General features: G+C 44.0%; 3 protein-coding genes, 1 long non-coding RNA gene and 4 pseudogenes across 7 annotated transcripts; 5 read left to right on the top strand and 3 right to left on the bottom strand.

Annotated features, from left to right (window-relative positions):
* Window positions 1–25,999: 25,999 nt before the first annotated feature.
* Window positions 26,000–27,240, top strand: LOC114211892 (actin, cytoplasmic 1 pseudogene; annotated as a pseudogene).
* Window positions 27,241–53,497: 26,257 nt separating this feature from the next.
* ADRA1B (adrenoceptor alpha 1B) lies at window positions 53,498–101,805 on the top strand. The gene is made up of 2 exons (XM_028106677.2): window positions 53,498–54,446; window positions 101,198–101,805. Exons 1-2 carry the CDS (start codon window positions 53,498–53,500, stop codon window positions 101,803–101,805), a joined length of 1,557 nt encoding a protein of 518 aa, XP_027962478.1.
* Window positions 101,806–130,029: 28,224 nt separating this feature from the next.
* TTC1 (tetratricopeptide repeat domain 1) lies at window positions 130,030–184,741 on the top strand. Its single transcript, XM_028106504.1, has 8 exons — window positions 130,030–130,117; window positions 131,463–131,827; window positions 159,854–159,914; window positions 161,373–161,485; window positions 168,057–168,093; window positions 172,627–172,775; window positions 174,717–174,771; window positions 184,108–184,741. Exons 2-8 carry the CDS (start codon window positions 131,495–131,497, stop codon window positions 184,239–184,241), a joined length of 882 nt encoding a protein of 293 aa, XP_027962305.1. The 5' UTR covers window positions 130,030–130,117; window positions 131,463–131,494; the 3' UTR covers window positions 184,242–184,741.
* LOC114211841 (ferritin heavy chain pseudogene) lies at window positions 162,322–163,217 on the bottom strand (annotated as a pseudogene).
* Window positions 184,742–186,548: 1,807 nt separating the features above from the next.
* LOC114211842 (uncharacterized) lies at window positions 186,549–205,778 on the top strand. Its single transcript, XR_003609848.2, has 4 exons — window positions 186,549–186,741; window positions 187,878–188,027; window positions 203,783–204,483; window positions 205,081–205,778. It is a non-coding gene; the product is annotated as an uncharacterized LOC114211842 (long non-coding RNA).
* On the bottom strand, window positions 192,173–229,601 carry PWWP2A (PWWP domain containing 2A). Of its 4 annotated transcripts, none has more exons than XM_028106493.2 (3): window positions 228,966–229,601; window positions 207,826–209,523; window positions 192,173–194,316 (listed from the first exon to the last, which is right to left on the bottom strand). In XM_028106493.2, exons 1-2 carry the CDS (start codon window positions 229,547–229,549, stop codon window positions 207,840–207,842), a joined length of 2,268 nt encoding a protein of 755 aa, XP_027962294.1. In that variant the 5' UTR covers window positions 229,550–229,601; the 3' UTR covers window positions 192,173–194,316; window positions 207,826–207,839. The 4 variants fall into 4 exon arrangements, with proteins under 4 accessions (XP_027962294.1, XP_027962297.1, XP_027962293.1 ...); XM_028106496.1 differs by lacking the exon at window positions 192,173–194,316 and adding an exon at window positions 196,750–196,828; XM_028106492.2 differs by lacking the exon at window positions 192,173–194,316 and having other exon boundaries at window positions 207,387–209,523.
* Window positions 216,679–216,823, bottom strand: LOC114212007 (U2 spliceosomal RNA; annotated as a pseudogene).
* An 8,746-nt stretch (window positions 229,602–238,347) lies between the features above and the next one.
* On the top strand, window positions 238,348–240,943 carry LOC148164391 (ferritin heavy chain pseudogene; annotated as a pseudogene).
* The last annotated feature ends 47,415 nt before the right edge of the window (window positions 240,944–288,358 follow it).

Raw genomic sequence — 288,358 nt, 5'->3', positions numbered from 1 at the left:
TTTTTCTAGTGACGTCTTGTGGGTTTTTTTTTTTTTTAATTTAAATTCGATTAGCCAACATATATTTTTAAATTTTGATGTAATGTTCAATGATTCATTAGTTGCGTATAACCCCCAGTGTTCATCACATTACGTGCCCTCCTTAATGCCCATCACCCGGTTACCCAGACCCCCACCCACCTCCCCTCCAGCAACCCTCAGTTTGTATCCCGGAGTCCGGAGTCTCTCATGGTTTGTCTCCCTTTCTGATCCCTCCCCGTGGCCCGAGGAAGGGAGAGGTCCATCAGGCACTTGCTTCGTGGCAAGGCTGAAATTATGTCCAGGTCTAAAAGTCTGTAAGTCAGTACACTGATTGACTAAAAATTAGGATATCTCTGCTACCGGCTACAATCACATCGACACCCTAAAAAAACTTAGCCTGATGAGGGGATTTAGAAAAAAGAGGTTATTTTGATCCAAAACAGCCACAGTGATTCCACCTAAGGGAAGTCGCGGGCCATCAGTTTGAGCTTGCCTTTCTTTGGCTTCATCTGCTTATCATTAGCACTAGAGCATTGCAACGCAAGTGGTAGGCTTTATCTTTGTTTATTTAAATTTTGTTATTTACTAGCCATTCTTGCCTTTCAATAAGCAGGCTCACTGTAAACACACTTTTTTTTCTTCAAACAACACGGACACTAAGAATGAACAAAATAAAAATCACTGCCAACATTTTTATGAGCATCTTTCCCTTCCACGTCTCTGGCTCCAACATCCAATATTTTCACCTCATCCTGGTGTTTCCAGTCCCCCAGAACTACCTCCCTTTGAGTACCTGGGGCTGAGCCTTTTATATATTATCTCATTTAATTCTTACAACATCCCCACAATGTGGCCAGTATTTATCCCCATTTTACAGATTGGGAACTGAGGCTCAGAGAGGTTGTGACCTGCCCAAGGGCACACAGCTAATAAGTGACAGAGCTGGGTTTCAAATCCAAGTAGACCTTATTCCAGAAATCAAGAGTAAAACTATATATGTAATGACCATTTTTTTATACCTTTGCTATGTACCGGACTCTGTGCTGAGTGCCTTATGCGTCCATTACCTCAGACCTTCTTAACAAATTTAATAAAGTAGGTTTTATTCTGTTATTGGGCATAGAGGGGTTAAATGACTTGCCCAGAATCACACTGGTAAAAGCTGGTAAAAGCAAATTCGGGAATTTTGACTCCTAAGTCTGTGCTCTTAACCAGGAAACTGCCTGGTACTCTCCATTCCTCCATTTGAGACAGATTGACACGTATCCGGAGTCACACTCTACACACTGTTCTGTAACTTGTTTTTCTCCTAGGGGAGAGTAGTGGATTTTCAATCCCTGCCTTTCAACTAAAATGGCATGGCCCAGTCCTGCTCCCAGAAGCCAGCAGCTGGCCCCACCCCACCTGAGCAGGCTCTCCTGCTCAACCACAGCCCTCCCCCTGGCCACCCATCCTCGCCCTCAATCACTCCCGGACTCCTCACACTGGCCTCGTCTTCTGTCATCTTCTACTTACCCCTTAAACCGGGAACTGCATATAGGCCCACTGACCCAGACCTCCAGTTTCCAGACAAACCCTCATCCCGTGATGTGGTTACTTCTGACTACTCCAGGGAACCACCTCACCCCCTCCAGCCTGCTACCCCGTTCTCGAACCCTGAACACCAGCCCTGGCCTTGAGAGCTCTTGCCACCTTTTCTAGATTGGCTCTGGCTCAATAAACACAGTCAGCCACAGACATTCCATCAGATAACCTCCGAATTCCCTGTAGTTGAAAAATAATACCCAATGTTAACACATCCACTTAAATAAGGAGATGAGAGTGTCTTGTACATACACACAAACTACTCTACCCTGAGGTAGAATTCTATCTCTCTGCCTGAGGCGATCTCACCATGTGGCTTTGGGTATGTCACTTCAGTTCTCTGTCTTAAGTTTATCAAACAGCTAGAAGTAGATGGTCCCGGGCCCCTGTCAATGTTGCAATTCTATTATCCTATGGTTTTAAAAATGACAAGTCTGGTAGATATTACTCCCATCAGTGTTTTTGTCCAATCATTAACCAAACTAATGAGACCATTTGTGCAATCCAACTGAAAAGTTCACTTTGGGGGAGACAGGAGGAATTGGGGTCATGGGACATTCCGGGACATCACTGGGGCCAAACGAAGTTGATGGTTGTGTGCGGGCAACGGTGAAATGAAATCAGGCGGATCCTCACCTAGATGGGGTACTCTTTGGACCAAGGGAGCACTTTTGGTGAGTAGAAAGCTGTTATCTGACTGAAGCCAAGATAAAATCTACTTTTTGCACATGTTTGATATTTTTTTTAAGTTTGGCTCAATCACTTGTTTTTCTCTGTTCCTTATGTAATCTTGTGGGATGCAACGTCAGAAAGTCATAAATCATTCATGGTGCTCTGGGAAAAAAAAAATCACTTGTGCAAAGCAGATGCAACTTGAAATGAGAGAAGTTTTTGCATGAAACCCAAAGAAAAACGTAACTCATACGTTCCGTAGCCCACACTGCTCACTAATTCCCATAATCGCTCTGTGGCTTGGTCGCTTGTTTCTGGCCTCTTGTTTCTCTTCATTTTTTTTTTTTTTAGGATTTTATTTATTCATTTGAGACACCGAGATAGAGAGAGAGAGCATGAGCAGGGGGAGAGGCAGAGGGAGAGGCAGAGGGAGAGGGAGAAGCAGACTCCCCAATGAACCAGGAGCCCGATGCGGGGCTGGATCCCAGGACCCTGGGATCATGACCCAAGCCGAAGGCAGATGCTTAACGACTGAGCCACCCCGGCGCCCTGCTTCTCTTCGTTTTAAATGGAGACTAACTTAAAGATGTAGCCTGTCACAACTGTACTGCATTTTCCCAGGAGTCTTAGAAAAGATGCTGTAGTGGTGAAATTTGTGGGGATGTTTGAAGCTGGCAGATTTTATTTCCTGCTTAAAGATGTCAAGCAAGCCCTTTATCAAAAAATCTCTTTTTCAGTATGCCAGTCACTGCTGTCCATAATTCCTACAGGTTAATTAAATTCCCTTTGTAAAATATAACACTCTTTCCCAAACCCACATACAAAAAAAAACAAATAGTTCCCAGCAGAGGTAACCCATACAGCTAACTCTCAAACATGAATGCCTTAAATTGGGTTAGCTTTATAATTTCCAATGTGGCAGCTAGATGTGATGGGGTTCCTAATAAAGGAGCAAATTTGGGTTTTTTTTTTTTAATTTCTTTCATACTCATTAAGTCATTCAAGCTTCACAGAAGTAGCAAGGACAAGTATGTGTTCAGTCATGAATTCGTTCCTATAATATGAGTTAATTACTTTGGGAGTGAGCAAAACTGAGAAAGAATTCTCAGCAGAACAGAAGAGGGAAGCATTCCCATCGGTCAAGGTCACAATTTCTCCCAATCAGTCATGAGATGTTCAACCTAGCACAGTGTCTGGCATTGGGTTAGTCCTCAAAGTATGTCTATTTACTCCCTGTTCAATTGATTTCAAACCAGTCATATGACCACTTGTGGCTATGTTACCAAGTGACAGGCAGTTACCCCCTTCCAAACTCTTGAGATCTTGGTAATGTTGCCTTGAACCCCCGGTTCCACAGCACAGGAAAGCCTTAAACCTTCCTCAAGATCTTTGCCTTTTCCTGGTATTGAGAATCTTCCTGTTTGGTTCACTGTCACCATTCTACCACCGAGCCCCAAGGCACAGTCTTTTCCCCATTTTCAAAGAGAAATCTATTTTGTGCCAACGATTTGCCAAGCTTTTCAAGAATTTACTGAAGATCAGACAGTTCCGGAGAGTACTTATATCATGCACAACCCAGCACAGCTAATTCACCATCTTGCTGGTTCTTTCCCTCCCTCCCTCTCCATCTCTTACTTCCCTCTTCCTTCCCCTCTTTGCTTAGACACAGTTAGATATACCCAGAATGTCAGCTTCTACTCTAAGTGGGCCTAATAAGGGGATTTTCCCCCCACTGAGGTGAATCTCTCCTCAGAAAGAATTCTCAGATCAACTGCTAAGACAACAATAATGTTCTACCTCTCATTTCACCCAAAACTAAAATCAAAGATGTAGACCATTGCCCACTGTTTTCGATAATTCCTATGGCCACATGATGAAAAGTGGCAGAGTTCCTACCATAATATAGCTCCTCAGTGCTCTCCTGGCTCAGCCTGAGGACTGCTTCTACCTCAGTCCAATGCCCAGCATACCCACCTGCCTTTGATTCTCTGGTACCACATGCTTTTCATATTCTGAGTGTGGCATAATATTTTCTGGGTCTGCAGCAATAAGCAACAGAAAAAAATTATTAAACATCTAGGGTATACAAAAAACTATGCTAGGGACTGGGGAGAATAAAGAATCATGGCCTCTGCCCTCAAAGAGCTGAGCTCTGGCACAAACTTACCATGTAATCTTAGGAAAATGACAACTAAGATTCAGTTTCCTCATCCATAAAATGGTGATGTTATAACACCTACTTCACAGGGTCACTGCCAAGATGCACTGTAAATAAGGCAACACACAGACACACATACACACAAGGCAGAACGTGTAAAGTGCTTGGTTTGGCACATAGCTAACAATAATAATAAATGGAGGGCAAATACATAAATCCATACTGATCGCTAAAATGAAACAAGAAAGCATACATAATATAAGGCAGACTTTAATAAGTTTTACAGGAAAGATACCAAGTGCCAGGGTGGTATGTGGGAGGGAAAGTCTCATTTTAGTTGACAGGATTGAGAAAGACTACTCAGAGTGGACAGAAGTCAAGCTGGGAGTGAACGAGCAGGATTTGGACAAAAGGTCTTGGGGAATTTCCACAAGTTGTTGATAATCAGTGTTGAAGAGTTGTATATTTCTGGTGGTGTTTTAGTCTTGAAGAATGATAATCTTGGCTTCTACCAGTTTAGGTGAGAAGCTTTGTGGCTATACTCAGAAATGATTTGGTTGACAGAACTCTTCAAAGCTTTATGCCTAAAACTCTACCTGACCCCTAGGCAGTCTATTGGTGGCATAGAACTATGAGACTGAAAGATTATTTAACTCATATTCATTAGATGTCTCAACTATTGTAGGTATAATATCCTTGCCCAAAAGTCATCTAATTATCAGTTTGCACACCTCCAATGACAGGAAGGTCACTGCCAACACAATTTTGACCACAGTTAACATATTGAAAAGAACCAGAGGTAGGGAAACCCAGCAAGTATATAGGAGATCATGGTAAGGACATAGTTTCCAGAAAGTACCAATTTTAGGAAGAATCCTAATTTTATTACTAGCTTGACCCTATGCAAGCCACTCAGTCTTTCTGGGCCTCAGAGTACTTCTCACACTGCTTGTAGCTCTAATGTCCTAAAACATCTGATCAAAAAGTAATGCAGGTCAAAAGTCATGCTGTAGAGAAAATCAGCTAAAATCAAACATGCAGAACTGTTTTGTGACTTTTCAGCTATAAAATAAAAGGATTTTTATTACCACTATGAAATCTCTCCATTTCAGTTCAACAAGCAGCACATCAGTCCCCGTGGATACAGAGATGAATAATCCTACCATACTCCACCCTGCACTATCCATGCCTGAGAAACCTTGTATCCGGATACAGACACCACAGTTTAATTGGGATACCAATACGCTATGGTTTAGCAAGAAGTTGGAGCTATTGCTGGGACAGAAGCTGTCATCTAATTGGAAACTCTTCTCAGTGCTATGTGGGAAGGACTAAAATTCTTTTAAACTGCTGAGGGTAGAACAAGTATCCACAGGTAGAAATACCATGGAAGTGGATTTCAGTGTCATGTAAGGAAGAGCATCCCAATGGTTAGTCGTCCCATCAGAAAAGTTAGTGAGTCTCCATTGCCAGAAATGTTGCAGAAGGATCTGAAGAACTAACAAAATAGCTAGTGCAGATATTACTGCAGGGCTAGGAGGTTAGCCCAGAAAATATATACATGTCCTCCCAGTTCTGAGTCCCAGAGTGCCTCAATACACAGTACTATTTATCATGATTCATTTATTTATCTGACAAATATTTAGTGACTGGTCCTCACTTTGGGACCAGCATGGCTGGGTTTAAATCTCAACACCACATTCTCACTCTCTGTTTCCTCACCTATAATATGGGAATAATAAAAGTTCATGCTTATGCTCTGAAGATGAAAGGAAATGATTTATGTAAAGCACTTTTGAACAGTGTTTGACACATGACACACAGTTGATTCATGTTAGACATTCGTAGCAGTGGTAGTATATGTCAAGCACTGAGCTAGACATTAGGTCACCAGGGTTAAGAAACACATGAATCCTACCTTTCTTGAGTTTAAAGTCGGCCAGGAGGTGGGAGGATATAAAATATATTAAACTAAAAGTCACAAAAAATATAAATACAGCTTTAGACTATGACATTCACTATGAAGGGGGAAAGAAGATGCCATGACAGCGTATGACAGAGGACAGAAGGACTCATTTAGATTGGAAGGTGCAGGGAAGCGTTCTTTGAGGAACTGACATTTAAGCTGAGTTGTGATACAGATGTGTCCCAGCACCGGTGTTTTAAAGGGGGCCCTGATGCCTGGCTTTATTTTAAGTCAACAGAGAAATGAAGCCAGCTAGCTGCAAGGGTATGGAGTCACCTGTCAATCTGAGTCTCAATTTGTGCATCAAGCCTCACATTAGGCAGTGTAAGTGTAGACAGGTTTTCTTCACTTTAGCTACTAGTTTCCATTTGATTTTTCTCTGAAATCTATAAACTCATCAATGTATCCATCAATCCACCTATCCATCCATCCACCCATCCATCTATTTAACTATGGGGGATTCAATGATATGTAGTCCCCAGCCTCAAGGAACTTGTGTCAGGGAGGCTGGTATGTGCACAAGTTCCCATAAGCAAAGATACGTCAACAAGATAGAAGGAAATATTATCGAAGTTGAAGAATCTAGAAATTCAACACAGATGAGGAGATGAAGGGAAAATTTTTGGAAAAGGTGACATGTTGAAGCATACTAGGAAATTCTAAGCAAAGCGAATTCGAAGGAATTAAATTTCACTCAGCGTTTGGGTTCTAAAATCATGAATAAGGCAGGAAAAAAACAATCACGACTAGATGATGGTCAGCAGGGACCAGGTTGGAGAATTGCATACTATGTGTCAAGAAATCCAATACCGCCAGTGTTTTTTCTAGTCCTGAAATAAATTTCGGTTGCTTCAGCTGAGCATCAAGTGAGTCTTTGAGTTTGCTTTGAGGTACCATGATGTATGAAAAATGGGAGTTCTGAAATACGGAGCGCACACATCGTGTGAGGTCCAGGGGAGAGAAGAGAAGGAGCAGTCTTTGCCATGCTGTCTGCATCCTCCCGGGAGGGCACTCACCACTTACTGTGTGGAAAGTGGGCAGAACTGGCGATAGCTTGACTATTAACATACTCTCTCTGCCTCTGTCAATCTATCAATTCGCCTATCTCTTGTTAGTTTTGCCACATGGTTAAATGTGCATGCATGAAATAGAAATATGATGCATGTCCAATGTAACATAACCTGAAGTCAGCAAAGAGCTGGGCTCCCGAGAAATAGCTCAGTGAAACACTACTGCCGTAAAGTTGGGTCTGTATTAGTTTCCTAGGGCTCCCATAACAAACCACCACAAATCAAGTGACTTAAAACAACAGAAATTTATTCTCACAGTTCTGGAAGCCAGAAGTCCAAATCAAGGTGTCCATAGGACCTCACTCCCCCTGGAGGCTATAGGGGATATTTCGTTCTTTGCCTCTTCCAGACTCTGGTGGTTCCCATATTCCTTGACTTGTGATGAAACAGCTCCAATCTCTACCTCTGTCTTTGGCCATCTTCCCTGTATCTTTGTGTCTCAAACCTCCCTCTCCCTTCTCTAAAAAGGACAGCAGTCATTGGATTTAGGGCTCACTCGAAATCCAACATGATCTCATCTTGAGACCCTTAATTAACATCTTCAAAGAACTCATTTCCAAGTAAGGTCACTTGTCTAGGTACCTGGGGTTAAAACTTGGGGGGCACCATTCAACCCACTACAAGATTCAAGAAAGAGTAATGAAAGTGGGTTGAAGCTCTATTTTGACAGGCTTTGAATGTTCATTTCAAACATCTTTGAGGGTCTAATTTTTTGCAGAGCTGTGATGCTGACAGTTTTTACTTCCACAACTATTTAAACACCTTCTACTGTAGGGTCCCCTCCTCTGCCTCACTGCTGCTACCTGACACCCTGAAGCTCTCCTCACTCTAGTTTATTTGCTCATCACGTCCCTGCAGTACAAGCCTTGACATACTTCCATCATAGGCTTTTCCATGTCCTAACCAAAATTCCCATCCTTTATATGAGTGATGGTTAATCAACTAAAATAATCTTTATTAAGACACTGGCTCATCAACATTGTTAAAACCTGTACACGTAGCCCTTAAAGTGTGATCATGTTAATTCTAGCTCCCCTCTGTGGAGACACAGCTGTTGCCAGAGATACCACTTGAACCTGATGGAGAAGGGAGAAATGTCCTGACTTTTTGCCCCGAGACATCCCACCATTGGCCAAACCCAAGTAGAAGCCAGCAAGCAACACAGGAGCCTGGGAACCGCAGCTTGCAGAGATCTGCTCCTTTGACCCGGAACTGAGGAAGTAAGGGAAAGTATGGACCTGAAGACAAGTAAGCCCAGGACCAGCTTATATTATTATCCTCACTTTACAGAATAGGACATGGAGTTCAGCGAAGGTTATTAATTTCCCAGAGTCACACATCTGGTTAAGTTTTCACATGGACTTTGAATCCGGGTCCATCCAAATCCAAAGCCTGAGTTCTTGCTATCATCATTCTCACCACCATCACGGACATTTCAGTTGCTTTGTCCAAACGCCTTGGTCAGGAGATAACGTGGGGTTCTAAGGGGCTGTTTCATGGCTATCACATCTGTAAGAGGACCTTCTCTGGGTTTGAGATTTGGATTTTGTGAAGGACACAGATCTCCATTCAAGGAAGAATTCACCATGCCCCCTGCTGCAGGTGCTCTCAGCTGAGCTGCCCGAGAGCCACTTTGCTCAAGACTGTACCCTTCCGGGGCACCTGGGTGGCTCAGTTGGTTAAGCGACTGCCTTCGGCTCAGGTCATGATCCTGGAGTCCTGGGGTCGAGTCCCGCATCGGACTCCCCGCTCGGCAGGGAGTCTGCTTCTTCCTCTGACCCTCCCCCTCTCATGTGCTCTCTTTCTCTCATATTCTCTCACTCAAATGAATAAATAAAATCTTTAAAAAAAAAAAGACTGTACCCTTCCCCAGAGCGCATATCCAGTGACAGATAAAGGCTCGGTCCTTTTGGCCTACTACAGGACAATGGGAACAAGAATCACAGTTCAGCCTCTCCAGCTGCCCAGGCATCTCCTTTCCACAGGTGTTAATCCCTAACACCAAACCCCGTCTCACATCTGCTTCTAGAGAACCCAACCTACAACAGGCTTTGCTGTTACTAACATTCTCATCTTGGCCCACACCCCTCAATCTGCACATACTAGTTGATGATGCAGCAACGTCCATCAAAGTGGAAGCAGTGGGGTGGTATCACCTTCTCTCCTCTGAGACAGTCTACACGCCCTTACTGAGATGTTTCTGGCTGCTTTAAACTGACAAGCAAGTGGAGATACTATCAGATGGCAAGGTATTTAGTCATTTTCTTGGTGATCATCCTTTGCTGGTCCACCCAGGATGAAACACCAGCAAAGTATTTAATCAGAAGGTCTGTGGAAACACAATCATCAACTCTTTAACCTCACTTCCTATTCCTTATGCAGAGGGCAGAAAATGTCTTCTGAACCATTACTGTCTTGATGGCAAAGATTGAAATGCATCCTAACATTCCTTAGCACTCCTGGGATGTTGGGGTCTACCTAGAAGTAGCCAAGGTTGGGCTCTGCCCTTCTGCAGAATTTCCATCTGAAGAGCCCGGGATGTTTGGAGAAGGGATTGAATTCACTGATTTCTGACTGCCAGCCCCCTCGGTTATGATAAAGGCCTGGAGCCTGAAGGGGCTTCCAGAAGCCATCAAGTCCACCTCTCTGCCCTTGAAAAGGGACCCCTCTCTCCAACACATCCACATTTTTTCCTTTAAAATGAAAGAAATTCCCTATTTTGTTGGGTATTCAATCAAACGGCAATGAGCTACAGGGGCTCTGCAGGATTGGGGCTGGCCTCCCCCACATACTGTTTTCTTCCCTGCCAACTAATTCTTGTCCTTAGCCTTCTTAAGTGTCAGTACAGCACCTATTATTCATGGCTTCATTGACATTTCTTCTCAATCCCTGAAGCTGGTGGTGACTCATCCTCCCTTGTCATCGAGAGGGCATCATTGGGCTCTACACAGTACAGTGCATGAAGTTCATGTTAGCTCTTCTCTGATGCCTTTCAACTAAGGCACTCCAAAAACTTTTTAATTTGATGACCTAAAGGCAAACATGAAGATTTCCAATTTTACAGCCTGTGGACTTAAATTAAACAACCTACTTGGGTCACACAGGGGCCAGGACTCAACTTGCCCTTGAGGAGCAGGTCCATGGAAAGTGAGTTTAGCAAATATCTAAAATGTCCACAGCCATCCAGGCCTTCCCTAGGGCGCTGTGTTTGTATTTACCCACCCACCAAAATGCTCTTAGCATGGAAGGGGAATGATCTTTCGGTGCAAGCCTCTCTCTGCAGACAGTGTCCTTGGATTTTCCACGGGATATTTTTATTTTGCTAAAAAGAACAGTACAGGGCGCCTGGGTGGCTCAGTTGGTTAAGCAACTATCTTCAGCTCAGGTCATGATCCTGGAGTCCTGGTATCGAGTCCCGCATCAGACTCCCCGCTCGGCGGGGAGTCTGTTTCTCCCTCTGACCCTCCCCCCTCTCATGCTCTCTCTGTCTCATTCTTTCTCTCTCAAATAAATAAATAAACTCTTTAAATTTAATAAATAAATAAATAAATAAAAAGAACAGTGCACTTATTGGACTAAATGGGCCTGAGAAGGCTTGTTCCCAGACAGAATGTGTGTCTCCACAGCACTCACCAAGTCCTGTGGATCGCAGTCTTCTAGGAGGCAGCATCCAACTTTCTGGCCCTCTAGCTACTTGGTGGAATAGACTCTCCTCAATTCCATTTTTAGAACCTGAACAACAGTGATGTTCGAATAAGAAAAGGGGACCACTGGTAATGGGACTTGGTGGAGTGACAGTAATCCTTTCTGTAAAAATCACACTCAGGACCTAAGTGAAGAAAAGGTTTGACCCACAAGGTAAAAGTTTGTTGTCTTATAGATGTTCCACCTTAATAGCAGGCCACAGTTGTCACCTTCATCCTTCCTTCCCCCATCCTTCATTTCCCATCCCTGTATCACCCAAGCCCACAGCCACAGCCCCACCCAACACAAAATCTGAAAGAAGTCATTGACAGGCCACACTTGTGATCAAGCTAGGAAGAGATGGTACTTTGGGATGAACTGTCATGGCACAAATGTGTGACTTCTGGACTATACCGAGTACTCAGATGTGTTGGTTTGCTCCATACAGTATCTTTCTTTAAAATGTAAATGCACATATAAAATTGAGAGATTCCACATAAAAATGCAGTTTTCCAGTTTATCTTGAACAGTAAAAACATCTAGCCACACCACGCCAGCATTCCTGTATGGCCAGCACCAGCCCCTTTATAAGAAGCACTCACTCACCAGTTTGCTTCTCTAATACCACTCCAGGTTCACCTTTCTGTATTTCCACGCTGGTCCCTGCAGGCAGCCAAGTTTGAGTCCCTTAGGTTAAGGCACGGAAGGGAGAGGAAAGAGAGAGTCAAATGAAGAGAGGTTTCCCTGAATGCTTTCTGATACACGTAACAATATCTGACTAAATGTGTTTAAACAATAAGGACTTTTAATACTTTAACAGAAAATCTTCAAGTTGGCAGTTAGATTCAGGGTTAGATCAGTGGCTCACCAATTTCAACGCCCTGTGCTCTTGGCTTTTCCCTCATGGTGGCAAGATAGTTGTCACAGCTTCAAGCACCACATCTTCACCCAATGACATACAAAAGAAAGAAAAGAGAGACCACAGTTTCTCCTCACATGTCTCTCTCTTATCAAAAAGCAAAATCTTTTTAGATGGTTACAGGAGACTTTGCCTCCGGTCCCATTGGCTAGAGCTAATCCACATGACCACACCTAAACCAATCATTAGCAAATGGGACTAGAAATGTCATGTTTGAGTGAGACCAAACATGGCTCATGCCTGGATCTAGTGGAGGGGTCCACTTTAGCACATTGTTGCCCACACAGTTATGCTAGAAAGGAAGATGGGGAGAATGGTAGGTATTTGTAATACCTACCACTGGTGAAAGGTGTGGCCACATGGGGTATCCCAAAATTCTACTATAATGGTCCCATATCAACTGGGATGCTAGGGAAAAACTGAAATGTGGTGGAGCACCATTAGCCACTGTGGTGTCTGTAGAGGTTGTAAGATAAGACTGGAATATAAGGGCACCTGGGTGGCTCAGTCGTTAAGCGTCTGCCTTCGGCTCAGGTCATGATCCCAGGGTCCTGGGATTGAGGCCCACATCGGGCTCCCTGCTCAGCAGGAAGCTTGCTTCTCCCTCTCCCACTCCTCCTGCTTGTGTTCCCTCTCTCACTATCTCTCTCTGTCAAATAAATAAATGAATCTTTAAAAAAAAGACTGGAACACAAAGTAAAAGACTATTTGTCCCTTCTTCTGGACTCTATGTATGCCCAGCATATATTATGAACTCTACCACCCCTATCTTCCACTGCATTTGCCTGGCCAGTAAGAGGGCAGGTTCCCATACAGACCCAGTCCCAGAATTTTGCTCTACAGGTTTTCTTCCCCCTAAGGGGTACATAAAAAGGAGTAGCCCTTGGGAGCAGGCCTGGGACTCAATCCTGCAGCTGGAAAGGCAGTTCAGCTGGTTAAAGCTCTTTCCCAAAGGGACTAATGATGTGGCTTCTAGAATGGGAACCTTGGGTCATAAATCAGGGCTTGTTGCCTGGTCCTCTGTCACCTCCTTGGATCACTCAGTCCCAGGCAGCCTCAGAGCCAGAGGCTCTGAGAAATGGTTGGCAAATAAAGCTTTAGCTCTTGGTCCTCCCCACTTATAGCCCACTCTGCTAAGCTTGAAAGCCTGAGCAATGTTGATAGCCCAGAAGGCCCCGGGATGGTAGGAAGATGCAGTTGAAGCCCCTTCCATCCCACTGCACCAGATCAAAATGTCATACAGGAACTGGGTCTGGGGGAGTCCTTCACACCCTCTGGCTGTGAGGCACCCAATCTATGTCCAATCATTTAGCAAATTTCAAAAACCAAGAAAGAAGATAATTATTTTAATACTCTTTGTGGACATCAAGCCCTCCAGTCTTCTTCTAAACATGTTCAATTCTTTATCTTATGGGGTCCTCCTGATGACCCTGAGCAGCCAGTAAAGCAGGGGTCACAAGAACAAATCTCAGTCATCATAACCACCATTTTATTGACAGTGTACTGTGCCGCAGGCCCTGTGCTAAGCACTTTATATCCAGTGTCTCATTTAATGCTCTCAACAAGTCTATGAGGCAGGGACCATTTCGGACCCCATCTTACAGGTGAGGAACCCAAAGCTCAGAAAGAGGGTGCAACTCGCCCAGGCTAGCAAGAAATAAGGCCAGGTTTCAAGCTCAGATCTGTCTGGTTCAAAAGACTGAGCTTTTAATAATCATTACATTATTCTGTCAGTCTAGGAAATGATGTTTTAATGGTGGTTGCAGTAACCATTCTTTATTGCAAGAGTAAGGATAGACATTATACCATTAAGGTGATTGTCCTCCACTTCCTGACTTTTCCTGCTCTCCCCGGACTCACATCCTGTTTTCCCTCGCCCTCTGACCTCCCCTGGCATTACTTCAAAGCTCAAGTGCTGGATTTGGTGCTCTCTCTCTTTGAAAGGTAGGTTCAGGGCTCTTCAGCTTGGTCCCTTCAGGACTCCAGGGCTGAACCAACCCGAAGAATCAGAGGTGGAAACTGACAGGACCAAACGCCAGGCCAGTCTCCGGCAGCCCTGACATGTTGGAAAGGTTCGGACCAGCAGTAGAGTTCGAAGAAGAGCAGGAGCTTATACCTAAACCATTCAGGGCCAGGAGACAAGTGAGGGTCAAGGGCCAAGAGGAAAAGCATGTGAGGCAGAGCACAGAGTCTGCACTGGGCAGCTGGTGTCCGGTCCAAGGGATCTCTCGCCTCAGCTAGGAGCAGAGGTCCAGGAGCACGAGTGAGCCAAAGGAGAACAGTGGGAGCTGAGGAAAACTCACACTCAGAGCAGGGCTTGGAAATAAGGGTCCAACAGAACAGGCCGTCCCAGGGGCACCTAGGTGTCTCAGTTGGGGTTGAGCATCTGATTATTGGTTTCAGATCAGGTCATGATCTTCATGATCTCAGGGTCCTAAGATCAAGCCCTGCTTGTCAGGCTCCACACTCAGCATAGGCTCTGCTTGAGAGAGTCTCTCTCTCTCTCCCTCTCCCTCTGCCCCTCCCCCCCAACTCATGCTCGAAGGCCCACCCTCTCTCTCTCTCTCTCTCTCAAATAAATAAATAAATAACACAAAATCTTAAAAAAAAAAAAAAAAAACCATCCCAGGCAGTCTTGGTGGGGTAGGGTGGGTATTGTTTCCTACCTGGTACAATCTAACCAATTAATTCAATTCAAGTGTTATATTGGCTGATAATAACTTGATACCCATTCCTCCCAGGTAGCATAAACCATAGTGAAGTAACATACTTGCACTCTCTCTAATACTTAGCATAGCATCCAAAACATAATAGGTATTCACGAGTCCCCATCTTACAGATGAGCAAACTGAGGCTTAGAGAGATTAGGTGACTTGCCCAAGGTCTTTTAGAAGAGGCAGGATTAGAGCCCTGGTCTTCCCAGCTCTCTAGAAAATATTCTTTCCTCTCAAGCACAAATCTTACCCAAGAACTATAACTGGGGCTCTCATACACTGGGAAATTAAAGAGATCATGCGTGTATCCATTTTCAACTAAGATCTAGGGACTGCCTCTATGTCAGGCAGTGTGCTGGGGGCTAGGAGTGCAACAGTACATGAGACACTCTCTGCCCCACCCCTACCCCCCACCAGACTGTCCCTCAATGCCCAGCAAAGAGCCAGCTGCCTCTTTCCACCCCCTCCCTCGGGAAGGCAGGTTGGATCCAACGTTGCATTTTCCCCACGCTTCTTGCTCTGCTCATTACAGAAACCACACTGTTGACAGAGGTTGGACCATTGCGCCAGTGGATTAGACTGTATCATTACGAATCTAAAATGCATCCTCTGTGATCAGTGACCTCTGCAAGCCCACAGAGGTTTCTGTTTGTTTGGAGCTGGGGGGATTTGCTAGGATTAGCATCGAGATTGCCTGTGCACTGGGGAAAGGGGCCCAGCAGCGGCCGATGGACCAACTAGAAGGCAGGCAGTTCAATTCCTCCCTGTGGACAGGAGCCCTGGAGTGACACAGCGCTTCTCGGCTCAGCGGCAACAGGCGCCTGCCTCTAACAGAGCTCGGTGGTGGGAACGACATCTTTTGGTTATCTTATCACTCTCCATCGCTGAAGCTCCTCAGGAATGATTTCAGCCCCCTCTCCAGCAGTTGAGGCTATAAATAAAGATTCCCCGGGGATGCTGAATTCTAACTTTCATCCAAAGCGCCTCTGTGACTCATCCCACAGGCGGATTCCTCTATCTTCTTGATTGGGGGAGGGGGAAGTGAAGGTCAGTGCCTCTCTGTGAGTGTGGATGGACACGGTCATGTCTGTCTGCACGCCTTGTGCATTTATTAGGTGCAGTCTGCGTGCACACATGCATGCAATTCTTTGGGGACGAGTGTCTACTTGTGACTCAGTGTTTAATTTTAAAGGGTAGAGAAGAAATGCATCCTCGTGAAAGTTTCAGCTTGGGGGCCGTTAGCTAAGACTCCGTATTGAGTCCCATCCACTAGTATATACAAAGGCCCCCTTTGTGCACAGCCCTCTGCTAAGCAAGAATACGACATAAGCTATATTGCCTTCATGAGCTATACAGGTGCTTAAAGCAAAGAACGTCCCCGAAGTGGCAGCAGCAGTGGGGAAAGCGGCGTTTCAAGAAAAGAAAAGCCTCACCTGTCACCTGTCACAGAGAAGAATCAAGAAAACACTCATTTACTGAGTCCCTTCTCTGTGCCAGGGATTTACTAAGTGCCGTATAATTTATTCCTCACAACCACAGAGCCAGAGAGTTTCCTATCCTAATTTTCACAGATGAGGACCAGCTCCAGAGAAGTTAAATAATTTGCCTGAAATCATGCAAACCTAAAGGTCCAAGGTAAAATTATAATCTAGAGCTCTGGGGCAGAATCTTAGAAGTTACACAATCTAAACCTTCCTCCAATGTTTGCAACTATCCCACAAAATCCCCAAACGCTGGTCATTTGGCCCAGTAGTAGGAGAAACTCAACTCTCAAGACAATCTGTTTCATCTTTAAACAGTGCCAAATTGCTACAAAATTCTGTCCTATGCTCAGGCCCAATCTGCCCCATCTCATCTCTGTCCATCAACTCTCTTATGCCCTCTGGGGCTAACAAAGCAAGTCTAATTCCTCTTCCTATCACTTCCCTTCAAATAAAGGATGACAGTCAACACGCTGTCTCCTCACCAAGCTGGACCTTTCAGCCATTTCACACTTGAAATCATTTTCAGTCCCTAAATATTTGTTCATCACTGTATCCTTCATGCTGTTATCCACAGTGTTGGCACATTGAGGTTAAGTAAATATCAGTTGAGTGAATAAAGAGATGAACAAGCTCTTTCAGGGTAGATGGTGCCATGACTTGTTTCATTAAGTCTTTTGTCTTAATTAAGGGTTGCCTGATTGCCAAGAACAGAGCCTATTGTGGCTAGTTCAAGTAACAGTTCAGGTTTGATGGAAGGATCCAAGGGATGCTAAAGAAAAACTAAATGTAGGAAGGTTAAGCAGCCTTGTGGACTGAGAATATCAGAAAATTCTCTCTCTCTCTCTCTCTCTCTCTCTCTCTCTCTCTCTCTCTCTCCCCCCCCTTCCTCCCTCCCTCTCCTCTCTCCCTCTCCTCCCTTGTGTTGTCTGCTGTCTACCTTCTCTTTGTGTATATGTTATCTTCTCTTCTTGGCATCCTTGTTTCCTCTATTGCTTATGGCCCAACATGGCAGCTGTCCCAGAGCCATATTCCCATACAGCTCCATGTCCATCAACAGCTAAATGACAAGGACTCTGTGTCGCAGTAGAGGGGAGCTTTTTGGTTATACCTGAGTCAAATGGCCACTTCTAAACCAATCAGAAATGGTTGGCAGGCATCAGGGAGGGATCACCTAATACAAACACGGATCCTTCAGCACCTCGTTAGCTGATTTTCCAAGGAGAGAAGGGGAGGGAAGATTCTATAGGAAAGGACTATGGGTGAATAGAAATGCCGACATTTCTTGTACGCCTTTACGTACCAGTATTATAAATTGATCTGAAACGTTCTCAGAGGATAAGCATCTCTGAGGATGCTCTCAGAGAAGTATTTTATCCTTAGCACATCCAAACATGGGCTCTAAGGACTAGGAGCTTTCAGAACTTATTGTGCTTCTGTAAGTTTATTTCAGGACCATGGAGCCCTGAAAATCCTGACCTGGAAGGCTGGCCATAAGTGACCTGGAAGGTTCCTTCCAGCAGGAGAATGTTCTACCAGATTTGTTGGTGGCTCCATGGCATATCGTCAGTAATCAGGACCATCTTCACAAATAGAGAAGATCTAATCAGCAAGCACTAAACAGATAAACAGCCCATTTTTCCCCTTTCCCTGTACACACAGAAAAGGTATAGTGTGTGGAGTGATGAGGACTATGGTTAATGAAGGGCTGGAGGAAATGGGAATGTGACTGTTTTCTAATAATAATAATTAAAATAAATTGAATTGTAGACTGGAAAGTTCCTTAGAAATCATTTAGTGATCTTGTCATCAATGTGTTCCTCAGACCTCTAGAGTTCCCCACAAGTACCTCAAGAACCAAAAGAGAAGGTAACAGGAAAGCCTAAGTAGGCAGATTTCCACCACCAGCACCACCACTTGGCCCACCAGCATCCTTCTGGGAACCGGACCCATTCTGCTGCTCTTAGTATTGTATGCTGGGTTGCTGTGCATTATTTCACTCTTTCACAGGTGAGGAGACTGACTGCAGAGAGGTACAATGACTGGCTTATGGTCACACAGCTAGCTAGAGCCTGAGCTGGACTAGTCCCTAGCTGTGCTGACTCCCAGAGCCCTCTTTCTGTTGGCACAGGTCATACTGAGACAAGAAAGAGAGCAATGATTTTTGACAAGACTAAGTATCATGACAGCTAACCATCTGTGTCTTCCACCTGTAGTGAAGCGCCAAGCATTCACTACTGACACATTTCCATTGCCCAATAGCCCGAACATACAGCTGTGCTTGGCAGTGTTCGAGTAGCAGGACAGTGATGAGCTGACAGCTTCAGGGCTCAACCCCCCTAAATGGCCAAACTCACTCCTCTGGTGTCTGTCTATTTTGCAATTAGTTAATTCATAAAGGGACCCTATAACAGTGAGGGTAATTGAACTGCAATCAACAGAACCAACTCTAACTAGCTTGCAAGAGAGACTGAGGGAAAACGTTGAAGAGTTTTCCAAACAACAATGTCAAGGCACCATGACTGGAATGAATGAAGGTCAACCAAGCTTCCCAACATGTAAGGTCCTGGAGGGAGGAGACACATAGATGAGCTCAGTTCACGTGACTACCTCCTTAGTGACCACTAAAGTTCTCATGTGCAGCTGCTGGTGCCAGGCCTTCTGGGCCGTTATATTTACTGCTCCCCTTGAGCCAAGTCATAATAGCATTGATCAATCAGTCACACACTCTCTAGCTCACGAGTGGCTGTACTCTTTCTCCACTTTCCCAGATTTTGTTCTCATCATGCCTCCACCACTCCAGGAATCATAAAAGCAAACTCTTAATCAGACTCCTAAGCAGAGTCTCCTTATGTTCTCAGTACCTTGCAGCCTGGGGTTATGATTCTTTTCTTTGACTCATACATATAATTTCTTACCATGTTTTCTCTTCTGGGAACTTGGGAGAGGTCTTTTGGGGCAAGGATAGAGGGCAAGATGTAAAATGTATCACATCCAAAATTATCCCCTTTCTTTGACAGGCCATTCAAGAACTGGACTGAAGGGGCGCTTGGGTGGCTCAGTTGGTTAGGTGTCTGCCTTTGGCCCAGGTCATGATCCCAAGGTCCTGGGATCGAGTCCTACCTTGGGCTCCCTGCTCAGCAGGGTGTCTGCTTCTCCCTCTCTCTCTGCCCCTCCCCCTGCTTGTGCTTGCTCTCTCTCTCTCTCTCTCTCATGCTCTCTATCTCTCAAATAAATAAATAAAGTCTTAAAAAAAAAAAGAACTGGACTCAAACTTAGCGTCAATTCAAGAGTTAAGGGGCAACCCTTGTTCCCTATCTCATTGCAAGAATTTTAGCCTAGAGCAGTCACCTCCAACATATTCCATCACTGGCTCTGCTAAGAGGCCTATGGGGACTTTACACAAACAGAATCTCTGTATCAGAGTCCCTGCAGCAGACACAAATTAGGCCCACCCCATGGACTGTGCAGCAAAAACATTTAAACACATAACCTCCAAAGTCATTTCTAGCACTAAGTGTTCATGATTCTCTGATAAAGCAAAGGGAATTTATTTCTAAGAAGAGGGTGATGAACATCTTACTCAATGAACCATAATTCACTCTGCCAGATTCTGGAGATTTCCTGGCTGATCATTGAGAACACTCCCGTGGTACTGAATTTCTGCCATTTGCCTGGGAGTATGACATCAGAGAGCAGGGTCTGACCTGACCCTTGGAGGAAAAATGTTATCTAAACTATGAGGCAATAGACCCATGTCTACCCTCAGAACCAAACACATCATTTTCTGGTTGACTCAGGCCAATTGACTAGCAGATGAGGGGTTGATGATGGTTGATTGAACTGACCACTTGTAACACACAGAAATGGTCTATGCCATCTGCTCAACAAGCAGCCTTCTTTGTGACCAAATCCAAGAATAAATTAAATTAAAAAGAAAAAAAATCAATTCAATTATGCATGTGGAACTGAACTGTGCTGTGGGGTGAAGGAGCTAAAAAAAATTTGGTTGTCCCATGTAACTGAGGAATATTTGATATGTCATTATGTTTTGGGTTGTTTCTCCAAAATGGGAGTAATTTTTCACCAAGCCATCCACATGGGTCTTTCTTTAAAAAAGAAAAAAAAATGTGTTAGCCACCCAATCTGTGACCACAAAACATAGAAGAGCTACCTCAATGAGCTAGAAATGTTCAAATCTACCACCCTTCAATCCAGAACTCTATTTGAGGTGGGCTTGCCATCTTAAAGAGAGGAAGGATTCCCAGGCGTGTTCCTAAAGTAGAAAAAGGCTTTGGCACATAATCAACTATGTCATTGGCTCAGTTACACAACTCACTGTTGTGAGTGACAGATGCTGGGATCTTGAAATCAATTTCCTTTGGCTCCTTCTTAGTAGTTCTGGATACCTGGAGTGTTTGGCTTGAGGTGTTTCTGGTTGGAGAATGAACGTTGGAAGCAGAAATGTTACATTTCAGTTGCCTTCTCATCAGAAGAGGCAGAGACCAAACTTACTGACATGGTAAGATCAGAGTCATGATTCTCAGAATGCAAAAGAGACTGGGATAGCTAGCAAGTAGTCTAAAGCAGAAACTGATGATAAAGATGGTAATAATAAAAATGATAGTGAAATTTATCGATTATGGAGATTTCGGTCAGATGCCTAGCCAGTATCCACATCTCCCTTCTTCTTTCCTAACAGAACCTCAATTTTGTTCAGCCATACAACCTCCCTCCATGCAGCCTCAGGGGAAGCTGACTATACCCCTTAACTCCCAGGTGATTCCATTGGTTAAATGCTTCTTACAGTGATTGGTCAGAACAGACATGTGACCCAATGAGACATAAACAGAAGTTTGCTGATAGGATTGAAAAAAAAAATCTTTTGTTTCACATAGAGTCATGGGAAAGACAGATCTTTTTCTTCCCTAGGACACTGACACATCTGCATAGTAGCCATTCTATTACCAGCTTGATTGTGGAGCCAAAACTCAGGATCACAAAACAGAAATATAGAAGGAACCAGGTTCTTGAGGACATCACCAAAGAACTAATTTAACCAACTTTGAAGACATCCTCTCCCTGAACTTGTGGTTACATGAGCTATCACGCTTCCTTTTAAAGCCTCTCTGAGCCAGAAGTTCAGTTACTTGCAGCCAAAACCATCCTAAGTCAGAGAATTCTTACGATGTGCCAGCCACTGCCCTTACTACTCTGCAAGAATTATTTCCCTCTATCCTTGTGGCAGACCTGTGAGATGAATATTATCACTAACCCATTCTACAGTTGAGAAAACAAAGTCTTGGAGAGATTAAATAATGTGCTCAAAATCAGTTGGTAAGGGGTGGAGACTAGATTCAAAATTAAAGCCCAGGGCCTGCACTTTTAACCTCTATGCCATACGACCCAGAAAAGGGAAAAACTTGCTCTGGAAGTACCATATGTCAGTATCACTCAGGGATTGAAATGGAGGTCTAGTGCTCTTTCAGTGCTCATGTGGATGGTGATGATTTCAGAGATCAGGAGTCAGTGTGGTCTCTCCCATCACCATTAAACCAAGGCATCTTTCTCATGGAACCCACAGTCTGGCTTAAATGACTGGCCTTCTCTGTAATCATTGGCCACATTCTCTGGCCTCTATGCTCATCTCCTTGCCACCTTTTTCTTCATTTCTGCCTTTTTAGCTCATTAATTGACTTTCTGCAGCCATTGAAGAGAGACATGTGATTCTCCTGGAAAATCCCCCATGGCAGGGACAAGATCATTGCCAGTGAGAAGTTCTCATCAGCAAGGAAATTAGGCTGTCTGCTGGGGGTGTGGAGGATGATTTGGCAAGTTTCCTATGTTAATTGGTTTCAGTCTTGATTCAGCAGGTCCCCCAAGCCAGGTGACAGCTCAACAATACCCAGCAGTTGCAGGCATGGAAGGAAGGCAAATGCTTGAAGCCGCTTTAAGTCGAGGATAAGTCACCAGGAGGTTTCCCATAGGGGTTTCGCAGGCCTTGTGGTGTGAGGGGACAGGCTAGTGATGGCAATTTCGTCATGCTAAAAGACAAACAGGCATGGGGAGCTTACCCTTGCATTGTGCGGTTCTGGAAGTGGGAAGGCAGTAGCATATCATTTATGAGCATGGTCTTGTAATTAAGCAGATGTGGGTTTGACTCCAAGTTCAGTTACTTGTTAGCTGATGAATGCAAAAAGAGTGAGTAATAGAATTTGTCTAAACCTCAGTTTTCTCATCTATAAACAACAAGGGTAAGATGGTTGTAGGAGGGCGCCTGGGTGGCTCAGATGGTTAAGCGTCTGCCTTCAGCTCAGGTCATGATCCCAGGGTCCTGGGATCGAGTCCCGCATCGGGCTCCCTGCTCCTTGGGAGCCTACTTCTCCCTCTGCCTCTCTCTCTCTCTCTCTCTCTGTCTCTCATGAATAAATAAATAAAATCTTAAAAAAAAAAAGATGGTTGTAGGAATTAGATGTGCTGAGCATTATTCCTGACACATAGTAAATGTTCAATGCCTTTGAAGATAATGATGTTGGCTGCAAAGATAATGATGATAAGGATGAAAAATTGAATAGAGAACATGTGTTAATTCCCATGGTCAAAGTTTCTCCTTCTTAAGGACAACTCCAGATAGATCCCAGCCTTATTCAAAATATCTGCTTCTATTCTGGCCCATGCCCCTATGATTCTTCCCTCCATAAAGAAAGCACAAGTCAGTATACTTGAACTTTATCCAAACACTCAACTGTCTCTATTGTGGCTGGCTACAAAGATGTTTCCTAAGGTATCAAGCTATGTTGATGGTGAATACCCACCTCAGCTCAGTAGAGCCAATTAGTTAGGCTACATACAGGGTTGGAAAAGGTGAACCAACACAGATACGGTTAGTTTCAAGAAGGAATGTTGGTTATAGGGTAACTGAGCCTCAGTATTCAAAGCTAGTACAATGATCTTATCAGGTTCATGGTAAAAAGATTTGGAGCATCCATATTCAAATATTTCCCCAGGATTCATTTACATCTACCATTGAATGTGATGTGGTTTTCCAGTGGCAAAAATATACATCTCTTATTCGATATGATTTCAGGAAAGATTTGTACTCAGGTTCCCCAAATCTATTGGTAGAAATAAGGCCGTGTGCAAATATCATATGAACAATGCATGAGCATCATCCTTAATTGCCTTCAGTTCATCTACTTTACACATAGCTGTATGTGTAAAGCTAAAATATATAAACAAAGTGATCCAGTGCAGAGTTACAGTTCTGCTCCTTGGAGCCCTAGAGGTGTGACAGAGGTACTACCAAAGCACTGGGAATGCCTACTCCTAACTTCAGTCAGAGCATTTATTTCTGTTTTACGTATTGGGTTTCCACATAGCATTACTTAAAACTTACACACAAAAAACATTTGGAAATCACTCTCCTAGTTGAACCCACTCATATTTCAAAAGGGGAAACTGCAGCCCAGAGAAGTCAACTGACTTGCCCGAGGTTGCAGTTAGCTACTAATGGAATCTAGACCAGAATTCCAGACTTAAATAACAACACTCTTGCCCAAGAAAAGCTATGGAAGCATTATCCTACAAACATGTACGTCTAATCTTCATGCTTGTCGCTGTCAACATCAATGCACACTATTGTCACATAATTACTTAAGAGAGAGTGGTCCTGTATTTGGTCCCTTGGGGCTTAGGGAGCAGAGGGTGGGGATGATATCAGGGAAAGCGTCCTGGAGAACTGAAGTCTGAAGAAAGTTTTGAATGGTGCATATGTGTTTACCAGATGGAAAAGGCAAGAAATGGCAGCATTCCAAACATTAAAGCTCTTTGATATTGAGAATATTATAAATGTCAGGCATATTGTTTTTACCAAATTACCATGTGCATCAGTCAGAATCCAGTGAGGAAACAGGAAGCCTATTAGTATTCCAAATACAGGGGATTCGACCCAGGGAGCTAGTTACGAAGTCTGGGAAGTGCTAAAAGAAGAAAAAGAGAAAGGGAGGTAAGGCAGAACCCAGGAGCCTAGAGAAAGCAGCTCCTTCTACAAGGGCTGAGACAGAGACGAGAACATGTTCTTATCCAAGCCCGGGAATGCACTAGGACTGCACCACTGGGGGTGCCAGAAAGGGTGGTAGAACCCCCAACGAGGGGCCACGGGGGCAGTCCTGGGACCAGCAAGGAGGGCTCTCCCAGACCAGTGCTGAGCTGTTGTGGCTGAACCGCAAAGGATACAGTCACTCCCAAAGATTCCATGGGAAGTGGTGAGAGAGAGAACATGCCTTCCCACCTCTTTCCACCTTCCAACTTCCTACTAGGGCTTCACATTGGCTGAACCTACCAAGGGAGACTAGGTTTGCAGGGGTCCAGGTTCTGTGCAGAGTAGAACACTGAAGGGCAAGAATGGTGCTGAGAATAAGTAGGCAGATAACCAGCACATCACATTTTTCAAATGTAATGATCTCACCAGCAACTTCCCCATAGTTCTCAAATTCAAGGTCTGCTCTCCTTCTCCCCCACAAACACACAGTGACACACTAATTTATCCTTAATAACAAGCCTAGAACTCAGTAGTGGACCTTTGTAATTTTTTGTTTGCTCAGTACCTGAAGCCTCTTTCTTTTTTTTTTTAAAGATTTTATTTATTTATTTGAGAGAGAGAGAGAGAGAGCACATGAGGGGGGAGGGTCAGAGGGAGAAGCAGACTCCCTGCTGAGCAAGGAGCCCAATATGGGACTCGATCCTGGGACTCCAGGATCCATGACCTGAGCCGAAGGCAGTTGCTTAACCAACTGAGCCACCCAGGCGCCCTGAAGCCTCTTTCTATGTGGGGGGAATTCTTCATTGTACAAAGATAAATTGATTTCCCAGCTAGATCCTTGATTTCCCAGCTTCCCCTGCAGCTAGGAGGTGGCACATGACCCAGGATCCACCAGTCAGGTTCATTTGCTCTTAGACTTGGATTTGAGTGCCAGTAACCCAAAGTAGAGACAGGGAGGTTCCATCCTGATGGAGAAGTAGCTTTATCTGTGTTCCAAGGGCCATAATAGTAGCTGCATCTGGGGTTCAGGGACATCCAGGTTCCAATGGCTGTGGCAACTGTGTCCTTGCTGAACTCATTCTATCATGTGATCTAGCCCTTATTCCCTACCCTTCTCAGGGATTTTGAGAACTCCCAAATCTTTTCAATAATTTCATTTTCTGCTTAAATCATCTAGAATTCTTGCCCATTGTTTGCAATCAAGAACCTTGACTAGCAGAAACTCCTTCATCATTTTGTGACCAGAGAATTTATATCTTGAGTCTAAAACTTATGGTTGCCCAAGGGTTTTAGGGAATTTTATCTCCTGCAATATCCAAGAGAAATAGGTAATGGCGGGTAAGCAGGCTCTGTCCTTAAACCTTCCATAAGTCCTGAGAAGCTGGGATAAGCTTCCAGCCTCCGGCATCCAGAGGGGTAAGAGTATGCTATCTCCAGCCATGATGACCTTGCAGAAGAGAACCTTGTCTCGAGGGTCAACTCAAAACTCAATGGTAGAGATAGGGTCATCTGCCTGCCTCTCCCACAGAAACATTCCATCCGGGAAGCTCTTGTCTCTGTTGCATCTTCTGCCCTCTCCCAGACCAACTACGGTCAGAAATGATTGACCTCGACCGCCAAGACCACGTCCACCCCGCGAGCACAAGCCCCTCACCCTCGCCGCTCCGCCGCTGCCACCACTGGTTTACACCACCCCCAGATCGCCATGGATGATGATATCGCTGCGCTCGTGGCCGACAATGGCTCCGGCATGTGCAAAGCCGGCTTCCCAGGCGACGATGTCCCCCGGGCCGTCTTCCCTTCCACCGTGGGGCGCCCCCGGCACCAGGGCGCGATGGTGGGCATGGGCCAGAAGGACTCCTACATGGGTGACGAGGCCCAGAGCAAGCGGGGCATCCTGACCCTCAAGTACCCCATCGAGCACGGTATCGTCACCAACTGGGACGACATGGAGAAGATCTGGCACCACACCTTCTACAACGAGCTGCGCGTGGCCCCCAAGGAGCACCCCGTGCTGCTGACCGACGCCCCCCTGAACCCCAAGGCCAACCGTGAGAAGATGACCCAGATCATGTTCGAGACCTTCAACACCCCGGCCACGTACGTGGCCATTCAGGCCGTGCTGTCCCTGTATGCCTCTGGCCGTACCACTGGCATCGTGATGGACTCCGGGGACGGGGTCACCCACACTGTGCCCATCTACGAGGGGTACGCGCTGCCCCACGCCATCCCGCGTCTGGACCTGGCTGGCCGGGACCTGACAAACTACCTCGTGAAGATCCTCACAGAGCGTGGCTACAGTTTCACCACCACCGCCGAGCGGGAAATCGTGCGTGACATCAAGGAGAAGCTGTGTTATGTGGCCCTGGACTTCGAGCAGGAGATGGCCACTGCGGCCTCCTCCTCCTCCCTGGAGAAGAGCTACGAGCTGCCCGACGGCAACGAGCGGTTCCGTTGCCCGGAGGCACTCTTCCAGCCTTCCTTCCTGGGCATGGAATCCTGTGGCATCCACGAAACGACCTTCAACTCCATCATGAAGTGTGACGTCGACATCCGCAAGGACCTCTACGCCAACACAGTGCTGTCCGGGTGGGGACCACCATGTACCCCGGCATCGCCGACAGGATGCAGAAGGAGATCACCGCCCTGGCGCCCAGCACAATGAAGATCAAGATCATCGCCCCCCCTGAGCGCAAGTACTCTGTGTGGACCGGAGGCTCCATCCTGGCCTCGCTGTCCACCCTCCAGCAGATGCGGATCAGCAAGCAGGAGTACGACGGGTCCGGCCCCTCCATTGTCCACTGCAAATGCTTCTAGGTGGACTGTTACTTTAGTCGCATTACACCCTTTCTTGACAAAACCTAACTTGCGCAGAAGACGAGTTGAGATTGGCATGGCTTTATTTGGTTTTTGAATTGTCTTTTTGTTTTTGGATTTTTGGGGTTTGTTTTTTTTTTTTTTGGCGCTTGACTCAGGATTTAAAAACTGGAACGGTGAAGGTGACAGCAGTTGGTTGGAGTGAGCATCCCCAAAGTTCTACAATGTGGCCGAGGACTTTGATTGTACATTGTTTTTTTTTTTTAATAGTCATTCCAAATATTGTGAGATGCATTGTTACAGGAAGTCCCTTGCCTTCCCAAAAGCCACTGAGGAGAAGGGCCAGTCCTCGCCCAAGTCCACAGAGGGGAGGGTGATAGAATTGCTTTTGTGTAAATTATGTAGTCCAAATTGTTTTTAATCTTCACCTTAATACTTGTTCTTTTTGTTTTATTTTGAATGGTCTGCCATCATGGCCCCCCTTTTTTTGTCCCCTCCAATTTAAGATTTATGAAGGCTTTTGGTCTCCCTGGGAGAGGGGCTGAGGCATGGAGGCAGCCGGGGCTTTCCTGTACACTGACTTGAGACCCGTTCAATAAAGTGCACACCTTAAAAAAAAAAAAAAAAAAAAAAGGAAGGAATGATTGACCTCTGTTCCCTTGCAGTTTCAGAACCTCCAGCCTCCTTGCAGTATTAGCCAAGGATCTCCCAAGGGTAGGATACTTGCCCTGCTCCTCCTATTCCAAATCATCATCTATTTAATTAGTCATCTACTGCTGCATCATAAATCAACTCCAAACCTCACGACTTAAAACAACAATAGTCATTTATTGCCTTTCATGGTTTCTGGGACCAGGAATAAATTCAGGGCACAGTAGGAATGGTTTATTTCTGTTTCACAATGTTTTGGGGCCTCAGCTAGAAAACTCAGACTGGAGGCCTCATTCACCTGAGGGCTCATTCACTCAAAAGTTTGCTGATAGAAGCTGGCTGTAGGCTGGGGTCTAGCTGGGGCCATAGATTGCATGGCCTCTCCATGGTTCAGGCTTTCCTCAACATGGTAGCTGGATTCCAAGAGCCAGTTTGCGTTGCCTTCTACGATCTAAACTTGGAAGTCACCGGGCATCACTTCCACCACATTCTGTTGGGCAAGGCAGTTACAAAGATCCATCCTGTTCTGTAGCAAGGGAACAGAGACCCCACCTCTCAGGAGTGTCCCTGTCATGTTGTCGGATAAGCTTGTGGAATAAGACATACATTGGTGTGGCCATCTTGGGAACATAGTTTCTGCCCCAGCCACCTTTAGTAATTCCCAGGTTGAGAAGGTCTCTCTGGACTCTTTCTCCTTGGATCATGCAACAACTCACTCTGCACCGGCTATACCCACCATGAGTACAGAACGCCCTATATCCATCCACCTTCTAAGAGGGAGACTACATTCAGTGAGTCCCAGATAGTCTTCTGAATCCTTTTTCTAAAGAAAAACAAATAAATGCAAATGTCATTTTAACAAGGCTCCCTGTCATACACGTGAACCCAAAGATACTAATTTCAATAACGCCTCAGAGCTCCAAACTGCTTTCAAGTTCACATTGTGCTTTTGCTTGCATAGACTCATTTAATCAATAAACTCCGAGATGCACTTTTCTGATGAAAAAAGGGAAGTAACCAAAACTACACAATGTTAAGTACAAGCGTGGCTCGAAAATCACTCATGCTACACTTCTCCAGCTCTCTTCCTGAAGACCCAACCCCTCTGGAGCTGCCGCCTCGGCATAAAACATGTGGTATATGAGCAAGCTTGTGGAGGTGGGAGAGGAAGCCAGGTAAGATGGCGGCTTACATGACTAGAGGGGGCCCTCACAGAGCTGAGTTAGTGTTCCCAAACTGGCAGGAGCTGGATCATTGGCAGGTGGAAAGGCCCCAGATACAAGGACTGCGTTTTTAGCCCTCAGGCAAAGCATCAGTGATCCAGTGCTGAGAATGTTCCCTAACACTCTCCCATGGCCCTGCTCCCTCCATCCTTCAGCTGTAGGCCAGCCCTTACAAGGGCAAAGTGGTGTCACGGAAGTCAGAACTGGGTACAAAGTCTGGGCTGCTCAAAACATAGAGCTTCTAGGCCCTGATTTTGGTCACTGTGGGTTTCTACCCTGGCTTGAGCTCGTCAAATAGGAGTCACTTGCACTCGTCAAAAAGCTTGAGTTATTGATACTGAAACTCGAAACGGACTCCCAGTGGTAAATGAAAATAGCGGCTATCCTTTGCAAGTGCTTAGTTTGTGCCAGTCACGGAACTCTGACTTTCATAGATATTATTTAATTCATTTAACCAAACTGATTAATCAAGCACATGTTCTTGAGTCTGTACCATGGTGTCCTGGAGCTTATGTCCTTTGAGGTATGTGCTATTAGAGCTAGGACTAAAACTAGCTCCGTGGGATTCTAAAGCCTGACACATTAAGCACAAAGCCGTAGAACCCCATCCCGGTAACACATGTCCTCTGTGACCCAAGGGGCTGGTGCCACATGTCCAGAGGTTCATCTCAGGCCACAGGGCTCAGCAGGTGGATATAAGAGTTTCCATCCTGGTGATCTGCAGAGACAACTCAAAGGAGGGAAGTGGAGAAGCTCAAGAGGCCCAGGCTACATAGAAAAGATGCTGGAGGGACCAGCCAGGCCTGGATTTCAGTCCCAGCTCTGCCACTTATTAACTGTGTGGCCTTGGATGAATTATTCCACAAATTAAGGATAAATTAAGGAGAAAGATAGTTCTACATCAGTTCAGGTCAGGTTTTGCTGTAAAAACTGCAAGTTTATATCAAAAACAAACAGATGAGTTCCAAACCAATTTTTTTTAACGTTCTATTTTCAGGGCATTTGGATTTTCGGAATTATGGAGGAGGAGTGTAAACAAGATGATTTTAAATAGTGATACAGGCGATGAAGACAATCAAAGAGGGAAATGCAATCCGGAGTGAGGTAGGAACAGAGCAGCTTGGGTAAGGTGGGTATTCACCCGAGGCCCCCTGCACAGCCTTCCCCCCACACACCCTCATGTCACCTTCTTGCTCCCTGAGAGGCAATGTTGTCACTTCCCTTTCACAGACCAGGAATGGGAGAACTGGTACCATCAAGAGCCTCATTCTAGGCCAGCATTCCCCAAACCCCCACAAGCAAGTACCAAGCATGGCTTTGCCACATTCCCATACACCCTGCTAGTCCTTACGCTTCTCCTTTTAATCATATCAGTTGTTTTAAACTACATACATTTATTTTTAAAGGAAGCATTATAGAACCACCAAAAATGGAAAAATAGTATCTTTGTAGTGCACATAAAATACATAGCTCTTAACATCATTCAGTATTTGCCTCGGCACCACCTCAACATCATCTGTGTTCCTCCTACTTTGAGAAATGCCAACCTAGGCCAACAAGCGGGCCCAGCTTCAAGCCGATTCTCTTCCTCTTGCCCAGCACCACCCTTCTAGACCAGCATGGCAGCAACGACTAACTGGACCCATTTCACCAGCCCACCGCATCTCAGGACCAATGGGCACCTTCACCTTCCAGGGACACGTCCAGAATGGGCTCCGGAGAAGAAAGCTTGCCACCGGGCACCGTACCAAGTGCTGTCCCCACAGAGCCTTGTGGCACCTTCAAACCCTGGGGGAGATGCCACTGCTACCCTCATTCCACAGAAGAGGACACCAAGACAAGGGGAGGCCAAGGTCACACAATGACCAGAGGCAAAGGTGGAATTCGAACGCAGGTCTCAGGCCTCCAAAGCTCGCACTCAGCTTTGACAGTCCCAGCCTTCCCTAATGTCATCCCCATCCTCCCTTTGGCATTCCAGAGCACTCTGCTCCACCACCACTGCACTAAAATCCTGACCCGGCAGCTGGCGGGTGTCCTGCGTGTGTCCTCCTCACCCACCAAACGATGAGCACCTAGAAAGCACAGCCCAGGTTTTAATGCTCCCAGAAGACTGTAAGATCCATGAACCAGGGAACATTGCTGCCTTGTTCAACATAGTACAGTGCCTGATACTCACAGGAGGTGTTCAGTAAATCTTTGTTGAATCAACGAATGGATAATGGACAAAGAGATGGCTGGGTGTCCACCCGTGATTCTGGTACCCCACTACCCAGCACAGGGCTTAGCACACACATGGATCTCCATAAAGATTTGTGGAATCAATAAATGACACTCCTGTGACTTGGAGATTTAGCAGAACTAAGATTTTAAATTCCATTTTCTAGAATTGGATGCATTTTAAACAGGGCGTTCTTCTGCTTAAGTAAATAAATAAGCAAACAAGCACCGATAGGCAAAGGAATAAGAGAGAACACTTTCCAATTCAGTTACTCAAGATCAGTGTAGAGAAACGTAAAACCTTAAAAGCCTTGGATCTGAAACCAAACCTGAGCCTGAAAGGAGGCACCTTTTTAGCGACATGTTTCCACAAGAACGCTCACTATAATTCCCAGATCGCGCATCAGTTCCCCAGAGGCTGATGACACCGACCAATTCTAAGTGATTAAATGTGTTCCTGGAATTCTCAAGTGTTCCTTCTGACTCAGATGGAAGGTGTGTGCTCAGGGAAGAGAGGACACATCTGACGATTTATTGTTCAGTGAATGTGGGTGTGGAAGGGTGGGGAGCAAAGGTAGGGACACCACGAGTCCCTTATTTTGCAGGATTTGGAAACATAATATGATGTGAAACCAAATGCATATTGAAGAGCACATTAAGTCCTCTGTCAAATCTATTCTGGTTTTATGATGTGATCATCTCAGGGTAATACACTCATCAGCCTCGCTCCACTGGGATCTCAAATGTAACCACCCCCTCGACAAAATTCTCAAGGACAGGGAGCACTGCCCAGCACAGGGCAGGAAAAGCACCTTATTTCTCTGAGTCACCACGATGGAAAGATGCAGGAGTGTTGCACATATTCAATGAGATCGTGGGTAAAACACTTATCTCAGTGCCTGGTCCATCAGAATCCAAGAATTCCTTTCTGTGATAATGAAAGAGTTCCACAGAAGAATCTGTCCAAGTCCCAAATAATTATTTACCTGATATGGGCAATTTGAAGCAATTGGAATTGGGGCAATTTGGAAATTGCTTTCATTTCCTTCCTTTTTTTTTTTTTTACTCCCCAGCAACCCTTTATGGCCAGTTGGCAATGGCTTTATTGTCCCCATGCAACTGAAGTAGAAATCAAGGCTCAGCCAGTCAAGCCACTGATGCAAAGTCACACAGCAAGGAGGTGGCAGAGCTGGGGTGGGCATGCAGCTTCTGGGACTCTCAGGGAGACTTCCCTGGACTCCTCTGCCTCTCCCACTGGCTTATTTGGCAATGTCTTGGACCAGGCCCATGCATGAATAAAGCAGGTTGTCACTGAAGCAGATTTTTAAAAATTTTTCTGCCCAAAACATGTTTCCTTCAATGTCCTTCCAAGGCACCTGAGATCCCTATCCACCTCTCTTCAAGGTCAAGTGCCAACACATAATCCTCCACCAAATTGTCCCATCTGAGTCTTCTAAAGAGCCCAGGACTATCTCTGTTGGTGAATATTGGAGTCAAGATTTTGCTTCCAGATTCCCAATGCCTTCATCTTTACAATGATGAGTCTGGATCACATGATCTTCAAAGTCCTCTCCTGCAGCAACATTCTCTGTCACTCTGATCTAAGCAGGCAGCTTAAGAGTTTGGCTCTCTCTCCCTGGTCCACTTATAAAAGGCCCAATATCAAGATAAGGACAAGGGACACTGGAGCCTGAAAAGAAATGTTTCTGCCAGAGCCTGGTATGCCCGAGAACTCCGGGGCTGGCATGGCTCCTGACTCCAGTGCCATCAAGCTAATAACATCCACTGACCCTTCCTGCTCACTCCCCCTCTCCTTGCTCAGACTGGTAAGGCTGGCAAACCACAGGCAGAGAAGCCCTGGGCAAGACTGGTCTGTGGTATCTCTGCTGGCTCTGCCTATGATCCCACTCAAACCAGTGGTCCTGGACTCGGTGACCCTGCCGAAATTGTTTCGCTGCTTCTGGATTGCTGGGGAGAACCACTGAAGGACGGCCCCTTCTGGCCTCTGGCATAAACACAGCCCTGCAAGCTCACTGCTTTCCTCTGAAAACAGGCAAGAGAGAAAGACAGAGACAGAGACAGAAAATAAAAGGTTTGGGGAGAGAGAGAGAAAAGAGAGACTGACTCATGAGATAGCCGTAAGACCTAAGGACACAGAATTATCCCTGGATTTTAAAAGCCACTGGATCATGGAACCTGATTCCCAGAAGGGGTGTGTGTGTGTGTGTGTGCGTGCGTGTGTGTGTGTGTGTGTGTGTGTAACAACTAAAACTCTGATAAACATCTAATTCTCAATAATACTCAGTTATTTATACCTCTGACTTATTTTCATAACCTAGGGATTAGATTAAGAATATAAGCATTAGGGACTGTTAGTACATCAGACATATGTTTATGGATTCCAACAGAGTGATTTTTAAATATTTTATTATTATTTTAAACTACTAATTATTAACTCTTTGCAAGATACCCATCACTATCTAAGAACTTTGCTTGTATTATCTCATTTAATCCTTAAAACACTCTTTGAAATTATCATGGCAGTATTGACTGCTTATTCTGGGGGGAAATTTCCTAACTGATGCTAATATCAATGAATAGAAACTAAGGTAGAGGCTGGGGAGGGGGACCGTTCTGAAGACAGATTTGAGCTACTCATTTTAGAACAGAAAGGCAAATAGATATTATCTCAAGTGCCAGCTACAATTGAAAACTGGTGGGGACCTCGAGGGTTAGGTTGAAAAAGATTCTGTGATTAAGTCTGAGTTTAGTGGGAAAGAGTGACATGATTGACAGGCAATGCCTGTCATGGATACTGGAGGGAGAAGCGTCACTACATGGGACAAGTGTTTGCTGTCCCTGAGAAAGAACAGATTCCATATCTATTCTCCTGTGCAGGACCCCTATGTATGCCCATCAGGTTGTGCTCTGCACAACTCTAGAGGGCGCCATTTATATAGATTTTTATGTAAATGGAACCCCTGGAATTGTGCAGCCCATAACCTGCGCAACCGTACCTGGCAGCCCTGCCCCTATTAGCCCTCATGGAAATGAAAATTGAGGTAGGAGATGATGACCTGGGCTGTAGAGATGGGTCCTTAAAGGGTAGGTGCTTTAGTGCAAAGAGCTCCAAATGGGAATTTAAGAACCCTTGGCTCTGCTCTCAATTTGTTTTGTGTCCAGGGGTAAGCTCTTTTTCTTTTCTGGATTTCAGTTTTATAAGTTATGAAATGAGCTGTTTAGAGTACAGGGTCCCTGAAATTCCTCCCAAATATGTATGTTGTAAACTTCACTGCTGATTTTGCAACCCAGGATCTCCTCCTCTTGTGACATCATAGCCCAATTTTGTTTGGAGGAGCTGACCACCCCACTCTCAACTTTTAAGCTTTACTGCAGTTGTGAGCACATTACTAAACTAAACCAAGCAGTGCATCTCATCCACCCCATAAACCCCAGCCACAGTGATGGTTCAGAGTTGGACCCATAACCCAAATGGGGCCATGAGACTCAAGTCCAGAGAATTTTTTAAACTAGCACAGAAGTGGGCTTCATCTTTTCTACTGATGTAACCCTGGAAGGATGTAGCCCCAAGAAGTGTTGGTGTAATTTGTGGGAACATGAAGGGAAACCTTGTTTAAAAATAGACCCTTGGGACATGTCTGTCCGCCTCTTGATTTCGGTTCAGGTCATGATCTCAGGGTCGTGGGATCGAGCCCCAAGTTGAGCTCCATGCTCAGTGGGGAATCTGCTTGAGATTCTCTCCCTCTCCTTCTGCCCCTCCCCGCTCTCTCTCTCTCTCTCTCTCTCTCTAAAATAAATAAATAAATCTTTTTTTTAAAAACAGACCCCTGTGAAAGAACAAATTAAAAAAAAAAAAGAAATTGTATTCTGGTACTGTTTGAGCCCTCTATCAAGCTTCACCTGAAGCCAGCCATTCTCTGACATAAACCAATAAATTTTTCGTGCTTAAGTAGTCTGGTACAGACTTCCCACTGGGAATCCTAGCTGAAAATGTCTGAATTCATGAATCTAAAGAGTGAATTCTGCACCCTCTTAACTCTGGCCAAAACTGGTCTTGGTATCACTGACAAGAGCCCAACAGAAATGGGACGTCTGCATGACACTATAAGATGCTCAATATGCATTCCGAACTCCATCTACGTGCTTCTCCCACGCACATCGCACACACACAATGGAACTGGGGAAATGAAACAAGTTATTACCATGCTTACCAAGCCTTCCCCTTCCAAGTGAGTGCTCTCATCAAAGCAGCTAACTGGGGAGAGTGGCTGTGGATTTATTTCTTAATGTCAAAAACATTTCCAGTACTCTTTTCTGAAGTTGTACAGATACAGTTTGCAAAACCCCCAGTGAGAACACTGTAGATCAAAATTACAACAAACCTTCATTGACCACGCATTAGGTGTAAGGGATTATGACAAGTGCTGGGAGATGAGAAACAACCACAAAACATCCAGGGCCTCAGAGTACTTATAATTTAGAAGGAAAAAATAAGGCAGATGCCCAATCCATCTAAACATTGCACTCCTGCTGGCTCTTAAGAACAGTTTTCAAGCGTTAAGTGGTTTTCTAGGCAAACCCTCCCAGCTTTTCTTTCCTCCATCCTATTGTGGATCATTATGTGCTCTGATGAATACCTGTGAGGCACCTCTTTCCTAAGAACTGTCCCTTCCCTCATCTATATGGCCACCATGGAAGTTATCCCGGAAGAATGTGACACCCCCCTTTCCCTTGGCAAAGGTTGATGGCCCAGGGCTAGACACCTGCCCAACCTAAGCCAACCACTGAACCCATGCCCAGGAACAGCCAACTGGCCCAGAGGCGAGTCCCTGACCTAAGCAGACTTGTCTGAGCCCTTCTGTGGAAGTTTGGGGACAAAGTGGAAAGGAGTCAGGCTTTTTGTGGCTGCCTACATTCTAAGATGTAAAAATGAGAATTTTTTTGTGGCTGTGTTTCTCATCCCGTGGACCAGAGGAAAAGAGGTTTCATCCTGTGAAAAGAAACGGTGTATGAAGATTTATCCAAAGGGTCTCCAACCCTTGGTTCCATTGGCTACTGAAGCCCAGGTAACGTGCCAGGTTTTGAATTGTTTATTATACTCAACTAACTTATAATAAATTCCTGTTTTTGCTTAAGTTAGCTGCAGCTGGTTTTCTATGAGCTAGAACAAAGGGTCCTTACAAATACGTGGGCCTGATAGGTCTGATGTCTGGTTCCAGTTTAAGTCTATCCAGCTGGCCAGATTTGGTCCCCCCCCCCTAAATTCCTGCATTTGGACTTTCATGGTTGTAAGCATTTGGGGTTTTTTTGTTTTGCTGTTTTGTTTTGTTTTTTAAAGATGTTATTTATTTATTTATTTGAGAGAGCGAGAATGAGAGAGAGAGAGAGAGCACATGAGAGGGGGGAGGGTCAGAGGGAGAAGCAGACTCCCCGCCGAGCAGGGAGCCCGATGTGGGACTCGATCCCGGGACTCCAGGATCATGACCCGAGCCAAAGGCAGTCGCTTAACCAACTGAGCCACCCAGGCGCCCAAGCATTTGTGTCCCTTTCCAAGTTGATGCCTTCCAGGCTGTCAGATAGGGCTTCCCCCATTTCATCCCAGCCAGTAAAACTCCATTTTGATTCTCCTACAAAGAGGGGGATGGAGGGATAAGACAAGAAATTCCCCAGAAACTACCACACCCAGCTGCAGGTGTGGACTGTGCTAGAGCCGTGTCCAAGGTGTGGTGGGAGGAAGGAAAAAGCAAGTCTGCCTGCAAGGCCAGGGACCAGGTGAGGGGTGGGGTGTTCCTACAGGGACTTAGCCAAGCCCCAAAGGCTGAGTGAGATTTTAATAAGTGGAGAAAATTGGGATTATTAGGGGGGGAGGCAGCTTGGAAAGAGTATTTCTAGCTAAAGAAACAAAATGGGTCAAATGGATAAGTACAACTTTAAGGGAGCCCTAAATAAAAAAGCCTCCCATCTTGATTCCAGATTTGGATCCAATTGACTCTGTCCTTCCAATTTTTTTTTTTTTTAGGAGAGAAGGACAGTTGATTACATGTCTATTGTTTAAAAAAGAGGGGAAAGCCTTTAGGAAATAGGGGAAATTATGAAACCACCTAAACTCCCTCCACCTACTCAGATATAATCCCAGCTAATATATTTGTATATATGTTTATCACGTCTTTTTAAATCATCTGCACATATGTATATGTGTTGTAAAAGCAGACTTTAACTATTCATAGAGATGGCATCCTGTTTTTTTTTTCACTTTCAATATTTTCTGGAAAGACTATTCATTAAAAATATACTACATCATGACTTTCCATCACTGTCCTTTAAATGGCTGCATTGCCTTCTCCGAATGCTTTAAACAATTCCCTATTAGTGGACATTTAGGATGCTTCCAACTAAGTGTGAGTGTGTGTGTGTCAATTTGATTTCATATCAAAACTGTGATAAACAGATCTTTGTGCATTTGTTTGCTAGTTACCTTAAGGTAAATTCCAAGCAGTGGAATTACTATGTTAAAGAATACACGTTTTCAAGTCTTTTGACACCTGTTATCGAACACCCTTGAGAAATGTGCTGATTTACACACCTACCAACACTGTATGAGATGATCAATTTTCCCTCAGCCTTTCCAGGCTTTTCAGATTTAGTTTTATTCCTTTCTATCTGCCCAAAAGGTAAAAATTAGACATCGTTGTGTAATTTACATTTATTGCTACACAAATTTGTATATGATTATTGATCATCCATGTATTTTACTTAAGATTTATCCATTCATGTTCTTTTCACATTTTTTATTTGGATGTTATTCATTTTTTCCTAGTTGATTCATAAGGATTTTTTTAAATATCTAGAATATTCATTATTTATGATTCATATAAGTTGAACATGTTTTTAATATATCCTTTGTGTTTTAACTTGATAATGTAGGAAGTTTTGTTATAAGTTTCATAATTTTGTTTGTATTCGGACTTGTTTCTTTTATGATTTCTGGTGTTGACTGTTAAAAAGAATTTCCCTAACCCTAAAGAGCTAAAAACATGTACCTATACTTTCTTCTAATATTTTTATGATTTAGATATTTACATTTAAATCTCTAATTTATCTGGAGTGTATAATTTATTTAAGGTGACAAGTAAGGCTCTAGCTTTATTTTTTCCAAATATTCAAATTTGACACCATTTGTGAAAAATAGAAATGTCACCTTTATTACATATTAATTTTTATGCATAGTTGGACCTGGTTTTAGATTATCTATTCTATTCTGATGATCTGCCAGCCTAACCCTCTGCCAGTCACATTGTCAAGCATTTTAATCCAGTAGGGCAATTCCCTGCACATAACCTTCCTTTTTCCAAATTTTCTTGGCTATTCTTAAGCATTTATTCTTCCAAAAGCACTTTGGAATCATTTGTTAAGTTCCCTCCAAATCTCATTGATATCTTTTTTATGTGATTGCCTTAAATTAATAGATTAAACTGTGGGACATTGACATCATTATAATACTTCCAGGCGTATAATATATCATTCCATTTATTCAAGTCCTCTTTCATGCTGCTCACTGAAGTTTTGTCATTTTCTCCACAGAGGTCTTATACATTTCTTGTTAAAGTTATTTCTGGGTATTACATGTTCCGTTACTATTGTGATCGAGATCTTTTTTCTATTGTATTTTATAGCAAGTTCATGCTGGCAACTAGCAAGCCATTGATACGTGTGTGTATAATATATATACAAATATATTTATATATTTATACTATTGGATCTGTCTGGTGGTGCAGGAGCCATGAGGTAATGAAACTTTACCCGAGAAAGACAGAGAGAGAGATGTCCTAACTTCCCTATTTCTCTCCTTGCTGCCATGCCCCCTACTGACCAAACCCAGCTGGAAGCAAGGGAGATAGCAAGGGACCCTGGGAACTGTAGCCTGGAGGATGGGGGGTCAGCCCCCAGCCTTATAAAACAGCACAGAGCTAAGTACCTTCTTAGGACTATCGATTCTAAAAATCACATCTGCTCTCAGATAATGAGTGTTTGACTCCGCCATGATGGACGCAAGAATGTGCATTGGTTTGAGAACAATATTGAGAGAGGAGGAAAAAATAGTTTTAATTGGATTATTGAAACAAGTGTATTTCCTGCTGAGGTTACTATTCTAAAGGAGAAAACCCACATTTGGATGTACTGACATTATTTTTAAAGTAAGCACATTAATGTAGATTTATTTACTATGTAAACCATGTGTGCTTTTCCAACAAGCTCCCAAGGAGTGGAGACCAAAGATGGTTCACTCTCTACAATAACCCAGTCAAATCTTATTTTTCTCCCTTCTGCCTTAGAGCAGCGTGCTCGCCTTCCTGAGAGGGAAAAGTGAGGGGACTTCTCAGCAGGTGCATCCCCTCCTGTCTCCAGCACCAGCCAAACAGGCCAAATAGAATACCGGTAGGAACAATACTTTAAAAATGAATAAAGACTTGCTAAATACCCACATGAACTGATGAACCTGCTGTAAAATGTAATTTCAGCTCTGTAACATTCAACTGTCTTAAAATCATCCAGATGTTACCTTGTAAAAAATTCCAAAACTTTTCTAGAAGCTTCTTGAGGGATTTCGTGTTTATCTCGGCTTTCCTTAGCATCTAGTAGATGCTAAAAGAATGAAGTGAAATTGAACCTACTTTTTTTTTTTTGGACTGGCAATATGATTTTTGTGTTGACACTTAGTTCTTATAATAACATCCAAAATGTGTTCTGTTCTTATAGTGCTGCCGCTAGGACTTCATCTGGTCAGGGGAGATGTTGCCGGAGTCTCCCTTGAGAAGTGTGGGGGTGCTGGTGGTGAGAGAGACACACTGGTTTCTTTTTGGGACCGCTATGCGGCCAGGTGGAGAGCTGCAGCAGGTGCCTTGGCTCTGATAGGAGGTGGGGAGGCAATCCCAGCCCGCCCGCAAACACGGGGGCAGAGTCCCTTGTCCCCAGCCCCAAAGAACACGTGAACATATTTAAATACAAACGACTGGCAGGCTGACTCTTGAGGCCCTTCCACACTTTAACATCTCACCCTGGTGACAATTCCCCATTCCACAGCTTATTCGCCTTGCCTAGTCGATAGCATCCTGGATGGCAGAGTCTGGGCTTTTTCCATGTTTGTATTCCCCACACGATCTAACATAGGCTGGCACCAAGCTCAACCAACGTTCGTGAAATCAATAAAGGAGCAGATGGAATAGGGCCTCAGTGTCCCCATCTATACAATGGGAGGCTTGAACGTCGCCTTTTAAACAGTCTGTGTGATGGAGCAATTCCTCTCAGTCTCTCTGCTTGTGGAAGGTGAGAGTGGGGGTTTTCCTTCCTTCTGTGCCACCCACATGTGTCTCTTCCCCTCCCGATGAGTCATCTGGGAGCCAGACACCATCGCTTTCGGACAGAACACATCAGGTACTTGCTCGGGAACGGCAGGGCCATAAATCTGTGCTGCGTCCCCTGTGGTTACCTAGGGAACACTGGGACACGGCCAGGAAGGGGGATGCTGCAGAGACAGAGAGGGCTCTGGCCAGTGTCCCAACCCTCTCGGCAACAGCCCAGCGGGCACTTCCCAGTCTCTAGTCTGGAACCAATGTCCTGCCCCCTGCAGAGGGCAGAGGTGGCCCCCAGCCAAGACCCCTGGAAAAGCTCCGAGATCCCCCTACCAATGTTCAAAGAAGCAGAAAGGATCCATCAGCAAAATGACTGTGACAGGAACCAGGCCAGCTGGTGTCTGGTCCCGCACCTCAGTCCCTCACTGCCACACAAGCAATCACACACAGCAGATCCCCCTTCCATTCTCTGCAGGTGTGAAGATTAAATGGAACAATATATTAAACTGCTTGGCCTAAGTCCTGACCACAGCAAACAATTAATAGAGGCAGCTGTAAATTTAATCATTATTATTGCTAGTGGTAGCACTAATGGTAGTATATTATCCTCACTGTAATCTCCCAAGTATTATCCCATTTTACAGGGGCAGAAATTGGGCACAGAGAGATCAAGTGACTCGTTCAAAGGCCCTACTAAGAATTGGATCCAGGGGTGCCTGGGTGGCTCAGTCATTAAGCGTCTGCCTTCAGCTCAGGTCATGATCCCAGGGTCCTGGGATCGAGCCCCACATCAGGCTCTCTGCTCAGCGGGAAGCCTGCTTCTCCCTCTTCCATTCCCTTCTGCTTGTCTTCCCTCTCTCACTGTCTCTCTCTCTCTGTCAAAATAAATAAATAAAATCTTAAAAAAAAAAAGAAGAAGAATTGGATCCATTGGTAACAGCCTACTAGCTACATGGGAATTATTCTTGTGACTCCTGTGGGAGTGAGTGAGGGCAGATGACATCACTGAGTTCCATTCATGTCCACACACCAGACAGGCGCCCTCACTGTGGTCACATGATGGCTGGAACACCCCCACACCTTACTCCAAAACTTCATCCCCTCATCTTCAGATCCCTTGCCAAAAGGGTCTTTGAGCTCTCACTGGCTCTGATGGGGTCAAGGTCTCCACCCCTAGAGCCACAGGGGATGGTCAGCCTGGGTCTGGGAGGTGGGGAACTCGGGGGACAGCTGTGGGGACCAGGGGAAGTTGAACAGAGGCTCGGGGCCCAAACAAGATGCACTTGTGTGTGTGCACGTGCAAGCATGTGTGCGTGTGCATAATTGCACATGCGTGTGCATGTGTGAGTGGAAAGTCTAGAAACCATTTGCCAAAACATTTACAGTGATGTTCTCTCTGGATAGTGGAATAAAGGGCGATTTCCCTTTTGTTCTCTGTACCTTTCCATAGCTTTACCAGAGGAACAATTTACTTTGCTAATTTCTTCAAAAGCTATTTCCTTCTGTGTAGTGATTAAATAATGCAAATAATATATAGTTATTTTAAGTATATTTCTTTTTGAGATTCTTGGGCTAGACATCAGAGGACTCAGTCCTGGTTCTAGCTCTAAGTGACCATGGTCACGTCATTTGTTTGGCCTTGGTTTCCCCATCTGTAAAATGAGGGAAGGGCCACACAACCTCTCCAAGCACCTTCCAGCTTATTCTGAATGCCTCCCTTCTGTATACGCCCAGCGAGCAAATCAGCTGGGTTCAAGGGGACCAGCTTGAACACAAAGAGAATAATTGTTTCTAAATAGATATCCATCCTGAATGCAAATGGGTACATTTATGGAGTTGAAAAAATGTCTTCACAAGTTGAATATACTCCCCAGAGCCCCAAAGAGAGCATCCCTCCTCAGCAGAGACCAGCTAACTTACTCAGCCATGGAAAAGGCTTCCTACCCTTAGAAGGAAGAATTGACATTACTGAGTGGACCTACTATGTGTCAGCCCCAATAGAAAGTGCAATACACACACAGTCTAATTTACACTAGTAACACTTGTGGTTACCATCATTTGCATGACAAATAACTAGATACTGAAGATGCTTGAAGTGTTACTTATTGCCACACTGTTATTAAAGGCTTGTTTATGACCCACCTCCCCATAAAGATCCTTGAGGGGAAGAAATGCTCTTTATTCATCCTGGACCTCACTTCAGACCTACTGGATCAAAATCTCTGGGGCTGGGACCCAGGAATCTGCATTTGAAGGCTCATTCTAGCTGCCTCACGCCCAGTAAAGCTTGAGCATCACTGGCTGTCTAAGCAAACTTTTGCCTGCTCAGTGGCTCCATACTTCTTCTTTTCTAAATCCCTAGGCTTCCAACAGAGCAGCACCTGGAAGGGGTAAAGTTGGCAGTCCCCTAGGCTGAGCAAAAAAGAACATTCTAAAGTTTTCAGGTGACAATAAACGACTGAACTTTTATACCTGGAGCTGCTCCAGCTGTTTCGGGACAAGTTCTCCAGCTTAACTTGAGAGAAAACAGCTCTAGACTGAATACCTTTTTTTTTTCTTTTCACTGCTTCATTCAAACTCTGGAATTTAATTGAAGATCTGTATTCACTGGAGTTTGTTCCCTGCCCTTTTCCCCACCTTCTCTTCTTCCCCTTCTCGTGGATCGGGTCCTTTCCACAATATCAGGGGCAGGAGGAGATTCATATGGGTCCCTGCCTTTCTAGGGCACGAATGGTCAGCCTCTGATGTGATGGTTTATAGTCTGTGAGCCTCTTCCTTCTGATACACAAGGAAAATTCCTGTTGACACTAATTGTACCAGTAGCCAAGAATTATAGGCCAAGAGCCCATGGCCCTGCCTGCAGGACCACGCTGGTCCCTTTTCCTTCTGCACAGCAAGCTCATGGGGCCAACAGCCTACCACATCCCACTCCCGGAGCCCACCAGTACCCACTCTGGCTCGGTCTCCAACAACGCTAGGAGTTCTCTGCATGAAGAAATAGTTCCACCAAACCCTGGGCTCTGGATGTGATAGAGTCACTTTCAGAAGTTGCATCTCAAAGGCCAGATAGATATTTCCCCCTACCTGATAGGATTCTTGTGTTAAAATGAGCTGGGGCATGTAAAGCCCATAACACACGCCTAGCACACAGTAATTTCTCAACAAGTGGTAGCTACTGTTGCTTATATGATTGTTATTCTTTTTTTTTTTAAAGATTTTATTTATTTGACAGAGAGAGACACAGTGAGAGAGGGAATACAAGCAGGGGGAGTGGGAGAGGGAGAAGCAGGCTTCCCACGGAGCAGGGAGCCCCATGCAGGGCTCGACCCCAGGACCCTGGGATCATGACCTGAGCTGAAGGCAGACACTTAACGACTGAGCCACCCAGGTGCCCCATGATTGTTATTCTTCCAGCCAATGTTTTTTCAGGGCTATTTGTATGAGAAGAAAAAAAAAAAGGAATCAGTTACATCAATTGGCAAGTGAAGGGTTGAAAGTATCACTGAGAGATCAGCTAGGAAAATCTATACCTAAATACTCCAGATACTGAGAAATCTGGTGTGTGTTTTTAAGATGATACAAAATATCAACAATAACTAATATTTACTGGGAGCTTTCTAGGCGCCAAATTCTCATTTAATCCTTATAACAACTTGATGGGGTAAATACTATTAAAATCCCCATTTTACAGATAAACAGTTGAGAGCTTAAATAAATGAAATAACTGCCCAAGGTCACAAAGCTAGGAAGTGGCAGGAACTAGAATTTGATCTGAGGCTTAATAAGCTACTTCCTAAGGTCCAGATGGCATCTCTCATGCTCTTTGGAGTCTATATATGCACTTGCGTTCTCTCTCTCTCTCTCTCTCTCTCTCAATCTAGCAGTTGGTTGCCATCATGGGATCAAAAACATAACCTTTGCAGTACTTAAAGACAATTATTGGATCAGGTCTCCCACCCTTCCACTTGGAAGAATTGAGACTCAAGCCTGAGCTCACTTGAGGCTCCCGAGGACAAGTTAGCAGGAGAGATGTAGTCTTTGGATCCAATTCCAGAGAAGGACTCATGTTTGCATTGTGTGGTAGCACACAGTCCAAAATGACTTCTGCCTCTCTAGATCTCTGTCCCCAACCCACCGAGGTTTGCCCAGAAATTCCTGTAATTTGGTTTAGCAGTGAGGTCAGCCTGCAGCCAAATTTGGGTTATCTGGGAGATGAAAAGCATCAACTTTGAGTCAAACTGCTTCTGCTCTAATCTCGTCTCTGGGCCACCTTTAGCAAGTTTATTGATGTCTCTTATCCTCAGTTTTCTCATCAGTAAATTGGAGCCAACAACATCTGCCCCAAAAGTTCTGTTTAGAGAATTAAGTAAGATGATGCCTGTGAATTAGCTTGGCACATGCTTGGTGCAGAACTGTACTCACAGTTAATTAAAATAGGGCCATGGGAAGAAGGCAATGCTTACCTTTAAATGGAGAGCACTCCAAAGGGGTAGGAGATATTTGGAAGCCCCTCCAAAAACTTGCAATTCATACCATGTGGCTAATAGCCATTTTATCAGGTGCTCCTGTCTAGACGTTTCCACAAGATCTTCCCCATATCCCCTACCCACAAGCACTTACCAGGGAAGTCCCAGAAAAAGCAAGGAAAAAAAAAAGAAAAGAAAAAGAAAAACAAGGCTCCTCCTCGTTCTCCCTTCATCTTTTCAGGACTCCTGAGGCAACCTTCCAAATTTGTCGGGTTGGTGTCCAATAAATAGCTGAGAAACACTGGGCATTTCCGGTCCCGGCATTCTTCAAAGCATGGCAGAGATAGGCAAAGAAAACTGCCTCTTTCTCACACTCCTCCCTCCTTTGCCATGCCCACAGGACCCACGGGGATGCCACACTCCTTTCCCAAGCATGCCCACCCTCACCCTAGGGCCCTTCGCTGTCATCTCTGTCAGAGAATGGAAATGAGAATGAAGAAATTGTCCTCTGACATCACTTCCTCGCCTTGCTCCCCAGGGGCCCGGTCTGTCCTCTCCAAAGTTGGGTTCTAATACCAGATATAATTTTTAGATGCCCCAAGGAAAAAGGTTCCCACCACTTCCTTTAGACCTTTCTGAACTTGGTGGCCATAGCAAGTGAAAAGCCCCCAAAAAAGGTTGAATGGTTTGGTTCAGAGAGCACAGAAGAGGAAGAGGAAGGAAGGAGAAATTTGAGACCTATGTCATGTATTTATTTGTTTCCTTATTTAACTCACATTCATGTTCCAGGTCAGACACAGCTCTCTATGCATCCTCAGATGCATATTTCCATTATTCATCTTAGACCGTGAGCTCCAGGAAGACAGGATAAGGCCAGCGTCTACTCACTTTACTCAGTTCAAGTGTTGCTCCATGATGAAAGGGAAAACACTGGATTCGTTCTGTTGCCCAAGGGTGAAAGAGGTTACATCGAGGGGAGAGAGGCTCAGCAAACAAAAATAAGAAGTAACAGTCTGCAGATTAACTGAGCAAGGGGTCCTGTCAGGAACTTGGCATTGAGGAAGCTCCTATAAGGAATTCAGGAAAAGAGTGGAGTAAAGCAATGTGTCCACAGCACTCAGTAGATCCTCAACAAGGTCCAGGACCTTGAAAAAGCTAAAGAACTAAAGAGCTAAAAAGAACCAGTGGTAAGGGGTAAAGAACCAGTGGTAAGGGGTAGCCCTTTTCTTTATGAAATGTGGGGGGCGGGGGGTAAGATTAATACATGTAAAATCACAAAGGACATCAGTAATAATAATACATGTTTTTGATTGTGTTTTTTATGAGCCAGGTCCCATCCTAAGGGTTACAGACTACAGCTCCCTTAATGCTCACAACGACCCAGTATGGGCCTTATCTCAAAAAATAGGATGTATTATCTGCAGGCCTCAGGTGAAAAAAATGGAGACTGAAAGAGGTTCCGTAGCTCGCCCAAGGTCACACATCTCATCAACTATCGCTGACATTCAAACTCAGAGCCTGTGCCAGACTGCACAGAGGCAAAAAACAAAACAAAACAAAAAACCAGTGGTAAAAAACAGTCATGGGGATGGGGTCAAATCTCTGGGCTACTAACCCTGGCTCTGCCTTTGGCAAATCCCTTCTCCTTTTTGGGCCTTTGTGTTCCCACAGGTAAAATAACAGTATTGAACTACATCAAGGGTCAACAAACATTTTCTATAAAGGGTCAGAGTAAATATTTTACGTTTTGCAGGACAGACCGTCCTATTGCAGCTACTCAGCTCAGTCACTGTAGCATGAAAGTGCCACAAGACAAAACATAAGCGAATGAGCCTGGCTGTGTTCCAATAAAACTTTATTTACAAAAAAAGGTACACGCCAGGTTTGTTTCACCGGCTAGAGTTTGCTGACCCCTGAACTAGATGCTCTCTAGGGTCCTTCTGACTCTGACATCTCAGAAGTGGGTGATCCTGACTATAACAGAAGAGCCAGAGGGGCCAGTGACTTGAAAGTCAGCTGTAAGGAGCCTATTGCCATAAATTTTGTTTTGTGATGTTGTATGTTAACCTTTGACGGTTTTAGCAAATGTGGTTGGAAAGTAAATCCTGGCAGTGGCAATACACAGGCATCTTGGGAGAGCTTTAGCCCCAGTAAAACCTCCAACAGCTCCCTGCCCTAGGTCTTTGTTATGGACAATGGCATGGGTCTTGTGGAGAGCACAGTGCAAACACAGCCACCCACCTTCAAACCAGATCACAACCTGAAGGCTCTTTCTAGAGAAATCTTGGGACCACCACAGATTCTTGGGCAAAATGATGGGCAAAGCTCACAGCCATAAAGGGACAACCAGAGTCATTTGAGAAAACAACACACACTCCCCTTGGCCCTCGGGTCTGCAACACCGCGGGTTGGCATCGGCAACCTGTTTACCTTGTCCCACCAGAGTTGCTGCTGGGGCATAAGGAAGAAGGGACCAGTTCCCCGGTTCCAGAGTCAGCGGGTTTTCACACTCCACGTTCTGGCACCTTGTGCATTCGCACCCCAGCCCCCAATTCAGGGTTCCCGGGTTCTCCCGGAGCATGTGCCATAAATTCAGCCCCTGGATGACTTGGCAATTAATCATCACCAGCCTGCTGCAAAAAGGACTGCTACAGAGCTCTCTCTACCTTACCGGGAAATGTTGTGCTACCAGAAGTTCTGGGCCGGGGAGCCCATACCAAAGATTGACAAATTGTAATTACCAGAGAGGACAGGTTTGCCCCGAGGGAGCTGAAATCTCTCAGTCCTGGGACCCTCTGACCTGCTGCCTTTGGAGGCAGAGGAAATGCCTCTGCTGTAGCCAGCGTCCCCTGCCCAGGAGAAAGGGGGCTTCTCATCTCTCCCATCTGGGCTACATCAAGGGAAAAAATTCTCCTTCACGTCCCCGAGTCCTCAGTCTACCTCATGAAGCAGATGCCTCACATGTCCAGTTCTTTTTCACGTGTAGTCTCCTTCACTGGGTGCATTGTATTCCAGCTCCGTCACCTGCTAGCCCTGCAGCATTGGGCAACCACTCTGAGACTCAGTTTCCTTATCTATAAAGTGTCAATCATAATAGCATCCACCTCACAATATTATTATCAGGATTAAATCAGATACTGTATATAAGGCATTTGGGGCACAATGCCTAGCACCTAGTAAGCCCTTAGTAACTCTTGGCTGATACTATTACTATGATTCTGTCCTAGGCACTTTACACACATTATCACATTTAATCTTCACCTCAGCCCAATCTGAGTTAGGGACTGTCAAGATCTTCATTTCACAGATGAGGAAACTGGGGCTGAGAGTGATTAAGTGACTTGCCCAAGGACACACAGCTGATAAATTAGTGGAACTGGGACATAACCCAGGTCTGTTTGATGCTAGAGTTCACTTTATTATCTTGCCCAAGGTCACATTAATAGCTATTAAATGAGGGAAACAGGGGCGCCTGGGTGGCTCAGTCAGTTAAGTATCTGCCTTGGGCTCAGGTCATGATCCTGGGGTACTGGGATAGAGCCCCCTGCATCACTGGGCTCCATAATCAGCAGGGAGCCTGCTTCTCCCACTCCCTCTGCCACTCCCCCTGCTTGTGCTCTCTTGCTCTCTCTCTGTCAAATAAAGAAATAAAATCTTAAAAAAAAAAAAAAAGCAAGGGAAGCAGGATTAGAATCCAAGCCGGCTCTCAAATCCTCAGGAGAGCAAGTCCTGGTCTGGAAGGCAAGGAAGCCTGACCTAAGGAGTCCCTCTGCAGAGCCCACTCTCCTGGACAGCTCTGCCTTGCCATCCCCCCGCCGACCTCTGCTTTGCTCAGGACCCTGATCACATTCTGTTTTCTGCTGTAATTTCCTTCAGGGCTAACACTGAACCTTCTGTCACTTTTTTTTTTTTTTTTTTTTAATCTCAGTCTGCTGCAGAGAGAAGGATACAAGCTTTGGAACCAGACAACAATGCTTCGAATACCAATGCTGCTTACTCAGTGAATGAACCTCTCTGGACTTCAGTTTCCTCATTTGTAAAAGGGAGACAATTCTTACCTTGCACTGTTGTGAAACTTTGAGTGAATGCTCATGGAGTACATAGCACAGTGCCTGGCACATAGCAGGTACTCTCTGAAGGCTGCTTCACCATCGTCATCCTCTCTCACAGACCCTAGCTCAGGGCTAGGTCATCGCTTGCTTGATTTAATTCATCTTTGATTTGCCCACAGCACCTAGCATGGTGCCTTACATAGAGAAGATGTTCCTGTGTGAGGCTGGTTGAGAGAGCTCTATAGATTAGTTCTGTTGCCCAAGGGTGAAAGATAGAGATAGAGTTAGCGGGTGAGAGACCTCCCCCTATCGAGTCTCTAAGCTGATCTCAGAACTTCCCATAGCCCTGGTCTCCGCACAGGTCAAACTCAGTGACAGCTTCTCCTAGAGGGCTCACAGAATGGGAGTTTGCAACATCAGAGGTTTCTAATGTAATCAGATGGATAATGAAAAGGTTCTTCTTCCCCAAGCCTCGAGTGAGTCAGAGCTCTATGCTTGGCTTTGCCCCAGGGAGTACCGAGAAAATGAAATATCGTCTGTATCCTCATGACACCTAAACAAACGGTCAATTCCATGGGTCAAATATCAGCCAGAGGGGTTAAGAGGCATATCCAGTGAAGGGAAGGGAGGAGCAGCAAGGAAAGGACCATTAGCAAAGGTTGCTTAGTGGGGTCCTGGTACATGGCTGCTATTAAGGCTAATACCTGTTTGCCTTATGGTGGGATGTTTGTTTTGCCTTTGTGAAAGATACCAGTAAATGACAATATATCTGAAATCTACATGGATTTTGAACCTTTTGATCTGAAAGATACCAGTAAATGACAATATATCTGAAATCTACATGGATTTTGAACCTCAATAATCTCTTCCACATTCTGATACCTGAACCAAGTCATGAGTGGCTATTGTGTGTGGCTTCCCTTTGGGCAGAGGAAAGAGCACTGCTCTGGGGTCTGGGGAAATGGAGTTTGATAACCAATTCCACACATGACTATCTATGGGAGTTTACCACTTCCCTCTGCCTCCTAGACCACCTCCAAAATGGGAGAATGGGCAAGTGAAATTTCTGATAGCTCTTGAAGAGTTAAATCGCTATAAACCTGTGAATCTCTTATTTTAAAATCTTCAGATACAACTTAAGCAAATTTAACTGAAGCAGGGGAAAAAAATCTGTTTTCAGGGTTGTCTCTATCACACATTTCTTAATCTCGAGGAACCCTTGAAATTGTGTATTTTGTGCATTTGGGAATCTCTGCATTTTGGTGGGAGAAGATTAATGCCTTAGATTAAAACCTTAGATAGGTGTGTGATAACCATGTATTTATATTTTATATTATATGTATTATATTTTATATTATCTACAAAATGGATTTATATTTTGTATTATATGTTTATATAATAAAAAAGAGGTTAAGAACCTACCTCTAGGTTGAGGAGTTTAAATGTAAATCACCCTGAGTGACTTCCTGGTTCCCCACCCCTATAACCCCAGGTTATAGTGTTTATCAAGGGCAGACAGTGGGAAGCCCTAGATGCCAGCTTCTGGACCAGAGGAAAAGAAGGCATCAAGCTTTACCTTTCAATCTGCAGCTGTCACTACGTTGGTCTGCCACAAGTCTAACAGCCACATGATCTCAGGAATGTACTAACTCTCTTGGAACCACGGTCTTCTCATCTGTCAATGGACAGTGGTTACGCCCCTCTCAGAGCATTGTTGTGAAGAATAAAAGAAAATGAGTAAATGCTTGGCTCTCAGTAGAAGCTCAATAAATGTGAATTCTTTCCTAGCACTAGTCACTCAGGTCCCAAAAATTTACTACTTGGAAGACAGTTCCCTCTTCAACAATCAATCCACTCCCTTCCTCAAATGTAAATTGGGAGAGTCACTTTGGAACACCGTATGGAGGTTCCTCCCAAAAATTAAAAACAGAACTACCATATGATCCAGCAATTCCACTTCTGGTTATATAGCCAGAGCCAATGAAAATACGATATCAAAAAGATATCTGCACATCCATGCTCATTGCAGCATTGTTCACGAGAGCCAAGATATGGAAACAGCCTAAGTGTCCATCAATTGGTGGATGGATAAAAAAGATATGTGTACATATACGATGGAATATTATTCAGCCAAGAGAAAGAAGGGAATCCTGCCACTTGCTACAACATGGATGAAACTTGAGGGCACTTAAGTGAAGTAAGATAAAGAGAGAGAAATACTATATGATATAGCTTCCATGTGGAATCTAAAAGCCAGAGATTGGGGACAGTGGAATGGGAAGATGTTGATCAAAGAGTACAAACTTCCAGTTATAAGATAAATAAGTTCTGGGGATCTAATGTACAGCATGGTAATTATAGTTAATAATACTGTATTATATACTTGAAAGTTGCTAAGAGTAGATCTTAAATCTTCTCACCACAGAAAAGAAACGATATTTATGTGACATGATGAAGATGTTTGCTAACACTATGATGGTAATCATTTTGCAATATATATCAAATCAGCACATTGTATACCTTAAACTCATACAAAGTTATTATGTCAGTTATATCTCAATAAATCTGGGGGGGAAAATCCACCCCCTCCAGTGCTTCCAGGAGAAAAGTGTGACACAGCTGCTCAGTGCTCAACTTTAGATAGACCTGCAGTTGGATCAAGTTCCTAGCTTCTCTCCATGATGGCTATGTGGACTTGGGCAAAGAGTTAAACTTCGCTGTACCTTGTCCCATCCACAAAATGGAAATGATGATGAGAATAGCCCTTCTTTCTTAGAATTATGAGAAAATGCAAAATGTATTTAGCGCACTGTTTGGGACATAATAAGTGTTGAATAAATGTCAACTACCATAAGGCTCTCCCTCAGCCCATATCTTCTCTCCTAAGTACCATATGCCCACCTTTAGGAGCATGTCCCTATAACTGAATGTCCAACATGAATATCAGACAGAAAAGGAAAAAAATCAATAAATAATCCAGATTTCGCAAGTCCCTTCCCCAAATGCCTGGAGGTCTCTTCCGCAGCCACCACCACCACCCCCCTCACCCCATATAGCCTAGTAACTCGTCCCTCATTTCTTTCAGGTCTTGACTCAAACTTATCATTTCAGTGACATTTAAAATTTCAAATACCGCTCCCCACAACACACATACACACACACACACACACACACACACACACACACACACACCATTCCATTTCCCCCTCCTTGCTTTATTTTCTGTTACACCTGTCAGGATAGGACACACCTCATAATTGGCTTATTTATTATCTGTCTCCTCCCAGTAGAGTGTAAGCTCCTGGAGGGCAGGGGTCTTTGTCTCCTTGGTTCAATTGCTATGCCCCCAGTGCAGGCAGTGGGGACTCGTTAACAATTTGTTGAATGAATAAGTGAGTGAGTGAGTGAGTGAGTGAGTGAGTGAGTGAGTGAATAAACGAATGAAGAGAAGCCTCTGGACTTTATTACCAGACCAGAGAGGTTTCACCAGGAGGTAAAGGCGGGAAGGGGTGGGGAATGTCTCACATCTGACTCAAATCCCTCTCACCAGCCTAACCTTGCAATCCTTTTAGGCTCCACACAAGTTGCATATCCCCCTAAATCTGGGTGCTGACTCCAGACGCCCCCCATTAGCGGCAAACACCCCACGCCACTTCTGAGACTGAAGGGAGACTAGAAGGGGTAAGAATCCCAGCGGGCCACCTCAGGGTGGGGGACGGGGGTCCCTACGCTCAGGTTGCTCCTAACCGCTTTCCTAGCCCGAGGCTTGCGTCGGTTGGGGGGGGCGGGGGGGGCAGCGAGGTGGCGGTGGGGGGGGGGCGCGCGTCCGGCCCCCCGGGGCTGCCCAGGGCGGCGACGTCGGGGCTGCGGGCGCCTTCGCTGGACCCGCATTGCCCCCTAGTGCCGCGCCGAGTCAGGGCGCCGGGCTCCCCCGCCTGATGTCACCGCCGTGCAGTCAGCCCAGAGGCGGCTCATTACAAGCAGACCCTCCTCGGCGCTGGCTGGGCTGGGCGCCGCTGCCCGCACACGCGCCGCGGGCCGGGCCGAGCCGGGCGCCCCCTGCCCGCGCCCCTCCCCCGCCGCTCCCCGCCCGCCCGCCCGCCCGCCCGGCCCGGCGCGCCTGACGTGGACCATTAAACTTGGAGCTGCCGCCTCTGCCCCTCTCGCCGCCGCCGCCTCCCTCTGACAGCCGGCGAGCGGGAGGCTCGGTGCAGGCAGGCAGGAGACGCGCCGCCGGGCTGGGCTGCCCCGGGCAGGGGAGATGACTCCTCGCCCGGAGGGCGCCTCTGGGAAGAAGACCGCGGGCGAAGCAAAGTTGCAGGGCAGCTGAGGAGCTTGGCCGCAGCCCTTCCAGCCCGCTCACCCCAGGCTATGGAGGGCCGACTCTAAAATGAATCCCGATCTGGACACCGGCCACAACACATCAGCACCTGCCCACTGGGGCGAGTTGAAAAATGCCAACTTCACTGGCCCCAACCAGACCTCGAGCAACTCCACACTGCCCCAGCTGGACGTCAGCAGGGCCATCTCCGTGGGCCTGGTGCTGGGCGCCTTCATCCTCTTTGCCATCGTGGGCAACATCGTCGTCATCTTGTCGGTGGCCTGCAACCGTCACCTGCGCACGCCCACCAACTACTTCATCGTCAACCTGGCCATTGCCGACCTGCTGCTGAGCTTCACCGTGCTGCCCTTCTCGGCCACCCTGGAGGTGCTCGGCTACTGGGTGCTGGGACGGATCTTCTGTGACATCTGGGCCGCCGTGGATGTCCTGTGCTGCACAGCCTCCATTCTGAGCCTGTGCGCCATCTCCATCGATCGCTACATTGGGGTGCGCTACTCCCTGCAGTACCCCACGCTGGTCACCCGGAGGAAGGCCATCTTGGCGCTCCTCAGTGTCTGGGTCTTGTCCACGGTCATCTCCATCGGGCCCCTCCTTGGGTGGAAGGAGCCAGCGCCCAACGATGACAAGGAATGTGGGGTCACTGAAGAACCCTTCTATGCCCTCTTCTCTTCCCTGGGCTCCTTCTACATCCCTCTGGCAGTCATTCTGGTCATGTACTGTCGCGTCTACATCGTTGCCAAGAGGACCACCAAGAACCTGGAGGCCGGAGTCATGAAAGAGATGTCCAACTCCAAGGAGCTGACTCTGAGGATCCACTCCAAGAACTTTCATGAGGACACCCTCAGCAGTACCAAGGCCAAGGGCCACAACCCCAGGAGTTCCATAGCTGTCAAACTTTTTAAGTTCTCCAGGGAAAAGAAAGCAGCCAAGACCTTGGGCATTGTGGTCGGTATGTTCATCTTGTGCTGGCTACCCTTCTTCATCGCTCTACCACTTGGTAAGTTGGGGACTGGCAGAGGGGAACTGGGTATTTTCAGATCTCCGGTCTGCTGCTGAGCTTACTGTAAAGTTTTTTGTGGGTTTTGTTTTTTTATGCAGTCTGTGTGTGTTTGGAGAGTGGAGAATACTGTTTGTTCTGCAAAGGCTTTGCAGACTGGGTAAGCTGGCTAAGAACCAACTCAGGTGTGAGTGGAACAAACTAAGTAAGGTGCTAGTCACTTGAAATAGAACGACAGGAGGAAAATCTGGTACGTGGAATGACTCATTCAACAGCGTCGGTTTAATAATTAAGAAGGACACTGGACTTGAACATCACACCAGCGTTATCTCAGTAGTAATGATGTGCCGGCTAAGGCAGCGTCACTAATGCAGCATACAAAATAGTTTGTAGTTACCGCAGTCGCGGCATTTGGGAAGCAGGCAGGCAGCTCGTACGCAGAAAGGCAGTTTTCATTCAGCATTTCCAGGGCTCTTGCAGAGACCCACGCTCCCCATGAGCTTTGCAGAGGCTGCATCCTCCCCTCCTCCCTTCACTGCTTGCTCTCACCTCAGTGTACTGCCTTCGTTATGAGTTAGGAAGAACATTTTAACAGCCACGTCGCCCCAGTCAGCCTTTGAGTTATCTAAAGCTTGAGAGTTGAAAGAGAAGGAAGACAGAGGGTCACATGTTTTCAGTTTTTACCCGAAAATGTTCCTAACTCTGATGATTCATGGAATACCCAGATTTAAATTACAGTGGTCCCTCACCTTAGGCTGCCAGACACCAAATCGTGCTGGGATGAAATTGGGTTCTTCCTCTCCTATACAAATATGTCCATCTTCTTTTGTTTAGAGGTCTCACTAAGTTGTTCAAAAAGCTTCCTGATTTTTCCTAAGAAGACAAGGTCTGGTTAGGAGGTAAACTTAGAGGAGGGTACCGTGACATGCTGTCCACATGGCTTGGGAAACACTTGTCCCTTTTCTGAGGCACTGATCTACTGTGGTTTCCTCTCCCATCCCTGGGGGACACTCCAGAAAATGAATGGAGGGAGGCGATCATTCCAAAGTCATGTGCCATGATATCAGAAGAGGTAACGGCTGCCACATGCCATGGACCATATATGCCTGCAATGACACCCGGGGCTCCGTTAGAACCGAACATAAGCAAATCCCTCAAATAACTAAAATTCTGCAGACACACTGCTTTCACCAGAAAAGGGTAAATGGAAAGAAAGCAAATTGACATCAGGAGTTTCCATTTAAAAAAGATAAAGGAAAAAAGGTGTTTAACCTACTCTCCATGTTGTCATTTCTGAGGCAGGCTTGCAAGTTAATGCCTTTTAGAAATATTTTTAGTCTGTTACGTGGGAAGCGTTTGAAGCTGTACCTCCCCACCCCACCCCCAGAGTGGTCACATCTCACTGCAGAGAAGCTTTCTTTTTTTCCCAAGGTCTTAGGGTCCTTTTGCAGCCTTGTTGGGTTAAAGTGGGTAACAGTTCACACTGCTTTGGGCTATATAAAGATCATGGTTGTATGTGGAAGTGATTTGGTCATGCCTTAGCTATGGACCACCAGTCTGTGAGCCTCAGTTTCTCCATCGGCAAAATAGGGCTAATTACTATTTGCTTCATGGGGTTTGCACTAATGCATGGAAAGGACTTAATGCAGTGTCTGGTGAACAGCAAAAGCTCAATGAAAGTTAGCTTCGTACTACAAACCAAATCCCAATTGCCCCTCAGTTATAACTGTGTTTCTCCTTCTCTATTCACTGGCCAATCCCACACCTATTATTAAAGGCTTAGAACTGAGTTTTTCTCCTTTCTTCCTTCTGCCTCTGCCCGCCCCCCCCCCCCCACCAGCCTGCAGAGGCTATGACCAGAGCATCCTCAGGAAGGAGAAGGCCCCAGCAAGATGCAGGGAATGGATCAAAGATGCAAGCTTTCACTTTAGGGGGCAATGGAAACAGGTCCAAACAGGTGAAGAGGCTGCCTGCATGCCGAAATGGAAAGAGCACTGCCCTGGGGATCAAGGGCAATAGAGTTCTCATGTGAGCTTTGCCATCAGTCCACTTTGTTACCCTAGGCTTGTTGCTTTACCTCTCTGGACTTCAGATCTCACTTCCAGGGAACAAGAGTGTTGGACTAAATCAAGGGCTCTCAAACTTTATTAAAGATCAGAATCATCTGTGGAACTTGATAAACATTCAGCTTCTTAAACATAATCCACAGGTAATCTGATTCAGCAAATCGGATGGGTTCCAGGAATCCTCATGTTTAGCCCACCAGGTCATTCTGAGGGGGTGGTCCACAGACGAGGCTTTGAGAATCACTGGCCAGAGGATCTCTCAGCTCCCTTCGGACTCCAGCCTCCTGGACCCCAAGGTTTCAAATGCTGCAAAGCTTAGCCCTTCCCCAGGCACTCGGTGGTGCAGGATGATGTGGCTTCTCTGTGGGTCCTGCTCTTCAAACTCACCCTCAGCTTCTTCTCATTCACCCTATCTCTGCTTTTCCTCCCTTTCTGTTCGTGACTGTCTGAGACCATAACCCCCGAATATCTCAGGTCCTTGGCTTCCATGGCCTGCTCTCAGAGCTTGTTTCTCCTCCTCTTGTTTCTGCCTTGAAACCTGTCTGAATAGCCCTGCCACCATCTCCCAGAGATGTCCCCAGGTGCTGTCCCTAAGCTACTCTGCCTGCATCCTCTCCCTTGGTTGCCCAAGCCTTGGCAGGTAAGAAATACGGACTCCAGGCCTTGGCTTTGGGATGGACTTTGAAAGGTACTCAAGAGCTTCAAACAGATTAGGTGCTTAATTAGCATGTTCTTAATCATTTAGGAAGACCATCCCAGCAAAATGGAGATGTGGGTTTTTCTGCTTCCCCTGAGTTCAAGTAACACCCAAACAATGGGAGCATGATGTAGAACAGTAACTCTTTTGGAGTCTGAATAAGATTCCAAATTCAAAATTTTCCATTAACTGCTTTTCGCTCACAAGGACAGAAAGCAGATCTAGGGGGAGATAGTCATTGGCAAACAGGGAAATGCAGGTAGAAGGAACTTCCAATTAGCGACAGACTTCCAGGTGCCTGGATGGCATGAGATTTCCATAGCTGTGTTTGTCTTCTCTGTGGGAGAGAAGGGTTGGGATCCCTCCTGGGAAGGAAGGAAAATAGCCATGCCCTCCGCATGGTCCTGGGCAGGGGCCCCATTTGTTTTCCTTCCTCCCTTATTTTTATTTTTGGGAACAGGGTTGGGCTGCCTGTGGGGCTGGGCCCCTCATCTCCTGTGGAGCTCTCCCCACCTGTAACACCCTCCCTACCTCCTCCTCTGTGGCCTCAGACCAAGTCAGGCCAGGGAGCAGCTCTCACTTACTCGGGAGCAGGGATGGACTCCACCAAACAAGGACCTCTTTATTCAGCCCCTGGAACTGGGCCATGGAGGGACAGGAAATAATTGGAATATAATACAGCAGCGTTTCTACTCAATGGGCCATATGCAAGATGTCCAAGGAATCTTCCGCTGCCAGGCATTAGAGTGAAGGCTGGCTCCTACCCACCTGGGGAAGACCTGGTCAGGGTCTCGGAGTGGCTGGGCTACTGAAGAATGTGCGTTGCATTGTGGGGATAGATTGGAGTTGGGGGGCGGTGCACGGATAACAGGGAGTGCTGAGCAGCCAACTGGTAGCTGGGTTTAGTGCGTTGTTTAGAAAACACTGGAACCTTGCCTCCCTCCAGATCTTTCTTCCGTCTTTTAAAATGCTGAAAGGCACCAGGAAGCCATTATTGAACTAACTGCTTTCCCCTCCAAATAAATGAAGGTCAATTTCAAAGAAACAGTTGTGTTCTCATAGTACTGGGACCAAATAGGAATCCCTCTTCTCCACTGATTTGTGTCTCTAGTCCTCTCATTCAAATCGGGGCTGATGAATTCCTGCACAGGGGAGGGTGAGGGTCTCAGAGATGACTCAGGACAGGGCCACCCCCACAAATACACAGACTAACCCTTCAGCTCTGAGGTTTTGAAACACAGGGATTTGAGGTGCTCACAAAGAAAGCAATTGGCTTGAGTGAGGGAGAAATTTTTATACACAGGGAATCCTTCCTGGAAAAGGAAAGTCCTTCTGAAGGAAAATACATTCAACCATTTATGAATTCATTAATAAAGACTTCTAACACACCTACTATGTGCTACATGGCTTTTGTCTGCAGGATGTTTACAGCCTCGTGAGATCATATTTTTATGAAGCAGGTACTATGTGCCAGACGTTCTTCTAGGCTCTTTGCAGACATTATCTCATTAATCCTCACAGCTGCCCTGACAGGGGAGAATAATTGCTCCCTCTCTAAAGATGAATACGCAGGAGCTCAGAGAGGTTAGTCTTCTTGCCCCAGGTCACACAGCAAGTAAATGATAGAGCCAGGGGTTGAATCCTGGTCTGTCAAGACAGGCACATAGCTGTTCCACTGACTGCAGCTAGGAGATGTCTGGCCTTCTTGTTCCCTGGTTCCAATCTGCTCTCATAACAAATGTGCTCCAAAACTCCAGAGCCACCTTGTCAAAAGCTGGGTATTGTACTTCTGTTACAAAGCCCTGTCTTTCTTCTGCTCCCCACTCACCCCTGGAAAAAGACTCACCCAGAAAATGTCAGGGAAGGTCATCCACATTCTAGCTCAGGGCTAGATTTGCTCCACACCTCCGGCACTGTGTAGGATGTGGGTCTCCCGACGCTGGGCCTTTCATCACCCCAGCCAGAGGAAAAAGAGGGACCTTGCCCTCCATCTGAGAATCTAGCTCTACGTCTTGACTCATTCATTCATTCATTCATTGAATAAATATGTATTGGATGCCTACTGTGTCTGGGTATTGTGCTAGAAATACAGTGGTGAGCAAAACAGCTATGTTCCATGTCCTCAGAGGATTTAGTCCTAGTGGGAAACACAGATCATTTGAAAATCACATGCACACAAATAAACACGACCACAAATTGTAACAAACAACCTGAAAGTAAAGGGGTGAGATGCTATTAAAAGTAAATAACAAGAGCCAGCATATCACAGGGGCTCCTGAGTGACATGGTGTGGAGGAGCTAACTCAGTGAAGGCTGCAGGTAGAAGGAGAGGGTCCGGGCAGAAGGAAGGGCCTGCCTGAGAGACCTGAGGCAGGATCTGGTGGGGAAGTAGCAAGGCTAGGAGGGGGGTTGCAGGTGCAGATCAGGGCTACAGGTGTGGGAGGAGGCCAGGCCATGCAGGGATTTTAGGCCCCATCAAGGACTTAAGATTTTATCCTAAGCTACACTGGCCACTACTGAAGCATTTGAAGCAGACAAGAGATAACATCTGAGTTATGTCTTGAAACAATGAATCAGGCCTCTGTGTGGAGCATGAGTCCGAGGCATGGCGGTTAGGAGGCCACAGGCCCAGGGAGAGCTGATGGTAATTTAGACTTGGCTGGGGGCAGTGAAGGTGGAGAGAAATGGACAGATTCAAGGACTTGGGGAGGGGTCGGTTATATGATTTAGGAGGGGTAGTGAGAACAAGAAATGTGTCTGGAATGACTCTGAAGTTTCTGGGTGGTACAGGTATAATTCGTTGAGAGGCCAGCAAAACACAGCCCAGAGGATTCCTCCCAGGACCTTCCTCAGACCCCAGCCATCAGGGTTCACGGGACAGCATGCTAGGAGTGATCTGCCAGACACCCTTCCGAGTAGACAGAATGTCCCAACCCAAAAGCTGGGCGCCGTGACCAACAACTGACCAGCTAGCTATTCATCAGAAACATCTGGCAGAGGGCTCTTCCCAAAAGCACAGATCCTTGGGCTGCACCACAGACCGAATGTATCAGAATTTCGCAAGAGGGGGTGGAGAATCCCAATTTTTAACAAGTTCCCAGGTGATACCTATGCAGCCAGCCTAGCACCAGTCCTCCCCATGCCTGGGAACCCCTGGAATAAGCGCCCCATGGAGAGCTGAGAAAACTTGCTTATGCTTACCCCAGTGCAGCCAGAAGCACCTCCAATCCTGCCCACGTTGGGCTAGTTCACGTGGAGGAAGGCAGAAGGCTGGCAGGAAGGAAGGTGAATTCTTTCAACTAGAGCTTCCCCGGAGAAGAGGAAGAGAATGAGTACTGCAGACGCAGCTCTTCCAGGTAATGGGTACACTGCTCACCACTGAAATCCATGTATTGCCCATAATCCTCACAAACCCATCTGCAGAGCAAGCATCATCATCCCTGCGTTTATAGGTGAGGGAACAAGAGATCAGGGAGGTTTGGTAACTGGCCCAAGGTCAAACAGCTAGTAAATGGTAGAGTCTATCAGACTCCACATTTGGCACTCAGTAAGCACTTGTTATCTCATTCCTGTTGTCACTGCAGCACTTTCTGAACATTTGTCTGTGGTCTGGTGCCCACGGACGTAACATTTTTACTGGCTCATGACAAAATAAGGGAAAAAAATGAGAAAAAGTCTGTGTTTTTCCAAATGTATTCAATATAAATGACTGTCCTTTCTATTTTGGGACACTGAAATAGCATCTCTTTGATGGAATGGTGGTAATAAGTAGTGATGATAGTCATAGTCCTATATGTATTGTGTGTTTAATGTCCTATTTGGCAGAATAACAAGTTGTAGCCCTATGTCTATTTCCACCAAAAATGTTTTTGAAATTTTACTGTGATCTCCTAAAGTCCTGGCATCATGGAAGATACCCTGGTGGTGACACACAATAAATATTTGGGGGAGAAAGCGAGAAGTAAAGGAGGGAAGGAGGGCATCAGGGAGGGAAGGCATGGATAATGAGCTAGCCTCAGCTTTGCAGTGACATTCAAGGGACTGGGGCAGAAGGGCAGGAGGGGGAGGGATGATGTGTGAAGGGTACAACAGGGTGGGGGACCATTTGTGGAGGCACTGAATCCCGCTAGGGCAAAACAGGCCACAGAAATGCCAACGGGTGTGGGTGTAGCTGCAGCGCCCTCACAGATGGGCCCGTTCTGATCTGTAATGCAAGAAATGCCTTTACCTGAGTGAGTGAGTGAGTGAGTGTGTGTGTGTATATGTGTGTGTGTGTGTGTGTGTGTGTGTGTGTGTGTGTCTCATAAAAATAACTGATCGCTGCTGGGCCACACTGGGAAATTGCTTTCTCCAGCATCTGCAGGATGTTTCCGCAGTCACTGTGCTCCCGGATCACGTCTGATAATAATAATACTAAGAGATCCCATTTATAAGGTCTTGCCGTGTGCCAGGCTCCCTGGGCTACCCAGGGCTGGGGCGTGCTTCTGTGCATTCTCTCATTGACTCCTCTCCAAAGGCTTACAAAATGCACACTGTTATTGATCCCATTTTACAGGTAAGGAAACTGAAGCTTATCAGAGAGGGTGAGTGATTGGCCTCAGGCCGCCCAGCTGATGAGGGATAGAACCTGAATTCACATCTGGGCAATCGGATAATGCTAAAGCGTTATCCCTGGGAGTACTCTTAAGCGTGGAGCTCTGAGCTACAACTTATGGAACACCAAAAAGGAGTTGGGGGAAACTAGAGTCTATTCAGAGAAGGAGGAAAGGAAGGGCAAGTGGCAGCCCGTCATTTGGCGACCTAGAGGCATCATGTCCTGGCAAGAACATAAAGAAATATAAAAATAATTGGGTCTTTCCCCTAGCAAGATAACTCAAAATTTCTCTTTTATTATGGCACTTCAGACATTTTGCAGCCTCCCAACTTATGATTGGTAATTTCACATACTTTTTTAAGACTTTTATAAAATTTGGGGTGCCTGGGTAGCTGTGTTTAAGCATCTGACTCTTGATTTCAGCTCAGGTCATGGTCTTGGGGTCATGAGATTGAGGCCTACGTCAGGCTCCACGCTCAAGAGAGTCTGCTTATCTCTCTCCCTATGCTCCTCCTACTATTGTCTCTCTCTCTCAAGTAAGTAAATAAAATTTTTAAAAAAAGACTTTTATCAAATTTAGGAAAACATAAAACTTGGAAGACTTTTTGGCAGTTGAGTTTAGTTTCTGGCTGGATATATTTCAGACCATGATTCACCTCTGCCACCCACATACATGTGGTCCCAGCACCACAGGACTTATCATATCACGACTCAGCCTCTGGCCCTACCTCTTGATGTCACAAGTCCAGGTGAGTCAGCATCATGAACAAGGGAGTATCTCCAGAAGCTATTTTCCACCTTGCAGTAACTGGCTAGAGATGACAAAGCTATACAGAAAGAAAAGTCTGCAAACTACATATATTTATTGAATAGAACCCAAATGAAATGTATCTCAACTCTTAATAGCTCTCAAAAATGCTGATGGCCCCTTTACTAACACCCATGTGAGGGGAAATATGATAGAGGCAAGTCGGTGTGGAAACCTAATCAATTGCACTTAATAGATCTTACTTTTGAAAACTACAAAGTCATACAACTCTGAGGAAAATTCCTGTGGTCCCTCCCAGGGCCTTAGAGTTCCCATAAAGAGAGGAACCGTGGGGCACCTGGGTAGCTCAGTTGGTTAGGTGACCAACTCTTGATTTCAGCTCAGGTCATGATCTCAGGGTCCTGGGATGGAGCCCCACGTGGGGCTCTGTGCTCAGCAAGGAGTCTGCTTCTCTTTCTCTCTCTCTCTCTCTCTTTCCATCTATCTCTGTGCCCCCCCCTAAAATAAATAAGTAAATCTTTAAAAGAGAGAGAGAGGAACGCTGAGGCTAAGCAGGTGCCCTTCATCCACACCCAGGCGTGGCAGGGATGGCTCTCCCTAGCAACCTGGTGACTGATCGACTTACCTCTATCCTCTACAAACTGTGACTGTCTTATAAGCAGTGACCACATCTTTCCTCTCTGCCTAACACAGGTGTTCACAAAAGCTAACTGAATGAGTAAATCGGCAGCACTGTGAGTTTAGCGGGAGACTTAGGAGCGTACTATAACTCAGATAGAGTTCGCTGTCGTTTCCCAAATACACCTTGCATCTTCCTTCCCCTGTGCATTTGCTCAGATTGTTTCTCTCTACTAGAAATTTCTGTACCCTCTGAATATCCCAATCCTGCCTACCTGTGAAACCCCGGTTCTGTGGACACCTCTCTCATGGAAGCTTTCTTGGTTCCCATGCCTTTCCTGGCAGTGACCCCTCCCTCTAGCCCATGTTTATCATGCCCGCTACATCTGTCCATGGGGATTAGGATGATGTGCATGTCGTTGGCAGCGCTCTCGGGCTGTGGACCTCTGGAGGACAGCGTCCAGGTTTGGCTCATCTCATCCTCCACACCTAAAGACATGTACCCAGTAGACTCTCAGTAAAAATACCAATTGCAGCTCTGATTCACACAGTGCTTTCCAGGCTTTATCTACCATTTTCCCATCAGACAGGTATTAGGGTCTTGCCCATTTTATAAATAAGGAAATGGGCTTAGAGGCGTTAAATGACTTATCTCATTCCCAGAAACGATCACAGGCACATTGAAAGGAGATTGCCATGACTGCTTCTTAAAACCAAATGCCAATTTGGGCCTGGTCATGGGGCCAATGAAGTAAGATAGGATAGGTGAAGACCAGAGTGGACACAGGCAGGAGCTTAAAAATTGGACAGCGATTTCATTCTTTATTAAAAAGTTACCATTCCACCCACTCTGGGTGGAGACCTTGTCCAACCGACCCCATTTCCCCTCACCTTACTGGCCCTTGTCAAGGTCCTCTCACCTCTTGGAGGGATGTGGCCAGACCTGGGGACTTCATAGCAGGGCCAGATTAAGGCCTTTAGAGAGGCCCAAGGTAATGCGAAGTGAATGCTTCTCCCATCTCCAGTGTAATTCTAAATTAAAATACATGCACACACACGCACACACACATATGGGGCCCTAAGATAAATGTTGGGCCCACAACATTCTGGTTTATTCCATGAAGACTACTTTGATTTCTTTAATATCAAATTACTTCCCAAAAAAGTGGACATGTCACAGGTTTGCTACTGCTCTAAAGACTTACTGGGTCTGCTTGTCGGGTAATACAGCATTGCTTTACCAGATGTCCCAACCCCTATTACGTCTGTTACCAAAACATGATGATGATGATGATGATAATTATTATCATAACCCCCCTTACTCTCAAAACAAATTTATCACTCAAAATTTGAGTGATACGAGTACCTCTGTATGTGAAACCCCTGAGTAAGAGTGTTTGCAGAAGAGTGTGCAACAGTGCCTCAGGATCACTGAGGAGCCTGAGGGAGGGGAGAAGAGAGAATCTGGCACCCACAGCCTCAAACATCGGGAGAAAGAAGAAGAACGAAAACGAAGTGAGCAACAATTTCAGGAGGAAAGATGCAACTTCACATGTCTATTCTTTGTGGGCAAGAGGGAGTCACTGTAAATGTTGATTTGAAATTATTAGATCTTCATTCAGCTAACTTACCCTGGTTCCACAAGTGATGGAGGTAGTGTCTGAAACCATGGCTGGCTGACCTTAAATACTTAGTAAATGAAGGAATGGATCCATCTCACCCAAGAGAAGTGGTGTGACCGGAAGGACACGTATCTCTGGAATGCAGAGACAAGAGAAGAGGTAGGCTGAAATAATAAGATTTGGGGAGCAAAGGGGAGAGTGAGCTCTGAAGGACTCCTCAGACTGGAATATCTGTACGGGGAGGGGCACCTCCACTCCATCCATCACCTTCACTCCTGGCATGACAGAGCGTGAGTCAACCCAGGGTAGAATGCTCACTGGCAGGCCTGTGTTCCTAGGACTCTGTCAAGAGTACATCTGACCACACCCACCAGCAGCACATCTGAGCCCCCTTTGAGCCCCCAAGCACCCCTCTGTTGTGAGTACACAAATTGTGCTATGAGCTTGCATCAAGGAACAGTTCAGGCCAAATGTTCAGAAACAGAATGTTCTAGCACACACAAGGGGACCAATCCTCACAGAGCCCCATTTCACTTTTTCCAAGGGGTATCTGCTCACAGCGTCTTGCTCCCCTGAAGCTGGGATGCATTTGGGGTTTAACTTCGCATGATTTTTGAAATTCTTCTTTAAGATAGAGTTTCTTGCCAGACTGACGTGCATTGCTCAGAGGCTGAGCTCAGCACACTGGCTATGCCCCAGAAGGAGGTTAAAATGCGACCAAGGGCAAGCCGGGCTTACTGTCATTCGCAGGCATGGGCCCCAGGGCTCACACCACCAGCACAGCCGGGCAGAGATCCAGGGAGGCAGCTGGTGGGGGGAAGGAAGTTCCACCAACTGGAACAACAACAACAAAATTACATCTCCAATTTATATATTCAGGCCATAAATCGCCCCTGGCATCAAGAGAAAGTGGTAGGGCCCCTCTCCCTGCTTGTAAGTACACCCTGACAGCATCCATTTGTGACTTCTTGTCCCCAACCCTTCAGAAGTTACCTTAACACAAGGGTTCTTGGACTTTCTTGCTCCCTGGGCCCCTCTGGCAACCTGATGAAGCCCCTTCTCACTATAGACACATAAAATAAGAGACAGGATTGCAAAGAAAACAATTATGTTGAAATGATTATTCCAATGTTGAAAAAAACAAATCTATGATAGAATAAAAAATGTTCTTCTTTATTAACATATTAAATAAACAAGATCTAGCAGCAAGTCAGATAAATAACCACTATAATTTTGAAGTAGTGACAAGTGCAAATATTTCAAGATATCTGCAACAAATGTAATATGATATCATAAATCTGACTTCTATTGGTGACAAATCCTGCCAATTCTACTACGGTTTGCTGCCCACATTCCTACTGAAGGAAATGCTAACTTTCAGCCAAAGGTTAGTTTAAAAATAAAAAAGTGATTTTTCCCATCCAAGTTCACAGACCCCACCCCGCAGCCCCAAATAAGAACCTTGCCACATGACATAAAGATGTACTTCAAGATGTGAAGTTCTCTACACATTTTTCTTTCAAACAATGCAGTCTTAGGACCACAGGGAACTTGGACTATGCCATCGTGCTTTGTAATTATTTTGCATAACTATTTGTAGCAACTTTTTATCAACTAACTTCTTCTTTTTTTAAGATTTTATTTATTTATTTGGGAGAGAGAACATGGAGGGCGGTGGTCAGAGGGAGAAGCAGACTCCCTGCTGAACAGGGAGCAGGATGCGGACTGGATCCCAGGACTCCAGGATCATGACCTGAGCTGAAGGCAGACACTTAACCAAATGAGCCACCCAGGCGTCCCCCTGTTTACCTTTACAAATGGTATCATTTTGTAAAAACTATCAGATAGTGAAGATTATGTTTTACACTCAACAGGGTTTCTTGGACATAGTTCTATGTCAATGTATAGAGTTACTGTTTTCCTTTCCACGGCTATATCATAATCCATTTTATGGAGCATCCTATAGTACTTACCAGTTTCCCCACTGATTGACACTTAGGTTATGTTTGGCCTTTTACTACTACAAACACTGTTGCAATGAATATTTTCGCATATATGTCTGTGTCCACATATTCAGGATAAATTCCTAGAAATGGAATCACTGGGGCAAGGAACGTTTGGTATTTTAAATGGTTTAGCCTGATTATGTTCAATTTTACATAAATAAGAAATTTAAAATATAGTAAAATGTAAAGTGTCATTAAAACAAATAGGTTAGGGGCGCCTGGATGGCTCAGTTTCTTAAGCGCTTCCTCTTCATTTCAGCTGAGGTCGTGATCTCAGGGTGGTGAGATCAAGCCCCACGGGCTCAGTTGGGAGTCAGCTTCTCTCCTTTTCTGTCTCCCTGTGCCCCTCCCCCCACTCACACATGTGCTCTCTCTCTCTCTAAAATAAATAAATAAAGCTTAAAAACAACAAATAGGTTAGATCTATGTCTACTAATCTATTATTTAGGAGGGTAGTTCATGATATTTAAGTTAAAAAAGTAACTCTTAGAGTAACATGTAATCCCATTTTTCAAAGCCATTAATTCAATCACCTGCAGGGGTAGAATGAAGGGAAAAAGAGTGGATTATTAACTTTTTTATATACCTCTGAATTATTTCATGTGTTCCAACAAGCACATATTCTGTTTGTGATTGAGAAAATGTGATAGAATATAAATTGAGTTTCAGTAGAGTTATGATGGGGCTATTCATTTTTTTTATGATTTTAAGAGAAAAAAATATCAATGGCCAAAAAGAAAAAAATTGTGCTTTGTCATTTTTAATCTAATTTTACTTTACATACATTTAATATTTTTTTGATAAACATGTATATGCGTATGTGTGTATATATGTACTATTACGTGATCACCAGCTCTAGGACACTTGAAAATTACTTTGTCCCCTTTCTCTGTTGGATATAGCTCTGCCCGCTGCCCCAGTTCAAAAATATGTTGTCAAGTTGTTTGTTGATTTTTGGTTTTGTGAATTTTTTTTCAAAATGAGAAGAATTTTGTCACTCTTGGTAGCGAAAAATAATTTAGACACAACAGCAAGATAGATATAAAAAAAGAAAGCAAAGGTCATCCATAATCCTTCTCCATATAATCATGTTTTAGCATTTTTCCTATGGAACTTTCCAGAATCTTCTATATGAGTGTGTCTGTGTGTGTACATACAAATTGGATCACCCAGTGCTTTTGTCACTAAGCATCAAGTGTCGACTTCTTGCCATTTCAATAAATCTGAATCTTTTGATTTTTTTATTTATTTTTCACATTTTTTTAAGATTTTTTATTTATTTATTTGACAGAGAGAGACAGTGAGAGTAGGAACACAAGCAGGGCGAGTGGGAGAAGGAGAAGCAGTCTTCCCGCTGAGCAGGAAGCCCGATGTGGGACTCGATCCCAGGACCCTGGGATCATGACCTGAGCCAAAGGCAGATGCTTAACGACTGAGCCACCCAGGCGCCCTATTTTTCACATTTTTTTAATGCTGCATTGCCTTCCATAATGAAAGGTACCATAATGTATTTAACCAATCCAGTTATGACAATCAATTTATGTAAGGAGGTGAGACACACACAAGGTATCACATTCACAAAGTGTAGAGTGAGAAGTATATATGTCCCTCTCACTTCACTGGCCCCCAGCCATCTGCGTCCCCTCCCTGGAGGCAGCTGTTGTCAATTTCCCACGTAGCCATTCAGAGATATTCTATGAAATATATTTATATGTTCTTTTTAATGGAAATCACATACTAAAAACACTATTTGGCACTTTGGGCTTTTTTTCACTAATAATGTACCTTGCAGATCTTCCTGTACAAGTACTTCCATATAAGTACAGCAACCTCATCCTTTTTAATAGCTGCATAGTATTCCATTGTGCTGCTTCCCCCCCCCCCCCAGTTGGCCTCTATGGAAGGACATTTAGGTTGTTTCATAATTTTTGTTATCACAAACAACACTATAGTAAATATTCTTGTACACACTTCATTATTTTCTACATCATCTATAAGACAAAATCCTGGAAGTGGACTACTCTGAGTAAATTTTTACATTTTTATAAATATTGCCAAATCATCCTCCATAGAGATTGTACCAACTTGCCTTTCCATAATGGATATTTGAGAGTGCCCACACATTTACCAACAGTGTGTTATCAAGCTTTCTGATCTCTGCCAACTTGATAGGGGAAATGTGGGGGAAATGAGGCTAAGCATCTTTTTGTATGTTTAGAATAATCCATCCTCTCTTGATGTGCCTTTATTTTGAGTTTTCAGCTGTGACAAATATTCTTCTATATCCATTTTTCCTTTAGGATTTTTTGCACCTGCTCTTTAGGATTTCCTTAGGATAAAGTCCACTTTGAATGGTTAGATCAAAAAGGTAGATTCAGGTAAAAGACATCAAACATATATCATCAAATTACCCTCTGCGAAGGGTGTAGCAATTTGCACTCCCACTAAGTGTGTTTCAGCATAGCTGAAGAAACTGCTTTTTACTCTGATAGCTTCTCACTGCCAATGGAGAAGTTTCAGGCATACGCATGACAAGTCAGCTTCCCCTCAGAGGTGATAAGATGGCTGGAAAGCTTCAAATCCTTCCAACTAATTTGGTGTCCGCTTCCCAAATTCAGGGCTAGCAAGCTGCCCTCTTGAAAGGCAACACCCCATCCATCAGGGGGGCCAGAGCAGGCAGTGGCCTTGGAATGTGTGGTTTTTTACCCAGGATGTGAGAACAAAAAGCAGTCACCCACAGTGTGTAAACAGATTTGATCTTTCACAAGGCTGCCAGGCCCACCACTGTCCACATCAGTGGTTCGAGGCTCCAGGGCTCCTGATTTAAATCTATAGCAATATAAAAGAAAACACTGCCCCCCCACCCTCCAGGAAAACACGAGTTTGAGGCATTTGGAGGATGAGTTAGTAAGGAAGGATTCCTCTGGGCATCCAAACTTGCCCCACCCCCTACCATGGGAGCCTGTGCAGATCCAGGGAATGCAGTGGTCAGTCTATATTTAGACCTGAGCGTGGCAAATGCACCACATTTTAGTTGCAAAATTTAAATTGGCTCTAGAAGATCCCAGCCTCATGAACTGAAAATTGAATTGAGCACTGCTCAAGAAGCAAGGAGATGGCCTATTGAGCAGACTCGGCTGGGAAAGGAAGCTTTTCGAGAGGCAGTCAATGGGCTCTGGTCAGCCAGGGGTGAAATTTAATACTGGCCTTGAACTGCTGATCTGGAAGGAGAGGCAGGGTTATTTTCAGACTGTACTAAATCTAGAGGTGTTGGAACCAGCATCTAGGACAAGACAGAGACGGGATGAACTTTGACCTACTGCCACAGGGCCAGAGATCAAGGAGACGCTAAGCCAGGAGCTTGGGACCAGCCAGGGATTCTCGGAACGTGACCAGGAAACACTTTCCTGCCACCATTCTTCTGCCGCTGCCATCTCACCCCCTCATCCAGTGGAGAGGGCTGGTACCTTCCCTTCTCCGGGACAGCCTCATGGTCCTTCGTGACTCCTGTTTGAGTGGCAGCTTCTAGTACTAGAAAGAACGAAGGCATTGAAATCAGACAAACCCAGGTCTGAAGTCCTGGCTCTGCACTTCATCTCTCTAAGCCTCAATTAATTCATCTGTAAAATGTGACCAAAATCATCTGCTCATTGATTGTGAGAAATAAAAAGGAAGGATGAAAAGGACTCAGCTGGGTGCCAAACACTAGTAAATATTGCATAAACATCAACTACTAAGGTATGTGAAGGCTCTAACACACTATCCACTTTGAAGGAGATATTTTATAAGGTCCTGTCAACATTGTCACGATTATGACAAATTCTGTAAAGGAGCTATGCCTTTTGGGAAAACAAAAATACGATTGATTCCTGCACATTAAAAGGCTGGGGGAGGGCGCCTGGGTGGCTCAGTCGTTAAGCGTCTGCCTTTGGCTCAGGTCATGATCCCGGGGTCCTGGGATCAAGCCCCACATCAGGCTCCCTGCTCGATGGGAAGCCTGCTTCTCCCTCTCCCACTCCCCCTGCTTGTGTTCCCTCTCTCGCTGTGTCTCTCTCTGTCAAATAAATAAAATCTTTAGGAAAAAAAAAAACGCTGGGGGAATCCCTCTGCTAAGAAAGAGGAAAAGAATAAAAAACTGAGTAACTAGAGTACCAAGTGTGATGGTCACATGCTCAGAAAATATCAGAAGATATTTACATTTCTACTCGTGTTTCGTTCTTTTTAAAATTATTTTGATATTTAATTATGAGATATTTCAGTCATTCCAAAAAGTACAAAAAATAAGAGAGACACCCATGACTCCTCCACCCAGATTTAGCAAATGTTAACATGTTGCTGAATTGGCTAAGTATCTTTTTTCTTCTTTTAAGAAATAAGATGTTACAAATACATCTAAAAGCCCCCACTTGTCTCCTGGTTCACCTCTCTCCTCAGAAGCAACCACCAAGATACATGTATGTGATTAAATAGACCCTCTTTCTCAAATGTGTACTCTTAGAAGCAAGAAGAGCGTTCAAGACTGAGACTCTGGATTATGTCAGTCCAAGTTCAAATTCTGTTCCTGCTCCTTTACTGGGTGACCTTTGGCAAATTGCTTGACCTCTCTGTTCCTCCTTTCTACTCTAAAATGGGACAACTAACAGATCCTCCACTGGGTCTTTGTGAGGATGAAATAAGATTACTCATGTAAAGCAATGGTTCTTTACCAAGGATGATTCCCCCCCTCCCCCCTGGCCCCCATGGGACATTTGGCAATGTCAGGAGACATTTTTCATTGTCACAACTAGAGTGTGTTACTGGCATCTAGTGGGAGAGGCCAGGGATATAGCTAAACATCCCACACTGCATAGGACAGAAAACTATCTGGCCCAGGGTGTCAATAGTGCCAAAGTAGAGAAACGTTCATGTAAAAGCATGCTGTCACTATTTTCTAAGGGCTCAAAAAACATTTGTTTAATGAACATAGCAAATCATATTTTTTTTATTTATAAGACATTATGCTGGACACTTTCGCATACATTATCTCACTGATATCCAGGGAGATGAATCTTCTTGGTAAAAAGAACAATAGAAGGCAAGTACTGTTGCTTCTGTATGTCTGAGAATATCTGTCCTGTTAAGCCAGTGATAAGCTTTTGAAAAAAGTGTAAATTTTGAGGCTAATAGATGAATTAGAAGTTGTTACTTAGAGCCTAACCCCTCCTTGCTCTCTGTGAAGAACAAATTGTATCAGCACATTCCGCCACAAAATTGGTTCATTTAAACCACAAATATCCCTTCAACCTAAGCAGGCTCAGAGACTGGCATGGCAAAAAATAAATAAGGCATCATAATTAAGTGAACATTTTTGGCCCCTGTTTGCAAGGACTGGCTCCCGGTGGCTCAAAACATCATAGAAGCAGGGTAAAAACAGGGGGAAGAGCTCTACTTCTCTGCTTCATCCCAGACTCTGGAGGACTCAGAATATTATGCCCATGGCCATCCCAGGGATAGGAAAGACCATCTGTGTTGGTCAGAGAGCACCCAATACGAGTGACCTTATCCAGTGAGTTTCCAGTGTGGTCCCCAGTCCAACAGCACCAGCATTGCCAGGGAACTTGTTAGAGATGACAATGCTTGGCCCCCACCCCAGACCTACTGAATCAGAGACTGGGGTTGCAGCCCAGGTGATGGGATGGGGTGGGTCTCCTGAGCCCCACAGGTGATTCTGGTGTGCACTCAAGTTTAAGAACCACGAACCTAATCAGACTGGATCCCCCCCTTCCCCAGGGGTCCGTTTCCTGTTGCCCATGGCCCTCCCACTGTAGCCACACAGCTCATCAGTTTAGAAGTGGAGAAGCCGCTACTCCCTGGCACTCTCCTTGGGCTGGATGCCTGACACACAGCCTGTAACTTTCACGACAGGAATATGAGGAAGACACCAGTATCCCTTTTTCCAGATGAGAAAATCGTGGCCGAGAGAGCTTAAACAGCTTGCCCAGGTTCGTACCTACAGAAAAGAGCTGGAACTGGCCTCTGTGTCTGCGTCAGCCTGAGGCCAATCCCATGCTCTTAATGATGCTAGCACACTGCCCATTGATGAAGAAGAGAGAGAGAACGCAAACACATCAGCCCTGTCAGGGTCAAATGGTGAGCCCTGCCAGTTTTTTTTTTTTTTTAGTGCCGCTCAGTCACTTGTCCTAGGGTCTACCTGCCCACAGATAATACCCCCCCAACCCCAAGTGCTTAGTTTAACCCCCAGTGTCCTGATACTGTCCGCTAGAGGCCAAGGCTCCCTGCACGGCCACCCTCTCCAAGCCTTTGCCTGATGTCCTAGGACTTCAAATCCCCAGTCTCCCCCTCACTAGCTGTGCAACTTTGACACTGACTCAACCTCTCTGTGCCCCTGTTTCTTGTCTATTAGATCAGTTATGATAATGCATTCATATCAAGGTTTTAAGAGGATTAAATGGGGGATAATAAATGTGGAAGTATCTAGCCCAGTGCCTGGTACATAGTAGAAACTAACTCTTGGTTTTTTTCCCCATCCTGCTCTACACACTAACAACTATCAAAACTACTCACTCCCAGGATTGATTTTCTTGAGTCTCATTTATTGGCCAATTAGCTAATATTATGAGCTAATCTTCAGTAAGATGTTAATCCATAATAATGGTTTCCTGTGTTTCCACAATACCATTGGCATTTCAAGGAGGGGACCTTAGTCTTCAAAATTGTGCCATTTGGGAGTGATTAATGGTGGAAATATTAGGAAATATGGGAGGCCAATGGGGAGTCTTTCTCCATCCTTCATATCACTCGAATACACCTCCAGTGTACAAGGAATCCCAGAGAAATGGGAAATTAGGTAAAAAAGGGAAATATGCCTTCAAGGTTGCACCTGGCTTCGAAGAAAAAACAAATCAACCACAGGCATCTGAATATCAGGATAGGTGGGAGCCATGCAAAAAAGAAGTGAAATCAAAGACTAATGGGTCATTTGCCAACATTTAATACAATTGCTTGGGATCTGCGTAGTTGAATGTAATAAAGCTTCATTAAAAAGTAGTTATAACAACTAATAAGACCTTAATTAAATTAGCTTTAACTGGGCAAGCTGCTTGTGAGGTCCTTATTAGGTTATTTGCTTCCATTGGCCTAGTCTGCAAACAAAAGAAGGTTCTGTTACATCTTCAGTGATGCCTAGAAAGCCAGATCTCTGGCCTCGTGCAGGAAATGCCAGGAGGCTTAAAATCTGGGGGCAGCCAGTCTCCACCTATCTCAGTTCTCCAAAAATCATGGTGTGTAGCCACAGTGAAGTCCCTTAATAGGTCCCACTGCTTTTAGGAGACAGTTTTAAAGATGCAAAGGGCATTTAAACACAGAAATTCCAACAATTTCATTTTGCAGAAGAGGAAACTGGGAAGTGATTTGTTGAAGTTCCCCCGGCAAGGAGCTAGGTTCTGCCGCCCCCACCCCCTCAAGGTCTGGAAGAGACACAGAATTCGGGCCTGCTGCTACAGATTTTGACTGGGGGAGGGAGACAGAGACAAAAAGTGCAGGATTCTCAGAGGCTCCGATCACTGAAGCAGTGTGTGTGTGTGTGTGTGTGTGTGTGTGTGGTGAGAGGGATTCCACTCCCAGGTAAATTGCTGACCAGCTTACAGTGTGGGTAGAGCTCTCCCCAAAGCTGTCCTGGCATTGCGGCCGCAATGATCTCCCTGAAACACAGATCCAGTCACGCCAGGATCGTGCTGAACTACCATCGAGGTAACTTCTCAATTCCTGCACATGGCGGGAAAGTCTCTTCACCACTGGGCTCCAGCCTACCTCGTGTCTCCAGACTGAGATCTGGGCTCCACAAACCAGAATCCCAGCTCTGCCCCTCACAAGCTGTGCAACCTTGGCCAAATGGCTTAGTCTCCCTCAGCTTCCACTCTCTGCCTATAAAAAACAGGAATGACATTTTACTTATCTCGTCAGGCAAATAGGAGAATTCGACGACACTAAAGCGGATAAAACATACGTGACCCATGCTATTACCCCCTCCAACCAAACAGGAGCAGTCTCCCTTCCCTGAACTCGCCCAGCTTATCCCCCCTTACACTTTTGCACATGCTGTTCCCTCTGTCTGCAACACCCCTCTCCTTCTCTTCCATGTTATAAATTCTTCCAATTCAAATGTCCAGCTCAAATGTCACTTCCCCTTTGCAGACTTCCACAACTCTCCAGGCAGAGGCTCCTTCTCTCCTGGGCTTTCTCTGCTCTCAGCCACCGCCCCCCCCCCCCCCGCCATCAGCCCCCGGTCACCCTGGGCTGGAATGGGTTTTTGATGTCCAGCTTCCCCATGAGACTTTGACTCCACGGAGCACGGGCCTGGCACACAGTGAGAATGCAGTAAGTGATGAAATGTCGCAGGAGCTGTGAGGAGGAAGACTGGTTCCTGGGGTACTTCTGTTCCCTGTCCCCAAAGCTGAAATAAAAACAAATTCTGTGTAGACACACACACACACACACACACACACACACACACACACCCATACACACCCAGATATTAACAGTAGTTGCCTGTGGTCGTTTTTTTCTTCTCATGCTTCTCTACAGTGAATATGTATTCCTCTTGTAGTAAGAAACAAAACAATAAAGCCAGTTCTTTAAACTGAGTGAGCTGAAAGCATAAAGGAGATACACAAAGTGCCCATTTCCCAAACACGTCCCTGAAAAAGTTTGGGAGTTAGCTGAATTTCAGTGTGGTGCAGTTCTAACAGAAGGCATCATAGTCTCCGAATTTATTCTCTGTAATGTCTGTGACAGGAGCTAGTTTGGAGCTGTGAGATTCAGACCAGGAGGCACGTCACTTTCCCGGTAAATTAAGGCAACTCTTTTGGGAACTGTGAGTTTTTACGGACAGGAGAGATTAAGTATTCGGCTGACCAACACAGTAGTCCCTGGCCACATGGGGTAAATCAAATTTAAACTTGTTAAAATTAAATAAAATTAAAAATTCAGTTCCCCAGTCACAGTAGTCACGTTTCAAGAGTTCAGTAGCCACACGTGTCTGGTGGCTGCCACATGGAACAGCGCAGATTTGGAATATCTTCACCATTACGGAAAGTTCTACCAGACAGCACTGAGTGTGTTTCTCAGCTTGCTCCACACATGGTTGATGATGTCTCAAGTTAATCAACACATCCATTTGCCCAATGAATATGTTCTTTCTTGTTTAAAAACAAAATATAGGGACGCCTGGGTGGCTCAGTCGGTTAGGCTCCTGGGATCGAGTCCCACATCGGGCTCCCTGCTCCCCAGGAGTCTGCTTCTCCCTCTACTTGTGTTCTCTCTCTGTCAAATAATAAATAAAATCTTTAAAAAAAAAGAAAAAAAAAAGAAAAAAAAATATATTCATGGCAATGTAAAATGATGCAGCAACTTTGGGAAAAGTTTGGCAGTTCCTCGACAAGTTAAACCCAGAGCTGCCTTATGACCCAGCAATCCCACTCCTGATACATACCCAAGAGAAATGAAAACATATGCTCACCTAAAAACTTGTACACAACTGTTTACAGAAGCATTGTTCATAATAGCCCCAAAGTGGAAATAAACCAAATGTCTGTCAGCTGAAAAATGGATGAACAAATTCCGTATATGCATTCAATGGAATACTATTTGGCGCAAAAAAAAAAAAAAAAAAAAAAAAGTACTGACTCATGCTACCACATGGATGAAGCTTGAAAAGGGTATGAGAAGGGAAGAAGCCAAACAAAAAGGTCCTATATTGTCTGATGCCACCAAACGAAATGTCCAGAACAGGCAAATCCACAGAAAGAAAATAGTGGTTGCTAGAGGCTGAGGGGAGGAGGGATGGTAGTGATTGCTAATGGGTACTGGGTTTCTTTCAAGAGTGATGAAAATGTTCTGGAATTAGATAGTGGTGATGCTTGTACAGCTCCCTGAACACACTAAAAACCACTAATTGTATACTTTAAGATGGTGAATTTTACGATATGTGATATGTCTCAATAAAACTGTTATTTAAAAATGGGGTGCCTGGGTGGTGCATTTGGTTAAGCCTCTGACTCTTGATTTTAGCTCAAGTCATGATCTCAGGGTTGTGAGATGGAGCCCCATGTGTGTGGAGCCTGCTCAAGATTCTCTCTACCCTTCTCCCTCTGCTCCTCCCCTGCCTCTGTAAAAAAGAGAGAGAGAGAGAGAGAGAGAGAGAGAAGAAAAAATTTATTTAAAAATATATATTCTTATTGGGAAACAACCTAAATGGCCATGAATAGGCAAGTGAGGAATTAACTCTGACATATCTGTACAATGGACTTTGATGCAAGAGTTAGAAAGAATGAATTAAATCTGTATACTAATTAAGAAATATCTTCCAGGGGCGCCTGGGTGGCTCAGTCGTTAAGCGTCTGCCTTCGGCTCAGGTGGTGATCCCAGGGTCCTGGGATCGAGCCCCACATCGGGCTCCCTGCTCCACGGGAAGCCTGCTTCTCCCTCTCCCACTCCCCCTGCTTGTGTTCCCTCTCTCACTGTGTCTCTCTCTGTCAAATAAATAAATAAAATCTTTAAAAAAAAAAAGAAATATCTTCCAAACAAATTGCTCAGAGAAGAGGGAAGAAAGTCTTATAGTGGTGCATGTAGTATGAAATGTTATCCCAAAAATACAAAAATTCCAAACATTCTATTTTCTATGAGTATATATGTATGAAAATGCATAGAAAAAAAAAAAAAAACTAGAAGATGATGCACCAAAAACATAACAAAGAACTTCCTCTAAAGGAGGAGCTCAGAATTAGAGGTAATGGTCAAAAGATATGTTCTTAATTTTTACGAAGAAAAAGAATTCATTATTATGTGTGTAACTAACAATTTTAAAGCCCTCTATATTGAAATAAAAGCATAACTTAGATCATCTCTGTGTCTGTGGGGGAGAAAGAGAAATATAATAAAGAGCAAGTTTCAAAGAAGAACACTACCTAAGTATAATCAAATACTTTGTTAATTGAGCTCTTCTATTCCCCCTAGGGAGAACAAACGGCTTTTAAACTTTACCTCCCCCCTGAAAATATCCACACAGGGCTACTTCCTCTGGTTTCCCTGACAAAAGAGCCCCAGACCTAAAGGTCCCTGACTCCCTAGCTCCAACCTGATTAAAAGTTGTTAGTTGGATGACTTCCTCTCTGTGTCACCTGTCATCATTTCTCACTAACCAGATCTATCTAGGTAATGCCTTGAAATTCTTTCATGCTTCCTATAGCCTGGGCCCCCACAGAGATGATTGAGGATGCTGCATGTGACCTACTTAGGGGATTTTTTCCCCCAGGGGTTGGGGAAAAGAAGAGATTTGCTTTTCATTTGACTTTTCCCCATTTTTTTCAATCTTTTCTTCCCTAGATCATAAGAAAAAAAAAAAAGATAAAATGAAAACAAACACAATGGAAAACTTTCTCATTTTGCAGCTAAACTTCTGTGATGATTTTCTTCCAATCACTGTATTATTACCTGGGTGGCTGACTTCCTACCACAATTGGCTCTCATTTTCATTCATTCTCTCTCTCTGTGACTCTTGCTCCCCAGTTTTATTTTTCTGGGTTCTCTCTTCCTTACAAATGAGTAGATTTTATCACTCAATGAGGTTCTTCACCCAAGATCTGCCCATTTATTTACATCAGCATCTTATAGAGACCACTTTTACCTTTGTGAACTTCTTAAAGCACACAGGTCCTGTTCCCTCTGAACCTTTTGAACAGGTTTTTGGTGGGGTTTTTTTTTTTTTTTTTTTTTTTTGCTTGTTTGTTTGTTTGTTTTTACAAAATACTTCAAAAGATACCAGTTTACTTGGGATGCCCCATTTGTCCCAGGGGAGAGCCCTGGCAATCTGCTTTCTCACCAGCCACTGTCTCCTGGCCTGAGTGTTGTGCTCCTGTGTTTTCATTTCTCTAGTATCTGACCATAGGCAGGGTCCTGCATGCTGCTCATTCTTCTAGATTCAGATTCCATCTGCCCTGTCTTTTTCATTTTTTAAGATTATTTATTTACTTACTTATTTATTTATTTATTTATTTGAGAGAGAGAGTACACAAGAGGGGAGAGGGTCAGAGGGAGAAGCAGACTCCCCACTGAGCAGGGAGCCCGATACAGGACTCAATCCTGGGACTCCAGGATCATGACCTGAGCAGAAGGCAGTCGCTTAACCAACTGAGCCACGCAGTGGCTCTCCCTCTCCCGCTGCCCCTCCCCGCTGTTCGTGCTCTCTTACTCTCAAATAAATAAATAAAATCTTTAAGAAAAAAAAAGAGCTCAGTGTTTTCACTACATGCAATAGAAAGTCACTGGAGGATTTTGGAAAGGGAAGTAATATAATCAGGTTTATGTTTTTTAAAGACTTATGTGGATAAAGAGAGAATGGGTTGTAGAGGTTCAAGAGCGAAGCCATTGGGGAGGCCGTAGCAGTGGTCCAGGAGAGAGGTGAAAGCAGCCTGGGAGTCTGCTATGTTCTGACATATAAAAATCTAGACCAGGGGCATGGGGGTGGCTCAGTCAGTTAAGCAGCCAACTCTTGATTTGGGCTCAGGTCATGATTTCAGGGTCCTGGGATCAAGCCCCTAATCAGGCTCCACACTCAGCAGGCAGTTGGCTTCAGGATTCTCTCTTTCCCTCTCCTTCTGCCCCTCCCCTGGTGCTCACGTGCTCTCTCTCTCTCTCACTCTCTCACAAATAAATAAATCTTTAAAAAAAAAAGAAAGAAGAAAGAAAGAAAAAGAAAGAAAGAAAGAAAGAAAAGAAAGAAAGAAAGAAAGAAAGAAAGAAAGAAAGAAAGAAAGAAAGAAAGAAAGAAAGAAAAGAAAAAGAAAGAAAGAAAGAAAGAAAGAAAGAAAGAAAGAAAGAAAGAAAGAAAGAAAGGAAGAAAGAAAAGAAAGAAAGAAAGAAAAGAAAGAAAAGAAAAGAAAAAAGGAAGAACTTAGACCATCTAAGAACAAGTGTTAATCTAGGGTTTACAGAGAATTCCCCACCTTCCTCAATCGGTTGACTTGAGACATCTTTAGGGCTTGCCCCATCTCATACTGAACGTGTGCCAAGGGTGTCTCACTTACTTTCTTTAAATTTTTTAGCAAAGTGTGACATACACACAGGAAAGCACACCAGTCCTAAGGGTAACATCCTATCTGCTTTCACAAAGTGACCACATCCCTGTAAGCAGCACCCAGAACAAGAAAGAAAAGATTATGCACACCCTCACCTGGGGGATCCCCGCATGCTCCCTTCCGGTCACTGGCTGGCGTTCCAAGTGTGTTTCGCCAGAATGAAATTTTCTCAGTCTTGCTTAACCCATGACCCCCTTTATCTAAACCGAAAGTCGCATGCCCTCTGCAATTAGAGATTCATATACCACCAGCCAAGATTCACGCTTTGTATTTTGTGTTGTGTATTATGAACACAACAGGGTTTCACATAAAATATTAGAATATAATACTGAATATGCTTTTTTCAAATTTGACACGAATTCCCAGTCCCACGTTCTGTTAAGCCCCCTCTTAAGAATCACATGGTTCGAATTCTGGAAAGACTGCCAGTTGCCTTGTCAAAAAGAACAGTCTGGAAGTCCAGTAGCATAGACAGCAGACCTACATGAGTTTGTCCTGTAGAATGAAGACAGGATTTCAGGGCTTCGTTCAGGGGACAGGACACGACAGAAAACTAATATTTACTGAGCACTCATTACGTCCCTGGCACCGAGTGCAGCACTTCAATATATTATCTTATTTAACATGCCCAACCCTTTGAAGATGGCATCATTGTCCCCATTGTATAAATAAGAAAACCGAGGCTCGGGAAAGTAAAATAATTGGCCCAAGTTGTTGGGGCTGAAAAGTGACAAGAGCTGAGCTTTTCTCTCTGTTCCTGTATTCCACACTCATTTCATTCCACCACAGCAGCTTCTCTCCTGCTTTTCTTCCTTTGATCTGTACCAAATAAATTGAAAATGCTGGTCTCAACACTTGGTTGCTGCAATAAGCCTCATTTCTTCTAATGGTTTCCTTTTTACATTCCTTTTTAATACGTTGACTTTCAAATTAACAGTGAAGCTATTCGTAAATGAAATGGGAACCCTGGCTATTAACTTTGCTTCTTTCCAGAAAGCAAGGGCTCTTTAAGCCTGATCAAGTTTAATGCTTGCTGTAAATCCAGGAAAGAAATGAATGAGCACAATTTACATCACCCAACCCAGAGCCTGGCCACATGAGGGACATGGGAGCCACACTGCCTCACCATATCATCCATTATTGAAAAAGGAGCCGACAATTAACAAAGCAATCTAGATTAACCATGTTAACATCTCTGGGAAAGCGATTCATGTTCTCTGGCTTTCTGGAAGCTCTTCCAAGCTCAAGCTGTCCCTGGGTTCTTAGGCTTTGCGTCACGAAGGGAATTGATTTGATCAATTTACATTGCTGTTGCCTAATTAGTAAGCATGGCCACACTTGCCCATCGGTTTCACAGAGATTAAACTTGGGATCCTGACTGCAGACTAATTTTTGTAGCTGAAAGTCACTGTACCTTTCATCCTCAATCCATACCAAGTTCCCCAGAGTAAATCATACAGGACTTTAGCCCAGAGCGGGAGGCAGGTTTTCAAAGTCCAGAGAGCTGGGCCTAGGGGGTCCTGCATGACAAGGCAGATTGTTTTGTGAGAGCTTCTCTGGTCCGGAGCGCCAGGTGTCACCCTTCACAAAGCACACTCATCCTCGCCCTGTCATCTGAGTTGCCTCTCTCCTAAGAAAGAAAGGAGGTACAACTTTCATCTCAGACCTGAAGAAAGGAACCCTCACAGGAATGACTACTCAAGGTCACAGTTTCTCAACTCGGATTAGTCATCCTTTTTTTAAAAAGTCACTTTGAGGGGCACCTGGGTGGCTCAGTCGGTTAAGCGTCTGCCTTGGCTCAGGTCATGATCTCCAGGTCCTGGGATCAAGCCTGCATCAGACTTCCTACTCAGCAGGGAGTCTGCTTCTCTCTCTCTCTCTCTCTCTGTCTCTCTCTCTCTCACTTGGCCCCTCCCCACCACTTGTTCTCTCTCTCTCTAATAAATAAAATCTTTCTTTAAAAAAAAGTTATTTTTATTGAGATTAGTTTTGTCTTTATTGCAAGAAGTTAATGCTCATTGTAGAAAATTTAAAAGACATAAAAAACCAAAAAGAAGACAATAAAAGCCACCCAAAGAAGCTCTCACAAAGCCACCCTTCCAACATAATCACTGAAATATTTAATGCATACTTTTTCAGTCACTTTTCTATGGGTATAATACAAACTATTTTGTAACCTGCTTTGTCTTCTGATATAGTATGAACATTTTTTCAATGATACTCACTAATTTAATCTTTACTAGTTGAGTTGTATGGATCATGGAACCAGTCACTTATGTTGGATATTTGCGGTTGTTCCTAATTTCCAGTTACAATAAATAATGTGACATCAGATCCTAGTATCTAAATAATAATCACTGATATTTATTGTGTCTCAGGCATTGCACTGTGTTTTATGTGCATTACTATCTAGATGGATAAATAACATTACCTCCATTTTACAGATGAGGAAACTGAGGTCCAGAGAGCTTAAGTAACTTGCCCACGGTGACATAGACAATGACTCTGGAGCCAGTGCCCTTTAAGAACAATTTCTAGAATTGTAATTTCAGAGTAACTAAATACATAAAATTGTAAGGTCTCTGCATCATGTTACCCAATTGCCCTCCAGCAGGCATATCCCAGTTAATACTCCCACCATCAGAGTCTAAATGCCCGTCCGTTTGCCTGGTCACCAACACAGGGCACTATTAACGTTTACTCTTCATTAGAGAAATGAAGCCCAGACTCCCTGTAGTTGATCTGTGCTCTTTAGAGCATGCGTGCAACCCAGTTCCTGACTGAGACATCGATTTTCTTTAAATCAATGGTTCTTATCCTTTTTTTGGTACATGGAATCCTCTGAAAATCTGACAGAATTTATGAAGCAGCTACACAGAAAATGCACATGTGCCCATCAGATAACCACTTATTTTACAGGGATTCACGGACACCATTAAGAATTGCCGTGCTTATTAGAGGATTGATACATCAACAGCATTGAAACTCAAGCTAACCCACAGGACGAATAGACCCAGTCAAATGCTGGTTGACCAGATGGTTCTTTTAAACAATCCTGCAGCATACAAACCCAGATCAGAAGAGGCTGCAGTAAGATGCCCAGGCATGACAATTTGCCACGTTGGGGTGGAAGCAGGTACCCAGGTCAAGACTCTCTCCTGAGGTCATGCTGTCCTCCAGCGAAGCAGCAAGAGCTCAGAGCAGATGGGGGACCAGCCCCGGCCCGCCTCCACCAGGCATTTCGGCAGCCTCCAAAGAGCAAGCGCAGGATCCTGCTGCCAAAAGGGCTTCTTCCCAGGCTGCCGTTTTTCATGATCGCCCCCCACATTCTGCTCCTTTATGGATTGGAAAGCCTCATCCCAGATCAGTCAGACCTCCACCGACCCTCCCCAACAGCTCCTGTCGCAAGCAATTGGTGAGGACAGGAGGGGAAGGGACATGAAAGCCAGGGCCTCGCCCTTCCATCTGCTGGGAATGCCACTTGGCCAGGCAGGCTTTTCGGGGAGCCGTCCTTGGCCTGAGCACATGCTTCTGGAAGTAACGGGGCCATTTTCCATAATGGTCCTCTTGAGGTTCAGTGACATCTTCAGAATTGGGAGGGAAAATCCAGTTGCAGCCTGGAGGGAAGGAGGTGGACAAAGGAATTAGCACCCTTAAGTGAATTGCCCTTTTGGGTGACCTCGTGGATAATTTAGCTCCATCTGGATGGACAGGTTGCAGTGCCAAAGCACTGTGAGATACACACAGAGAATGCAGGCAGCTTCTCAACCTAGAACCTGAACTGCCCTAGCTTTGCCGCCCAGCCATGGCCAGCTCTGGGGTCTCATTTTGCACAAGACCACCACATCTTTGTCAGAAATATGGGGCGGAGTCATGATGGAAAAAGGGACTGTTCTGCCTTTTACGGCTTCATTCCATCTTTTGAGCTGTATCTATTTTTCTCCAACCTATGAAAACATTGCCCTAGTCTCTCACTTTTGCTCTTGGCATTGCCCCTCTGCCGATGATGGAAGAATCTGTGATTTAAACATCCCTTTCTCCCCCTACCTTCTTGGGCCCCTGGGACTTACTTACTTTTTATAAGGCAGGATATGGCAGAAGGATGACTTTTCAATTCTAAATAATTACAGTTCCTCCTGGATTTGGCAGGGAAGATGAGTCATCTGAAAACTAGTCTATTCACACCCAAACATGACTCTTCTGTTTCCCCCAGCACCCCACACTCCCCTGAGGAATCTGCTCCACTTTTTAAAATGTTCTTTTAGTCCTCGGTTTCTTGGTGGCCTGCCTCACACAGTCAAAACAGCATATGAGGGGAGAGCAAGAGCTTGTGGGTTGCAATAAAACTCTACTATCTCATAGCCCTGTGACTCTGAGCAAATTACTTCTCTTCCAAGCCTCAATTTCAACACCTGTAAAATGGGGACAGTAGCTGTATGTCCCACACTGAATTGTTTTGGGTACTGAATGAAATAATGCACATGAGGGGTTAGATACAGCGCTTGCCACCTATAAGATCTCAGTAGGTGGAACCTGTTGTCATTGTGGCTAAATTCGGATCACCACCATCTTCTGTCTTTTCTTTGGAACCATCATAAGGATTGAGTCCATTTCTAACTATCATGAGAGTCAGCATGCATTCTCCACCTTCCCTATGATCAGGACACTGTGTAGGAAGTCACGCCTCCTCTCAAGGACAAAGTACCCTTAAGTTACAAGCTCTCTAAAACACACTTGCTTCGTTGCCATTGCAACCTCACTGCACCCCTCCCATAAAGAGGATTCCTTGCCCTTCCAGTTCCTGGCTCCTCAAAACGTGTGAGGAGGGAATTGTTTTTTGCAGGAAAGTTCTCTGAAAGTGGCAAAGTCAAATAACATCTCCTTCCCAAACCATCACCCACACACGTCTCTCCATGCTTCCGTGTAACCAGCGCCTCTGGGTTTTCTTCCAGGCACCCTCACACCGAATGTTCCGGGGAAATAACGAGTCTCCGGTCTGTGGGAATCAGCACTGAGGTAGCAGAAACATCAGTTGCTCTGGTGTCAGGCCTGGAATTGAACTCCATCTCCACCACTCTGTAATCTTGAGCAATTTCCTAAATCACCCTAAGCTATAGTCTTTCATCCATAAAATGGGCACCTCGTGGCTTGGGGGGGACTGAATAAAATCATCCTTGAAATCTCCTTGCTTCCCCAGTCCATGTTAATCTCCTGGATTAAATTCTCAGCCAGTTCCAGGCACCTAGGAAGTGCTCAGTAAAGACTTGCTACGAAATGCAGCAAAGCAGGGGCAGTGATCTACAAATCTCCATCAAACGGAGTGGAGCATTTATTTACATGGGAAGAGATGGAGAAAATTGTGTTCTCTGAAAATCTAGATTTTCTGTGAAGAAAGGACCCGCCTTTGGGAAATATCTTAATTAGAGCTGAAAGTGGAAATTGAAACACGTCTCCCTCAATCACTGTCCCCAACTGTCCCCTCCCTGCTGCCCTCCCCAAAGCCAATGTCAAAACAACTGGAAGAGAGAAGAGAAATGCTCACCTTAAGAACGAAAGAAAAGAAAAAGCAAAGAATTTGGAACTCTTGGAGCAATCTGGGAAAAGAAGAGCTAACACAGGAGGGGCAAGGAGGGGAGCCCAGCATTAAGCAGTGCTTCAGATGGTTGGTGCGGGTGATGTTCCTCTTGTGGGATCACTGCCTCGAGGCGAGATAAGCAGAGCAGGCTGTCAAAGGAAATGGAGCCCAAGAAGCAGGCGAGACAGGAATGAAGTTGGTCCCCCTGCCCCACACGAGGAATCCAGAGACTTTGAAGGGAGGATTTTGGACTTGACATAGTTAAGGAAAAGGGACACTCAAGATAATCCCACCTCGCTTTCAAGGGGCAGGAAGGCTCCCAGCTAACACCTGGGGTACACATATATAAACAGCACAGGCCGTAAATGTTGAACCCCTCCAGTCCTGTCTTCACACAAATTCCCAGAAAACATTCTCACATGGCCTCAGCAAACCCAGCCAGCTCTCCGTCCTTCAGGCGCTTCTACCTGGAAAGTTTCCTAGCAGTGAGGAGCCTTTGCGCTCTGAGAAAGGGCTGGAATTTCAGGGTCGTTTTGTGGCATGCCTGTGAACCTAGATTGAGAAGCAAGATAAAGTCCCGCTTTGCAAAAATCTGGAGAGTGGCATGCATTCAGCGGCAAAGACTAATCATTTTATTATACAGTATTCACGAGGCCAGCCGTGTGCCTAGCTCTTGAGATGCACAAAGGCAGGAGAGGGCTCTGGCGAAAAGACAGGACAGCCTGGAGACAGCGGAGTAGCATCATCACTCACTCTGTGGTTGAGAAGCTCTGAGGGCTGCAGGCTCCCCCGCAGGGAAGAACAGGTCCCAGCCCAGACCATGCAAGTGGAAAAGAGACGATGTGCTGTCCATGGGTCCCAGGCCCAACCTGAGCCTGCAAACCAGTTTGGAAATAGGGAACAGTTTTGATTATCACCAGCCAAAGGACAGAACAGAGGGATGAGTCAGAGAGAGGAGGGCAGGGAAGTCGGCAGACAGCTGCTGAGGGAAGGGATGAAAAGCCTCGCACGGAGCCTAATGGCCTAAGTGGCCCAATCTCACCATTTCACCATCTGATTCCCCAAGGCCAGTAATTGTCCCTGTTCTCTCACGGAGCCTTTCATCCAAACACACCGAGCCTCTCCGCCCGGCGGCCAGCTCACGTGTGCCTCGGAAGGAAGGCGCAAGTATGCGAGGCCTGTTTGTTCTGGGCTCAGAGACGCTGTGGCTGCAGGTGTATGTCTGTACCTTTTCCCCTCATTTTCATTCCACCTCTAAAACCAAGGGAACACACAGCTTAGAATCTGAGAAGGAGGGGGCCCGGTAGCCCCCTCATTGCATTACGTGAAGAAATGGGAGCCCAGAAAGGTGATGATCTGCCAGCTACTCACAGTACTTTGGCTGTTTCCTTCCCCTACATGCTCAACCTTTCTCTCTCCCTCCCCCTTCCCTCTCAATTTCTCTCTTGCTCTCTCTCTTTCATGACAAAAGCAATGTTCGTTCACTGCAAAAATAATCCTAAATACAAAGTGAAAGTCTTCCCATAAACCCATCCCTCAGAAATAACCACCAAGAACAATTTGGTATATATTCACCCAGATCGCTTTTTCTGTGAACATGCTATGCACACTCACCTCCCCCCCCCACACACACACACAGAGTTTCTTTATAAAAACAGATCATAGAAGGCATGGTTTCCTGAAACTTGCTTCTTTCTAATTAATTCTGTCATGGATATCATTCCTTGTAGACTTAGCTCACTGTTTTAATAATGTGTGATTTTTCATTGTGTGATGATACATGGCTCATTTCAAAATCCCCTATTGTTAGAAATTTAGGTAATTTCCTATTTGGAGGGGACGTTCCTGCAGCTCCTTGTACTTTTCTCTCTCCTCTCCTTTAAGAGTTCTTCTGAAAGATAAATTCCTGGACATAGTGTACTTAGATCAAAAGCTATGCTCATTTTAGTTTTTTTAGACAATGCCAATTTTCCACCCAAAATCTACACTCCACCCAGAATATACAAAAAGGTCTGTTTCACACGCCTTTGCCAAGTTGAGCATAAGCAGTATTTTAATATCTTCCAAACTAATAGACCTGAAATATTTTGCTGTTGTTTAATTTACCTTATTTATTCTGTAAAGGAATTTTACTACATGTTCACTAATTCATTGGCTGTCTGTTGTACTAATTTTTGTTATTTGCTTATCCATAATGATTTGCTTTGTTTTCTACTGAGTTATTTTTTCTGAGATTGATCTGAAAGAGAGCTTTGTGTCTTAGAAATATTACTCCTTTTACTACTGTTTGAATTACAAATATTTCTCTCAATTCTTCCTTTAACTTTTTCAAAGTTTGTAACCTTATTGAAATGTCTAGGCAAACTCATCAATGTTTTTCTTTACAGATCCTGAACTTCTGTCATGCTTAAAAAGTCCTTTCCTATTTCAAAATTATAAAAATATTCACTTACATCTTCTAATATTTTAATAATTCTTCTACTTAAAATCTTGGATGCATCTGGGTTTATTTTGATTAAGAAATAAAGTAGGGATCTGGTTTTATTTGTTTCTAACTAGCCAGCCTGGTGTCCCAACACTGCCTAGAGAATCATCTCTTCTTTCCCATAAACATTGAAATGGCATATAAATTCTCATGGATATTTGGCTCTCTTTCTAAAGTATATAATCTCATTGATCTATCTGCCTTTTCTTGCACTTCCTGCTCTGGTATTTTTTCTTTTAAGATTTTATTTATTTATTTGAGAGAGAGAAAGAGAGAGTGGGCATGGGCAGGGGGGAAGGGCAGAGGCAGAGGGAGAAAAGACTCCTCTCACTAAGCAGGGAGCCCAATAGGGGGCTCAATCGATCACAGTTCTAGGACCCTGGGATCATGACCTGAGCCAAAGGCAGACACTTAACCACTGAGCCACCCAGGCATCCCTGGTATTTTTTTCATTACTGTGATTTTATGGTAGGTTTTAATATCTGTAGGAGTGGGTTTACCCATCTTCCCAATACCGCCGTTCTTTATTTATTTCAATTAAACTGGCTATTTTTTTTCATGGTTATTCTTCCATCTTCCATATTCTTCTATATATATTCATTCTATATATATATTCATTCATTCTATATATATTCATTCATTCTATATATATATTCTTCTATTTTTTTCATGGTTATTCTTCCATATTCTATATTCTTCTATATATTTGGATCATTTAGTGCCCCCCCTCCAAAAAAAACAAACAAACAAAAAAACCGTCCTGTTGGCATTTTAATGAGGTTGTCTCAAATTTCCTGGTTAACCTGGGGAGAACTGAAGTTCTCTTGAATAGAGACTTCCTGTACTAAAGCAAGCTATGCCTCTCCATTTATACATGTCTCCTTTTTATGCCCCTTTATAAAGTTTTATAGCTTCCTTCACATAGGTCCCACTAATACTCAGTTTCTGAAAGCGTTCTTCAGGGAAATTGCTATTTCCAGTGAGGTCAAAGCATGGAACACACTCAGTTCGGTATCAAAGATGGGCCCTTAAGTGCTGTGGAAACCACTCCATCCCATCTGCTCTTAACTCTGGGCCTACACCAGGAGGTAGCTTCCCTCCTGGAAGATGAAATGTGCCAATCAGTTAGTCAGTGGGTAATTGATGGCACTGATTGCATGCCCAGTATAGGGCACAGACCCCCCTCTTCAAGGAGGTTTGATGCTGCCTAAGGAGACAAGGGGCACATCCCTTAAGAATGGCTTCCCATATTAATAATCTATGTGCTGCAGACTCTGTTCTGATGAGAAATAAAGAAGAGGACTAGAGCAGTCGGGGAAGTTTCCAGGAAGGAGATGGGAACTAAACTGGGTGTTGGCATGTGGTTACCACTTAAAGAAAGAAAGAAAAGGAAGGAAGCAAGGTATAAGCAAGGGAATCACTCCACAACCATTTATTCAGCACCTCCTATGAATCTGAAACTGGCGTAGTCACGTGAAGAGGAGGTTATACGCTCAACAAATGTTTTTACACATTCACTATAAGGCAAACTCAGTGTTAGGTGCTAGAGAAACCAAGATGAGTAAGATAGACCCTGGCCTTCAGGATCTTGTAAATAAGTGAGATAGACTCTCAGCTAAGTCCAACAATTGTTATGATAGGAATCTGTGCAGCAAATAGCAAAGACTCTTAATCTGGTGATGGTGCACCTCCTGGGTACCCATGGATGGGATTCAGTGGGTCTGTGAGCCCCTCAAATTAGATGGTGCTAAGTTATCTGCATAACCAGCATTGGCAGGTTAAGAACCACTGGAGTAGAGTGACATAAAACTCTTGGTTTCTAGATCCTGGCATCTTAATGGCCAGATAAAATATATGTAAGACAATTCTAGATTTCCCCCACCGCAGAGGTGTTCTAAGAGTTTCAGAGGCAATGCCCAGACTTGGACCAGGTAGATTTGGGTCTGAATCCCAGCTCTGCCATTTATGGCTGTGTGACCTTGGGTGAATTCCATTCCCCTGGAGACTTGATTTCCACATCTGTCATTGAGAAATAAGAATTAGACAACCCGCCTCTCCTCCTGCCTGTGGGAAGGGTGAAATTAGGTAAGGTGTGCAGGTCACCTGGATCTTAGCAGGTCTTCATGGACTGTTCATTCCCTCCTCATGCTTTTACACTTCCGAGGAAGCCACGTAGGGTGGGCTGTGGTTGTGTGTAGGAGGAATCTGAGCCAGGCCTGGAAAGAATGGAGAGGAGGAAGGGAGAGCGAAAGGCATCTCGGACCAGTGGACAGTGTGAATAAAGGGAAAGGAGCCAGAAAAGTCAACTCATGTGTTGTGAAGATTCGGTCCATTGCAGCCAAGTTGAGAAGGTCTTAAATTCCAGGCTCAGCAGTTTGAACTTTATCCTATAAACTATAGGAGCCGCTGGAGGGTTTGGGGCAAGAGTGTCAACCTCACGGTGAGGTGGCTTTCAGCCCAGCCACTGCTCATCCGTGAATTCCAAGATACCCAGGAAAACAATTTTAAAAGTAAAATTGTAACATGAGCTAAAGCAATGCTTTTCACCTCAGGACCTGGTTAAAAAAGCAGATCCTGATTCAATGGATCACTGAGGTTCTGCATTTCTAACATGCACCCAGGTGATATGGAGGCTGTTTATCCATGAACCTCACTTTGAGTAGCCAGGGGCTAACATATTTCAGTTTTATTACTTGTATTACTATTATCATTCCTGTAACACATGTTGGCTGAGTGCCTGTCATGTGTCAGGCACTGTGCTAGGCCCTAGGGAAAGAGAAAAATCAGACATGAACTCTCTTTTCTAGAAGCTCACAGTCTAATCAGAAGTGATGAGGCATAGCCCTCAGCAACTGTAATTCAAGGTAGAAAGTGATAAATGCCGTATTTGTGGGTTCAGATAAAGTGCTTTGACAATTCAGCAAAGAGAGAGATTGTTCCCAGTTGAGGGAGAAATTGCCTGGTGCTTAAGGAAGTGAATAGAAGCTTCTTTTTCTTATTATTAAACAGTGAATAAGAACCCAGGCTTCACAGTTGGATTTTAATCCTTACTAGACACGTGACTTTGTTAATCTGTTAAACTTCAGTTGTTTCATCTGTAAAATGAGATACAGTAATAGCAAGGCTGCTAGAAGGATTGCATGAGCAAATGTGTGTAAAATATAGTACCTAATAACCGGTCCTAGGTCACTGTAAATGGTGGCTCTGGTGACTATTATTGTCTCGTTTGCTTTAAAACTTAGCATGGGTCTCTTGGCCCCAAAGATATTGTATTTGTTGGACAACTTTATGATCTCATTCCAGGGTTAAGTGGCAAATAAAAATGGAAAACCTCAAAGGGAATTTCCAAGTCCAAGGAAACCTCCTTTATAAAACTGGTGCTGAAAGATTAGCAGCTATTTCAAATTTTTTGAGTTTTTATTGTGCCAAACTGTTTCAGCTGGGGAGACTTGGCTTGGCTGTAGGTGTAGCTAAGTGCTCCTAATAAGAGCCGTGTTGAAAAGGAGTTCCACTCAATTTACAAGTTGATCAAAATGGGTTTACCACCCACTGGCTCCCCTGAGGTCATCAGCTTGTCTGATTCTGTGAAATAGGTCAAATCAAATCTATAATCCTAGAGTCTCAGAAAGTCAATGCCTGGGGGCATGTTACAAACCACCCAGCCCCTGGTGGGTGCTTTAGGTCCCCATGCCCTGGGGTATCTCCAAGGCCACCTGTTGGTCATTCCTCCAATCAATGTTTAATGAAGGCCTTGGACAAGTGCCACTTCCACCTGTATCTCCAGTTCTTCATCTGGAAAGTAGGGATAATCCCACTTTACTCACAGGCTACTGTAGGAATTAAATGAAATAGAGTCTAGGGAAGTTGGCTGACACATCACAGGGACCCAATAAGCACCATATCTTTTGGTTTACTTCTTATTTTTTAAATAATATTCATTGGATTTTTCCCAATTACAAAAGTAATTCAAGTTTATGGAGAAAATTTTGGAAAACACCGAAAAGCACACAGAGGGGAAATTCACCCATGATTCTACCACCCAAGGATAAACACTGTAGACGTCTCCTTCTATGTGTATCCTTCAGTCCTTTATCCATATCCACATGCTTATTTTGTCTCCCCATGTACTATCTTGGTGGTGATTGACAGCTTCTGTCAAAGGCGGCTTGCATTCAAATTCTAACTCTATCACCCACTGGCTCTGTGACATCCAGCGACTTACCTTCCATTCCCCAGAATGTAATGGTCATGGCCTCCAGGAGGCGCATGCAGGTTGGCCACAGTCACCTAGAAGTGCTGTAGACGACCGTGTGGAATGGCGCCCCCTAGCGCTGCGCCGGGCACAGCCATGCTGGGCTGCTTGGGAATACAGGCGGTTGAAAGCAAAGGAAGATTAAGCATTTCCTCAGTGACTGGCACAGAGTAAAAGCTTGTCAAATGGTAGCCACTACTCCACAAACGCACCCTGTGGTTTTGAAGACTGGAGGCTCACAGAGGGTTGAGACCTTGTGTTCCCTGCTCTGATTTGTTGAATGACATTTTAAGGGTGACCCACTGGGACCACATCCAGCCAAGAAATACTTCTCCCTGAGTAGATCCCGCTCAGCCTTGGCGTTTGAGCCTTACACTTCCCAACCCCTCTTAATCGCCCTTGCCCTCAGGCAGGCAAAACCCAGTGGCATGGGTGGGCTCACTGCACCATCTGCTAGCCTCTGGGAGGTACCCCCCCCCAGCTCCCCCTCCTACACTCCCCACCCAGGTAGAAGTGTTCCAATGATGTGTTGTCCCATTGGATCTGCTTAAAAGGCCTCAGTAGGAGCCACAGCGTTTCCTGGGCTGCTCCTAGGCCTCTGCTCAAATTCACTAGGGATTTGAGCTATTGTGCAGGATAGCTTGAAATGACAGCTAGAGGGGCGCCTGGGTGGCTCAGTCGTTAAGCGCCTGCCTTCGGCTCGGGTCATGATCCTGGGGTCCTGGGATCAAGCCCCGCATCGGGCTCCCTGCTCCGCGGGAAGCCTGCTTCTCCCTCTCCCACTCCCCTCTGCTTGTGTTCCCTCTCTCACTGTGTCTCTCTCTGTCAAATAAATAAATAAAATCTTTAAAAAAAAAAAAAAGAAAGAAATCACAGCTAGAGATGGCACAAGAAACTGAATCACATACTCAGTAGATCAGTCGGTCATTGAGCAAATATTTATTCAGCAGCTACCACGTGCCCCAGGCTGGGTTCTCCCGTGAGAAAATTTTTCCCTGTTCACTTTTCCCTCAATCCCTTGAGTTCCTCAAAGTGGAATTCCTCTTAGTTTAGCAAGTAGTTAATACCCCGCAATCCCAGCTAATCTCCCTTTTTGAAAAAGAGAGCAGGCCTCAGGCCCACCACTGTCTGGAGCAATCCAGAGATACTAATATCATTTTTTTCATCTTATTTTTCTCTACTATGACATTCTATTTATAACAAGTGGTGTCAATTTAAAAATAGTGACAGAAAGCTTCCTAAAAAATGTTTAGTTTAGACACCAAAGGTTAGTTGATCTAAAGAAATGCATTGAGTAACTAGTGCTGAGGGAGCTCCAGACTTGAGACAGAGTCTTTCCCAGAAAAATGAGTGAATATTGCATACAATTTCAGCATGTTTGAGAACCATAGGGTGCCCATCCTCGGGTCTGTGTTGGACAGAGCATAGGGTGGGAGTTCCCACACCCGGTCAGCACAGGACATCCTGTGCTCTTTGCCACATTCCTCATCTTTGCAGCAGTAATACTGCGTTAACAACAGTGTTGGTAGTAATAGTAGTGGCTGTGTTTGAAGCCGTCAGAATAGTTGTGCTTATTGGGTGCTTTTGACATGCCCGGCACTTACCGAGCCCAAGTTTGTCTCCTCCACACAGAAAAGAACTATCACTGTCCCCATTTTCCAGGAATCTGAGCCTCACTGAGCTCAAGTAACTTCTCCAGAGTCAGCACTTGAACCCAGATCTACCTACGTAAGACGTCTGAACAGGTCCCTAACCACTGACCTGCACTGCCTCAATCAATGTTTGTTGAATCACATGAATGATGCTTGAACATATTCTGGCAGTCTCTCTGCTAGTCACCAGCCGAGTGACCTTGAGCAAGACCCTCACCCTCACTGAGCTTCTGTTAAAGAAGGTTTCCTGGCCCTGTCAAGCCAGGATTCTAAGATGCAGGGCAAGGAACATCACAGCATTTCATGAGCAAGAGAAGTGGCGCTAGGCTCAAGGACATGCACTACGAGCTGGTGGCCTTGTCAGAAAGGCTGACACAGCCCTGACCTAAAGCAGAGAGAGCAGGCTTCCTGGAACCACATTTCCTTGCTTCCCTCTCTTCACAGCTTTTTGGGTCCCCAAAGGTCTGTTTGGGTGCCCAGGAGATAAGATCCCTATCACTGATCCTCTTTCACGCCAAAGAGGCTCAGCACCTCCCCTAATTAGCTACGGCTTCTTGGCTGCATCGGGACCACCTGGTGTAGCAAACAAGACCCCTCAGCCCAGTAGCTTCTGTGCGGCTGGGGGGAGGGGCGGAGAGAAGGGGCAGAAATATGCTTGGAATCCGAGAGGCCGCCGGTCCAGCCTTTGACACACACTGCCCCCCTGTGGTAGGTCTAGAGAAGAGGGCACGTCCCAGCAAGGACGGGCAGGGCTTCCATCTCTGGCTTCATGGAGAGAACCCCGATCAAACCAGTCAACTAAAGGAGGGAAAGTGAGGCCCAGGAAGGGAAAGCAACTCACTCAGAATGATACATCAAGTTACCAAACATAGGTCCCACATATAGATTTCCTGTAATTAGATTTCCAGCCCAATCGGTGATTGACAAGAATAAGAATTATTTGGTTGGGGTGCTTGGGTGGAGCAGTCAGTTAAGCATTTGACTCTTGGTTTTGGCTCAGGTCGTGATCTCAGGCTCATGAGATGGAGCCCCAAGTCCAGTTCCGCTCTAAGTGCAGAGACTCCGTCAGATTCTCTCTCCTCTCCCTCTGCCCCTTCCCACTAGTGCTCTCTCTCTCTCCCTCACAAAAATAAATAAATAATCTTAAAAAAAAAGAATTATTTGGTTAATTAGCATTCATGCAAAGTTGACTGGGTGGCAGGCTCCTGGTACCCTGAGTGCTAATAAGGATTTTACATGATTTATCTTCTTAATTCTCAAAATAACCCAGAGGCATTGTACCATTATTAGCCCCATTTTACTGATGAGAAAACTGAGGCTTAAGGACACTGTAAAAACCTGCCCAAGGTCACTTGGCTGCTGGTGAGACAGCCTGGATTCTATCCTAAGGAGTTCAATTCTAATAAGGAAAGAGACTCCCTATCAGAGGTCACTGAGGGTTTGCTCAGGGTGGGCATGTAATACTGGGGTCTGCAGGAGGACAAAATAAAACAGAATGCAAAGGGAACAAGAGGGCAAAGCCATTATTCAGCTTTCAGACAAGTGAGGATTAAAGACTGACCAAAGCCAGAGTTGTAGAGAAAATATCACAATCATACACAGCCAATGGGAAGGTAAATTGGTTACAACTAGCTCAGAAGGCAATTTGGCTAGCTGTCAGCACTTAAATGTGCCACTGACTCAGTGATTCCTCATGTAGGAGTAGATCCTACAGAAACACTCAAACATGCAAAAAGCAAAACGCATAAGGCTTTTCATTACTATAGTTTGTAACAGCCAAAATTGGAAATCACTACTTAACTATCATTAGAAAAGAATTAAGTTTGGAGAAAGTTAAACTAGTATATGTCCAGACCGTAGGATGTAATGTTCTGATGTGGGGAAATGTTTTATATACATATACATGTGCATAAATTAAATATAAATAATATATATTTAAATTAAATATAAATATATTTTTTCAGATTTATTTATTCACTTTAGAGAGAGAGAGAGTATGTGAGCGCACGGGAGGGAGGGGCAGAGGGAGAGGGAGAGAAAATCCCAAGCCGACTCTGCGCTGAACTCAGAGCCTGACGTGGGTCTGGATCTCACAACCCTGAGATTACCACCTGAGCTGAAACCAAGAGTCAGACACTTAACCGACTATGCCACCCAGACACCCCTGTCTTATACATATTCTAAGTGAAGAAAGAAATTTGGGGAAAGGTATGTGTATGACCCCATTAAAAAAAATCTAAAAGGATGAAAATAAAACTGTGAATTCTGGGTCCTCTATCTGAATGGAGAAGAATTTTTAATTTATATTATGTAGAATTTTTTGTAATGTAATTTTTTTAAATCAGTATCTATCACTCTTTATTTTAGGTAAATGAGGTGGTTGCTATATATATATTTTTTTTTTAAGATTTCATTTTTAAGTAGTCTCTACACCCAATGTGGGGCTCAAACTTACAACTCTTAAGATCAAGAATCGTATGCTCTACCAACTGAGCTAGCAAGGGGCCCCAAGTGAGGTTTTTTAATAGACTATTTTTTAGAGCAGTTTTATATTCACACCCAAATTGACAGAAAGGTACTGAGATTTCCCTCACACCCACTGCCCCCACACAAGCACAGCCTCTGCCATTATCACCAGCCCCTACCAGAGTAGTTCGTTTGTTACAATGGATGAACCTCACGACACATCATTGTCACCCAAAGTCCATAGTTTACATTAGGGTTCACTCTTGGTGTTACACATGCATGCTATGGGTTTGGACAAATGTATAATGACATGTATCCGCCATTATAACATCATATAGAGTAGTTTCACTGCTCTAAAAATCCTCTGTGTTCCCTCTATTCATCCCTCCATCTGTTATTTTTGTAATAAAAATATACAAATCTGGAGAGGGAAAGAAAAGAAATTAAGAGGTAGTCCTTGCCCAGAAGGAATTTAAAGTCTGAGTGGTGAACGAGGACTCAGCCAGCCCTGGGATGGCTTTACAACTTTAACAGGCAAACAGTAAAAAAACAGAATAAGATGTGATTGTATACCTTCTGTGGAATAAAAAATAAAGAAGTCAATGTGAGTTGGGAGGAGTTCATCAGAGCAGAGTTCCTGGAGAAGGCTCCTGACTGGGCCAGGATATAAAGTATTTTTAGAAAATGGCCACTATTTATTATTTATTATCCCCGTGTCAATTATTATCCATTTTACATGGATATTTTCTTGTGTCCAAAATAACCCTGTGGGACAGATACTATCTCCAATTTATGGATGAGAAAATGGAGGCCAATTAACTTTTCTAAAGTCAACAGCCAGTACACCAAAAAAGGGGACTCAAAACTAGGTCTGAGTGATCCCACACCCTGTATTCAAGCCACGGGATCACATTGCATAAATCGGCAGAAGGATGATGACACAGGCAGGCAAAGAATGGAATGCAGAGAATGACCTTCTCAGAAGAACTAGTAGCTCAGGGAGCCCAAACTCACAATGTGGCTGTAAATAAATGCTATGAAAAAAGTCAGCATCATCCCCTTACTTTTGGCTGAATACTTCTCAGAGCCATAGTCCTTGAAGAATACTTTGTAAGAAAATAAAGGCAAAGATCCAGCCCATCTTTATCCTTGATAAGGGGTTTCCAGTATGACGGAGGTGAAGAAGAACCAGAAAGAAATGCCACGTGGGCGTAGGAGGACAGAGTAACATTTATGCCGCTTTCGTGGTACCACAGGTATTCTGTTGCAATGACCTGTTAACACGTCTGCCTCCCCACTGGTCTGTGGGCTGCCTGAGGGCGGAGGCCACACCCCAAGTCATCTCTGTATCCCCGCAGCTTGGCCTCCTGCCTGGCACTTAGCAGAAACTCAGTATTTGTGGAATGAATGAATGAGCAAACGGATAGATGTATAAATATGGAAATAGCTACTACTCTCATATGTTGGTGTCCCGATCCATAAAGTGGGACCGACAATAGTACATGCATCAAAGGATTATGGTGATAATTAAATGGGCTGATGGTATGAAGGTTGAGCACAAGACCTGTACAGAGCACACACACAGTATAAACAGTGGTTCTGAAGAATATCAGCCATTGGCATTATGGCTGTTAGTGTATCCTTTAAAAGAGCCAGTCTCTAAGGATGTATCCCCATGAAGCCATTTATATTTTACTGTCAAATTCAATGAGGTTAGCAAGCAATGCTACGAGTCTGTTTTCAGGAAGCTGCCCTACTCTTGATCTCCTCACTTTTGCATGACTGTCTATGCATCCCCAGCCCTGGACCCTAAGTGTCCTTGTTAGGGCAGTGTGCCTGCCTGTATACACGCTCCATCAGCATTTACCCTCCAGGGTAATGCACAAGGTTTCCTCTCTTTTCCACCTTCTCTCCACTTCTCCCAAAATTTATTCTCCAGTTTTGAATCTGTCGAGACCAGTGTCTATGCCCTTCAGACTCAGTGACAGAAACAAGAACATCCCCATGGACAGAGACAACTCATCTGGTCATGGGTCCTAAGTGTTCACATGCCAAATGTCCACTTCAGCCGGAGCTTTCCATACAGCGTCTTAATCCAAAGGAGTATCTGGGAGGGTGGGATGAAAACCTAATGGTGCCGGCCTTGTAGCAGATAAGACCACGAAGTGGCACCCTCATCTGCCTCCCCAAAGCCAACCAAGAATCTAGCCCACTCCCACGTTTCCCCCTGAGTTGGAAAAAGAATTAGTGTAGCAGGTTGCTTGGCTGGCTCAGTCGGTACAGCATGCACTTCTTGATGTCAGGGTTGTGAGTTTGAGCCCCACGTTGGGTAGAGAGATTACTTAAAGAAACTTAGAAAAGAAAAGAATCAGTACCTGTATAATTAGCACTTACATTCATGCATGGGTAGCCCTCTTTCCTTTTTTTTTTTTTAAGAGTTTATTTAGAGGAGGCAGGGGTAGAGGGAGAAGGAGAGAGAGAGAGAGAGACTCTCAAGCAGACTCCACACTGAGCATGGAGCCCAACGTGGGGCTTGATCTCAAGATCCTGAGATCACGACCTGAGCCGAAATCAAGAGTCGGACACTTAATCCACTGAGTCACCCAGGCGTCCCTGGATAACCCTCTTTCTAAGTTTAAACCCTTGCCTGGCTTAACCCTGCACCAGGAGCCCAGGGACATGGTTTGAAGTAACAAAAAAAGGAAGGAAGGAAGGAAAGGAGGGAGGAAGAGAGGAAGAGAGGAAGGAAGGAAGGTCCTATAAAGTATAATTGCATTTATCAAAACATTTAAAGGTATATATACAACAGGAAAAAAAATCTGAAGGTGTACGCACCAAATGTGATCTCTCTGTGTTGCGGGGTTATGTGTGCTTTCAAAATATTTTTTTTTCTTTTTGCTTTTTTGTATTTTCTCATTTTTCCACAAAGAGTATTATAAATAGCATTTTAAAAACATATTTTGTGGGCGCCTGGGTGGCTCAGTCGTTAAGCATCTGCCTTCGGTTCAGGTCATGATCCTGGGGTCCTGGTATCGAGCCCCGTGGCGGGCTCCCTGCTCCGCGGGAAGCCTGCTTCTCCCTCTCCCTCTCCCCCTGCTTGTGCTCTCTCTCTCTCTCTCTCTCACTGTGTCTCTCTCTGTCAAATAAATAAATAAAATCTTTTAAAAGAAAAATAAATAAATAAATAAATAAAAACATATTTTGTATTCAAACAGAATTTAGTTTAAATCCCAGCTATACTACCAACATGCTGTGTAACCTGGGGCAAGTCATTTACCCTCTCCAAGTCTTAGTTGCCTTACATTTAAAATGGAAATTGTTTTTAATTTAATATTGCCATAAAATATTTTTAGCTCTGAAATTAGAGGGGTGAGTTAATCATGTTTCTCCATCATAGCACCTCATTGTATTTTATTGATTGATTTCCTTTTATTTCCATTTCCCTCTGCCTACACCCTTAGGCAACTATTTTGTGTTTGACATTATTTGAAGTTTTTTTGCAAAATGTGTGTGGTTGTTTGGTGTGTTACTTAAATAGTATTATGTTGTAAATCTCCATTCTGTTTCCTATTCGTTCATAAAGAATGATGTTTTTAAGATCTTTCCATAGTGCCATATGGACATGCCATCCAGGGCTCTAAGTGCAACATAATCGCTGTGCTAGGCATCTACCCCAGTCTACTTTTCCATAATTCCCAGTGAGGGACACCTAGGTTCTCTCCAACTCTCTGTCACCATAAGCAGCACTGCTCTGAATATACTCATGCATGTCCCCTTATGGACCTGTGTGAAAGTTCTTTGAGATCTATGCCCTGGAGCAGAACTGCTAGGTCAAGAAGTCTGTATATATAATTAATGAGACCAAGTGGGGCCAGAGTCTCCAGAACTGCTTCACAGCCTGTGCCCCCACCAGCCATGCAGAAGGCTCCCCCCTGTCCCCACAACCCTACCTACATCTAGCACTCTCCAGCTTTCTGATTTTTGCCAGCCTAACAGACACGTTGTATCTTGTTGTGGTTTTCATTGTAATTTATTTGACTCCCTAATATTTTGAGCATCTTGGTCTATGTTCGTTAGCCCTGAGGTTTCCTGTTTTGTAAATTGCCCGTTCATTTTCTTTGCCCACATTTCTACTGGGAATGCTCTTTTTCTTGTTGATTTACAGGAGTTCCTTATATATTCTAAACATCGATGCCCTGGCAGTCTTAAACATTGGAAATATCTTCTCGCATCTTTGCCTCATAGTTTATCTTTTTGAAGTGTTAAGTCGTGTTTCTTTCACCCCCTAGATCAAAAAGATCGTCCTTTACGTTGTCTTCTTTTACCTTTAAAGTTTTACCTTTCACATTTAGGTCTTTAATACCTCTCATATTTACTATGGAAATAAATCGGCGTCTGCTTCAAGGCCTTTCTGTAGGACAAAATAATATAGCTAAGCGCCTAGCACAATGCTTCCGACCTAAGAGCTGTGCGAATGCAGGTGATGATGATTATCGCTGGGGTAGAAAGTGGTAAGCGTTGTCCCGGGAAATCGAGAGAAATGGGAGCTTAGGTGCTGGTTAGCTAGACCAGAAAAGGTTTTAGGGGTGAAGCGGAAGTCATCGAGGTTGGCCCTAAAAAGGAATGTCGGATTCGCTCCCTGTGAGATGGAAAGGAGAGCACTCCGGGCAGAGAAGGTGGCCTGGGCAGAGCCGTGGCGGCGGGGGTGCAGCACGTTCCCGGCGTTTAGGCGGAGCGCGCGGAGAGGGCCCGACTACTCACGAACTGACGTCTGTCTTTCTGCCCCTGTGCCCACCCACCCCCCTCCCCGCTGCAGGCTCCCTGTTCTCCACCCTGAAGCCCCCCGACGCCGTGTTCAAGGTGGTGTTCTGGCTGGGCTACTTCAACAGCTGCCTCAACCCCATCATCTACCCGTGCTCCAGCAAGGAGTTCAAGCGCGCCTTCGTGCGCATCCTCGGGTGCCAGTGCCGCGGCCGCCGCCGCCGCCGCCGTCGCCGTCGCCTGGGCGGCTGCGCCTACACCTACCGGCCGTGGACGCGCGGCGGCTCGCTGGAGCGCTCGCAGTCGCGCAAGGACTCGCTGGACGACAGCGGCAGCTGCCTGAGCGGCAGCCAGCGGACCCTACCCTCGGCCTCGCCGAGCCCGGGCTACCTGGGCCGCGGCGCGCCGCCGTCCGTCGAGCTGTGCGCCTTCCCCGAGTGGAAGGCGCCCGGCGCGCTCCTGAGTCTGCCCGCGCCCGAGCCCCCCGGCCGCCGCGGCCGCCACGACTCGGGCCCGCTCTTCACCTTCAAGCTCCTGGCCGAGTCCGAGAGCCCCGGGGACGACGGCGGCGCCAGCAACGGCGGCTGCGAGGCCGCGACCGACGTGGCCAACGGGCAGCCGGGCTTCAAAACCAACATGCCCCTGGCGCCCGTGCAGTTTTAAGGTCCCCCCCGAGGGGGGGGAGGAAACCATCGTGGGGGGGAGGGCGGGAGGGGACGTCGGCTCCTGGAGACGCGGGCCCGGGGTGGGGGAGGGTCCGGGGGGGAGGGGGGCGGGGAGAGGGGCAGCTGCTTTTCTGGCAGGGGCATGGGTGCCAGGTACAGCGCGGAGAGCTGGGCCGAGCATGCTGAGAGCCTGGGGGACCCGACGCCGGCCGGGATTTCCGTCTCTCTCTCTCTCTCTGTACATATCCAAACGAGTCCCTTGTACATGTATTTAACCGTGGGTACACGTGCGTGTGTCTGTGCGGTGTCCGTGTGGTCTGCATGTGTGTGGGGGGGGGGGCCGCCCGCGCGGGGCCAGAGCGAGTGTGCGCCCGGAAGGCAGCGGGGGCGTTGTTTGTCTCGTGACTTCATACCTCTCAAGCCCTTCCTTGTACTTCACTTAATGATGGCACTTGGGCGGGGTTGGAAACAAATTGGACATTAAAGGTCATTTCTCCTGTGCGCCTTTGAGCAGTTTGTGAACGGGGAGGTGGGCAGGATCTGGAGTTTCCTTTTCCCATTCAGGTTTGCCCCCGTCCGTCCCCCCGGTCCTGTGGCCAATAGTTGTGCTGGGGCCCCTTGGCCCCCCTTCTACCCTTGCCGTTATTGCCCTCCAGGGCTAAACAGATCTGACCCTGTGGCTGAAAGTGAGCCGGTGGATTGGTCCCATAAATCCTGCTTGCCTGCTTTGGACCGTTAGTAGTATCTAATCCTTCTGCTGTGGACAACACGGGGCAATGTCTGGTTTGGTCCTAGGGACCCCAATCCCAGCTGGGGCTCTGTGGCCAGGAGAGTAGGCAGGCCTGTCACTTGAAAGGGATGGGACTCAGACAGAGAGATGGATTGGTTCCTTTCACCTCCTCCCTGCACCCCAAGGCCAAACACTCCATTATTTACCTGTGTCCAGGGAACCTGATAAAGAAGTCCAGACTGAAGGATTTTCTGGATAGGATATGGAGCCGGGTGACCAAGCAACATACATGAGCACAAAAAGCCTCATAAGCTCTGCTCACTGAGGAGCCTGCCTGGGAAAGAAGCACTGAGGAAAGTCACACAGAGAGGAGGAGCATGCCTGGGAGAAGGTAACCCCCACTGACTTACTGCATGACCTCAAGAGAGTCACATTCCCTTTCTGGATTTGGTTTTCTATCTGTGTAATGATGGTATTGATTCTAAGTTATTTTCTGTCTCTAAAAGCCTCCAATTTGCTAAAATAATAATTATTATTATAAATATAATATAGGATGGGGAACAAAACGGAGCATTTTTCTTCCCTGAAATTCAAAAAAAGCGTAACAGGAACACATCCACCTCAATCCCTTTTCTTCCCACTTTGCTTTCCCTTTGCTGAGCTTCATACTTTTTCAAATGGCAGGAGACTTTTCTAATAATGTTAGTGCATCAATCATTTCTTCTATAGGTGATCGAATAGAAAATGCTTAGTGAAAAGGAGCAATAGTTCATGTAACTGAAAAGTGTAGGGGTATCAGGCATGGCTGCATCCAGGAGCTTAAACAAGATTGTCAGCTTGCTCAGAAGGCTCTAACTCTTTCATTTAGCTTTCATCTTTTAGCTCTGCTTATCTTTCCTCATTTCTTTTCTGCAAATAGCTTTTTCACACCATTCTTACAACTTGAACCCCCCCAAAAGGAGAAATATCTCCCACCAGTTCTGTCTAAAAAAAAAAAATAGAAAAAGTCCTGAGAAGCTAGATGTTCTGTGTCAGAGACCCCTTTGAGACTCTGATGAAAGCTGTACATTCTCCTTCCAGAAAAAAAATGCACTATATATATATATAATATTTTTATACAATTTCGAATGACTCATCCCTGTTTAAGATCCCATGAACTAAGCGTGATGATATCCCAGATCCACAGGTTATTTGAGCTAAACTGAATTTTCAGAATTATCTAGGCCAATCCCCTCATCTTTACAGATAGGGAGACTGAGATAAATAACTTGACTAAGTGACACTGAACTAGGACTAGGACCCTAGAACTAGGCCTCCCTGTCCAGTACCTTTTATACTCCCTTGTGCTGCCATGTTGGGGTTGAGTACATCCTCCAGTAGAGAGCAGATGTCTTCTTGCCTCAATACAGATAAGAGTCCTAGGAAAAGAAGAGCCTGAACCCAATTTCCAGGGAAGAAGGAGCAGTTTGGAGCAGTCCTCTGAAAACATTTTGTTAGCAACACAGATCTTTCAAACAGGCCTTACACAGATTCCTGACATAATTGTGGACCAGAGTAAAGAAAGAAAGGGACAACAGAGCCTCAACCCCTTGATTGCCCTCCTCCTCAGCCCCTCCCTCTGGCCTGCCGCAAGCACCCGAGGGTTCCACAGAATGAGGTCTGAAAATCACTGGTTTAGTGCAAGCAAGTTGGAGTCAGTAGGACCTGGGTTCAACTCTTGGCTCTGTATCACCTTGAGCAGTTCACCCCCTGCCTCTTCTGGCCTGTTTTCCCATCTATCAAGTGGACATGATCATCACAGCCTATCAGGAATCCCAAAGGATTCAGTGAGATAATTGTGGTATAAACACCAAAGTGTGGCTCACTGGGCAGGCGCAAGTTGTAATTTGGACCACAGATACCTGAAGCCATAGGCACCAAAGGCATTTCCTGAGCTGCTTGGTTCTGATGACCTCACACATCACTGGTGTTTGGAGGCCACTCAGGAGACACAGGAAGGCAACAGCAACCTACTGCCCTTTTCCAAAAGGAAAGGTGGCCAAGCAGTGGTACACATCCTCACAGGGTGCTGGGTTCCAGATCGGACTCCAGTCAGAGTCTGTATTATGCTACCTCTTCAGGTTACCTCACTGTGGTCAGACTGAAAGAGGGCCTGGAATTCAAGAGCCCTTGGGGAAAACAAGTCTTCTCTACTCTGACCTCCCCACTGGCAGCAAAGCAGTCCTACTGAATCCAGCCACCCAAACACTCCTGGGTCATTGTCACCACTGAGACATGCACAGGAATACACCTGCCAACCAAAGTGAAGAGGGAAGTGGCTTGGCAAAATGGGGTAATAGTTCTCCAGATCTGGGTCCAAAGCCCACCTCTGCCATTTAGTAGCTCTGTGACCTTGAGCAGCTCATGTTACCGGTCTAAACCTCAGTTTTCTTAACTATAAAATAATAATAGTACCTACCTCAGAGGTAGATCAAATGAGTTCCTGAGTATAAATCAACCCCATGTCAGTCACTTGGAAACATCTGATGAGCGATAGCTATTAGCAGAGGTATTACCTATTCAAGCTTTACTTTGACATATGAAGTTTAGGAAATCTGAATAAATGGACAAAGAAAACAAATTCTGTGTCATTCACTAAAGTCCAGGGTTTTAGGACTCAGGGTCCACCTTGAAGAAGAAAGACAGATTTATAACAGAGTAAAAGAATTTTGTGTCCTACAGCATGAACAAACACTTTACTCAAAGAGGAGTTCAGCCCAAATTTGAAAGGAAAATGAAATTTAATAGAAGTTATAGAACATTCCAGGGTGACAAAGCCAGAATGGGTGCGTGAGGGACGTCTGGATGTCTTAGGGCTAGTGCATCCTATGATGGGGAGCAAAGGCAGGCGGCGGGGAGGGGCCTGCGGGGCACACAGAGCTGCTCTGAACACACACTTGGGTTCAAGGCTCAGCTCTACTACTTGATCCAGGTGCCTTGACCTCCCTTGCAGCCAATTGCCCTGCATGTAAATTGACAATATAGTTAGCACGTACCCCACAAGTTTGGGATGAAACAAAACATGAGTTTGGCCCAGAGTAGGCACTATTTTTAGTACTTGTGGGTGACATTATATATTCCCCATTCCAGCAATTCTGAACTTTTCCTGCGTCAGCAGCTCCTTTAAGAATCTGATGAAAACCAGAAAGAAGTGAGTGTAACAGCCCAACTTTCACCTACAATTCTTGCCCCCCAAATCTCCCAACGGACATATGAAACCCAGGTTATAAACTTCTCAACAGATTTGACTCCCTGAAAATATAGAAGAAGTCAAATCCAGAGAGAGGTACACACAGAAAGAAGAACGTCTTCAACCCAGCCCTCATGGAGCTCAGCCGGGATGAGAGGTGGGCAGGCAGCAGGCAATCCCATTGGAGTATATAACCAGAGTCGGGGATCTAGAACCTTCCTCACTTGGTGAGACCCTGAGTGTCAGGCTCCATCTTCCGTCTGGAGCTTGACGGTGACGGTTAAGTGCCCTGGGTTCTTGGAAAGGGGTTGGATGGCACTTGGGCAAAGCATTGAGCATCACTCCTCCAGATGAGGAGTGATGTTGTCCTGGTTGCCGTCAGCCTCTTGGTGACAAGGAGTAGAAGAGCAACCACTCCTCACCCCAGATTCGGGGTTAACTTCTACCTGGTCCTGGAAGCAGACCTGGTGGCCTCTGGCTGCCCCATCTCCTCTCAGAAGGTCCCTTCAGGACCATCTCCACCCTACCTGCCAGCCCATGGAATCTTTATGTAGCCTGGCTGAGAATCAGGGGAGGATACGGAGGGAGGCCTGGGTCAGTGTGGAGAACTTGCATCCTTCTATAGTTTCCCATCTTATACCTGGCCTTCTGAAACTTAAAAGCCAAGAACTTGACACTCTTTTCTTTGGCTTTCCCTAGAAAACCTTCCCCTAGGCAATGGGTGACTTAACTCCTGGGTGGTGTGGCTAGAGTCAGAGCCTTGGTTTGCATGTTAATTTGCTAAAGTATGGGTGTTGGGAGGTGGGACAGGGACAGAGGTATAATCTGTTCCCCTTCCCTCCCCCTCTCCCCTGCTCCTCTCCCCTACTCTCCCTTCCCTGCAGCCAGGCTGCCTCAGCTATTCCTCAGGTTGGGGGAGTCCAACTCCCCACTCAGGGCCTTTGCGCTTCTGGTCCCTTTGCCTAGAGCCCATTCCTCCCTCACCTCCTTCACACTTATGCTCCAGTGTCACTTCTCAGGGGTCACCTGATTCCTCTGACCTTCCCACCGCCATTGCCGCCTAGTCCGCGCTGGGGCATCCTCCACACTTTATTTTTCTCCATAGCACTTGTCACTACCTAGTGTGTTCTATATTCCACCTGTTGATATGTTTGTCTCCCCACACACACACTAGAAATGCACACTCCATGGGGGGTGGAGATTTTTGTCTGTTTTGTTCACTATTACAGTCTCAGCCTCTAAAGTGGTGCCTGACACATGGCAGTTGCTCAAATATTTGTTTTCAAATATTTTTGAATGAATGAGTAACTAATGTCCCTAGCATGAGTATGGACATGCTGTAAGAGCAGAACAGGGGGCTATGGGAGCTCATGGCAGGGGCTTCTGCCTCCAACCTGATGATGGAGGAAGGGAAAGTTCTGATCAGGGAAGGCCTCCTGTAGGAAGTGACATCTGGAGAATGTCAGCTGGGTCCCCACTGCCTGACACCCCCTGTGTTTCCGTTGTTAGTGCTCTCACACACCCCTCAGTGGCAATGGGAGTCTGAACGCCAGGTCCTAGGTCCCCATTCCTTTCTCGGCCTCTGTCTACTGACTGACAATCAGGAACACCGAACCAGAGACAACTACTAAGCCCTGCCAATCTGTGACTCCAGCTTTTCTTCTCCTCCCACAAGGCGCAATCCTCAGGGACAAGCTGTTTGGGGTGACAATTTTATCGGGATTAGTAAGACAAACAGCTTTGGTTCCTGCTAATGGCCTCATTCAGAGAAATGGCGTCCTCATAAAAGGCCTGCTCGGGAGAAGACAGCACTAAAATCTGGTGACTGTCCTCACGTGCAGTGCAGCCCCTGTGGGAAGCATATTCCCATCTCCATCAAATGCCGCCGGGGCCAGCAAGCACTTAACACCATATACTCCAGGGACTCCTGTACCCTACTTCACTCACCCGTGTGTTCTCTCGTTTATTCCCCAAATGATCGTGGAGCACCTACACAAGTTGGGAGCCAAGGATACAAAGAAGAAAACCCAGCTTTGCTCTCATGAAAATTTCAGTCTGGAAGAGGACATTGAACTCAAAAACCTTATATACGAGGTAGAAAGAGTTCCAGTAGCACAAGGGTTAAGCATGAGAACCACAGAGTCAGACAGAACCGGGTGAGAATTCTGATTCACCCATTGATTAGTTTTGCCTACTTGGGCAAATCACCTACTGTCTCGGCGGGGCAGTTTCCATGATCTGTGAAACAGGCATGACCATACCTGTCTTCAAGGTGTTACAGGATTTCTCCTCCTTTAGTGCCCATAGTTCTTGGTCACACGGCTTCAAAGAATGAAGAGGTAGACCAGATGAAGAGTGTTGGGCAGCAAAGCAACGTATATTGAGTGATAGTAAAGTGATAGTACAGAGCTCCCGAAGAGGGAGGGGATCCCAGAGGGTTGCCACCAGAGTTTCTAAGTCTAGGGGTTTTTACAGGCTTGTTGGCAGGCTGTTGTAATCTGATTAACCCTCCAGGTGCCTGTCACCCAGTCAGGTTTTCGTCATCTATCACATGGGAAAAAGTGGAGGGCTCCTTCCAGGGTGGTGTAAAATCCTTTGAAGGGTGGTTTCTTTTTAGGGCAGGGGCAGGGTGGCAGGGGGGGAGGCTTGTCCCTGCCTGCCTTTCTTCCAACTAGCCTTCATCAGAGGGTTGTTGTGAAGATCAGTTTCAGTAAGGCATGTGGTGTGTTTAGTACAGAGCCTGGCACCTGGTCATTGCTCAGTAAAAGGCTATTGTGATTACTCAGTGTCATTGGAGCCGCATAAATAAAGGGCTTTGGGATTTTGAGGGAGAAAGAGTTCATGCCATCTGCACAGAATCAGAAAGGCTTCATGGAGGAAGTGGCATTCTGAGCTGGATCTGAAGACGTGGCTAAGTAGAGATGAGCAACAAGCAGGAGCAGAGGAACCCATCTGCTGCTCTATGAGGAAGCTGAGGCCACATGCAGATGTCTCAGCCAACTGAGCACCCAGCCAGCCTCCACCATCAGACCTGTAAGTGATTCTTGAGTGAGGGCTGCTCGACTGAGCCCCATCAACCCCCAGAATTGCGACAGATAACAATAAGTCACCACGGCTGTTTCCCACCACGAGTTTCTTACACAGTAACGGATGACTAGAAAGGAAAGACTTCTACTTAGGCAGACTGACCCTGGAACCCCTGCTCATAACCATTACCCTCAGTGCCTAACTGGTGCCCAAAATGTGTTCATTCTCTCTTGACAGAGCTAATGAAATGCTGGGCAAGATTTGAGGTCTGGCACCTTCTGATCTTGACTTGCCAAGGAGACAGAGCATGATAGGATAGAACAGGAAATTGGGCCAGGAAGGGATGTGCTTTGTGGTTTGATTATTTTTCCCCAGCTTTATTGAGATATAATTAACGAATAAAAATTATATGTATTTAAGGTGTACAAATTGATGTTTTGATACATGTATACACTGTGAAATGGGATTACCACACTCAAGCTAATTAACATACCTCACATAGTTACCTCTTAGGTATATGTGTCAAGAACACTTAAGGTCTACTCTCAGCAAATTTCAAGTATACAATGCAGTTTTTTTAACTATAGTTACCATGCTATAGATTAGATCTCCAGAACTTACTCATCCTGCATATCTAGAACCTTGTACCCTTTCACCAACATCTCCCTTTCCTCCCCCTTTCTGGCAACCACCATTTTACTCTTCATTTTAATGACTTCAGCTTGTTAGATTCCACAGAGAAGTGAGATCATACAGTATTTGTCTTTCTGTGTCTGGCTTATTTCACTTAGCACAATGTCCTCCAGGTTCACCCATGTTGTCTCAAATGGCAGGATTTCTCTCTCTTTTTTAAGGCTGAATAAGATTCTTTTGTATGCATCTACATGGTTTTATTTTTTTCCTCATCCAAATTAGGGGAGGCAGATTTGTGCTCCCCAACCTCCAGGACCTCCAAAGTTTATTCAGTATTGTATTAGTTTGCCAGGCCTGCCATAATACACTACCAGAGGGAGAGGACATCCATCTACAAGACAAGGAGAGGGGCCTCAGAGAAAATCAACCCTGCTTACACCTTGATCTTAGACTTTCAGCCTCCAGAACTGTGAGAAATAAATTTCTGGCTCCCTGTGTCCTCATACGGTCTTTCCTCCATGCATGACTATGTCCAAATGTCCTCTTCTTATGAAGACACCAGTCATATTGGGTTAGGGCCTACTCTAATAACCTCATTTTACATTATTTAACCTCTTTAAAGACCCTATGTCCAAATACAGTCACATTCTGAAGTACTGGAGGTTAGGGCTTCAACATATGATTTGGGGTGGGGGGGTACAAGTCAGCCCATAGCAAGCACGAACAATCCAGAACCTTGGGACTAAAGCCATAATGTCACAAGAACATGTGTCAGTGACATAGGCATTATAATTGTCTCATTTTTAGGCTTAGAGAAGTTTAAGTAGTTCAGAAGAATGTGGCTTCCAGGGGACAGAGCCAGGCTTTGAATCAAGCGCCCACCAATCTTGCTCTGCGCATGCCCAGCCTGAGGAACCCTCCTTTGTATGTGCGAAGAAGGGCCTCTCACCCTCCTGGTTCTCCAAGCTCCCTTCTCCTTCCCCCGACCTCTGCCCTTTCTCTGGTCTTGGGCTTTTAGAAAAGAAAGCCAGGAAACCCTGCATGCTTCTCCTGCTTCCCCCATCCACCCCTCACAAAACCTGCTGCCTGCTTGAATGTCAGGAAAGGGATGTGCGGGGCAGAAATGTGGATGAACATCACAAACAGTCATCCAGTCATTCACTACCGGAATGTCCGGTCAATCCCCATCCAACGGGTGAATCCAGCCGTGAAGATGTTCTGCATGTGTGCGTGCACATATATGAAGGACGGAGCATGCTGACTCAGCCAGGTGTGGAGGGGTCCAGACCACACAACTAATCCAGCTCAAGGCCACTGCTCCTGAGCTTCTGCAGAGCCGGGTTTGATAAGGAAGCACTACCGCAGCGGGCAGGGCTAAAGCAACCTCCTTCCTTCCCTCCTTCCCTGATCCCAGGACAGGCTCAGCAGATTTCTCAGGAAGGGGCTCCAAAGGCAGAAGCTGGTGGTCCCTCCGACAGAGCAGACTCTGCAGGGCTTCTCCAGCCAGACCGCTCTGCTTCCCAGAGAGCCCCGGGAGTGGGCCAGCACCTGGCTGGGACCCATCCAAGGGAACCCCTTGGGCAGGTCTTCTCTCTGCGCACCCCCCACCACCACTGGGAATCCCCTGCGGGGAGATTCTTTCAGGATCTTCCCCCACCACAAGGTTCAAGCTCCAGATATCCCAGCACAGTTGTGCTGGAGCTTCAGTGTCGTTCCAAAGGTCCCTGAGGGACAGGTGCTCTTTCAGCACCATTCCCCATACGTTGCTGAGGGCCTCCTCCAAACCAGGCATGCGTAGGGTACGGTGATGAACTAGACAGAACCATCTAGCTGCTCAGCCTCGGTGATGGGAATGCGGCAGGAATGCCAGGCAAACCGAATCTGGGATTCATGGTCTGATTGGGCCTGCTGCGCTGGCGGTCCGGTGACCCTCCCAGGCAGCTAGTTGCATAAATTGACATTTACAGAACCAAAGAAGCCTGCCAGAAGGGCAATTTTGTAGGTGGGCATCTGGGGGCAGAGGGACAATAATCCCCTTTTTTCCAGTCTTTACCTTTCTTTCTCTGTTGACCCCCATCCCATGTCCTCCAGCTACCAAACTACTTCTTTATTTCCCTTGACAAATCCCCTCTTTGTGTTTCCATCCATGTCTCCACTCTGTGCCCCCCATTCCCTCTCTCATCCATTGCAACAGCTTTCATCCCCATCACGCCCTGGGAACCGTGCTTGTCGAGTCACGAAGGACCCTGATGCTGCTAAAACCAAGTCTCTTCTTGGCCCTCATCTTCCCGCCTCTTGGAAGCATTCAACACAACTGATCCTGCTCCTCTTTGTTTTCAAGCACTTCTTTCACACAGCTGGCAACCTGCTGACCACTCTCCTTCTGAACGGCAGAGAATCTTCTCTTCCCATCCCCTCAAGTGCTGAAGCCCCCCACAGCTCAGTCCTTGGGTCCTTCTCTTTACTCCCCAGTGACTGCCCCCACTCCTGTGGCATTAAATTCTATCCACATGGTGACCACTCCCAAACTGTGCCACCAGCCCAGGCATCTCAAACTTAACAAGTCCCCAACTGATCTCTTGTCTCTCTCCCACAACAGCTTCCCCCCAATTCCATTTGGTGATCAGATGTCATCACCTCAGAGAGGCCTTCCCTGATCACGTGTTCTAAAACAGATCGCCGATCACTGTGGCTCCTTACCTGGCTTTCCCTTTTCTACGGCACTTGTCATGAACTGATTTTATTTATTTATTTACTTACTTACTTAACTTATTTACTTGCTTGTTTATTGGCTGTCTCCTCCATTAGAATGTGAACTCCACCCAGGCAAGAAGGTGACCCACTGTATTTATTTCTGGATCCCCAAATCAGAGAGTAGTAATTGGCACACAGCCCACACTCATTAAAAATTTGTTGAGTGAGGTACCTGCGTGGCTCAGTCTGTTAATCATCTGCCTTCGGCTCGGGTCCTGGTCTCAGGATCCTGGGATGGAGTCCCATATCAGGCTCCCTGCTCAGTGGGGAGCCTGCTTCTCCTTCAGCCCCTGCTCACTCTCTCTCTCAAATAAATAAATAAAATCTTTATTTAAAAAATTCAATTAAATTTTAAAAAGTTTGTTCCGCAAGTGAATGATGTCTTGGTATCTGGTCCCTGGCCAGGTCTCAGGTAGTGATGAGCTAAACTTGCCTTTTAACAGCGATGGGGCCGATTATCGGCATGGCTTTCCAACTTTGCACTCAGGGACATCACACTGGTATAGCTTAAAGCCTGCTGCCCTGGGAATATTCATGCCGCAGAATTCGGCAAACACTACAAATCAGGACTTTGGTTTTCTTGTTTGGAAGGCAGCTTACGAGCACACCACTTCTAATCTCTGAAGAAGCTCTTCCCTCAGAGGGCTTTGGGTCACCTGGGAGCCCAGGCAATGCGGCCTCTGCGCCCTGGTGACAAAATCTGACCCTGAGCTAGAAACAGGGCCATTCTGCTTGGAACAAAGCATGGCTGGGGCCCTGTGAGACCTGAAGGGAAGACACCTCCAGCTGGCCCTTGAGGGTTTGCAGCTTTGAGAGGGCCAGGCCTTAGCCCCAAGGGCGAGAGCCTCGATCGCTGGGTGGTTACACTTCCAGGCACTCCTTCATGCAGCTTACAGGAAGCAATTATTAGGGAGGTGGTAGGAGAAAGGGCTTCACAAGAGTCTGTCAGAAATACTTGGGAAGACTTTTTAAGAAGATCTGAAGTGTAATAGGTGGGGATGACTAGACAGAAACATTGATTGTTCATACTCACCTGACCTAGTCTGTACCCTGCCACCGGCAGGACTAGAGCTAGTCACTTTGGAAGGGGATGGGTGCCCAGAGGCTGGCTCTTGTACCAAAACTTGCCTACTTTGGATATCAAGAGCTGGCACTGTGGTTCTCAAACTCAGAGTAGAAGAACCGCTCAGGGGCTTATTAAGAATACAGGCTCACCTCGAGCCTCCTCCAGCTGATTTACCAGGTGAAGGTAAAGCCCAACAATCTGCATTTTTAGCAAATGTTCCAGGTGGTCATTTTGAGAAGCACCGTACTTCAGTACCACCCGAAAAGGAACAGGACTAGGTTTTACTCCCTCAAGATCCCCTGTAGGGTCTACTGTCTTCTGAGACCCACTTTAAATACCGAGTTGAAAGAGCCGATTTCTCTCTCCCTAAGCCCTGATGGGGTGGTTTACAGGCGTGACATGCCTGCCATCTGCCTTAAACCCAGGATGGCTTCCGAGAAAGTAAGCCTCTCATCTGACCCAGAAGTCCAAGATCGTTGACCTCCCCACCCCTGCCTCCTGGAGGCAAAATGGCCGTGTTGTAAGAAGCTCCAGGAACCCATTTCCAGATATCAAACAGCAGTTGTTTTCATACTTTAGTTTAAAGCACGCTAAAAGGTTTCAGTGTCCTCCTTTTGCAGGCTCACAATAATATTTGGCATTAGGTTTCTGCGTTTTCTGCCACTGCCTGGAGCTCCGATCGCTGGGCCCCGGGCGGGGGCGCAGTGCTCACCCGGGTGCGCGAGTCTCCTGCGGGCGCAGCAGAGGACGAAGCCTCCTGGGGCCGCTTCTCGCCGCCCTGAGCCAGGCGTCCTTCCTCCGTACGTGCAGAGACTGGGAAACAGTTCTTTAGACACTGCAGTGACCGAGACCGCTCCACGCTCCCTTCCCTGAGCAGGTGCTCCGAATGGGACAAGTTTGGCGTTGAGGCGGACCCCGGCGCCACCTGCTGTCCCCCGCACCTAAGCGACGGAGTGTAAAAGAACGAAGTTGCTTTGCAATTCAGCTTGCACTGCCCTGCCCACTTCCTCTGAGCCCCGCATTGGTGTTTCAGCTAGCCAGACATTGTGGAAATCTGAATTAGGACAGAAAGACGTTTGAAGCTGCGGCGCAGCTGACTTCGAAGATGAGAGAAGGGGAGCCGGAAGACACTGGCAGCCTTTGGAAGCTGGACAGGACAAGGAAACAGTCTCCTCTGGAGCTTCCAGAAGGAACTGCTGACACCTTGACTTTAACCCAGTGAAACTAATTTCAGACTCCAGCCTCCAGAAATGTGAGAGAACACATTTTTATTGGTTTATGCCACTAAGTTTGTAGTGATTTGTTACAACAATAATAGGAAACTAACTCACATCTTTGCAGGCATCACACCCTAAAAGCGATTAGAGACTCCATACTCACAGCCCTTTACAATGCTGAGGGTCTCTGTATGACTCATCCTTCCCCTCTCCAGGAGGAGACAAGTCAAAGAGGCAGGAAGTGCAAGTAACACTGATTTACTGCACTTCCGCGCTGTGCGGGAGAGGTAAGCCCAAATCCAAGTCCCTTTCCTGGAGAGTTTGCAGACTAGGGAGGAGGCTAAAGCCCAGGCTGCTTTTTTCTACCTGGGCTATACAGAGATGTGCCAGGGACTCCACACCGTGGGAGGATAAACGTGGGGCATCTCCTGGAGCAGCAATTTTACTGGATGGGACAAGATGTAAAACATTTGTAATATAAAACTAGAATTAGGGGCACCTGGGTGGCTTAGTCAGTTAAGCGTCTGCCTTCGGCTCAGATCATGATCCCAGGGTCCTGGGATGGAGCCCCGCATCATCGGGCTCCCTGCTCAGCGGGGAACCTGCTTCTCCCCCTGCCTGCCGCTCCCCCTGCTTGGGCTCTCTCTGTGTCTCTGTGTGTCAAATAAATAAATAAAATCTTAAAAAAAAAAAAAAAAAAAACAGGGACGCCTGGGTGGCTCAGTTGTTAAGCGCCTGCCTTTGGCTCAGGTCGTGGTCCCAGGGTCCTGGGATCAAGCCCCGCATCGGGCTCCCTGCTCTGTGGGGAGCCTGTTTCTCCCTCTCCCTCTGCCCCTGCTTGTGTTCCTCTCTCGCTGTGTCTCTCTCTGTCAAATAAATAAATAAAATCTAAAAAAAAACAAAACTAGAATTATAAGATAAAATGAGACTTCAAAGATATTTTCCTCTCCCTTAAGCCACTTGCAATTGTGCTTCTCAGGTATACATTCACCCTGCTGTTGGGGATATTTTGGTGGGAAAATCCAAAAAGCTCCAGATTAAGCGATGTTGAACAAGGGGTGGAACACACAGTTGGATAAACCTTGACCGCACAGAGGCCTCCAGGCAGAGGCTGAGGCAGGAGCACCTGAGGAGGGGACCTGCAGCCCACCTCGAAGGATTTGAAAAGGCAAACAGAGGGGAGGGGAAGGCATTCCTAGAGGGAGAGATGCCCAGAACACAGCCTCGCTGGTTGGCTACTGTGTCATTAGAAAAATACACACGCAGAGTGGCCTGGGTTCTGGAGGCCCCTGAAAGCACAGCAGGAAATATTTTTTTTCCATTGATCATCTATTGAGCATGTAGAGACAGAGGCAACCGCATACAGAGCTGGGGGGGCAGAGGTGTGAGGTGGTGCAGATATTTTGGAGGGCAAACTTGGCAATGTCTAAAACATTTTAAGTGAACATGGTTTCAGCAGAGCACGCATAGTCCTCTGACCCACAGAGTGTCCTACAAGCGCACAAAGATGTACAGGGTGTTTACTGCAACATTGTCTGCAGTAGAGAAAAACGGAAGTGATAAACTGTCTATTCTCATCTCCCCTCAGCTATTCGAGAAGGAAGTCGATCTCATTATGCCCTCCTGGTCCTAACTTTTTAAGATGCCATAACTGCTCAGGTGGTGTCCTTTGTACTGGGTCCACTTCATGATGATTTAAGCAAAACACTGAATGGGCTGTAATACTGAACCATACAATGAGAAAGTGCTCTCTTTTCAGCCTCTTTTACTTCTGATTACATCAAATTGAAAGGCTCACTTCAGTGCTCATAAATCCTTAACACCCCTCTCCCACTTGCCAATCTCCCCCCCTCCACCCCTAATTTTTTTTTTAAAGTAAAGAGTTAGCAGAGCTTTCGGCAGGCAACCCTAGAACTCCAATTTAATAATACTGTTTTGTTTTCTTCGTATTCAGTTTTACTGAAAACTTCTCTTTAGAGCAAATGTCACTAGTGTTTCAACTATGCAGATGACATAAAATTTTCCTTTTAAAACAAATTTTATTAAGGATGAAATCTTGTTTCAATTTATGTAAATAATAGAGGACCTCAGAAATGGCAAAAATCATGATGTGGATATGCTAATGACTGCAGTTTGGGAGATGGTAAGTCCACTCTTCAATTACTGCTCTTAATTCTCAGGAACTAATGCCCATCAGACCTTGAGATATTATAGGCTATGGACAGAGTTCTGGTTTAGACTCAGATTGTAGCAGCCCCCATTCACCCCCACCCTGTCACTGTGTCACTGTAATGGAATGAGGAGAGTGAGCCAGGGAGGCCTGTGGTTTTGAAATTAAAGCTGAGCAGACAGAAGCTGGCTTCTGGTCCAAAGCTTTTCGAGCTGACCCTGAAGGTAACGGGGAGCTGCGCTGTGACTCCATCACAGAAGTTCTCAGCAGGGGAAGGGATGGCAGTCAGCCAAACGGAATGCCTGGTCAATCTTGCTGCTTCCAAAATCCTACCTCCTCCTCCAGATGTGAAAGAATCTTCTAGAAAGAGGTCTTCATGAGTTGGGCTTACACTACTAGTCCTAGTTATCTTCCCAAGAGGATGCCACTGGCAGGATCGGTCTCCATGAGAGGTGAGGTCAAGATAACTCTGCAAGCACTCAAATTTTTTCTTGTCTTCCCTCCTATTCCAAGAACGCTCTGAGCAGTGTGATTACTAAGAAGCCCCCAAATGAATAGCATCTCTACATCTAAGATCTAAAGGGCTGTTCATTTTAAGTTATAACAAAAACAACTGTCTGTGCTTTAGCCTTTAGAAAAATCTTCCTAGATAAGAGAAAACATTATGAGGGGTTCCCAATTCCTTCAGACTGATGCCTTGAAAGCCCTGGGATTTTTGAGTAGAAAGCTGGGTTCAGTAGCCGACTAGCTGTGTAGATTCCTGGGGGCAAGGGGACTCTAGAAGAAATGCTAAAACATCCCTGGGATGAATTAGTATAAAAGCTAACTGGTCTCATTCCTGTTCCAGAAGATGGTTCTTGGAGACTTAAAAAAAAAAAAAATCCACTCTTTGCTAACACAGACCTAACTCTGTACGTGTTTGGTCAGAGTCCACAAAATGTTGATAATCACAGAATAGAGCATATTTCTTAATGTTCTAGTTCTGCCTGTGTTTGGGAACATTCTCATACAAATGCTTCTGCTCATTTTAAAAATAAAGGTAAAAAATAGGTCTTCAAACAGTGATTGTATTTTGGCTCAAAATATGTCACAAATCAAAATATAGCTTTCAGCAACACCCTAGCAGAGCCCAGCTGAAAGAAAGCCCTCACTAAATGAACTCAGCTGCTAGGATAGAATAGTCCTATTTACAACTGTGGAAGAGATGGGTAGTTAGAAGCTGGCTCCAGTCTGAGGGCCAAGACGAGGAGTTCAGGCATGGGGGTCCTTGTCAAATCCTTGTACTGCTCCTTGTGTCATCATGGTCATCGGCACCATTCCTCACAACCAACCCGGTCCTCAGCTCTCCCAGACATGGGAGAGGGGAGATCCAAGATCTGAACACTGATCCAGCAGAAGCCACTAACTCTGGGTAAGAAAACTCCATCAGAAAAATAGCCCTTCCCCCAAAAAATGGACCCCAATCCCTCCGTATCTTCTGCCCTGAAGTCAGGAGACAGGAGATTGGAAGGTAGACAGTTGATGCCATTTTTTGCTGTTCCTTTTTGTCCACACCAGAAAATAATGAATTTCTTTTCTTCCTAAGTGCCTGCTGGTAAACAGTGATTGATTCCTTTGAACCATGTGGGTGGGCTAGAACAAGAATATGCTGCAAATAATTGATGTTAGGCTCACAAAGTCAATGGGTACCTCACTGTAGCTGAAATTCTGAAACCAAACAATGCATAGTGTTGGCCTGTTTCTGAGGAGTGGGTGATTTGTTTCATTACCTTAAGTTTGCACCCTTTAACCTGCATCCCCAAAAGTTATCCAGTTCAGAACAACCACAAAAGAGACTGAAAGAGAGAATAAGTATGTGGAACAATGAAAGATGCTCTCCTGAATTTTTTTCTGGGAACATTAATTCTGCTTTACCAGTGCAAGGGGGCACTACTGGGTGATTTATCTGAGTCTATGAATTTTTATTTATAGAAAATCAGTTCTTCCTCATCCTCACTGAATAAAATCTACAGGGCAAAGTTTGACAATTTGCTTTTGGGGCAAATGTGGGCAAACAAGTATTTTCATGCAGTATTCATGGGAATGGAAACAAAACTTCTTAAGAGAAGGTACACATTAGCCACCCCTGGGCCAAGGAATTGCAAAAGCTCATTGCCTACTTGATAAAAGGAGGAAGGGGAAAATATAGAGATTAAACACATGTTTCATATTTTGATGAATTGTCCTGCTCATGTATGTATATTATTAAGTCAGTATATTAGTCAGCTCATGCTTCCATAACAAAATATCACAGAAAACTTTATTTTCTCACAGTTCTGGAGGCTCAAAGTTCAAGATCAAGACATCTGCACTGTTTCTACAAAGCCTCTCTCCTTGCCTTGCTGAGGGCTGCCTTTTTGCTGTGTCCTCACATGGCCTTTTCTCAGTGAGGATGCATCCCTTGTGTCTCTTCCTCTTCTTATTAAGGCCATCAGTCCTACTGGCGTGAGGCCACACCTCGCAATCTCATTTAAGCTTTATTACCTCCTTAGAGGTCCTATCTCCAAATACAGTCACAGTGGGAGTTAGAGTTTTGGCATATGAATTCAGGGAGGACATAATTCAGTCCATAACAGTGTATTGAAGTCTTCTGGAAGGATACAGAGCACACTGTTGTTAATGTCACTTCTGGGGAATGGCACTGGGATTCCAAGTTAAGCCGGTCCTCTACTGAATTTTTTAAGTGGCACTATTTTTTAAATTTTTTTTTAATTTTAATTTTTTTAGAGAGGGAGAGAGAAAGAGAGAGGGAGAGTGTTGAGGGGAAGGGAGAGAGACTCTTAAGCAAGCTCCATGCCCAGTATGGAGCCCAATGTGGGGCTCAATCTCACAATCCTGAGATCATGATCTGACCCAAATCCAGAGTTGGACGCTTAACCAACTGAGCCACCCAGACTCCACTAAATGGTGTTATTTGAAAAGACAATGATAATAAAAGGATATTAATTGGAAGGGGTGCCAAGTTTTAGCCTCCCCAGTACATCTACAGAGGCCCCACCAGCGCAGAGTGTGGAGAGCCATGTGCCTCACTTCTAGGCCCCACAGAGAAGGAAGCCTGCTTTGGCAGGCATTAGCATCCCACTTGGTCCCCACGCCATCAGTGCAAAGGGAAGGAAAAGGACCCAGTGGGGAAACAGCACTGTCCTGTGACAAGTCTGTAGGCCAAGTGCATCTTTGGGAACCCCAACTGCATCTTTACCCATTGGCCCCTCCTAAGGCCCATGGGCTTCCGCATGCCCTGACTGCCCGCAGACCCCAGCTTTGGGAGCAGAAGGTACAGCACAGTGGCCACAGAGCAGGGCGGGGGTGGCGTTTGGTGTTGAAGGGTCCTTCTCAACCTCCCCACAACCTCTCCAATCACTTCCCACGCCACGTTCTTCCTGGGAAGTCAGTACTGCTGGCCGAAACCATTCTCAGGGCTGATGCAAGAAACCTGAGGAATAGAGAGAAGTTGCCTTAGTCCCTGAATTTATACAAACCACCTAATTGTCCCATGTCTGTGTGTGTTAGCCACTAATTATTAGGTGTTTTGTCTCTGTCAGCATTTTTCATCAAGTGAGACATGATAAGCATTAAATCAAGGCTGACTTGGAGGCCTGTGTAGCAGAGCCACGGCAGGAGGGTAGGGTGGGCTGGTGAGGCTGTGTGTGGTTTGGAAGCTCAGAGCCAGTCTGGTAGAAAGCACACTGAACCATGGGGCACTGAAACGGTAATGGTAATAACAGCTGTCTTTTTCTGTGCACTTGAAATTGGACCAGGCACTGCCTTAAGTCCTCTCAGCCTTGAACCCTCACCAAGCAACCTTGAATGGGGCTCTTCTAGAGGAGAGCTTGGAGAGGCTCCGTCACCCAGCCAGAAAGAGGATTGTGTCAGTGAGGGAGTAAGTTTGGCTGTGCATAAAAGAACACAAGTAGCAGAGGCTTGAATAGTCAGAAGATTGCGTTTTTCTCCCACGTGGGAAGTCTGGAGGTAGGCAGTCCAAGAATGGTGTGGCCGCCCCATACTGCTGGGAAAGACCCATCCCTTCTAGTGTTTGCCTGTACCATCCTTCTAATGTGGCCATCATGTACCTCTTCCACTCCCAAAGAGGAAAGGGACAAGGGCAAAGGGCTGGCTCTCTTCCCCCTTTAAGGGGATTTCCAGAAAGTCCCATCTGTGTGCTTCGGCTGTGTCACATGGACGCTCTTTTCTGCAAGATGACTATTGTGTGTTTATCCTTCATAACAGCCCTGTAAGGAAGGCCTTTCCAACCCTTAGGTTCTAGTTTTTTGTTTGTTTGTTTGTTTTTTTAAAGTAGGTTCCACGCCCAATGTAGGGCTTGAACTCATGACCCTGAGATCAAGCATTGCATGCTCTATGGACAGAGCAGCCAGGCGCCCTCACCCCAGGTTCTAGTTTAGTCCCTGCTGGTATATGGCTGAGTCATTCCAGATAAATCTCTTTCCCTCCTTGGCCCTCAGTTTCCTCATCTGTTTATGAGGGAGTGGACTAGAGTTAAGAGTTCTTACTTGAGGTCTACAGACCCCTATAGGGCCATGGCGGGGAGGGTGAGGAATTTGAATGGGGAAAAATAGTACATTCTTATTTTCACTGACCTCTAGTTGAATTTTAGCATCTCCTTTTTTTTTTTTTTTAAGATTTTATTTATTTATTTGACAGAGACGCAGCGAGAGAGGGAACACAAGCAGGGGGAGTGGGAGAGGGAGAAGCAGGCTTCCCGCTGAGCAGGGAGCACGATGTGGGGCTCGATCCCAGGACCCTGGGATCATGACCGGAGCCAAAGGCAGACGCTTAACGACTGAGCCACCCAGGCGCCCCTAGCATCTCCTTTTATTATGACTGTAGGCAACAGACCACAGTAATATTAACAGAATCTGAGACTTCTTCACCAAAAGAAATCACAGACATTTTATAGCATATTATAGTTGTTTTAGATATGTTAAAATATTGTTTATGCTCATCACCCCTGCAAAATTATGGTAGTTATTATACCTGCCATATTTCATAGGTTAATTATATACATATATAACAAATATATATATCACAAAATGTATTTTTTAATATTTCAGTCACTGTATTTCAATATAATTTATTTTGTTCATAATCCTGTGTATTTTGTCTTATGCACTTAAAAACATTTTTCTGAAAGGGGGTCCATAGGATTCAGCAGGCTGCCAAAAGAGTCCATAGAACAAATGAGATGAAGAACCCCTGAACTATGATATTTCTGTGTCCTTCTGGCTGTAAATGAAACTCTCCCACTAGTTATCATGGGCACCCTGAACAAGTCCCCCTCAGTTTTGTCTTCTGTAGAATGGGAATAATACATGCTTTGCCTAGCCCAGAGCTGCTAGGAGAACCGAAATAATTACATTAGGCACACTCAAATACAAAGCTTATGCATGTTCAAGACACAGGGTCCCTTCTGAAATGCTAAGTAAATCTTGAGTGTTGTTAAATTATTCAACTTTAGACCTATTTTCCAGAGATGCTGATGTTTTTCTATCACTTCTGGATAAGTGTGCTGCTCTAGCCATATATATTCTGGTGCCAAATTGAGACTGAACTAGTATAAAATTCAATAATAATTGGGGAAAGACTCCTTAAGTGCACTTAGCTGAAGCTACTGAAGACCACAAGGAGACAAAATGAGATCTCACCAATAGGTCATATAGCTGTAATTATCTTAGACTTTTTGAAAAATTTGAGCCAACATACCATGGTTTAGAAGTGTCATGGATCAACCAGTCATTTCCTTTGTCATCTCTAAATATAGGGATAATTGGACAAATAACAGGGAAGTTGGGAAAGTTGGTTTCCTTCCTAATCTGTGCCATTAAAATATCTGTGAATACTTATTATGTATTTATTCATCCAAGAAGCCTTCCAAGGTGGCCATAATTAATGTTTTAAATAGCAAAGTAAAGCTCTACAAATATCTTATTTGTTAAATTATATCTTAGAAATGACCTCAAATTATGTTTGGGATAGTACTGAGGGCTTTCACAGTCTTGAACTCAAAAACACAGGATACTGTGAGGTGGGCAGCTTGGCCAAGAAAGATGCTTCCTAAACAAGCTGGTATTTTGATCAATTTTCCCAAGGATGTATGGAAATACATACTCTGGGATGTTTTTGTTGGGGAGAATATTTGGTTTGCACAAGGGAGACTGCATTTTCTTCTGGCTTTGAGAGAATTTTAGTCTGATACTGGGGTCTGAGCTATGTAGAGAACCTAGCTAAAGGTTAGACTTGGGGAAAATTTTTATGCTACTAAAAAAGAAAAAGAAAAACCTACTTCCTATTTAAAAAAAAAATCAACAGAGAGTAAATCCTGTTTTTTTCCATCCTGAGGCTAATAGGAGATCATTCATTCATTCATTCACTTCTTGACAAGTGTTTCCTGGCTGCCTACTTTTTGGTCCCTGCCCCTGTGAAACATAAAGACTAACGTTGATAACATTGAACATTCTTAAAGACAGGCTCTGTTCTAAGTACTTTACATAAGTTAATTTATGTATGCTTCCCAATCACCCTAGAAGGAAAATACTATTATTATCCCCATGTTTTTTGGGGGGGAATCAGAACCTTATTGAGGTTAAGGAGCTTGTCCAAGTTTACAGGACTAGTCAGGGGCTGAGCTGCTATTCAGTCTTGCCCAGTGTGATGCTACAGTCTGTGTTTTAAAACACAGGTTGGCAGACTATAGCCCTCCAGCCAAGTCCAGCCTGATGTCTGCTTTTGTAAATAAAGTTTTATTGGAACAGAGATATTCTCATTCATTTACATGGTGTCTATGGCTGCTTTCACGTGACAACAGCAGTCCAGCAGAGATTGTATGCCCCCGAGTCTAAAATATTTACTACTTGGCCATTGACAGAAAAGTTTGCGAACTTCTGCTCTAAAACTCTGCTATACTTTCTCTCTAGAAAAAAGAAAAAAAAAACACACATAAGAGGTAAGTAAAATAATCGACAATAATTTTTTTAATATGCCATGATTTGTGAAATGGAGTGCTGTCAGAGAGTCACTGGAGTGGTAGGGTAAGTCTAGAGGCATCCTCTTTAAAATGCGAGCCCCCAGAGCAGGGGCCTCCAAGCTGAAATCTGAATCCTGGGATTGAGCTTCTTGCTGAGGAATTTGTACTTTACTTAGCTATCCAAATATCCACTGTCTCTGCCTTGATCTGAACAGAGGATGACAAAGGAAGTGGTCTCCTTTCGGGAGTGAAAAGGTTCTTTCCCCTTCAAAGGGAGCCTGGGAGGATCCAACGAGAGAAATGACAGAGGAAAATGTTCAGCAAGTGCTTGACACTTGGTTGGCACTCAACAAATGTCCCCTTCTTCCTTCTGACTACTGCCCTTGCCACCTGCTGGACCAAAATTGGCCCTCTGGACTTGGAAAGATTTGTACATCATGAATACAATGTTTTATGCTTTAAGGTGGCCATTGACATTTAATACAGCAAAATGAGTTTGGAAGTATGGTTCCTAACTCAGAAAAAAATTGTTTGATCCAGCTGATGAGTCCCAAGAGAAAAAATGTACGAGGTCAGTCATTCCATTTGTGGTTGGGGCACAAATTCCCTCTCTGGGTCCAAATGACCAAGGTTGAGGGCAAAGGGGGTGTTGGGCAGTCAGGCAAGTGGGTGCAGGATACTTGCTTTGGCAGTTTTCTGGATGACTCACTCCAAGACAGTCAGTCTCCATTTTATATGGGACCTTCATCCATCCATCACAAGTACTAAAGACCTCGTCTTTAACCAGGCTCTGAGCCATTTGCTTGACACTAAAAAACTACTGACTTTTCCTGCCAAGTATATATCCACTTATATTTTTATAGAAATAAATCACCTTCAAAATCACTCCATTTTGCAGTTAAGTTTATTCTATCTGTCCACCACTTTTGTTCTTTAGAAAAATACAGACTTTGTGATTAGATCCAACTTTATGTTCTTGTTCTGTTGTATTAGCTGGGTGACCTTGGGGAAAAGTTTTAACCTCTCTGAGCCTCAGTCTTATTTATAATAATAATATGTCATCCATTTATACAATATCTGATTGCCTATTGAGTGCCAGCGACTGTGCTAGGCTGTAGGAATTACACAGCAAAAAAGACAGCCAAATCTCTTGTAGTTCTGATGGTCTAGTAAAGGGAGTTATAATACTGGAGTAAATAAATACTCAAGATTGTTACAGACATGATAAATGATATAAAAGAGATGTACAGGGTGATGTAATAGAGTGAGCTACTTAAGTGATATTAAGGCAAGACCTGAAGAATGAAAATGAGCAAACCACGGGAAGGGCTCTTAATGTCTTTAGGCGGAGGGAATATTGAGTACAAAGGTTTGGAGATGGGGCAAACACTGTTGTGTTTTAGGAGCAGAAAGTAGAATAGTATCCAAAAGGGACAGTGGCACAAAATGAGGTCAGACATGTCGGTGGAGACCAGATTTCATGGGCCTTAGAATCACGATGAGGAATTTTGGATTTTATTCTAATCCAGAGTGGAAAGTCAATGCAAACAGTTAAGACTTGTACAGGATTCATGTTTGTTTGTTTGTTTTGAGAGAGAGAGAGTGCAAGCAGGCAGGGAGGAGCATAGGGAGAGAGAATCTCAAGCAGGCTCCTCGCCCAGCCCAGAGCCCAATGCCGGGCTGGATCTCGTGACCCTCAGATCATGACCCGAGCCAAAATCAAGAGTTTGACTCTTAACTGATTGAGCCAGCCAGGCGCCCCAGGATTCATGTTTTTGAAGATCAGTCTGGTTACTGCATGGTGAAGGGATTGTAAGAAACAACAGTGAAGGAGGCCAGAGTCATTGTAAGGATTACCTATAATTACAAATGTAAAATAATGAGCGCGACCCCTGACACATATAAGTTCTCTCTGAATGTTAGTTAGCTAATGTTCTGGAAAGTCTGAGCCTAATACAGTAGACACTTGCTTCATGTGGCTATTGAACATTTGAAATGTGGCTAGTGCAACCATGGACTTAAATTTCTCATTTTACTTAATTTCAATAAAATTTAAAGATTAATATTTGATTCAGTCATTGGGAAGTATACTTGAAAAACTTGGATTTGTGAATCTACATAACTGTAAATTTTACGAAATCTGAGTACAGGTTCAAGCATTTTCAATGAAAGCCTAATGTTCAAATTGAGATGTGCTATGACAGTAAAATATTCACATGATCCCAAAGACTTAGTATGAAAAACAGAATATATTCTCTTATTTTTTATATCGATTACATGTTCAAATGAGAACATTTTAGACACATTGGGTTAAAGAAAATATTGTTTAAACTAATTTCCCTTCTTTTACTGTTTTTAATGCTGCTACTAGAAAGTTGAAGGTTACATATGTGGCTCACACTGTATTGCTATTAGACATGCTCATCTAAGGGAAAACAGGAACAAACCTAGCAATTTAAATGCACAGAACATTAGCTCTTGACTATGTCTCCTATCGGAAATCTCAATTTGAAGACTGGAACCGGGAAAAAATAAAAAGCAACAGCATCTTTTGGAAACACTATAGGAATACAGGATCTACATCTTAATTACGTATTTTATGTAATACCTCTCATCCTCAAGGAATTCTTTTGGCATCCCTGGCTATTCCTGGATGCTGGACCTTGCTTTGGCAAGTCCGTGCACCCCAACTCTGGGGGAACATGGAGAACAGAGTTCAGGACTTAGAGGATTCCAGAGGATAAAGCTTTATCTTTAAAGCCAGGACTCAGTAGGCCCCATGGTATGAATATATCCACTTTGGGCGCAGAAAAGACTGAGTCACTCTAGCATAGATTTAAATCTCTAGCTCCAGGGAGGGCAGATGCACGGAGCCTTCCAAAAGTTTAACATGGTGTGTGTACATAACTCACCAGGGGAGGCAGGAGTGATTTCCATCCCTGCCTGCAGATTCTCCACAAAGCAATTTAGTTTATGTTAAAGTTTGTGCGAGGGTCTGTAGGAAGTGCTTTAGGTTCATTATTTCATTTAAGCATGACATCGGGCCGCCTGGGTGGCTCAGTGGGTTAAGTGTCTGTCTTCAGGTCAGGTCATGATCTCGGGGTCCCTGGATTGAGCCCTGCGTTGGGCTCCCCGCTCAGCAGGGAGTCTGCTTCTCCCTCTCCCTCTGCTCCTCAGATCGTTCTCTCTCTCTCAAATAAGTAAATAAATAAACTCTTTAAAATAAAGAAAACAAGCTTCATGAAATCTTATGAGGTGGATATCAAGGTTCAGTGACTTGTCCAAGATCACACAGCTGTTAAGAGGCAGAGTAGGGATTCAGACCGAGGAAGTCTGACTCCAGAGCCTATACTCTTACCCACCATACTGGACAGTAAGCCCATTGTCGTGCCAGTCACCCAAAGGACCATCTTGAGTATAAGACTCCTTCTCTTGTATCATCCCATGCCAGTAAGAAATCATCCAGCTGCTCCAGAAAGAAAAGCAAAGAGAAAATGATTCCTTTGCTATTCTCCTGTACACACCACAGGGTCTTGTATGACGTCTAGCATTCATTCATTATTCATTCATTCATATGCAGCTTCCATTCTTTCAACATACTTAGGGGCTCAGTCTTCTGTCTGGGGGGTTTAAATGAAAACTTCACAAATATTATCACTATTAATATTGATTATCATGAGTAATGCTATTAATCAAATTACCATTACTGTTAGTAATTGATCATAATATTGATAATACTGTGAGAACTTCATTAATAATAGTAATACAATGACCGCTAATGTTTACTGAGAACTTACCATCCATACTAAGCGCTGTTAATATTAAAGCATTTTTTTTCTATCTTGAGCACTTTGCTTGTGTTTTAGATAAGACATGACACCATTTACTTCTTACAATAATCCTATAAGATGATTCCAGAAGGCTCGAAATCTTTTTATACAACTCATCAGAGCCCCGAGTTACCCAGTGTTTTGGCTATAAATTCCTGAAAGAGAATCAGTCACCCATGTGATAACAGGATGTTCACTGACCCCTTAAAACTGTAAACAAGACAGACATGGTCTCTGCCCTGGGAAAATAACAACAGAACAGCCCTCTAGATGAAAAACATTTCTTTTCCTTTTACATAGTGGCTATGAGCACTAAAGACAAAATTTCCAAGTTTCCAGGATCTGATGGGTGGACTTCCATTTGTAAAAATTTGTTTCTTGCTTTGTGCTCCGATACCTCAGCAACATCCAACTACATATCATTCCCAAAAATATTCCTGAGATTTTTATGATGTCCCTCAGCCTTCCCTGGTTTTTTCCCTCTTAATGAACTATTGCTCTTTCTATAGCATAACTCAAATATCTTATTAGTGAAGACTTACCAAACTGAGCCAACTGGACGTTGGCTCTTCATGGTTTAAAAAAATAAATAAATAAAAGAGAATGAATTGCTTCTTCCTTCAAGCTCAGTAGTGCTTTTATCTTATCCCCAATCTTCCCCTCCCCCAATAGGCAGTGAGCTCCCCAGAATGGGGAGGGAAGGGGCAGTGCCTTATTAGGTTTCCTGTAACCAGCAACTGTCACAAGGTCTGTCACATATTATTATTGTCTCTAACATTCATTAAACACTATGTGTCAAGCCCTGTGCACCTTGTCTTCTAAATTATATCATTTCTTTCTCCCAAACTTTCTACCAAAATACCATCGTTACCCAACCCAATTTCTACATCTGGGGCAAATTTATATATCAAAGTTTAGAAGCATTAAGTTATTTACATCACAGTTGTACAGCTAGTCAAGTGGCAGAGCCAGAATGAGAATTCAAATAATCCACATAAAGCATTTTTCACAGCATGTGACACCTAATAAACACATAATCAATAACTGTTACTAGAATTATCATTCAAAGTTGGGCAGCTAGTAAAGTAAAAAAGCTGACGTTGTAACTCAAGTTTATTTTATTTATTTACTTACTAATTTTGCTCCAAAATTCATAGCCTTTCTATTGCACCAGAATTTAATTAACAGAACTTATTTTTTATTTTTATTGAAGTACAGTTGACATACAATGTTATATTAGTTTCAGGTGTACAATATAGTGATTCGACAATTCTGTACATTACTCAGTGCTCACCATGTAACTGTAGTCACTATCTGTCACCATACAAAATTATTACAATATTATTAGCTATATTCCCTATGCTGTACTTTTCATCTCTGTGACTTATTTATTTTATAACTGGAAGTTTGTATCTCTTAGCACCTAACCAGACTTCTTAAATGTCTTAAGAAGCCTAAGTACTGAAAAATTTTTAAGTTCCTGCAGCATTTTAAAAATTTTAAATATTAAAAGTTTCCAAAATTCTGATACATATTTTTGTTTTTGTATATTAAAGCTTTTGACTTACACGAAAATGCAAGAGTGTGCATAACCTCATTTAGACATAAATTCAAAAAACAAGTTTGATATCCTTCCTGAAAAAAGCCCCTCCCAGCTATCTCTCCAATAGGTTCTGTGAATTACAGAAAACTATTCTGCTGTTATTGCTGATTACCTTTCAGGCTGCCTTAACAGATATTTCAGTTCTGTATTCCCAGCATGGGAATGTAATGGAGTCTAATAAAGATTCAATAAACATTTCTTGAATGAATGCATTGGGCAACAGTTCGCTTTTGGTTCCAGGACCTCTTAACTCTATTAATATAAGACCACAAAAAGCTTTTGTTTATGTGGGTTATACTTATCAATATTAGAAATTGTATTGTATTGGAAGTTAGAGCTGAAAAATATTTAATATTTATTAATTTAAGACAACAATACACCTATTATATGCCAACATATTCTTTTTATAAATCACTGTATTTTCCAAACCAAAAAAGCCGTATAGTGAGAAGAGTAGCATTGTTTTACATTTATGCAAATATCTGGCTTAATAGAAGACAGCTGGATTCTCATAGTTCCTACATTCAATCCATTGCGCGATCACATGACACAGCCTCTGGAAAACATTGTATTCATGAAAGGGGTGTGGGAAAGGCAAATAACTTAGTATTATTATGAAAACTGTTTTGATCTAGTAATGGGCCCCTGGAAAGGCACACTTTGAGAACCATTAGAGAGAAAACTATTTTGGACAAGGTTTATGCTTCAGGATTCCTCTATACATTGCTCGCATAAGAGGCCAGAGTGAAGGAGTAAAAGTAACAGCATGGAGACAGCCGCTTTTTCTACTGTGCTAAGCAATGCGGAGTCTCGCCGTAACCCAAGATGGCAACCGTCACTCGCATTTCAGTCCGTACAAGGCGTCACACAACGCGACAGCGACGCGCTCTCTCCCCGAGAGTTCCACTACATTTCCCACGATGCTTTGCCAACGGCGTCGCCATTGGTTGGTGCCGAGGGAAGTGCACTTGACTGAGCGGAAATAGAAGATTCCGGAGACTGGGAAGGTGAAGACTAGAGGAGCTGGGGACCTGTGAGTAGTTACCTGGGACTGTCCGTTTTGGCTCTGAGGGACTCAGCTAGAGGATGAACTGTTGGGAAACGTAGGGTGGCCCCGCCTTAACCCTGGGTACTCAAACTCGCGTTCTTCCACTAGATCTGGGGGCAGGGAGAAACAAAACATTGCTGTGGAGGCGAAGTCTTAGTATTAAGATCTTGCTGTTCGAAGTTTTCTTGGGACGAGCTGGGACGAATTCGGACCCTTGTCGCAACACAAGGGGTCGTTGGCGTGATTTTGCTGCGACCAGAGGGGTGAGGGGGCGGGGCTGCTGACGGTCTGACTCAGCTTCTACAGCCGTGGTTCTCAGTTGGCTGTACATTAAAATCACCTGGGATGCCTTTTTAAAAATACAGGTGTCCTGGGCCTAGGCCAGACCAATAAATCATAATCTGTGGAGAATAAGATCTGGGCAGCAGTACTTGCTAAAGCGTCCCAAGTATTATGTTGTCTAGCCAGGGTTGAGAACCACTCTTTTAGTGCCTGAGTCTGACCCCCACGGAGATCCTGTGTAGGACCAGCTGCGCCAGGATTCCCCTTCCACTATAACCTGCGTTGGTTCTATAGCACACATTTGGGTGAAGCTGACGATCACTGTTTTGGCACCGATTGCGTTTTGAGCTCCATCGGAAACTTATCCTTGAGCTTCATACGGTGGTGCTGGAAAGGCAGGCCCGCATTTTTTTATTTACGACCTGGCTATTAATTCCGAATAAAGATTAGGGCCGTTTCATTTTTCTTGCCGTTGTTTTAGCTTATCCTGTTTTTTGCTACCCCGACAAAATTCGAGCAGTGGAAAGAGGAAGAGCCACATTAAAACCGTTCTCTTTTTGCTAATATGAAATTCTGAAAGGAGTCAGTAAAATGTTTGGCATTATTTATGGACTTATATAACCAATTTTTTAATAATGGATTTCAGCAAAAGGAAGTTAGGGTATGTTTTGTGTTTTGATGCAGAAGTTTGTTCATGCGTGATAGGTAGGATTTTTTTTTTAAATACAGGTTTGTCCTGCTATCCAAAAGTTGAGCATTCCTGTCAAGCCTTTCCTAAGCTGAAATGGTCTAAAGCAAAGATTATCCACACACACACCCCCTTTCCAAAAGGCGGAGTTATACTACTTTGCTTTTATGAAAAACCTACATTAATATTTACCTGTTTTCACTGATTGAAAGAAATCTGAAGGGGATGTTCACTTTTATGAAAACTGTTACCATACTAACGTAGGTCTCTGTTAAAAGCTAAGTGGCGTATGGTGGACTTTTGGAAAGTGGTGGATATCTGTATAAGCACCATTACCTAACATGTTTTCTCTTTTCCCAGAGCTTTGGCTTCACCTCCCTCACTGATACAGCATGGGGGAGAAGTCAGAGAACTGTAGGGCTCCAGAGGATCTTTTCAATGGTTTGAAAGTTACAGATCCACAGGAAGCAGAGTGTGCTACCCCTCCGGTTTCCAGTCCCAAAGATCACCATCTCCAGAGCAAGCTGCTCAAGGATGTTGCGGCTCATTCCCAGGAAGACCAGGGAGAAGAGGAGTGTTTTCATGATCTTAGTGCCTCATTTGAGAAGGAGGAGCCAGGAGCAGACAAGGTTGAGAACAAACCTGATGATAATGTGAATTCCTCTGAACTTGATGAAGAATACCTAATAGAACTGGAAAAAAACATGCCAGTTGAGGAGAAACAGGTAAATATTTATTGTGCACGATCTGCCACATAAACTGCTTTTTAAATTGAATAAATGTGGCCGCAACGGTATCATAGATTGGGTCATCTGTGGTAAAGAGTAACGTGCCCGTCTGTGTCCTTTTTGCTTCAGTAATGATGGAGCTGAGATAAATCAGTAGCATGGCAGGGAAACATTCAGCCTCTGCTTAGCAAACATTTCCTTTTTTTTTTTTTCTTTGGTCGACTTTGAGTTCTTAAGTCTGTCTTATATAATTTTTTTCCTAACCTATTTATACCTTTTAGCTTTTTTTTTAAAATGACCTATCAGGGTGCCTGAGTGGCTCAGTAGTTAGGCGTCCGACTCTTGATTTCCGCTCAGGTCATGATCTCAGGGTCGTGAGATCACACCCCACATCAGTCTCCAAACAGGGCATGGAGCCTGTTTAAGATTTTCTCTCTCTCCATCCCTCTCTGCACCCCCCGCCCCTTTAAAAAAAAAAAAAATGACCTTATTGATGGTTGACTGCTGAAATTCCTGTAAGGGACATTTTTTGGTCAGACTTTAGAATTATGGTATGCTGCCTATTTGTGTTAATTCTTTGATAGCAATAAATGACTACCTGAATATCCTAGGTAGTTCGGTTGCAGAGGGCAGTGACTGGGGCCTGTGTTATTTACATAGCGTTCTTGAGGAACAGAATTGTGTGATAGTGTTATTATTTGTTAAGCACCTATAGTGTGTCAGCCACTGAGCTTAAAAAATTATTTGTGTTTTCATGTAATCTACACAACATACCCATGAGACATACTGTTAGCATTCCCCAGTAGAGAACAGAACTTAGTAACTGGCCCAAGATCACACATCTGATAAATGGCAGAACTGATTCTCAAACCCAGATCTGTTTGATTCTAAAGTATAATGTAAATTTAATAACAAAAGTAGCTGTCTTTCTACAAAGCAGATACACTAATAAAATGTACACTTTCCTGCTGCTTTGCCCCTGGGCCACATTCTTAACTGGGCAAGCCTTCACTTTTGGAGACATAAGTCTTGGTATCCCCCACATATCCTTCCTTCTCATCTCATAAGCAAGGTCATCTAAAGGGTTACCATAATATCTGAGCTTGTCTGCAAAGAATTTGAATGAGATTTGTAGCTTAGGCTTCTGAAGAACTCACTCACTAAACAGGTTATGCTATTTGGGTAACGGGCGGGATACTAATGTGCATTGTTACAGTGGGAGTGGGGAGGTAATGTGACATGGAGAGGAGAATCTTGTCTCTCCTTAGGCATTTTTCATTTTCAAGTCTACTAGTTTTAACGTGCATGTATTAGCTTTTGTACTAATGTGTGCCACCAGAAGAGAAGAATAAAAGGCAAAAATGAGCCAATTTCATAAACTACCTCAGCATAAATGGCTCAGAATATTAAATCGTATACTGTTCGATAATTAGTGAAATGATTTTCCAGAAAGTGAATGTTTGGTTCAGCTTTCATTTTACTGGTGCAGACTTTTTAGAAATGTTGATTAAATGTCTATGTTAAAATGTTAGCAATGCTTTTCTGATACTTAATACTTAATATATCTTTTTTTTTTGCCCTGATACCGAATTTTCTACAGTGCCATTGGTTTGACAGTTGTGTGGTTTGGCTCTGCTTCCCATCCCCCAATTTAGTAAAACGTTGTGTCTCCTGGCCAGGAATCACATTTTAACTTCTATAAGTATTTTAAATAATTTTATTGCCTATAAGTTGAATATTCTGACTAGCACAATACCTTTTAAACTTTTTTCTTCCTTTTAAAAATTAAGATGTAAAAGGTGAAAGATTTATGTGATCTGAAGAGAAACCAGATGTAACTTACATATAGTGAAACTGTTTAAGTTCTATGTACAGTTCAGGGAGTCTTGACTATATGCACCTGTGTAACATCCTTATCAGGATCCAGAACATCTCCATCATTCCAGAAACTCCCTTTGTGTGCTTCACCACTCCTTCCATCTTTCCACCCCTACCAACCCAGGAACCCACTGTTCTGATTCCTGATAGGTTGGTTTTTTCTGTTCCAGACTTTTGTGTAAATATAATTACTTTTCAAATACAAACATTTTATATTTGTATATCAACCTATGTTTTCATAGCTTAATTTGAAAATTTATAAGAATAACAATATCTCATAGAAACAATGTGCTGTGGTGTTAGCCCCTGTTATATTAACTCCACTAAGGAAACAACATCTGAAGAGTACAGACTGCCTTTACCTAATTGTGGTACTACTCTCTTAGGTAGTTTTATGCTGTTTTGATAAATATCTTTATGAAATTATTAGGAAACCAGCAAAACGGATGAAGAAATGTCTCTTCACTACACATACGTTTTGGTTTTATAGGTCATCTGAAACACAGGATACCTATGATTCTTTTAAAATAGACAAAGTTGAGATAATTCAACAACAACAAAATAAACACAAATGGCCAAAAATATGAAGACTTTCAGCCTCACTAATTATTTATTTATTTAGGGGGGAGAGAGTGCGTGCGCGTGTACACACACAAACACATATGCAAGCACGGGGAGAGGTAGAGGGAGAGAGTCATCAAGCAGACTCCTTGCTGAGCATGGAGCCCTACATGGGGCTCGATCTCACAACTCTGAGATCATGACCTGAGCTGAAACCAAGAGTCAGAGGCTTAACTGACTGAGCCACTCAGGCCCCCCTCACTAATAATCCTTAAGTGCAAATTGAAACACTGTTTCATATTTATCTGATGTCAACAATGAGAGGACATAGGAGTGCATGTACTAATTTTGAGAGTTTAAAGTGCTCCGTCATTTCTGTGGGATACGGGTATCAAATTTTTATATGGATGTTTCTTTAGACCAGGGCTATCAATAGAACCTTCTGCAATGATGGGAATTTTCTATATCTACTCTCTTCAATACAGTGGCTACCACATTTTAATAGTCATCAGCTGGAGCATTTGAAATGTGACTAGTAGAGCTAAGGAACTGAATTTTAAAATTTTTTATTTCAGTTCATTTAAATAGTCACATGTGGCTAGTGCGTTCCATATTGGACAGCACAGCTAAACCTCTGATTCTCTTTAGTCATTTAAGAAAGTTACTAGAGATGTGTACAGATGTATGTATAAAGATGAGTTGCAGCATCATTCATAATTTTGAACATTAGAAATAATGTTCAACAAAGGGTATTACTTTAAACATTTTTGCCATTTTTATGCAGCAGCATATTATGCAGTCATTAAAAAGAAAGAAATCTTAATATTGACATAGAAAAAAATGCCTGTAATGTTAAATGAATTAAACAGGTGTGATACTATGGCTTATAATAAGAGATAGGTATTTGGTTTTTGTCCAGTTCCTGGCACAGAGGTCCTAAAACCCTTGGAATTGCCTAATAAGAGATAAGAGTGTAGTTTGTTACTTATAACAAGTCTCTTTCAACCACACACGAGGTGATTTTTGGAAAGTCCCCAAGAATGAGGTCTGGTTGTCAAGAGTTTGGAGCTTTCAGCGCCACCCTACCCCACCCCCACCTCTGGGGAGGGGACGGGGGGCTGGAGGTTGAGGTAATCACTTGGAGACAGTGATTTGACCAGTCGTGCTTATGTACTGAAACCTACATTAAAAACCCAAAAGAAGGGTTCAGAGAGCTTCCACATTGAGTGAACCTGTGGAGGTGCAAGGAGGGTGACACACCCAGAGGGCATGGAAGCTCAGTGCCCCTTCCCACGTGCCTTGTCCTGTGCATCTCTTCCAGCTGCCTATTCCCAGAGTTACAGTCTTTAGAATAAACTGGTAATCTAGTAAGTGAACTGTTTTCCTGAGTTTTGTGAGCCTCTTTAGCAATTTAATTGCACCTGAGGAAGAGGTCATGGGAACTTCCAATTTATAGCCCATACCTCAGAAGCAGAGGTGACAGCCTGGACTTGCAGTTGGCATCTGAAGTAGAGGTGGGGTTGGGGCTAGTCTTGTGGCACCGAGCCTTTAATTTGTAGGATCTGACACTATATTCAGGTGGATCGTGTCCAAATTGAGTTAAGTTGCAGGACAGCAGCTGGTGTCTGCTGTAGAGTTGGAGTTGTTGGGTGTAGGGGAAACTCCCACGTATCTGCTCACAGAAGTGTTCCTGTGAGTTTTGACAGTAGAGGAGACACACAAGGTGTTTTCCCTTTACAGCAGGTTATAGAGTGATGTTTCCTTTTAAATTAAAAACTTATGTGAAAATATGTTCATACAGAATAGTTTGGACTGATATGGGATGTGATTATTGGGGAATTTTTATTTATATTTAATATACTTTTTTTAATTTTTATTGTTATGTTAATCACCATATATTACATCATTTGTTTTTGATGTAGTGTTCCATGATTCATTGTTTGTTCATAACACCCAGTGATCCATGCAGAATGTGCCCTCTTTAATACCCATCACCAGGCTAACCCATCCCCCTACTCTCCTCCCCTCTAGAACCCTCAGTTTGTTTTTCAGAGTCCATCATCTCTCATGGTTCGTCTCCCCCTCTGACTTACTCCCCTTCATTCTTCCTCTCCTGCTATCTTCTTCTTTTTCTTTTTTCTTAAAATATGTTGCATTATTTGTTTCAGAAGTACAGATCTGTGATTCAACAGTCTTGCACAATTCACAGCGCTCACCGTAGCACATACCCTCCCCAATGTCTATCACCCAGCCACCCCATCCCTCCCACCCCCAACCACTCCAGTAACACTCAGTTTGTTCCTGAGATTAAGAATTCCTCATATCAGTGAGGTCATATGATACATGTCTTTCTGATTGACTTATTTCACTAAGCATAACACCCTGTCGTTGCAAATGGCAAGATCTCATTCCTTTTGATGGCTGCATAATATTCCATTGTGTATATATACCACATCTTCTTTATCCATTCATCTGTCAATGGACATCTTGGCTCTTTCCACAGTTTGGCTATTGTGGACATTGCTGCTATAAACATTGGGGTGCACGTACCCCTTCAGGTCCCTCCATTTGTATCTTTGGGGTAAATACCCAGTAGTGCAATTGCTGGATCGAATGGTAGCTCTAATTTCAACTGTTTGAGGAACCTCCATACTGTTTTCCAGAGTGGTTGCACCAGCTTGCATTCCCACCAACAGTGTAGGAGGGTTCCCCTTTCTCCACATCCCCGCCAACATCTGTCGTTCCCTGACTTGTTAATTTTAGCCATTCTGACTGGTGTGAGGTGGTATCTCATTGAGGTTTTGATTAGGATTTCCCTGATGCCGAGCGATGTTGAGCACTTTTTCATGTGCCTGTTGGCCATTTGGATGTCTTTGGAAAAATGTCTGTTCATGTCTTCTGCCCATTTCTTGATTGGATTATTCTTTGGGTGTTGAGTTTGATAAGTTCTTTATAGATTTTGGATACTAGCCCTTTATCTGATATGTCATTTGCAAATATTTTCTCCCATTCTGTCGGTTGTCTTTTGGTTTTGTGGACTGTTTCTTTTGCTGTGCAAAAGCTTTTTATCTTGATGAAATCCCAATAGTTCATTTTTGCCCTGGCTTCCCGTGCCTTTGGCGATGTTTCTAGGAAGAAGTTGCTGCAGCTGAGGTCGAAGAGGTTGCTACCTGTGTTCTCCTTTAGGATATTGATGGACTCCTGTCTCATGTTTAGGTCTTTCAACCATTTGGAGTCTATTTTTGTGTGTGGTGTAAGGAAATGGTCCAGTTTCATTCTTCTGCATGTGGCTGTCCAATTTTCCCAACACCATTTGTTGAAGAGACTGTCTTTTTTCCATTGGACATTCTTTCCTGCTTTGTCAAAGATAAGTTGACCATAGAGTTGAGGGTCCATTTCTGGGCTCTCGATTCTGTTCCATTGATTTATGTGTCTGTTTTTGTGCCAGTACCATACTGTCTTGATGATGATAGCTTTGTAATAGAGCTGGAAGTCCGGAATTGTGATGCCGCCACCTTTGCTTTTCTTTTTCAATATTCCTCTGGCTATTCGGGGTCTCTTCTGGTTCCATACAAATTTTAGGATTATTTGTTCCATTTCTTTGAAAAAAGTGGATGGTATTTTGATGGGGATTGCATCGAATGTGTAGATTGCTCTAGGTAGCATTGACATCTTCACAATGTTGGTTCTCCCAATCCATGAGCATGGAACGTTTTTCCATTTCTTTGTGTCTTCTTCAATTTCTTTCATGAGTATTTTATAGTTTTCTGAGTACAGATCCTTTGCCTCTTTGGTTAAATTTATTCTTAGGTATCTTATGGTTTTGGGTGCAATTGTGAATGGGATCGACTCCTTGATTTGTCTCTCTTCTGTCTTGTTGTTGGTGTATAGGAATGCCACTGATTTCTGTGCATTGATTTTATAGCCTGCTACTTGACTGAATTCCTGTATGAGTTCTAGCAGTTTTGGGGTGGAGTCTTTTGGGTTTTCCACATAAAGTATCATATCATCTGCAAAGAGTGAGAGTTTGACTTCCTCTTTGCCGATTTGGATGCCTTTGATTTCTTTTTGTTGTCTGATTGCTGTGGCTAGGACTTCTAATACTATGCTGAATAGCAGTGGTGGGAGAGTGGACATCCCTGCCGTGTTCCTGACCTTAGGGGAAAAGCTCTCAGCTTTTCCCCCATTGAGAATGATATTCGCTGTAGGTTTTTCGTAGATGGCTTTTATGATATTGAGGTATGTACCCTCTATCCCTATACTCTGAAGAGTTTTGATCAAGAAAGGATGCTGTACTTTGTCAAATGCTTTTTCTGCATCTATTGAGAGGATCATATGATTCTTGTTCTTTCTTTTGTTAATGTATTGTATCACGTTGATTGATTTGCGGATGTTGAACCAGCCTTGCAGCCCAGGGATAAATCCCACTTGGTCGTGGTGAATAATCCTTTTAATGTACTGTTGGATCCTATTGGCTAGTATTTTGGTGAGAACTTTTGCATCCATGTTCATCAAGGATATTGGTCTGTAATTCTCCTTTTTGATGGGGTCTTTGTCTGGTTTTGGGATCAAGGTAATGGTGGCCTCATAAAATGAATTTGGAAGTTTTCCTTCCATTTCTATTTTTTGGAACAGTTTCAGGAGAATAGGTATTAATTCTTCTTTAAATGTCTGATAGAATTCCCCTGGGAAGCCATCTGGCCCTGGGCTTTTGTTTCTTGGGAGATTTTTGATGACTGCTTCAATTTCCTTAGTGGTTATAGGTCTGTTCAGGTTTTCTGTTTCTTCCTGGTTCAATTTTGGTAGTTGATACATCTCTAGGAATGCACCCATTTCTTCCAGGTTATCTAATTTGCTGGCATAGAGTTGCTCATAATATGTTCTTATAATTGTTTGTATTTCTTTGGTGTGGGTTGTGATCTCTCCTCTTTCATTCATGATTTTGTTGATTTGGGTCATTTCTCTTTTCTTTTTGATCAGTCTGGCCAGGGGTTTATCAATCTTATTAATTCTTTCAAAGAACGAGCTCCTAGTTTCGTTGATCTGTTCTACTGTTCTTTTGGTTTCTAGTTCATTGATTTCTGCTCTGATCTTTATGATTTCTCTTCTCCTGCTGGGTTTAGGCTTTATTTGCTGTTCTTTCTCCAGCTCCTTTAGGTGTAGGGTTAGGTTGTGTATTTGAGAGCTTTCTTGTTTCTTGAGAAAGGCTTGTATTGCTATATACTTTCCTCTCAGGACTGCCTTTGCTGTATCCCAAAGATTTTGGACAGTTGTGTTTTCATTTTCATTGGTTTCCATGAATTTTTTTAATTCTTTAATTTCCTGGTTGACCCATTCATTCTTTAGTAGGATGCTCTTTAGCCTCCACGTATTTGAGTTCTTTCCGATTTTCCTCTTGTGATTGAGTTCTAGTTTCAAAGCATTGTGGTCTGAAAACATGCAGGGAATGATCCCAATCTTTTGGTACCGGTTGAGACCTGATTTGTGACCTAGGATGTGATCAATTCTGGAGAATGTTCCATGGGCACTAGAGAAGAATGTGTATTCCGTTGCTTTGGGATGGAATGTTCTGAATATGTCTGTGAAGTCCATTTGGTCCAGTGTGTCATTTAAAGTCTTTATTTCCTTGTTGATCTTTTGCTTAGATGATCTGTCCATTTCAGTCAGGGGGGTGTTAAAGTCCCCCGCTATTATTGTATTGTTGTCAATGTGTTTCTTTGCTCTTGTTATTAATTGCCTTATATAATTGGCTGCTCCCATGTTCGGGGCATAGATATTTACAATTGTTAGATCTTCTTGTTGGATAGACCCCTTAAGTAAGATATAGTGTCCTTCCTCATCTCTTATTACAGTCTTTGTTTTAAAATCTAGTTTGTCTGATATAAGGATTGCCACCCCAGCTTTCTTTTGGTGTCCATTAGCATGGTAAATGGTTTTCCACCCCCTCACTTTCAATCTGGGGGTGTCTTTGGGTCTAAAATGAGTCTCTTGCAGACAGCATATTGATGGGTCTTGTTTTTTAATCCAATCTGATAGCCTGTGTCTTTTGATTGGGGCATTTAGCCCATTTACATTCAGGGTAACTATTGAAAGGTATGAATTTAGTGCCATTGTATTGCCTGTAAGGTGACTGTTACTGTATGTTGTCTGTGTTCCTTTCTGATCTTTGCTGCTTTTAGGCTCTCTCTTTGCTTAGAGGAGCCCTTTCAATATTTCTTGGAGGGCTGGTTATGTGTTTGCAAATTCCTTTAGTTTTTGTTTGTTCTGGAAGCTTTTGATCTCTCCTTCTATTTTCAATGACAGCCTAGCTGGATATAGTATTCTTGGCTGCAGATTTTTCTCGTTTAGTGCTCTGAAGATATCTTGCCAGTCCTTTCTGGCCTGCCAGGTCTCTGTGGATAGGTCTGTTGCCAATGTAATATTTTTACCATTGTAGGTTACATATCTCTTCTCCTGAGCTGCTTTCAGGATTTTCTCTTTGTCTCTGAGACTCATAAGTTTTACTATTAGATGTCGGGGTGTTGACCTATTATTATTGATTTTGAGAGGGGTTCTCTGTGCCTCCTGGATTTTGATGCCTGTTTCCTTCCCCACATTAGGGAAGTTCTCTGCTATTATTTGCTCCAATATACCTTCTGCCCCTCTCTCTCTTTCTTCTTCTTCTGAGATCCCAATTATTCTAATGTTGTTTCATCTTATCGTATCACTTATCTCTCAAATTCTGCCCTCATGATCCTGTAGTTGTTTCTCTCTCTTTTTCTCAGCCTCTTTATTTTCCATCATTTGGTCTTCTATATCACTGATTCTCTCTTCTGCCTCATTTATCCTAGCAGTTAGTGCCCCCATTTTTGATTGCACCTCATCAATAGCCTTTTTGATTTCGACTTGGTTAGATTTTAGTTCTTTTATTTCTCCAGAAAGGGTTTCTCTAATAACTTCCACGCTTTTTTCAAGCCCAGCTAGTATCTTTAAAGTCATGATTCTGAACTCTAGGTCCGACATCGTACTAATGTCTGTATTGAGTAGGTCCCTGGCTGACGGTACTACCTCTTGTTCTTTTTGCTGAGGTGATTTTTTTCATCTTGTCATTTTGTCCAGAGGAGAATAGATGAATGAGAGAACAAAATGCTAACAGGTTAACAACATCCCCAGCAAATATACTGTATACAAATCAGAAAAGACCTGAAACCAGGGGAAAAGAAAGGGAAAGAAAGAAAAAGAGGGAAAAAAAGATAAAAACAAAAACAGAACAATACAAAAAAAGCAGAATATGATCAAATATGATCAGGCTAGTGCATAGATCAGTGCCACACACTAGATTTTGGGCGTATTTTGGTCTGTTAGAAAAAAGTGCCTCCTAAAATTTTAAAGGAAGAAAGACATATATGTACAAAATAAGGGTTGATACGATGAAGGGATAGAAGATGATGTAAAGATGAAAATTATAAAAGATTTTATAAAAGGACTTGATAAGATAAGAAGTTGTTTGAAAAAAGAAAGAAGAAGATTTAAGAAAAAAAAAAGAAAAAAGGGAGAGAATGTGATCAGGCAGGAGACTAGAACAGAGCCATACAGTAGTGATTTAGGGTATATTTTGATCTGTTAGAAGAAACTGTATCTCAAAATTTTAAAGAGAGAACAACTTATATATATATGCCAAAAATAAGGGTAACTACTATGAAGGGATAAAATATGACTCTAAAAATGAAAAATAAAAAAAAAATTTTTTTAAAGAGATTGATAAGATGTTGGTTGAAAAAGGGAAAAAGAAAAATAAAAAAAACAGTTAACAAAAATTAACTTTGATGAACTAATGAATCATGGTAAAAAAAAGCCATGAATTCTATGTGCAGTATTCCCCTAGCACTGGAGTTCTCCCGTTCTCCTTGATCGGTAAACTTGGTCTTGGCTTGCTGGCTGTTCGTGCTGATCTTCTGGGGGAGGGGCCTGTTGCTGTGGTTTCCAAATGTCTTTGCCGGAGGCTGAATTGCCCCGCCCTTGTTGGTCCGGGCTAAGCAAGCTGCTCGGGTTTGATCTCGGGAGCTTTTGTTCCCTGCAAGCTCTCGGTACAGCCTTGGAGGACCAGGGCAAAAATGGTGGCCTCCCAATCTCCACCCGGAGGAGCTGAGAACTCGGGGCCCCCGCTCCTCAGTGCGCCCACAGAGAAAAGCAGTCACTCCCTTGTCCCCAGTCTCCGGCCGCTCTCCACGCTCACCCGGCCTTTGACCGAGCATTGCTATCTCTGGCACCGACCCCGTGTGGAGTCTCCAAACCCAGCAGATCCCTGCGGTGCGTTCCCATGCCGCTCCTCCCGGGGGAGGGAGGGAAGTCTCCCCGCTCTGCCGCTTGTTGGGTCCCTGCTGGAGGAGCAGTAGCCCGACTGGGCCGCGGATCACAGTTTATGGCAACCCCGAGCTGAGAGCCCGCGCCTCGGTTCCGTCTCTGCAGCCGGCTTCCCCGCTCCGATACCTGGGAGCTCTGGCGCACTCAGGCACCCCCGGTCTTTCTGTGACCCCAAGGGTCCTGAGACCACACTGTCCCGGGAGGATTCCACCCCCTGCTTAGCCACTGCAGCGACGTCCCTCAGCGGAGCCGGCTTCTAACAGTTCCGATTTTGTGCTCCGCGGCTCTATCACTTGCCAGAAGCGGCCGGCGGAGGCCCCTCCCCCGCCATCTATCCTCCCGAATATCGCCTCGGATTCACTTCTCCACACGTCCTACCTTCCAGTAAGTGGTCGCTTCTCTGTTCAGAGAGTTGTTGCTACTCTCCTCTTCAATCTCCTGTTGAGTTCGTAGGTGTTCAGAATGGTTTGATCCCTATTCAGCTGAATTCCTGAGACCAGACGAAATCTAGGTCTCCTACTCCTCTGCCATCTTGCTCCGCCCCCCTATATTTAATACACTTTTTTGAAGTATAGTTGACATACGGTATTGTATTAGTTTCAGGTGTTCAATATAGTCATTTGACAATCCTATATATTACTCATTTCTTACCATGATAATGCTTACTATCTGTCAGCGTACAAAGTTAATAATTATTGACTGTATTCCCTATGCCGTACTTTTCATCCCCGTGACTTATTTTATAACTGGAAGTTTTACCTCTTAATCCCCTTCACCTATTTTTCTCATTCCCCACTTTTTTTTAATAGAGTAAGCACACGTTAAAACAACACAAGTTACTCCACTTTAAGAATATAAGTAAATAAAAATTGATTCTTTACCACCAGCATGGACTTTTACCAAACAGCATATAAAGCTGACCTTTGAGAATTTAGAAAGAAATGCTATTATAGGATCTATATATTGACAAATATTTCTCTTCAGGCAGAATCAAGTATCAATAGCTAAAGCCTGTTATTCAAGCTGACTTGACTTGCCCTGTGCTGAGAAGATAATCCGGGTTCAAAAGGAGTTCCAGTTCTCAGCAGAACTCATAAATCAAGAGCAATGGAGAGGAGGAGGGGAGGGGGCAAAAACAAGAAGAGTAATGGAGGAGGAAGGCAGTAAAGATTTTTAAAAACAGGCAAAATCTCTTAAGGAAAGCACTGTGTATATGTGTATGTATATCTTTTTTTTTTTTTAAGATTTTATTTATTTAATTGACAGAGAGACAGCGAGAGAGGGAACACAAGCAGGGGGAGTGGGAGAGGGAGAAGCAGGCTTCCCACCGAGCAGGGACCCCGATGCAGGGCTCGATCCCAGGACCCTGGGATCATGACCTGAGCTGAAGGCAGTCGCTTAACCAACTGAGCCACCCAGGCGCCCCTGTATGTATATCTTAACCTTTTGTGAAAACTTAAATGTCGACATGACTACCCAGAGGAATGGGATTTCAGCAAATATTTGAGATGTACTAGATCTGTGAAGCAAATAGGTGATTCTCAAAGGCGTGGTTGAGGTAAAGGACAAATCTGGTAGCACATGAGAATTGTTGCTATAATATTAGACGCAAAGGTGCTTTATAGTATGGAGACCTGTGGAACATACTGGATTGTGGTGCTATTGATCCTGTAGTAGAATCACCTTTTGTGGGCTGCTTGTCACAGTGGAGTTTAGTCCTTATGTATATGTTCCCTAGGTAATTTTTTTTTAAGATTTTATTTATTTGAGAGAGAGTGAGCATGATCAGAGTGAGGGGCAGAGGGAGAAGCAGACTCCCTGCTGAGCAGGGAGCCCAGTGGTAGGGCTCGATCCATGGACTCCAGGATCATGACCTGAGCCAAAGGCAGACGGTTAACCAACTGAGCCACCGGGGCACCCCTCCCTCCCTAGGTAATTCTTACGTGCTCATTAAAGTGGAGGACCTCTAGAGCTCTTGGGGCCTTGCACATCATCTTCCTTCATCAAATAGCTGTTGAATAAATGGTATGATTATCTCTGCTGCGAGGGCCAGTAATTGATCTTACAAGTTATAGACTGTTTATCTCATTCATTTATTTACTCCAGAAATATCTGCATTTCTTCCACGTGTCAGGCATTGTTTGAGGCTCTTAAGAATACAGTGGTAAATAAGAGGAGAGGATTTCTCTTCTCTCGTAGCTGGGAGATATTTAAAAAAATGAAAAATAAAAAATAAATATAAACAAAATGATAAGATGAAGTGACAAGGGGTAGGATTAGAAGGATGGGAAGGACTCCTTTAGATTGGCTGGTCAGGAAAGGCCTCTCTGGAGAGGTTGTATATCAGCAAAGACTGGAAGGGAAAAAGGAGTTAAATGTGTGACAGTCTGAGAGGGAAATATTCCATGCAAGGGGAGAAAGTAGTATATAGCACGATTCCTTGGCTTCAGCTACTGTGGGTGGATGGTGATACCGTTTATAAATATGGAGAAGACGGAGGGATTTTGAGTTCATTAGGGTTCTAGTGATTTAATTCTTGCTGTAAATGAAAAAGTTTATTTGTAAGCCAAAATGCAGATTTAGTCATTTTAATGGGTTTGCTGCCTCCTGCCAGTTTTATACATGGTATTCATTTACAAATAGGTACACATGTAGATCCATTTAAGTAAAGGATACAAAAAAGTCTGTTGCTTGGTGAACATGTACTCAGAGCGCAGGTTCTGGGATTTTAAGACATTTTCCTTAGTCCCTGAAAGCATAAAGGGTAGTTCTTTCCTTCAAGACTGTTTATGTTTAACCAGGAACCGTTATTGAAGTATTGGTTTGGAGCAGAAGTTCTTTATCAGTTCTTTCCCTATCTCTCATTTTTCCTAACTCCCACAGTACTTAATCCTTTTGATTTCCACGATTTTTGCATTATTTTCATAATTGTTTCCAAGGTTGTTGTAACAGTGAGCATGTTTGCAGGGAGCATTCTCTTGGTTGCTTCCAGAGAGTTTTCAGTGACTTTTCTGTAGTGGCCTGCATATTCTGTTAACTTTATGAGAAAACTCTTTCTGATTTGTTTCCCTTTTATTTCATTTTTAATGGGCATCCTTTTGAACTAAGGTTGCCATATTTATTAATTTCTTAGCGTTTACTAGTTTTGGGTTTAATGAACACTATTGACAAGTGATCAAATAAAATCCTAGAACTTAAGAATTGGAAGGGACCTTAGATTTCTGATCCAAGTTTAAGTCAGAGGAATAATATTTCCAAAATGTTTACTCCAAAACATTTGGAAGTTAGTGGGTTGTTTGTTTAAGATTTTATTTATTTATTTATTTATTAGAGAGCAGGGCAGGGAGCAGGGGTTGGAGTAGAGGGCGAGGGACAAGTGGACTCTGCTGAGCACAGAGCCAAATGTGGGTCTCAGTCTCACGACCCTGAGATCATGACCTGAGCCGAAATCAAGAGTCAGACATTCAACTGACTGAGCCACCCAGGCATCCCTTAGTGGGATAATTTAGACTGTTTGCTGATGAAAAAGTTAAAGTGAGATTCGGTGTTCCTTAAGGAAGGAACTTTATGTAGAACTGTATGTATGTGTTTATTAAGGAAGATCACTTTATGTAGATCAATGGTTCTCAAACTTTATTGTACCTAAGAGTCCAGGAAATATATTAAATCATGCAAAGTCCTGAGAAGTGTCTTGATAGCACAGACATGTGAGGTGGCAGCCAGGAATCTGCTTTGTTAATGAACATCCCCAGGTCATTTTGTTATAGGTGAAACTGTGGCCACTCTTTGAGAGACAGAAAGCCAGACTGACATACCACCAAGCTTCCAAAACACAAGTGTAACCAGTATACTGACTGCATCTAACATCAGAAGAAGAGTTTATCAATGGGATATTTTTCTTTTACCCTCATCTGTGCTTGGGGTCTAAAACAGACTTGTTCGGCAGAATCTAAACAGTGCTAAAGTAAGGAAATTTAGTTCTATTAAATTGAGTTTTGGGAAGTAGAATTTTCTGAGCTAAGAAGGAAATATTTCTAAGGTTAGTTTCTCATAGAGCAGTCGTCTTTCCTAAAAAATACAGGACTTAATGAGAGGTCAGGTTCTAACTACAGCTTAAATCCAGAGATCCTCCCTCCAGACTCCCTAGAGGTTTCTAAAAGTGACTTGTGGAGAGAACAAATGTGTCTGTATGTGTAAGGCATCCACGTTCTATATCAAAGAAAACAAAACTGAAGCTTTTGTTTCCTTTTTAATGATAAAAGGACCGCTGTCCCCAGCCCTTTCAGTGTGTAGCTTTTTCATCTCACCTGGATAAGAGCATAGCAGAAAAGTTTTGTTTGTGTGCCTCCATTTTCCAGCCCTTTAGCAAGTATGTAGCTTTTTTTTTTTTTTTTTAACACTCATTTTTGACCCTTATGTGTGGTTGATCTCTGGCTACAGTGCTTGACTTGTTTTATTTTGTAGCAATTACTTTACAAAACTGCAGGGGGAAGCAGAGAGCTGCTGATAGATTTATGATACGGAAATTAACTTCCTGATGTTAACCTCTTGGTTTTCTCCCTGTTGTCTATTATTAAATACATGATCACTGCAGAATCATTAAGAGAATTTTTTTAAAAGTATTCAGTGCGGGTTTTTGTCATTTAATGATAGAAGGGTTATACACTTCTAAGCTCTAACTTATTTCTGTTCTATTCACTGATCTTAAGTATAGGGAATATTCCTAGCTGGCATTGTGAAGGTGGTGGTTTCATGATTAATAAGGGAATGGGGGAGCACCTTCTGTCTGACGTTTTTGCCAGTTTACACCAAGATTAGAGTTGTATCAATTTAAATGTTCTAGGATTTTGAGTCACAGAAAGCCATGCCTCACACTGAGATTGAAGAGCAAATCACCTATATTTTCTTCCAATACTTGTATGGTTTCACTTTATACATTTAGATCTCCAGTCTACGTGGAATTTACTCTTGTGTAAAGTGTATAGATATATTCTAATTTTATCTTTTTCCAAATGACTACCAAGTTGTCCTAGCACCATTTTTAAAAAGTCCATCTTTGCCTCAATGATTTAAATTTTAATATCAACTCAGACTAAGTTTGTATCCTTTTCCAAATGCTTACCTTCTACCTGCTTTGTCAGATTATCAGTTAAAACCTAACTTAGTTTACAGTGGCATCATTAATCAAAACAACCACATTTAGGGGCACCTGGGTGGTTTAGTAGGTTAAGCATCCAACTTGATCTCACCTCAGGTCTTGATCTTAGGGTCATGAGTTCAAGCCCCATATTGGGCTCCCTGCTGGGCATGGAGCCTACTTCAAAACAAAAACAAAAAAACATTTACACTCAGGTTGGATCACCATTGGAAGGTCGCAGTGGCAATGAAATTTAAAAATAACTGGAGAATTGATTAATTTAGAAATACAGAAATGTGTTGTGATGGTGTTTTGCAATTTAATATTTCAAAGTTCTTTTATCTTTAAGAAAGTACAGTTCTCCATATTGTGTGAAATTCTTTTGCCCTGTGATCCAAGAAAATCATTCCCTGGAAAACAGAATATAAAATTAAAGATCCTGAACATACCTATATTTGTGAAGGAAAAGAGTAGATTTTAAACATTTGTGAATTTAATTTGTCCATCTGCAGGGCGCCTGGGTGGCTCAGTCATTAAGCATCTGCCTTCTGCTCAGGTCCTGATCCCAGGGTCCTGGGATCGAGCCCCGCATCAGGCTCCCTGCTCCACGGGAAGCCTGCTTCTCCCTCTCCCACTCCCCCTGCTTGTGTTCCCTCTCTCGCCATCTCTTTCTCTCTGTCAAATAAATAAATAACAACTTAAAAAAAAAAGAATTTGTCTATCTGCAAATAACCCATTTTACTAATTCAGTGGAAAATGGCCTTGGATTAACTATAGAAGAACAACCGAAGATCTGTGGTGTACGTGCCTGATTCAGGGAGGTAGAGGTTCTTTTTTTTTATTTTAATTTTTTATTTTTATTTAAATTCAATCAACATACAATGTATTATTAGTTTCTAGGTAGAGTTCAGTGATTCATCAGTCTTATATAATACCCAGTGCTCATTATATCCCATGCCCTTCTTAATGTCCCTCACCCAGTTACCCCATCCCCCCACCACCCTCACCTCTATTAACCCTCAGTTTGTTTCCTATGCTTAAGAATCTCTTATGGTTTGTCTCCCTCTCTGATTTCGTCTTGTTTTATTTTTCCCTCTCTTCCCCTATGATCCTCTGTTTTGTTTCTTAAATTCCACATAGGAGTAAGTATGATAATTATCTTTCTCTGACTTATTTTGCTTAGCATAATACCCTCTAGTCCATCCATGCCGTTGCAAATGGCAAGATTTCAGTTTTTTGATAGCTGAGTAGTATTCCATTGTATTTATAGACCACACCTTTTTTATCCATTCATCTGTCGATTGACATCAGGGTTCTTTCCATAGTTTGGCTATTGTGGACGTTGCTGCTATAAAGGTAGAGGTTTATTTTATTTATTTTTTTTAAAGATTTTATTTATTTATTTGACAGGGAGAGACACAGCAAGAGAGGGAACACAAGCAGGGGGAGTGTGAGAGAGAGAAGCAGGCTTCCCGTGGAGCAGGGAGCCCGATGTGGGGCTCGATCCCAGGACCCCGGGATCATGACCTGAGCCAAAGGCAGACACTTAACGATTGAGCCACCCAGGCACCCCCCCTTTAGTATGTCTTGTAAGGCAGGTTTGGTAGAAGCACATTCTGTGTTTATCTGTGAATGTCTTTATTTTGCCTTCATTTTGAGGTAAGGTTTTGCCGCATATCTAATTCTTGGTTGACAGTTTTTTTTCTTTCAACATTCTGAGTATGTCATCACACTGCCTCTGGCCTCAGTTGTTCCTGGTGAGAATCGGGTAACAATATTAGTTTTGCTGTTCCCCTATACCTGGTAAGTTGTTTCCCTGCTGTTGCTTTCAGATTTTCTCTTTGTGTTTGTCTTTCAGCAGTTTGACTCTGGTGTCTCTAGATATGGATCTCTGGTACTTGGGGTTCATTGTGCTTCTTGGATCTTTAGGTTAACACTTTTCATCAAAATTTTGACATTTTCAGCCATTATGGCTTCAGATATTTATTCTGTCCCTTTTTCTCTTCTCTTCTGGGACTCCCATCACATGTGTTTTTTCCCATCCTTTTTCTGCCCTCGGTTCTTCAGATTGGATGTCTGTTGCTCTCACTTCAAGGTTACTTATTTTTCATGCCAATTCAAATCTCCTTTCTATCAATTTTTCATTTCAGTTTTTGGACTTTTCAACTTTTTCTTCGTTTTAAATAATTTTTGTCCCTTTATCATGGTTCTCTTTTTTTAATCATTGTCATTATGCTCTCATTTAAGTCTTTAAACACAATTTCCTTTAGTTCTTCGAACATATTTACTTATAGGTGTTTTCACGTCTTTGCTAGATCTAAAATCTGTGGATGTTCAGATGTTTCTGTTGACTTTTTTCTGATTATAGATCAAACTTTTCTCTCTTTGTATGTCTTTCTGTGTCTTTCTCTGTCAAATAAATAAAAATATTTTTTAAAAAGTAAAAAATAAAAACTGGATGTTTTAAGTAATACTGTAGCAACTCTGGATTCTGGCCCTTTCCCACCACCACCACCCCCCACTTGCATTATTTTTGTTGTTGCTTTTTTGTCAACTTGTTTGTTTAGTAATTTACCTGGACTTAAATTGTATAATCTATTTCCCCTGGGGTATGTAGCCACTGACAGCTGTGCTCAGGTGGGTTTTGTTTTTGTCCCTGTTTTTATTTTTAAGTCTGGCCTTCGTGGGGTTGCTTCTATTTTTGCACAGTTTAGTGGTCAGCCAATAACTGGTCAGAGATTATGTTCAAACATCTCAAGCCAATAAGGCTTCCACCTACTGATTTGTCGGTGGATTTAGAAATATATTACAATTTTAGGGAATTTTCAAGTCTGCCCTAGCTGGACTGTCTTGTATCTCCTCACCACATGTACACAGGCTCCTGATAGGGCAAGGGTGTGTGAATAGTTTTGGCCCTCTTCATTCTTCCCAAGCATGCACACCATATCCAGTCCATCAGGGGTATTTGAAGAGCTTATCAAGTATCTCTGTGACCATCTCTATCTACCGGTTACATTTCTGTCTGGTCCATGGGTCCCTTGTTTGCCCAGCCAGGGCTGCAACCACAGAGTAGTAGAACCTCTGACCTTCCCTGTTTGCTTGCCACTCAGATTGCTACTTATTACTGAAACCACCACTGGGCATGGATTATTTCACCTTCTGCTTTGAATCAGTTCAGTCTCCTCAAACAGTGGAACTGCTGGCTATTCATGGCCTACCTTGCTGTATTCCAACCACAATCCATGATGTCACATGATCGAAGGAAGAAGGGGAGCAGTCCTTTGCAAATAAGCCACAGATCTCATGGTTGTTTCCTAAAACTCAATAATTTTTCATGAGTGTTACTTTGTTGTAAGGTTTTAGTCAATTTTTAGGACGCTGAATGGTTAGTTTTAATCATTTTGTCCAATTTATAGTTGCTTTTTAGGTTAGAGGATTTTGTAACCTCACTTTGCCACATCTGAAGTCGCACCCAGTATTGAGTTTTGATCTGTGTAAGTATTTTACACATTAAAGTATTAAAATAAACCAGAAAGGATGAGGGAAAAATTAGGCCTTAAAATGGATTACACTTTGAAACAAATTAATATAACTATATCATATTCATTACATGGAGAAGATAATTCCAGTAACTTTGGACACAGTACTCTGGCTGTTCACCCTTAGTAGGTTATATTCTAAAGTTAGAACTGCAATGAAATCTTGAACTTTAGGGGCACCTAGGTGGTTCAGTCATTAAGCATCTGCCTTCGGCTCAGGTCATGATCCCAGGATCCTGGGATCGAGCCCCGCATTGGGCTCCCTGCTCTGCGGGAAGCCTGCTTCTCCCTCTCCCACTCCCCCTGCTTGTGTTCCCTCTCTCACTGTCTCTCTCTGTCAAATAAATAAATAAAATCTTTAAAAAAAAAAGAAATCTTGAACTTTACATAATAGGTCAGTTATATGTACTGATATAGTAATTTCAGAACTTTTTTGTTCATTTTAGGATAGGGCAAATGAGTAAATATATTGTTATTACTGGGAACCAGGGTTTTCAGTGTGGGAAAAGTGAGGAAGAATCCAGTGGTGTTCACTTGTATGACTACATACAAGATGTCATGTGTATGTATTCTTTTGACTCGTGGGATTTTTGTGTTTTTCTTTTTTAAAGATGTATTTCTTGCATTTCTTTTTTTTTTTTAAGATTTTATTTTTCAACAGAGAGAGACAGCGAGAGAGACAACACAAGCAAGGGGAGTGGGAGAGGGAGAAGCAGGCCTCCCGCTGAGCTGGAAGCCCAGTGTGGAACTCTATCCCAGGATCCTGGGATCATGACCTGAGCCGAAGGCAGACACTTAACGACTGAGCCACCCAGGCACCCTATTTCCTGCATTTCTTATGGAGAGGGCCTAAAAGTAGTGACTTGCTAGTAACAGGGAACATACTAGCATCCAGATTTTGGTTTCTAAATACCATTCCCTACCAGAAGGATGCAGGACTCGGAGAAATGGCTGATTCCAAGGCTGGAGCAGGCATAATACAAAGTACTGCACCTGGAACACAATATATACTTGCAGCAAAGTCCACCCTTAGAAGGACAGACCCAGGCAAAGGCTCATGCAGCTCCTGGAAGTGAGCTAGGGAGACTCAGGCAGGAAACCCTGGAGCATGGTCTAAAAGGGCTCCATGGGAGGAAATGTGCAGTTAGTCGAGGGCCTGGCCAGGGGCCCCTCTTGCCTAGGTCTAAGGGCTGCACAGTGTTTTATACGCATGAAACCATTTAAGCATTAAGTAATATTCCAAACATTTGCAATGTTTTTATTATATATATATATATGTAGACACACATTTTTTTTAAATATATATAATGTGAGACAATTGAATCCCCAAATTAGAGGTACTAATGTACAGTGTGATCAAAGAAAAATTGTGCAAGGAAGGAAGTGAAAGATGTCTCTGAGGAGGAGATATGCTATGTGCTGAACTTTGAAAACAGGAAAATTTGATTTGGGCAGTTGGGAAGAAGTTACGGAAGAAAAACAAAGGCATTCCAAGGTGGGGATGCATTAACAAAGGAATGGAATGAAGGATAAGGTGGTGGGTGTTGGAGAGACCATAAAGAGATCAAACTGTCTAGAGGAGGAACTTGAGTTGGGTGGTAATGAGAGAGGAGGTTGACTAGATTGGAATAGAATTTGGTGTAGTGTAAAAAAAAAAAAAAGGAAAAAGGAAACCAAGAGATTTCTGAATCGTGATTTTCTTACCTGTAAAATGGGTAAGATTTGATGCTTACATCTCAGAATTGCCTTGCAAAAGCAAATGAGCTAGTATATGTGATTACACACTTTAAGAAGTAGAATGCTATAGTGATACCGGTTATCTAATTTTGAACTCCAGGCTGAAAAGTTTGCAGTTGTGGTAGTAACTGTTAAAATAAACTCTGTTCATCAAGAGCATTGTCTCTTTGGGGTTTTCCTTGACAGCTCTTGTGATGATTTATAATGCAGAGTAATGCCACTATTTCTGCCTGAGTTTTCAGTGATGAGGAGGAGGACTAAGTAAAGAGCGCTTTAAAATTTCTTTGATTTCCATTGTTATGGAAATATAATTCTAGAGCAGTTATTTCTCTGTGAGGCCTCTGGAATGTGTTAAAAGACATTGTTGGAGGGGCGCCTGGCTGGCTCAGTCAGTAGACAATGTGATTCTTGATCTCTGGGGTTGTGAGGGCAAGCCCCACGTTGGGCACAGAGATTACTTAAAACATTGTGGAGACACGAGAGGGGTCCTAACCACATTAGACCAGAACCTGGAACAATTTGAACCTGATAATGCTGCTGAATGTCAGCACTACCAGCTCATTTATGTGTGTATGCTCTTGGCATTTAACACGCTAAGTAAAACTTATTCCCTACAAAATCTGTCTTTGGATTCCAATAATGCTACACAGTATGCATGCCATCTTTTGGAGAAAGAGAATGTTCCAGCAGCAGCATAAACCCTAGTCTTTGTACTGGGATCAAGTTAGTCTCTTGGCACAGCTGGGAGATAGTGCAGCTTTCTCCTAAAAGTGCTGTTTTTAGCTGTTGCCAAGGAGATGTTCAGCATGATATTGATAATTGCATTAATCCTCAATTTTCACAATCTGTGGAAGCAGCAGCTCTTTTACAGTGTTTACTGCTTAATGGGTCACTGAGTTGTGATTTGTCAGCCGAAAAAAATAAAATGCCTTCCTTCAAATAATTGGTGTGAGAAATATGTTCCAGATCTCTTCCCTTTGCCAGTTCAACTTTTAGTCCTAGTTTTAAAGACACTGAGCATAGCATAACGTTTAAACTTGTCAAATCACTACTTCATACACCTGAAACTAATATAACATGGTATGTGAACTACACTTAAATTAAAAAATTAAAAATGGGGGAAAAAAAAAGACACTGAGCTTTTCCCAGGCTGCCTGCTCAGGCTGGCCATTATCGGCAATTCCTTCTGGATATACCGTGGATCTAAGCTTTGCCTACTGGTATCTTAATGTTCTAAATTTACCAGAGAATGATTAAACTCTTTACACACACACAGACACACACACACACATACACACACGAGTCTGATCTGGCAGTCTGAGTGCTTCATCTGTGTTCATAAAACATCCCTGATGAGTTTGCTGTGGAGAACAGATTATAGGTCGGAAAGTAGCTTGAAAGAGTTAAAATAGAGGAGACCGAAAGTTCTTAAAGGATAGATACTAAACCCTAGTAACTTGATTAGTGGTTCTTCTTTAAAGAATTTTTGTTTTTGAAATAACCTTTCTAAAATACTTTAGGACCTGTATTGTATTTATTCGTATGATTATGTAATTTTCTCTTTTAGTAATATGCTACCTGGCATTAATATATCTTCTAACGTCAAACTAACTTTTCGTTTCACTATTAGAACATTATTGGTCAATTATTCATGATGTGTGTGTGTGAATTTAAAATTGGCAATGAATTTGCTATTACTTACAGAGTTTTAAGTTTACCTTAATTGAAATTGTTTTATAATTTTTAATATTTATTATTTTTTTCATACCCCTTTCACCCATGTCTTCCCACTCCCTGACCCTGCCTCTGGCAATGGCCAATCTGTTCTTTGTATCTAAGAGCGTGGGGGTTTTTCGTGTTTTGTTGTTTAGAATCCACATATAAAAGAAATCACAAGATATTTGTCTTTCTTTTATTGACTTATTTCACTTAGGGTAATGCCCTCAAGATCCATCCATGTTATTGCAAATGACAGGATTTCATCTCTTTATGGCTGAATAATATTCAGAGAGAGTGTGTGTGTGTGTGTGTGTGTGTGTGTGTGTGTGTGTGTGTGTACAGCACAATTTTTTTTTAACTAGGCAAAGAACTTTATTAACCTTGTTTCAAAGTTTATTCCCAGGGTTCTTCACCTCAATTAGCTGCAAAGAATGAATTGTATAGAAGCAAAAACTGAAAAGAGCTGCAGTGTCCAAGGAGCTTGGGCTTAAAAATATTAGAGATCTAGATTTATCAGATCCATGAACAAAATTTTAAAAAGCAGTCATAATATAAAATAGCAGCTCCCAGGGCACCTGGGTGGCTCAGTTGGTTAAGTGTCTGCCTTCAGCTCAGGTCATGATCCCGGGGTCCTGGGATCGAGCCCCGCATGGGGCTCCCTGCTCCACGGAAACCTGCTTCTCCCTCTCCCACTCCCCCTGCTTGTGTTCCCTCTCTCACTGTGTCTCTCTCTGTCAAATAAATAAATAGAATCTTAAAAAAAAAAAAAAAAAAAAGTTGGCTCTGTTCAGTTTGCTTCATTCTTTGCAGCTTCGTCAGAATTCTCCACAAGATCTGGAACTTCATCATCCTCATGCTCTCCAGTGGAAAAGTGGTGCTTTTCCATCTGTAGATTGTTTGAACCGAGCTTCAGCCAGTCTTCTTAAACTAGTCAGACTGTCTTCACCAAATTGGTGTAAGACAGTAGCATTTCTGTCGGCTTCTGTCTCAGCATGGCCTGGAACGGTGAATGCGTTCACTTCCCAGGTTGCCTGAACTTTTGGGTTGTTAAAGTGGATCAGTGTTCCATGGTTTGTGAACATATTCATTTCTTCAATACCAGAGATACTGTTTACCCCTAACTTCTTTAAGGAGAACTGAAGTTCTTTATCATCTGCTGTAGCTGTTTTCTGAGCCACCTTCTTTCATCGAGCTTTTCCTTTCCCACCGCTGCACACTTGCGCTTACAGTTTGGTGAGTTTCTCTTGGTTCATGATAGTTTCTTTCATCTGGTTGGACTGGAAATGGGAGCAAGCAGGGGACTAGGGTTGGCGTTCAGGGGGTCTCAGGCAGACCAGCTGAAATTTAGGTGCATAGGCGGCAGCTAGAGGCAGGCTGAAAGTGATGGCTACACCACCATTTCTTTATCCCTTCATCCATGGACAGATGCTTAGGTTGTTTCCATATCTTGGCTGTTGTAAATAATGCTGCAGTGAGCATAAGGGTGCATATATCTTTTCAAATTAGTATTTTCATTTTCTTCAGCTAAATACCCAGAAGCTGGGTCATATGGTAGTTCCTTTTTTAATTTTTTTTTTTTAAATAGGCTCCATTCCCAGCCTGAAGTCTAATGTGGGCTTGAACCCAATGACCCTAAGAATAAGACGTGAACTGAGATCAAGAGTCAGATGTTTAACCAACTGAGCCACCCAGGCACCCCTATTTAATTTTTTAAGGAACCTCCAAGCAGTTTTCCATAGTGACTGTGCCAATTTACATTCCCACCAACAGTGCACAGGAGTTTCCTTTTTTCCACATCCTCACCAACACTTGTTATTTCTTGTCTTTTTTATAATAACCATTCTAACAAGTGTGAGGTGGTATTTCATCATGGTTTTGATTTGCACTTCCCTGATGATTAATGATATTGAAGATCTTTTCATGTAACTGTCGGCCATCTGTATGTCTTCTTTGGAAAAATGTCTGTTCACACCCTCTGCCCATTTTTTAATGAGATTGGTTTTTTTGCTGTTAAGTTGTATGAGTTCTTTATATATATGGTACATGATTTGCAAATATTTTCTCCTATTCAGTAGGCTGCCTTTTCATTTTGTTGATGGTTTCCTTTGCTGTGCAGAAGATTTCAGTTTGATGTGGCTCCATGTGTTTATTTTTGCTTTTGTTGCCTTTGCTTTTGGTGTCAGGTTCAGAAAAATCATCAACAAGACTGGTCAAGGAGCTTACTGCCTATGTGTTCTTCTAGAATTTTTTATGGTTTCAGCTCTTATGTTAAAGTCTTTAATCCATTTTGAGTTAATTTTTGTGTGCAGGATCAGACAGTGGTCCAGTTGCTTTTATAGTGTGGCTGTCCAGTTTTCCCAGCACCATCTATTGAAGAGACTATTCTTTCCCGATTGTATATTCTTGGCTCTTTTATCATAAATTAATTGATGGCACATTCATGGGTTTATTTCTGGCCTCTCTATTCTGTTCCATTTATCTATGCATCAGTTTTTATGCTAACATAAATTTTAATTACTATAATTACTATAATGCACACTATTTTAATTACTATAGCTTTGTAATATAGTTTGAAACCTTGGGGCCTCCAGCTTTGTTTTTCTTTATCAGGGTTGCTTTGGCTATTTGGGGCTAAAATCACTTTTTTTTATTTGAGTCTAGGTGACATACTATGCTGCGTTAGTTGAGGTGTACAACATAGTGATGCAACACGGTTATATGTTATGCTATGTTCACCAGAATTGTAGCTCCCATCTGTCTCCCTATATCACTATTATACTGTCATTGACTATATTCCTTATCTGTGCCTTTCATTCCCGTGACTTATGCATTCTGTAACTGAAAGCCTGTATTTCCCTCTCCCCTTCACTCATTTTGCCCAACCCCCAGCCCCCTCCCTGCTGGCAGCTGTCAGTTCTCTGTATTTATAGGTCTGATTCTGCTTTTGGTTTGTTTATTCATTTGTTTTTTGTTTGTTTGTTTAGGTTCCACTTATGAGTGGAATCATATGGTATTAGTCTTTCTCCGTCTGACACCCAGGCGCTCTCACTGGATGCTTGTAACCAAGACTTTGAATCTCGACTGGGGCAAAGAAAAGGAAATAGTTAGAATTTATTTGCTATTACAGCCCTGTCTTGGCCAGAGTCTTCCACTAAAAGATAATTAGTGCTTTCTTGCTTCTTGACTTAACAGAGTTGCCTTGAGTCCTGCCCTTTTTCTTAGCTTGTGTTTTAGGCTTCCCAGTGATTCTGTGAGCCTCAAAGTGAGTCGACCCTCTAAATTTTTTTTTACCTAAGATAGTCTTTTTGCTTGCATCCAGAAATCCTGATAGCATAGAACATTATGATCCAAGCACCTCTGTCCTAAATAGTACTGAGTAAACGTAACTACGTTCTTTTATTTTGATTCCCATCACCACCACCCGTGTTACCTTTTTGTATTCCCTTAGAATAGCCCATTATCTAAAAAATAAAAATGAATTACTGTATCTGCTGTACATCTGGCACATAGTAGATACAATAAAAATGAGATTCATTTTAGGGGCACCTGGGTGGCTCAGTCGGTTAAGCGGCTGCCTTTGGCTCAGGTCATGATCCCAGGGTCCTGGGATCGAGCCCCACATTGGGCTCCTCGCTCAGCGGAGAGCCTGCTTCTCCCTCTCCCTCTGCTTGCCTCTCTGCCTGCTTGTGCTCTCTATCCCTCTGTCAAATAAATAAATTTTAAAAAATCTTAAAAAAAAGATTCATTTTATACCTACCTTTTAGTTTCTTTACTGAGATTCATCATCTAGAGTATGGTAATAAGGCACTTGGGAAACACCCTTGTCTCGACAGCATATTTACAAATCTACAGAGACGTAGTATTTTTACTTTGGTTCCTAATTTTAAGAGTACCGATTATTTAGGCTCCAGGCTTCTCCTGTGCATGAAACACCCTGCTAACTATATTTCCTTCCTTTGAAGTTTTCATTTAGTCAAAAGCTTCAAGAACGAAGGTAGAGATTTTTGGATTCTCTCTCTCTCTTTCTTGAAGCTCTTTCAAAAGGAGGCAGGCAGTCACTTGTGCCAGTTCTGTTCGTGCCGACCATATTGCTAAGACGTTCAGGGCTGAGAGCAGACAGGGACTCAGCATGTGCCATCTTGGCTCTGCAGAATAACATTCATTCTGCCTGCCTTTGAGTATGATGGGTGTTTGGCCATCTGTGTGAATGTCTGAGTTGTTAGAAGAAGCTCAGAAACGAGAGACGTATCTGGCTTTCTTCCAACCTCCCAGGAGTAGCCTGCCCTGACCCTGCAGGTGAAGTTTGCTCCCTGTGGTGCGCTCTGCCAGCACACTGGCCAGCTTCTGCATCACAGAAACCACAGAAACCACTTCCTTTTTTTATTTTACAGAAAAGTAATACTTGAGCCCTTATTTACCAGGCACTGTATTAGGAGCTTTACATATATTATCACATTAATTCATAAAACTATAAAACCTCATATTCTAGATAAAAATAACCAAGGCTTAGAAAGATCTGGAACTTGTCCAAGATCATTCATTTATTTTTTTTAAAGATTTTATTTATTCATGTGTCAGAGAGAGAGAGAGCACAAGCAGGGCGAGCAGCAGGCAGAGGGAGAAGCAGGCTTCCTGCTGAGCAGGGAGCCTGATGCGGGGCTCGATCCCAAGACCCTGGGATCATGACCTGAGCCGAAGGCAGATGCTTAACGACTGAGCCACCCAGGTGCCCCAAGATCATTCATTTAATAAGTAGCAGATTCAGAATTTGAATTTATGGCGGCATACATGCCAGTGGGCGTGTATGTTTAGTTTCATTTTGAGTAAATAGAAATTAAGTGATACCTGAATTGCTATTCTGTGCGAAAGATACAAACATAGGAAACCTAGGTTTTGTGTTTTAAACTTCAGGCGTGTGATTAGCCAGATGGCCACTTGTTTCTCTATATCTGTTTGAGATTTACATAAAACTGACCCAGTTCTCAAAGGTCCAGTTGAAAAAAAACAAAAACAAAAGTCAGGTTGCTGCCTGTTAAGTAGCTTAATGAAAGTTAACCTTTTTATTCACTTATATTGTGGGAAATGATGTAATTGTCGGATCTCTTGCAGAAGAGAAGAGAAGAGAGCACTAGACTAAAGGAGGAGGGAAATGTGCAGTTTAAGAGAGGAGGTAAGGCACCTGTCTCAGCACTGATGTCTGGTCATCTTGATTCCTCATTCTGTCTTGGAGTGTGAAGAAACACCAGAAACATTTGGAAACAATTAGCAAACCTAAACTGCTAACAGTACATTGTTGCTTCCCAACACCTTGGAATTTGATTTTTCACCAGGTCCAGATCATTCTCACCTGATGGTGACCAGTTACCATGTGTCTCTTGGCACAGGCACACTTTTTCTTTTCTGTAATCCACTATAGAACCAGAGGTAGGAGGGCAGACTTCTCAGCTGATGCTTTGGAAAACTAACCTGGAATGTTAAAAGGCTGTTTGCTTCATTGATGTAAAAGCAGGGGTCCCCCTTACTCACTTGCAGCAATGCTGTAAAAACTGACCCAAGTGGTTCCAACATGGCCTAGGGAAGTATTTTGCTTGTACTTTGGTCTTTCATGTACCTTTTTCTTCTGCCGCCTTAAGTACAGAGATGTTCTCCATGTCCTTCTGTGTTTCTTAACATTTGCTTAGGAATAATTTGGGTTCATTCAGTTAATTTGGTGGAACTGTTTGATCTTATAATAGCCTTCTATCACATATGTAAAGTGTATATGCTTTAGAAACATATCAAAATTGGGACGCCTGGGTGGCTCAGTCGGTTAAGCCTCTGCCTTCACCTCAGGTCATGATCCTGGGGTCCTGGGTTCAAGTCCCACATCAGCCTCCTAGCTCAGCGGGGACCCTGCTTCTCCCTCTGGCTGCCCCCCCTCCCTGCTTGTGCTCTCTCTCTCTGACAAATAAAATCTTACAAAATATATATATATATCAAAATGTATATGCTTTAGAAAACTAGAAGTAGTAACATTTTCCCCTAGTTATTTTTTAGATTTAAAATTTTTTTCTTATATCTGGTTTAGCAATCATCGCTTTTTTTTCCTACGTACTAATGGTTCTGATTTTGAAATCGTATTTCTTGTATTTTCTGTTAAATATTTCAAACCTGAGAAAGGAGTGAACAGGCAATTTGCTTTTAGTACCCTGACCATAATTCTATGTGTGGCAATGAGTAAATAAATTTATCACCATTTTCTCTTTTAAGGTGTTTAGTCAACCACTGATTTTTACATTGTTGCTCTTAGCTCCATAAAATGTCTCTCCAGACATTTCAGGGAAGCAGTTTTGGCCAGGTTGACTCCATGAAAGCATAATATCTTTAATGAAAATACATACGTAGAATTTTTGTCTTTATCCCAAGCCATTAATCCTAGACTTTAGTCTCTTTCATCTGTCCAGTTCTCTAATCCCTTCATTATTCCTTACTAAATTGATAAGCCAAATGAAAGTTAAACATACAGAACATTCTACTTGAGACCTTTGTTTTGTGAATGGAAAGCTACACATTCTGAGATACTATGGAATACATAAATACTGGGAATAAAATCTTAATGACCTCCTCTCATCTTTTACTTTATCCTCAGATTATATAGAAGCTGAGAGTTCTTATAGTCAAGCCCTTCAGATGTGCCCATCCTGCTTCCAGAAAGACAGGTCTATTCTGTTTTCAAATAGAGCTGCTGCAAGGATGAAACAGGTATGTATCTTTGAGCTTTTCTTTTTAAGAAGCACATGAACTTGCAGTGTTTTCATAGGGTAGCTTCTGTTTCAAACTAGCAGAGGGGCTGCCACTCTTGATCTTGGGGTTGTGAGTTTGAGCCCCATGTTGAGTATAGAGATTCATTAAAAATAAAATCTTTAAAAAAAAGAAAAGGGGCTTAAAGTTGCTGCCTCCCTTTTCCTACACATGTATTTCCCTGATGTAAAGGGCATAGGGAAGATAGAAAAGTATTTTGAAAACCCTGAGTCATGGGGCGCCTGGGTGGCTCAGTTGTTAAGCGTCTGTCTTCGGCCCAGGTCATGATCCCAGGGTCCTGGGATGGAGTCCCGCATTGGGGTCCCTGCTCCACGGGAAGCCTGCTTCTCCCTCTCCCACTCCCCCCTGCTTGTGTTCCCTCTCTTGCTGTCTTTCTCTCTGTCAAATAAATAAATAAAATCTTTAAAAAAAAGAAAAAAATCTGAGATTACTGTGAACATTCCTTATTAGAGTGGCTGATTGAACATTTTCATGGGAGGAAGGCTGACAAAGTCTCCACCAAACTAGGGCAGGTTAATGAAGCAAAAAGCCAAGTAGTGCATGTTCTAGAATAGCTGCAGCTGCTTATTTTAGGTCTCTGGAATTCTCGATAAAGATTCAAAGGCACAGGGAAACACCGATTAAAACTCTGGACTTGAAATGCTTAGTGCTAGGATTCTGATTCTCTGTCGAAAGTGTGGACACATGGAGAAATGTCCAACAGTTGGGATGAGAGGTGCCCCTAAATGTAAAATGGGTGTCAGGGAAAGTTCAAGAGCATTTTTTTGGGGGGGGTACCAAATTACTTTATTTGAAGAATGGTACAAATGAAAGAAGTTAAGTAGATGTTTTGGTACAACTTATAGAAAAGGTAAAGGTAACCCCAACATGCATGCACTGCCTTGGTGACCAGGGAAGTCACCCTTGTGGCTATGGGAAGACAGCCTAAGGCTTAGCTTTCACTACCACTGTTTCCCAAGATGTGCTTGTCAAAGAGATACTCTGCCATGCCAGATTCGGGAGCCCCCATCTTGCGCAGGTTGGTTACGTCGTCACCCAATTCTTTGATGGATTTCACCTGCTCATTCAGGTAATGAGTCTCAATGAAGTCACACAAATGGGGGTCACTTTTATCAGTGGCCAGTTTGTGCAGTTCCAGTAGTGACTGATTCACGCTCTTTTCCAAATGTAATACACACTCCATTGCATTCAGCCCGTTCTCCCAATCATCACGGTCTGGTTTCTTGATATCCTGAAGGAAGATTCGGCCACCTCGCTGGTTCTGCAGCTTCATCAGTTTCTCAGCATGTTCCCTCTCCTCATGAGATTGGTGAAGAAAATATTTGGCGAAGTTCTTCAAAGCCACATCGTCGCGGTCAAAGTAGTAAGACATGGACAGGTAGACGTAGGAGGCGTAGAGCTCCAGGTTGATCTAGCGGTTGATGGCGGCCTCCGAGTCCTGGTGGTAGTTCTGGTGCACCTGCGAGGGGTCGCAGTCGTCATGGCGGCGGCTGAGAAAAGGCGGCAGCGAGCGGCGGCGGGGGCCTTGGAACGGTCCGAGGGCGCGACGAAGAGATGGCGGAGGGCTGGCTTTGAACAGCCGGCCCGGGTGGGGGACGAGCGCCGGTTCCGTCCAAGCACTGTTGAAGCGGGAAACCGCGGCGACTCTCAGCGGAGACTGTCTCAAGAGCATTTTGTATTTCCAAAGAATTGAGAACCGAGTATAACAGAGTTAATGGAGGCTAATGTGCAGTTGTATAGGTTTTATACCATGTTGGTACTAAAAGTTAGGTTTGGCGGCACCTGGGTGGCTCAGTTGGTTAAGTGTCTGCCTTGGGCTTAGGTCATGATCTCAGGATCCTGGTGTTAGAGGATCGCAGGGTTCTTGTCTCAAGGAGTCAAAGAACGAATCTCGCGGACACAAAATGGTGAAATGAAGTGAAAGTTTATTAAGTGAAGGTGAGAGCAGAAAGCAAAGAAGCAGCTCTCTAGAGGGAGAAGGGTCCTGACACGGTTGCTACTGAGGGCTTTTAGTGGCAGTCTTTTATTGAGAACTGACCAGGAAGCCTGTGGCCTTGAGCTTCTTGTGCCATCTTGGTTTGAGCATGGACTATTGATAGCATCCTTAATGACTTAATTCTTTGAGGTTTGGCCATTTTCAATGATACAGTGTAGCCGCCAAAGAAAAGTACTCCCTAACATCGGAGGCCAGGTGGTTCGGTTTTCTTATTCCTTGTTCACTCTGGCTTAGCACTTCTGCCTGCCAGGAATAGTTTCAGAGCCCAGCCAGGGCCCCCCTACTTCTCCCTGCCTATACCTTAACCTTATTTACTGGGATTGAGCACACTGGGCTCCCAGCTCATAGAGAGCCTGCTTCTCCCTCTGCCATGCCCACCCTCCCCCCTTCCTGTGCTTGCCCACAGGCACCCTGTCTCTGTCTCTTTCTCTCAAAAAAATAAAATATTTTTTGAAATAAATAAATAAAAATAAAAGTTAGATTTGTTGTTGTCTACTTAGTCAACATAGTCCTATTTAGTCAACATAGTCAATTTCAGTGGATTGAAATGATGTGAAAGTTTTGGGGGGAAAAAAGTACCGCTTGTTTAAATATGGCTATTTATATCCAAAGCACAAAGAGTAGTTTATTTAGCATACCTTTAAGCAGCCACAAAGCAAGGTCAAGGGCACCTGGGTGGCTCAGTCTGTTAAGCGTCTGCCTTTGGCTCAGGTCATGATCCCTGGTCATGGGATCGAGCCCCACATTGGGCTCCCTGCTCAGCAGGAAGCCTGCTTCTCCCTCTCCCACTCCCCCTGTTTGTGTTCCCTCTCTGGCTGTGTCTCTCTGTCAATAAATAAATAAAAATCTTTAAAAAAAAACAAGGTCGAAATTGGGTTAAGTGGTTTTTTTGTTTGTTTATATCAGGTATTTATATCACTTTCTCTCGTTGCCTGAAATTTTGTAGTGCCTCTACCAAAGTCACTTTTGATGACTAGGTTTTTTTTTAAAGGGGTGGGTGGCATGGTGAATACTTGAATAATTGGACATGAGGAAAGGGTTTGTTTTTTTTGTTTGTTTTTTTATGTTTAAACTTGTATGTTTTATTATTGGATTCAGTTTCTAAGGTGAAGTGTTTTTAGAGTGATTCATATGGAATGTGAGAAGAAATAATTCTAAAATATACAAACGGACATTTTGTGTTAGAAGAAATAAAACAGGGGCTTAGTCGGTTAAGCATCTTCCTTCAGGTCGGGTCATGATGCCAGGGTCCTGGGATCAATCCCCACTCAGCGGGGAGCCTGCTCCTCCCTCTCCCTCTGCCATTTCCCCGCCTGAGCTCTCTGGCTCGCTCGCTCTGTCAAATAAATACAATCTTTAAAAAAAAAAAAAGAAAACAATTGTTTTAAGTTTACATAGAACAATATTCATTAATATATTCTACCACTGATCTGAATTCACATTTAGCTGGAAAAAATCTTACCTTTTGCTTTTGCTTCTTGTAGACATCTTGTCACATTCTCAAACTAGAAACTGACATTATGAAATGAGATAAAGGATATCTTCAATTTCAGGAAAAGGTCCATTTGGCTGCTGGGATTTGGAATTCTTTGTTTCCACAGTTAACAAGTTATTGATTGGGTTGAGCTAGCATAATCGACCAGTTCTTAAATTAGGAAAATGTATATGGTCTTGCTGGTCTTTTATCTGTCACATCTGAGGAGAACTCAGAAGAGAATTGTTCTGTGACTGTTTCCTATACGAAGGATAGGTTTGTTGGTGCATGTTTTGTTTTGTTTTATTCTTTTAAGTTGTACTCTTAATATTTTAAGAAGACTCTATAGTTAGAGACATAAAAACTTCCAGAATTAAAGCACTGAAGTGATTTAAGGAGCATATTCTGAGTTTTTCAATAAGTGATGGGTTAATTGCTTTAAGAAAAATTTCTGAAAGGCACATGCAGGCTCAGCAGCCCTGACTGAGTGACCCTGACCAAACTTTACCTTTCACATCTGGGGAGAAAAGGCAAACTGGTGTTAGGGCAGAGTTTCAGCTCTAAGCTTGGCTACACAAGAGCAGACAAAGCTCTAAAAGTATAGGCCCTAAGTTTTTAAAACGGTCCTTATATCTTATATACATTGTGGTGTGTGTATCTTATGTAAGTTATGAAAGGATGGTAAATAGGTTCTGATTTTTTTTATACATGGCACTTTGGAGACTAACACTCTTAGCAGCAGATAATACCTGAGGGGTTAGTAGACTATGACCTCAAACAAAGGATTCCACAGTAAAATACCATAATTCCTTGATCTGCAGAGGCTGATTATTGATAATATGCACTGCAACTTAGTGGTCTCTTAGGGGCACAGAGAATACCACCACAAGTGTACACATAAGTTGTAAAGATTTACTTCTATTTCAGAAACTTTAAAATATGAAATTGTGTGTCTTAGATATATAGAAATATGGTAAATTGGGAAAATACTGACTTACCCAAAGTTATACAGATTTCTTTACTACAGGACTTCATAGAGCTTTTAATATGTGAATTGTTAATGATGAACATTGGAAGAGGTATGATACAGTTAGTGCCTCCCAGATGACTCTGGAACCTTTTTTGTTTGTTATGGGTAAAATGCAAATGACCTAAAATTCACCATTTTAACTGTTTTAAACTATACGATTCAGTACCATTAAATACTTTCACAATATTATGCAGCCATCACCACTCTGGCTCCAGAACTTTTTCATGACCCCAAAAGGAAATCCTGTACTCATTATGATAGTCACTCGCCATCCTGGAATTTTGACTGAATTCTGAAACTCAGTTTGATAGACATTGCTCTAAAATACTATTCAAAATATTTAGTATTTTCTACAGTAGCCATTATGGGAAGTATTGAACATTTATTCTTTTTCTTTTTCTTTTTCTTTTTTTTTTAAGATTTATTTATTTATGGGGCGCCTGGGTGACTCAGTCGTCAAGCATCTTCCTTCAGCTCAGGGCATGATCCCGGGGTCCTGGGATGGAGCCCTGCATTGGGCTCCCTGCTCGGCAGGAAGCCTGCTTCTCCCTCTCCCACTCCCCCTGCTTGTGTTCCCTCTTTCACTGTCTCTCTCTTTATAAATAAAGAATAATAATAATAAAAAATAAAATCTTTTTTAAAAAAGATTTATTTATTAGCGTTATGTGCAGCATGTGAGGGGTGGGGCAGAGGAAAAAACAATACCCCTTGTTTAAATATGGCTGTTTATATCCAAAGCACAAAGAGTAGATCTCCTGCTGAGCATGAAGCCCAATGCAGGGCTCCATCTCATGACCCTGAGATCATAGACCTGAGCCGAAGTCAGTAGTTGGATGCTCAACCGACTAAGGCACTGAGGCACCCCTGTTGAACATTTATTTGAATTAACATTTCTGTAATATTGTAGAAAACTTCTAATTTGAGGAAAATAGACATTTTAGAGCTTGAGGGGCCAAATAGCAAGTTAGCGTCAGAGCTGGAATTACAGTCTAGTTCTTTAGACATCCAGTGTTCTTCTCCCTGTGCCGTGCTTCTAGATTGAGCAAGGTAAATTAGAGATCTTATTTCATGAATTGTTTTCTATTTTTGTTTCATCAATGGATAAATTAAGATTTATAACCAAGGGGCGCCTACGTGTTTCAGTCAGTTAAGCGTCCATCTCTTGGTTTCAGCTCAGGTCATAATTTCAGGGTCCTGGGATTGAGCCCTGCATTGGGCTCAGAGCTAAGCTCAGAGTCTGTTGGAGATTATCTCCCTCTTCCTCTGCTCCTGCCCCTGCTTGCTCTCTCTCTTTCTCTCTCAAATAAATAAATAAAATCTTTAAAAAAAAAAAAAAGATTTATAATGGAGACTAATGACAAACCACACTGTGTGTCTATGATGGACCATCTGTATACCTTCTAGAAGATACCACTTTGGGTGTGATAATATAACAACTAGCCAAGGAGGAGAGTTATGAACAGTTACTCATATTCAGTCATTTGCCCTGCTTATTGATCATAACTTTCTCTCAGTATCAGCGCTCTTTTCTTTCCTTTTCAAAGATTTTATTTATTTGACAGAGAGAGCAGGAACACAGCAGGGGGAGTGGGAGAGGGAGAAGCAGGCTTCCCGCCGAGTAGGGAGCCCGATGCGGGGCTCGATCCCAGGACCCTGGGATCATGACCTGAGCCAAAGGCAGACGTTTAACGACTGAGCCACCCAGGCACCCCTCAGTATCAGCATTCTAATGGTGAAGTACCTTGGAAATATAATAGGTCAATTGCAATAGTCTTTGAAGATGTTAGGAAGAAACTCCTTGAATAATTTGTTTCTAGGAGGCTTTCACATCAGAGCTGTCACCATACTTGGAATTTTAGCTTGGAAGTAATATGCATGTTTTCATGTGATTTCTTTAAAGAGCATTGTGCATCTCCATAAGCAGTTATTAATGATCAACTTATGTCATTGAGCCTTTGGGCCATTAAGATTGAACTAGGGTGACACATATTAATGTTATATTTCCTTTTAGGACAAGAAAGAGATGGCCATCAGTGACTGCAGCAAAGGTACAACTTTTTAGTCTTGTTATATGTTAACCTACAAGAGCATTACCTCAGCAGGACAAATAGATGTATGTAATTGACCCTTGAAAAACATGGGTTTGAACTACATGGATCTACTTATACATGGATTTTTTTTTTTTTCCCGAATAAATACAACAAAGAACTCTAAATGTATGGGGATACAGTTGGGGATATTTTAAGAAAATCTTATGATTTTCTTAACATTTTCTTTTCTCTAATTTCCATTACTGTAAGAATACAGTATATAATACACAGAACATACATAGTACGTGTTAATCAACTCTTTGTTACTGGTAAGGCTTCAGGTCAACAGTAGGCTATTAGTAATCAAGTTTTGGGGGAGTCAAAAGGTATATGTGGATTTTTGGCTGCGTGGGGGTTGGGGGTCAGCGCCCCTAACACCCCCTCCCCCTCGCATTGTTCAAGGGTCAACCATACTTGTATATGTGTATATCCTTACCCTGGGACTTTTAAAGAAGAAGCTTTATAGTTCAGCGTTCTTAGAGGTGCTGTGTAGTCGTCATCTTCACATAAACATGCATATGAATGGATAGTTCTCTCAGTTTATCCTGTATTAGTAAATATGTGAAGAAAAATTCAAAGCTGCCTTGGCAACAGAAACTCGTGGAACAGAATTTGCTTCCTGTAGTGTCTAAATTACTTTCCTTGGGGATTGAAATTGAAGATCTTAAGTGCTGCGAGGGCGTCTGGATCTGTGTGTTTGGCGGGGGGGGGGGTGTAGCCGCAGGGAGGGGCAGCTTCTGTTAGGGAATTGGTACTCTCTTTACGTGCAGTAATTCTTCCAGACCCACTTGCCATCGTTTTAATTATGTTTTCAGGTTCCACACAGTGAACCGAGACTTTGCTCTCTGATACCTGAGTTCCATTACGGTCTTTTTATCCCACCAACTTAGGGAGATGCTGCCAGCCATAGGATCTCTTTGGGTTTTTGGTTGGTTGGTTGGTTGGTTTTGGTTTTTATCCAGAGATTTCCTGATAGGCCAGACCACTGTCTTGCCTTTCTGCCCAGCTTGGTTTTGGAGAACACACATAATCACTTTTCCTTGCATCCTACTACTCTTCCATCTTTGGATAATATTTTCTCAGAATTGAAGAGTTAGAAAGAACCTTTTATGTTATCTGGTCCTACTCATGCTCAGCATGAATTCCTCTCCTTTTTTTTTTCTTTACATTAATTAATCACCTCAGTTGGCTTTCTTTCTTTATAGTTGGTATTTCTTGGTATCTGAATGAAACTGTTAGTACCTTTGAATCTAGGAAAGTACTTTTGATCTATTATATGTTGGGCTGGAACTAATTCTGAATGTGCTGTTTTGTTTGGAGGAAGGTGTTTAACCTTAATTTATGTGAGACGTGTGGCTCAAGTTTAAATTAGGAACAAGTTACTGATGTTCAGACCTCTTTTTCTGTAACCAAATCATGAGAAAATGCCTGGTAAGCCTGATTAGCAAGGCATACACTAGGAAACATAGTTCATTTCCAGCTGTACCCCTAAGTGTAGGAGCCTTGCCAAGAAAATGAGAGGAAGTGGAGGAAAGTGTTTTTGAGGTTGGTTTTGGGATTTGCTTAAACCAATACTCATGTGCTTTTACATAGTCATTATGGACTGCATACCTTGTACCCACAGGCAAAATCATTGACAGTAGTATGGTTTGTTTGTATTAAGGTCCCTTCCCCCCTCACTCCAGTACTCCAGACACAGTTCATAACCCTTCTTGGCAGAGGACTTAACAGCATCTTTCTGAGGTCATACTGGAGCTCGTTAGCACTAGTCACATGGAATAATATTTAATACCACTCACCTTAGACTCTTCAGCTTTGGCATAAAGTTAAAGTTCATTCTCTTTATATGGACTGGGAAAGAAAATCACATGTTTAGGATGCTATGTTGATTTTAGAGGTTTTTTTATAAAGTGATCTTGGGACAAGTTCTTTCTCTTCAGTATGTATTTGCATTGTTAGAAATTATCCACTAGTTGAAAAGGAGGCAGTATCTGAGTGAAAATATAAATTAGGGGTTGAGTTTTTTAAAAGATGTAATAGAGGTCACTGGAGAACTTTTCCTGTGGATATTATGATATTGCAGTTGGGGATATTTTAAGAGAATACGATGTACCAGCCTAAGGGGAGGTTGACTGCATGTGAAGTTGAAATGTTAGGGATTTGGGTTCCTTCAGAAAACCTTCTCCTGAACCAGTACCCAGCCCCCCTCAAACTACTGTACCATTCCTCTTATCCTCTTCTTCACAACAGTAATCTGTACTTGCCGTGTCTACTGTGTCTTCTCCCATTCTCTCCTGATTCCGCATCCACTAGGCTTCTGTTCTGTCTGTGACACTGGAAACTCATCTTGTAAACATCACCCACCACTTCATCTTGCTCAACTTAATAGTGGCTTCTCTATCCTCTCTTTACTCATCTCCCCAAAGCATTTAATACAGTGTATCATTCCTCATTTTTTTTCTTGTTTCATTGGCTATTCCTTACTCTGTTTTGCTGGCTTCTATGTCAGCCTTGACATTTTTAAAGTCGCTAGATGTTAGTCCCACATGGAGCCCTCTTCTTTTTTCTCTCTATAAATTTTCCTTGTATGATCTCATCCAGTTCTGAAACGTTAAATGCCATCTATATGTTACAGTTTATATCTTCAGCTCTTTCCTGTTGTCTGGACCCCCCGTATCCCATTGCACACTTGACATCTCAAGATTCTTGGATGTCTGGTAAGCATTGAAGATTTGAGGTGCCCAGAACAGACTGGGGCCTCCCCAGCCCCCTCACCCACATACCCACAAAGAACTTGCAGTTCGGTTTTTTCATTCTTATAAATGTCATTACCATCCATTCACTTGCTTATTCTCTTTCTTTCATTCCACATAGTTAATTAACAAGTCCTCCGGGCTCTAGTTCAAAGACATATATTTAATGTGGCCTTTTCTCTCCCTCTCCACAACAACCAGCTTAGCCAGCAGTCTCTGTCATCCGGACCACTTCAGTAGGCTGTCAGCCACCTCACTGCATTCATTCTTGCCCTCCACACTGCGGCCCGAGGAGTCCTTTAAAGCTCTAAATCAGATGATGTCTTTAGGCTGCTTGCAACCGTTCCTGTGCCTTCTCATCACACTTAGGAAAAAGTATACGCTCCTTTCCCTGGCCAGCAAGGCCTCCACGCTCTGGTCCTTGCCTGTATCTTCAGCCTTACCCCTTCCCCAGCCCCGAGCCTAGTCACTAATATGCCAAGGTTGTTATTGTTTTGGAGCCTTTACTCTTGTTGGTCCCTCTTCCTGGTACACTTCTCCTTTCAAGTGGCTGGCCTCCCTCCAATATTCCCTTTTCATAGTCTTTGACTGCTGTCTGAAGTTACCTTATTTCCCCTTTCACTTGCATTTACTTACCTTGTTTCATTTTTCTGTATAGCACTGGGACTGTCTGAAATTATATACCTGTATGCTGTCTCCTCTTGCCTACTAGAATAGCTTCAAGCTTTGTGAGGAGGAGAACTTTGTCTGTCTTGTTTACCACTATACTCCAGAGAGACACTGCATGAGGTATAGATATTAGGTACTAAAGAAATATTTACTGAAAACATGAATGAATAAAAATTGAGTATATTACTTGAAGAAAAAAGTTATGGAGCCATGACCTTGCTTTCTAACAGAAAAAGAAACAACTCAAAAGAATAAGAGAAAGGCAGTATAGTTGATCCAAAACATGGGCAAAGGATTTTTAGAAGGACAGTCATTCCTGGATAAAGGAAAGGATATGCATCGGTGACCTAAAGGTGTTGGAACGGAAATCTGAAGGAACAGTGAGGGTTTAGCTAAAAATGTAACCTCAGTAGTCAAGGCATAACCTCAGGTGTTGAGGCCTAGAAAAAAGAATGATAGCAGACTCTGCCACCAAACTATTTTCCCTCAATTCTTTAATTTGTACCTTCAAATTCTGTCACTTTTGGACTGTGCATGAGGGCTCTGTGTTCTGGCCTGTTCTGAACTAGACAAAGGGCAAGTATGTGAAAACAGAACTTTGGGTGTAGACCTGGGTTTCGTAAACTATAGCCACCAAGCCAAACTCAACCTGCCACCTGCTTGTGTACAGCCCCCGAGCTAAGAATGGTTTTACATTTTTTAAATGGTTGGAAATCAAAAAAGAAATATTTTGTGACATAGGAAAATTATATGAAATTCAAAGTTCAATGTCCATAAACAAAGGTTTCTTGGAGGACAGCCATCTTTATTTTCTTCTACATGGTCTGTGGTTTCTTTTGTGCTACAGTAGCAGGGTTGAGTAGTTGTGAGAGATGGTCTGTCCTGCAAAGCGGAAATTATGTATTGCCTTGCCCTTTACGGAGAAAGTGTGCCAGTGCCAGGTGTAGTCTTTGACAAATGACTCTTCCTTTTAGACCCTTGGAGGATGGTTAATAAAGAAACACAATACAGCTGGGCACGTGCAGGCCCTTTTTCTTCATAGTAACAATGATTTCTTCTCTTTTTACAGCAATTCAGTTAAACCCCAGCTATATCAAGGCAATACTGAGGAGAGCAGAGTTGTACGAGAAAACGGACAAGCTAGATGAAGCCCTGGAGGACTATAAGTCCATTTTAGAAAAAGATCCATCTGTACATCAAGCAAGAGAAGCTTGCATGGTAAACCTAATTTTTAGAAAAATATTTTTTGTTCTGTTCCCTGTGTTGCTACTCATTGAATCTTAAATAATCCTCTGGGACCTGACTACCTTCCATTTGTATATTTTTAAGGACTTATCAAAATATATGCAAGATCTAACTTTGAAGTGGTGGTCACAGACCCTCTGTGACCATGTACCATTTAATCTCCATTCTTTAAGTGTTAACTGTGTAAACCTTTAATCTGTAGGGTTAATGAGAACTCAGTTTCATTGTTAGACTATGGAAATCTTGTACAGTTTAGTCCAAAATGAGTCTGAGTATTAGAGGTAATAAACTTCTGGTTTTCTGCCCATCCTTTTCAGTCACCAAGTTTCTATTGACTATCATATGGCCAGCATACTTCCAATTAAATATATTCCAGATTAGCCTTCTTGTCTTTCTTAAAATTACTCTTACTCTTGTCCATGGCACTACAGATCCTCTTGGTTCTAATAAACATAATATTTTTATGTCAGTTGTCAGTTAGCTAAATGTTACTGTTTTTTTTCCCCTTAAAAATAATTCCAGGGGCAGTTGGGTGGTGCAGTTAGCTGAGCATCCGACTCTTGGTTTCAGCTGGGGTCATGATCTCAGGGTCTCGAGATCAGGCCCCGTGTTGGGTTCCGCAGGGAGTCTGCTTAAGATTCTCTCTCCGGCCTGGGTGGCTCAGTCGGTTAAGCAGCTGCTTTCGGCTCAGGTCATGACCCTGGAGTCCTGGGATTGAGCCCTATGATCGGACTCCCTGCTTAGTGGGGAGCCTGCTTCTGCCCCTCCCCCCTGCTCATGCTTGCTCTCAGTCTCTCTCTCTCTCTCTTTCTCTCTGTCTTAAATAAATAAAATCTTAAAAAGAAAAAAAGATTCTCTCTCCGTCTCTGCCCCTCCCACTCGTACTCTCTTCCTTCAATATAACTGATCTTTTATTTATCCAGAAGGGGAATAATGGGAGATAGACTGGTTTGGATCATTAAAAGACATCAGCAGTTTGAAATTGGTTGTAATCCTTTATCTGACTTTTAACATTTCTGAATGGTGGTAGGATGACTTAAATTTGACACAAGGAAAGGGAATAGAGTTCTTAAAATCTTAGCCAAACTCTTGGTAGCCGCTATTGTCACATTGGTTTTAAACCTTCTGTAAAAGGGAGCCTTTTATGTTAGTTGTTATATGCATAACGAATTTGTTTTATTTTGAATTATTATAACTGGGTTGTTACTAAAATTGCAGAGTACTTAGGGCCAATTACAGAGCTAAAAGCAGCTATACAAGACTCTAATCTAGATCATTGGTTTTCAAGTGGGATGATTTGGTTTCCAGGGACATTTGGCAGTGTCTGGAGACATTTTGATTGGCATGACTGGAATGGTACTCTTGGTATCTAGTGGCCAAGAATGCTCTAAACCTCCTACAATGCATAAGACAGCCCTTACAACAAAGCATTACCTAGTCCAGAATATCAGTAGTGCTGAGACTGAAAAACCCTGAGGTGGTGATTCATTTAGGGACATCCAATATTGATCTGACCCCTTCTCAACAACTTAGATTATACTAAGAAAGGACTTCAAATTAAAAAATACAAGTCAGCCAAAAAATTAAAAATATATAACCCATAATCCCACCACCTAAATATACCAATGTAAACATCTGGAATGTATTCTTTCAGAAATTTTTTCGTCTATGTATTTACCAAATTTTTATTGAGGTCCTCCCTGGGCCACTGTGCCAAGAACTGGGACTAGAGCAGTGAGCCAAACAAAACCCGTTTGTATAGCTCACCCACAAATACTTGTTTTTTTCTGTATTTAATAGGATCTTATATATGTACAGCATCCGATTTGACTCTCACATTAAGCTTGTTTCTCAAATTCAACATAAAGCCAAAAGATTTTTCACCAGTCCTTGTTTCTCCTCTTTTCCCCTCAGAGATTACCTAAACAGATTGAAGAACGTAACGAAAGGCTAAAGGCAGAGATGTTAGGTAAGTTTGCTTCCCTTACTTTCCCATGACCCTAGTAGCTAAGAGGCGGGGGTGAGGGACAGCAGGATTTGGGATTTGCTGGAGGAGAACACAAGAGTTAGAAAGAGCTTTGGGGGGCGCCTGGGTGGCTCAGTTGGTTAAGCGACTGCCTTCGGCTCAGGTCATGATCCTGGAGTCCCGGGATCGAGTCCCGCGTCGGGCTCCCTGCTCGGCAGGGAGTCTGCTTCTCCCTCTCCCACTCCTCCTGTTTGTGTTCCCTCTCTCGCTGTCTCTCTCTGTCAAATAAATAAATAAAAATCTTTAAAAAAAAAAAAAAGAAAGAAAGAAAGAAATAGCTTTGGGGCCCATCGTTTGTTGTGTGAGCCATAGCGAGGTCTGAGCTGTCTTTGACTCCAGAAGGGTTAGAGTGGCTTAGAGAGGATGTCAGCTTTTGAAAAACTAAACTTCTATTTTGTTTTTCCTGAGAAATGTTCCTGCCTTCTGGAATGCAGACATGATTCAACCTGGGATCCCACTAACCTCTATTTCAGATCATTGATTACATGAAAACAGTTGAGTTTCTTCATTGAATAAACGACTTAAGTTTTTAATTTCATTAGAATACAGCTACTGCAAGTCAAAACCGTGTCAGAACCAAGGGAACGTTTGTCTTGAAAATGGCCTAGAGAGTCCCATTGGCGTTTGAGAAGACACGAGAGGGCAGCAGTTAGGAGTAAGTAGAGAGGAGACAGAAGACTGAGTGGAGCGCAGGGAGGATGGACTAATGGTTTAGTTCTCGTACCTGCGAAAGCATGTTATAGTTGGAATCAGAGAAGCCCCCCATGAATAGTCTGCTTGACTAAGGGGAGTAAAGGTTCTTGGACAGAGACCTGCCCAGCATATTCTGCTCATAACCTGACTGATAACTTCCCTGCTCAAGATATGTTTTGTGTTCTTCCTTATGAGTATTTTCTAAATCCACCATGTGAATTGAATTTAATATATTGCAATCACATGGGCATAAAGGAAAAAATCTTAAAATAAATTGAGCTTAGCCATGTATGGCCTTTCGGCGTCATATCCAGAAAAGGAGAACATATTTTCCAAAGGATCACTCTGCTGGCAGAGCTGACTGAGAAGAAGCCGTTAAATTTAGACAGTCCACAACCCTCTGGCCCCTGCTGAGAACTGTTTTTAGAGTTGGGGAGACTTCTGGAGCCTTCCGCAGTTTTTCCAAAAGACACTCTTTCCCTAATTTACATATTTAAATTTGACACCATGTTTGAGCAGAAAAATTACTTTGGAGGTGCTCTTTCTTCAAAGAAGAGGGAAAAGAGCATTTTCCACCTATTCTAACAATGACTTTTGTTTTAGAAAAAAGATAGTATGTGTACTTAGCTGAGCTGTATTTCATGCTGAAAGAGATGATGTCGGGATGGCCATGGTGGACTTGGAGAAGAGCCTTAGGTGTTGTTCTCTGGGTCCATTTTTTTGAGCCAATATGAAACCCTAAAGGGATGGGTATAAACTGAATCTTGCAGCCATTGTCAATCCCAGATGGAATCAAAACTTCATTTCTCCTTGCCTGGCTGCCTCAGTCACTCCAACTTCCTATGAGCTGAAGTTTCTGTCTTCAGGGCTTTGGGTTTTACTTATATTGGCCTCTTCGTTTGAAATACTCACGTTGAATTCGTTCTCGGTTGCTTCTGTAATGAATTCTCCTCTCATCAGACTTAAACAGTTTAAGTTGTTTGGTAAATAGTATGTCAGTTTGTCGTTACACAGACAGTGTGAATGGCTAGACTCCTTTATCTTCTTCCTAAGTATAAAAATCACGAGTAAGATACTGCTTCTAGGTGTTCCCCACCATCGGAGAGCCTAAAAGGGAGAAACCACTCTCTGTATGGAATCTCAGCCCCATAAAAGCTTTCTGGAGTTCTTCCCTCCCTGTTACAGATGACATAACTGTGCTTCACGTGCTGTGAGATCCTTGGAGGCTACTCACTCTGCAAAACAATGCCACCCCTTAGATGTTCTGAGCGAGCTTTTTGCAGCGGACTGCACAATTTTTAGTGCTGGTTTCCCTGGAAATGCTTGGCTTCTGCTGAAATATCAGCAGTTAAAGATTTACAAAACTGTTCAACACCATTTGTCATTGGCATTTATGAAGTTAGGTAATTATTTAACAAGGGGAGCTTTTATTTAGGTTTGTTCAATAATCTTTGACTTGCTTTTTCAAGTCAAGTAAGTTGACTTTTTGTTAGAGGAGCCGCGTAGTTGCCTCCATGGGAAAAAAAAAATCCCAACTGGAATAATGAAGGGGGTAGCACATACTTAAACATACTTGCTCCTCCCTTTCTAGCCTATCATTTAGAAATATCATTAGAACAAGTGTGGATACCCAGAGTGGCTATCAGTCATAGTGCTGCAGTCCTTGCTTAATCACAGAGAACAGGCATGTTGGCTCCAGATTTGAGGAAAGTTGTCAGCAACTGACTGTTTCCTTTTGTCCTTTTCTCTGGGAAGCTTAGCCTCATGGCCATAATAAGCCAGGAAATTTAAGGTTTAAAAGGACTTAGGGTATGGTCAGTGGTGCTGGACAGAGCACCCCAGGAGACTGAGAGCTTTTTTAAGGGACTGGTAATACTAGTTAGTGATCAATGCCCTATTTATTTGGCTTTGCTCAAATCTAGAGATTTTTCACTTTTTTTTAAATAGAACTTCTTTTTATTTTTTTATTTTTTAAGATTTTATTTATTTATTGGAGAGAGAGAGACAGAGAAAGCAAGAGAGAGCAGGAGCAGGAAGGAGAGGGAGAAACAGGCTCCCCGCTGAGCGGGGAGCCCGACATGGGGCTCGATCCCAGAACCCTGGGATCACTACCCGAGCCGAAAGCAGACGCTCAACCAACTGAGCCACCCAGGCGCCCCAGAGAACTTTTTAAAAAAGTCTTACGTGATTACACCAAATTAGAACAGCTAGTAAAAAAAGCAAGAAAAAAAATTTTACATGAAACCACAACATAGAAAGCAAAGAGTGGTATTTTATTTGTATCAGTTCAAATATATAGCATTTATTATAATCAGAATAACCAGGCAAGTTTGAGGAACATAAAAATTTGAAATCGGATTTAGATGGTAGGCACAGCCTTATGAGTATCTGTATCTAATTTATTTCTGGTTTTGATTTCACATTAAATTTTTGTCCACATAGGTAAACAGTAAAAGCAATTTCAAAGGTAAAACTGATAAGACATTTTCAGAATCCCTGAAGCTTCTCTGCTCAGCTGGAGGACACTGAGGGCAGATGTTTAGTGTATTGCTCTGCGTTCAGGACCATCTCGGGCAGCATGGCTCTTTAACCTTAGAGGGGAGACAGATGAGTGCCTTCCTGGGGTTAGGTTCTATACACAGTGCACGTTGAGGTGAGCCTCATCCTGGCAGTGAGGTGAGCGTGAGGGCTGTGTACTTAGAGGCCAGATGATGATGCTAATAGATCTCTGAATAAGCCTTGGTTGCAAATAGAAAAGAATGGGATGAAGACTTTTGTCATCATCGTTTGTAAATTGGTTTGTCCTATATCCTGGCCCAGCCATGAAATCTCAAACAAGTAGAATTGCTAAGAATCTGTACATATATGTTTGTAGTTCTTCCTTGATATCTTGTCATCTTGTTGAATTGAACTGTGAGGTGGAAGATAAAGTTGTTTGCTTTCTCCAAAAAGTAACGTGGGCTTTTTTCACATCATGTAAGAGGGACACTCCGCCCAGGCAGCTTGTCCCACCAATCACTAGATACAGGTGTCCACAATTAGTTTTCAGTATCAGGCTCCTGATCAAGATTCCACTGGCCAGCTACAAAAGCAAGTTATCTTTTGGAGCTGGTTCACAGAATGCATTGCTCAGACCAGCTTCACATGAGAACTCGTTCAAAATGCACGTTTTCAGGCTCCATGCCCGTCCTACTAAATCAGAGATTGGGGTGGAGCACAGTGCTCTGAGTTCCGACAACCCCTCTAGGTGTCTCTGGTGCACACTCGAGTTGATCCAGTGCTGTGTGGGTGTGTGACTGCTGTGTGGGGGCCGCGTGGAGGCAGCTCAGGAGAGGACCTAGAAGGGGGGATGGAGGGTGCACTGCAGGGATGCGGCCAGGAGTGGTCAGCCGCTCTGCTCTGAGAGGTTCCTCCTGAGCAGAAGCAGTATGTCACTGAGTTTTGCCTTTCCCTCGTGCTGTAGCTGCAGCAGAGAAAAAAGAAAAAGCAGACATTTCAGAATGCACTAGACTTGAGATCTCAGACAGCTCTCTATGGCCAGCCATTCCTTGCCATGTTCCATTTCTGGTGTTTATTTGGACATGCTGTCACTGAAGAAATCAAGTCAGCTCACTGTAGGTTGTCACCATTTACCAAGTGGGTAGGGGCTGCCACCCAGGTCCTCGGGTGGGGTTATATCCCAGTAGCAGGTAGAGCTTGTGTTCTAACCGTTCCATGAGATGCTGCTCTTCTTACCTTAACCAAGAGCTGCCAGGTTCCTGTCCTGACCTGGAAAACCTAGAGCCACCTCTTGAAACTCTCTGACTCCCCGAAAGGAGCCAGAGACCGGGGGTACTGGGCATAGCCCGGTAATCCTTTCCTCTCCCGGACACCTGCGCTGCTTCCTGCCCGGCCGCTCCAGCACACACCTGGGCCTTGTTCACCATCCGGCCCGGGTCTTCCTCTCATACCATCACCTCCTTACACCGTCTTGGAACATATTTCTGCTCTCCTGATTCCTGAAGTTTCTCCAGCGTTCATTCCTGACCACTAGCAACCTCATGAGCGCACATTTGTGAACTGATTTGAGAAAACCATCTTGTCTGATGCCGTGATCAAGAACTATAGAAGGGAGCTTAGGAATAATTCATTCATTATCTTGGCAAAGATTCAACGTATTCTTTTGCCTCTCCCTGTGCATTACATGCTTCTCAGCTCTGCATAGTACAGGGTTCTAGAATCAGCAGCTCCCTTACCCAAGGTCACAAGAAAGTCTTGACATTGTCACTGACTCTTAAACTGCTGAAGCCATACATGTGGATACCCTGGAAAGCCAAGGGTTTGTTTTGTTTTGTTTTTTTCATATTTCTCTTCCTGCCTAATACTCATTAGAGACTATACATGCAGTGTTTCGTATTCTGGCCACATGAGTGCCTCTGAACCACTTTCTTGCTGCGGTTATTCCCTCAGGGAGTATCAGTGTGTAGATTTTCACTGCCCTACTTTCTGCCTCATTTCCTGGTTGTCACTCCTTCAGCTCCTCTCAGGAGAATCACTCCCGCTTCTTTGACGGTTTTTGGTAAGGCTTAGCTCAGCCTCCGCTCACCTAAGAGCTCATATAGGCATTTGATGTGGCTGTGAATTTTATCTTCCATATTCTGTGCCGTCTCTTGATAAGCCTTTTCCTCAGAGGAAAGCAAGAGGCCGCTTCTGTGGCTTAGGGCCTGCCTCATAAGAGGGAATGCCGTGTCAGGATTCCCTTGTATCCCACAGGGCCCAAACCCCAGGGATCTTAAGGACGCGAAAACAAATGGCATCCCTGGCTCCCCTCGGGGTAAATGGACTGCCGCACAGTTAGCAGCTCCGAAGAGAAGTTACACATAATGAGTCCATTGGGTTGTTGTGATACAGTGCTGCTTGGAGGCATAGAAACTAATATTTATCAGTTCTGGATCCAGTGATAAGGGTTGTTCTCTCGTCCTATAAACATTCTTGTCTGAGCACAAGCAGTTTTGGACTCTTCTTTGCCTACAGGCTAGGCTAACAGAGGAGATCCTAAGGTAAGGACATGTTGACACATTCTGGCTGAGTGATAGTGCCGGATCTGCTGCAAGTGGCAATAAGGGGACCTAATGGAGTGCTGCCCACATAGGGAAGGTGTCGAATTTGGCAGCCTGTGGAAAAGGTGGCAGATAGGCTAATTTGGCAAATGATTCTGTCTTAGGGACCAGGAGGCTGCATTAGTCTCTGCGTGTCCAACCCGACTCTAAACAGCAGCAGGAAAACTCAGTGTGATTGTGTTTTCATAAGCATGACCTCTACTGAAGATGCTTCTCTGCTGTTATCATAAACAACAAAAGATGAGTTTTCAGAAACCAAAAATTTGTGGGTTCTGCCGTAATGTTTTGCTCTGTTCCCTTATGTTCTCACTGGCCTTAGTCTGATTTCAGAGCTTCTTTTTTTTTTTAAGGTTTTATTTATTTTTTTATTAGTAGTACTTTTTTTAGGAGGTGGAGAGGGGCGGAGGGCGAGGGACAGAGAGAATCTTAAGCAGGCTCCACACCGAGCCTGGAGCCTGATGTGGGGCTCAATCTCACGCCCCTGAGATCATGACCTGAGCCGAAATCAAGAGTTGGACGCTTAACCAACTGACTGAGCCATCCAGGCGTCCCTTAAGATTTCATTTTTAAGTAATCTCTACACCCAGCATGGGGCTCAGACTGAGAACCCTGAGATCCAGGGGCGTGCTCTGCTGACTGAGCCAGCCAGGTGCCCCTCAGAGCTGCTCTACCCAGCATTAGACATTCACATGTTTGTTCAGGGAATAAATGGCTTCTTTCCCATGACGTTACACTCACTCCAGGGTCTCCTCTTCTGATTCATTCTTCCCTGTGGCACAGGAACCAGAGACCTCTGGCCTGGCGCCTAAGAACCCGCCAGGACGTGCCCTTCCACCTGCCTTTGAGCCCACTGAACACACTGCCCGCCCTTCTTATACATTCATTCATCCCGTGTCTGCCTGCACGCCCACTCCCTCTGCCTCAGGTGGCTGCAGTCCTGTCTGTCCTTGGCTGGTGATCCCAGTGCACACGCTTACCCAAGAAGCTCCGCCGGATCTCCCCTCCTCCCTGCCCCCGGGCAAGAAGTCCTCCTCCGAACTCTCCCTCTCCTGGCACACTGCGTCTCCGCTTACCTCTGCACCTCCGGCTTCCGTGTGTAGGGCTGGTCTTCCCCCAGCGCTTCGCAGCTTCTTCTGGGGCAGTGGCCGTCTCCGGTCCCTGCGTCCCTACCCCACACAGCAAGATGCCACACACGAGAACTTAGGACCGTTGGTAACCTCAAGTCTTCCCTGGCGCCGACTTTTTCACTGTGTGTCTTTAGTAAGTGTCTCAGGCACTTCGGTCTGTTGTGTCATTGAGCAAGCAGAACTTCCCATGTTCTGTTCTCGTCTGTTCTGGAGGTAAGAGAGTGAAACTATTGTGGAATGGTAAAAAGGCTGAGAACGGAAGGACAAAGACCCATAGCCTCGTGTGTAGGTTGGGTGGTCAGAGAAGCCGAAGCCAGGATGGGATTCGAAGTACAAGAGACTGACTGGGGAAGCACCTGCAGGGGGGCGTGGGGCGGAGAGCCGTCAGGTGCCTGTGGAGGAGAGACAGAAGTCTCACACAGCACCGCAGTGCTAAGAAAGTTCCAGCAAAGCCACTGAGGAGCCACAGTTGGCTGTCACAGTACCTGGTCTGCCCCTCCCGTGCTGGGTCATGGACGGGGACGCGCCGCCCACCGTGGGAGAAGAGTGCCTTCCACAGAGTCAGTGCAGCGAGGAGGGGCGGGCGGGGTCTGCAGCCAGTCAGGCAGAGGGAAAAGCTGCAGAAGGCCCTCCTTGTCCCTTTCCGTCTGTGCCCCTGCCGCGCCCCGTCAGCCCCGGTCCCTGAAGCACTGCGGCGTGCAGGCTGTCCTGGGACGCCTCCCGCGGCCGCCCAGCTCCTGCGGCCGTCTGGCCGCTAGACTGAGCGCGTCGCAAAGGCCGAGAGCCAGCTTGACTCGGTAGCTCCCGCCGCGCCGCAGAGTAGGGGCCGCTCCGTGGGCGCCGTGCGGCGAGATGGCGTCGCGCGGGCCCTCCGTGCAGGGGGCGCCCCGGCCTCGGTCGCCAGCCCCAGCGGCCCCTCGAACAGAGGCTCATGCGGGGCGGCGCTGCTCCCTCCAGCAGCGCAAGGTAAAGACCGCTTGAGATTCAGTCTCACTTGGCTCACTCCGAAGAGCCAAGGCTTGTGCCATCAGTGACATTTTATTCGGTCTTCCCCGTCCTCCTTCCTCACCCCCAGGACAGACTGCCAGGGCTCTGGGTCACTCCCGCTTGCTCGAGGACGCCGACTCCTCTCTGTGCTTGGTGTGGCCCCTCCCTGGGTGGCCGCCACCCATGTTCAGGGATGGGCTGCGCCCTTTCAGCTTAGGCTTGGGAAGCCTGCCTGCAGAATGGTCAGCCTGGGTTCTGGGAGCTTCCTCAGAATATGGTGAGCTTCTGGGAGCTAAATCTTAGACTGAGACCAAAAGTTCTTTCCATGAATTATTGGGAAAGGCCTTGACATGTAAAGGCCGTGTGTCTATAAGTTCTTTACCGGGGCTTTCCTTCAAGGTGGGAGGCCTCAGAGGGATAAAGCTGCTGCACGTGAGAGGGGGGGAAGGAACCTGTAGCTCCCACGATTAGGGATTTCTTTCCCTTTGACCTCCATTCTCCTCTCCGTTGGAAACAGACCTGCAAGAAAACAGTTCAGAAAGGGTCAAAACTGTGTATTCACCTATCCCAGCCATCATTTTCCAAAACACTCTTAGTTTCAAATATTCTATCCCTTTGCCCCATAAGTCCCTGTAAATCTCTCAAAAGTCCTGAGAACTCCAGCTTGAGACATACAAACTCTGTGGCACTCATATATGTAGAATCAGCCTAAAAATCCTTGGTTATACCATGTGTCTCAGTTTTGGCTAATGGACATGAACCCACCTGTGATTAATGCGTAAAGCCTGGATCCTGGGGAGAAGAGACTGGACTGTTGTGGTGGGTAGTGCTGGCAAATGAACAAGAGTCCCCCATCTCCCGAGAAATGATGATTTTGTAGAAGCTAAGGTTTTCCTTGAGTCTGAACCCAGGCTCCGTAGCAGTCTGTCGAGTGGGATCAGATTCAGCAGGAGGCTGCAGCTTTCCACCAAGAACAGACTCAGAGGGTCCCCTGCCCTCAGCGTCAGGTGCTGGGGCCTGGCAGGGTACTTTCAGCCCCCCGGGAGCAGCAGTCCGTTCGGCCATCACTCATCCCAGGGCCTGTGTCCTTGGTTGGTTGTGGCCAGTCTGGACAGGAAGCTTCGCTTTCCCAGAGGGCACCAGCAGGGCTCCCTCACAACCGTCTCCAAAAGCACAGGCGTGGGGATGGGTCGCACTGAAGTGACCACATTGCCGAGGGGACTAAAGGTTTCACAGTTTTAAAAGCAGGAGTTTCTTTAACTGCAGGGAGATGCTCTGTATATCTTCTAGTCAGATAGTAAGGCAGAGTTAGTTGGCTCTTCCTGCTTCTGTCGTTCCCCATATTTATCTGAATTTTCTCTTTTACATTGCAGGTAAACTAAAAGATCTTGGGAACTTGGTTCTTCGACCTTTTGGACTCTCCACTGAAAATTTCCAGATCAAACAGGATTCCTCTACTGGTTCCTACTCCATCAATTTTGTTCAAAATCCAAATAATAACAGATAACAAAGTTAACAGTAGCTTGTCAGGCTGGCTTGGAGATCGTGTGCTGCTTGCTATTAACAAGGGGGAAGGGCCTGCCAATATTTAACTTTTAAAAGCATTTTATCTCAAAGACAGGCTATCCACTAGGGCCCGGTGCTCCCTTTTCCCTCTTGTTTTCCAATCAGGGTGAAATGCACTTCTGATGTCATAAGCCTAATTTGATTCCCATTTTAAGGTGGTGTCTGTGCAGCTGTTGCCCTTGGTTCTGGCTGTCCTTGGCTTTGTCCGGGACGAAGCCTGCTTGTCAAAGCTGACCTCCCTGAGCTATACACGCGAGCCCAGCCAGAGCGTCCCCCAGCCTGAGCAGACCTGCCGGTCGGAGACTGCCCAAATATGATTCCTGGGGTTCCCGCCTGCTGTCCCCTGTCCCTGATTACTCACCCCGCCCAGGCTGCTGGGCATGGGCTCTGGCGTCTCCTGGTTTCCTCTGTGGTAAATAAACGCTTTCTGTGATGGTCTGAGCTGGCTTGTGAATTTTGTCCCCATAATGACAGCTAAAGCAGAAGGCTTCTCTGGCTTCGGGAGCAGTGTTGCTGAGTGTTACTGGAGTCCACAGGTCTGCCCAAAGTCTTAGGTGCCACCTCGAAGATGATCTTGAAGAAGTGACTATTCTACCACGTACTAGAACGCAGAAACTCCACCTCACAAACTGTCTTGGGCTTCTTCAGGTTTGTGCAGATCATTATGAAATGAGTGTTTTTGCCCAAGCATCAGTCTTAACAGTTTCAACCTAAAATAGCTTCCTTCAGGTATGGTGGTATGTAAATCCTGGAACAAACCATCATCGTTTAGGCTACGTGAACCCAGAGGTTTCAAAGGTAGGTTTAGCGTTTTTTTCCTAGTCATTGATGATTACTGGTGAAAAGCTTCCGGTTGCTCTGGTTTGAGTGTCAAAGACAGTGATGTGCAGGTTTCACCTTAGAAAGGAAGCGCACATCTCATCGTGTGAGTCACGTTGCGGTGGCCTCCTCCCAGCAGGAAGGCTGCGCTGCCGCTGTGTTCTGGTCCTCAAAGCCCCTTCAAGAGTGTTGGTAGGTAGCGGAACCATGTGTAGTCCTGACTGTGACAGGCTGAGCCTGTCTTACAGATTGTGAAATGAAATTCTTCATGGAATTAACAAGGGGAAAGGGAGAGGGAGAAAGAGTGTTTTGCTTTGCTATCTTGATGGTAAATCTGGCATCTAATATTCCAAAAAAAAGTGTGTGTACAATCATGGAAGTTGTGCAGAGCCTCTGTGGTAAGCGCGTCCCGCGCGGTGGGCAGTGCCGGGGCGGCAGCTCCCAGCTCTTCCCCGCTCAGGAACCCTTCACACTCAAGGGAGGCTTAAGAGTGTTTTGGTTTATGTAGATTATACCCATTGATGTTGACCAGATGAGAAATTAAAACAGATTCTCTTTAAAATTTCGGTAATGTCTTTAAAAATAACAAATACATTTCCTATTAGTATAAATAATATTTTTAGAAAAGTATCTCCCAAAACAAGAACATTTCAGAAAGAATGACATCATTCTACATTTTTGCAAATCCCTTTCATGTGTGGCTTGATAGAATAGAGCAAGGTTCTTAGATCTGCTCCTGCACTCAGGTCGTCACAGTATCATGTCCTGGAGTCTGGAGCATCCTACACTGCGCCTACACGTGACAGCAGGACAGTGTGAAAAGCAGATGCCTCCTTAGTATTGTCGCGAAAATAGCTTCGACCCGTGGAGACCTGAAAGGGTCTCAGGAACTCCTGAGAAGCCTCAGACTACTTGTTTGTTTTCTTAATGTAAGCTCTACACCCAACCTGGGGCTTGAACTCTTGACCTCAAGATCAAGAGTCACATGCTCTACAGACTGAGCCAGCCAGGCGCCCCTCAGACCACATTTTGAGAGCTACTTTGTCAGATTAAGACTTCCAGCTGAAAGTTTTTTTTAACTTTTTAATAGCTGAAACTCGGCCAAGTTCGGGGCGCTGGCCCTCCCCAGGGAGTGGGGAAATAGATGTGTTTGCCTCCATGCAGCCTGCCTTAAGACACTACCCTTGCTGCGGGCTCTAGAGGTTTTGCTTCTCAGGCCTTCCCGCTCCTCCTCTCCCTCCCCCTCCCCCACCACCTCCACTTGCACCACACTGAAATCTCACAGTGGGCCAAGTAATGCGTCTGGAAAGGAAAGGAAGGGAATCTAACTAGATGTCAATTTTCTTAAGCCAAAGAGTGTTGTTTGGGTTGTTTTTTTTTAATCAACCACAGTTACTTCTCTACTTACAAATTTGGAAGAAAAAATAGATTCAAACCTTTTGAAAATGTTTGAGAATAGAATAGAAATGTTTGATATTGCATATGTTCTTATTCCAATAATATTGCAATGGATCAAAATAATTTTGGATCTCCTTCTAGAATTTCCTTGAAGACTGTAAGACACATTTTATTTAATTACTATGATCTCCTATCCCCTATCTGCCTCCATGAGCTCCTAGAAGGTAAGGGCCATATTTATTTTCTTAATAGCACCAACACCTACTCCTCTACTTGAAACCTAATTGGTATTAAAGGCATTCTACAGGAAGTGTTCTCAGTGTGAATAACCATCACTATCCAGATTCTGTGCCCTTTGGTCAGTCCCTGGTTTTTAAAATGTCTCCTTTGCTAACCATTATCTTTTATCTCAAGATAACTAGAAACTAGTCATTTTTCCTCAAAATTTTAAGACCCAGCAAGTGATTCAAATGTCAGCTTAGGAGGTTTATGTGCTATTTTTCACCTTCCAAAGAATGTGGTAGGAGGCAGTGAAAGACAACAGCTTGGTTTCACCTAGCAAAGACCAGTGTATTGATCTGAACTTCCCTGTGTATTGCCCAGAACAGCCTCAGCACACTGCAGTTTATGGTCCCAGTTAAGTTTCTACAGTAGTGTTTCTATTTGGGTAGGTGTAAGGTTCTAGCTAATTTAGAGGGCTCAGCTAGGGTTTCTCAACAATGAATCCAGTACTTGTACACATAAAGCTTAGACACTTTGTGAAAAGAATCACTTTAAACCAGTCGAGCCCATCCTGTGCCGCTATGTAGAATGCCCTCAGATGTTGAGCATTCAACCTGGCTAGTAAGCCTATGTCTCCTGGTCTTTAAATTTTCATTTTTGCATCTTAGATATATGCAAGGATTTGTCCTGAGACTTTCAGAAATCCCCACCTTGTCCTCTCGTTTCAGCCTCTCCACCTTCTCCCAGATCACATTTCCAGTGAATCTTGGGTTCTCTGTATCTCCACACTGTGTCTTAAGCACCCCTCCAACTTTCACTTGAGCGACTTCTGTTCACTGGAGCCTCCTGCCGAGGGGTTCACCCTGGAAACTGGGACTATTTCTGCAACAAAGTCCTGCTCATCTAGTGCTTTTTCTATGGGGAGTACACTGTGGATTAGTTCCTTTTCCTCACATCATGGATCTGAATTATGGTTAAATTCTATTCTTAAGATCCCCTTCTTTTTCTAATAAGTCTACTTTCCATACAGGTTTGCCTTCCATCACAAGCACTGCCCCTAGGCTCTCCCCCGTATCCCTTTGCTCTTTGTCCCACCCCCCAGAATGCCCTACCTTATTACAAGTTACTGCGCTTGTAGGAGCAGAGACTATTACACCATGCTGAGATGTGGAGGCTGGGGAGTGGCCGAGCCTACTAGCTAATGACCTGAACATTGCGGCACTGGGCCTACATTTGAGCTTCAGTAAAATGTCAAGACCTCACACATTGGACCTTCAGAGTTACTCAGGTATAGTGAAAGGCATGAATGTTCGTTTAGTCTATAAATGACAAAAGTCCTATTTCCTGCAACATTTTGTGTCGTTGAAGGTAGGGACCTGCTTTTGGAAATACTGGGCTTGGTGATTATTTCTGGTGCTCCGTGGGTCCCTGAGGTGGCCTCTAAGACTGTTGCTGAATTACGTTTCACACGGCTCTCATGCTGGAATTCAGACTGATTCAGGAAGATCAGACAGGAACTTTGTGGAGGCATTTTACTCTCTGAACAGACTACTGTGGGATGGGAAACTGGCAGCAGGTATTAAATGCAAACCTGATTGGAAGATGTATTTGCAAGGGTTGTGTGTCTGATCCTAAGAGCTAACCAGACCTGCGGATCCTGTCTTTTACAACTGGTTTAGCCAAAGTTGGTATGTCAAAGGGGAAGGTACTGATAGGAGACCAAGGACGAAGGGAACAGCTATGCAAGTGAATGGCTGCTTTAATCTCAAGAAAGATCTTTATTTTTTTTTAAAGATTTTATTTATTTATTTGAGAGAGAGAGAATGAGAGATAGAGAGCACGAGAAGGAAGAGGGTCAGAGGGAGAAGCAGACTTCCTGCTGAGCAGGGAGCCCGATGTGGGACTCGATCCCGGGACTCCAGGATCATGACCTGAGCCGAAGGCAGTCGCCTAACCAACTGAGCCACCCAGGCGCCCCAAGAAAGATCTTTAAAGGGAAGGGTCCAGTAACCCTCTAAAACCAGAGTGCCAATCTGAGAAACTGCCTAGGACAGGAAATACCCATGACTTAATAAGCCTCTGTCCCTCTTCCTATGGTATCTGAGCTCTTCTTAAGCTCACTGTTGGCCTGAAAGGCAGCATTGAGCCGCAGGAGCTGTGTTTTGGGTGCAGCCTGTGGGCCTGCGGCCCAGGGGTCACTGCCAGCTCGGCTCCATTTGTTCTGTTTGTTCCTATTGCTGTGATCACTTCTGCGATCCTTCCACCTCATGCCTCCCTTATTTCTTAAGGCCTTGAACTCTTCCTCTAATACTTTTATTACTGTGTGCCTGATACCTACCCCTAAACCTTAGTAAAATCCTTGAGCAATTTCAGGGAGATGTGTCCACCCCTTTTCAGCCTGCCCGCTCTGTGCTGCGATAGTAACAAGCCTAGTCCTTCTATCACCTTCGTTTCCTTTAGTGAGGAAGTATATGCAGAGTATGGCAGAAGGGGCTCGGAAACCTGTGCCTTCAGGGAACCTTACAGAAAAAGGAGGTGGTAATTTCCAATTGCTTCCTTCTCTGAAGAGCTGCCCTGAGTCCACACTAGACCAAGCCCAATAACGCTCCTGATAATGAGAAATGGATTACTTGCTACCAGCCAGCCCAAGAGGTGGAGCTAAAATCACCCTACAGCCTCAGAACAGTTGCTTCAAACCCTTCAGGGGGCAATCAGAGAAACCAAAATCATGAGTTTATGAAAACGAGTGAGGATGGCCTCATACTTCAAAGTACTAAACATTTCAGTCCTCCTGGCTACAAGCTGGTAATTGGTGAAGCTCGGGGTGGATACATGGGGTTTGTTGGTTATACCAGTCTGCCTTTACAGATGTTTGGAATACTTAGAATATTGCCATCTTCTCATTTTCTGACCTTCTCAGGTCTGCAAACTAGGAATAAGCTCCATCATGTAGGAGTTCTTTCGGCCAGAACTAGAAATTTGACTCTTGACCTTTTTCCTTTCACTCAAGGGGAATCTTTGGAAGCTCACATTTCCCTCTTAGCTAAAGCATGGCATGGCCTGCCGTCCCCCTGCCAAGGAAGCCCATAGCTAATAATTTAGGGCCATGATTCAGTCCCAGCTCCTAGAGCTCTAGCTTGCTGACAGTACAGCTCCCCCGGGTGGGATTTCTACCTCAGGCACTCCACCAGGGGGCTCACATTAGGCAGCCGCCTCACGCCATGTCATACCGCCTGAGCACCCAAGTGCCCTCCAACTCCCCAAATGTAGCAAGTCTGAAATCCACAAAGGGTCGAGTCTTCAAACAGACTAAAGACAGAAACCCTCAAGGCGGCCAGGAATGGAAAGCCAGGGAATGGAGTGAAGTGGGGAGAACAGTTTACATTTGAATGTAGGCTTTGGTGGACCGTCTCTAGTGGTTGGTCTCAAATATACATTGTTTTGTAGAGATAGTTTGACTACCCCAAAATAGAATAACAATGCTGTTTGCAGCTTTGTTTCATGAAGTTAACTGGGAGGAAAGATCGGATAATTTCCGGGGGCTGTGTGACACAGATTAGATCCTGCCATTGGCAGAGTTGGCATCAGAGACCAAGAATTAGAGCTTCAGCTTGCGCTGCAAGTGTTCCCAGCCTGCCTTGTTTTCCACAGGTGTTAAAGAAGCTGCATTTAAACATGTGAAGGATCCCCTCCATCCCTGTCTTCTACAACATTGCTTTGTGTCTTCCTGAAGCCCTGCTGTGCTTTTTCTAGAACAGTGCCACAACAGGCACTCCTTTACCTTGAGGTACTTCACACTGCTGATATAGTTCACCTTCTTTGGATCACAGGTCTGAACTGTGCACTCAGGATCCACAGGAATTAGGCACTGACTGAGCTTAGAATTCAGAAACAGAAGATCGTAGACTATTTCACTCAAGGTAAAAAAAATTCGTCTTGGACCAGTGTGGCTGTGTGATTGTGTCAGGAAGGTAACTGGTAGAACTTAGAATCCACATCTGTAGATTAAAGCAGGTCATTTGTATAGAAGCATCCTCCTCTTAAGTATCACCAGCTCACTTGGCTTCCTTTGCATTAGAAGGTTGCTTCAGTAGATGTGCCTCACGAGGAAATCAGGAAAGGGGCTAATCCAACAAGTATTCTTAAGTATGGTGACCTAGCCACTGGGTTTGGCCGGCTCTTTCTTCCTCCGGCACAGTATTCCTGAGGTATATTCTTTCATTCCAGGTTCATTGCCTTCTTGGTATCAGAGCAAAGGAAGTTGTTAGGCCATGAAATTTCATTGTGATGTTCTTCACTAGAGAAAGGTATGCTTAAAGATACACAGTGTGCTCTATACAAAGCACTGAGAAGAGTCAGAATCATTACTTGAAAGAGGAGAAATGAGTTATCAGGTATAAAAGCAGGAAAACAGCTTACTTTTTTCTATAGTGCATACTTGCAGTGACATACCCAGCATGTCCAGGAAGGAACTTGTACATTCCATACATTATTTCAGGGCATGAATCCAAACTTCGATTTCCTTCCATGAAGACAGCACCAGAAAGATCCTAAGCTGTAGCCACAGGTCTCATCACTCACTCCCTCTCCTGTTAGGAGGTGTGTCTATAAACATAGTGACACACATATGTAACATGATTGGGAGTGTATTGGGGCAGGGTGGGTGTCATGCGGAGGCCTTCCCGATAATGTGCACATGGCTTGTTTACCTTGGTTCTCTCAAGCACCATTTTCATTACTAGGAAACTTGAAGGGGGGGTAAAAGATACTAACAGGGCCAGACTCCAGTGGCCTCCTTTTTATACCCAGATAAACTGAAATGAAAGTACATTTGAGAGTAAAGACTCCATGTATACTCTGGAATAACAGGCAGCCTTCAAAAGGATTGCTTTACTCAAATGGGGGTGCGAGGGAGGCACACTAACCTAAGTTTCTGGGTCAGTCTAAAAATAACCTCAGCTGTCTGGTAGGTTTTAAGAGGCTCATTTTTTCCTGACAACGGAGTGTTTCTGGTCACACACTCACATCAGACATGCTGGGCTTTTAAAGAAGCAACCATTTATCCATAAAGGCAGGACTTCTTGAAACCAAAACAAACCTACCAGCAGGTATTTGCTGTTACATCCAGCTCTGAAGGGTAGCATATTTGTTTCCATCAGAAAAGTCATGTTTGTGCACAGGATCGTAATTAAACTCTTCACCCTTCCTCTATTCCTTGATCATAGAGGGTCCCATAAAAATCTCCCAATGATTAAAGAAAAACAGGATGTTCTAAGGAAGCAATGTTACTTTAAACAGGTCCCTAAAGAACAACTAGTGGTTGAATCTTTAATATATAAAAAATAACTTTTAAAAACCTAACTCCTAAAAAGTAAACAAAAGTTTTGAAATAACTAAATTTTAAAAAATCAAGACTTTATTGGATAAATGTTACACAACATTCTTTAACATTTAAGTCTTAGCATACTTTAGATGAGAAACAACTTTTGTCATTCAAGTCTACAAAATGAAATAGGCTTGTGAAGATTTGAAATACAGACAAAGGTAGCATGAAGCAAAGCTTAAATATTAAGCAACTAAAGCAATGAAAAGTGAAATAGCAACATGGTATGTCTAGATTTTAAGTACCACCAAATTTCATTTATTAAAAAATGAAAATGTGGTTTATAACAAAACACCTTTGAGAATTTTGTCATAAGAAAAAATAGATACTTAAAAGAATTGGGAGATCAGATTTTGCCATTGTATTATTTCTTGGTCATTTCCATCACTCTGCGCAAAGTATTGTACAGTCCACCATGGCGTGGAGTTATCTGGTTCTTGAAGTGAGCCTGAAAGGTACTGCTGGTGTTCAATCTCAGAAAGAACAAGATGGACCCCAGCCTAAGCGCTAGGGCCGGGAAGAAGAGGGGGCCATGGAGGCACACATAATCTTTAGAGCTCCCTGCTGCTCCAGGTCCTGAGCTGACTTTTTCAGATTTGATCAAATGTGTATAATGACTTCATGACGATTTCCAAAAAGACTTTAGAATGCGCTCCAAACTTTTAATTACTTGCAGTGCAATTAGAATTTATATTAAGCTCACTCGAAGACTGTCTTCCTTTTCTTCTTGAGTTATAAAACAAGTCCTAGTCAGATATATCAAATGCTCTCCAGCTCTCACTCAGAACCTTTTCTTAATCCTGAGCGTGGGGTTACTAAGAAATCCCAAACCTATACAGTAAGATTATGGAAAGTTTAAACACTTGAGCCAAATGCTCAGTTATCTGTTACGTTGCTTCAGATGAATTTTGTATTTAATTTTTTGGCATTTTTCCCCTTTTTTGTATTAAGTAAGCAATATGGATTATCTTTCTGGTTTAAAAAATAAATCAGTATTGCCACTAAAAAACTTCAGTTTTATTATTAAAAGTACTGCACCATCAAATATAAAATGCCTTAAAAATGTAGTACTAATAGGTCCATCTGGTTTTCTCATGAAAGTTTTCTCCATTCATTAAAAAGAAAAATTAAGGTTTTTCATAATATGTATTTTCCAAAGACAAGAAAAACATTATGGTCTCCATTAATAAGAATTCATGTTCCATGCATGAAAGCTCTTTATGGGTCTGTTCCTCCTGCTTGTTCCCAGGGTCAAGTCCCACCTGACACCTGGGAGAGTATCTTGCACTTAGGAGGGGCTCTCCATGAGAGAGGTCCACATCAAAATTCAGGGAAAAAGGCTTTCCACCTCAGTAGAATTAAGAAGTAGCTCTTAGAGTAAAAATTTTCACTCTAAGGTCAACACTAGCCTATCCACTTTGAGTCAGAATTTAAAAGGTAAGAATGCAATTATGAAAATGTGCACAAAACGTTAAATACTCGTGGCAAATAAATACATCTTAATATGTTCTAACAAGCAAACGTATATTCAAGATAATACAGCCCTGTTTTATTGAAGAAAGAAAAGATCCAAATTCTCTTTGCGGGGTGGGGTGGGGCACTTTGCCATCCTTTTAGTAGGATGTTAGAGAATCCTTCCTGTTGTTTCCACTGGTACCCTGAAGGAGACCTTGGCCTAGCCTGGGCAGCTGTGACTCTTGCTGTGTCACAGGAGAGCCATCTTAGAAATGCCTTTGCTCATATCTGAACTGATTAACAAAACCTTGGAGAAAACACAGTTTTAGTTTAAAAAATAATTCAGCGTCTCTGTCATCATCCCATGTTTTAGGCCTGTCCAAACTGTACTGAAAAGAACTTCACATTCAGAAAAAGTTACGGTCAGTGATTCTTCATACATATAAAATTCAAGTGAGTTCTTTGCGTGTTTCATATCACTTTTCTCCTCCTCTCATGCATAATTTATTGCAATAGTTTATTTTTTATAAAATATTCTCCTAACACCTTTTCTTCGGTTTAATACAGCACAGTTTGCAAGTGCCCCTTTATAGACTTCGGTTTTAACCACTGCCTTAACATTTACTTCTTAGTGCAGCTTTAAAAATCTGAGTCTCCAATGTCATTCAGTCCTGATGCTCTGATGTGGGGTCATTGTGGGACGTGTCCATGAAACCAGCAGCCTGCTAATGTCTTTGTGCTGAAATACAGTAAAGAAAAGGAAGAAAATGTAGTTAAGCACAAGTAAATAGGAGAAAAATGATGTCCTCGTTGTTTAAATTCAGCCCTATGTAGATTATGGGGTCACACTTCTTTTAAATCAGCTAAACTTAACTGATACTTGAAAAAACCACATTTACTTCCACTCTAAACCAGCAGAAGCATTCATTTTATTTCCAAAGTACATCCGGCCAAATTCCAACACAAAACTGTTGTCACCTTCACAGAGTCAGTCTGCACTTGAGTAGATTTTTAAAAATCCTTGTTGATGAATATTTGCCTATTGGGGGAAGGGGGGGGCTTTTAGCTTTGTTCTCTATGCTCCCCCTTCGCCGGCATCCATGTTAACCTTTGGAAGTCCACGCCGCTGCCTGCCGTGGGCCAGTCGGAGGCACCAGCGGCCTTCCTCGCACGGGCTGCCTACAGAGGGAAGCCAATTCATACCCAAAACCAAGCTAGGCGCGGGTCAGCTGCAGACCGTACCATCTGCGTATGCACAAAGAGCAAACAAGGGGGGTGGAGGGTGCCTTCCCAGAGGTACACACAGCACATCAGAAGGCGTCCAGAGCGCCATGTTGCTACTCGAAGACAACTTCTGTACACTAGGTGGACTGACTAGTGTCCCGTATTACACCAGCACACCAGATCATGAGCAGAGGCTCTCTTTACCAAACCTCCAACAAGAAGCAAGACTGAGCAAAACATTTATAGAGGGTAAGGCTTAGAAAAATTACTGCCAGCATGACCGGAATTTCTGCCCAACATTATCGACTTCCCTTTAATACCAAGTGGTAAAAACCCCACTGCAATCCTCTATCATCCTTGGTTAATGCCTCTCGGACCCGGTAGACTAAGTACCAATAAGAGCTCAAATTTCAAAAGACTTGATCGTGGAGAGAATGATGTTTTTGTTGTTTTTGTCAAATGTATTTTTAAACCAAACCAAAGATCTGTGGTGTGTTCAGTAGCATAATAACTGACAAAACAAACACAGAATGCAAAAAGAGAAAAAGAAAAACCACCCTCATCCTTCCCAATATTTAACTTCCAAACATTTCAAAGTAGGAATCTTTGCCATTCTTTGCTAGAACTCTTGATCTTCTGTTAGCTTCCTGGATTGCCTCCCTGACTTACTGGATCAAGGCCTATAAAACACAGTAACAGGGCATTCTGTCACGTTTTTCTCAAGCAGTGAACAGTGGCTTCTAGCTGTAAATACCCCACACATCAGAATAGAAGGTGAATAGTCTTCGCTTCTGAAGGAAACAATGATTAACACCTTTAAATTTGACATTGAACTAAGAAACGTTTATTTTTTAAAACTAGTTAATACTCTTTAGACCCACACAAAACTTGAGAAGGAAACAAAGAGGAAGAAAAAAAGGTAAACAGCCAATCCCATGCACAATTCCATTTCCTTCTATTTATGACTCAGTATTTGGCTTCAACCTTAGGCCTATTCAAGTGAACAAGCAAGCCCAGGGTTGAAGCAGGTCTTACTATTCCTATGAGAGGTGCAGAAAACTAACACACCATTCCCTCAAGAAATCACCATCAGCATCACTCCCATCCCTACAGTACAGCTCCCGAGTCCAGAACCTCCCAGCCTCAACCTCCGATCCCAACTGTGCCATTCTGACCCAGCTTGCAAATGACAGCTCCCAGGCAAAGCCACGCCCGATCATGACTCTTTGCTAGCCGCAAACATCACAGGGTTAAATAGCCTTAATTCAAGGAAGCAAAAAGAGAGAAGTTAAGCAGCAGCACAACAGAAACCTTAAACCTTTCCAGCTGTGTAAGAGCCCAAAATAAGCCTTTTAAGGCACTATCCAAAGAGGTCTCAAATGTAAAGAAAAAGATTACGGCCCCCCCTGAGTTTAGACTTTCCTGATGTAAATGACAATGGTTTTGAGGTTAATTCACTAAGGGAAAAATAAAAATATATATATATATGTTCACATGGATATATATATTCTTATATATACACATTAAGAATGACTAAGAAGTGGATATAAAAGTGACAAAGACTGAGATAGGGAAAAGACAAGAAATCCACTACTTGACTTCCCACGGTGACTCAGTTGCTATGTGACATAATTCTACAACTTGACAGCCAACTTTTAGCACCCTAGGAGAAACTCCTTTCACAGAAGCTCACAGGAGGCTAGCTCTGCTTTTCTTAGCACAACTGAAAGTTACTGTCACTCGTTAAAATTGTCACCTACATGAGGTACACCCAGCTTCCAAGGTCAATGAAAACTACAGAAAAAGAACGAATGAATTCTTTTAGGTCTAGCCTGATCTACTTCAGAATGATTAAGTGATGACATGATGCCCTCTTCACTTTGTGGCAGGGCTTAACACAGACAGACCTGCCCGTCTCACTGTTAACTTCAATGCTCCCAGTCTGAATCCACAGTGGTCTGTCAGACACTGTAAGGGAGCAGCAGGACTCGTCACTGTCTGATGTAATAGCTGCCATTTGTTGAGACCTATGGTAGAAAAAACCAAGTTAACAAAAGTAGAGCAGTCATTTGAGTTCTTTTAAATCCACTTTACAAAAAAAATTTTAAAAATAAGACCAAAATTCAGTTGAATTTTCATAATGAATGTATTCTAGATAACTTGCTGACTTCACAGAAAGTGAAGCTTGGGTACGAAAAGACAAGACGTGAGGTGTGTGTACACACCAGCGTTGGCCAGGAGAGGGCACTCTCCGGCACCAGTCAGTTCAGCAGCAACAGGCCTTGGGACGCCCACACTGAGCAGCTAACTCCCACGAAATGTTCCAGCTAAAAAACTTCTTCTAGCCTACTACTAAGCGAGGGTTGGAGTAGTCCTATCTTCTCAGTATACGGTGAGAGCTGAAGCTGTCATCCTTGGCCACGTTATTTCATCAGTGAGCTCAAAGACCCTATTTTGCAGAATGACCAAAAACTACCCGACTCCTCTCCTTTGCACACTAACTTAGGACCTGACCTTCCTGTGTGAGTTAGTACCTGCTTGAAATCAGTTTGACAACATAAGCTTTCTCACTTGGGCTTTTGGAACAGACTTCAAATACAAAGAATAATTCAAATGAAGGAGTGCTGTTTTAAGCCTTATTTTTAACATATTTGCTTGTCTTCTTACTCCCCTATTTTAAGTATAAACAATTCATCACATCAGGGTAGTCAACTCTGGGATCATTGATTTAGAGGATTTTCAGTCCTTATAATGAATGAATGATTTTTAGAATACTAAAGGACATCAGAAACAGTAACATATAATCAAAACTTTTTAAAAAGGCTTTTCTGACATTGAGAAAGAAATCTCATACACATGATCTATAAAAATAATTACTTCTGAACTTTAATTCAAAGAACAATTTTCTTAAATGAGACTTAATGAGATTATTCACCCTTTTGTTCATGGAAAAACTTAGATATACTATGTAAGTATATCTTATATACCTAAATATACTATTAACTGTAATCCAACAGCAATCACAGAAGAAAAAAAGTAATCCAAGTGCATGAAACAATTTAACTTTGAACAACCTCTCCCTCCATAAGTAGACTTGTTAGGTTTCAACAATCATTCTGTATCTCTTCTTTGGGAGCACCTCGGTGGCTCAGTTAAGCATCTGCCTTTGGCTCAGGTCATGATCCCAGCATCCTGGGATCAAGCCCCACATCAGGCTCCCCCACTCAGCAGAGTCTCCTCCCCCTGCCTCTCACCCCACTTGTACTCTCTCTTGCTCTCTTTCAAATGAATAAAATCTTTAAAAATAAATAAATCTTTAAAAAAAAAAGGAAGGAGGTCATGCTCTTAGAGGAAAGTTCAGCATTAAAAAGTAAAGAGTTAAGATTATATAAGATTATAGACATGTACCTGTTATCTTGCTGAACACTCTTAAGTTTTCCCTTAATACAGTGTAGTATCATGCAACATGAACAAACAGGAAAAGCACAGTGCCTCGTTCTCATTCTGGTTTTCTAGCTTGGTGCTATTTTTCTAACCAGTTATTCCAATAAGGTTTAATAGTTCTTCCCAGCCTACCAAGATGCCCCTCCCAGCTGGATTCCTTGATAAAAGCTAAACTGGGGGTGGCAATCATAGGTCTGTAATTAACCGCATCTAAAAAATGAGCAATGGATAAAGAAGACTACCTTCTGGAAAATATGGCCACGATGCACAAAGATCAAGGCCTTAGAATGTGTATTTCCCTCCTAAAAAGTGGAAACAATCTACTCAATCATACCAGTAGCAATAAAAAATAAAAACGAATATTCAACGTAATATCCATTTTCTCGTCACTTGGCAAAAAATAGTAAAACACCAGGGTCCCAAGGGAATACGGCATTTGTGCAAATCAGCTAATTTATGCAACTTAAAGGCTGACAGGCATAGCTTTGTGCTTCTAATACCTTTGTAAAGCCCTCCTAAGAGGACCTCTACTCCACTGAGCCCCACCAGCGCAGATACTTCTCATGCCTCTCTGAAAGGATTTGGGATGTGCCAGGCTTCTGGGATGGCAACTGGTCGTTAGTACGTAACTGTCTGAACCAGAGTTACTCTTCCTCATTCATTCACAGGTAGACATCATTTCTCCTTTGTCAGGCCCTGTGCTTGGCATAAGGGAGAGTAGAAACAGGAGAAGAGACTGGAGTTTATGCAATACATAAATGAATGAGGCAAGAGTTGAAATAGGAAGTGAATGCAGTTCTCCCTTCACTATAATCCCCATGACCCCCAACCCAGCGCCTCCACAAATGCCTGTTGAATATAGTTAATGCTGCCTTCTAGATGTTTACGGACAATCATACTATGATTACTGTAATCTCAGATAAGAATACATTACAACACTTTTCATTTATAAGGTATGCATGTTGCACAAAGATAAATTCAAAAGCTACCAGGAGGAAATCCCTATGCCATACACAGAAAGTGGTGGTTGTGGCAACGGTAGCAAGTTATTTCTCTAGGTCGTTTTTTTTTTTTAAATAGAATAGCAATTAGCAAGTGTCTTTTATTTATTTTTTTAAGATTTTTTTTATTTATTTGACAGAAACAGCGAGAGCAGGAACACAAGCAGGGAGAGTGGGAGAGGGAGAAGCAGGCCTCCTGCTGAGCAGGGAGCCCGATGCGGGGCTCGATCCCAGGACCCCGGGATCATGACCTGAGCCAAAGGCAGACGCTTAACCGACTGAGCCACCCAGGTGCCTAGGTCTTGCTAGGCACTGTACTGCTTTAAATATTTAAGTTCTCACAATTACCTTATGAGGTAGTATTATTCTCCCCATATCACAGAGGATGACACTGAGGTAACCCAAGATCACACAGCTAGCTTTAAGAGTCAGATCCAAGTCTTCCTTTGAATCTAGGAAGAAATCTGGCTCAAGACCCTGTACTTTCAATCATGTGCCTGAAAAGTGAGAAAGAATGATTCTTTGCTCAGGGTGCCTAGCTGGCTCAGTCGGTGGAGTGTGCAACTTTTGATCTCAGGGTTGTGAGTTCGAGCCCCACGCTGGGTGTGGAGATTAATTAAAAATAAATCTTAAAAAAAAAAAAGATTCTTTGCTCAATAAAAGCCTAGTATGGAGCACTGCTGGTCACTGTTAAGTTATATACTCCTAAGTATCCATTTCTATATTTTACACTCAACAGGAGAACCCTGACATTCCTCCAGAAACATTCTCCCCAAGCAAGCAAAAAACTCTGTTTTACTAAGGAATTTTTCAGTAACTTTTTAAGATTTTATTTATTTATTTGACAGAGAAAGAGAGTACAAACAGGGAGAGCAGCAGAGGGAGAGGGAGAAGCAAGCTCCCTGCCGAACAGGGAGCCCAATGTGGGGCTCGATCCCAGGACCCTGGGATCATGACCTGAGCCGAAGGCAGAGGCTTAACCGACTGAACCACCCAGGTGCCTCCTTTTTCAATAACTTTTAAGTGAATCTGTGCTGGAGAGAACTAATGAGGGACACTGAGAGTTACAAAGTTATCTTACACATTTTTAAAATGCCTTTGCTTAAACTTGATATACATTATAATTACAAGATTTTAGTTTAAATGAAAAGGGGGAAAGTGTGATAACAGCTTTAGCTATGGCATATGTGGTTTTCCTTCTAAATACAGGCACTAGGATAGAACAAATTATGAGTTTTAAATCATAATTTCTGGTTAAGACTTAGATTTCTAAGTCAATAAAAAAGCTGTCACATTCTTATGATACAAGGAAGATTCCATATTTAAATTACAGCCGTGTTTTCAAGTAATTTTTAATGGGGCCTTACAGAACTATCAGGAATTTGAAAATTTTTAATTCACACTTAAACCAAGTTTTAAGGGATGCCTGGGTGGCTCAGTCAGTTAAGCGTCTGCCTTCGGCTCAGGTCATGATCCCAGAGTCCTGGGATCAAGTCCCGCATCGGGCTCCCTGCTCAGCAGGGAGTCTGCTTCACCCTCTGCCTGCCGCTCCCCCTGCTTGTGCTAAGACAGAAAGATACATACATACATACCTGCTTTTTTTAAATAAATAAACCAAGTTTTAAGACCAGGTATTTTTTAACTGATCTTTTTCAACATCAAAGTTTTAAGAAATTGCTGTACAAATATTCAAGTGTCCAATAGAAGGCCCATAAGTTAGACAACTTATATTCAAGCCATCTAATTTATTCAATTGAAAAATAAGAATTTGAGTCAGAAATTTGGCATTTTGATAAATCCTTATAATTTTTTTGAGTCTGCATCTCTTTTCCTTTACACCTCCCCACAACCAATCTTAATTTGTGCCAGAATAACAGGAATCTATAAGAAAAATTCAAGTTCAGGGCGCCTGGGTGGCTCAGTTGTTTGGGCAACTGCCTCCGGCTCAGGTCATGATCCTGGAGTCCCTGGATTGAGTCCCGCATCGGGCTCCCTGTTCGGCGGGGAGTCTGCTTCTCCCTCTGACCTTCCTCCCTCTCGTGCTCTACCATTCTCTCTCTCTCTCTCAATAAATAAATAAAAATTTAAAAAAAGAAAAATTCAAGTTCAGCCATTACTTTTTTCCAGAGATTAGATGCATTAAAATTTGACTCAATCCATCCCAAGATGGATTTAAAGACATGATATAAAAATAATTTAAGGTGTGCACCTGTGTGGCACAGTTGGTTAAGCTTCCGACTTGGTTTCGGCTCAGGTTGTGATCTCAGGGTCATGAGATCAAGCCCCAAGTTGGGCTCTGTGCTCAGCATAGAGTCTGCTTGAGACTCTCTCTCCTTTCCCTCTGCCCTTCCCACTCATGCTCTAAGTTTTTTTTTTTAAAAAATTAATTTAGGGGTGCCTAGGTGGCTCAGCCAGCTGGGCGTCTGCCTTTGGTTCAGGTCATGGTTTCAGGGTCCTGGGCTCAAGCCTGGGTCGGGCTGTCTGCTGGGGGGGAGGGGGGTCAGCTTCTCCCTCTCACTCTCTGGGATTGCTCTCTCAAATAAATAAAATCTTTTAAAAAATTAATTTAGCATTTCCTACCAGAGTGTGGTACACAAGATAATGTTAGAATTTTAACAGTATGTATGTCAAGGAATATTTGTTTGCCATTAACTATACTGACATAAGTGAAAAAGTAACAATATACAAATTTGAAAATATGGCAAAAAGTATGATGGTGTGTAAATAATTTAAGTTTTGGAAGCTAATTAATTCCATTACTAAAGTAATTTAAGTGGTTTCCATATTCATAAAGTTGTCCAAAACAATTGTTTTTGTCACTGGGAGGGGATGATTTTAACTTAAAACCTACTCGTAAGAGACTTTAATTGGCAAATATAATCACACTAACTCACCTAAAAATTTTACCAAGAGGCAGTTACAAACTGTTCTTAAAAATGGGGCACCATTAGCACTGCACAGGACTGCAAGTTGATTACAAAGGAACCCTGGAAACCAGGCAGCCCAGGTGTATGTTCTGATCACCGTGCTTGACTAAGAAAAAGACTCCTGTGACTTCATTTCCAAATACCTTCTAGAATACCAGCCCAAATTTAAAAGATTTCTATCAAAAAATCCAAATTACAGATGGAAGGATTATGACGGGTACACATGTGAATGTACTTAATGACAGAACTGTTACACTTTGTAAAAAAAAGGGTTAAAATGGTTAAATTGTATATTAGGTGTACTTAACACTTTAAAATACAAAAAAAAAAATTACAATGTTCTATTAATACGACAGGAAGAAATTTCCACCTAAGTCACAAGGAAAGGGAAAAAAATCAGAGTCTATAAATATTAAATCTCTTGAGTAAAGATTAAACAAAGAGACAAGCCTGGGTGACTCAATGCGTTAAGCGTCGGCCTCTGGCTCAGGTCATGATCCCAGGGTCCTAGGATCAAGTCCCATATCAGGCTCCTTGCTCGGCAGGGAGCCTGTTTCTCCCTCTGCCTGCCACTCCCCCTGCTTGTGCTTGCGGTCTCTCTGATAAATAAAATCTTAAAAAAAAAAAAAAAGATTAAAGAGAGTTGAACTGTTTTTCTTTAAAAAAAAAAAAGATTTATTTATTTATTTGACAAAGAGAGAGAGAAACAGCGAGAGAGGGAACACAAGCAGGGAGAGTGGGTGGGGGAGGGAGAAGCAGGCTTCCTGCTGAGCAGGGAGCCCGATGTGGGGCTTGATCCCAGGACCCTGGGATCATGACCTGAGTCAAAGGCAGACGCTTAATGACTAAGCCACCCAGGTGCCCCCATTTCTCTTCTGATCTTAGTGTTGACTATCCATGGTAGAGACACCAAGACATCCTGGAAAATTGAAAATAGAGAGCGCATCTGTATCACTGGGACTTTAAATTTTCTATTCCTTTATTGAAAATAGTACAACAGAGCCTATTAATTGCTAAAGCTTTCACTTTCTAATTCTACGCACTCTGTTGAGTGAAGGCATACTGTAGGTATATGTAAACTGTAGATACAGAATATGAAGAGCCTATTAACTCAGAACCAGGTAAAAGTAATTCATTCAGCTTAGCAGTTTAATTTTCTCCTGGCAAATGGCATGGTGCCAGCCTCTTCTTTTCTGAACTGCCTGTGTATCAGGCATTTCAATTAGAGATGGTCTTAGCAGCCACCATACTAATACAATCTCAAGGCAAACGCTAAATTTGACCAAACTTAGAAATAGGGTCTTCATTCTCTCTGGCAAATTCCCTATCAGAGGCCTTCACTGGGCCCAAATCACAATATCCTGAATCAAAACATCTGATCAACTTTTCTAGACCTTTGTCAGTCCCTTCTCTGCTAGGAGTACTGAACGAATATGAACTGATACAGCACAAACCGCAGGAAAAAAACACAATTTAAAAGGGAAAAATCTAATTTTAGATCCAAATTATAGATTTCTTAAGGTACAGGCATACCTCGTTTTATTGTGCTTCACTTTACTACGCTTCGCAGATACTGTTTTTGTTTTTGTTTTTTTTAAACAAATTGAAGGTTCAAGACTTCAGTTGAGGAAGTAACTGCAGATGCGGTAGAAATAACAAGAGAACTAGAAGTGGAGCCCGAAGACGGGACTGAATTGCTGCCATCTCATGATAAAACATTAACAGATGAGGAGTTGCTTCTTATGGATGAGCAAAGAAAGTATTTCTTGAGATGGAATCTATTCCTGATGAAGATGCTGTGAAGATTGTTGAAACAAGATTTAGGATATTACATCAACTTAGTTGATAAAAAACAACGGCAGAATTTGAGAGGACTGACACCATTTTGAAAGAAGTTCCTCTGTGGGTAAATGCCATCTAACAACATTGCATGCCAAAGAAGAAAACTGTTCATGAAAAGCAGAGTCAATCGATGCAGCAAACTTCACCACTGTCCAAACTGCCACAGCCACCCCAACCTTCAGCAACCACCACCCTGATCCGTCAGCAGCCATCAACATCGAGGCAAGACTCTGCATACCAGGAAAAGATTTATGACCCACTGAGAGCTCAGATGGTTAGATTTTTTAGCAGTAAAGTTCTTTTTTAATTAAGGTATATACATTTTTTTTAGACGCAATGCTACTGCACATAGACTGCAATATAAATAACTTTTATATGCACTGGGAAACCAAAAAATTCATGACTCACTTTATTGGGATATTCACTTTATTGTGGTGGTCTGGAACCAAACCCACAGTATCTCTTGAGGTATGCCTGTATTTCCAATTCCCAATTCAATTATTTTATGTAAAGGAATCCTCTATGTATATAAAGGAATGTAAATGTGTTCTCTTTCCTTCAACATAACCAGTATTAAGTACAACCTGCTCAAAATAGCAGTGCAAGTCAGTATTGTGTAAATTACAAACTAAGACCCACCAAGATACACATTTGATTTTAGTAGCGCTTTCATATTGCCTGAAGTCTGTCTTCGTATCTATATTCTTGTCTACTTAGTACTAATTTAAAATTACTGTTTATAGACTTTCCCATCAAAACCACATAGGATACATCAAATCATGCAAATGGGCCAGACTAATGAATTTTACTTTCCCCATCTCACTGATCTTTTTTACATCTAGTTCCACATCTATAAATGAGTCGAAAAGATATCCCTTTCAAATGAACAGTCAGCATTCTGTTCAATACATTCTGGGAAACTAAGAAAAATACTCTGATGCTTTAAATTTCTGAGCAATTCTAGAAATAAAGACCTCTTTGGCTGTTACAGCTTACTTTCACTTAGTTTCTCCCCCTGCTAATCCTTCGTTTTTTTTTTGTTTTTTTTTTTTGTTTTTTTTTTAGATCACTGGAGATTTGGCCTAAGCCTAGTTTTGTCTCTGCAAAAGGAAAAAAAACGCATTTGGTTATCTCCATACAAAGAGTAAATGCCTCCTTTGACCACTTTAAAGGAAAATAGCTGCAACTATCCAATTCAACTCTATCTCCTCCATCTGCAGTAAATACTGGATAAATTTACCTGCTTAAGAAATTTCTATTTGGCGTAATGCAGAGCAGCTGAATCACTATATTGTACACCTGAACTAATGTAACATTGTGTCTTTACTCAAAATTTAAAAAATTTCCATCTGAAAAATACACAAATATGCAGCTACTGGATTTAGTGTTTAGTATGTATTAAGGAATTCTTTAAAATTTTTCCTTACTGAAATATCAGATGAAACATGCCAGTTTAAAATGGAGGTATCTTTGGCATAATTAGAGATCATGCACATTTGTGATTATGCTTCAACCTTTCCCTCAGTGGTATGGACTACATAAAATTTAATGTTATTTTTGTACTCATCATGACTTTATTCCCAACCCCCCCAAAACCAGGGCTTCTGAAACAAATCAAATTTGGTTTATGCCAACAGAGTGCGTTTGCCAACGCACTTGACTTATTAGCAATATCCACTGTCAAACCCACTATGTTAAGATAAAACTCACCTGGATCATTACATGAAGCCTTGGAATTAAATTATTTTAAGTGACTTTTTGCTCTGCCTCGCTTAAATCTTTCTGAACCTTAGATTTTAAACTTTCAAAAATATCTGAACAAGTTCATTAATCTAAAACAGTACTCAAAAATTTAAGATACTTCCTTAAAACCCCTCAGTCACACCGTGAACATCTTTCAACCTGTTATAATCAAAGAATTTTAAAAGTAGTATAGTTGTTTCTGTTTGCAGGAAAGAATATGTTCTACTCAAGTGAAAGTTTTTTTTAATTGTGTGTTTATTATAATCAAAAAGCATTGACTTGAATTCCCCAGATGAAATTCTACTTGCTTTTGCAGAAATCAGTACATAAATCATAAAAGTCCGTAACTTTAAAACTGACAGATTATGGATTTTAATCTCCATTAATCTTTTCATCATTAATTCCATAGGTAACTAAGACATTTCAAATTGGATTACTTAGAATTATACAAAGTTGCTCTCTCTAAAATTTTCAAGTTTCCCAAAGTGTCAAAATGATATTCTATCAAGTTCAAAAGGTAGTTAGACACAAAAAAATATGAAAGCAACTTGAAAAATCTTGGGATAAACTTGCCTCCACAGGCAATCAGATCTATTTTCACTAACAATAAAAAGCTAAAAATGGAAAGTCAGTCAAATCTGAGGGACAGATGGACCATGTAGAAAAACAGTGATCTGTTACTAGCCCCAAAAGCAAGGATACCTGAGGCAGACCAGACTAAAGAGAGACTGGTTGTAACTACCCAAATATAAAAAAGAGCCATGTGATGAAGTATTAAGGCTAAACATGAGGAAAATTAAACCCACACATATATGAGAAATTGGCGGGAGGAGGGTCTCAAATCTAGAAGCATATCAGACCTCTACACTATAAAACCTCATTTTCAGAATACATGGATTAATCACTTACTTGAATTTTATCTATGGTCAGGTAATATATTCTCTGATAGGACAAATAGGAAAATAAAGGTTTGATATTTTTCATCTCCTCTATACACTATTACAAAGAATAACTTTCTCCCATCTTGATATTTTTCAAAGCTTTTTGAGAAACACACACAAATAATTTGGATTTAGTCGATTTTATTTACAGCTTTTTTTTTTTTACATTTCAGAGCATTACACAATTACATTTTCTCATTTTCTGACCTGCAAACAGATACCTTAAACGGAAATATTTCTTAAAAATTATCAAATTAGGTACATCCAAAATGCAACAATTACACATATGACAATTAATTCACAAAGTGTAATTTACCAGGACGTATCCTAAGAATTTAGGAACAGCCAGTCAGGAGAAATCTGACCAAATTTAGCAATCAACTATTTACATATCCAAAGACAAACCTACCTAAACTCCCAAACCAGAATTTTGAAAGTTTTTGTTAAATCCCCGTTAAAACAAGAGTGACGATTCAAACCTTGTCAGCCTTGAAAGTCTTAACCCCAAATACCGGGCTATTTCCCCAGTCCGCAACTGAATAGCAAGCATCTCAGTTTGTCAAACACCTAAGTATTGAACTCTTGCGCCATTGTGCACATAGAAGGGCTAAGTATTCATTAATTAAAAAACAAGTAGTCATTAAATACCCACACTATTCCCCCATCCCCACCCCCCACCCAGCTCACCCAGCCCTTACTGCAATCCCAAATATGCAACCTATGTCACATAGTGACAAGCTATGTTATATATATGTATGTATGCATATACACACATATACGTACATGTGCATATATATATAAATATACACACATACACACAGTACTAGGTACAAATGGCAATTAACAGTCCCTGCAAAAATTCATTTTCAGTTGAGGCTATGGCTCCTATGCCTTGGGATGGTTTGACTTCAAAACTGAAAAATACTGCTAAAATCTCACTTCCTTAAGACAAAATTTGATTGCTTGTTCAGTTTAAGCTTCTCAGTCTAAAAATGGCTATAAGGTAAGTATAAAAAAGCAGCCAACTGAGTACAATTCCTCTCTCCGATTTTGCCAAGCTATTTCGTAGAAGTTACTCCTAACTAGACTAGGAAATCTGCGGTGCTTTCCAATGGTTCTTGCCTACCTTACTGTCCATGTTCACGTTTCAAACTGTGTCAACAGAGCCCGCACTTCAGGGGTCAGCTGCTTGGCAGCCTTAGCCGCCTCTGTGATGGCCTTGCGGTATAGGCCCTTTCTCTTCTTATTAAAGCGTGACTGGAAGTTTTCTAAAAAGGGGGAGAGTTGCGAAAGAGCAAGAAAAGAGGTTGTTGGAGACCCAAACCACGAAATGCGGGCCTCCTGTCGGACTAAAAGGCCGTTATCTTTCCGGCTCACAGTTATAGTGAGAATACGGGCTGGCCACCAAGGGAAGCCATAGATCTTGGCCCAAACAATGTCCCCTACACATATGGTCCTGCCATCTGGTGTGACGCATTTAGAGACGTTTTTGGAAAAGACTTTCATTTTCAAGGAATTACTGAGCTTTTTCTCTTCCTTTGAAGAGGAGGAAGTGGAGGAGGTGGAAGGTGCATGCATACTGCCTGGAGGAAAATCAAAGCTTTCGGAAGAACTACACTCAGAGTTGGAGGATTTCAAATCATCTGTGCTATCAATGCTACACACTGAAGCACTGGAAGAGTCAGATTTCTTTTGATTTAGGGTCATGTAAACAGAGATATTGCTTTTGCTGCCCTTTTTGCCCAGTGTCTGTGGTTCATCCTGCTCACCAGGCACAAGCACTTCACTGGTGTCCTGAACCTCACTGCTGGCCTCTTCAGGGCCTTTTGAGGGACTCTGATTTTCTGAAGGGGCCTCACCTGCTGAGCGGGTAGAGGTGCAGCGAGACTGGGGCTTGGGTGCCATCTTGCCACTCCGCATTTTCTCAAGTCCTGTCTTCAAAGAAGAGTCATTTTCTTCATTCCTGTACCTTTGTGGTTTTAAACGAACCCGGGGTGGAAGGGAACCTGAGCTAGGACTCTGATAGCGACGTGTGAAATGGACCTTTGAATGTGCATTTTTGGATGTAGAGGTTTCACTTTGCTTCTTTTGTGCCTTTTCTTTGGCAATTTTCAACACTTCCCGAGCTTTTGCATGATCCATGTTCTTACTCTGGAGCACTTTTTTAGTACTTAACTGAGCTTTTGATGTATTTGCCTGAGCAGAAACTTTGACTACTCTGCCTCTGCTGTGAGCAATACTGGAAACCTTCACCACAGCATTTCTTTTCTGGCTTTCGTTTTGGTTTTTCCCATCCACTTTATGGTCAGTTTTCAGTTTTTTGTTCACAGTAGTTACACTTTCATTTTTCCGTTTTTTATCTTCATATTTAGAAGAGTCACTTGCACTACTACCTTTTCTAATTTCCTTTTTCTCCGCAACAACACTGTTTTTACATTTGTCACACAGGACTTGCCTGGGTCGCAGTTTAATAGCATTCATTATTGAAGTAGGTTCTTCCCTGTACATTTTTCGTTTGGGTCGCTTAATTTTCCGAGGTGGTGGCTGAGGTATTGACTGGTTATAGGTGTCCCTGATAAACAAAGGGGGAGGGTAAGGTGCTCCTTCATGGAAGAGAGGCGGTGGTTTGGAAGTCCACAGGCTTTCAGCCAAGCCCGGCTCGGGAGGCGAGATGGGAGAAGGGTCATTGGGAACAGCACCATTCACTTCACGCTTGACTTCTGTCCCTTCTCGGAATGTATTACTTTGGAGCTGCATGGCTTCAGGTTTCTCCTTATATTCCCTTTTGGGAAACACCGTCACAGGGATCCCATGGGGCCCAAACCTTGGAAAGAAATCAAAGAAAAAAGACATTAACCCAATGTCTATGATTCAGTTTCTTACACTGAAACACCACCTAGTGTTTGTACGTATGACCTTTCCTGAACTCTATTTCATATTAAAAAATAAAAACAAAAACCTACTAACCACCTCCCCGCCAAAATCCCAAAGCCCTTCATTTTTTATTGGTCCTACATTTTAGGTATGAACAGATTATACATTTAGGCATAAACTCAAATGATTGTTCTAAGCATCAGAATAGCTGACTTTTTTTTTTTTAAGCTGACATTATTTAAAACAGACCTTTCAGTCTTAGATCAGAAAGGTGTTCTATCAGATAGCTTAACATTATATGTCATTTGAGGTTACATTCGCTGGACTATGGACAAGTCCAGTAAATGCAATTATAAATATACAACATACACATCTCCCTCTGGTTATAAGAGCTTTCAAAAGCTTCACAAAACAAATTCAGCCTTAACTACCCAAAAACACTGAATCAGTAAAATTCCACGTCAACTTCACTTCATCACTAAAGATTCAAAGACCAGCTGCTCCTTTACTCTTACACCCTAACTCTTGAAGCCATTCATCTACCTCCTGCCCCCAAAACCCAAAAAATATGAGTAATTCAGATGCCCAAATTACAACACAAGCAGATAGGTACACAGCTGTGGCTAACTTTTTAAAAAATACATCACACATTAAGAAATATTATGTATGTATACGTACATGCGTATATAAATATATAAATACACACACTTAAGCCAAAGTTTCACTAAATGTTTAACCTTATATTATGTGATACATAATGGTATTTCCCCCTACTCTGGTCTATTTCACTTGTTTTAATGCTGGTCAGACTCATTACATGGATTTTAAAACTGGTCCAGACCCAGTTTGAAAAGCACTGGTAGAGAACACAAATCTTTACAAATCTCAGTTTCTAATAAAACAAGGGTCAACATAACCCTGTTTTTTATGTAGACTTAGAAATCACTGTGATTTAATCCTCCTAGGCTAAACATCTTAAAGCTAAACCTGCTACACTCCGATTCCTTCACATAAAAATAAAATCACACTACCAAATAATTTCATCATGTGCATGTTAACATGTTAATTGTAAAGCACTATTTGATGCTGTCTGAACAGCAGTGAACACAATTCTAAAATCAATCCTTTCAGGCAGCAAGCATCCGCTTCAGATAGTCAGAACTCCTAAGATGCATATGTCTTGCATGTCTGTTTTTCTAGAGAATGAGTCTTCGTTCTCATTCTCTAACATGTCCTTAGGTCCCCAATATCTTTGTTGTGAAGAAATCTTGACATCATTTTCTTAGGGCTATAAACACACCTAAACTCATTCGGGGATGTAGTTAAGTGCCACCACCACCAGTTCTGTTTCTGATACCTAAATTATTTTCTCCCTGAAGTCTTCTGTTAGTATGGTGACCACAAACCAACAGCTTGTAAAACAACAAAGGAAGAGGAAAGCTTTTACCCAGGGTGCGACAGACTTGAATCTGGGCTAGTCCACAAAGATACCCTCTTCTCTACATCAGATTTACAAAGTGGCTTTCTATTCTAGCACAGCATCTGGTACTTAAATGTTTGCGTCCTATTTACTTGGCAAGGCAAGTTGAGCATTTAGCCTTTTCTTATATGAACGAGAGGTGATTTTTGGATTTTCACCTACAGCAACATAAAACAATGTAACTTATCTGAGGTGAGACCACTACTGATACATAGCAACCAAATTTCTAACCTTAAGAAGCTATCCTTTTGCCCCACTGCACTTTCACATGGTGTTTTCACAGCTGAATAAAAAATGCCCATCCTCTTATTAGGCATAACTAAAACTATAATCATCCTAATGTCTGAGGTAGTTTCACAGATGTTCTTACCAACTTTCTATCCATGGTGTTACTAAACATCTCTAGATGCAGTTTTTGTTATGTGTAAAATAGGCTAACACTATTTCCTACCTTAAAGGATTCAGGTAAGGATTAACAGGAAAATGTCAGCCATTTTCTTGACGAAACTTTACTTCATTTAATTAATCTGAATTTTTAGTAATTTTTTTAAGATTTTACTTATTTGTGAGAGAGTGAGCACCCGCGTGCACAAGTAGGCAGAGAGAGAGGGAGAGAAAGCAGGCTCCCCGCTGAGGAGAGGTGGGGCAGGGGGAGAGTGGGCAGTGGGGAGCCTCTAGATACCAGGACCCTGGATCATGGACCTGAGCTGAAGGCAGACCCTTAACCAACTGAGCCACCCATGCGCCCCATCTGATCTTATTTTCAACTAATTTACTAGACTTTAGGATCATTTCTGTATCTTAATTTATACTCAAATTTATACTTAATACTTAATTTATACTCAAAGTGAAGATGATCTAGCCAATTATTTTAGAACTTTATACCAAATAAGCTGTGGAATCTATTATGTTTTCCCTCAGGGAGTTTAATAAAAACTTTAATTTCACTTCTGGGGGGTTTTATCCTTGCCTTTCCCTCTAAAGCATATAAAATACAAACATTAAATGGTTTTAAGTAACATAGGAAGGCACTTCACTGTGTAGTAATAAGGCACCAAAGCGGGGAAAAAAGAAGCCAAGCTGGTAATTGTGGGTGGTACACAATTTGGCAAAAGTAGAAAAATATTTTTTTTAAAGATTTTATTTATTCATTTGACAGAGAGAGAGACACAGCCAGAGCAGGAACGCAAGCAGGGGGAGTGGGAGAGGGAGAAGCAGGCTTCCTGCTGAGCAGGGAGCCCGATGCGGGGGCTCGATCCCAGGACTCTGGGATCCTGACCTGAGCAGAAGGCAGTCGCTTAACCAACTGAGCCACCCAGGCGCACCAAAAGTAGAAAAATATTTTTAAGTAATAATAAAACTTCCTCAAAGGATCACAAAGATTAAATCACCTTAGGAAGAAAAGAGATATCAACGTACTACTCCATTTCAGTAATCCTACTGTCTCCCTAACATGGACAATACTTAGTATTATGACGGTGTTTTCAAAGTAATGGTGAAGACGTTGGTTGTGAAATCAATTTCCAGGATCACAACTATGATTTAGATATTTAAAAACAGAGTCTAAATATATGTAACTGCAATGAAACTGTTTCATATGTGTATGTATATACACATCCACATGTAAAATAATTTGTAACTATGCTCAAAATTTTGAAAACCATCAATTTATGAAACTGTAACCTTGCTAAGAATATAAAGTAGCAACAAAACTACATCCTCTTCAGGCACCTGGCTGATTCAGTCAGTAGAGCATGTGACTCGATCTCAAAAGAGTGGTGAGTTCAAGCCCCACACTGGGTATGGAGCCTATTTAAAAAAAAACAATGTTCTCTTAAAAATCCCAGAATCTAATTTCTCAAGTGTGTTCTCTAGAAATCTGCAACACTCTGTGGTGTTTGAAAATGAAGATTCCTAAGCCCTACCCCAAGACTGAATCATAAGACCCTCCCCTGGGTGGGGGGGAACGCAGGACTTTTAATTTTTAGCGAACATTTTTGCTTTAGCTTTTTCTAAGGTGAAGGTATTTATGTCTCATGTGAATGCTCACCTCAGCAGAGGAGGATTTGAATCGTTTGAGAAGTGAAAGGCTGACTAGTATCCTTGCTTGAGCTTTTTCGAGAAGAACTTTTCACAATTCTTTAAGACTTAAGCAATAAGACGCAAAGCATCTGTCCTCTTTTCTCCACTCCTTCTTCATGCAACAAGAAAGTTATTTATTGGGGCACCGGGGTGGCTCAGTTGCTAAGCGTCTGCCTTCGGATCAAGCCCCGCATCGGGCTCCCTGCTCAGCGGGGAGCCTGCTTCTCCCTCTCCCACTCCCCCTGCTTGTGTTCCCTCTCTTGCTGTCTAACAAATAAAATCTTAAGAAAAAAAAAAAGTATTTATTAGCATATCAGTGACTCATCCTAACCCTTACCCATTTTCAGTATTCTTTAACCACTACCCAAAAATTCTAAAGGAAAAATATTCAGGTATTATGGCTTAATTAAAAATTTCTGGGGAGGGGCGCCTGGGTGGCTCAGTTGATAAGCGTCTGCCTTCGGCTCAGGTCATGATCCCAGTGTCCTGGGATCGAGTCCCACACCAGGCTCCCTGCTCAGCAGGAAGCCTGCTTCTCCCTCTCCCGCTCCTCCTGCTTGTGTTCCCTCTCTCGCTGTGTCTCTGTCAAATAAAATCTTTAAAAAATAAATAAATAAATAAAATTTTCTGGGGGAGCCTGGCTGACTCAGTCAGTGAAGCATGTGACTCGATCTCAGGGTTGTGAGTTTGAGCCCCATGTTGGGTGCAGAGTTTACTTAAAAATAAAAAATCCTTTGGGGCGCCCGGGTGGCTGTCAGTTAAGCACGAGACTCTTGGGTTTCAGCTCAGGTCGTGATCTCACAGTTGTGCGTTTGAGCCTGTGTTGGGCTCCCCACTCAATGGAGAGTTTGCTTGAGATTCTCTCTCCCTCTGCCTCTGCCCCTCACCCCCCAATCCACTCGCTCGTGGGCTCCCTCTCAAAATTTAAAAAAAAAAAAAAATCAATGAATAAAAAAGAAAAAAAACCCTTAAAAAATATAAATATAGCTTCTGAGGAAAACCAGTGAAGTGTATCAGAGACCTCTGAACTATCTTTGCAAATTCCTGTGAATCTATACGATAAAGTTTTAAAACTAGCTGCCTTCTTAGTAATTTAGGAGTAATGATAGCCAAAATTTTGAGAATACTGGGGCTTAATAGTTATTTTGTATCAAGGCAAGAGAAAGAGAAAAAGGATCCTCACCTAACGTAAAGGTGAAACAAATGTAATGAAGAGTATTTAATAAGCTAGAATTCAAAAAGTGACTTAGAGAAAGGGTAAGAATATTTTCTGGTATTTAGGTTCCATTCTAGAGGTCTGAATTTTACTGATGATTCTAGATTTGACTAAATGAATCTTTTATTCACCCACTGATAAAATTACGGTATTTGCTTAAGATTTCTAGCATTACCAATCAATCCTATACCTAAATATGTTATCACTTCTTAAGTGAAAACTATCATCAAAATTCCCTTTCCATAGGCATACTTCAAACAAAATAAAAAATGTTTACCAACTCTTACCTCTTATGCTGAAAGTATTTTTTAAATACTGATGTATTTTAAAAGATAAAAAATAAATGCTGATACACTGTTTATCAACATTAACTTAACAGCAACCTCAATCACCTTATCTCTGACCTAGGATTATATTCTTTTCCTTCCTGTTTACAATAGTTTAATAAGAGTGCACAACTGATTCTCATTTTCTTCTTTCAAATTCTGGTTGCCAAGCTCCTACTTTAAGAGGAAATTCTTCTAAAAATATTGTACAGTAAAAATAAAGAAACTAAGGATTCATATTTTAGGCACGCCAACAGAGGTCCTGAAGAATTTGACACTCCAAGAATTCAGGAGGGTTAGTTGAGACAGGCCCCAATGTTCTGGCTGGCTGACTTCCCTCCAATAAACAGAAAACAAAAAGAAACCTTTCCTTTCCAAAATTATGTTCTTAAAGAATCTACAGTAAGAAAAATTTATATGCAATTAACCACATGAAAAATAGTAATCCAGACTCATTTCAATTCAAGCAGTTTTCAGAAATTACTTCTTCCTTAAATTAGCAACAGGTTAAATCATAAAGGAGGGAAAACTATAAAGCAAACTTATTTTGGTTCACATTCCATCTCTGGAAATTGGTTATGTCAAAATTTAATCTCAGGATAAATGAAATTAATTCAATAAGCTGTACACAGAAGAAAATTTTAAATAGAAATGTGTATCTAAGCCCCCCAAAAAATTCAAGCCAGTACACACTTCTGGGTATATATCCAAAATAATCGAAAACAGGGTCTCCAAGAAATATTTGCATACCCACGTTCCTAGCAGCATTATTCACAATAGCCAAAAAGTGGAAACCCAAGCACCCATCAACAAACGGATAAATAAAATGTGGTATGTACATACAATGGAATACTATTCAGCCTTAAAATGGAAATTCTGTCACGTTACAACATGGATGAACCTTGAGAACATTATGCTAAGTGCAATAAGCCAGAAACAAAAAGAGCCTGTATGATTCCACTTACATATCTAAAGTAGTCAAAAATCAGACAAAGAGGGAAGAACTGGTGGTTGTCAGGGACTGGGGGGAGGGGGAAATGGGGAGTTGTTTAATGGGTCTAGAGTTTTAGTTTTACGAGATTAAAAAGTTCTGGAGATCTGTTTCACAACAATGTGAATGTACTTAACACTAGTTACTGAACTATACACTTAAAAATGGTTAAGATTGGGGGGTGCCTTGGGGCACTTGGGTGGCTCAGTTGGTTAAGTGTCTGTCTTCCACTAGGGTTATGATCCTGGAGTCCTGGATCTAGCCCCCACGCCGTTGGGCTCTGCACGCTGCAGGGAGCCTGCTTCTCCCTCTGCCCCTTCCCACTCATGCTCTCTTTCTCTCAAATAAGTAAAATCTTAAAAAAAAAAAAAAAAAAAAGGTTGGGGGTGCCTGGGTGGTGCAGTCCGACTCTTGATTTCAGTCCAGGTCATGATTTCAGCCCCCATGCTGGGCTTCGGGCTTTGTGCTCAGTTAGGAGTCAGCTTGATATTCACTCCCTCCCTCTGCCCCCACCAAAATACATAAGTCTTTTGAAAAAATGGTTAAGATAGCCCGTATATCTTTTTCCACAATTTTTAAAAATTTTAATTGTATATCTACCTAACACTGAGGAGAAAGTTTGACGAAAAGCAGTTTATTTTCATGGTAGTAAAGGAATGATTAGCACAAGGGAAGTAACAGTAACTACACTGAGGAGGAACAGGACAATGCCCTGACCTGAGAATCTAAGTGAACATCAGCAATGAGGGCAGATGTGGAACCCTGAGAACACTGCATCACCTGTATAACCTGAACCTTTTGTGAGCAACCATCAGAGAAACCTAAGTTGAAGAATAGTGCCTATTACATATATTCTATGGCAACTGAATGCAATACATGATCATTTACTGGAGGAAAAACTTCAAAAGGACATTAATGAAAAAATGGACAAAATAATGAAATATGGGCTACAAATTAAAGTACTGTTTCTTGGATTTGAAAACTATATTGATCTTAAATGAGCAAGTATGGAGGGGTAAAGGAGAATGATGTATGCAACCTACTCTCAAAACAGTTCAAGAAATGATACTTTTAAAGACCAATAAAGCAAACATGGCAAAATGCTAAAAAGTAGTGATTCTACACTTGATCTTAGCCAAAAGGCCAAGAAGCAATTCTAGATAAAGCTTATTAAGAGTTCTCGGGCGCCTGGGTGGCTCAGTTGGTTAAGCAACTGCCTTCGGCTCAGGTCATGATCCTGGAGTCCCGCATCGGGCTCCCTGATAGGCAGGGAGTCTGTTTCTCCCTCTGACCCTCTCCCCGCCTCATGTGCTCTCTCTCTCTCACTCTCTCTCTCAAATAAATAAATAAAATCTTTAAAAAAAAAATTAAAAAAAAGTTCTCTGCTATGTGAAATTTCAAAATAAAAAGGTTTCAGTAAGTATAATCTTAAATTTCGTTCACCTCAGCTCCACAAAAACATTTAAGCAAAGAAAAGTTAATAAAAAAGAAAATTTGGGGGCACGTGGCTGGCTCAGTCAGTCGAGCATGGGCCTCTATCTCAGGGTCATGAGTTCAAGCCCCACACTGGGTGTGGAGCCTACTGAAAATAAATTAAAAAATTGTTCTACTTAAAGCAGAAATGCCAAACACACCTCAAGTACCACTCAGCACAAAATATATATTCAGATACAACTATGTTAATTATTCAGGGGGTATAAAACCAAGTCCCAGCCCTAGAACCCAACATCAGTAGGCAAGACCAGAATGTAATACTCATTGCCAAAAGAGACTACAGACTTGAGAGGGAAAGAAATCACTGTGGATTAGTAATCAGGCAATGAGCTTTGCAAGAAAAGGTCCATACCTAGAAGGGCACAGATAGATTGAAAAGCAAAATTGGGAGTCGTAAAGAGTTGTTACACATTTTTGAATGCTAGTAACCAATTCGTGGTTTTAAAAAAGTGGTTTTAGGGGCGCCTGGGTGGCTCAGTTGGTTAAGCGACTGCCTTCGGCCCAGGTCATGATCCTGGAGTCCCGGGATCAAGTCCAGCATCAGGCTCCCTGCTCAGCAGGGTGTCTGCTTCTCCCTCTGACCCTCCCCCCTCATGCTCTATCTCATTCTCTCCCCCAAATAAAAAAAATCTTTAAAAATAAAAATAAAAAAGTGGTTTTAGTGTGGTAAAAACCACAGATGCAGATGACCAGATGCAGCATTAGGAATCACCAGTCAGCAACCTGATTCCCCCTTCCATGAGACAGGTAAGAATTCAGAGGCTTAAGCAATAAAATAAAGATCATCCATCTGGCTGGGAAAGAGAAGTCATGTTGGAGAGAGTGTATGAGGGAAGGCACTGCTAATGAGGGTTTATGAAGAGTGTGGTGAATGGAAAACACCAGTCTCTTAAAATTAAGAGACCAATGAAGCCTTCTGATTATACAGTAATGGGATTGGAAGTGATTCAATCACTTTGAAACAAGCTCAGCTATCCTAGTCTGGTCCTATCATTTAGTAAGTGCAAAGAAAAGCACAAAATTATCTTTCTTTTGCTAACTTTGAAATGTCATTCTCAAAGGTGAGCCCTTTACAGTGTTTTAAAAGCATATAGGAAGCAGACACTCTAAAGACTAAATTTCTCCAAGACTAACTTTTTCATGACACAGCTCATAATTTGCTCACACAAGCCATCTGCCCTAAGGGGTTATTGGGTAGAAAAGATTAAGAAACATTCTATACCATACACTATCCAAGCATCTCCTAGTTAGCTCATTCCCTAGTAAAATCTAAGTATCATCCTTCTTTATAAAAGGGTAAAGTTACACTTTGAAGCTTCTACAAATCATTTCAAGGTGTTTTGAAGATACAGATTATACTGCAATACAACAGGATTTAGGTTAGTGGCCAGTCAAGCAAACCCATATTAATTAATCCTGCCACTTAGGAGCTACTTCTTGAACGTCCTAACAGTTACCACATACAGCACTTACTGTGTGCCAGGAACTATTTAAGTATGTACTTATTCACATTAATTCATTTAATGACCACAACGCTTTCAGTTAAGTTATTTGTTCTACCCCCATTTTACAGAGAGGGTAAGTGACCTTCCCAACACCGCACAGGAAGTAAGCAGTAGAGCCAGGCTGTGAATCCAAGCAGGCAACCGGGAAGCCTGGTTCTTTGCTGCTCCTGCCTCCCTCGTTTCATCCAGTGACTTGTGACTTAAACCCTCTCCTCCACCTCCACTTCCCCACCAAGGGAGTGCACGTGCGGACAGGTCTACATGCTCTTTTCTCCCGTGCATATAGACAGGCTTCAGAATTTGGAATTTTTTTGGCTTTTTGAGATAATAAGCAGCCTATTATCAAGCACATTAATGCTTCAACAATCAAATGAAAAAACTTTCACACTAAATGGAATATACTGATATAATAATAATCTCACATAATTTCAGTCACATTAGGTTTTCCCACCAGAAAGTAATAAAAAGTTGCTTTCAGAGCTTTTTGGACACTGGAATTGTAGTTAAGTAACTTCAAAAAATTGTCATCTAGATTAAAAATATGCATAAAAAGGGGAACCTGGGTAGCTCAGTCTATTGAGCACCAAGTCATGGTTTCAACTTAGGTCATGTTCTCAGGGTCGAAGATCAAGCCACACCTGAGGGTGGAGTCGGCTTGAGAATCTCTGCCTCTCCCCCCCTTTGCCCCTCCCCCACTCGCAGGCACTTGCAAGCTCTTAAAATTTTTAAAAAAAGATTAAAAACATGCATAATTGCTCATCTCAGGGCCTAGTACACAGTAAGTAGGCCCAATATATGGTAATTATTAAAGTTAAAATGTATTCAATTTTATTAACAAGTGAATATGGATGACGTTTTTAATTAAAACCTCCAAGTACTACAAGAGCAATTTGCAGAGACTATGGGTACCCAAATGGGCAAGGAGGCAGGAAGGATGACTTTATCAAGATAAAAACAAAATATGCACCAATTATGAACTGGAATACCACGAACTATCTTTTAAAAGTAACTGACAGGGAGGCTGCATAAAGGTTTTACAGTAACATCTCTCTAACCATAAATACTCACTCCATCTTTTAAAAGTCTATCCAATCCTCTTTTATAACATGGATAGCTTTTCGAGAGGGCAGGGGGTAAAACACTAAATAACAGTAATAATTTAGAGTTTAAGCTCCCAATCATGTACGTTCAAACCATCCTCTAAAAACTTACCTGGCTAACTAGGTTTGGAAATAAAAAATGGAGACAACTATAGATAGAGAAAACTTATGCTTCAGTCTTTTGTAAAGTACAAATAGTAATAACATCTGTACGGTATTCAAATTATTACTCCTTAACAGTAAATTCTTTTTAAAAATAACCATCAAGAAAACAAGTAATCAGTTTGCAAATTATTTTTTTAAAGATTTTATTTACTTAATTTGACAAAGATACAGCAAGAGAGGAAACACAAGCAGGGGGAGTGGGAGAGGGAGAAGCAAGCTCTCTGCAGAGCAGGGAGCCCAATGCGGGGCTTAATCCCAGGACCCTGGGATCATGACCTGAGCCAAAGGCAGACGCTTAACGATTCAGCCACCCGGGCACCCCCAGTTTGCAAATTCTTGAACAGAATTCCCTTGGTCCTGGCTCCATTTTGTTTCCATTATGAATTCTAAGTACTTTTAATATTTCTTTTGTATTATGTCTAATGGGGCCCACCACACAGAGGTCTAAATGATTTCTCAACAGACTAACTTTAAAAGACAAAACAGAACAATTTATTCAATTTATTTCTCTATTCCTATTTTACCAAAAACAGGCTGTTCAACAACTTACAGTTTTAGTCTTTAAACTATTTTCCAATTCAACCATGCGGCACTTAACATATGCTGATCTTGTGCTCAGTAAGCTTCAAATCTGACACATTTTGTGATTCCTCTCTCAGCAAGGGGATTCCACTGTTGCCAGGGCCAGGCCAACCAAGGCAAAACATCCCAGGACCATATATGAAGAAACCCCATTTCCAAAAATGCCCCGAGCAATTCCTATTTTAAAAGCAAGCAGCTATTGCCTGGTTGAGAGGGGAAGAAAAGAGATCTTTTCTACCCTACCAAGGTAACTCCCCATCAAAATCATAAGCTAAATGGTAATGGTAAAAATACAGAATATATTCAATTTAGAACAGGATTGTTTTCAAATCTTAGACAACCGCATATTGTTCAAAAAGGGCATCTTTTATCTACTAATAGCTTATATTTTAATATAAGATAAATATAAAATATTTTAATATAAATATAAAACATATTATAATCTTAGGCAATTTACTTAATGTCTCTGAGCCTCAGTGTCTTTATCTGTGAAATGGGGATTAGTGGAATTTACCTTACTAGACTTCCCAGAGAGTAAACTGAAAACAGTGTATACAGGGCACCTGGGTGGCTCAGTTGGTTGAGCGACTGCCTTCGGCTCGGGTCATGATCCTGGAGTCCCGGGATCGAGTCCCACATCGGGCTCCCTGCTCGGCGGGGAGTCTGCTTCTCCCTCTGACCCTCTTCCCTCTCGTGCTCTCTATCTCTCATTCTCTCTCTCTCTCAAATAAATAAATAAAATCTTTAAAAAAAAAAAAGAAAACAGTGTATACAAAGTGCTTGTCCCAGTGACTAGTTTAAGAGTGAGAAATATAGTAGCTATTGTTAATTACAGTGAAGACTGGCAACCTTCCTAGATGGTGGGAATATGCAGAAAGTGAAAATCAAATATTAGAGGTATGAGTTTTAAAAAGCTAAAAACCACTATTCTATTTTAAGGTGTAAGGTGACTGTATAAAAAATTGGTCCAAGGGGAAAAGATGAAAGTTATGAACTACTGAACTCCTAGTAGGCAACCAAATTTAAGAACCTATTTGCATGTCTAATTACCAGTTCTATAATAAGAATCTGGATCTGCCACCCAAGTGGCCCATGCCCACATGTATTGCTTACTTTGTAATTACATCCCAATCAAAATTAACCAGTAACTTTTGAAACAGGTTTAACAAATTTATGGTCCTACTATTTTGGCAAAACTACTCCCTAAAAATTACTTATCTCCAAATATGGTACAAGAATCACCTGCATCAGAATCATCTTGGTTAAAACTGCAAATTGCAGTGGAGCTCATAAATCTTAAGCACATTTGTTCAGAGGACCACTGCCCGAAGTGTTTAAACATTCTATATTAAATCCATCCAAAGTGTAACTTAACCTCCACTTATTTTCTTTCAAGATCTGCCACTAGAGCAAGCTCTGCTCTGCTGGTCATGTGTGTCTGAATTAATCTGGGAATTTAGGGAGAACAGGGCCAATAAATATCAAGAAATAAGGATGCACTTCATAGGCACAAGTACTAAGAACATCTTTCGTTTTTTTATCAATGTGTCATTAACTCAGCCGTAACAGAGATGAGCACATACTACACAAACCCTTTAACAGCCCCCTACAGAAAAATGGATCTTAGGAAATTTAAGCCTAGTTTCATCAAGAACTTTGCTTTAGGGGCGCCTGGGTGATTCAGTCGTTCGTCTGCCTTCGGCTCAGGTCATGATCCCAGGATCCTGGGATCGAGCCCCACATCGGGCTCCCTGCTCAGTGGGAAGCCTGCTTCTCCCTCTCCCACTCCCCCTGCTTGTGTTCCCTCTCTCTCTGTCAAATAAATAAATAAAATCTTTAAAAAAAAAAAAGCACTTTGCTTTAGACAATACACAGTGAAGTATGGTCTTACACATAAAAGGCTGAAAATTAATCTCATTAGAAGCCCCAAGTCCATTAAAACATGCCTGACGTAGTTTGTGTTTACAACATCTAGTTATCTAGTTTATAAAATTTAGTTTTAAAATGTTTTTAACACCATGATGTTTGTTACAGGATTCTTTACATTTAAACTAGGTTTTTAACGTCCAACAATTCATCACCTAAAAAAAAAAAAAAACCCACACATGGCAGTCCAACATGCTAGAGGAAAGAGCGTGCTCTCAATACAGCATAAATGCTGCTTTAGTAGTGGGTGTCCTAAAACTGGGTCAAAAGTGGCACTTGCCTCTGTGCTATCTTCTGTGGGAACTCTAACACCTTGGGATATAAGCAGAATAATCACCAAAAAAAAAAATGTGTTTTAAATATGTACAACTCAACACAATCATTCAAGCATACTACTTGAGGACCTAAATTCTCGACCTGGATGCTTAGTATAAGCTACTAATACCACTACTCACTGCTTCACCAGAATGGCTGTATATTTTTCCCACCAAAAGTAGAGCTATTGCACCATACGTTTCATGGTCTCTGTAAAGAAAAAAAATCATTGTCTTGGTTTATATTTCCTTAAAAAAAAAAAAAACTTTTCTACAAATTTTTTTAAGAACTTAGTGAAACCTGCAGTTTTTTAAAGAAATCACCTCAATTCTTTTTAATGCAACCGTACCCCATAGACACACAAAGTATTTGTAAAAGGTCAATTCTGAAATAGACCTATCGACAACCTTTAATAAGCATGTACCACAAAATTAAAATGCACAAGGGTTTTTATGCATAAACATTTACTTCATGACTCCTTAATTCATATCAGATCCAAAAAAAAAAAGGAATTCAAGAGAGATTTTTCAGGATTTCAAAGTGGCTTTAGAACTACTTTTCAAGATGATGGAGAACAGGAATAAAACAATTGAAATGATCCCTCTGTGTAATTAGAAACCACAGGTCCCAGTACATACTGTTCCTTCAGGTATGGACCGAGAAAGCTGACAGTACCTTTTCAAAGAAACTAGGGCTGGGGGCGCCTGGGTGGCTCAGTCGTTAAGCGTCTGCCTTCGGCTCAGGTCATGATCCCAGGGTCCTGGGATCGAGCCCCACATCGGGCTCCCTGCTCAGCAGGAAGCCTGCTTCTCCCTCTCCCACTCACCCCTGCTTGTGTTCCTGCTCTGTCAAATAAATAAATACAATCTTTAAAAAAAAAAGAAAACAAACTAGGGCTGAAGACTTTTACCTTTTGCAGATAATCTTGACTGGTTAAATTTTTCTATATTTGGAATTATTAAAGTTGGATGTGTGTTTAAGGGATAGGTCTAAAGTGTGCAAGCAGGCAAGAATGTCCGTATCATTTCTACGGACCCAAAATATGGGACTTTCAAAAGAGGCCCTCAGAGGGCTGTGGTTGCCCCTTCGGTTTGCTCCTGAAGGAAAAGAACTATTTTTAAAACTTCCAATGGGATGCAACTGGAAAAAAATCTAAATTGTGGGAAATTCTGCCGAAGTCCATGGTTTAACAAATAAACAAGGAAATATAATGGCAAGAGAACTACAAATGAAAAATTTATGAAACTCATCAACCAATTCCAATGTATAAACTTTACTTGGATCCTAATTTAAACAAAACTTAGATGTTGATTGAGATGTTAATCTTCAGACACTGAAATTTTAACTCTGACTGGTGGGCCATAGGATGATAGAAAGGAACTGCCGCTGTTATTTTAGGTGCAGTAACAGTTGTACATTATGGCTTTAAAATCTTTATCTTTTTAGAGATCTATGCTGAAATTCTTACAGTAAAGAAATATGTTTACGATTTGCTTCAAAATAATCCAGTGGAGGTGGGCATATGATGAAACGAGTCTTAATAGTTGATAAATGTCAAAGCAAGAATAATACATACATGGAGGTTCATTTCCCATAATAAAAAATAAAACAAAAAAATTATGGTACAACCACTGGTTTATTATCCTCTCTAAAATTATCATTAAGACAGTTTAGCAACGTGAATGCTTACTATAGAATGCTAAAAGAAATAAATGCACTTAGGTCAAAATTTCAAAAGCCTAGGTTAAGGAAGAAAAGGGAGTAAGAAAACCAAACTGAATTTGTGGGTTAGTTGATTATTTTTATCTGCTAGTATTAGATTACTGTCATTACATATTGCTAATGAATTCAGGAGTAGGCAGGTAATTCAAACTACCTAAGAGAGCTGGGTATAAAACAACAGTGGAGGAGCCTAGAATAAACTAAAAAATGGGGGCGCCTGTGTGGCTCAGGTCATGATCTCAGGGTCCTGGGATCCAGCCCCACATCAGGCTCCCAGCTCAGTAGGGAGTCTGCTTCTTCCTCTCCCTCTGTGCTCGCTCTCAAGTAAATAAATAACATCTTAAAAAAAAATTTTTTTAAATAAAAGAATGCCTTAAAGGGTTTTCAGTTTCAAATAAATCCTATAAAACCAGTTTTTAATCAGATATTCAAGTATCTTCATTTTTAGGGTGACCATGTCATTTGTATAGTAGCCAAAGCAAGCTACTTTGAAGACGTGAGTTCAAACTGGGATGGTACAGAAAAGCCAGACCACCTGGTCACCCTATTCACTTTATATATACATAAACTGAGGCATTAAGTTTTTTTGCTTGTTTGGGTTGGTGAACTGCCTAAAGTCAAAATGAATATGCCTCATAAGACCTAGAGAGACTGGAGCCCAAAGAGGCATGGAGATGTGCCCGAAGTCAGTGTTAACTGGAGAGCCTGGCACCAGAAGTCAGACCCCGACTACCCTGACACTCTGTCCAGATCGATCTACTACTTAGAAAGTGGTACTACCACCTTTTTAATCCCCTGTCCTCTTCCTTTTCTCCACAAAAAGATTCTCCTCAAAAATGCGTTCTTCAATCAAATAGCTAAGAATAAGGCAAAAAATAATACAATGGCAGGAAGGTGAATGGCAAATGCGGAAAGAACCTGCTTGGCTCCAACACTAATACCCTTTGTATTATCCCATACAGCTACTGAAATCAGGATAGGCACTAAATTGCAGAAATACGCAATTCTTTACTGTTTGAAAGAAAATTTGCCAGCCCAACCTTCTAAAATAAAAGTAGAAAAAGTAGGGACACCTGGGTGGCTCAGTTGGTTAAGCGACTGCCTTCGGCTCAGGTCATGATCCTGGAGTCCTGGGATCGAGTCCCGCATCGGGCTCCCTACTCAGCGGGGAGTCTGCTTCTCCCTCTGACCCTCCCCCCTCTCATGCTCTCTATCTCTCATTCTCTCTCAAATAAATAAAATCTTTAAAAAAAAAAAGAAAAAGTATAAGCCTTAGAATCAGATCAACCTACATTTGACTCCTTACTTTACCATTTATAAGCTCAGTAACTGGCCGAATTAAATGAATCTCAATTTCCTCCTATAGAAATGAAAAATACCACCAGGGTTATAAAGACTAAAGCAAGTGGTACAATGCCTAGTACATAATGGGAAGCTCTTGTTACTTTTACCCAAAGGTTTCATTAAATGGCCAATTTTAAAGAAGCTGTTTACTGGGGCACCTGGGTGGCTCAGTCGTTGAGCGTATGCCTTAGGCTCAGGTCATGATCCCATAGTCCTGGGATCGAGCCCCACATCGGGCTCCCTGCTCAGCGGGAAGCCTGCTTCTCCCTTTGCCACTCCCCCTGCTTGTGTTCCCTCTCTCCCTGTGTCTCTGTCAAATAAAATCTTTAAAAAAAGAATTAAAAAATAAAAAAAATAATAAAGCAGCTGATTACTGTAATCATGGTCATGGTAGAATCTATAAAGAGGATCTCCTGGATCATCATTTAACCCCCAAACTGTGCATCAAGTATGCAATCAAGGTAAAGGGCAGATTACAAAATATATAGGCAGATCCGTTTTTCCAAACTATAGTATGAAAAAGTGATACCCAACTAGTCAATCATTAGTCCAGTAATAATTCAAGTGCTAAATTTTAAAAAAATACTGGTATTTCTTCACCAATTCCACAATGGTTACCTCCTAAATATAAGCTTCCAGAGGCAATGACTATAACTCATGGCATTCAAAAACTAGAAGGGTGCCTTACACACAGATATGCTCAATAAATATTGTTGAATGAAAAGTTGGTACGGTTTCCTTAACGAACATTTAAAAAAAGACTAAGGAGAGAGACCTTTAACTTCAAAACATTAAAATGCAGGGCACCTGGGTGGCTCAGTTGGTTAAAATGTCTGCCTTTGGCTCAGGTCATGATCCCAGGGTTCTGGGACTGAGCCCCGCATCAGGCTCCCTGCTTAGAGGGAAGCCTGCTTCTCCCTCTCTCACTCCCCCCCCTTGTGTTCCCTCTCTTGCTGTCTCTGTCAAATAAATAAATAAAATCTTTAAAAAATGCAGAAGGTTCATAATAAAAATAGCTCCCTCCAACCAAAGAAATTGTTGTCTATAAGCAGCGTTAGCAAAGAACAAAACTCAAAAAATAAATTGCAATTTTTTATCAAAGAAAATTAAAAAAAAAATGAGCACCTCAACAGAGTAAAGAACTATCCATTCCATTTCCAGGAACAACTTACCTTTTTGCACCTTCCTTTTGCAGATTTGAAATCCAGATTCTCACACAATCACTGGCCTTCACTTCTGTTTGATTCAATAGCATACACACTGAGTCTCTCCTTCACTATTAAATACATCAGTAGAAAGCACACTGGTCTTATCTGCTAACTATGAAAACAGAAGTGCAAAGGTCCTAATCCAAAATTCTCAAAAAAGAAAAACTAAAAAATTGCTGAGGTTAAACAATGTACAGAAGCAATTATAGGGGCAGCCGGCTGACTCTGTCGGTTAACAAAAGGACTCTTCGGTTTTGGCTCAGGATCTCATGGGTCCCAAGATGGAGTCAGTGTAGGGCTCCACGCTCAGCTGGGAGTCTCCTGAAGATTCTCTCCCTCTGACCCTCTCCCCCCTTCATGCTTGCTCTTTAAAAAAAAAAAAAAAAAAAAAAAGTGGAGCGCCTGGATGGCTCAGCCAGTTAAGCATCCACTCTTGGTTTCGGCTCAAGTCCTGATCTCATGGGTCCTGAGATCAAGCCCGGTTAGGGGGATGGAGGGACATCCCCAATAGGGAATAGTCTCCTTGGATAGTCTTCTCTCCCTCTGACCCTTCACCCACTCCTGCTCTCCCTCAAATAAAGAAATAAAATCTTAAAAAAAAAAAAAAAGAATTATAAAGGCTCCCATCTTCCCCCCCTGCCCAAACACCCTACTTCAACATGTATTTTTTTATTTTTTCACATTTCTACTGCCCTGTAACTGCCTTCCATATGTATTTTAAAAATTTTTCCCCCCAAAATGGAAAAACGACGCTGGTGTCTTTATGCGAGTACAAGGAGTTAAAAATACAACATACTGGGCGTCTGGGTGGCTCAGTGCTTAAGCATCTGCCTTCAGCTCAGGTCATGATCTCTGGGTGCTGGGATCAATCCCCAGGGCTCCCTGCTCAAGAGGGGAGTCTGCTTGTCCTTCTGCCCCTCTCCCTGCTCATGCTTGTGTTCTCAATCTCCCTCTCTCAAATAAAAAAATATTAAAAATAAAACCTATTAAAGTAAGCCATTTCCAAACAGGTGAGATACCCATCAGAGTGTGTGCTGTTGCAGGAAACAGAATGGAGAGCCGTGAATGGGAGTCTCTGCACTTCATATCTGCAAAAGAAGAGAATAAAAAGGTTAACTTAACTCTAGACTTAGAATACCTTCTTTACCTGTTTAAAGCAATGCCCGCAAACATTTTAAATCAAAGATGAAAATGTGTTACGCCAAAGGCTTGTGCGTGAATTCCACCTTCTTGCCCTTAATACATAAACTGTATCTACAGTATTAGAAATCAATATTTGAACATTTCTATATCACATCATCCCGATACTAAAGGGTAAAAGAAAAAAATTCTCTCTTTTCTTTAGGCTTCTCTTAACTATCATTTTAATTAGCCAAATGTGCTTCCCTACCGCACAGTTAGTAAGGGTAATTAGTTCTAACAGGAACAGTCAAGAGGTTCATTTCTAACAAATACTCTTCCCCCTATAAGGAGTGACGGTTAACCTTTTGGGAACCCCAATGCACACACCCCTTTCTCCAACCTCGTTAAAGGTGAATGTAAGAAAAAAAGTGCCTCACGAGCAATGTCCCCCGCCCAGCACCAGGTTCTCTGCAAAACTCCTTCTGCATTTCGCATTAACCCACCAGACCCCAGAGTGGGTGCGCCAGGGCCAGGTCGCGGAGAGAGCCCGGGGGGTGAGGGGTGAGGTCCACAAGCCCGTCAGGCACCCGCGCCCCCCACCTGGTAACACACCTGCCCTCACAGGCGCCCACCTGGGGCGGGGACCGCCCTTTCCCGGCCCAGCGCGCCTGCCCCACTCGGAGCGCGCGCCCCGCCCCGCACGGGACCCCAGGGCGTGCAGGCGGCGGGAGCCCGGGGTGCAGGGGCCGTCCTGGCTCGCTCCCTCCCTGGGGACCAAGCGGGCCCGGGGGCGTCCTGGGGGCGGGCGCGGTACCTTTTGGACAGATCCATAAGGACGCCGGAGAAGAGCTTCTCCCCTAGACGGAACGACACGACGAGCGCGTCCTCAATGATGTGGTCCAGCGTGACCCGCACCTCCGAGCCGGGAATCAGCTGCGACACCGCGGAGTCCCCGCCCGCCGGCGGCACGAGCGCCGGGGCTGCGGGCTGGGGCAGCGGCGGTTCCTGGCGCTCCTCGGGAGCTGGGGGCTGCTCGGGCGGTGGTGCAGGGGAAGGTGGAAGGTCGGGTGTTTCCTGAGGCGCGGCTGCCGCCGGCTCCGGTACCCGGACGGGCAGCTTCTCCTCAGCCTCCAGTTCCGGCCCCGCCGCCTCCGGGCTGCGGGCGAGCTCCCCCGGCGGCGGCGGTGGCGGCGGGAGCGGCGGCTCGTCGGCCTGAGGAGAAGACTGCTGCCCGTCGGGCTCGCCGTCCGGCACAGATGCTTCCGTCGCCGTGACCGGGAGGGGGTCAGTGCCGGCCTCGCTGCCGGGGATGGGCTCCATCTCCGGCTCGGCCTCGCCGGCGCCCCCCTCCCCGGGGGACGCTGCAGTCGCTGCCGCCTCTGCAGCCACGGCCGCCATTTTCTTCCTGGCTTCTCCCTCCTCCAGCTCGGGGTGCAGCGGCGGCGGCAGCGCTGCTTGGTTCCCTGGGCCTTCCCCTCCCTCCCTTGAACAGTTTCGTCCCGCCCTTTCCCTGATGCTCGCTATTGGCACCGCGCCATTGGCTCCGTCCTATACCCCTCCCGCACTTGTGACACTCCATAGGCTAGGTGGGGTCGTCTATCACCCAGTCAGTCCCTCCCTCCCATACAGAGTAGGAACTTCTCATTGGCCGGATGAATTGTCAAATGTTAAATCTTAGAGGAGGAGTGAGGGGACGGGGGAAGTCACAAAAGCTGAGCCATATACTTATCGCCTCTTTCTATTGGCTGGAAGAGGAAATAAAGTTTTATGGTTGGCCTTGGCTCTTGCCCATTATTAGTCAGGCTTTCAGAGGTGGGAATAAAGGAGAGAATCACGTGGCGTGCCAGTTCTTTCAAAGGCGACCGAGGGGAGGAGTAACAAGAGAATGCGGGGGGCGGGGGGGGGGGAGCGGCTTCCCAAGAATCCCTGCGCGGAGGTCCTTAGAATAAATGTTATTTCTAGGCGCGGACCTGCTTGTGGTTGTGTGTGGATACGGCAAGCTTCTTTGAGAAGGCCAACTAAAGTTTGAAAATAATTCTAGACACATGTTTTGAGCTTCTACTAGGCTAGGCACCGTGCTAGGTGTTGGGGATAGAATGATGTGTAAGACATTCTCCAAAACCTCGTGACAGACACTCCAGCCCCCACACAACGAGTGTTTTCCTTGACTTCTCTCCACTTTCTAGGAACAATGAACTTACTTATTTCAAAGTAGGAAAATGCTAATGAAAAGAGGAGGGACACCATGCATACTGTATTAAGCTGATGAACGTCCCAGAGAGCAGTCCTGAGGCATTGGGGGACTTACATGTGAATATTGTTTGCTCTCTCCAAATTGACTGGAAAAGTGGACGCACCTGGTTCCTTGCTTAAGCGCTTTCCTTTCCTGGCCTCTTCTATGCCACAGGTTCAAAAAGTCTCTCTTCAATGTCCTAATGCTCCTACTTCCCTTCCCACTTTAAGTCTCTGGATTTGTTATGTCCAGAAGAATCTACTGAACCCATTTATTTCAGATTGCACCTCAGAATCAGCCTATTCTCCAGAAGAGATTATAAGAACTGAGAATGCCGACAAGAGGGGAGAAAAGTTGACAGCGTTAAGGGGAGTAAAAAATGAAATTCTAAATAATTATAGCTAACATTTATTGAGCACCTTCTGTGTATGAGGGCCTAGTACAAACAGTATAGGATCTCACTTAATCCTTACACTACTCCTATGAGACAGGTAATATTATTATACCCATCTTACAGCTAAAGAAACTGAAGCACAAAGACAGTGCCCAAGGTCTGTCAGCTAATAAATTTCAGAGACAGAATTTCAGGTTTACATTGAAAGGACTGAAAATGGCAAAAACTAAGTATCGCCATATGTTCTATTTCAAGCCCTGGGGCTCTTGGGAAAAGCCAGTAGGGAACCTAGTCAGTGCAGGTTTAGCATCTCCAAAGTAGCAGAAGGATATGAAATTACTGAGTGTCAATTCTGTCAGGAATTTTCCCATAAGCTCCCATTTAAAATCCGGTGAGTTAAGTCTTCTCCTTCTTTTCCAGATGAGAAAACTGACCCTTAGCCAGGTTAAAGATCTTCTCAGAGGTCACACAGCTAGCAGCAGGTCCTATCTAACCCAACTCTGCCAAGTGCATGACTATTCCACTCACTCATTCATTGAACAAATAATTTATCTCCTATAGGCCAGATGCCTGCAGTAAACAGACACAGTTCTCACCTTACAGGACTTTTACCATGATCACCTGGTCTATAATTCACCATAGTCAATTAATTAAATATTACATATAGTCCTATGAAACTCCTAGAGCCATGATGAGTTCCCACACTGTATAGTCTCTCAGAAGGGAAAAAATATAGTTCGGGTCCTGGGACCTGATTAAATCTTGCAGTAATTCATTGCAAGACACTGAAGTGAATCACTTAAATTAAGGATTTATGGCAGATTGTGGCGTGCCAAGTCCTCCTTCTTAATCACCATTTTCATCCTGCAACTGAAGAGCCTCTACTGGGTCACTATGTTCACATCAAGTATAACCCCTTCTGCTTGTCTTTCAAGGCCCTCTCCATTCCTCCTCTATCTTTCAGGTTTGTTTTCTACTATTCTTCAAGCTTGCTAATGTTGGGAAGATCTGGTCATGCATCCCTCATCCATTTATTCAACAAATAAATGTTGAAGGCCTACTATGTGTCAGTTACTGGCTAGCCAGGCCAAAGGCATGCAGAAAGAACATGAGAAACTTAGTGGCTGGCTTCCTGGAGCTTATTTTTCTAATTAGGGAGTTAGAAAATAAGCAATGAATAAATAAGATGATTACAGATTGTGAGAAATGCCATAAAGGAAATAAACAGGATGAGGTGATAAGCAGTTGTTGCTAACAGAGGGGCAGAGTGTCTTCTTTAGATAAGGTGGTAAGAAAAGGTCCCTCTGAGGATAAGACATTTTAGCTAAAATGCAAAGAATATGAAGGAGCCAGTTATTCACACTGTTGGATGAACATTTGGGTCAAAAGGAACAGCAATTACTAAGCTCCTGAGGCAAAAGAGGGCTTAGCTTATTCCAGAAACAGAAAGAGACCAGTGTGGTTGAAGAGGAATGAGCAAGAAGATAGGTAGGTGAGATAAGGTTGGAAAGGAAGACAGGAGCCAAATCATATTTTATGTAATGCAGATATAAAAACAAGAGATTCTACCCTCAGGGAGTTTCAAGTTTAGTGGGAACCTACCTTTTACATGTGCTGTTATATCCTAGTCACCCCTGCATTCAGCCTCTTCCTGGCATAGAATCAGCATAGAAGAAGCCCTTGGTATTTGTGGAATGGATAACCACATGGGACTAGATGGATGATTAGATGAATGGATGGAGGTTTGGATAGATGTTTGGAAGGCTGGATGGTGTCTTAGTCCAGTCAGTTGGCTAGAACAAAATACCACAGGCTGGCTATTATAAACAACAGAACAGGCTTAAAAACAATTGACAGGTATTTCTTACAGTTCTGGGGTCTGGAAGTACAAGATCAGGGTGCCACCATAGTCTGGGTGAAGGCCCTCTTCCAGGTTGCAGACTTTTGGAATACTCACATGGCAGGAGGGGACAAGGGAGCTCTCCTCTGCCTCTTATAGAAGGACATTAATCTCATTCATGAGGACCCCACCTTCATGATCTAATCACCATCCAAAGACCCAAAGACCCCTATCTCTTAGTATCATCACTTTAAGGATTTAGGATTTCAACATATTTTGGAGGTACACAAACATTCAGACCATAGCAGATGGATAATTTGTTGATTGGACAGATCATTGAATGGATGGACAGATGGGTGCATAGATAAATGGCAGTGATAAAGAATACAACTAACTAGTGGATCTAGTGGATCCTCACTGTCACAAGCGGACTTTGAACTTGAGCTCTGTGGGGTACTATAGTTTTGTGGCTAGAAACTCAGAGTGGAAGTGAATAAACCTGTATGTGACTCCCCAGTTGGCCTCTGACTAGCAATGTGATCTGGGCATGATCTTAGGCTAGTTGGTTAATCTCTGCTTCCTCATTTATAAAATATCCTAATAATAACTATGTAAGGGTATGTTTGTTTTTAAGTTATATAAATATATATAGTGCTTAACATAGAACCTAAATCATAGTAAGCACATCTCTATCACTGTTAGCAACTAGATCTAGAAATTCAGTTTTTTTTTCTAAGTTTTATTTCTTTTCTTTAGTTATCTCTACACTCAATGTGGGGCTCGATCTCATAACCCTGAGATCAAGAGACGCAGGATCTTCTGACTGGGCCAGCCAGGCATCCCTAGAAATTCAGTCTTATTACATCTGGTGTTGATAAACATTTCAGGGGCTCTGACTCCCAATACCAACCTTATGAAAGACTAAATAAAACCCCAAACACTGGGGTGTTGGTTCATGGAGAGGTTTAAATATGGCTAATTGTGGTTATTTTTTCTGGGCCTGGTCTCTCAGGAAATCAAATTTATAGACAAAAAATAGCATGGGGAGCAGAGACTCAGGGCAAAAGAAACTAACTCATAGTACATGGATGCAAAGCCATGGTGGCTAAATGAATTGTTCCTCCTGTTCTAGGGCTATTTCTGTCCAGTAACCAATATTTCTCTTCTAAAATCAGATCGCCTACTCTCAGATCAAGACTGTGATGGATAACTACTGACAAACATGTCAATCATTGGCTCTCTCTCCATGTGTCTCAGGGGTTCTCCAGGTAAGAAGGGATCTGAGTATCTGTTAGAAGCTATTTTACATATTGTGTGATCGCATTTACATAAAGCACCAAAATAAGCAAAATAAATTTATAATGTTAGAAGTCAGGATAGAGGTTATTCTAGACCAGGGAAGAGGGACATTAAAGCTAATGACTAAAAGGGAATATGAGTGAGGTTTTCTAAGATTCTGATAATTTTCTATTTCTTCATCTACCTATTGGTTACACAGGTATGTTCAGCTTATAAAATTTCATCAAGCCATGCACTTATATGTGATTTTCCATATATAGATTTATTAGTTATCAATTACTGCAAGTGTCTGAAACATCATACATTTATCACAGTGTCTGTGGGCAGAAATTCAGGCATACCTTAGCTGGATCCTTTGTTTAGGTTCTCTCTCAAAACTGTAATCAACATGCCAGCAGGGGCTGCAGTCTCACCTGAAAGCTTGACTAGGGAAGGGCCCACTTCCAAGCTCACTCACATGATTCTTGGCAGGATTCAGTTCCTCAGTTGCTGTTAGCCAGAGGCTGCCTGCCCTCACCTCTTTGCCACATGGGCTTCTCCATAAACCAGTTCATGATTTATAGCTTGCTTCATCAAAGCAAACATACATGAAAAGTCAGAGAGAAATGGAGCAAGCAAGAGAGAAATCAGTCTTTTATATCCTAATCTCAGAATAGGCATCTCATCACTTGTGCTATGTTCTATTCAGAAGTAAGTCACTAGATCCAGCCCAAACACAGGGAAAGAATATGAAAAAGGGCATGTGTTCCAAGAGGCAGGGATCATTGGGAGTTGATTACCACACAAATTAAAGGTTTTAAAAAAATGAAAAGGAAAAATATTTGAGATGTTTCCCTAAATCCTCCACCACCCCCACACACTCATCCACAGACTCTGTTAAAGCCTCTTGTTCTATGTGGATGCTTTACATCCCATACTACCTGCCCCCTAGTAACAGATCCACACCTCAGACAGGCAGGTGGAAGAGGCCCTCATATTACAAAGGTCAATCCTAATATTGAGAACAGTCCCTATACGGAGAGCCATCATTGATCTAACCATTTAGTGAGTACCTACTATGTGCAAGGCAGAGACTGCAGTCAGATGAGCCAGGGGAGGATCAAAGGTTAGCTCCATTTCTCTCTGATTTTTCTTGTATCAAAGTACATCAAAGGTGGGCGCTGTTCTGAGACATCTTCCTCTACAGTCTTGGGTGTTTTTTCACATTCTCCCCCCTCCCTTCTTTGTATCTTTTCAACAGCTGACATGTCAACAAAGTTCCTTAAAAATGGAACTCAAAGGACACGACTTTGGAGGGAGTGGTTCTAGGTTGACCATCTCAGTTTGCCTGGGGCTGAAGGATTTTCTGGAATGTAGGATATTTAGCATTCAAAGTGGTACAGTCCTGGGCAAGCCGTGATGGTTGACCAGAATTCATGCTACATGTCTTACAGAAATGAACACTGATCCTCACAACAACCCAAAAGGACAGGGAGCCTCAGAGAGGTCAAAGAAAGTTTCCAAAGCTGGAAACTGGGATTAGGATGGGAACTGGGCCTGTCAGTCTCCAAAGAATGTGCTCTTGGCAACTTTGATCTCTTGGCTATTTCTTCCGTTTCCTATGCCATCCCCTGGGACGGGATCCTTGGATAAATAGTATATCAGTGTGCATTTTTTGTCCAGTTTTCTAGTTCCAAGCCCACAGGTTAAACCGGACCTTAGATTCTAAACACCCCTGATTGTACCCACCTCTCAAAAAAATGCTAAGAACATTTATTTACTTGACATTTCTCTCGGTTGGGTTCTCCTATCATTTCAAATATGGTGGCTCTTAGACTGTCAGACTCTTATAAAAAGACTTCATTTTATAGCTTCCTTAGAATAGTGCTTATCTACATCATGATACTTAATCTTTACCATGTGCTTACTTCCTATCAGGCATTAAATCAACTAAACCGTATTATATCCTTATGAGGTACATTCCATAATTCTCACCATTACAGATTAGGAAACTAAGGCACAGAGAGATTACATAAATTGCCCAAGTCCCCACAGCTAGTAAGAATAGGTATCGATGGGGCACCTGGTTGCCTGAGTCAGAGGAGCCATGCTACTCTTGATCTCGGGATTGTGAGTTCCAGCCCTATATTGGGTGTAGAGATTACTAAAAAAATAAAAAATAATAACAAATAAAAAGAATAGGTACCAGAGAGCAATACCTCTTTGCACATTGATTACAAAGAGCTCCTGTGTTTTCTCTGGGAAGACTATCGTTTGCTCTGATAACCTCAAGTGAAGCTTTTCTTTTTTTTTTTTTTTTAAGATTTTTTATTTATTTATTTGACAGAGAGACACAGCAAGAGAGGGAACACAAGCAGGGGGAGTGGGAAAGGAAGAACCAGGCCTTCTGCCGAGCAGGGAGCCCGATGTGGGGCTCGATCCCAGGACACTGGGATCATGACCTGAGCTAAAGGCAGACACTTAACGACTGAGCCACCCAGGCGCCCCACAAGTGAAGCTTTTCTGAGAAACAGGTGAAAACCTTAGCTAAGGAAGCACATAGGATATGAGAGCCAACCTTGAAAAGCCACCACCCCACGATCATTTTGATAGAATTGCTGCTGTGTCAAGACAGTTTCTCTCGGTCTCAGTTTCCTCATCTGTAACATATGTATGATAATCATCATCTCTACCTCAAACAGTTGCTGTGAAGGTTACATTAAATTGGATCATGTCAGTGAGGCGGTAACAGTTACTATCCCTCCCAAAACTCTAGAGGCCCGGGTGGGAACGTGGAAGTCATTCGGTGCAAACGATGTAAATTCGGAGCCAGAAGCTGGGGCCAGGCACTAGTCTTAGCATTTATCTCATGGCTTTTCACTTCCAATCAGCTATTCCAGCGTTTACCCCTGGACATTCCTCTGACTACATATGCAAATACAGTTCTAAATTGCTTTGGTTCATTTTTATGCTAAATTCCTACTCTCTGTTTTATCTGTATTTGTTTGTTTTAAAAACAGCCAAGATTGTTTTAGGAAGGAATGTGTGTATAGCTATACACAGAAAACAAAAAACCTTGTGATGTCTGTCTTGTTCATCACTGCACCTCTCTCGTGGAGTGCAGTGCCTGGCACATAGCAGGCTTTTAAAAAATATTTGTACAATTCATAAGCAAATGACTAAATAAGTGAAGAGTTATTTCTAGGGGGTAGAATCAATGTGGGTCTTTTTTAAGATTTTATTTATTTATTTGAGAAAGAGAGAGAGCGAACAAGGCGGGGAGGGTCAGAGGGAGAAGCAGGCTTCCCGCGGAGCAGGGAGCCTGATGCGGGGCTCGATCCCAGGACCCTGGGATCATGACCTGAGCCGAAGGCGGACGCTTAACCGACTGAGCCACCCAGGAGCCCAAATGTGGGTTTTCTTTTCGCTTATCTGGATGTCCCAATTATCCCAATTTTTTCATTTTTCTGTAATGAACATCTGTTTAAGAAATGTTTAAATCCTTACTTCAACAAATAAATACATAAGTGAGTGAATAAAATAGGGCCTAGGTAGTCTTGTAATGGGAGGTTTCCAAACACGGAATCGCTGGACACGGTGTGCAGAACAGCAGGCCTGAGTGGGTTGCCCAGAATCTAATGGGGGAGGAGGGATAAGAGAGTCCACACCCTAGAACACAGAGGCTTCCCCAGCCTGCAGTTAACATTCTCCTTTGGGTCACAACACATCATATTTTACTCTGATGTGTTTGCTGGGTGAAGGTGAGAAGCAAGTCCCAGAAGAATTTTTTAAGGGACTAGTCTAAATGATTCTCTGGCAGCTGAGGCCGGGGAATTGGAGCGGGGGATGCCTCTCCCCACCCCGCCCCACCCATCAGTGAACCTTCAGAGGTGACCCCCCCTCTGTATGAGTTGGCTCCCTATCCAAATCTGAATTCCTTCCAGGCTTAGCCCACTCCACCCTGGTCGGTGGATGCTGACGAAGAAGGGAATAGACAAGCCAATTTGGTTGTCGTCCTCTCTTTGTTCCCTTGACCTTGAGGCACTTAACGCAGCAGAGCCCGCGGTGCAGGGAGCCCGGCAGAGTGCTGGAATGAAAGGCAAGAGACCTTGGAGGGCTTTTGGAGCCCGTGCTCGTTTTCTCTGCTTTGGTCACCATAGTGACTTCTCTCTGAAGCCTCAACCCTGTGGTTTTTGCTCGATATTCATTCATAATAAGGCCACCCCTGCGTTTTCCGCCCACTGGGGAAGAGAGCTCCCCGCGCATTTTCAGTCACATGGCTGATGCGCTGGGCCTTTAAACAGTGTGTGTGTGCGTGCGTGTGTGTGTGTGTGTGTGTGTGTGTACAGAGCTTTGCACGCATTTGCAGTCACATAGCTGATGAGCTGGGCCTTTAAACTGTGTGTGTGTGTGTGTGTGTGTGTGTGTGTGTGCGCCCGCGCGCGCGCCGCATGGCGCGGTCCTCTGCTGTGCAGAGAGAAGGGTCAGAGCTGGTAAGGAATTCAGATCCTCTCTGGTCCTGTTCCCATGATTTACGGAGAAGTGACTTGCCCAGAGATTCTCAGCCCTTCCGGGAGACGCCCCTACGGGAACATGAGTGCCCTGACTCTGCCTAGTGCTCACTGCACTCCATCACACAGAGACAGGCAGGGCCATGGTCTCATCCCAGGTTTTCTAACTTCTTGGCCTTTTGTGCCAAGCACTGGGGTCACACTTCCTGGGACTGTCACTAAAGGATACAAAAATTTATGGTAACCAGATTGTGAACCTCTAGTGAAAGCCCAGAACTAGAACTCCCATAGTGAGACAAAGCACTTCCATTTCCAGTACAGATTTGCAAGTAAATTAGCTCATTTAATCCTCAAAATTACCCTGCAAAGTGATGACTATTATTCCCTTTTAAATTGAGAAACCTGTGGCTTCAGAGTGGCTGTATAGATCAACTTGGGAGTCAGAGGTGAATTTGAAGCCTAAACTCAGCAATTTGCTAATGATGAAGAAGGGCATAAAAGCTCATCTGTATAGACGCTGACTTCAAATTCAATGAGATCAAGTTTCCCTGCCATTTCCCTGCTGTGTGACTTTAGGCAAGTTACTTAGCTTCTCTGAGCCTCTATTTTCCATCTGTAAAAACAGCATAATAGAACCTATTTCACAGGGTCATTGTGAGGATTAAATAAAGCAATACCCGTAAATCACTTAGCACTGTACCGGACACTTAATAAGTGGTTTCTATTATTCCAAAATTAGAAAGTACCCTCCTGCTAGAACTGCTGGTCACAGACAAAAAGAAAAAATCTACATCCCACATCCAGGCTCACCCACAGCCCTATACCTTCCTTTGTGTCAGCTAAGGAACTGAGTACTTGAAAAAAAAAAGACTTTCCAAAGGGAAGAAAGTGAATTTGAAAGATGCTTTTCATAGCTTGATTTTGCATTTTTAGAAGATTCAGACTTGGGAAGGGAAGAGTTGAAATCAAAGTCTCCCTATAACTTTGTTTCCAATACTCTCCAGAACTATGCTTCAACAGGGTGGCCTCCAGCCTCTTGTGGTTACTGAACACATGAAATGTACCTGGTCCAAATTGAGATGTGCTGTAAGTATAAAACATACCAATTCGAAGACTTAGTGGGAAAAATTTTAAAAACATTTTTAGAATTAATTTCACCCGTTTCTTTTGATGTTTCTAATATGGCTACCAGAAAATTTTCAGTTCTGTATGTGGCTCATGTTATATTTCTACAAGATAGAGCTGCTATAGCTAGAAACATGGAATTCCAGCTCAGCCCACCTGTGTGGGTCTCTCTCCTTTAATTCTCACAATATTGTCTGGAAGATATTGTTATCTACATTTTGCTCCTAAAGGGCGAACTTAAGGATGCCAACCCTTCATTTTGCCAGGTAAGTCACCAAAACCCACTATTATTATGTGCTATCATCATTTCATAAAAGACTTGTAATACCCAACATCACTGAAGATTTCAACAGCATAAAAGAGTACATTGCCCCTCACAACTGCCTCATAATAAAAGCCGCCAGCATTTCTCAAGAGCTCATTATTTTAAAGGCACTAGGCTAATATATGCTTTAGCTCTTTCAGTTCTGTGAAACCCATGAGGTCGGTACCATTATTATCCCCATTTAAAAGATAAGGAGACTGACAGTCTCCGCCGAGAGTCGCCGCGGTTTCCCGCTTCAACAGTGCTTGGACGGAACCCGGCGCTCGTCCCCCACCCGGGCCGGCCGTTCAGAGCCAGCCCTCCGCCATCTCTTCGTCGCGCCCTCGGACCGCTCCAAGGCCCCCGCCGCCGCTCGCCGCCGCCTTTTCTCAGCCGCCGCCATGACGACTGCGACCCCTCGCAGGTGCACCAGAACTACCACCAGGACTCGGAGGCCGCCATCAACCGCCAGATCAACCTGGAGCTCTATGCCTCCTCCGTCTACCTGTCCATGTCTTACTACTTTGACCGCGACGATGTGGCTTTGAAGAACTTCGCCAAATATTTTCTTCACCAATCTCATGAGGAGAGGGAACATGCTGAGAAACTGATGAAGCTGCAGAACCAACGAGGTGGCCGAATCTTCCTTCAGGATATCAAGAAACCAGACCGTGATGATTGGGAGAACGGGCTGAATGCAATGGAGTGTGCATTACATTTGGAAAAGAGCGTGAATCAGTCACTACTGGAACTGCACAAACTGGCCACTGATAAAAGTGACCCCCATTTGTGTGACTTCATTGAGACTCATTACCTGAATGAGCAGGTGAAATCCATCAAAGAATTGGGTGACGACGTAACCAACCTGCGCAAGATGGGGGCTCCCGAATCTGGCATGGCAGAGTATCTCTTTGACAAGCACATCTTGGGAAACAGTGGTAGTGAAAGCTAAGCCTTAGGCTGTCTTCCCATAGCCACAAGGGTGACTTCCCTGGTCACCAAGGCAGTGCATGCATGTTGGGGTTACCTTTACCTTTTCTATAAGTTGTACCAAAACATCTACTTAACTTCTTTCATTTGTACCATTCTTCAAATAAAGTAATTTGGTACCCCCCCCCAAAAAGATAAGGAGACTGAGGCTCTGAGACCCACTGGCTAATAAGTGGAGGCTGTAGGATCTGAAGCCACATCCGGTAAACTCTGAAGGCTGTTCTCCATCAGTTGTGCCTCCCCATAACAGTCCCGGGAAGCGATTGCAGTTTGTATTTGGCTAAAAGTTTGATGAGGTGTTTTTTGTTTTGTTTTGTTTAGAATTCTATTATAGGTTCATACCCTTTCCCTCTCAACCCCACCCCAGTTTGTACTTGCACTTGGGAAAAGATAATTACAGTCAAAGTGACACACATATTTAAAAGGAAATCAACACATCTGCCTTCATCCTGCATGAATATGGAAGAGGGATTTCTATCTAACCAGCCCCTTCTCGTTTTCCTTTCCAATGGGAAATGCCAGGAAGCTCTGGAGACCAAAGTGAGCTCTCTGGGAAGGCCCTGGTTCCCCAGGTCCGGTGGGGACCAGGATGTAGTTGGGCTACTTGCCTCCTGCTCATCCACAGCTTGATCGGCCTCTTCCACGCAGTGGGAGACCAGGTGCTGCGAGGGTCACATCACTCTACACAGCCCCTTTTCTACCTGACAGGGGATTTAGAACCAGGTTTCCCCTTCCTGAGTTCCAATTCATGTCTGACTTGGCCACCTCCCAGCTTTCTGCTTCCAGAGCACAGCCCTCATGGAGAGCACGCCTGACTTACAAAGCCGAGGGGAAACCTGCTCAGCATTAACCTTCTCTAAGTCCAAATTCAAAACCCGAAGTTGCAGATTTGCAGGGTGGAAGATTAGGGAAGCTGGCATTTTAAAGCTACAGGATAAGGGGAGGCCATAATAATCATGTCTTCCAGTCGTGTTGGGCTTTGTAACTATAATGACTAGTACTTCCTAGGAGCTTTGCAAACATGGTATCACTTAGTCCTCATAGCAACCTACGAGGTTGGTCTCATTCATCACACAAAGGAGAAAACTGAGGCTAAGGGAAGTGAAATGATTTCCTCAAGGTCAGACAGCTGCTAATGGCTGAGCCAAGAACCAAACCTAGACTGTCAGACTCCAAAGCTTAGAACTGTGACTTACTTTGCTCAAGGTCACATCATAGCTGGTAAATGATAGAGCCAAAATTCCAGTTAAAACAAAAATGAGAGAACATGCCCTTCCCAGCAATGTTGTAGAGATTTAAAAATGGTAATACCAAAAATGAGTCAAGATGAGGTGAGATGAGCATTCTTTCAAGCACTCAAACCTCTGCAATTTGATAGTTCCCTTTTGAAAAGCAATTTCAAAAGCAACTTGAGGGGCGCCTGAGTGGCTCAGTCGGTAAACATCTGCCTTCAGCTCAGGTCATGATCTCAGGGTCCTGGAATGGAGCCCCACTTCTCCCTCTGCCCCTCCCCCTGCTTATGTGTCCACACTCTCTCTCTCAAATAAATAAAATCTTTAAAAAAAACACTTAAAAAAAGAAAAGCAATTTGATAATTTTTCTTTTTTTTTTAAAGATTTTATTTATTTATTTGAGAGAGAGAGAATGAGAGATAGAGAGCACGAGAGGGAAGTGGGTTAGAGGGAGAAGCAGGCTCCCCGCTGAGCAGGGAGCCCAATGTGGGACTCGATCCCGGGACTCCAGGGTCATGACCTGAGCCGAAGGCAGTCGCTTAACCAACTGAGCCACCCAGGCGCCCGCAATTTGATAATTTTTCAATTCCATTTCTAGGGAAGTAATTTTTTTAAAACTTTATGTATAAGGAAGTTTTCGCTACATACTTTATTAAGGGGCAGGGGGAGAAACAATCTAAATTTCACCAACAAGGATTGGTAAATAAATTATAATATGACTGTTCCATGGTATATTACACAACTTTAAAAGTTGTGTTCGTAAAGGTTTGCATTAATGTAAAAAATGTTTGACCTAGTCTAAAAGGATAGAAAGTATTACAGCAATGATTAAGAAAATAGTACCTGGGTGGCTCAGTCAGTGAAGTATCTGTCTTCAGCTCAGGTCATGATCTCGGGGCCCTGGGATCAAGCCCAGCATCGGACTCTCTGCTCAGTGGGGGAGTCTGCTTCTCCCTCTCCCTCTGCCCTTCCCGATACTCAAGATCTCTCTCTCTCAAATAAATAAATCTTTTTTTTAAAAGATTTTATTTATTTATTTGAGAGAGAGAGAATGAGAGGTAGAGAACACAAGAGGGAAGAGTGTCAGAGGGAGAAGCAGACTCCCTGCTGAGCAGGGAGCGCGATGTGGGACTCGATCCCGGGACTCCGGGATCATGACCTGAGCCGAAGGCAGTCGCTTAACCAACTGAGCCACCCAGGCGCCCTCAAATAAATAAATCTTAAAAAAGATGAAGACGGGGCGCCTGGGTGGCTCAGTTGGTTAAGCGACTGCCTTCGGCTCAGGTCATGATCCCAGGGTCCTGGGATCGAGTCCCACATCGGGCTCCCTGCTCAGCAGGAAGCCTGCTTCTCCCTCTCCCACTCCCCCTGCTTGTGTTCCCTCTCTCGCTGTCTCTCTCTCTGTCAAAAAAATAAATAAAATCTTTTAAAAAATTAAAAATTAAAATAAAAATAAAAAAGACATAAAAAATCCTGGGAATAAATACTCTAAAATATTAATAATGGTCATGTTTGAATGTTAGAAATCAAAACCACTATAATTTTTCTTCTATATTTTTGCATGATTAAAATTTTCCATAAGGATATTTTTCCTTTAATGGATAAATATTGGCCCCTATAAAGAGTATTCAAAAGTATGTGCTCTGGTCTCTGCAAGCTATTCCAAGAGAAGGAAAATCATAATGAATAATGTCAATATATTTGGAATGAGTGTAAAGCAGCTCCAAGTGAGTAATGTGAAGGGAACATGATAATTTATCCAGACTCTGCACTTCCCCCTCTCCTTTCTACCCCTTCACCTGTTCCTTCCTTTTCATCACTGATCACTCTATGAAATGATGGATCTTATTTACTTATACACTTACTTAATTGTTGTCCCTTTGGTACAAGTCCCATATTGCCCTCACCCCTGTACCTATAACAGTCTCTGGTAATCAGTAGGCCTCAATAAAGATTTGTAGGAGGAATGAACTCACTCTTACCCTGACATTCCCCTAAGGCCAAAGTGCTGTTAGGTTCACTTAAAATCAACAGTTCAAAGAAGAGAAATTGAGAAGGGAAGGACAAGAACTTAATTTGAAAATATGCCTGATCCACCTGGCAGCCCATAAAGGAACCATTACCAGCCTGCAAAGGGTCAGGATACCTATAATAGATCATTCCCACTGCCAACCTTACCAAAAGAATATTCCACTGTTAGCCAAAAATGCTACTAAAAATAATTACCATATTTGGAATGTTTACTTGCCAAGGATTAATGTATTAATATCATTTCATCTTCATAATGGCCCTGTGGATAGATACTATTATTTTCATTGAAGAAACTAGGTCTCAGAGAAGTTAAATAACTTACCCAAGGGCGCCTGGGTGGTTCAGTTAAGCGTCTGCCTTCAGCTCAGGTCGCGATCTCCAGGTCCTGGGATCAAGTCCCAAGTCGGGCTCCCTGTTTGGCAGGGAGCCTGCTTCTCCCTCTTCCTCTGCTCCTCCCCTCCTGCTCCTGCTCTCTCTCTCTCTCTCTCTGTCTCTCTCTCTCTCTCAAACAAATGGATAAAATCTTAAAAATAAATAAATAAATAACTTACCCAAGGTGGGTGGTGGAGCCAGGACTGAGAGTCAGTGCCATGGTTTTCATTCCTGGCTAAGCATAAAAAAATGGAGATTTCCAGACCTCCTTTAAGTCACCAACTCAGGGGTGCCTGGGTGACTCGGTTGGTTGAACGACTGCCTTCGGCTCAGGTCATGTTCCTGGAGTCCCAGGATCGAGTCCCGCATTGGGCTCCCTGCTCAGCGGGGAGTCTGCTTCTCCCTCTGACCCTCCCCTCTCTCATGCTCTCTGTCATTCTCTCTCTCTCTCTCAGAAGTAAATAAAATTAAAAAAAAAAAGTCACCAACTCAGGTCTCCCTAGAGGACGCCCGTGGGATGTATTGAAATGTCTCCACGGTGACCTGAAACCCACCAAAAGTTGAAGACCTAGACCTAGTTCAGTCTTAACCCCAAACCCATCTTTTTAACCTCTCATTTGTCTTGGACCCAGCACTAATAATGTTTTCTTATTGCCCCAGAAGAATCTTTGCTTGGGAGAACCACTGATGGTCTTTGTGAAGACTTTGGTCCAATGAACAGCTTTCAAGACATGACTTTGTCCTTGGAGTAATAGACACAAGCACTCGACTCGGGCTCAGAGGATACTAACGGAAAGGGTTTCAAAAAGGCGACCTTCTGAGCCCAGGTACATGCCTTTCACCCAGCCTGGATGGAGCCCTATGCCCTCTTCCCTGCCTCTTTGCATCCTCCCGTCATCTCTCAGATCACAACTTCTGCCTAATATTATGAACTATGTACCCCGCCCCCCCCCACAGAGCCTTTTCTGTTTATTTGGGTGACTATTTACTTGTTTCCCTTTGCATTTGACCAAAGAAAGCAAGGAGCAACCCTTGTTTTGCTCATCTTCAAACCCTAGCATGTAGTAGGCACTTAATAAATAACAGCTAACCTTTACAGGTCTCCTACCATGTGCCAAGTCTGTAGTGAGCACTTCATATATACAAACTCACTTAATCCTTACAATACCCTGATGCCCATTGCCCAAGACCAAGTGGTCATTTCAATGTCTAAAAACCTCAAATACACCAAACTAGTCAATGGAAAAGCCCAGATTCAAACCCAGGCAGTTGAACTCTAAAGCTGAAACTCTTGATTAATTCATGTTATGGTGGTTGACTGATTGATAGTTAACGGCCTGTGGAGCTGCCACACCCACAGTTCACCTGCTGGAGACCAGAGCTAATGCCTGACTCTGGAGGGCTGATCAGAGTATTCCAGCCACAGGGCCAGGATACCAGCCCTCAGAGATGCAGCGTACCCTGGGAAAGAACAGGCTTTGGGTGCAGCCTTGAGATTATATCCTGGTTCCATCACTTACCTCTCTGGGCCTTAGTTCTCCCATCTGCTGCATGGGTTAATAATTGCTACCCTCAAGAATCTTAGGAAGATGGGACAACCTAGTGTAGATGAAACAATCTAACCTGATGTATCACACCAGGCAGAGGGTTCACCACACATTTGTTTCCTTTCTTTAATCAATCTTTCTGTCATCTCAGTCTAAAGCCAATTCTAATAAGGCTCTAGCTTTTTCCAACACTCTCCAGCTGAGATCCAGAGGCAGCTGTGTCCTCTGCTCCTGTCTGCCTGCTCCCTCACAGAACACTCCCCTGCTATTTCTAGCTCCTCTCTCATCAAGGTCCTTTCCTATTTTCCAAGGTAGCTAGGATACAGATTTGTTAGGCCTGGCCCTGAATTCCCTGCAGAGGCCAGAGCAGGGCCTTGGGCATGTGGCCCTTGGGGAAGCTGAAAATGACAGCATCAATAGAAACAAATTTGTCCTGAGAATAAGGGCAAGGCCCACCATGCCCTCTGCCCTGACAGCAGCTCAGAATCAGAAAGGGGAGAAAAAGGGAGCGTCTTCTTTCTCCCTTCCTCCCTTCCTCCCTTCTTCCTTTCCTCCCTTCCTTCCTTCCTCCCTCCCTCCTTTCCTTCCTCCCTTCTTCCCTTCCTCCCTTCCTCCCTTCTTCCTTTCCTCCCTTCCTTCCTTCCTTCCTTCCTCCCTCCCTCCCTTCCTTCCTTCCTTCCTTTCTTCCTTCCCCTCTTCCTTCCTTCCTCCCTCCCTTCCTCCCTTTCTTTCTTTCTAGATGAAAGTCAGTGTTTTTAAAAGGACTGGAGATTTGGGACTCCAGACGACCTGATATTGACTAGGACCCATGAACAACTAGGAAGAACAGTATCTTGGGAGGAGCAGGCTATGGAAAAATAGCCTTTGAGCATATGGGAAAAATCAGAATCAAAAGTAATTCCTCATGGGTCTTTGGTTTGCTTGGCAATGAAGGCAACTGGCAGAACCTCACCTGTTAGGGCCACTTATTTCTGAAGTCCCTCCTGAGTTCCAGTGAGAACAGGGGGGATGGGCACATGGAAAGATTCCAGGCAAAGATCTAAATTCAAATGTCCCGTCCTTGGGGCACCTGGGTGGAGCAGTTGGTTGAGTGTCTGGCTCTTAGTTTCGACTCAGGTCATGATCTCAGGATTGTAAGATCAAGCCCCACGTAGGATTCTGAGCTCAGCACAGAGTCTGCTTAAGAGTCTCACCCTCTGCCCCTCCCCCGCTCGCTCTCAAATAAATAAATCTTTAAAAAAACCATTTTTCTAATGAACACATGCACATAATGAATAATTCAGACCACTCAGAAGAGTAGAGTGAAAGGTAAGCCTTCTTTCCATCCCAATTCTCAGGTTCTTGGGTACAACTATTGTATTCTTTTTTTTTTTTTTTAGTAATCCCTACGCCCAACTCAAGGTTCGAACTCACAACCCCGAGATATCAAGAGTCGCATGCTCCACCAACTGAGCCAGCCAGGTGCCCCAGGATCATTGTCTTCCTTCCTCCAGTGTATTACATACCTTCCGATCTCCTAATCCAAGCATTTCCCTTCCCATGAATTATGTCAATTGCCAAATATGTATGGAGCCTCTTCTATGTGGCAGACCCTGGACTAGACACTAAGGATACCATGATAAGCATGCAAACACAGTCCCTGGCCTCAGGGGCCTAGAGGCTGGTGTAGGAACAGCATAATAGACAAGTAATTGCATATGCATAATTATTCAACCATAATTGTGAAAAGTGCCATAAAGGTAAATTATAGGCACATAATATGGCTGGCCAAGGAAATAACATTTAGGCTGGTGTCTGAAGAATGAGTAGGAGTTAAAACAAAAGGGGAAAAGTGTTCTGCCAGGGGGAACAGCATACACAAAGTCCTGCAGAGGGAAGGTGTTTGGCAGGAGGGATTGGGGGAAGGCAGGCATAACAGCACAGAGTGAGAGTGGGCTGTGAGGTAAGGTTTAAGGGCAGGCAGGGCTGACTCAGCCAGCAATCTAGAAGATCTGGCAACCAGCCCAAATCTTTCCAGAATTGTCACCATAACAAGGCCCTGTACCAAGCACTTTGGAGAAATCAAAAACCTTCCAGAATGGGCGCCTGGGTGGCTCAGTTGGTTAAGCGACTGCCTTCAGCTCAGGTCATGATCCTGGAGTCCCGGCATCGAGTCCCACATTGGGCTCCCTGCTCAGCAGGGAGTCTGCTTCTCCCTCTGACCCTTCTCCCCTCTCATGTGCTCTCTCTCTCTCTCAAATAAATAAATAAAATCTTTAAAAACAAAAAACAAACAAACAAAACTTTCCAGAAGTTACTTTAAAAAAATAAAATATAGACGAATGAAACAAGGGTTAATTGCATGGAATTCAAGCCAGGTGAGCAGAAGAGTCCTCAGGGGGGTTAGGAGCCAGGTTGTAAGGTTTCATGAGGCTGGAAAGTGGAGGAAATGTGTTTGGAATTAAATGCTTACTAATGTGTGTCCTCAAGAAAGCTGACAATTTCTCCCTATCTTGGGTTCCTTATCTAAGTGCAAAGAGGTTATGAGGTAGCAAAATAGGGACTAACATGATGAGAACAATTTGCTTGATTTTTTTAATTCAGATTTTGAGAAAACTGTAGATTCACATGCAGTTGTAAGAAATAATACAGAAAAAATCCCTTGTACACTTCAATGTTAGCATGTTACAAAACTGCGGTGTAGGTGTATATACCCAAAAGAATTGAAAAACTCACAAAAATCTTTTTCCTCTTGACTTTTTTAAGATTTTTTTTTTATTTTTAAGTAATGCCTACATCCAATGTGGGGCTCGAACTTACAACCCCAAGATCAAGAGTAGCATGCTCCACTGACTGAGATAGCCAGGCACCCCTCCCTCTTGTTTTAACTCCTACTCATTCTTCAGATACCAGCTCAAATGTTATTTCCTTGGCCAGCCATGTTATATGCCTATAATTTTCCTTTATGGCACTTTTCACAATTATAGTTAAATAATTATGCATAAGCAATTATTTATCTATTGATGCTTTTTTAAAGATTTATTTCTTTATTTTAGAGAGAGAGAAAGGGAGAGCGCAAGCATAGGGGGTGATGGGCAGAGAGAGTCTGTTTTTTTAATTTATTTGACACAGAGAGAATGAGAGAGCATAAGCAGGCAGGCAGGGGGAGAGCGAGAAGCAGACCCCCCACCAAGCAGGAAGCCCGATGTGGGGCTGGATCCCAGGACCCTGAGATTATGACCTGAGCCAAAGGCAGTTGCTTAACCGACTGAGCCACCCAGGAGCCCCCAGAGAGAGTCTTAAGCAGACTCAGTGCTGATGCAGGGCTGGATCTCATGACCTTGAGATCATGATCTCAGCTGAAACCAAGAATCCAACGTTTAACCGACTGTACCACCCAGGTGCTTCTATCTATTGATATTTTCGATTGATGTCTATTGAAAAGGGTCTTAAAGAGGTATTTGTACACCCCTGTTCATAGGAACATCAGTCACAGTAGGCCAGAGATAGAAGCAATTCAAATGTTCACTGATGAATGAATGGATAAACAAAATGTGGTGTCCACGCACAGTGGAATATTATTCAGTCTTAAAAATGAGGGGCATTGGGGCGCCTGGGTGGCTCAGTCGTTAAGCGTCTGCCTTCGGCTCAGGTCATGATCCTGGAGTCTCTGGTTTGAGTCCCGTATCGGGCTCCCTGCACGGCGGGGAGTCTGCTTCTCCCTCTGACCCTCCCTGCTCTCTCTCTCTCATTCTCTCTCTGAAATAAATAAATAAAATCTTAAAAAAAAATGAGGGGCATTATACTAAGTGAAATAAGCCAGTCCCAAAAAGACAAATACCATATGATTCCACTTATATGAGATACCTAGAGTGGTCAAATTCAGAGAGACAGAAAGTAGAATGGTGGTTGCCAGGGGCTCAGGGCAGGGTGCAGGGGAGGGGAAACAGGCGTTATTGTTTAATAGGTACAGAATTTCAATTCAGCAAGATACAAAGAGCTCTGGAGATAGATTGTATAACAGCATGAATGAATGTACTTAACATTACTGAACTGTGTGCTTAAACATGGTTAACATGGTAAATTTTATGTGTATTTTACCACAATTAAAAAAAAATCCTATAGTGTAATATCACTACCAGGATACTGACAGTGACACAATCTACTCAATTTGGTTAGATTTCCCGGTTTTACTTGTACTTATTTGTGTGCGTATTAATTCTATACAATGTATCACTTATATAAATTCCTGTGTCCACACCACAGCCAAGATACAAAACATTCCATCACCACAAGGATCCCTTGTGTTGCCCTGTTGTAACTACACCCACTCCCTCCCCTTTTCATCCCTCACCCCTACAACCATTCATCTGTCCTCCATTTCTAAAATTTTATCATTTCAAAATGTTATATAAATCTAATCATACAGTATTCAACCTTTTGGAATTGTCTTAAATTCCCTGGAATACATCCAGGCTGTTGCATGGATCAATGGTTTATTTCTTTGTTATTAAGTAGTATTCCATGAAGAGTATGTACTTCAGTTTGTTTGACTGTTCACCCACTGAAAGACATCAGGGTGGGGTCCAGTTTTTGTCTATTACATGTAATAGACAAAAGCCATGAGCATTTGTATACTGGCTTTTTTGTAAACATAAGTTTTTATTTCTAAGGGATAAATACTTAGGAGTGCCACTGCTGGGTTATGTGGTAGTTGAATATTTAGATTATATTTTCAAGAAACCCCTAAACTGTTTTCCACAGTGGGTATACCATTTACATTCCCACCATTAATACAAGAGTGAGGATTCTCTGCATCCTCACCAGCATCTGGGGTCATCACTAGTTTTTATTGTAGCCATTCCGATGGGTGTGTAGTGATAGCTCATTGTAGTTTTGTTTTGTTTTGTTCTGAGAGAGAGAGAGTGAGAGCAGGTGGAGGAGCAGAGGGAGAGAGAGAGTTTTTTTTAATTAACATATAATGTATTATTGGTTTCAGAGGTACGGGTCTGTGATTCATTAGTCTTATATGACACCCAGTGCTCATTACAACACATAACCTCCTTAATGTCCATCACCCAGTTACCCCATCCCTCTACCCTCCTCCCCCCCAGCAACCCTCATTTTGTTTCCTATGATTAAGAGTCTCTTATGGTTTGTCTCCCTTGAGAGAAAGAATCTTATGCAGGCTCCACACTCAGCATGGAGCTGGATGTAGGGCTCACTCTCAAGACCCTGAGATCATGACCTGAGCCCAAATTAAGAGTCTGGCGCTTAACTGACTGAACCACCCAGGGCCTCTCATTGTAGTTTTAATTTGTTTTCTTTCTTTCTTTTTTTTAAGATTTTATTTATTTGACAGAGAGATACACAGCAAGAGAGGGAACACAAGCAGGGGGAGTGGGAGAGGGAGAAGCAGGCTTCCTGCTGAGCAGCAAGCCCTATGCGGGGCTTGATTCCAGGACCCCGGGATCATGGCCTGAGCCAGAGGTAGATGCTTAATGACAGCCACCCAGGTGCCCCTTAATTTGCATTTCTTAATAGTTAATGATATTAGATATAAAATGTGCTTGTCATCTGTATTCGTTTTTTTTTAATTTTTTTTTAAGATTTTTTTTTATTTATTTATTGGACAGAGAGAGACACAGAGAGGGAACAGAAGCAGTGGGAGAAGGAGAGGGAGAAGCAGGCTTCCCGCTGAGCAGGGAGCCTGATGTGGGGCTCGATCCCAGGACCCTGAGATCATGACCTGAGCCGAAGGCAGACGCTTAATGACTGAGCCACCCAGGCGCCCCTCTGTATTCGTTTTTAATGAAATTTTTCTTCATGGCTTTTAGCTAGATTCTTTTTTTTTTTTAAGATTTTTATTTATTTATTTGACAGAGAGACAGGGAACACAAGCAGGGGAGTGGGAGAGGGAGAAGAAGGCTCCCCGCTGAGCAGGAAGCCTGATGCTGGGCTCGATCCCAGGGTCCTGGGATCACGACCCAAGCCGAAGGCAGATGCCCAATGACTGAGTCACCCAGGCGCCCCTTTTAGCTAGATTCTAATTGGCAGATTGCTTATTTATTTTTTTTACTACTGGGTTTGAGAGTTCTTTCTATATTTTAGATACTAGTCCTTTGTCAAATATGTGGTTTGCAAATATTTTCTTCTGGGGTGCCTGGGTGGCTCAGTTGGTTAAGTGACTGCCTTCTGCTCAGGTCATGATCCTGGAGTCCTGGAATTGAGTCCCACATTGGGCTCCCTGCTCAGCAGGGAGTCTGCTTCTCCCTCTGACCCTCCCGCATCTCATGTGCTTGCTCTCTCTCTCAAATAAATAAATAAAATCTTAAAAAAAATTTTTTTTCTTCTATTGGGTGTTTTATCTTTTCATTGTCTTTTTGTGGGCTTTTATAGAACAGAAGTTCTATATTCTACAAGGTCTAATTTGCCAGTTTTTCTTTTTATGAATCCCACTTTTTTTTTTTAAGATTTTATTTATTTATTTGAGAGAGAGAGCACCAGAGTGCTGGAGCGGGCGGGGGGGGGGGGGGTCGTGGCAGAGGGAGAGGGAGAAGTAGACTTCCCGCTGAGCAGGGAACTCCAATGTAGGACTCCAGGACTCTGTTTGAGGTCCCTGGGATCATGACCTGAGCTGAAGGCAGACATTTAACCGACTGAGCCACCCAGGTGCCCCTGAATCCCACTTTTTTATGTCAAGTTCAAGAACTCCTTGCCTGGACCTAGATACTGAATTTTCACCTATTTTTGTTCTAAAAGTTTTATAGTTTTAGGGGTGCCTGACTGGCTCGGTTGGAAAGCATGTGACTCTTGATCTCGGGGTAGTGAGTTTGAACCCCACGTTGGGTGTGGAGCCTATGTAAAGAAACTTTAAAAGTATTGTAGTTTTACATTTTACACTTATGTCTATGACCCATTTTGATTTAACTTTTGTAGAAGCTGTGAGGTTTAGGGCGCCTGGGTGGCTCAGTCATTAAGCGTCTGCCTTTGGCTCAGGTCATGATCCCAGGGTCTTGGGATCGAGTCCTGCATCGGGCTCCCTGCTCAGCGGGAAGCCTGCTTCTCCCTCTCCCACTCCCCCTGCTTGTGTTCCCTCTCTCGCTATGTCTCTGTCAAATAAATAAATAAAATCTTAAAAAAAAAAAAGCTGTGAGGTTTACACTGGAGTTCATTTTTTTAATCTATGGATCTCTGATTAGATTTTTTTTTTTAGACACATTCATTCAGAGTCATGATCAGACTATTTACATTTAGCAATCAATAGCATGGATGTCAAAAAGAAAAACAAAAAGCAATCTACATTAAAACCTCCTGGTGGAATGCTTTACAACTTTCCACAGAGCAGAGACTAAAATCACCTGTTATATAGTCACGAATATAGTGCTCGAGGTTTTTGCCCATACACATGAGTATTGTCTAAAACATGTTTTCCTTGTAGCAGCCCTGCCCCCACTGTGCTTGGCTGAGTTCACAAATCTGTTATAACCTGTAGCTTCCCTGCCACTCCTCTGGCTCTCCTCTCCTGCTGAGCTTTACTTCCTGGTAGAAATTAAAACCTTCTGTCACTGTCACAGCTTCTGCTACTGCTCGGACTACCATAGTCACCCTGGTTTTGTGGTTTGGCCAACTGTTGGCCTCCACCACCATAGGGGCCAAAGCTTCTGCTTCCAAAGCCTCCTCCTTTCCTGGGACCAAAATTTGAAGATTAATTGTAATTGCCCAAATCATTTTAGCTTCCACCATCTCCAAAATTGCTTCCACTATTACCAAATCTATTAGAGCCCTCCCCACCGCCACCATATCCACCACCACGACGACCGCCACCAAAGCCACCTCAACTGCTGAAATTTCCTTCACAACCGAAGGTCTCATGCCTATCAAAACCACTGCTATAACCAGCACCAAAGTTTCCAGCTGACTTCAAGTTCTTTGGCTGGATGAAGCACTAGCCTTCTCTTAGTTACACAGGATTTCCTTACTTAACAGTTGTGGCCACTCATCATATGGTATTTCTCTTTTTTCCCCAGATTTATTGAGATATAATTGACAAATAACATCGTGTGAGTTTAAGGTGTAGTATGTGATGATTTGATATACATATATACTGTGAAATATATACTTAGCAAAGTAAGGTTGGTCAACACATCCATCACCTCGATTACATTTTGTGTGTGTGTGGCAAGAACATTTAAGATCTGTTCTCTTCGTAAATTTCAAACATACAACACAGTTTTGTGCACTTGTAGTCACCATGCTGCCCATTAGATCCCCAGAATTCATTCATCTTATAACTGCAAGTTTGCACCCTTTCACAATATGGTGTTTCTGAATGGCAATCTTGTTTACTGAGTCATGGTCCTCAAAAGTTCAAAAGCAAAGCCCCTCTTCTTGCTATGGCCTTAGTCAGTCATGATTTCATCACTTTGATTTTCCCATTCTGTTCAAAATAACCTCTTGGGTGATGTTCCTCAGTGTCTTTTTGAAGGCCCCTGGTCTTTGAGAATCTTCTCTTGAGACAGTCCTCTTTGGTCCCCCAACACTTCCGTCCACCTCATGTGTCCTCACATTCACAGCCACATTCACATCACAGTGGCAACACAGGTGACAAACCAAGGCTCCTGGAACGCTTGCTAAATGGGCCTCTCCTTACCATGGAGTCCCTGAGCGGTCCTCATGGCTCAAAATGGCTCCTCACACTCTTCTGGCTTGTTTCAAAACCCCGCCTCCCATGAAGAGCTTGTACAGCTTGCAGCTGTTCTGCTTTCCCGGGGCCTCTGACTAAACAGCAAGGCAGTGGAAGGGGAGCCTTTAAGGATGCTCACTGGGCAGTGACCACAGGCAGAAAGTAGGCTTGCTCCATTTATAATCATCACCTCTCTCTTCCTCATTCCTCATTCCCAACACCCAGAGCTGTTCCCCTCCTCTGACTCCTTTAGGGCATGCAGGATTAGATTTTGTTTTATCTAAAATAAATTTATATTAACTCTGTTTAGAGATATTTACATACTTCCCCTAGAGGACTAGAGGCTCTCTAGATGTCCTCAAAACAAGTTTGGGAATCATCCAACAGAAGCCTTTGGGAGTTTGATGTATTGTTGCTTTTCTGATTTATTCATTGATTCCACTTTATAATTAATCCGGCTAGTTACCATGTATGGTGTCCAGACATATGCCAATAACTTTGCACTATTTATCTCTTTTTCTCTTCATAATATGCCTGCAAAGTAGGTATTTTTATGTCAATTTTACAAATAAAGAAATTGAAGATGAGAGAAGTTAAATAAACTTGCCTAATAGGGAAACCAAAATTTGAATCCATTCTTTCTGATTTTAAAGCCCATATTGAAACTGAAAACCCACAGAATGGGAGAAAATATTCGCAAATCATATATCTGATAAGGGAGTTTTATCTAGAATATATAAAGAACTCATGGGGCACCTGGGTGGCTCAGTCGTTAAGCATCTGCCTTCAACTCAGGTCATGATCCCAGGGTCCTAGGATCGAGCCCTGCATCGGGTTCCCTGCTCAGCAGGAAGCCTGCTTCTCCCTCTCCCACTCCCCCTGCTTGTGTTCCCTCTCTCGCTGCGTCTCTCTCTGGCAAATAAATAAAATCTTGGGCGCCTGGGTGGCTCAGATGGTTAAGCGTCTGCCTTTGGCTCAGGTCATGATCCCGGAGTCCTGGGATCGAGTCCCGCATCAGGCTCCCTGCTCGGTGGGGAGCCTGCTTCTCCCTCTGCTTCTCTCTCTCTCTCTCTCTCCCTCTGTCTCTCATGAATAAATACATCTTTTTTTTAAAAAGTTTATTAAAAAAAAAAGACAGTGGCTCAGTCAGTTAAGGGTCTGCAGTTAGCTCAGGTCATAATCCCAGGGTCCTGGGATCAAGCCCCACTTCAGGCTTGCTGCTCCATGGGAAGCCTGCTTCTCCCTCTCCCTGTGCTGCTCCCCCTGCTTGTGCTCTCTCTCTCTCTCTCTCTCCCTCCCTCTCTCTGTCAAATAAATAAATAAAATTTAAAAAAAAGACACAGAATAACAGGTTTTGGTCAGGATGTGGAGAGAACGGAACCCTCATACATTCTTGATGGAAATGTAAGAAAAGTACCGCTGCTTTGGAAAACTGGCCATTTCTCAAAAGTGTAAAACAGAGTTCCCACATGATGCAGCAATTCCAATCCTGGTTAAATACCCAAAAGAAATGGAAACATATGTCTACACAAATACTTGGATGTGAAAGTTCATAGCGACATTATTCATAATTTCCAAAGAGCAGAAACAACTCAAATGTCTATCAATTGAAGAATGAATAAATAAAATGTGGTATATCCACACAATGGAATACTATTTGGCAATAAAAATAAATGCAGTACTCCATTTGCAATGACATGGATGGAGCCAGAGTACAATGCTAAGTGAAATAAGTCAGTCAGAGAAAGACAAGTACCATCTGATTTCACTCATATGTGGAGTTTAAGAAACAAAGAAACAAACAAAAATGAGCAAAGAACAAAAGAGAGACAAACCAAGAGACAGACCTGTAACTATAGAGAACAAACTTGATGGTTACCAGCTCGGAGGTGGGGAGGGAGGTTGGGTGAAATAGGGGATGGTGATGAAGGAGTGCACTTGTGATGAGCACCGGGTGTTGTATAGAAGTGTTGAATCACTATATTGTACACCTGAAGCTAATATAAGACTATACATTAACTATACTGGAATTTAACATAAACAAACAAAAACCAAAGTACTGATGCATGCCATAACCTGGATGGAGCTTGAAAACATAACACTAACTGAAAGAAGTCAGTCACAAAGGACCACATATTGTATGATTCCATTTATAGGAAATGTCTAGAATAGGCAAATCCATAGAGACAATGTTAGATTAGAGGTTGCCTAGGGCTGGGGGGTGTTGTGGGGAACAGCTAGTGACTGCTAGTGGGTAGAGATTTCTTTCTAAGATGATGAAAATATTCTAAAATTGATTTTGGTGATAGTCACACAGCTCTATGAATATACTAAAAAGCACTAACCTGTATGCTTTAAATGGATAAGCGGTATTTGAGTTATATCTCAATAGAGCTGTTATAAAAAAATAATAAGGCTTGAGTTACCACATGGCTTTTTCAGGGGCTTTGTTCCTTATTCAGGGAGCTGCTCAGCAAATATCAGTGAGTGCCTACCATGTGCCAGGCACCATTCTGGTCACTAAGGATACAGTGATTTGTAAGGTAGACAAGGGCCCTGACCTCCTGAGGCTTATACTCTGATGAAGAAAGGCAGAATATAAACAAATACATTTTAGCGATTCTGATACATGCTATAAAGAAACAAATGGGAGTTTTAAGATAGAAAGATAGAAATTCCAAATAGGATTGCCAAGCAAGGCTTCTTTGAGGGGGTGGCTTCTAATTGATTGATTGATTCATTCATTCATTCATTCATTCATTCATTCATTCAGCAGACTCCTCTGAGCTCCCCCAAGCCCCACAATAGGGATTTGTTCCATTGCCAACTGAGCTTCAACCAACGTTTTTTCTGATTGAATGATCTGTTTTCTTGCTCAAGTCAGTGCCCATCTGAGTTGTGAAATGTCTATCTTTCCCTTTCTCTGTCTGGTGGGAGGGAGGGAGGGAAATTGCTTTCCTCTGGGACAACAAGTAAAAATTATTCAGCAATTGCAGAGAAAACCAGAATATAAAGCAAACATTTTCTCAAAATCAGTGCCATGGACTAAACACATTGGTTTTGTTGGAATCCCTGGGAATTCCCCTCACCCTCCAACAAGCTGATTGACAAATGGGAACCGGAGAGCCGTAGGGGGTGAAACTTATAGTTGGTCAGGCCATGATGTCCGCTCAGTCCCAGGGGCCCTTTAGAACAGCTCCCTATGAGTTCATGGCTTTCCCTATCAGGACTCTACTCCAAGTCCAGTGGTGCATATAGAACTAGGTCACCCTGAGACCCCTGACCTCTGAAGGCTCACCACCAAGTTGAATGCCACCAGAAGTGGGTATTTCTGAGCTTCACTACAGCAAGCAGCTCCTTTGCCAGGATCTGAGGCTGAGGGCACAAAAAGCAGACTGACCTCAGAAAACAATGGGAAGAATTGGTTGCCCAAATTCTGGCCCTGGTTCTGCCATTGACCAACACTGTATATTATTTCAGTCCCATCAGTTTGGGAGGTCTTAGTTTCTCCGTTTGTGAAGTGAGGGGATTGGACCAGTTCTGGGATGACTAAGACCAGATCTACCTTCTGCCACACGTACCCCTGCCATGGCAGATATCACTAATCCATCATGGCCATAGGCGGCTGGGGGGATGGGTGAAATGGGTAATGGGGATGAAGGAGGGCACTTGGGAATCAGTCTAAGAATCCTTTTTTCAACACAGTGTTCTAATCAGCTACCACCAGTGGATCAGAGTTGGCACATAGCCTACTGGTCATGTGCCTAACCTGGTCATTTCTAAGGGCATATCCAGCTCTGATACTCTGATGAATTTGAACCCTTAGGTTTATAATCACAACAGAAGTGAGGCATGGGAGTGGCAGGAAAGGAACATGGGCATTATCATCAGAAAGTCCTGGGTTTGCATCCCAGCAATGACACTTACTGGTTATGCAATCTTAGGTGAGTTAGTTCTCTTTGGACCTGAGTTTAGTTTTCTCTATAAAATGGGAGCAGATGGGGCGCCTGGGTGGCTCAGTTGGTTAAGCGACTGCCTTCGGCTCAGGTCATGATCCTGGAGTCCCTGGATCGAGTCCCACATCGGGCTCCCTGCTCAGCAGGGAGTCTGCTTCGCCCTCTGACCCTCCCCCCCAATGTGCTCTCTCTCTCTCATTCTCTCTCTCTCAAATAAATAAAATCTTAAAAAAATAAAAATAAAAATAAAATGGGAGCAGAGTCCCTAACACATAAAGGGTAGAATACATTAAATTAGGTAATGCATGAGATGTCCCTTTTGCTTGCACATGGAACATAAACAGACACACTGAGCATATGTGTACACCAAGAGACTTGACTTCTAGCCTGCTAATGCTACATCCCACGCAGCTGCATGACAAGTGGCTACTGACTTGTGCCACCTAGAGTCCCCTCCTCCCAGGCCTGTCTTTTCTGTCAATGTCAGATTGTTCTCTGGCCTCCCAAAGGTCCCTGGGGCCTGCTGGCCTGTCAGGGAACTCAGGGCAGCCTCCCAGTCTTCTCTGCAAGGTTGGGCCATCAGAGATTAATGAACTGTAGGCTTTGCCCTTGGCTTTCACTCTTGGTCTCTGCTTAATGACAGCAGCATCAGGTGCTGGATTCGGGTGGGAATATAGTTTTCTAGAAGCAGGACTGTAGCTGGGCTGGTTTTTGTCATTTGGTATAGATACCAGGGGCCATTGTGAGAAAACTTGGTTTATAACTTCTCTAGGCCCTAGATGGCAAATTTATGGCCCAAGTACCACCAATCCCTAGCCCCCACCCCCACCATCACCTTGCTGTCTTAGAGCTGGGTTCTCTGGGAAGTAGACTCTGAGACAGAGATTAGCATGCAGGAAATTTACTGGAGATACTTTCAGGAACAGCAGCTGTGGGGAGGGAGCAAAGCAGGATGGGGGGCAGGAGAGAAGTTGAATTATGATGGCGCTCACGAGCTGGAATGACCCGTGCAGAGTTGCCTCCTATTGTGGACCCCCACGTTGACCAGTGGGGTGGTGCTCTTTCAGCCCAGGGGCCAGGCCTACAGAGGGGCTCAGCTAAGTTGGCCCTGATAATACTCCAGCACTCCCAGCAGCTGGGCAAATGAATAATTCAGTCCTGGAGCCATAAGCCTGCAGCACCGCCTCAGGATCCACCGCACAAGCTCATCGGACATTGCACTCTTCCTTCCAGGCACTACAGGCCTTCAGAATTCTCCTCCAGACTGTGCTCCAGCCAGCCACCAGCGATCCATGAAGGCTGGCATGCCAGAGGAAACATATTTGTCATCCCTATACTAATCTTAATCCTTCATTTTACAAAGTGGGAAACTGAGGGTCAGAGAAGGAAAAGGCCTTCCTTGTCCAAGGCCACACAGATGAGTTAAGGTCAGAGGCAGGACTAGAATTCAAGCACCCTGACTCTGAAACCAGTGCTCTAGACCTGTCCAGATTTAGATTTAAATTAATCAAAGTTAAATAAAATAAAGAATTTAGTTCTTCATTTGCCCTTGCCACATTTCAAGTGCTCAATAGCCACATGTGGCCGTTTGAAGACCGTAGGTTATTAGAACAGTTCCATTACCATGGGAAGTTCTATTGGGCAGCACTGCCCTGGATCCACTACCCATGGTGTCCCTTTGTTCTCAACTTCAAAAGTTAGGTCATCCCCAAAATGCCTTTGTTTCCCTTAGCAACCCAACTGTCAACAGTTTGTGATGGCAAGTTACGATAAGGGATGTGTAAATGTGGATGTTAACAAAAATATCTACACAAGTGTAAGCTCTCCTGGAGCTACTAGGGACCCAGAGACGGATTGTTCTCCTCAAAAGGAAGTCATTGTGGGTCAGGAGAGATGGACAGTTCATACTTCATTTACTTGTCCTTTCATCCAGCAAATTTTATTGGGTTCAGTTTGGATAGAGCCAGGTACTGAGCTGGGTGCTGGGGATATCAAGATGAATTAGACATGGTCCTTGCTCTCAGGATGTTCATAGTCTGGCAGAGGGGAAGGGGCAAACACAAGATACAGCTTGATGGGAGCATCCAGGAGAGACACCTGAAGAGCGTGTATGAGTTTGCTAGGCAGGTAAAAGCTTCTACAACCACAATGGATAGGCGTAGGGTGACCTTGTGTCCTAGGGGACCTTTGGCAATGTCTGGAGACATTTGTGGTTGTCACAGTAGGGGGAAGAAGGTGCTACTGGCATCTAGTGAGGAGAGACCAGGGATGCTGCTCAACATCCTACAATGTACAGGACATGCCCCTACATAAAGAATGATCCGACCCCAAATGTCAGTGGTTTCAAAGTGGAGAAGCCCTGGGTAGGAGCTGCATTGGAGATCTGTACATCCTGATCTTCAGTCCTACTGTCACGGAGAGGGGAAGGTAAGCAGGAGCACGCAGGAATGATAAGCCATTTTGGAGGACCTCAGGGAGACACTGAAGAATCTGAATGGATTCAATGGCAGGCTTAGATTGGCACGTTAGCAAGGCACCTAGCTGCTGGGTAGGAAAATGGGCTGGAGTTGCATGGAAGCTGGGGGACTGCTGGGGAGGCTGTTGGTGGTGGCAGCCACTGAGAGCAGCAAAGAAGGGGGACTTGAGAGCTGTGGGGAGGTGAGGGGCTTGGTGACCAGCTGTGGTAGAACAAGAGAACACCCAGCACTTGTCACAATTGTGACTGAATAACATTTTGTGTAATTAGCTGCTTAATGTCTTTCTTCTCCCCACTAGGCTGTAAGCTCCGAGAAAGCAAGGATGACATAGCTTTTCATCCACTTCCTGGCCTTGGGCAAATTAATTCTTTTGAGCCTTGCTTTGCCCATCTGAAAAATGCAGATGATACTGGTACCTTCCAGTAATTCTATTTCTGGGTATATACCCAAACGAATTGAAAGCACAGAACTGAACAGATGTTTGTACACTCATGTCATAGCATGATTCACAAGAGCAAAAAGGTGGAAGCATTCCAAATGTCCATTAACGGATGAATGGATAAACAAAATGTAGCATATACATATGATAGAATATTATTCAATCTTATAAAGGAATGAAATTTTCATACATGCTACGACATGAATGAACCTTGAAAACATCTTGCTAAGTGAAATAAGCCAGACACAAAAGGACAAATATTTTGTGTTCTACTTACATGAGCTACCTAGAATAGGCAAATTCAGAGACAGACTGTAGAATGATATTTACCAGGGGCTGGTTGTAAATGTACCTAATGCTGCTGAACTGTACACTTAAAAAAAAAATGGTTAAAATGGAAGACAACCTACTGAGTGGAAGAAAATATTTGTAAATGATGTATCTGACAAGGGGCTAATATCCAAATTAAAAAAAGAACTTACAGAACTCAACACCAAAAAACAAATAATCCAATTAAAAAGGGGCAGAGGACATGAATATACATTTTTCCAAAGAAGACATACAGATAGCCAACAGACACATGAAAAGATGCTCAGCATCACTCATCGTCAGGGAAATGCAAATCAAAACAACAATGAGGTATTACTTCACACCTGTCAGACAGCTAAAACCAAAACACAAGAAATAACAAGTGTTGGCAAGGATGTGGAGAAAAAGGAACCTTTGTGCACTGTTGGTGGGAATGTAAATTGGCACAGCCACTGGAAAACAGTATGGAGTTTCCTCAAAAATTAAAAATAGAATTACCATATGATCCAGTAATTCCACTGCTAGGTATTTACCCACAGAAAATGGAAACACTAATTCAAAAAGATATATGCACCCCTATGTTTATTGCAGCATTAATTATAATAGCCAAGATATGGAAGCAAACCAAGTGTCCATCCATAGATGAATGGGCAAAGAAAATGTGAGATATATATATGTATATATATATATATAATGGAATATTATATATATCATATACATAATGGAATATTACTCAGTCACATTATATCGCTCTCACATTTATATTTATATATATATATATATATATATATATATATATAATGGAATATTACTCAGTCACAAAAAAAGAATGAGATCTTGCCATTTGTAACAAAATGGATGGATCCAGAGGGTATAATGCTAAGTGAAATAAGTTGGTCAAAGAAAGACAAATACCATATGATTTCACTCATATATGGAATTTAGGGAAGAAAACAAATGAACAAAGGGGCGCCTGGGTGGCTCAGTCAGTTAAGTGTGTAACTCTTGATTTTGGGTCAGGTCATGATCTCAGGGTTGTGACATTGAGCCCCACATTAGGCTCAGCACTGGGCATGGAGCCTACTTAAGATTCTCACTCTCCCTCTCCCTCTGCCCCTCCCTACCCTGCTTGCACACACTCTCTCTCTAACACAACAGCAAAAACTAAAAAAAAAAAAAACAACAACCAACAAAGAAAAAAGATACAAACAAAAAAAGCAGACTTTTTTTTTTTAAGATTTTATTTATTTATTTGACAGAGAGAGAGACAGCGAGAGAGGGAACACAAGCAGGGGGAGTGGGAGGGAGAGAAGCAGGCTTCCCGCGGAGCAGGGAGCCCGATGCGGGGCTCGATCCCAGGACCCTGGGATCATGACCTGAGCCGAAGGCAGACACTTAACAACTGAGCCACCCAGGCACGCCCCCAAAAAGCAGACTTTTAACTACAGAGAACAAACTCTAGTAGTTTCCAGTGGGGGAGGGGGAGAGGTGAAATAGGTGATAGAGACTAAGAGCACACTTATCAAGATGAGCACTGAGTAGTGTATAGAATTGTTGAATCATTATATTGCACACCTGAAACTAATATAACACTGTACGTTAATTATACTTGAATAAACGTAAAAAAAAATGTTTCGGTAGTAAAGAGAAAAATAGCTAAAATGGTAAATGTTTATGTTACATATATTTTACCACTACCACAACAAAGAGAAATTAAATGAGATCATTTTATAAGGCCTCTTAGGACAGGGCATAATATTCAGTATCATGACTTTTTTCCTAGAAGCATTCTAATAAAGGGGGGAAGCAGAGCTAGGGGAGCAGGAACAAGCAAGTTTTGGCCGGCCCTGTCTGTGCTCTGATCAGGGACCTTTTCACAGCTGAGGTGACACTGGAATGAGATTCTGCCAGAGAGTTTGGACAGGGAAGCTTGAGGAGCCCAAAACTGCAGCTCCCGTGAGCCTGAAACTACCAGACTGTAAAGCTCTAGAAAAAGGCCCCACACCCTTAGCCCCAGCTCCTGGAGGCCCACCTAGGTGAGCCCTTCCGAGACTGTCTGAGGTCCTTTGTGTTCACAGGCAGGAATTTCTGGGTGGGAGGCACTTGCATTGGTATCTTGACTGCTGACCTCTTCCGGCAGCTGCTAAATCATTGATACATTTTCTCTAAAACCCCAGTGCACAGGCAGAACATAAGTAAGCCTGGACCTCCCAGCTTTCTTGCCACAATTAGTGTTTTATTCCTGGCACAGAGAATAGCCAGAGCACCTGCTCTTAGGGGCTTCAGCTGCCATGAGATCTCCTTTGTATGTTCTTCATATATATGATTTTATTTAGTTAGTTATTTTTAATTTATTTCTTAAGTAAGCTCTATGCCCAGCATGGGGCTTGAACTCACGACCCTGAGATAAGACCTGAACTGAAATCAAGAGTCAGACGCTTAACCAACTGAGCCACCTAGGTGCACACCACCACCCCCCCCACCGCATATATATGACTTTAGAAGAAAGACCTTTAGAAGTCATCTTACTCTAACTTACTCATTTTATAGCGAAGAGAACACAGCGCCAGGGAAGTTAACAGACTTGGAGTGCGAGGGATGTGGTTCGAATCCCAGCCAGCCACTTCTGAGCTTTGCAACTCCCGGCAAGGTTTTAACTTCTGGGAGCCTCATTCATCCTCAGTAAAATAAGGTCATAATACTTTCCTCCTGGAGGTCTTCTGAGGAATGATGGCCATGCTGGGGTTTACCTCAGAGAACCCTCTCCACGCCGAACACATCTCTTCACGCTCTCACTCACTTGCCTAGTGCTCTCGGCTCCGCGACGTTTATCCTTATCGGAAATGTTTACGGAGGCACCTGTTGGTTTCATTCTTCCTCCTTCCTCCGCTAGAGAGTAACTCATTTACTGTGGCCCCACAGCTAGGGCCGTATCCAGGACATTACCAGCATTTAATAAACGCGTGTGAAATAAATGGCACTTTAGAGTCACTCTGGGATTAGATCAAGCCTTATTTATCCAAATCAGCACACAACAAATGGGCACTTTAGGTAAATTATTTCAGTAACTTTTGAGAAGCCATCAGCCTAAGGGAGATATATTTAGCTATGTGGACCAAGAGTAGTTCATACTTCCAGGGCCTAGAAGAGAAGAGAAAATAAAATGAAGGCTTTTGGTACCAGTACCTGGAACCCAGTATCCAGGCAACCCAGCAGTCTTGAGGGTAGAAGTAGGAAGAAGAGAGGTGTCAGGTGGATAAGAGAGAGTGGGGAGACTAAATCAGCTCGGGGCTAGATTGGCTGTTCTAGGATTTTGACTCTTGGCGGCGTACAGGGTTTGGATATTGAGGTCTTAGAAATCATTGTGTTAAATAGAGAAGTACATAGGCTCTGGGTTCAGAACTAGCTCCATCCCTTACCTCCTGTGTGATCTGGAGTCAACCTCTGAGCCTCAGTTTCTCCACGTGTGATACAGAAGGAGAATAATACAAGTACTTTACAAAGTTATCCCATGGTTAAATGAGATTAGTCACATAAAGGTCAGCATAGTGTGCTGCTGAAATCAATTTCTAGGCCCAACATGGAGCCACTCCTGCCTGGGGGAGCCAAGTCAGCAAAACCAATCGTGGCTACTTTTGTGTCAGTGTAAATGCTCTGCTGGACCCGAAATGCAGTATATCCAGGCAGTCAATCCCCAAAGGCCAAGCTAGCTCTGGGCTCTATACTCATTTCCTGCTCCTTACTCATTTTCTATTTTTCTCTTCCTTGTTCCTTATTCTTTACCCTATAAAAGCTTCCCGCCTCCTGCCCCATCTTGCCGTTCACTGGACCCTCGGGAACAGAGACTGCCTGCTTCATGAAGTGTTAAATAAATTTGTTTGTATCACCGAAATTGTTTCCTTTAATCATTTTAAGCAGTGATCAGCACAAGGGAGCGGCTGAATAAGTCTTAGCTACATTTTCATACAAATGAAATGTCGAGATGAAGCGGAGAGACTGCCAATTCATGCCAGGGCCTAGGCTGGAACTCCTTGCTCTTGGTTCATGCGCTTTACCTTAACTGTGGTGGCCATCGTTTCTTGTCCCCAAGAGCCTTCGGTCTAAGAGGGGAGCCTCTATATGTAAACAGTAAATCTCAGGAACCTACAGGGTGACAACGGAGACGTAGTATGTGCAATGCAGTACACCCGTACCTTGTGATTATAGGATCTTCCCAAAGAACTTCCCACCCAGAATGATGGGGACAAATATCATTTGCTAAGCACTTTCTCATAGGTGCAAGACACTGTTTGAATGCTTTAAATGAATTATGTTATTTAATCTTTAAAGCAACCCTGGGGAGTAGGAGATATCATGACTCCCATTTTATAGCTGTAGAAACTAAGGCCGTAAGAAGTTTACCTAAGTTCAACTTAGTTTGAACTAAGGCCATGTTAAGAAAGTTCTAAGCAGGGGGATCTGGCTGGCTCAGTCGGGGGAGCATGTCTCTTGACCTCAGGGTCGTGAGTCGAGCCCTACGTTTGGTGTAGAGATCACTTAAAAAATAATAAAGAAATAGGGGCGCCTGGGTGGTGCAGTCAGTTAAGCCACCAACTCTTGGTTTTGGCTCAGGTCATGATCTCGGGGTCTTGGGATCAAGTCCCATGTAGGGTTCTGCGCTCAGCGGGAAGTCTGCTTAAGACTTTCTTTCCCTCTCCCTTGCCCCCACCCCTGTGCTCTCTCTCTAAAATAAGTAAATCTTGGGCGCCTGGGTGGCTCAGTTGGTTAAGCGACTGCCTTCAGCTCGGGTCATGATCCTGGAATCCCGGGATCGAGTCCCGCATCGGGCTCCCTGCTCAGCGGGGAGTCTGCTTCTCCCTCTGACCCTCGCCCCTCTCATGCTCTCTATCTCATTCTTTCTCTCAAATAAATAAATAAAATCTTTAAAATAAATAAATAAAATAAAATAAATAAGTAAATCTTTAAAAAGAAAGAAATAAAAAAGAATGTTCTAAGCAGAGCTATGCCGTTCCCCTCCTTGCACCACCACAGACTGAAGTTTCACTATTAAAGAGTCCTGCCAGGCGCCTGGGTGGCTCAGTTGGTTAAGCGACTGCCTTCGGCTCAGGTCATGATCCCGGAGTCCTGGGATCGAGTCCCGCATCGGGCTCCCCCTTCTCTGTGGGGATCCTGCTTCTCCCTCTGCCTCTGCCTGCCACTCCCTCTGCTTGTGCTCACTCTGTCTCTCTCTCTCTATGTCAAATAAATAAATAAAATATTTAAAAAAAAAAAAAAAGAGTCCTGCCTAGGAGCACCTGGGTGGCTCAGTTGGTTAAGCGTCTACCTTCGGCTCAGGTCATGATCTCAGGGTCCTGGGATGGAGCCCCACATCGGGCTCTCTGCTCAGCAGGGAGTCGGTTTCTCCCTCTCACTCTCCCTCTGTGCTCTCTCTCTCAAATAAATAAAATCCTTAAAAAAAAAAAAAAAAAAGAGTCCTGCCTAAGGATCATAGCTTCACCTCCTGCAAAAATGCAAGACTATAATAAGCCTTGCCAGGTATGTATACATTCAAGATGCATGAATCTGTTTACAGTAGAAGCTCAGAGCTGAAAGGAATATTAGCAACAATAAATAGTTAATCCCGTGTCAACTATTGTTGTAAGTTCACTTAACCTTTAAAATAAGACTACAAAGTATGTGCCGTTATTATTTTTGTCTTACAGAGGCAGAGAGAGATTAGGTGAGAGGGCCACTGGCACGAGGCAGCAGATGGCTAATGATGGAGCGCGGAAAGGAACCCAGGCCGCGGGCGGTCTTGTGCGCGTCGCTTTGCGCTGTCCTGCCTTTTGGCCTACTACCTGCCCACTTGCACAACAACCTATTTGTAGGCTCAGATGAGCCTTTGGGAATCTGAAAAAGAGCCATAAATACTTTCCTCAGACACATAACTCTTTGTGATTTTAGGGGGTTCCCCAAACCTCCATTGCTTATCAGAGAACCTCCAAAAAGTAACCTCAGCCCAACCCAAACCCTCTACCTCTTATCTCCCTACAACAGCCCCACAATGGCCTTCAGTCTTGCCTGAGCATCTCCAAGAGTGGGAACTTCTGGCCTCCCCAGGCAGCTCCTTCAAACAGCAAGATTCAATGAAAAACTTCTGTCTGGGGACACCTGGGGGTTCAGTCGGTGAAGCATCTGCCTTCGGCTCAGGTCATGATCCTGGAGTCCTGGGATCGAGCCCGCATCGGGCTCCCTGCTCCAGAGGGCAGTCTGCTTCTCCCTCGCCCTCTGCCCCTCCCCTGCTCCTTCTCTCTCTGTCTCTCTCTCTCACTCACTCTCTCAAATAAATAATTGATTTTAAAAAACCAAGAAAACCTTCTGTCTGGTGAGATGATGTCTGTCTCCCAGAGGCCACTGTACAGAGCCTGTGGCCTCAGAGAACAAGTCAGCTCTCAGCTCCCAGACAGCCTCTTCATGACAGCCCTCATCCATCCCACCCCACCCCTCCTTCCTGGAAGGCTTCTGACAGCAGGGGTCCCAGACCCGTCATTCTGCTGCTTGTCTCCTCAGCAAAGGCTCCTTCTTTAAGCCAAAGGCACAGAGACAAGGGTGAAACTGCTTCAGAAAGGATGTCCTCATCCCTGCTGAGGGGGCAGGTATGGATGGAGGGAACCTAAAGCCACCTCCCTATCCAAGAAATACAGGCACAGATACCTTTCCACTGGCTCAGTATGCATCCTTGGTCAAGAGACTAGACTGCACCTTTCTGGGCCCAGATTAGTCTTTCTGCAAAATTCAGGTGTTGATTAGATTGGGACTGCAAACCCAAATGCTCACTGGGGCCACGCTAATGATAGAAACATTTCTCTCCTGATTTCCTTAAAACCTGCCACTCTCTCAGTCTTTCATTTCCTATTCCTGACGGTGCCATGTAGGCACACTATCTAAAGTAATAAAAGCAAAAATGGCAAGGGTGAAGGAAAATAGAAACTGGCACTCAGTCTCGGTGGAGGGGACAAAAGCGGACTGTAGCCCATTCCCCTTACACAGAAGCAGCTGACACTCGGCATCGCCAGTTGGTGCCATGTGGACACACAGGCCCAGTGTTAACAGATCGTAGCTTTCTAAAGAAGCTAGACATGTGAATTTTTATGTAAAATCTCCCAATTTTCAAAATGTTGGCTCAAATTTTTCTTAAACAGTGGGAGGGCCAAATACAACATGTTCTGAACCATGAGCCGCCAGTCTGCAATCTCCGGAGTTGGTGTTTTCAAAGCACCCTTTTTGCTGGAACATTCTGTGTGAGAAGTAAAGGGGGAAGGGAAGAGGGAAGGAGGACATGAAGGAAGGAAGGATGGCAGGAGCCACAGAGGAATCTCTCTGAGATCCGGGTCAGCCTCTGCTGAGCCTCCAAACCTTTGCAGGTTGAGCAGAGAGTTGCGGGAGAGGGAGAGGAAGGTGGGCCTTTCCACTCTGTAGAGCTTTGTTCAGGTTAACTGTCTTTTCCTCTTGCTTTCAGCTCTCACTCAGGAGAAACACAATGGCCCCAAGTCTCAGAAGTGTCTGAACAGGTCCGAACAGGATGCTTCAGTTTGTGGTTGAAGTGGCAGGCCCTGGCTCCCGGGGCTGGCGGAGGGAGGGGAGGGGAGACTCGGCATCCCAGGCCTGAGCAGGGCCCCCCGCCTCAGGCTGTACTGCTCCGTGTTTCCCGGCTGGCTTCTAGCTCCGGAGGAGCCCTGGATGTCTTTCCGACGGGCCTGTGTGTCAAGGAGGGAGCGTATAGCCCATGGTCGGCATGGCTGACTGCCAGGCTGGCAGATGGCCAGAGCCCAGAGCTCACCGGGAAGGAGCAGAAACAAGAGCCCTGGTGGGCAGCTGTGACCCAGAATCTTCCAGCAGAAGAGCAGTGAGGACAGAGAATACCAGGGGGACCCTCCCCCCCAACACCCCAGGCTGCCCAGGACACAGGCACCAGCCAGCGACAGCACGGGGCTCCCTGGGGCTCTAGACAAGCAGCTGTCACAAAAAGGGCTGCATGAACCCATTTTTAAGGGGCCTTTCAGCTCCAATCTTCTGAAACTCTGTGATTCCACGACTATGATTCAGCTTTTCTCACTGTAGACTTCTCTCTCTATAAAGGACATCTGTGGTTTTCCCTTGCCTGGAATCCACTCCACTCCTTCTATTAGTAGCACCCTCGTCATCCTTCCAGAAACCACCCCTCCTCCACTCTTGTCCATGCAGTCTGGGTGAGGCTGACCTGGCCTTTCCACCCACTTGGCTCCGCGGTGGGCACGTGTGCCAGGCCTGGCGTGGCTCGTCAGCTAATTTTTCTGCTTGCTGGGTCCAATGAGATCCGATCCAAGGAATTTTGCTGGAACTCTTGGGAAAAGGGGAATTGCCAGTAATTGGTTTGGTGCACATCTGGAGGTGCTGAAGACCATCTGGCCATGACAGGGGAGGAGCTTCTTAACAACGAAGAGAGGGAGAGAATTAGAGGAGGAGGAAGGAAGAGTGAAACAGATTATTAATTAGCTGATGCGTATAAGAGAGAGATGGAAACCTGAGACTGGACAAAATGGGTTGAACCCCTGGATACAGCTTTAACTGATGCCTGGACTTTCTTTTCTCTTTTCTTTTCTTTTTTCTCTTCTCTTCTCTTTCCTCCCTTCCTCCCTCTCTTCCTTCCTTCTTTCCTTTCTTCTTTCTTTCAAGCAAGCTCTATGCCCAGTGTGAGACTTGAACTTACAACCTGAGATCAAGAGTCACATGGTCTATTGACTGAGCCAGCCAGGCGCCCCACAATCCCTGGGCTTTTCTTTTCTTTTTTTAAAAGATTTTATTTATTTATTTGACAGAGAGAGACACAGCGAGAGAGGGAACACAAACAGGGGGAGTGGGAGAGGGAGAAGCAGGCTCCTGATGCGGGGCTCGATCCCAGGACCCCGGGATCATGACCTGAGCCGAAGGCAGACGCTTAACGACTGAGCCAGTGAGGCGCCCCATCCCTGGACTTTTCAATGAAGGGGTCAAGGATATGCTACTGTGGCACCAAAATTATTTGGGGCAGGAGGCAGTTGAATTCCTGATATGACTTATCTGCCTAAATGCATAGCCTCCCCAAAGAACTCAATTGTCATAAATCCCCTCTGGGAAGCAAGCAGGAAAGACTGAGTAGAGACTAGAATGACCACACGGAAACAGACATTGTCACAAAACTATCATCTTACCTGTCTCCTGAGGCCCCTTTATCTTTCCTTCAAGTCGTTGTTTTCCCGTAAGTGCCTTCTCCCTCCTCGCGTTCCCCTATGAACATGGTGTGTGAATCCCAAATTCTAACCACCGCCTTGAGTCATTTTTCTCTGTGAATTCCTGTCTGGATGTGATCAAATCCGTCTTTTTTCAGTTTAATTTGCAGGCCTCAAAAATGAGCCTAACAGGGTATAGGAAAGGTTTGTTGTTGGTTTTTTTTTTTTAATTTTTTTAAAGAATTTTTTATTTATTCATTTGAGACAGAGAGATAGAGAGAGAGAGAGAGCAGGAGCAGTGGGGAGAGGCAGAGGCAGAGGGAGAAGCAGGCTCCCCACGGAGCAGGGAGCCCAACTTGGGCTCCATCCCAGGACTTGGAGATCATGACCTGAGCCGAAGGCAGGCGCTTAACCATCTGAGCCACCCAGGCGCCCCTGTTTTGTTTTGTTTTGTTTTTTAAGATTGTATTTATTTATTTGACAGAAATCACACAAGCAGGGGGAGGAGCAGAGGGAGAGGGAGAAGCAGGGAGCCCCACACGGGGCTCCATTCCAAGACCCTGAGATCACCACCTGAGCTGAAGGCAGATGCTTTTTTTTTTAAACTTTTTATTTATTTATTCATGAGAGACAGATTGAGAGAGAGAGAGAGAGAGGCAGAGGGAGAAGCAGGCTCCCAAGGAGCAGGGAGCCCGATGCGGAACTCGATCCCAGGACCCTGGGATCATGACCTGAGCCGAAGGCAGACGCTTAACCATCTGAGCCACCTAGGCGCCCTGAAGGCAGATGCTTAACCAACAGAGCCACCCAGGCGCCCCAGGAAAAGTTTTATATAATCAAAAAATCTCCCTTTGACATCAGCTCCCATGACTCCACCATTCCACACAAGTCTATGATTTACTCCATAATTTACCTAAGAACTAAACGTTACTGTATCTATTTTTTAGGGCACAGAGAAGGCAGCAGTGACCTGAGCCTCTGAGACCTGCCCTGGTTGCCTGAAATCAAAGGGCTCTGCCCATGAAGACTCAGCGATCCTGGCTGCATCCCTGCCCCCGCCTCTACTCCCAACGCAATCCCCCCAACCCTCCCCAGCCATCCTGCTCACTGCCCAGACCTGCAAAGCAAATGTCACGGGCCCCAGGGGTACCCTTTATTAATTCATTTGTTAATTCAACACTCATTTACAAAGCACCAACTGTGTTCAGAAATGAAGTTCTTATTGTTAGAGATCTTAGGATTTGGCGAAGAAAACAGACCAGTAAAAAGAATTCATCAGAATGTGATTCGTGCTAAGCTAAAAATAAGCGCAGAGAAGAGGCTTCTATACCAGGAGGAGAGCAGTAGGCATGTCAAAGGAGCTTGCTGAAAGAAGTGACCCGAGCTGAATTTCATATGTTGAGGAGTCAGCTGGTTAGAGGGGAAGTGTGTTCCAGGTAGGCGAGAGGAACAGCATGAGATAGAGACTCCAGGAGACGGGAGAGGCTGTGGCCTGTCAGAGGAACTGTCTGGCACAGAGCTGGATTGGGGAGAGGTGCCAGGGACTTCCATCAGGAACAGGGCGGCTAGGCTCTGACACACTGGCTTTGATGAGGACAGTTTCCTGCATGTACAAATGCACAGATAGCAAGCAACATAGCTCAGCCCCAAACCTGAGCCCAGGGCAAAGCCTGACTCATGCCCACAGAGAAAAAAACAAGCTGGCGGATCCCTAGCCAGGGTCCTGGGTCAAGGGAATGCGACACAGTCCTTGAGCACAAATACTGGTGAGCTCCTTGCCCACAGAGAAAGCTTGGACCTTCCTATAGGAAATAACCGTAGGCCACTGAAGGCAGGGCCCAAAGCAGTCTGCCCTCTTCTCTCCCACTCCTCATTCCTCCTAGATTCTCGCCTTCCCACCCGCGTCCTTGAGCCCTGCTGGGCCTGTGAGGACGGGAACCATCATGGGTAAAAGCAGCCTTCTCACTCAACCTCTCTGTGCCTGACTGCGCCTCTGAAAAATAAAGCTAACAGTACAGATTAAATAAAGTAATACATAACGGGTGACATAGTCATGAATGCATTCATTTACTCTTTTTTTATATGTCCCTTTCCTTGGGATCCAGACAGTTCTATGTGGTCTGTTGAGACTTTCAGTCATAGAGCCTTGGCCTCCTCCTGGACACAGGGATGGGGCATTGATCATACCAGCCAATTATGATGCCCCTTCTTGGCCACCGCGATTGGTCGCTAGGGTGGACTCAAGATTCTCACAGGCCAACCAGAGTCTGCCTTGGGGAAGGATCTCTCCTGCCTGAAGCTCCTGAGCTGGAGAATAGGAGTTTGGAGAAAGCCCATCCATCTGTGGATGAAATGACTTCTTAGAAGGAAATAGAGCCAAGATGGTGATGTTAATGATGATGACGAAGGTGATGACGACGCACTACACATCCCCATGCACTGCTTGAAGCCAAACCCGCTCCTGGACTTCCCAGCTCCTCCAGCCCACTCATTGGCATTTTCCTTAAGCCAACTTAGTTGGGTTTCCTTTATATGCAGATCCAAAAATCTTAAGTCATTTATCATGAAAAGCCATGAGCTCAGTGTCTGCCACCATAAGAAGAGCTCCGTGAATGGTCACTACAATGCAGAGGGTGAAAATGGTCCTATGCCTCCTTTGCCACCACCTCTTTCCCTTCCAGAACACAGACTTGTCCCTTTCCTTCTGTCCTGGGGAACAGGCTGCTGGCTGTGTTGGCTTCCCATGTGCAAAACTGGGCTGGGGCTGAGAGGTATGGTGACAGGCAAGCCATCAGCTTGGGAGCTGCAGCAGCCCTGCCCAGGTCCCCAGTCTGGCCACCAAATGTGGTCTGAATTGGCGGCATGCTAGAGCGGACACCAACTGGAGTCTGACTGGCCTAGTCTGCATCTTGCCACCACGTAGGGCTGTGTGGTCTTAGTCACTTTACCTTTCTGGCTTCCGTTTCCATGTCTGGAAAATCAGGACAGTAACAGCCCTGTTCAGAGAAGTGAGGACTAGATGAAAGGGGAAAAAAAGAAACCCTAATGCTATTGTTATGCTTACTATATCCAGGCATTTTTCTAAGCACATTACAAACTACTGGTCAAATGAACCTTGATGATAAGCCGAGGAGGTAGGTACTAGTATTATTCCCACTCTACAGATGAAGGCACTGAGGCATGGAGAGGTCAGGGACTTCCCCAGGGTCTCACAGCTAGTATGTGGTCGAGCTGGGATTTGAATCCAGGCGTTCCGACCAACCTGCATCCACGTGCTCACCCATCCATCGGTAGTGGTCCAGGCAGGAAATCAAAACCCAGGGCAGAGAGCTCAAGAGAAGGAGTTAAGACAAGCAACTAGTTAGAGAGACCAGCAGAGATGGAAACCAAGGATAGGTGGGGCAACCCAGAGAGCAACAACTGTAGGAAACCACCATTAGCCCAGGGCTGAATAGGTGTCACTGCAGCCCTAGAGCCATGCCCCCCTCCCTCCCCCGGACAGGGGGAGCTAGGACACTGAAGGAAGGGGCCATCCTGTGGAGTCGTTACCAGGGACTGCAGAAGTGCTGGTGCTGGGGGTACATCCTGACATCTGCCCTGACCTCCCATTGGCCAAACCTGATAGGAAACCAGTGGGCGGGGGAGCCTGGGAAATGTAGTTGAGCCCTAGATGCTGAGCCCAGCAGGGGAAGGGCAGGGAACCACGCTGTACAACCTCCTCATCAAAATGCAGGGCACATAAGGACAATTGTGCCATAAATGGGAATGGAAGACACACACTGTGGGAGCCAGAATTTAGGTCCCTGATTTTTGGTTCACTGCTGTGGCGAGCACAGGAGTAGAACCCAGTGTGTGTGAGCATCCAGTGACACTGAAAAGCAAGGGAAGGAGCAACTGGTGCTCCTGATGATACCTCCTCCTCTTGGCCTGTGCACATCTGGAAGGTTCTACAGACAGCTCTGCACAGCTGGGTACAGGACCTGCCACAAGAAGCAAGCTCTCAATCTCTTTAAAGGGAACACAGTCTGAGTCTCCTCAGCAACTACTTTGGGGCCTGAGACAAACAGACACAAATGCTGCTGAGCAGGAGCAAGGGCAGAAGAGTCAGGCCAGAGCACAAGATGTGGAGTCTGAGCCTGACCTGCCAGGACGTGGTAGAGATGGTCACAGGAACCCTGCCCTTCGACCTAGAATTCTGCCTCTAGGAATTTATCACACAGATAATCTTACACAAGGGCATAAAGACTTCTGGACAAGGTTACTCACTGTAGTGTGGATTATGATTATCAGAAGATTGGGAGAAAAAGCAAGTGGCCAATTTGATTAAACAAATTACGGTGCATTTGAACAATGGAATGCTCTGTGCTCTTACAAGGAATGAGACCCTGCTCAAATAGGCTGATCTTCAAGATAAATTGTTAAGTGAAAAAATGCAAGGTACAGGGGCACCTGGGTGGCTCAGTCGTTGGGCCTCTGCCTTCAGCTCAGGTCACGATCCTGGGGTTCTGGGATCGAGCCCCGCATTGGGCTCCCTGCTCAGCGGGAAGCCTGCTTCTCCCTCTCCCACTCCCCCTGCTTGTGATCCCTCTCTTGCTGTGTCTCTCTCTGTCAAATAAATAAATAAAATCTTAAAAAAAAAAAATGCAAGGTACAGAACCGTGTGCCTAGTATGCTCACATTTCAAGTCGGGGAGAGGTGTTTTTATGTATATTTACACAAGCATCTATTGCTATCCAAATCTATTTGGTTTCTGAATTCAGATAATGAGGGTTCAGATAGCAGGGGATACTGCATTATTGGAATCTTTGACTCCTGCATTTCGTTTCAGATAGCAAATAGCAAGAGTTTGACAACAAATAGCTTACCCGAGAAGCTATCTGAATCCATTTGGCTCTTGAGTCAGAATAGTATTTGGCTAACCAGAGTAAATGCTCTGGGTATCTGTGTACGGATAGCTCTCCTGTCCCCCTATGTATGGCCTCTCCCTGGGAAGACACAAAGGAAGTGGATTAGTGGTTGCTACTAGGGAGGGTAATTCAGCCCTGGGGGAATGAGGTGGAAGGGAGACTTATTTTTCAGTTTATATATATCTGCTGTGATGGTTTTAAAAGATGGCCCCAACATTCTTTGAGAGGTGGGGTCTGTGTCCCCTCCCGTTCAATCCCAGTGGGTTTATATCTGCTGAGACCAATAAAGAATGGTGCAAGTGCCACCCCGTGACATAAAAGGTCAGGCAGCTACATCTGGTCCTCTTTGATTGCTTCCTCTGGGACATTCTTAGCCCCCAGCTACCCATGTTGGGAGAAGCCCAAGCCACAGGGAGAGGCCCCATGTGGGCGCTGTGGTCCACAGCCCCATCTGAGCTCCAGCTGAAAGCTCCTATCAAATGCCAGCTATGTGAGAAAGCCATCTGAGATGTTCAGCTCCTATCCAGCCTTCAAATGACTACACCCCTGGCCACCATGTGACCACGATATTGCCATGCCAGAGATCCCAGGTGAAAACCACCCATCTGAACCAAGTCACACACACGGCTGCAAGAGACACTAACACAACATTGTTTTAAGCCACTAAGTGTGGGGTGGTTTGTGTGGGGGAGGCGATATTAACTGTAGCATATATATATTACCATACATATTACTACTCAAAATTAAGAGTGTCTTCCTTGTAAACATACAAAGGACGAGCTAAATGTTTACGCCTCATAGGGAACTGCCATTGTCCCCATGGCCAGACGAGAAAACTAAAGTGCCCATGGGGGGTGCCTGGGTGGCTGAGTTGGTTAAGCGACTGCCTTCGGCTCAGGTCATGATCCTGGAGTCCCGGATCGAGTCCCGCATCGGGCTCCCTGCTCAGCAGGGAGTCTGCCTCTCCCTCTGACCTTCTTCCCTCTCATGCGCTCTCTCTACCATTCTCTCTCTCTCTCAATAAATAAATAAAAATCTTTAATAAAAAAAATAAAGTGCCCATGGGTTCTTGGGTTCCTTGTCCAAGATGACACAGCTCATAAGAGGCAGCCTTGGGGACAGGAAACAAGGGGACCCACCAGCCCCAGGGTGCTCACTCCTGGGACCCTGCTCCCATCCCTTGCCCACTGTGCACCTCACTTTCCTCAGGGAGGGGTTGGAATAGGGGAGGGGTGGAAAAGGCCAAACCCAGTCCAAGCCTGGGAGGTAACACAAAGGGCCGAGCAGCATGGTGGGCTCTGTGGGAAGCCACCTCTACTCAGCTCTGGGAAAGTCAGCCCAAAGTTGCCAGATCTTTGAATTTTCTAAGGTGAACTAAGAATCAGATTTTTTTTTTTTTAAAGATTTTATTTATTTATTGACAGAGAGAGAGCGAGAAACAGCGTACAAGCAGCGGGAGCTGCAGGCAGAGGGAGAGGGAGAAGCAGGCTTCCCGCAGAGCAGGGAGCCCGATGCCAGGCTCCATCCCAGGACCCCGGGATCACGACCCGAGCCGAAGGCAGATGCTTAACAACTGAGCCACCCAGGCCCCCGAGGAATCAGATTTTTATGCGCAATCTATTCCTGTTTCAACGTTGGCAACTAACCCTTTCTTTTTCTTTCTTCCTCTCCTCTCCCCTCCCCTCCCCTCCCTTCCTCTCCTCTCCTCCCTTTCAAACTGTGAAGACTGAAAAGCAAAACAAAAACAAACCCTGCCGATTTGCCTCTCTGGACTTAAAGATCTCTAAGGAATTTTCAGTTCAGACATCTTGACTGTCAGCAGAACCTCTCTGGGGAGAGAGTGCAAATCCCAATCCCAAGCGGCTCCTATCTGAGGAAGGAGAGGGAGTGGTGAAGCTGCAGATGCCCCAGCCTCTCCCACCACTCCCCTCCCCACGAGGGTGAGGAAGCAGGGGGTGCTGGGAAGCTGAGCCACAGGGCAGGCCAAGCGTTGTGGGAGGGCAGCTGAGCCTGCTTGAATCCTCCCCACAAACTGCCCGCCCTCCCAGAGCTGTCAGTCTGCTCCCTGGGCACCAGGGTAGACTGAATTTCAGTTGCAATGGGAAACCACCCCAGCCCCACACCAGCCTTTTCCCCACCTCTTCTGCTCACCCCACTGCTTTTCTAATGGGAACTCTGCCCCTGCCTCCTCTCCCAATCGACCCTCCTTAGCAGAGCCAGGGATTGATCCAGACCTTGGCTGTCTCTCTGGGCCTCCTCCGCCCCTCCCCCACCGCCCCAGTGCCTTCCATTCCCTCCCGAGCCTGAGGCCCATTCCATCTTCAGCTGACTTGTCTTCCTCAGATACAGCTTGGCAGAGCACGGCTGCGTGATTGATGAGCTCGGAAGCTCCGGCTGGCAGGCGGGTGGGCAGCCAGGCAGAGACGCGGCTCTCACAAGAGAGCAGAGCTGCCCTGTAAGGTGGGGGGGTGGGCACAGCTACGAGGATGCTACCCGGGGTGCCCCATTGCCCAGGCTGACATGGCAGCCGCGCTAGGCAGGGCAGAGAACCACAAGGGCCATTGGATAGAGTACATCGCCCGCAACGATCCCTCAGTCATTGAGAGTGCTCCCTTCTTTCCCTACTTCAAAACAGAGACCAGAGGAGTTAAAGATGGTGACCTTCTGAAAGGGGGGCATGTCTGTCGTTCAAGCATGCCACTCTGTCCAGGGGTGTATCATTTGCCCATTCATTCATTCATTCATTCGCTCATTCTTACAACATGACGGTTTGCTATGGGGATCAGCACATCCTTGTAATTGCTAATGAGGTCTTGGGGGCAGGCAGGGTGGTTTGAAGCCAGGCTCCATGACATCCTTGCTGTGTGACCTCAGGCAGGTCATTTCACCTCTCCAAGCTGCCACTCCTCTCTAAGGGCTGCCACTGCGAGATTCAGTCAGATCCTGCATACAAAGTGCTTAGAACAGAGCCTGGTATATAAAAGAGATAAATAAATTCTTTCTTTCATCCAATACCCCAAAACTGAAGACTTCTGATGTGCCAGGTTCTGGGGCTAGATCAGTGAGTGAGGCAGATGACTTCCCTGTTCTCACGCTGCCGCTGTTTACCTTTGAGAATGAGAAGACTGACCATAAACACAGATCTTGTGGCAGGAACGAACCTTGGAATATGCAAGCATCAGGAGAGAGAGAGAGAGAGAGAGAGAGTGGTGTGGCTAAAAAGCAAAGGGGGAGTATAGGCTAGGAGCTTGGACCCAGGCAAGGCCAGATCAGCACGTACTTGTAGGCCGGGATAAAGATTTTATTTTAAGCACAGTGGGAAGTGACTGTGCTTTTGTTTTTGTTTGGCTTTTCAATCTGCACAGTTAAAAAAAAAAAATTACTTGCCAACATTTTAAACAGGGGAACGGTGTGATGGGGAAGCAGAGCAGCTCCCACGGTGGCCAGGGCCAGGGTGGTGGCCAGGGCCAGGGTGGTGGCCAGGGCCAGGGTGATGGCCAGGGCAGACCCGGGATCTACTTCTTGGCAGATCCAAGAAGTAGAAGGGACAGGTCTTTTCCTGGATACCCAGGAGGAGAGAGATTGAAATCAAGCTGTCCGCGATGATTCCTGGGTATTTTGTTTGAGGGGCTGTTTGAATGGTGGAACCATTAACTGAAATGGGGCCGACTAGAGAGACAGTGTTGGCAGCTCTATGGATGAGAAGTATTTTGCTTCATGCAGTGAGTCAAAAATAAGCGTACTGGGGCGCCTGGCTGGCTCAGTCGGTGGAGCATGCAACTCTTGATCTCAGGGTTGTAAGTTTGAGCCCCATGTTGGGTGTAGATTACTTAAAAAAGAAAGAAAGAAAAGAAAGAAAGAAAAGGAAAGAAAAGGAAAGAAAAGAAAGAAAAGAAAGAAAGATAGAAAAAGATGGGCGCCGGGGTGGCTCAGTCCATTAAGCGTCGGACTCTTAATCTCAGCTCAGGTCACGGTCTCATGGTTGTGAGATCAAGCCCCGTCTCTGGCTCCCACTTCTCGGGTTAGCTTGGAGTCGCTTGAGATTCTCTCTCCCTCTGCCCCTCACGCTAGCCCCCTCTCTCTCAAAATAAATAAATAAAATCTTAAAAAAGAGAGAGAGAGAGAGAGAGAATAAAGGGTCCAACACCTACAGGAAGTGGTCACTGTCCTTAGGAATTTGCGGTCTCTGGGGGTGGGGTTGGTCAGAGAAATCAGCAGGCAGTGACGATCCAATGTGATGTGTGCTGTGATAGGGAAAGAAAGGGGGAGCACCTACCCAAACACAGGGGAGGAGTCTTGGCTTCCCCAAGAAGGACCTCCAGGCTGATCTGCTCCAGCCAGGCCTTCTCTCCAGCCTCCCCCTTGGCCTCCTCCCTTCCAACACTCCAGCACACTGGCCTTTCCACTCTCCTAACAGGCCATTTGCCTTCCTGCCTCTGAGCTGTGCACGTGCTGTTGCCTCTTCCAAGAGTGCCCCCACCCCACCTTCTGTCTCAGCCCTGTTTCTGTCCCTCTTATGTTCATTGTGACTTAAATGATTGTATTTTATTTTCTTGTGAAATTGTTTAATTGGTTGTTCCCTCCCTGAAGAATCCGTGAGCTCTTGGAGGACAGAGACAGAGTGTGTGTTGTTCACTCCTGGATCCCAAATTCTTGGCACAGGCTGGCAGATGGTAAGTGCTCTAGAAGTCAGGGAGGGAGGGAGGTAGGGAGGAAAAAGGCAAGGCCTGAAAAATAGAGTTAGACAGGCTAAAAGCAGGGGAGGTAAGACTATTACAGGCATAGGGAATGGCTTGTGCCAAGGCTAGGAGGTGAGAGAACATGGTATCATCAGAAAACTTAAAGAAATGGAAGATCTTCAGCTCTCTGTACTTGCTCTGTGCCCTCGGCCTGGCGGACAGGAGGTCCTCAGGAAGCATGGAGGCCTCTCTGCACTCCTCCATTTGCAAATAGAAAAGCTGTAGCAGAAAGCACAGGGCCTGGGAGCTCCTAGGGTAGGGCGGCGCCTCCTTGGCACACCCCCGCTGCCTGACTGCTGGTTCAGAACATCCTTCAGCCTGTCCCCACTTCCACCAAGCCACCTCCTTCCCTCTTGAGCCTCTGCCTTTCAAGATGTCAGAAACCATCAGATTGGAGCCAAGAGGAAATCCCTGAGTGCCTTTTACCAGGGGCAAGGCATTATGTTACAGGGAGGGCAGATGGGGCGACCCATTAGTGAGCTAACACTGAGTTCCTGTCGGTTCCATTAGTGCCTCAGATTAACCCGTTGGCACCCAGTGGAAGGAGGAAGCACCAGGACCCCGGTGGGGATGAGTCACACAGTAAGCCGGCTCTGAGGAGGCTGAAGCAGCAGAGCTGGAGGGACGGCGGCAAGGGGTCTCTCCTCTTTCCTTGGAAAGCGGGTTTCCTTAGAGAGGGTGCCAGCTAGTGTCAGGGATGACAAAGAGCAGGCAGGACTCAGAATCATGGCACTTCAGAGCTAGAGGGAGCCCGCTGAGCTGACCCTTTGTACAGATGTGTAAACTGAATGGCAGGGAGGAGTGGGTCTCTAAGTCACTAACAGAGAACCCAGGGTTCGTGCCCATCACACTGCGTTACAGGACTCAAATGTGCTACATTGTTAGCTATGGCTAAAATACGGCCACCCGCTGTTGGGACACTGTGCTAACTGCTTTACATGATCTTATTTTATTCTCACATCAACCCTGGGAAGGAGGCACTATTCCCCCACTTCATATGGCAAGACTGAGGCTCAGATCGGTTAAGTCATCTGCCCAAAGTCACACAGCTCATACACGGAAGAATCAGTATTTGGACCCAGGCAGCCTGCTCGTCAAATCCTTACCTTTGTCATCCTGCCATCCTGCGGAGCAGCAGAAACAGGCAGAACCACCATTTAATAAATACTCTCTGCAGAGCCCTTCTCACTGGTCTTGCCTTTTGCTTTAACCACCTAGAGATGACACTATCATCCTACCTTCCAGGGGCAAAACCCCAGGCACAATGAAGCCAAGGAGCCCGCCTAATGTCACCCATACAAATACTGTCAGAAACAGGATGCAAACCCACTTATCTCACTCCGAAGCCAAGGCTCTGGGCCATTCCACTACATGAGTATGACAATCCCACCCTAGGACAACTGTGTAAACGTGCCTACATCTATGCTTGGTATCTAAACGATCCTTCTGGGTTCCTGGGTGGCTCAGTCGTTAAGTGTCTGCCTTTGGCTCAGGTCATGATCCCAGGGTCCTGGGACTGAGTCCCGCATCGGGCGCCCTGCTCGGCGGGAAGCCTGCTTCTCCCTCTCCCACTCCCCCTGCTTGTGGTTCCTCTCTCGCTGTGTCTCTCTGTCAAATAAATAAATAAAATCTTTAAAAACAAACAAACAAACAAACAAATAATCCTTCTACCTGTTCATCTATTCATTCACTCATTCAACAACTTTAATACTGAGTTGGCTGCTGTGCTGGCCAGGCCTTTGTTTCCAAGCCCAATGGGATCCCAGCACTTCAGCATACATTCTACTCGGGGGACAGGACAGACAGATAAGCAATTCCTCTAGGGGACGGATGAGCATTGGCTGTCACAGCATCATCTAATCCTAGGGGACAGAGAAGGCCAAACTGAGTCGTAGAGTCCAATCATGCATTTGTCCAGACAAAGAGAGCAACTGGGACCCGCCCAACAGAGGCCCAGTGGTGTAAGACGGCTCCAATCCTCCATCCCAGCCCCAGCCGCGGCCAGAGCTTTAGGTCTGGTAGGGTAGGAAGAGCAAGGTAGAAGTGGAGATTCAAGAAGTGACTGGAACATGGACTTTATCATCAAGACACTGGGGAACTGTTGCAGGATATTATGCATTTAGAAAGCTCAGGACCTGGAGCAAGGGCGCGATGGGCTGGGGGCAAGTGCCTGGAGGTTGGCTTGGTGGAGTTGCCAAAGATAAGGAGGGCTTTGGTGCTGGATTAGATCTGTGAGGCCTGTTTCTGGCCGGCATGACAGGCAAATGGAGGCATCGGGGTGGGGGTGAGGAACAATGGATGAGAAGTATGGGGGAGAGTCAAATTCTATGGACCTGTTGAGTATGAGATGCCTGAGGGGCATCCAGTCGGCTCTGTCCAGAGTCTGGCTGGAATTTCTGGCCTGGATTTTGGGTCTTCCTGGTCTTAAGGTTTAGCAGAGAACTGACTCCTGACTTTCTACCATGTTCCTCAATTTCCTCATCTGTAAAATGGGTAATAACATTATGTTACAGAGTTGTGAAGATTAGATGGATATATACAACTAATGTATAGAGCACCTAACATAGTCCCAGGCACATAAAAGTTAATTGAATAAATATATGAACGGATGGTTCTTTAGGCTGTGGCTGCAAGAAATTATTTGGGAAGAAAGAGTTGATTTAAAAACCCAAGGAACATTTCCTCCTTCTTCCCTATTCAGGGCTGGGTTGGAGGGTCAGGGAGAAGTATACGAATGCAAATGTTAAGCCCATCTAGTTAGTATTTACTGAGAACCTATCTCCCAGGGGTCAGATAGAGTTGGGAAAGGAAACAGCCAGCTTCACCTACCAGGTCAGGAGACAGACATCAAATACACTAGGTGATAAGTGTCATCAGGGAAATGTGAGAGAAGCTCAGGCTCCTATATAGGGAGGGGGCCTTGACTTTGCAGGCGGGCAGAGCTGGGGGAAGGGAACCGCTGAGCAAAGGCCTAAGGCTGCAGGGGACTTGGTGTCACTTATTCTGAAAATACTTCCAAAGTGCCTCCTCTTGGCACTGAGAAGGTGACATTGAACCAAATGTGGGAGGTGAGGGAATGAGCTTCCCAGGCAGGGGAGACCACCAGTCAATGGCCCCGTGTGGGGAACGAGCACATGGAAGGAACATGGGGAAGGCAGGCCCGAGTCGCTGAGAGGACCAGCAGCAGATGAGTCAGAGAGGGGCTATGGTCTGAATGTGGTGGCCCCTCAAAATGCATATGTTGAAATCCTGATCCCCGAGGTGCTGGCATTAGGAGGTGGGGCCTTTGGGAAGTACTTAGGTCATGGGGCAGAGCCCTCATGAAGGACACTGGCGCCCTAATAGAGGGGGCTCCTGGCCCCTTCTGCCATGTGAAGACACAGAGACAGGCCTGTGACCCTGAAGAGGACCCTTCCCTGACCATGCTGCCTCCTTGATCTTGGACTTCCAGCCTTCACTACCGTGAGAAATACATTTCTGTTGTTGATCAGCAGCCTAGTTTGTAGTATTTTGTTACAGCGGCCCTAACAGACTATGCTCAGAGGTCACAGGGCCCAGGTCATCAGGCCTAGTGGGCCACTGTAGGGACTTCCACTTGGAGGGAAATGGGAGACATGGCCCGGTTTGAGCAGGGGGCATGACTTGGTCTGACAGGGCACACTGGCTTCTGCGTGAATGGCCTGCCGGGCCCCGAGGAAGCAGCAGAGGATCAGCGATGAGGATACTGTGATCATCTAGGGGGCGAGTGTTTACACTTAGGGGAGACAAGGACTCATTTGGAGTTGACAAGGACTCCTGAGAGGCTGGTTGTGGCCACAGAAGGGAGGAGAGGGCTCAAAATGATGCCTCATTTGGGTTTGAGCAACCATGGTGTGAATGCCATTTACTGCAGTGGGAAGACTGGGGGGCACAGGATTGGGGACATGGCAAGAGAATCCTGTCAACACCAACAGAGCAGAGTCACCACGGTGAATACATGTTAGCTTTGAGATGGCCGCTAGGCATCCACATGGAGGTGTCAAGTTAGTGCCTGGACCCCAGAGAAGTCAGAACTGAAGAAAGAAATGTGGGTGTGAGCCTATGGGTGCTAGCACAGCAGAGGATGAGATCACCTAGATGCACCTTGATTTAAGAAAGAGTTTAAGGACCACACGTGAGGAGAGGGTGGGGGGCATGACACTCTGATGCCAAAGCAGAGGAGGAACATGTTCAGGAGACTGAGAAAGTCTGCCAGTGAAGTACAAGGAAAACCAAAACATTTCTGTGGGAGAACAAAAGCGTTTCAAAAAAGCATTCCACGCGAGAGGAAGTACTACACACAAAACCATACTAGTGGGGAGTCTGGGAAGGAGAACGGGGTGCCTGGGGATGGCACTGGAAGGAAGGGAGAAAGTGGCTGACAAAGACAATGGGTTGGAGGTCCGGATGAAGTTGGAGAGATGCTGGAGGGAAGAGAAGGGAAAAGAAGGGAGAGGAGGTGCCGGTTAAAGAGAATGAGCACCCCTAAAATTGTGATGCTGGTGATAGGAATTAAGGCTACCACCCTGGGAGGAAGGGGCTGAGCTGAGCCGAGGGGGACAGGAGTAAGGGAGATGTCTGACCAGTGAGAGTCACTTCTAAGAAGCTTGCAGGAGAGAATAATGTAGGGAGCAAGGGCAGGCTGCCCCAAGCTGGGCCACTTTGCCATATTGGTGATTTTAAATAAAAGTTACTGAAGAGAAAGCCTGTGTAAGAGGCATACTCAGACCCTTCTCTGTCCCCCTGAGAGCAGGAAATAAATCTCCCACGTGAGAGGCACCCTCCCTGTACCAGGCGGAGAGACAACCTTATCCAGAGATGGGAAATTAGAGCCCAGAAGGCTGTATCAACAACCATGTTACTTTTCACTAATTTACTACCCCAGCCCAGACTGTTTAGCATTCCTTACCGACTGAAGTTCCCAAAGCTAAATTTTCTTTGTCCTGTCGATGCCTTACAGATTTATTGTCTCTTTGTCTAAAAAGTATAAAAACTGCCTGCCTTGGTCATTTCTTTGGGTCTCAATTTCACTACCGGGCCTCTGTGCACACAATAAAACTGTGGTGGGTTTGTTTTTTTTTTTTTTTCCTCCTGCCAATCTGTCCCATGTAAATTTAATTCTTAACCCGGCTGTTGGACCTTGAATGTTTCCTTCCCTATAGTGACAAGTGGGGTTGTGGGCCGTCTAGACTGGTGGTAGTAAGTCCACAGGAAGAAACGACTTCGGAAAGAGAGGGGAAGAGAAACGGGTGGCAAGGCTCCCCAAGGAACAAGCCAGAGAGTGACCTTACCCCCTGCGCCCTGATCGACCGGAGTGTGTGGGAACATTACCGGCTTCCCTTGAAGGGACTGTAAGGATGGGGTCCTGGGTGGGGTGGGCAGGTTTCGGGGCAGGAGGGTGAAGGCGACATGCAGGGAGGAGGCTGAGTACCCAGCAGTTTGCCGAAGACCGTGGCTCCAGAGGGCCCCAGGGAAGGGTGCTCGCGGAAGGGGGGAGATCTGGGTCAGATCAGGAGTTGTGCAGGGGCCTGGGGCAACCAGGGTCCAGGTGACGGACGGTGGACGCCATGGGAAGCTCGGGCTTGGGAAGCTCGGGCTTGGGTTGCTGAAGGATCGAACAGTTGCACAAACGAACTCTGCGAGCAGCGGTTCTGAGCCACGCCCTTAATAAATGTTTGCTCTTACGTTTCTTATTTCTGCGGGCTGCAACTGAAAGGAGCCTTCGAAACTCCCCCGGGGCGGCCCTCCCGGCTCCCCGCCGGGCACTGGGCTGGGGCGGGGCTGGAATCCCGGGAGCGGCGGGAGGCATCGCGCACCCAAGGCTGCCCACCCCCCCCGCCGCTCCTGCAGGCTCCAGCACCCGCGCTCCCCGGCCGCGCGCCGGTCCCGCAGCTTTCCGAGCTCGGGGAGCGGGGCGTGTCTGCGTCCTTTGCAAAATAGAAAAATAGACAAAAGACGAAAGACAAAAGAAGGCTGGGTAAATCCCCGGGCCCAGGTAGCCGCAGGCTCAGCACGACCTCTCCTTAGGGCCGGGGCGCGCAGTGGAGGCTCATCCGAGGGCCGCGCCAAGCAGGGAGCGGGGAGCAGCGGAGGCTGGGCCGAGGCACCTCCCCTTTCCCGCCCGAGAGAGGCCTCCGGGGCTGTCCGCTTTCCCCGCCTTGCGCCCCGCAGCCCCCCGGGCCCAGCTGAACGGAAGAGGCCCCGGGGGCCCAAGCACCGCCCACCCGAGCGCTGGCCCGCATCTCCCCGCGGGGAGGGAGGCAGCCCACCCACCCCCACCCACCCCCACCCGGGCTGCCAGCCACGTGCTCGATGGCCTCGGGCAAGTTGCCTTGTGTCTCTGGGCCTCAGTTTTTCTCTTTTTAAAAAGAGGCGGCTGGATTCGATTTCTCCAAGGTCCCTCCAGGTTGGAGCGGTCTGCGCAATGACCTGCCTTTTTCGGATTTGAAACTCTTCCTTCCCCAATGGCCTTCAAATGGACCCTGGGTTATTTCGGATGGCATTTTATCTATTCTGCCTCTTTGGGGCGGAAGTACAGTCGTGCCTTCCAGTAGCGGTCTGCGCACTTTCTCTCCCCGCCTCCCGCCCCACCTTCCTGTAAAGACCCAGAGTAAATATATTAGGCTCTCTAGGCCCTACTCTGTCACAGCTACTCAACTCTGCCCTTGTAGCAAAAGCAGTCATTAAAAGTCAGGCTGTGTTCCCATAAGACCTTGTTAATGGCAGCTGAAATTTTAATTTTTTTATCATTCTCACATGTCAACGAAACACCCACTTCAAATCTCAGCTCTGAGCATGCCACTAGTGACCTGTAAAATGGGAATATGTTTATGTCTTATCTCCTAGGCCTGAGATGATTAAATGAGATACATTTTACAGGTAAGAAAACTGAGGCTCAGAGCTGAGGTTTTTTTTTTTTTTAGTTTATCTTTTGTAATTAAAAAAAATTTTTTTTTGAAGATTTTATTTATTCATTTGAGACAGAGATACTGAGAGAGAGGCAGAGGGAGAGGGTGAAGCAGGCTCCTTGCTGAGCCAGGAGCCCAATGTGGGCTCGATCCCAGGACCCTGGGATCATGACCTGAGCCGAAGGCAGACGCTTAACCATCTGAGCCACCCAGGCACCCCTGTAATTTTTTTTTTTTAAGATTTTATTTATTTGACAAAGACACAGCGGTAGATGGAACACAAGCAGGGGGAGAGGGAGAAGCAAGCTCCCCACTGAGCAGAGAGCCCGATGCGGGGCTTAATCCCAGGACCCTGAGATCATGACCTGAGCCAAAGGCAGACACGACTGAGCCACCCAGGCGCCCCTGTTTTTTGTAATCTTAACACCCAACGTGGGACCCTGAGAACACCAGTTGCACGCTCAGAGCTGAGATTTTAAGTGGGTGTTTCGTTGGCCTCCAGAGCCTCTATTCATCTTCTTTGTTTTCCTCTGAGTAAACACTTGGAGGTACTTAGTCTGGCTATGTGACCTTAGGACACCTTATTTTTCTGGACATCTGTAATCTCTTTGGTCAAGGTGTTGCAGGATTTTTCTCCGTTGGTGCCCACTGTTCTTGGTCACACCACTTCAAAGAATGAGAGGGAGACCAGACGAGTGGTGGCCA

Source organism: Eumetopias jubatus, unplaced genomic scaffold, assembly GCF_037043125.1.
Source record: "Eumetopias jubatus isolate StellerSeaLion01/CBP00866 unplaced genomic scaffold, mEumJub1_p1.0 scaffold_5, whole genome shotgun sequence".
Lineage (NCBI taxonomy): Eukaryota > Metazoa > Chordata > Mammalia > Carnivora > Otariidae > Eumetopias > Eumetopias jubatus.
This window is presented reverse-complemented; position numbering and strand designations above follow the sequence as displayed.

What these genes read in the sequence shown, in the direction of transcription:
- TTC1 (XM_028106504.1), top strand. Translation starts at nt 131,495, where the DNA reads ATGGGGGAGAAGTCAGAGAACTGTAGGGCTCCAGAGGATCTTTTCAAT. An exon ending in TGCCAGTTGAGGAGAAACAG is followed by an intron (nt 131,828 to 159,853) that starts GTAAATATTTAT and finishes GATCTCTTGCAG; the next exon opens with AAGAGAAGAGAAGAGAGCAC. An exon ending in GCTAAAGGCAGAGATGTTAG is followed by an intron (nt 174,772 to 184,107) that starts GTAAGTTTGCTT and finishes TTTACATTGCAG; the next exon opens with GTAAACTAAAAGATCTTGGG.
- PWWP2A (XM_028106493.2), bottom strand. Translation starts at nt 229,549, where the DNA reads ATGGCGGCCGTGGCTGCAGAGGCGGCAGCGACTGCAGCGTCCCCCGGG. An exon ending in CTTATGGATCTGTCCAAAAG is followed by an intron (nt 209,524 to 228,965) that starts GTACCGCGCCCG and finishes TTTCTTTCCAAG; the next exon opens with GTTTGGGCCCCATGGGATCC.
- ADRA1B (XM_028106677.2), top strand. Translation starts at nt 53,498, where the DNA reads ATGAATCCCGATCTGGACACCGGCCACAACACATCAGCACCTGCCCAC. An exon ending in CTTCATCGCTCTACCACTTG is followed by an intron (nt 54,447 to 101,197) that starts GTAAGTTGGGGA and finishes TCCCCGCTGCAG; the next exon opens with GCTCCCTGTTCTCCACCCTG.